Genomic DNA, 272,485 nt, shown 5'->3' with positions numbered 1-272,485 from the left:
GTAACTACCCATCCAGTGAAAACTTGGAAAGACTGAGCAAGTAACTGTTAACGAATATGTGAAATACTAAATGCACACATCAGGTTTGGCAGACTAGAGGTACAAACTTCGAAAAAGTAGGGTTACATTATCAAGGCACCAGGACCTAACACCGAAGGCAAGGACCAGACACATCTTGTGTGGCGAAAGGGACGAGGAGCCCCAAGCCCGAAAGCTCCAGGAAAGCGTTTTATGTGTATATTCACCCACATCAGTGGCGTGGTGCAGTGCTTCCCGAAAATTACTCTTATTGCTTTCATTACAGGATGTGATAGACGTCATTTCTCCATTTTAATAATAAACCGCGAAGTTCAGGACGAACAGCCGGATACCGTGCGCTCGCTCTGGGTAGCAGAATCATAACCCTGGCAGCCAGACCGGCGGGTTATGCACGGTTATCCCGCACGTTCGGGCGGGCACTGCTTTTCCCTCGTTCGCCGTCAGGCTGCGGCCCTGAGGCGCCGAGCCCCACCCCACTCCGCGCCCTCCGGCGAAGCGACAGCACCACACCCACCCCGCGGAGGGTCTCTCGCTGAGGGGGGCGGGCTACAGTCCGCAGCCAATCACCGGCACGCCTGGAGAAGACAAGCGGCGGCTGCAGCCAATGGCTGCCCGGCGGGTGCGCGTGGCGCGGCCCCGCCGGCGGAGGAGCGATGGGGATTCCGGCCCGCCTGGCGCGGCAGGGCGGGGCGGGGAAAGAAGCAGACATGGAGCACCAATAAGCGTGCGGAGAAGAGTGATAGGCAGGCAGCTCGCCCAATGGGAGGGCGGTGGCCGTTAAAGGTCCGGCGGCCCGGAGGGGAGCGCCGGGCGCAGGTGAGTCGCGCGCGCGGCCCCCGGGGACCGGGCGGGGCGGGCGGCGGGACCGGCCCGGGGATGGGGCGGCCGCTCCCCCCGCGGCGTGTGGGCAGCCCCCGCCGCCCCCGCGGGGGTGCAGCGGAGGAGCTCCGTCGCCCTCGGCCCCTGGGGGCGATGAGGCGATTGCCCGCCGTCTTATCTCCCCACGGCGAGGTTCCGTTCCTATTTCTCCTTCTCCCGGGAGAGTCGCAGGGCCCCGCCGGCCGGAGAGGCCCTGGCTCGCCGCAGGGCCCACGGGCCCGTCTGCTCCGTGGGCCTCGGGCTGTGCTGGCCGGGCAGCCGGCCGTGCCCCCGCCTCCCTTTGTTGACGCCTTGCTTTCCCTGCAGCGCTGCGGCTGGGACCGCGCTGAGCCCGGAGCCGCGGCTCCCAGCGCGCTTCCCGCGCCGGGATGGGGCCTTCTGTTCCCCTTCGTGGCCGTGGCTCGTCCAGGGGAATGGCAGCTTCGGCCTGATAAGTCTGTGCCTTCAATTGCCTGAACCCCAGCTGCTTCCCATCTTCGGCGCTTTCTTCCTGCTTCTTTGAATTATCCTTTTAGGTGCTGTTGGTTCCCTTCTGTGCCTGCTTTGCAGTTTGTGTAAACCGCAGGCTTCTTGCAGGGCTGATGTGTTGAGCACTCAGATCCTCCTGTAGTAAAAACCTTTGCACAAAAGCATAAAGTTGCTCCAAACCAACGAAGCCATCTCTTAGGAATCACGAAAAAGTTTTCTAGAAAGCCTTAGGCAGAAGATACTCAGGACCCTAATTTTGTTTCAGAAAACTAAGAGATAGTAGGTCCTTGTAATTAGAATTTTTTTTTTAATTCAAGCATGAGCCCTAAAAGTTTGTTTTAAAATAAAATCAAGACATCATCTTTTGTAAAGATTGTAAAAAGTAATGATTTTCGTAAAATTTAAGTTTGATGCTAGCAACAGTCTTCCACTCCTGGCGAATGCATGGATCTTTTTGTTTGCTCCATTGTTTCTTTGGTGCATTTGCTAATTTTTTCTTTTTGTTGTTGGTCCAACATGTGGTTGGACAAGAAGGTGTGAACAAAAGAGACAGAAAAGATAGAGGCAGAATGAGGATGCTTCTGTCTTTAACTATGTCAGACGTACTCAGTGTATGCATATTCTGTCTATGGAGTTTCCAGCTTAGTTTTACAGTAATTGTTTATTTTCAACCCCAACAGTTTGTATTTCTTTTGTGCAGTGATGAGAGCCTTCTTGATCACAGGTTGCTTTTGGCCTGACAGGCCCAAAATCGAAGCTCCATGTTGCCATCTTTTCTGGAATAACTTGAGGTCTTTATAATGTCATCAGAATTGGGTTTTTTCAGCCAGCACTTCATGTTTCTACCCAAACTGTCAAAGTATGCATTTTACATTGCAATTTCTCCCCAGCTTGTTGTGCACCTTCTCACTGGCAGAGCATGAGAAACTGAAAAGTCCTTGGTGTTTAAAGTAAGCACTGCTCAACCACAGCCAACACATTGGTGTGTTGCCAACATTACTGGTACACTAATCTAAAACACAGCCTTGTCCCAGCTACTAAGATGAGCATTAATGCTATCCCAGCTGCTGAGGTTTGGAATATTAGGGTATTTTTCCTGTAGCTATCTAGAAGGTGTACAAATCCTAGCTTATTTACATTCCCATCTCTTAGGTACTTTGAGTATGTAACAGCTCATTTTTCCTCATGAAAGAGTAATATCCTGGAGAACATCTGGCAAGGGCTCAGAACCAAATATCCCAAACATCAGCTTTTTTTAGATAATAATGATCAGGTAGGTACACAGAGCCATCTTTGACCGTTAATATACTGTTAAGACAATTCACTGACTCAATTTTTATTAATTAGAAAGGAATTATCCTTAACAAAGCAATGTGCTATCAAAAAGGAAAGAGTTAAAGAGGCAGGATGTCCTTACCAATTGGAAGTTGATAGTCATGAGTTTTAAAATATATAGGTTTTGCTGATGTTTTACTGGGAAAGTCAGGGGCTTGTATGAGATGTGCTCTAGCAAAAATTTTAAATAAAAGTCTAAAATAAAGCTTTACCTAGTAAAGGAATTGGATGCCAATAGTTTCCAAGTTAGTATTGTAGTTCTTAAAGGTCACATCCTTGGCTTATGGCATCAAATCCAAAACTTAGATTAGACACTTAGGGAAGCTGAGCTAGGGAGATCAGTCAGGTGATGCAGGGCACTGGTGCAAGTGGGCTGGCCCACCAGGTAGCCTGACATTTGCATGTTTTAACTCTCAGCCCTCTCCAGAGCTAAGGAAAAAGTTTAACTGTCAGCATTTTCCATGTTGATGTAGAATTGTATTTGGAAGATGATGAAGATTTGATTGGGAAACCCAGTTTATTTTTTGTTTATTTTTCTGTGTTTGTTGGCTATGAAAGAAAACATGGATGTGGAAGACTGCAAGTGAGCCACTTATTTATTGTCAGTAGTACATCAGAGATGAAGAACAACGTCTAAACTACTAGACCTTGTTCCCCAAGTGGTGGGTTGTAGTGCAGTGTGCTGTTGTGTATGCTTTAACCAAATTTAGGGAGAACAATAGGAGGAAAAATACTTAGTAATTTAAGAATCCTGTATAGCTGGGAGGGAGTTATTTAAGAATTAAGTCTGTTAGTTGGTAACAATTGAATCTGTAATCTGGGAGCCATTTCCCTTCAGGTGGACCAATGTCTCTACTGCATGAACAGTGAACAAACAGGAGCTTGAAGCTGCCTGTAGTGTATAGTGAATCCCTAGCCCACTTGACTTTTAAAGCTACCTGTAGTGGTAGGTAACATGGTACAAAAGACTGTTCAGAATAATCCTAAACTGAACCTATTGCAAAGCAGTCTGTGAGCAAGAGCCTTTTTTGATTCTTAGTCTTTGCTTCCAGGATTTGGTGGTTTGTTTTGTTTTTTTTTTTTTGTTTTTGTTTTTGGTTTTTTCTGGGTTTTTTTTGGTTTTTTTTTTTTTTTTGTTTTGTTTTTGGTTTTTTCTGGGTTTTTTTGGTTTTTTTTTTTTTGTTTTGGTTTTTTTTTTTTTTGGTAATTTGATCTGTTATTAATGCAGTAATAATATTCATTACTGTGTTAATAGTCCCCTGTTCCTCCCACTCACAGTCCCCTTCTCCGCAGAGTTGCACACAGTCTGTCAGGTGAGTTAGGGGGGTTCATGTTCTCCTCAGCATCAGGCACAGGACCAGCAGGTGCTGAGGGTAGAGCACCGGATGAACTGTAAAGCTGCCATGGTATCTGACAGGAGATGTTCAGCAGCCTGAGAATGACACAGGAGGGTTTTACCATGGACGTATAGTGCCTTAAATCTGTTTCTTGTTAAAATGTCTCTAATAAATGACATTTGTTTGAACTAGTAGTTATTTTGTGAGATTCAACAGGACTGTTCCAGTTCTTTTATTTATGATTCTGTTAAGTTAGAAAAACCTCAAAAATTTCACTTTTTCATATTGATTTACTTTTTTTTTTTTAAATGAAAATGGTTTCTTATTTAAAATGTGTCTCAGAAATTTCAGTTCCCTAAACATGTCATGTTTTTGAAGTAATGATATAACAATTGCAGCTTCTTTTGTAAATAGTTGAGTATTCAAACTAAAATGTGTATGTCAAATTTCAGTCTTAAGGAAATCCCGACTGACAAAACTCTTAAGAGCTGAAGGAAAATATCTGTAGTTTTGTAATGGAAATCCAAATCAATACCAAATCAACCTTTACAGTTTGTGACATGGACATATTAATATATTCATGGTTTTATAATTTGTAGGAGAGTAGAGGAAGTATCTATGACTACTTTGTATTTAAAGTTTCATCAAAATGGTTTTCCTTTACAAATAAACAGTTAGTTCAAAGTATGCAATCCTTAAATGATGACTTAGGAGTCAAGTTTTTAAATGAAAATATCTGGTGTATACCTTGGAGATTTATCTTGTTTGCTCTTTTTCTCTTAGGAAGCCTGACAAATAGAAAAATACAACAAAGTGAAGAGAAAATGTACTTCATGAGAACTGAGCTCTGCTTTCTTTTGCTTTTAAAGTTATTTGTATTAGTAGCTGATTAGTGTGAGATCATCTCTGTAGTCTGCTGTGGTGAAATTACTAGGTTAAGCATGGAAAAAATGAAACAGTTAAAAAGAAAAAGAAAAAGCAATTTTAGTGTTCAGGAAACTCAAACTCTCCTTAAGGAAATCAGAAAAAGGAGAGAAGTACTCTTTTCGAAGCAACTTAATACAACAATTAATGAGATGAAACGGAAAGCTTGGGAGGAAATAGCAGAGTGTGTCAATGCTGTAGGTGAAGGAGAGCAGAGAACAGGGACAGAAGTGAAAAGGCGATACCTTGACTGGAGAGCACTCATGAAGAGAAAACATCTGAATGCAAACATCAAAGTAGTAGGTGCTGGGTTTCACCTTCCTTCATCCAATTTAGATGACTCTCTCAATGAAGATATGGACGAGAAAATGGGATTTGCAATTGAATCTAGTTTTGAGTGGCAAAATATCACTGACTTCAGAGAAGCCGGGGGATCTTTAACAGAAATCAAAGTAGAAGAGGAAGAGGAAGACCCGCAGAATTTTGAAGTGAGTGACTGATATACGTGAGCTATATACAATATGGCATTTGCTTCATTTCAGCATAAGGCTTTTTACTGTGTTTCTTCATAGCATCTGTTTCTGTTTTTTTCTGAATGTGTGAATTAAACTGTAGAAATAAATATAATCCAGAGACATGGTGTTCAAATCTAGCAACTTGGAATTGTCTATAAGGTCTTGGATGTTGATTACTGACTTGAAATCCCCAAACTTTGAGTATGTCTTTGCACTTGTATTTTCCATTTGTGTGTGCCACAGATAAGAATTAGTTGAGTCAATGCAAGGAAAATATGCTGTTGAAGGAAACTGGTCATATTAATATTCAGAGTGCCTTGATGGATGAACAGAGAAGTGCTCACCTTTAACAAATGAAAGTAAATTTTACTTGCAGGTAGAGAAAGAAATAGAATACAGAAGGAAATATGGTGCAGAAAGAAATAGGATACTGCTTGCATTTCTTGAAATGAACCTACAGGAGATGAAAACATTACTTGAATTAGTCAGTCAGCCTTTCCTCTCTTTCAGAATTTTCTTGTGAATTTGCCAAGCAGTAGTGGATTCTATAGACAAGTTGATACTCCTAGTAGTACTGTGACTGTCCTGGGATAGCCAACCAGCTGGAGTGCAGTCAAATGTTGGGATAGTTTTGCTGTTCTTCTTTAAATACATAGTTGTCTTTTCCAAAAGGGGTACTCAAACAATTTTGTTTGGGATATTTTATTGCTTTGGGTTTTCTGGGGGGGGGAATTTTTTGTTGAGTTTTTTTTTTTTTTTTTTTTTTTTTTGAGTGGGAGGCAAATCCTGTCTTAACTCCATTGATATGTATGCTGGGAGAAAACCAGTGTAAGCTGGTTTTTATGGTAGTGAGAACTGCTGTCAGACACTGCTGAAGAGCAGTGTGTGTCTTCTCTAATGCTAGAGGACTGGCAGTGGCTCTCCTAGTCCTAACGTTTTTCTAAATGCTTGTCTTCCTCAGTTTGCCTTTCTCTTACAGCATGCATATTGGGAGAGAATTTATCTCTTTTGTACTATGAATTTGTAAGTACAAATTCATAGTACAAAAGAGATTTGTGTAGTATCACATTTTGTGATACTACACAAAATGTTGCAGACTGCTGAGAGCAGTGGTCCTAACCACCTCATCATGTGTCACAAATAGCTTTATAGCAAATGTGATAATACAAAATGGTTAAACAAGTCCTGCTTATTGACCCACTTAATAGAGTTGGAAGAGTTTGGAGCATGTGAAAAATGTCAGTGTTAAATGTTTTTTTAGGAATGGATGAGCCCAAGTTATTGAAGGTTAGGCTAGCTTACATAACACGTAGCCTATGGATCCATCTGCTCTGATAAATAATTAGTCACAACAAATGCCTGGTGGCTTACATAAATGTCACTCAGATCTATGAAAGGTAAGAACAACATATGGTCTTCTAGATCCAGTTTTTTATCAGTTTTTCTGAATTATCTGTAATAACTACTGTGGTGTATTTTCTGGATGTTTTTCTATGTTCACTGACAAGCTTTTTCCATTTTTCATTAGCAGATATTAACTTGCAGATACAGCCTGTTTTCCTGTAATGATAAAAAAATCTTCTGACGTAGCATGGTTATTTCACAAAATATAAGTTAAACACTTCTGAATTGCTTTAAAGATGATGAAAAAAATGCAGTATGTTCTTTTCAGTAAAGTTGTAAGTAACAAATTTGTTCTGGCACAAAGACTGGAATGTAATTCTTGTCCATTGCATTCCTCTCTGCAGTTTCCTATTGAGGAAGAAGAAGAAGAAATATTGTCATCAGTTCTGCCAGATTCGAGAAAGGAAAATGACCTACCAGACTTCCCCCACATTGAAGAGTTTGGAAATCTGAGCTCTGCTCAAGCTAGGCTAGCCTATGAAGATTCTCACTTGCTTATTAATCTGGAGAAGCAAAAGGTGGAGCTGGAGAAGCAGCGACTGGACATCGAAGCTGAAAGGTTGCAAGTGGAGAAGGAGCGCCTGCAGATTGAGAAGGAGCGGTTGCGCCACATTGACTTGGAGCGTGAGCGCCTGCAGATTGAGAAGGAGCGACTTCAGATAGAGTGGGAGAAACTCAGGCTAGAGACTCTGCATGCTGAAAAACCTGCCCTGGAAAATGACCTCACCCAGACTGAAAAACCCATCATGCAGCCTCTGGATCTAGAAACTGAAAAGTTAAAACTTGAAAAAGAACGTTTGCAGTTAGAGAAAGAGAGGCTGCACTTCCTAAAGTTTGAGTCAGAAAAGCTGCAGATTGAGAAGGAGCGCTTGCAAGTGGAGAAGGAGCGCCTTCGAATTCAGAGAGAGGGTCACTTGCAGTGAACATCTCAGCTAACGTGTCAACATTAGTGTTTTGATGTTTCTAAATTAGAAGTAGTTCTTTTCTTGATACTGAAACTGTCCTAAAGGCTTAACATTCTTCTGTTCAGAGTTGAATGTTGATGTTAAATTGAAAAAAAAAATGGTGCTCAATATGTCAGTGTGCCTACATAAATGATCTTACATGTGAAATTGCTTTCCAGTGTATCAGAACTTAAGTGTTATGTTCTCTTGTCTTCAGTATTTTGCTGTATTAGTTCGGTGTCTTCCTCTCATAGAGGCCTTGAGAAGAATCCAGGCTGAACCTTGTACTTTTGTCATTACTAACAGGAAAGAAGGATCAGAATAAATCAGCATTTGCTGTGAGGACATGGTGCTGACAATAGCCTATATGGTAAAGAAGTATGATTTCGGCAGAACACAGGAATACAGAGTCATTATGAGAGCAATTCATTAAATTTTATTTCCCCCCCTCCTTTTTTTTTCTCCACATCCATAATTGGGAAAAATAGTTGAAGAGTTATCTAGAAGTTAAAGTGCAAGTTAAATTCGTTGCAGTTGTGTTTACTGTTGTTCCATGGCTTGAACTGAATGGGAGTGGAGAAAATAGGTTTGAGTTTTTATGGTGGGGTTTTTTTGGGTGACGTATTCATATTAGGCAAAGTTACACATCAGTCATACATACTATGAGCTGGCCTGTTGGTTTCACCTCACCATTAATAATGCTGTATGGGGTAAAGCACCTGTGTTAGCATAGCACAGGGATTTACTGATTGACCAGGCATGCTGTCTACTGAGTCTGTGATGACCCCCTGAAGGAAATTGCTAGACCTTGTTTGTTCTTGGAAGGCAGTAGCTGGTGATAGGAATCTCAGAAATGGAGACTGAGTACAGCCTAAGAACCTCTGAGCTTGAACACTTCTACTCATTGCTGGTTCTGCCTGGCCAGTGCCAAGGTCTGGCTATGTGGCTCTCTGTGTAATATCTTTTAATTAGACAAACAGAAATGGTCAGTGCTGAAGGCTGTTAGTATTTTTCATAGGCAATGTAGTTATATAACAAAACCAAAAAGCCAAGGAAGGAAGCTTTCTGTTATTTCATATATGTTTAAATCCCAGCTGAGCCAGACTTCACCTTTCTCATCTTTCTGCAAGTAACTGTCTTGTTAACTGCATTGGAAATGTAGAACTGTGGGAATACTAAGTCTAAACATATGTTGAGTGACTTAGGTGAATTTGTGTGCAAGTAAATAATATTTATACCACTACAGGTTTACTTTTATTCTGCAAAGATTATTTTTTCATTACTGAAACAAGTGTGATTCTACAGTGGAAATAAATTTGACTACTACACTCCAAAATGGCTTTTGATGCTTTCTTCACAGAGAAACTAGGCTACATCTGAAGAGAAACCTGGATACCCAACACTGCAGCACCCCAGAGTTGCTGCTGCCTGTATTCCCTCTGTAGTGAGTCAGAAAGATGAGACTCCTCACAGCTGGACTTAAATCACCTAGGACTTACTTGAGAAAGGAAAAAGGAAGGAGATACCAACAACTTAGATAAAAATGCCCTGGGGAAAGTTTCCCTGAGTTTTTTCTTCCTGAATGTGGTAGGCTGACCTCAATGGGATGCCAGGTGCACACCAGTATTGCTCCATCACTCGTTAGCTGGACAGGGGAGACATAACAAAAGGTTCATGGGTGGAGATAAGAGCAAGGAGAGATCGCTCAGCAATTAGTTGTGGGCAAAACTGGCTGGACTTGGGGAAATTAGTTTGCTATCAATCAGTTAAGAGTAGAGTAATGAGAAATAAAGCCAAATCTTTAACCACCTTTCCCACAGCATTCCCTTCTTCCCAGGCTTAACTTCACTCCTAATTTTCTCTACCTGTCTCTGCAAGGTTTGCAGGAGGATGGGGAATGGGGGCTGCAGTTACTTCAGCATATGCTGTCTCTTCCCCTCCTTCCTCAAGGGGAGGAGTCCTCACACTCTTCCCCTGCTCCAGCATGGGATTATTCCCACAGAAGACAGCCCTCCATGGATTTTTGTAACAGGAGTCCTTCCCACAGGCAGCAGTTATTACTGAAGTGTTCCGGTGTGGTTCCTACAGGGTGCAGTCCTAGAGGAACAGGCTGCTCCAGTGTGGGTGCCCTGTGGAGTCTCAAGTCCTGCTAGCAAACCTGCTCCATTGTGAGCTCTCTCTACAGGTCCTGCTGGGAGCCTGCTCCAGTGCAGGCTTCCCCCAGGGTCACAGATATTTCCCCTTCAGATGTTTCCACATGCTCCAGCGTGGGCTCCTCCACGGGCTGCAGGTGGATCTCTGCTCCCCCATGGGCTGGAGGAGCTCATCTGCCTTGCCATGTCGGCACCATGGGCTGCAGGGGAACCTCAGCTCCAGCACCTGGGGCTCCTCCTGCCCCTCCTTGTGCACTGACCTTGGTGTATGGGGCTTCTTTGCTTGGATGCTCTCATTCTTCTCTGGCTGCATTTGCTTCTGTGCAATTTCCCCTTGTTAAATACACTATCCCAGTGTCACTAGCACCATCACTGATGGACTTGGCCATGGCCAGGGGCAGGTCCATCTTGGAGCCCCTAGGATTGGCTCTGTTGGACATGTGGACAACTTCTAGCAGCTTCTCTCACAATCCACCCCTGTAGCCCCTCCTGCTGCCAAGACATTACTTCACAAATCCAATACACCAAACAAAGGGACAAATTGGCAGCTCCCTGGTATGCATCATGCAAATTGATATTAAAATTAACTTTCTGTGATTTGGAGAAAATCTTTTAAAGGATGAAAGAGTCGTGTCTAGTGCATAGGACATTGACCAGGATAGTGGGTTAGCATGGATTTTGTGATTGTGTGCCCTGAGGTGACCAACTTAGTAGATAACTATTCTGACTGCCAAAGAGGGTCAGAGCAGGAACGAGGAGCAGCATAGCCAGCTCTGCAAGAGGTAATGACCAGAAGGACCAAACCAGGAGAGAGAGAACATTCCTACAATCTTATCTGGAAGATGTGTCTTGCCAGGGAGGAGCAGATGTAGATTCTGGCTCCTGTTTTGACAGGTAATTGAGCTGCTGCTTGATCCCAGCACCTCTGTTTGCATGAATTACTCCATTTATCCATTAGGATAATGATTTGTATTTTACTTTTAATGTCTTCAGAACTGTACCCCAAGAGCATTAAAGGTTTTAGGGAAAAATAGGTAGATATATCTGATCTCTGAATTCTTAATTGTTTCAGAAATTTGAGCACTTTTCCAAATGTTAATAGAGCTGTATGTAAGCAATTACTTTTCCTAACAATTGTTCAGCCTCCTAGGGAAATGATGCATCATTTGGTTATAGAAAATGTCTTGGAAAATACTGAATGATGAAATTAAGTATTGAGATAAATAATTGAAAATACAGTTTCAATATAAAATTTAGAGAAAATTACAGAGCTTAATACATCTATTTTGTAGCTTACTTTTTTCATAATGAAAATGCAGTCATTTTGTGATAATTTGAATTAAAATGTCTTATATTTAAATACTAACCTTATCCCTTAAACTTTAATTGCTTGATTTACCAACCTGTGATCTTAGTGGTGAAGCCTAAGGTCAAGATTTCAACCCTGTAAATCACACAAGGTAGGACATACACATGAACTCACTGTTCTACCAACATTGATCATGGAGTAAATGCAGTCTCCAAGAAGAGGATGAGCAGTGTCCCAACAGGACACAGCTGACAAAGCACAGTAGGATTCAAAGACAACTTCCTTTCCTAGAGTCAGTGGTCTTTTGTTATTTCTAGGACATTTTGAGAAACTTTCATTGTGCATAAAGAGGTGCTGCAAGCAACATACACAAGGTATAAAATATTAGTTTATTAAGATAAACAAGAGGTGGTTAGGATTTCATAAGCATTTGTATACTTATCAATTCAAGGTATTTTTACTAGCCAGGAGAGCAGGAGTTTCTAAAAGCCCCCTTGCAAGTGGGAACAGAAGCCCATAATTTATATTTCTTCACCTTTTCACAGAACTATTCGTGCAGTTACCACAAAAGAGCATCAGTGATGAGTAACCTCTCTGGCTCATTTGCCCCCAAAATCTCCCTGCAGAAAGGCACAGAGTGCTCCAAGGAGATGGAGCCAGACCTAAGGCTGATATTTTACAAATACAAAAACACCCTCAAAAATCCTACTCTCTGTCAGTCAGGAGCCTTGACAGAAGTGATAGGTGGGAGAAGAGGGAGGAGGAAAGACTAATTTTTCCCTGTTGTTGCTGAAATTCATTAGTGAATTTAAACCAGACTGTGTCAGAAAATGTCACCACATGCAAAAGTATTCACCTTTTTTCTCTTTTCTTTCTCTTTTACATTTTCTTTTCTGTGTATCACTATAAGTCAGAATACCTGCATCACTCAGACACTGTTGAAATTTGCAGCTAACATTAAGATCAAATATAAGTAGGCTGGATTATTCTGTAGGATAGTGGGTTTGTTTTGCACCAGGGGCTCAGAATGTTTCTAGTTGGTATGAGGACTATAGAAAGATTTTAATCCAAGTTTGAAAAAAAAAAAAAAAACAGAGAAGAAAAGAAAAATGATTGCATTTTTAAAATATATTACCCCCTGTTTTTTTTGTTTCCAGATAATCAACTTATATGAAGATGCAAAGAACATGTTTAATATGGACTTGGAGGCAACTTCTACTACCTCATCTTTTCCTTTTTTTTTTCTTTTTTTTTGTGTGTTTGGATTTTTTTTTTTTGTGGTTGTGCTTTTTTTAGTTTGTTTTGGTTTTGTTTTTGTTTTTTGTTGCCAATTTGTACCAAACCCATGATTTCCAAAGCACTAGCTATGCCACTTGTGCTCTTGGCTTGGTGCCCCAGGTGATCTAGCAGTGACACAGTGATCAGCCTTTTGCCACTCAGGCAGCATCAAATGGGAATGGAGGAGGGAGCTCTGGACAATGGGGGCTTTTGCCCACACCTCATTGGGTTTTTCTGTCTAGTCTCTTAAAGCAAAATCTCCTGATGGTAGGTCGCATGATGCCAATGAATTTAAGAGTTCTCAGCCATCACAAAACATACTAGGAAAAAAAATAAGTCACCTGGCAGAAGACCAGAAGAAGCCCTTTTCAGATGCTGTGCATAATCCTTGTAAACTTGGCCTGCTTTAGAGGACACTTCCATCCTCCCCTTTTACAGATTATTAAGAATGCCATTGTTATTTTCTGTTCCAGTTTTATTGGTTTTAATTTCCCTGCTCACTCTATCAGTAGTTTTATTCTATACATTAGTAGACTGTGAAATACCTTGTCTTGTTACTTCCATACTTTCTAATTGCAGCACTCCATCATTAGTCAACGGGTTCATAATGTGGAAGGCAAAGTTGCTATTTCATTTCATGCTGTATAATACAATGCTTTTGGTTCAGTAATTACATTGTGCCAGACTTGTGATCAATCCTGAGATAGCTCACTTGTGATGGATAGCCCCATCACAGAGCGTATAAGAGTTAAGGAAGAAGCAAATTTTTAATTTTGCTCCTCTGTCAATTTAGCTACTTGAATACTTCTTTGCAGACCAATATTTATCTCACTGTAGAGATTACAGAAATGAGAACTTAAAAGAGAAAATTGAAGTTTGAAAAGCATTTTATAAAGTTTTGGTTTGCAAACCGGGAAAGATAAAAATTAAATGTTCTTCCACAGAAAGCTATTGTGTGTTATTCTGTTAATGGATTGCCAATCTTCTAGTCACCTGTTTAATGTACTGGAGAAAATCATTACCTGCTTCTTATAACTATTCTAAGGGTTATGTGAAATGAGCTCATCATCTTGCTACTACTATTGCTCAGTGCTAGGCCTGTGAAAAAAAGATTTCCAAAGGTTTTTTTTCCTCTGTCACAGAGGTCTTTGTGAGTCAAACAATTTTATGAAGTGCCAGCAATGTTCAAACAGTCATAGGATATAGGGAGTGCCTTTTCCTAGCAAGGAAAGAATTGCAAGCATGGAGTGCAAGAGTGTAGCATGGGTTTCACGGACAGCCAGGACAGCCACACCAATGGAGTAAGGGTGGAGAGAGTTGTGGCCTTTAGGGACAAATGACATCCTAGTGCCCTGAGGTTACAGCAGAGGAAAGCCTGATCCTGGGGGGCATGTGTACACTTTTCTGAAAAGGACCTGCTAGGAGCCATTTCACAGACAGAATTTCTGTCCAGACAGACTATTGCTTTGGTTCAGTAAAGCAAAACTCATGTCCTGGCATATCTTTATAGACAGGAGGGCACAACCTGTTGCTAGGTTTTGAACATAAATAGAAATTTTTCCTGTTTTTGTTATAAAATTCTCTGGTCTTTATTTTTCTTTGACTTTTGCTATGGGCTGCATTTCAGACTTTTCCATCTTACATCCTATCTGCCATACATTTTGTATATAATCCTTCTCCCAAGGAATACCAGCGAGATCCCACTAGTGAGAAATAACAAACTTAAAAACCCCTCAGAAAGCCAAGGTCTGGTACACTAATGGGGATTTTGTCATCTCACCAAAGCAAGGCAAGGTGGCTGTGTCTCAAACTATATCAAGGTCACTTTGTATCCAAAACTTTGGGAAAGGTCTGAGGTTCAGAATTCAGTCAGAGGTAGTTCAAAGGAGAGCGGGCAGCAGGAGGACTAGGCTGGTGAAGCAGGCAGTACACACTCTGCTCTGACAGCAGATATTAAAACAGCTGAAAGGAGTTAACTGTGATACTTAACCAGTAGAGAGACAAGGAGGTAGGGAAAGGAGGCATAAGACAGAGCATTCTGGCTGGACAGAGCCTGCCTTCCACTGCCTCCTCCCCTTTCTCAAGAAGAAGCAATACAGCATTGCTTTGAATTTTCCATTAGAGCAGCTCCTTCCAGCATCCTCTCCATGGCAGATGAGCAAAACCAACATGGCAAGGCCAGCTGTAATGACAAAAGAACAGCACAGAAGGACCACATCTGGAATTGGATTACAGAGGTAGAGTCAGGAAGTGAATTCCAGGGACATGGGTGAAGGCCAAGAATGATGGCAGCTACAGAATGGATTGCATTTCACCTCTCATTTTGGCTCTGTAGGATCAATATGCTTTTCTATGCTTTGATTCAGGTATTCAACTAACTTTGAAAGGGAAACATTGATACTATTTTTTACACATGCTACTAATACAAAGATTTTAAGTTGAAGGACTTCAGGTTGTTTCTGAGACCAGCAAACTGCTCCACCCAAGAGAATTTTGGAGAAGTACTGTGAAGACAGATCATTTGTTCAGTCACTCCACTTTTGGTATGCATCTTTTTTCACTATTGCATCAAAATAGGAATTAAGAAAGGAAAAACACAGCAGAAAAAGTGGGGAAATTGCATATGCAAAGGTGAAGAGATGAATTACTAATTTTACCATGCCTGGGTTCAGATGTGCTGAGCAAGAACAACACTAGTGCTTTGAGCACTTGCAGAACTGAGGTCAGCTTGGTGATCCCTCCTTGGGGAATAAGCCTCAAGATTTCTGGAGAGGACCTGAGAACTCAGGAGGTGAAACTACGATGGTGGGTGGTATCAGCAGAGACCCCTGGGAAGTGTGATTTTCCCTAAGCCTGGGATCCCAGGGGTCAGCCTGTGCCAACTCTGAGCAGCTGGAGGAGGAGGAGAGGTTCAGCATTCTACTGAACAGTGGTTGTCCTCTTCCAACTGCTCCAAAGCATAAGGAGCTGAAAAAACTACAGAAAGGAAAGGAAACAGAGATAAATGTTACTATTCTTTCATATTGGTTTTAGCATGCAATAAGATCTCGGAGCTGAGGGCAGGAGACAAAAATGGAAACATTAAAAAAAAAAAAGAAAAGTTTTTGTTGTGTGACTTTGTGGGTGCTACTTTTCAAGACCTGCACAGGGCTTGAAAGGTAGCAAGAGTACAGCTGCTTTTAGACATGAGCAGGTCTCCCTGCAGAGACCTCCCAGAGCACTGGCATGTGGTCTGCCCGAGGGATGGTGGCTGGTGCACTAATGGCTCTCTAAATCACTCAGAGCAGACTACAGTTATAATAACTAGCACTGTTTCTCTTTCAGGTTGGAGGTGGAGAGATCTTTTGGCTCAGAAATATGGAGGAAGAAGGGTGGGCTAATCCAGAATGGTTTGCAGGAGAGCCTTAAAGGACAAGCTAAGGGTTATTGCCAGCCTCTGAACTGTTTCACACACAAGAAAAAGCATTTCTGTCGTGTCAAATAGGCATTGTCACATAATGCACTGATTTATAGTTGACCTCATACAAAAGATGTAGATAATCTAATTTTTTTTGTCCTAGATCATCTTGATAACAAAATATTTTCAGGAAACAGTTCTTTCAGAGGCAGGAGTGAACACAAACACTTGAACTACTTCATTTTTATAACAAAAGGACCCTTCCTGTGAATCGAAGTGCACGTGCCAGCTCCTCCTTCTTCCTGGAGCCTGCCAGCTTCCCTTCCTTCAGATTGTTTATCCATCTGCAGTGTTTATAATAGTTGCAATGCTTCTGCAAGATGGAGACAGGGCTGTTTATTTAGGAGGCTGTACTCAGAAGCTTGTCAGTGTAGCTGGACTGTTTGCCAGAAAAGAAAATTCAGTCTATTAAAAGATGCCAGCTTTTATTCAGGATGAGCAAATCCATTCAGAAAATAAATCCCTTGTGCCCTCGTCATACTCTCCCTTTTGATACATGAGCATTTTTAAGTCTCAGTTCATCTGTTTATTCTTTTTGTAGAAAAGAGTTATTTCCTGTAGAACAAAAGTCTTTTGGGAAAGAAATCAAGCTCTGTGAACTTCAATTCACAGCTTTTTATCCAAGAGTTCAGAAAGAGGTTAGGGGAAAAACAAAAACAGTGTAAGTGGAGCAGACTTTGAAAAGCTTCTCCTGAGCCTGTTCTGTCAAAGGGAGGGAACAACCTCCAGACTTGATCTGCCAGCTTCCCTTGGCATCAGCAGACCCTTCTGCATGGCACAGATGGTATCAGGGCCATGGTCCTTCTCCTGATGAGCGCTGTGCTGGCATCCTCACCATTGCCTGCACCAAGGGAAGCTTGGAAGGCTCAGCAGCATCTCTACTGCTCTTCAGTTGATGGAGACATGGACAGGAATGTGTAGGTCTATGTGTGCATGTAAACCAAAGGAGGTTTAGGAGAACATAGGTTCTGATGGAGAGGGACCCCATGGACCACAAGATAAGAGCTGCCCCTCAGCCCTTGGGTGATGCAGTTGAACGCTCATCCCAAGTGTTGGTGTCCTCCTACCCAGGTACACACTACAAATCTGACACCTGTGACGTTTTGCTGGGTGGTTTTCATGAGTGAGAGGTGTGGTGGTGCATCCCTCCTTTCCTCCCAGGCCCTACTATGGTCTGGGAAATGCTCCTGAGGCCTCAGCCTATGATGAACAGTACTTGGAAAGAGCTCCTCTTGACCTTATCAGAACACCATCTGTTCTCAGGAACTTCTGATGCCTGAAAACCTCCTGCCCTTAGGGTTTTTTGTAACAGACAGCCTTAGAAACTTTTTTTGCCTGAGTAGCAACCCAAGTGGAATGACATTTTTGTTCTCAAACTTTCAAAGAAAGGGTGCTGACCTGAAGTGTGGCCAGGATGATCCTTATGACTGGAGCCCACTCTCTTGGGGCCCTATACACAGCAGTCCAAAATGAGACCCTTTGAACTCTCCTGGACCACAGTGTCTGTGTGCACATAGGTGTGTGTGTGCTATAGCCAGTGTAGGAAAAATTGGATTTTTCCTGCTGCTCTCCTGGATTTTGTTAAGTACTTTAGATATGTTAGGCCTGTACATATGGTACTGTTGTGTTATTGTAAATCCCATATGAATCCTTTACTCTCTTCCTGACTTCCCCCCTTTCCCCCGTCTCTTCAAAGGTTTTGGGTTTATTTTGGTTCATTTTGGTTTGGATTGATTGACCCTGGTTTTTTTCCTGCTGTTTTTTCTCACTGTGCTTAACCATCTAGTAAGCAGCAGAGTGAACCTTGCCAATGAACTTTGTCATGCTGTCACTTCTATAATTAACTTGTTTTCACTGATACTTTTGCTGGTGATTCTTTAAGGAATTTACAACACTCATTCACAAAAGGAGGGGAGGAGGTTGTTGTTTTCCTTTATTAGTCTTGTCCAGCATGGCACAAGCATTCTGGATCCAGTGGCAGGTTTTCCTTCTGCTTCACAGCCTCCTCACCGTTGCTGTGTTTCTATAACTGGAAACAGCAAAGAACAAAAGGGTGGAGAGCCAGGACAGCTGGAGAATTCAGAGATGCTATCAGGAAGAGACCAAATTAACCCTAGCAACTCCTATGGAAATATAAAGCACTTTCTCTATAAAATGGCCAGGAGAACATAATTTATTCAGATCCAAAGTCTGCTAAGGGAAAAAAAGTGCCTCTTTGAGAATGAAAAAAGAGAGTGAGAAGCAGGTCCCATTGTTAAGAAGTGACTATACTGGTTATTCAAACTGATTCTATGATACTGAGATAAGTGGATTTTGATCTGAAATAATTCCTCCAAAAGCAATGGTGAACTTCTGTGGTGAGACCTTCAGAAATTTAGTGGTGCATCCAAGGAAAAGGAAATCATAAAACTGGAAGGGCAGAAGGGAGCTGCTCAAGTTAGTTGCATAGCAGATTTTCCTAATGGGATAGTTATTGTCAAAGGCTTGGGCTATGGAAGTGTCCTGGGATGAGGGTCTGAGAAGAGTGAGCAGGTCCAGAGTTGTGACAGATACAGTTTATGTGGCACAATGGCATTGTTTAGACTTAATTTTAATTTGACAGCTAAAAAAAATACCAAAAGTAAAAAACCAGGGAGCTTTAAGACTATATTTTCAGGTGAACTAATATCTTTCATCAAGCTGCTTTTCTGACAGTGTCTTTGTTTTTCCAATGTAAATTCCACACTGATCTTATTAACCCTGTATTTTTTATTAGAGATATTTTTTTCTAGACTTATCTCTGCTCCTTTGTCATATTCAACCTGGAGTTCAAACTGAAATTTTAAATTATTTTTGAAACCAGTATAGTGAGGTGGGTAGTAAAACTGAAGTGTCCTGTTTAGATTTCCCAAACCCTGGGTACAATGGCTATCTGGAAAAGTTTTGCACAATATACAGATTTTTTTCTTTTTTTTATATACTGGAGAAGGAAGGGAGATAATAGGGACTGAGCAAAGGTAGGAACTTGTTTTAAACAAGTACTAAGGGAAATTCTAACAAGGTATTTGTGAGAACAAAAATCAAACACCTACAAAGTTTTTAAATTTAACATTTTTTGGTTTGTTCCTTATTGAAATTTGACCTCCAGTGTAACTACTGTCAACCTCTGCAGCCCTGAGAGATGCTGTACCTCAGGTGATGAGAGTCTTCAGGAACAAACAGGTTTGCAAGAGCTGAGCATATTTATGTCAGCAGCAGAAAGAATGGCCCAAATCAATTGTCAGGTATTCCCCTACAGTGGCTTCCCATCCCTCAGCACCCCAGTTTGACAACATCACCAAGCTGACCCAAGAGGGTTACAAATGGACAGAGAGCTTTGTCACTATAACACTGGGCAGTTCATCTCCAGAAGCAAAACACAGAGAAGGGTAACTGAGGTGTGGTTTTCTCTTTAAATAAAGGCTAATGTCAAGATTTACTGGTGTGGTCTGGGGGCAGCCAGCACTGTTAGTGACTGTGGAATATTTTTCCCAGGGCTATACAAGAAATTCCAGTTTCAAATGGAATCTGTTTGGTAAGTTTTAGCAGTTCCTATGTATTTGGCAAAAAAACCCCTCCAACCCACCAGCCATGCTGCTAATATATATGAAATACAGCAGCCAAAAAACTTTTTGTCCCTTATTTTGTGTATGTGTGGGTATAAAGGAAATCATCCAAAAAAAATCAAATTAAGAAATGCATCACCAATTATCAAATATACATAAATTAATCTTTTCTGCCTCAAATACCAATTCAGGGGACATATTCACCTACTCATCACATTTCCCACTGAAATGAACAGAGCAAGGTTGTTGGCCCGCAAGGAGTAGGCAGGGAAAAAGCCACCACATGTTCACTGCAGCATGTGATAATAGCTCACTGCTGAGTGTGGTTGGGCTCTCATCCCACCTTGTCCTCCCTCCCACAGTCTGTGACTGGGATTTAGGATTTGGCCAGTTGCTCCAGGATCAGCTCAGGAGGGGTAAACCTGTCCTAGGGGTCCTGGCTGGGAGCTTGGCTTCATTCTTCTCTTCCCTGAGTGTCCATCCAAGGCTGGTGGCTGTGGTGGGCTCTGGGCACTGCCCTCATGGGCTGCTTTTGGAGGGAGAGGTGCCAGCAGGTAGGAGCATCTCTTCATTTGGGTCATTGCTGGGACAGCAAACCTGCCACGTCCCTGAAGAGAGGTCAGACAGACCTGCAGCTGAAATCAGGCAAGGCAGAACTTTCTGCCTTCAACTGCACACGTCTCACAGCTGCAGAGAGGTTCCCTTCCTCCTGCCAAAGTGGTCTCTGATTGACAAAGCTTTTAGGAGTATGAAATATGTCTGATTAAAGCATTGTGCTGACACAGCCCAAGGGTGCCTGTATCAAGAACTGCTCCAGGCTGAAAAAAACTCCTGTACAATCAGCTATTTAAATAATAGATCAATTTAATTTATCTGAGAGAACATGTCATGACAACATAACTTGATTAAGGTCTAGAAATATCTACATGGGAGATTTCAGAGTATTCTAGCAGATAAAGGCAAAACAACACAATCAAATTCCTGGATACAGAAAGGGGCTGTATTTAACCTTGAAAAAAGTTTAAGTCAGAACTGAGTGGCAATTGGAAGCCCAGCACCAGCACAGGAGGTGCTGTGGGCTGTGACAAATGTGCCCTCCAAGTTTTAATTTTCCCCTCTCCGTTGTAGCCCTGTGAGTCTCTGAAAAGAGCAATTTGAGAATGCCCAAATTGTCCATGCTAATAAACGATCAAGGCCCAAGTTCCTCAAGAAGATAAACACCCCGGGTGGTAGGTGGGTATCATGAGATGGAGTCAGCATCTAGCACACAAAAAATTAGCTTGTAAAACCAAGTGACCAGCCTACACCCCAGTGTTTCTTCCCTGTTATCTTTATATGTATAAATTATATTGTATGCTAGCAGATGCTCCTTATGTCCTTGCAATCCTGACACTATGATGTCTTTTTCCAAAATAAACACCAGAAAACAGCAACCTCTTGAGCTTTATATTTTAGTGGTGGACTTGTGTTAGGTGGAAGGGTTAGGTTTACAGTTGGAGTCACCATTCTAGAAGGTCTTTTTCAGCCTAAATGATTCCATGTTTAATTTGCAACAGTTTGCATTTACTCTGCTACAACTGTTTGCTCCCTTCAGCAATGCCTGTATCACACATCTCCTTTTCTCTGCTGGGACTTTGCTATAGCTGCTCTCCCCCTTCTTTTGTCTCTATGCTTTTGCTTAAATGTCTTTTAGAAATGAAATTATCTCTCTTTCCTGTATATAGGGAACAGTGTGCCTATGGAGGGTAGAAGTCCAGGAAGCTACACATGGATCTTGCAAAATGGGGGTTCTCTTAGTGAAAGAGATTTGGGAAATATGTGGTACCTGGTCATGAAAGGAGCCAAGAGAGCAAAGGGGAAACTGGGCATTATAAGGAGCAACTGTTTAATATATGGTCTCATCCTTTTAAAAATAATCATTTTCTAGATATGAATAATCCTTGGTGAAGAATGCCAATTCCCTACTGGGATGGACAAATCAGGATCTGTGGGTGTGCTGTTGGCTCCCAAATTTTGTGTATGATCAGCACCTTAAATTGCACCCTCCACATCATCTCCCAGCACACAGTGCTGTATCACATGCTAAGCATAAACCTCCTGCTCAGCAACCTGTTCCTTCTGTCCCAGGAAACTTGTTGCTTCCCTCATCTCTGTGACTCATTGCTGCAAGGGTTTAAAAGTCAGAAAATCTCACTTATGGAATGTACTTTTAAGAACAGCTCCAAAGTCTCATGTCAGCCAGTTCTGCTACCTTTTTCTCTTTAGTTCACTACATAGGATCTGCTTGGCAACAAAACAACTGTTTCTATCTGTCTCTAGATTGTCCATTCAAGGAACAGTGCTGCTCCTTGTTGAAGAGACAGTGACAGGAAGGTAACACTCCTCCTCTGAAAGATGTTTAGAGAATATCACTTAACTTGCAAGAGGCTCAAGGCCATTGCAAATTTCTGTACCAACCCCCACTGAGAGCTAGGACATGGTGTTAGATCAGGTTACTCAGAAACACATCCAGCAACTTTTAATTACCCCTGAGAATGGAGCCTCCACAGTCCCTCTGAGCAGCCTGTCTCCATGTTTGACCCACCTTTCTGTAAATATTTTGTTTACAATTGTCTAACTTTGATTTCTGCTGTCGTTGCTTCTCCCCACTGTGTCCTGTCCTTTCTCTGCCTGTATGTCCCCTTCAAGCCTTTGTACACAACTCTTAACTTGGCATTTCAGGAGATGCTCTCTCTTTCCTTGGAACAATCTCCCACTGGATTCGTTCTAACAAGACCTTTGGATTTCTGCTTGACCACTAGGACCAGCCAGTGGTACATCAGTACAAAAGATTTAGCCTTTCTGTGACTCATGCCAAGGACCTTCTCCAAGTACTGTCCAGTTTTGAGAATACTGCTAGAATTCTTCCTTTGTTTTTGTTTCAGTTCCACATTTTCTGCTTGACATTAATGGTGGCTGGAACTGTGGAGTTTGGCATTTTTTCTTTTTGTTTTTTTTTTTTGAGAGCTGACGCTGGTCTTCCCATTGACTGAAATGGTGCTCAGTGGCATGTGCTGATTCCCTATAAAAATTTCAATGCCACAGTTGGAAAATGTACAGATCTTTTTCTTTCCTCTTCTTTCTTCTAACAAAGAACATAAGAAAGGATGTTCTAGAAAGGGACATTTCTTTGTCTTAACATCATTTCACTGAATAAATTGTGTTTTTTGGCATTTATCAAAGAGAGATAATTAAAAAACAGGGAATAAAATTTTCTGATTAATGACTTCATACCATGAAGGAAAAAATATTCTTCTGCCTAGAAATGACTTCTGTTTTCTAACTACTGGGAAACCCTTTAAATATATCAAATTTACTAAAATGTGTTGTTTATCCCTCTATAAAGCCTTACTGTATGGGTATAAATCTTATTTTCCTAAAGGATATTAAAGTAAATGGGCCTGAAGGAGTAGTGTTGAAATATTTATCTTCTTTCAGCTGTAAATTTGGTCAGAGAGAAGTTAGGATATTTGAGAAGCTTAAAGTTTGCAAAGCTTCATCTCTCTTTCTTCTTCAAAGCCAAGCTCATAAACAAAGGAACTGTTCCCAAAATGTCACTATAATGTCACTCAGTTCCACGAAGGCACCACACCATTTCTATCACTATAACAACTTAATATCATCTGTTGCTGATGCCTCAAAACCATTTCATGACCATCATTTTGAAAATAACTTTGAAGTGATGATTTTAAATCCAGTCTTTCCGCAATGTTTTGCAGAAAATCACAATTTTAATAAGAAAAATGCAGAATTATTAATTATTTTATTAAATATTAATAGCACTGGAAATTTGTGTTATAAAATCACGTTTCTCACCATTAAAACATACTTTTCCATTTTGTTCTCCCTTGTTATTTTCTGTTTCATATGAAATGTTGAAAAGTTGAAGCTAAGGTTTTGTATACTTAGTTTAGACAAATCGAATGCAATTTAAGATGGACAAATGTAAAACTGTACACTTAAGTAGGAGTAATCCACATCAGAAATGCAGGATTAAGGCTGGGTGGCTTTGTAGCTTTACTGCAAAAAGTCAGGAAGAAAATGCACCAACACCCTCCTACTCCTGCAGATAAAAAAAAATAAACAGGAATTCTGTCTGCAGTGAGCATGGAACGGAACATTTCTTATTTTGTTGTGACCACTCATCAGGCTGGAATTGGAGGCTTTCGAATGGGACTTCATGATTGATTTGGTTCAGTTGGAAAGAATCCCAGGGACACCAGTGTAAGCAGTCTGAGGTTTAGGAATAGTCTAAGGTCATCTGTCATGCAGAGCTGTAGGTATGATATTGCCTTGCAAGGGGGGCCTGCGTGGTGACAAGATCACAACTTTTATCATCCTGGCTCAAAGAATAGCTGCGAGAGTGGAAGAAACTCCAGTGGGTGGGAGAAAGACTTGGGGCTTGATGTAGGTGAACAAAGGTGGAAAAGCTCAGGGCGTGAAAGAAATTCATGACCAAGTGGTGAGCCACTCTTTGGCAGAAGGAGCTCTGGCAGGAACATGCTGGAGACCAGAGCTGTAGTGGGGCTTGAAATAAGGAAAGAAATCTAAGAGACTGTGGGAGAGAGCAAGGGAAGTGTAAAGAGGAAAGGCAGCCAAAAGCAACCAGTAGAGCAGGTTCACAACTCAATCAATCAAATTTCCATCAATGCCTTTCCTCCTCACCAGCTATAGCCCAGCAATGCCTGACAGGGCAGAATTCTACCCTAGAATCTCACAAACAGGGAAAAGGGCCAAAGTGGCCCAGCAGGGAGGGAAAAGAAGAAAGGATGGCAGAAGCAGCACCTGGAACAAAGCACCTCAGAAGGGATCTTTCTGCTCCTCTTGTCTGCTGATCCACAAGCGGCCAGATGAGCATCCCACAAAGTGACATGTCCCTGGACTGTGAATTGTGACTATTACTGAGACTCACAATAAAGAGGAGACAGTATGACTGCTTTGGGTGAACTTCATGCTGATGGAAAGTCAAAAGCCTGTGTTACCTTGTGGGAATAAAATCTCCCCAGAGCTTTTTTCAGGTTGACCACAAATTGCTAGCGCTCTGTGACCACACACAATCCCAAAGAGCTTCACCAGCCTTCAAAAAACAGCATGGTTACAATAATGCTGAGTGAAAGCATCAGCCAATTTCCTCTTTGGGTCAGGACTCCTGTGATTTATCTGTAGAAACATCCTACAGAATTTGCCAAAGTAGGAAGAATGGATTCATGCTTGTCACTTCTTTTTTCCTAGGTAAATTTAATGTCACAGTGACTCCTGGTTTTCAGTTCCTAACAGAGGATGTGATAATCAGGTGGACAGGTCTGAATGCATGAAAAATATATCAGCATGATGGACCAAATCTTATCAGTTGTGCTTGCTAATGGCTTTGATGTCTTACAGCCTTCTCTCAGGATTTGCATGACCCCGTGACCAAATAGAATGGGAGAAAAAAGTGCAGCAGCATTTCCATATCACCTTCCTGCCTTCCAAGCCCTGAGGAACCTGTCTGAAAGCAGTGACCTTAACTGCACTCTCTCTCCTGAAACAGATTCTGTTTGATGGGGAGAAAGAGGAGACAGGTTAGAAGTTGTGCCCGCATGCTTAAAAAGAAACCTCCCCTTCTGTTCGGGAGCTCTGCAGGAATTTCAGGCTCAATTGCATCACGCTTGCCACTTCAAAGCCTTCAGTGGCTGATCACACACTTGGAAAAGATCAAACCTAACTCAACCTGACATGGTTATCAGTGTAACTCAACCTGTTTGACAGCCTCCTTCCTCAGGGTTCCTCCCTGTACTCAGAAATGTCTCTGGGGAAAGAGCAGGCATTGCTTCTCAACATTATTCAGAGTGATAATTGCTTGTTTTAAAAGGAGGCACCTCTTTACATTTTCTGTGGGAATGATGCAATTCAGTATTTCATACAATGAGTTCATTTTTTTGCTTTGTGTTAGAATTAGTTTAAAATACTCCCTAAATGAAGAAATGAAGTCTTACATCTAGTCTTTATATAAATGTCATTTTTAAATATATTTTCAATTTCTTTGTTACCATCTTAGATCTGATTCATGGAATAGTTCCTGTGGTGAGGATAAAAACAAGTCTGTCCCTGGCCTGGGTTTCTTCTGAAGACATTGCACTTGGTGTGAAGAAATAAGCATAAATAGAATAAGATGAAAATGGAAATTTCTATATTGCCAGTAGTTAACTCACTTGAGCTGTAGGAAATACAGGCTCAAGTTCCAGCTGTAATGAAAATGTACCTAGTGAAATGCACAGGGAGAGTGCCTCAGGCTGCACTGACCTGCCTTCAGCCCTCTTGATCCAAAATGTGATTCCTGAGGTTTGCTGAAGAAACATTCACCACTAGGGAATTATCTCCCCACCTCCTCTCACCTCTCCTTTGAGAATTCAGATTCTGGGGTATCCAGCTCTGCTGTAACCGTGGTTCTCACCAGCTTACCAGTGGCTTATGTTAATTAATGGCAATTTGAACACAGCGGGTACCAAGAAACTTAATCTTTTGGAGCTGGGGGAAAGCAGTCATTGCTAGAGGCTAGTGGTGAGAGCAGCAGGGAGTACAAAATTGTGTCTTCACATAGAGTGGCTAGCAAGCAACCCCTGGCATGAGGTACTGTGTAGCTGAAGGTAGTAAGCATTCAGTTTGGAAGTGATGGCAGAAACTCCATCCTTGTGTCCCCGTGTCAGTGGCAGTGTTGATCAGAGCTCGTCTCACTGGTGCTGCAAACGTGCCACCCTCACTCCATTTCACAGTGGGCTGGCTGGTGCCCATGAGGAGGAGTCATCTGCACAAGTGTGGGCACCTCTTCTGTAAATGTCAGCTATTGAATGAGTTGTTCTTGGCTGTCTTCACCAACAACACTCAGAAAAGATTGTTAGGGCATAACTATCCCACTCACAAACCATCATCTAAAATCAGTTTTTTATACTGCATCCTACAAGTTTCTAGACAGTAAAACTGGAGATGTTTAAAGCCAGTGAGTGTCTCCCAGAATATCAGATGTTTTCAGAATGCCACTGCATTTTCTATAGGCTTTTCAGCAGTTATTTCTTAATCCTTGTGATGGAGCTTTTAACAGATGATTTTTTTTTTTTTTTTTTGTAGAATATTGATTCTCTCCTTTAGCCAAAAACCCATTTTTTTTTCCTAAAGTTGTTTTAGAAATGTCAGGGAACTTCCAGGAATTGACAATATTGCAGGTAGCCGGAATATAAAAGGGAAGAAGGGAAGACACCAACTCTGTTATGTATTTATGGACTTCATGAATACTGTAGTGTTTAGAAAGACTCTTTTAATAGAATTACTGGATTTAAACTGCTGCAATCTTATGACTTCCAAATTCTCCACACCTTCTACCCCGTTACACCAAAATATGTATTAAAATCCCACCAGATCAGATCTTTCCATGCACACTAGAGGTTACATTTTAACTCTGTTATGCATGGATTTGAACAATTAGTATCAGGCAAATGGCTAGGTAGAATCAGGGCTTTAGCACTGGAATACTTACAGGAACAGCTAAAATACACAAAACCTTGAAAAGTAACATAATTGTTTTTCCAGGACTTAAGGAAAAGTGTAATTTATCTAACAGCACTTGAAAGTCCACTTCAACAGTTTAGCCTTGTTGAAGGGCTTTGAAGCTCTTAGAGATACAGCAATCTAAAAAGACAATCAGGGTCTGGCCTTCAGAACTTTATAGCATTTGTTGCTAATGGAAGAGGATGGATTGGTGAGCTATGGGCATGAATCCTTGCTTTAGCTATAAGGAAAGACTGACAGCAGGGCACACTCCTCTGAAGTGTGATGATAACATGCCTTAGTCCCCTCACAGACAGGTCCAGAATCTGAGCTCAGCAACACAAAAGATAATGCACATATTTAGGTAAGCAGCTTGGGATATGTGTTGCAGCTTTTGAATATACTCTCAATGCAGAGTAACATCAAAAAATTTAAGAGAATTTTACCCTTAGGAAAATATTGAGGGTGGTCAGAACTTTTGAAGAGGTTGCCCAGAGAGGTTATGCATTTTCAACACTGGAGATGCTAAAATTATGATAGAATAACACTGAGAAACCTCTTAAGCTTTGAAATTGGATCTAACTTCAAAGCTGAACCTACTTTAAATGGATGTTTGAAGGAGCTGACCTCCAGAAATCCCTTCCAGTCTAAATTATTTCATGTTTCCTATTTACTAGTTTCAGCTTGCCTGACCTTACATTTAATGCAACCATTATGAAATCAGTAAGTTATTTGTAATCTGTGGCACTCCCCTCACTTTGAAAAGGAAGTGGCTCTAAATTTCTATTTATAATTCCACTGGTGACTTCTTACCCTTAGACATTTTAGCTGAAGCTAAACTTGCTGTTGCATACCAATTACACATTTTGTGGTAACAGTGTTAATTAATCCATGTCTACAACAAATCTCTGCAGCTCCTTGCAGGCTGCCTTTCTTTTCTTGTTTTCAGCATTAGTGCGGTACGTAAATTCTGCAGGTTGGGAGCTTTAGGAGGTCCCTTTTGCTGTAATTTTCTAATCATGGATAAAAGTATGCTTACACTGAATATTAAAGGATATTTGTTCTTTGTTCTGACATCCTATCAGGGTTGTTATTAGAGAATTATTAAGCAGCAGAGGTAAAAAGGTGCTACTGCCCTCCTTTACCACATGCAATGATTACAACCAGTTGTATAAAGCTATACTCCTTTCCCCAGGCTCTCTTCTCAATTGCACCAAGGCAAATTCAATTCAGAACATGTACATTCAGTTCCCAGAATAGTCCCTAGGTGAAATTCAGCAATAACAAGCGGTTGCATAAAACTAATTCTGCATGTGAGGCTCTCAGACAACCCAGCAAGTCTGTACTGATTTTAAATGTAATAGGTGTTTAATAGAATACACAACCAGTGTGGGAGGGTTTCATGTGTAGGACAAGAAGCTACTAATATAACAGTGAATGTCAAAGCAGGCTGGTCCTACATTATGATTCACATCAGCTCAGAAAACTTATTTTGCAGATGAGTCTAATACTGTTGTGAATATTAATGTTAATAATTGCTCTTGATTACATTGAAACTGAAATTATTTTAGAAGCAGATAAATGCTGATATTATTCAGTTCATTATTAAGACAGCTAAATTTAGAAATCTGTAGGAAAATTGTGTGTCTGAAGTCTTTTCAAACTCCATGGAGGTTTGAAAAGAACTCATCTGGAGAGACTGGGACACAATTCATTTACCCTCCCACAGGTAGTATTTGAGATGCCTTGGGCCATTTGAGACATCTGCATTGAGAAGGGGTCCCCTCTCTTCTGCAGACTGACCCCAACTCTCTCAGTCTGTCTTCACAGGAGAGGTGTTCCAGACCTGTGACACACTTAGAATTCTCCTCTGGACTGACTCTAGCAGGTCCACATCTTTCCTGTGCTGGGACCCCAGAGCTGATGCAGCCCTGCAGGTGGGGTCTGAGCAGAGCAGAGGGGCAGAATCCCCTCCCTGGCCCTGCTGCCCAGCTTTGGATACAGCCCAGGACACATTTGGCTTTCCGGGCTGGGAGAGGACATTGCTGAAACAAGCCAAGCTTATCATCTACCAGCACCCCCCTGTCCTTTTTCCCAGGGCTGCTCTCTATGGCCACAGCAGTCATGCAGCAGCTACCCTCTTAGAGTAAGACAAAAGAGTAAGTCACTGTGGAGACAGCAGACTAATACCCAGAGATTGCTTTCTCAAACACTTGAGCTGTAGGGCAGCTCTACCTAAAATGCTGTAGCATTTTCCTATCTAGATTTTTTTCTTTTTTTTTTTTTCTTCAAATATTTTATCTGCTCATGACAGGCATCAGCAAAGTGAGAGTATCCTCTTTACCTCAGCTGACCAGGTTTTCTTTCAGTAAAGCATTCCCTTGGCAAGGACAAGGCTTGGAAATGGTAAGAGGATGTGATGATCCCCCACTGTGGCTGCTGGCCATGTGGCCTTGGTGGGTCCCACCACCCCAGGGCCATACAGCTGGGGGGCTGCACTGCTCATGCTGCTCAGTTCTGAATCCTTCCCAGTGCATGGTTACTGACACTGGCCTTCTCAAAGGACTTGGGTGCCTCATTGCCAAGTGGAAACCTGGCTTAGGGAATTAACAAGGAGCTCCGTGGAGCAACATGCCTAACAGCAGCCATGGGCTGTTTACTGAAAGTGAAAAACAAACATAATGTGTTAAAGAGACAGGGGAGTGTATAAGAGGAGTAACACTGGAAGACAGTAAATATCCCAAGACAGCCCTGGTACTGCTCACAGTCATGGACAAAGAAAGGATGAGGACAAGCTCCTGGAAAAACAGACAGACACAGTAAAACAAAACAGACAGCATTCTTCACACTCAGTCTCTCAATCTGTTCAACCTCTAATATTTTACTTTGTGAAAAATGGAAGCAAACACTTTTTTCTTTAAAAAAAAGACAAACTCAGAACCAACCCACCCAGAAGTTGTTTTTTAAATACAGCTGTAAAAAGAAGAGAGCTTCCGGGTTTACTCAGAAAAGAGAAAAAACAGACAACTCACCCAACCTAGCCAAAGGAACACAGAACAATTCACAGTAACTCATGAATATGCTAAACATGCCAGTAAAACATGGATACAAAGTAACTTTAGTCAGGTGATTCATTGTCCTGTTATCAGTCTTTTTTCTCTAAGAACCCTGCACACACTATAGTTTTTATGCCTGAGGGCAAGCATCACCCTATTTTCATGTTTGCCTGCACTGCCAAGCTCTCTATAAGAACTGGTCTCCTCAGCCTGTGTTAAGGTTACTGGGAGGATTTAGGCTCTTGCTGCTGTGGTTCAGCTGTCTGGCATTTTAAGGTCTACTTTAAGATGAAGTCATTCACACTCATTCTCTATTTCTCCCCAGTAGCTATAAAGGGTCCCTACAGAGCATTTGGGGCAAGAAACTCGTATTTATGCTGTTGATATCTGGAGTGACACTAAGCCCTGCTTTGCAACTCTGTGGCTGTCTCTGCTGGACAGTAGGGGCATCAGCTCAGCAGGGTCTGGCAGCTGTTTTTGGCAGCAGCTGGGGCTTGGTCCTTGCTGGGCAGCTTTGGGCTTTGGGCTCCACCCAGGGCCCGCTCTCCTCCCCATGAGAGCCCTGGGGGCTGAGAGAAGCACCAGCACCAGGCTCTGGGGAAAAGTAAGCCACTGGAACATGGCCCCTCATGGGCCTGGGAAACTCAGGAGCTATGATTGCTCCAAGTCTGAATTCACCTGCAGTCTGGGCTCTGGCACGTGGCTGTTACACTGCTGGCAACACTCTGGATTTGGACCCCACTGCGGCCAGGGAGACTGACCATCACAGAACAGACTGGCTGTAACTTTGCACCTACAGACATGCCTGCTCCTGTAACATCTGGCTTTTATTCAAGTGGTGGCTGCTAGTCTTTCCCAGGCATGGCACTGACAGGCTGGGTGATGAAAACTGAGGCTCTTGGACACCTCGCAGGATGCAGTTATCATCTATCACATCAGTCTCAAGGACTGTCATTTGTACTTCCTTGCTCCCTGGCATCTCATTCCTTGCCTACCCAGAGGACAAGCACTGTCAGTAAATGGCTCCCTAACACTTCAGGAATGTGTTAAGTGACTAGTACTAAAATACTTAGTGAATAATCATGACAATTCTTTAGCTGCTCAGAGTCCTGCCTCCCAATTTAAGTCCCTTAAAAGCACTTTAGAAATGTGCAGGGACTCAGACTGACTCTGACAAGATTCTGAATCCTGTTGTAAGATATGAACGGCCCTTTTCTATTTTCCAGGTGGCATCCCTAATGATCAGAAAACAACTCAAGCTCTGTCAATATTATAAGAACAATTGTTGTTTTATTCTTTTTGGTGGGTACAAAAACCACAGTTTCTTACACAGAACAAGATTATAAATAATATCTGTTACATGAGTGACCCGTAGTCTCTTTTCTACACTGCAGACTGATGAAGTACTCTAAACATTTTATCATTTTGTTTCTTGTATTAGACAGATGCAGATCTGTGGAACACGAAATGATGGAACAGAATGAAGGTAACAGCAAACAAGAGGATGACCAACAACTTTTATAAAAAAAAATTCTCTGAATTTTATTACAGTGATGGCATTTTATATCAATTATTGCAATGATTTTTCCCTAAGATGGTTAGAAAAAAGAATTGTGTTGTCCTCTACTGAATTTACATCAGTTAAAAAGCAAGCATGTTTCAATATTCCTCTTTTTCCAAAGAAAATGTAAATAATTTCTTTATTTTTTTTCACAGGATTTACATATTTATTATTTTTTTATCACAGTTTAGTGATTCATTTCTACAGCTGAACAGCTGAGTATTCTTCCATTGTATATATTGATGTTCTGGAGACACAGGTTAGCATGTTCATTGACTTCTATAGCTATTTTTCTCTCTTTGTCAAGACAAAGACCAAAATGGGGTCCTTTCTGAGCATGTTCTTCACAGTTTAATGCGCTAAATTGGCAAGTCTTATTAGTTTTAAGTCCACTGAAGTGAAATTTGTTGCTGTTAATACACCCTTCCCAGCCCCCTCCCCCCAACAAAACTAAATTATGAATTTTCCTGATATAAAATCTGAGTTTGGGTTTCCGAGCTGAGCTCATGCACACATTGTTGCTGATGATGTCTGGCGCATTTGGACGTACTTCCCTTTCTCAGCCAAATCATTAGTTCATCAATGACACTCCCATGTCGTGACAGTCTGTGCTGTGTTCCCATCAGTCACCAACACAGTTTGATTAAGGCACTCAATTAATTTTTTGGTTTTTATGGTAGGTCCGATGCAATTACAGCCAATCCTGAACTTTGTCTAATTGCAGTTCCAGCGTGCACGGCCTTCGGGCAGTCGGGAGTCAATACGCGTCCGTTCTCTCCCACGCTCCCAGTGATGGATAATCTGGCTTTGTTTCTTATGGCTTCAGAAAAGGTAAGCTGGGTTTGAAGAAGAAGCAGAAGAGAGGAAAGTGTTATAATGTTTCTGTCCTTCAACCAACCGGGACACAGCAAACACCAAAATAATAAATTTTAGACATCTGCATTTTTTCATGTTAACGTTAAATATAGAAAGAGTAATCATCATAAATATAATACATAGCACTTAAGTCTACTGGGAAAAAAAGACTAGTAATTCTGAGGATCAATTTCATTCAATAAATTGTACTGATTTAAATATAAAATCTGAAATTGATAATGAAATTAACTGAAGAGGTAATATGCTCATTTAAACTGCTTCAAACTAAATTTATATACAGTGAGAAGACCTTTTGGAACCTGAAAGCATTAGCATCTGTGAATGAAGTCATGCACAAGTGTTTATAGGCTTTGACCTTGAACTAGGAATGTCAGGATTAAACATAACTACTGAAAGCTGCTTATAAATTGCAATAACTGTATCAGCTATCTGGCAATTCCGTCATTAAAATCTAAAGAAATTATTACTTATTGTCACAATGGAAATATTAATATCAGGAAATCTGAGAACTGTCCTCAAATCTCTTTCATATATATATATTTTCCTACAATTACAGAAGGTGATAACTTTCAAAGAAAATGTAATTTATTGAGCGAAAATTCAGTTTTATACAGTTTCCTACATTATGTATAAATTTCCCGTAAGGTTTAAATGTTCATTCCTTAAAAATCTTTAGTTTCAGCTAAATCAGAAGAAAATATCTTGTTGAGATTACTCAAGAAAAAATGTCTGGATTTGTTAAAGAATTTATAGTTATGCCATCTAACTTTAGTCATCAAATAATCAGTAGCTAAATCTGAAAATCTAATAGGGCTCTCTCAAGTGATTATAAAAAAAATGCCAAGATGACTAGTTTAAAGTAAATGATTTCCAGATTGCTAAAATTAGGGTAAGTGTCTAAGGTAAAAAAATGCAGCAAGGCATCCAAACTATAGTATATTAAAAGAGATTTCAGAGATAACCATGTTAAGATATTAATTAGTGGGGAAATCTCACTTTTAGTCAGGAGAAGCTATGTTAAAGCAGGGATGCAGTCTGAAATACTAATTGGGAAGAAAGGGAGATAGGAGCATTCACATAGGAGCAAAACGATAAGAAACATCATAAAGTCATTTTGTTTGCTTTATTACTAATCTCTGCATTTTGAACTTTATCCCTCTGAGCCCAGTTTCTCCTTCCGAGGTAGCAGTGAAATCCTGCTTGATATGTGGAGTTTATTTTATATATGAGTATATAGGGATGAGGAAGAGCCCTTAAAACTCCCGAACATTTCCACTGCTTCTGGGTGGTGCACTCCTATGAAAATGTACCAGTCTAATATTGCATTGATATCCGTAGCTGCTTCAAAAAGTTATCAAAAATACAGCAGCTCTTTGTGGCACAGTCAGAACTTGGATTTAAAAGCAGCTTTCCAAACCAATTACCCTAAACACTTCAACCCTCAAAAACACCCAAATTCAGGAAAAGGCCTCAGCTTACAGAGGGCATTTTGGCATTCCCCTTATACTGAAAATACTTGGCTTTGGTAAAGGAAAATTATCCTCTGAAACCTTTCCCTGACACCACTGTACTTTGTGACAGGGACTGTTACCAAACATATCTTGATCAAAAACAACACCCAGATACAAAAAGTGTAGCAGAGGTGATGGGAAAGCGGGGAACTGGGCCTATACTTTACCAAGAACTTCAACTACTTCCCAGCAGCAAATAAGAACCTCTGCATTTGCAAAGCACAGACACAATGCAGTGTGGTACAGATCCCCGCGGTGCATGTCCTGAGTCCCACTGCAAATGGATAAATTGCAGAAGTGCAGAGAACATGTTCTGGTCAATGGCAAGAAAAAAAAACTAAAGGTGTTTTAGTGTGGCAGAGGGATGAGAGTCCAAACCAGATTAGAAAGCAAACTTGGGTGGAAACGGGACAACCTGCTCCAATGGGTTAAATTTCCCAGAAAGTCACCACTGTCTACAGGAGTCAATCCAGCACACCCATCAGCTCTCTGTTCATGGCCATTCAGAGCTTCCCACTGGGAAATCTGAGTCAGAGCACTCAGATTTGTATGGGACATAGAAGTTCTATGTAACTGTGCTAACTCAGTCTAAATAACTTTCTGGCCATTGACAACACACTCAGGACAGAAAGACAATAAAAGGGATCCAGGATAAATAAAAAAGATAAAAAAAGAGAACAACACTTTCTCAGCAGCCTTCCACAGAAGAACAGAGAAGCTGCAAGGAAATAATTCTTGTCCTCAGTGCAAGACTAACAACAGCTCAGCAACACACCACAGGACAACTCAGACACTTACAAAGCCAGGAGGAGCAGGTCAAACTTGCACTTGGGACAGTGCCATAAAGCCAAGTAACCAGGCAGGCGTCTGCTCTGTGTTCTAAACTATGGTAGAGGTAACAAGCCAGGCTAGTACTCTGCTTAACTGTGCTGCTACAACTTCAGATTTATGGCCTGGATGCAGAAACAGTTTTGGGAGTGGCTGGGATAAGAGGGAAAAGTCTCGGTATTTACTGTGAATATTACGCAAACTGTGCAAGTCTCCTTTCAGTAAGTGTATAAGGTTAATAGTGATAATGTATTTTCAAATTTGTCATTAGTTTTGATTAGATTAGTTGTGAAATTAATCACGTGAAAACACTGACTGCCCTGTTCCTAGAGAGGAAATGGGAATTTTGGAAAATGATATCCTCAGTCTGTGTAATAGAAATGATATCCTAGCCTGTGTGGGTTCTTTTGTTGTTCAGGCTCCGCTAGTACTTGGGTCACATGGAGATGGCTTTGGCACAAATATCTAAGATGAACTTTTAATGTATCTTTCTCTCTTTACTATGAAATTGGAAGTAAACAAGTCAAAATAAGTACATTACACACTTACTGAGCCATCCTGTAGCACTTCACCTTTTTTGTAGTTAATTGTAATAGTGACGTTTTTCGTTGCTTTTTGCAGTTTTGCAATTAGTGTCATTCATTAGTTATAAACAACAGCATGGGATGGGAGAGCAAGAGAAGGCAGCTGAGCTGGGAGCTGGTTCCTGAGCTTCATGGCCCACTGAGAAGGCCATGGAGAGATGGTGGTGGAGGCTGGCTGGATACTGGAACAACCCCTTCAAAACCTGTGGGTTTGGGGTGAGGAACTCAGCAGGGCTTTGCCTTAGAGCAGATGGACAGAAGGATGTTAAGCTCCTCTCTGCTCTCGCTGTCAGCTCTACTTGCACACTAAGGGCTTAATACTAATGGAAAATCTGCTGCCTGGAGGAGGAGAAAAGGATTGTTCCCTCCCTAAAGCAAACTTTCTTCCCTCTCTTCAGCAGATGCAACTGCCTGCCAGTGCTTCTGAATGTCCTTATCCCACACATATAGACTAATCCATTACTATATAGGCCAGTCCACACATTCAGACTAGTCCTTCATTTTCATTTTCAGCTGCCTTGCAGGAAGGGTGAATTTCCCTCAGACAACTCACGTTTAACTGTACGAAACTAAACTAAAATTCAGGGTAATGAATATTAATTTTCAGGAGTGTTATTTAAGCTATTTAATATTAGTTTAAAACATATACCATTAAAACTATTTGATGTTAGCTTAAAAAGTCAGATGTGTTGGTTACTCATGCAGGTTAGAACCACCAGGCATCTTTCCATATCAGCGAGTTTTAGTTCCAATATGATCTCTTTACTCCTTGGATAAAAAATCCCAAAAAAACCATATCAAAGTTTTCAAAATGTGTAAGACAGACATATTTCTACAGAAATATGTGCAGCCGTTATCGTGGGCTCTGTAATGCTGCCAGCTAAACAGGGGTTTATGACTAGCATGTGTCTGAACAGATGGCACAGTCCCCCTGTGCAGTGTGGCACACAGACACCTCTCGCTACCAGGGTGGCCAGGAGAGAATGACTGGGCCGTGGCAGTCTCCCACATATCACCATAAACATTTTTATAAGAAGTTCACTTGAAATTTCTCAATGTCACGTAAATATTATGTCAAATAAGCAAAAAGAAGCATTTCAGAAGTCTGTAAATATTAGTTCAAAATCCTAGCAATTTTTTGGTGAATTTTAAAAGCCTGTATCCTAAAATGTTAATTATCAGAAGTTTTGACTGACCCCAAAATGAATTTTCAGTAAAATAAAATGCAACATTATTGTATCTTTTTTGTGTTGTTTAAAACATATTTTATCCAGTAGGAATTCATTTTTGTGATAAAACAAGTCCCACAGAAATCCAAACTTTAGAGTAAGATGCTTATAATCTTTCCTTTAAATACAAAACTCAGTTTGCTCTGGTTTTTATTATAAGAAAACACTAAGATTAAAAATTTCTTCAAGTGTAATCAGTATCTGTTGCAATGAAATAACAGAGCTGGCTGGCAACTGTGGGGATTGTCAAGTCATGCCATGTTTAGCTTGCACAGCCAATTGGGGTCAGGTCAGTATTTGAATGAAAGCTTAATTTTTTTGTTTGCTTTTTTTAAGACTGTATTTTGAATGCACTGCAGTCTGTAAACTTGATAAGGAATATGTTTTCTGGGATTCTTACTTTTATACAAGCCTGGGGACACTTTCAGTGAACACATCACTAAAGAATTTAAAGGAAAAAGCACCCTTCTCTTGCAGTTGGCACAATGATGTGCAGAGGATTACTTCTTTTTAAGACCCTTATTACTGCCAGAAGGGAGTGAATTTGGGAGATTTAATATTAGCATCTGGAAGTCCTGTGTTCCAGTTCAAAGTAACGAGCCCTGGACTCTTGGAGTCCCCTTGGCACATAGCATGCCTCACATTTTCTCTAGTGAACAAAGCGCACAGCTAACACTTTTTTTTTTGTTTGTAACATGAGGAAATTGGCAATTAGAATATACCCAGGGTCGTGACTCTTTCTAGAGCAAGGAAGAAAAGAAAAGCCCACAGAAGAGTGTGTAGGGGACAGTTTCCCAGCCAGCCCCGTCCCTCGCGCCCCGAGAACCCACCTATTCCTCGCAGTGCTCCAGCTATCATGCTCACACACCATTCTCTGCTCACTCTGTGTTTGCTCTGTACTGTATGGTGCGGTACTGAACGGGCTGTGCCTTTCGGCTGTAAGCTCCTCGGGACAGGGACCTGTTGTGTGTCTGGCACACTTCACCTACTGTACAGCGCCGTCTACTCCAGCGCTATATAAATAATAAATAAAAAATCATAAGTGCATCTCCAGTTGTTTCCTACAAGATTTTTTTTTTTTCCTAGGTGGCAACATATTATTCATCGAATTTCCCTAAATTTCTGTTTTCTACTCCCACCATAGAGGGATGGCTCAGGAAAATGTAGCTGAAGATAGTTGTTAGCAGAGGAGACATGTGGCTTGCTGTTTGCAAGGGCAAGGGAGCTCTAGCATGACAGGACAGGGTGCTGGCTGCACGTTCACTTGTAAAGCAGCCAGCAGAGCTTGGGAGCTACGTAAACCTTATATTTAGAAGCTCAATTTGCTGCCGTGTGCCATTTCCAAAGGTCATGGAGTTGATTTGTCTAATGATTCGTTGGTAAGATACTGACTGTATGGATGAGAGCAAGTACATTAGTAAACCATCCCTGCACACCTACTCAGGGGAGTTATGCAGGATGCAGCTTGGCAGCATCAGTGCTTCAGCCTCCAAAATCACTGCGTGAATGTCTAAAATACACTAGTCTTGACCTAGGTAAGGGGGTTTGTTACTGAAAGCTAAGGATGATAATCAAGGTCTATCCCTGGTTAGTGACCCTTTGTGACTATTATAGGGGGCAAAAGTTGACCTGAAGCAGGATATTGTGGGGAGGGGAAAAAAAAAAAAAAAAAGCCACACAATTAGCATAAAACATGTATCAAAGGGAGGGTGAAGGCACAGGGAGGGGAGGAGGGAGAGAAGGTAAAACAACATTTAGACTTCTTGTAACAGTGCCTTTTCTTCCATTAGGTTAACTATGGTTCAGTGATGTTGCCTATCCTAAATCTTGTTTACAGATAGGGCCAACATTGAATAATACAGGCTTGCAGCAATTTGTCACTAGTAGAGTGCAAACCTTTCAGAAAACAGATTTTCCAATCATGTACTTAAAAACTGGCCCTATGGATATATACTTTCTTATTTAAAATAGTTGTCATCTCTCAACTGATTTGACAACTTTAAGTTGTTCAAAATGTATTTTTCATGTTAAAAATTCCTTGCAATGCAGATGTCTATTAGCAACATAGAATAATGTACTGTACATCTGCAGCCAAAAGAACTGAACCACTTTGCACTGAAGTTTTCCAAAATATAAAGCTCTGTTCAGAAGCAAGCACCACTAGACAGACATGTCACAACACTGCGTTACAAGATGCATCACCCACTGGCTGTAGTAGGCCCTAAGTCCTACCCCTAAATTTTAATACTTTCGGTTCCATATACGTTGTAACCTTCTCTATAAGTTGCTAAATTCTGGGTATTCTGCGAGGAAGTTGGGTTAAAAGTCTGTGCACTCTTTGCCACCTTCATTCGTTTCGCCTCTGCCCTGGACTTGTAACAGAACTCTATCAAAGCCACCAGCATTGCCAAGCCCAAGCCTCCAACCAGAATGTAGAAGACTCCAGCAACGTTGCTGAGACTCAAGGCACTCGTCTTGTCCTGGGAAAACAGAAGTGACACAGTTAACCCTGGAAAATGGATCCCAAGAAGCACAAAGCACACATTAAAACGTTAGAAATAGACAAATAACAATGTTTAGCTGAAATTTAATGACAGTTGTTTACATACTTTAGCAAAATTTGACCTATCTGGATCCATAAAATATATTTTAAGCAACTAGTTTTCCTGGTTGGCATAAAAAAATATTTTAAGTATATTGCCAACATATCAGGATGTCATTGACTGCAAAGCATTACTCCCATGACATGGAGAATTAAACAATGACATGTCTAGCTCTATTTAGGGGACGTTTCAGCACTGATACGAAACTGCATTTATGTAAAGCTCTTCAGAAGCCTTGGAATCCAGAAATCCATTTTATATCAGACAAGACTCTGTTTGATCTTTACAAAAACCAGTAATTGTACGTGTGATAGGCATTGCTGTTAGTTTAAAAGATCCAGACTGAGCTTCTGATACTTAAATGACAGGCAAAAATAACATGTGAGGCTCATGTTCTTTCTTTGAACGAACACTTCCTTTGAAAGTGCACACTGTACCACACACATTGTGATATATTTGCCTCTTACCTATTCTTGTATTTTGTTTTTACTATGGATACAGATCTGGAACATGCCCATGGACTACTAAGCTCAGTAACAGTATACTTCTAAATATCAATTTATGCAATTCAACACATTTTTCATAATTTAGATAAAAGTGAGGATTTTCTTTAGCCAAGTAATAAATATTCATCATTTTAAAATCACCTTCTTGGGTGTATTGTAGTAAATAACTATTCTACATTTCTCTACACTGCTTAGTTATGAATCACATTTTTTTGACTTGAAATCCATGTGCTTTTCCAGCATAGTTCTCAAGGAACTCTCTCAGGATTGACTTCATATGCTACATCGTATGCCTTAAAATACTTATAAAGCTTTATTCTTATGCAGACTATATAATCTTTAGCTAAAGTAAGGAGAGTATTTAACTTCTGATTTTAATCTCTATGAAATTTTAACTTATGTAGACTGCAAAAAATTTGGATGTTTAATTTAAAGAGGCACTATTCATTGTGTAATCAGTAGATCACACAGTGAAGGTTCCCATGGATGTACAGAGGGGATTGGGGCTTATAGCTGGGTTCTGCTTTGTCTGTGCCTTTTTAGGTGGCTAGGAAGAGCCTAAGTATCTTGGAGATGACTGTCCCTCTGGTGGCAATTGCTAACATGGTGATTGCAAACAAGGAGGAGGCAGGACTGAGAAAGACCTGCCCTAATGTAGGCAGTGGGTCGATGCTTTCTCAGCTGTTATTTACAGATACTTTGCCATCCTCTTAAATGGTTTTCACTCCTTTTTTTCAAAGAACTTGCCAGAAAAAGTGAAATGTGTTGAAAGCTTCTTTCCCACACTAATTTTATCAAGGTAAGTCTCGAGACATGCAGGCAGCAAGCAGTCAGTGCCTGTCATTCCTTCCTTTGAGCTGTGGCTGCAGAGGCTGGCATGGAGTCAGGTACTGTGAAGAAATGTCAGACTCCTCAAATACAGGGCTGGCACTGACTGTGGTGTTTCCCAGCCACCAGAAAATACCTGGTCTGGGTCTGTCCCCATAAAGAGAAGGAGCTGTAAGCTCTCTGGAGCTGCCAGGATTCCTGTTTGGGTATGGACTAAGATAAACACTGGAAACTGTAGAAACTATTACTTGCTGAAGCCTTTCACTTCAAAGCTCAATCTAAGTTTTCCTTGGCCCTCAAGGAGCCAGGGACATCCCCAAATGCTGCAAGACACCACCTTCCTGGCCAGCCATGAAAGGTAATCATTCCTGCTAGTATTTCTTCTTTTCAGAAAGCTGCTGAGGTAGGCCAGCTCCTAAAGAATGTGTGAAGAGCATTTCCTAAGCAGTCAACAGGAAAAGTCCATACCCTCCAGGCAGGAGGGAAGCAACTAATCCAGACTGCCTCTTCCAAACCCAAAAATCTGCTTTATATTTCTTCAGTAGATGCTCTGAATATGTGGGATGATGTTTGGTGATTTATATTACTGAAGACTTAAAAATGCAATAGTGCTTCCTTAAATTAAAGCGTGACTGCCATCAAGACGGGCCAAAGTTGATTCATTCTGTGTCTACAGCTGCTTATTTCATTTCTATGTCATTTTGTTTATTACTTCCTCTACTGCTTTGTGAACACGATAGTTAGGTCCCGAACTGTAGCGACTGACCTTACTTCCAGAGTCCTTGGGTCCACATTCACCTTTATCGTACCACCATTTGTTTTTCAGCTTGTCTAAGACGCCTGCCTCACTGAGTTTCAAAACGGCAAGGTTTACAGGAGTTCTTCACGTGGAAAATAACATAAATAACATTATATATGTTATTTTATGTTATTCAAGTAAAACTACATAGAATCGCATTGCAAAGTGACAGAGCAGAGGCCACAGTGGGTGCTATGTCATGTACTGTTGGCCCAGGTTTAGAGACAGACATAAGACCGGGACCTGCTCCATCGCTTTAGGTAACAGGCACATACTGCTGGGGAAGATTTGTAAATAAATAGTATGCAATTACTGTGAACCCAAAACTATTGGCATACACATATTAACAACATACCCCTCAGAGAAATATGTAAGACAACTGCATGCGCGACTTAAGAAACATTAATTTGTGTTTCTTGCTTTCAATCTATTTTTAGGTTGGATGCATACAAACCAATAATATGATTTGGCCATCGGTATTTCATTTACTGCCCTCAAAATGATCCTGACAAGAAAAGAAGATACTTCCTGCAGTGGGCTGCCCATAACCATTTGGCACAGCCCTGTAATAGGAGGTCTGCATGCAAATAACTTGGGGGCAGAGCTGCAAAGATCCCCTTATCCTCAGCTAGGAAGGACAGCTAGTCTTCCATTTTAATTTCCCGTTTCAACATTATTTTAAAATTCAAAGTTTTTCCTTAAATCTCACATATTCATGTCAATATTTCAAGGGTCCCACACTGGTGATAAATTTCTACTTGGAACAGCTATTTTTATGGGTGGTATTTGCTGTGGGTGACGTAACAGAGTTTAATATTGAAATGAAACCTAATCCAATGCCTTAGAATCATGAAATGCTATAGGTTTACAGTGAATTCGCTTAAACTCATTGAATAATCTTAGGGTATTATGGTAATGCCCCACTTCATGCAGATCTATCACTATATGTTTTTAAAACGTATTAAATTATTAACAGACTTATTTTATGTACTTTCCACTTCAAATCGCTGCCCAATTCTTAATGGAATTATGCAGTAGGCATATGGATATCTATTTATGTGCAGGTGTGCATGCAAATACAATATATATCAGAGAAGCAGGGCGATAAACAGAAATGGCACGTGATAGACAGCCTTCTGGTGATGTTAAATGACCTGATCCTGTATGCCAGCAGATTTCTATGGGAAAATTTATCTCCCATAATATGCCATAATTTATTCATTACTTGAACATTAACTTATGGATTCAAGGCTTAATAAATAAATAACCAGTGCAAACATTAATTAGAATAGTGTAACTGAACCTACTAAAATAGTTTGCATTGACAAGGAAAGGGGCTTATTGCACTCTATAACTGCTTTAACTGGAAACCCCCGAATGCTTATGTATTAATATATTTGTGCAGGTTTGTATATAGCTATTTAATACACAAGTAACAGCTTCTGAGCCCTGTATGCTTTCTTAGCTCTAGGGACCCTGCCTCTTTATACATTCTGGCTACTCTTTCTATATGTACCTAAAGTGGGGGGATTCACCTCACCTCAATATTTGCACCCTTAAGTTATGTCCCAAGCTCTGTCTGTCTGTCCAGACCTCCCTGCAGTTAATGGGAAAAGGTAGGTACCTCCAAATGGTGGGCCTTGATACCAGTATTAACAAAGGATGATGTTGAGATGCCTGTCTCTTCCTTTACTGCTGAGGAAGCCTTGGAGCCTTGGAGAAATTTTTAACAGCCACAGTTGGGTGAGAGGATTTCCCAGGAACTCTCAAGTGATTAGTAAAGGGAAAGCTTCATCCACTTTCCAAATCCCACACATTTAATTCATATGCAATACTCTGCTTCCAGAGACAAAAATGCCCATTTTTTGCTCTTTCCCAGTATTCAAACTTAAATTTTGCCTTAAGGCTTCTGGCAGCAGGCTGTGCAGGTTGACAGTGGAACATGAGAGTCCCACAGCTGTGAAATGAGTGGGCTTGGGGTGCTGGCAAGTTGCCTGTCAACATGATCCTCCACTGGTTTCTAGTACCAGTGAAAAATAATTAATATTATTTGAATAGCCATCATCTGTAACATGTCATGCACTGGCACTGAGCCACATTCCCATACTCCTAAATTCTGTCAGGGCAACAGGGCTGGTTATGACAAAGGTAAGGGGACATACAGGTACTGTTCTCCCTTGGGAAATCAGAAGCCTATGGAGTTGTTGAAGATTAAACTGTTAACAAGGAATAGATATGAACTCTTAAGGCCACCAGCAAGGTGGGAACAAGTCAGAAAGCAGATGCCTCCATGTCCTTTTTTTTTGGTTTTTTTTTCAGCTCTAACATTTTAGACATTTAAAGCCTGAAGCAGGCTGGGGATTTTTTCTTTTTTCCAACTGTAGTTCCTTTAATGTCATCCTTTCTTCATTGTCTCTGTAAGGAAGCTCTCGGGTTTTCCTTTAGGAAAAACAATCAATTTCACACTTTAAATTGCCACACTGTCCTCAGTTTCTAAGCTATCTCAATGGCAATGGTCAGCAGAGGAAGTTCCCATTTTTCACTGGGATGCAGCAGTGATGTGACTGATGACAGGCCCTTGTTTTTCCTCTCCACGAATTTTGGTGGAAAACTTTCTGAATGCAGGCCCTGCTGAAGCTCAAGAAAGCCTGTCCTTGGCCCCTCTCCTTCTTGCCTGCCTTAACAAGGCTCTGTGACATTTCCTTCACATCTGCCCTCAGACAGTCCCAGCTGTGATGAGGGAGAAGCATTCTGAGAAAAAAACTTAAAATTATGTATTACAATATCTTAAAATATTTTACACCTTCAAAACAGGATTTCTGTCCTAATTTAAATCAGGCAGCTGTGATGGGAAATGCACACGGTCCAATATAAGAAGCCCAGACTAAGGGGCTGCAGAGTGGAAAAGGAAGATGTTTTGCTTATGTTTTTCAGAGTCACAGCATATATACACATCTTTGCAATCACAGGAAGTGATTGCAGGTGTTGTGAATTTTAATGTATTTTAGGCTTTTATTTTGTTTCTTTGTTTCATTTGCAGGAGGAGATTTTCAACAGGGAGATGCATGTCCAGATCACCTTGGCTCTCGGGGCAAGTCACTTATTTTGGTCGTGTCAGTCACAAACTCAGAGACTACAACTTGTTACTAGATTTCTTACACAATCAGTTGGTGAATAATCCCACTGATATTTAAGGGGACAGAAACAAAAAAATTGTATGGTTTGCTGTATGTGAGCAAGAGGAACGTACTGAAGTCACATACAGGGGATAAATTCAGCATTTAAAATTAAAGTCCCATTAAGTTCAGTATTGTATTCTTAATATGGCAGTGGAAAATGACTATAGATTTGGGTCTTGTTCAATTGCTTAGTGATTCCAGAATTACTAATGTTGGGCTAAATCTTCAGCTAAACTGGCACAGTTTGTGAAAATCAGTGTAGTTTTTTCCAGTGTACAGCTGCTGAGGATCTCTGTTGTTGTATATAAAGAGAATCCAACTGCCTCAAGTTAATGTAAAGATAATGTATGAGAAATAATAACTGAAATTACCCTTTATCTATGGAGAAGAATTTGCCCCACGCAGCCACGGAGGAAAATTGCTGTGTGACAATGCAGGAGACCCTGGTCCTCACCCATGTGCTGAAGTCAGTGCTGGCACAGCCTGACCTGGGCACAGTGACACTGGTTTTCTAACTTTTCATCATGTACTCAGCCCTTCTACCTCCTCTCTTGGCTTCTTACTCATTTCCTCCTATCCTGTCATCAATCACTTGATGTTGGAAGGGCCATTTTTTAAGAGCCTCAGGCTGGATCTAGAGCCAGCAACATCAGCAAAATCAGAGTGCTTTAAAATGGTATTAATGAAGTTCTGAGCAAGCTGTGTTCAGGACAACAAATGGGCAATTATAACATTTAAATCACAATACCAAGTGATTCTGAAACAAATATAGAATTCTGTCAGACAAGGATTTTAAAAATGCAATCATGGATATATTTTAGGAGCATTTTCATAACCCACTCATGGCTGAGCCATTAAGTGTAAGGTCAGACTCATAGCTGACTGAAAAACACATGGGCCACCGTGTTCTCCTGCAGGCTGCCAGCAGAGACTGGAAAGAATGTCCATCAGCACAGCTTCTGTCCACTCACACTTTGTACAAACAATGGAGCAAAGTGGCAGAAACTGTCTTTCAGTTCCTTCCTGTGCACCACATGAAATGATGGCATACAGTTAGGATCTGAGGTAATCCTTTCAAAAACACTCAAATGACTTGAGGTACTCACTTTTAGCTTCAACGAGCTAATTAATCAGATCACTAAACCACAGGTGGCTCACACAGGGCAGCTTTCTGAAGTGTCTTTCTGAATTTTAGAAGATTGTCCCTTAAAGCGAACAATAAATGGGGAGGCTAGAGGTGACCTTTTATCAGCAGAGGATGGAGGTAGGAGACATCCTGTTTTACAGAGCAATACAAACCTGTGGAGAACAGCTGAACTCTCTGGAAGCTCCCTCATTTCTGTGGTCTTCTGTACTATCATGAAGGGATTTTGTGGCTCTACACTCTCGTATTCTGAATAATGAATCTCAAATAGTAACAGCACAGTTATCAGTTAAGCTTCAGGTGCTGTGTTTCTTTCAAGAGAAGAGGAGTTTCTTATTCTCATTTATGAGGGGACAAAGCCCTGCAATTTAAACTGGAGTTGCTTAAAAAAGCTTCTTTTAAATTTTGTACAATAAAAGAAGTATTCTTAACCTTCTTAAGAAGGTAGGAACTTAGTTCAGGGCTTGTTGGTAGTTTATCAGGTTTACAAAGGTAGTGCATAATGTCCTGGTTATTCCACTAATGAAAATTTGCTAGCAGAAAAGAAATAAAATACATAGAGCTCCATTAATTCAGTAGAAAAGGTTTTGACTTCAATTGATCAAGACTGTTTCTGAGCAAGGAAATGAATTTTACAGATGACAAATGGCTAAGTTACCCTTTGGGGAATCAGCCTGGCTGTAGTTTATAAGCCAGGATCAGATGCTGATCTGCAATGCAGACTTTGAGAAGCGCGGGACGCCTGCTCACCTGCACGCTGTGCCTGGTTCCACCAAACACGGGCAGTGTGGGCACAGGATAGACCTGGAGCTTCCCAGGACCACTGGTACTGCCTACTCACCCAGCTGTGCCTGGGAAAAACTGTGGCAAGAAACAGGCCCAAGGCCAGATAAATGCTCATGGCAGGCTGTGTGGAGTCCCAGAACCACGGGTTGAGCTCCCTCATGTTCTCCATCCTTTGCTAACTCTGTCCTGCCCACCACGTTGTCTGCTGTATCCTGAACTGTCTCTGTCACCTACTGTTTATTTCCACTGGCACTGTGTTCCTTCCTCCTGCATTCACAGCTCCTGTTTCTCCAGGAACCACATTCCTCACCTTTCTTTTCTACTTTCCCCCCCACTCCTTTTTCTGTCCCTTTCCACCACACCAAACTTGCTCCTTCAGCACTTCCAGACATTTCCCTGCTGAAGCCCTGTGTGTCCCTCCACCACGAGCTGCTCCCTTTTCCCTGCTTCATGACTCACAGCACCTGTGGCTGTCAGTAATTAGGGAAAGTAAGTTAAAAAACATCCTTAGATTGCTATCTAACTTGTATCCCACTTTGCAACCACTGTAGGCTTATAAGGGGGATATTCTAAGAAAATTTAAGTATTTTACTGATTTTATCCTCTGCCTGTGATATTAAAAAAATAATAAGTAAATAAATACCCCTCCCCCAGTAATGCAAGTAAGTGCTATTAGGTCTAATACATCTGAACATTTTGGAAGAGAAAATAGAGACCATTTTTGAAACTGTGACTGCTGGCAAGCAGAGCGGTGTGGGGAAAAAATAGGTAGAGCAGCAGGATTGCAGGAAAAGTGAAGAGGATTGGGAGACCAGTTCTGGGTGAGTGCAGAATAGCCCAAGGGATGGTCCCTGAGGCCAGGACACAGCACAAAAGAGCAGAAGGACTAAAGAGGGAGAGAAAATAGTAAGAAAAAATATATGTAGGCAACTGTGAAGAAAGCTACACAAACTGTGTCTGACAAATCAGTCAGATTTAATCATCTGTATCTGACTAGCTCTGTGCCTGCACAACTACCTGTGAAGCATTCTCTAATATATTGTTCACACACAAGCACATAAATAAATATTATTACATGCTGCCTGGAACAGAAGGGGTATTTTTAATACCTCAATTTTCCCCCACTTCACCATCTTCCACATTTTTGCTTCTTTTCAGCACCAGGCAGTATCTCAAACAAAGCTGTGAGGCAGCAAGCAAGTACTGGTACTGGCCATATGGAAGATAGGGGAATGCAGTAAGAATTTGAAGCTGTTAACACCTAAGCCTAGCATGCAGCCTAAAACTCCTGTCTGATAAATTCTGGCAAATTATGCCTAGGGAACCACCATGGGTTTCAATTTATGGGAAAGACATCAGAAAATGTCAGTACGAAGATATTTTATCTGAAATCTGTCTTCCTGTTTTGGATACTTGTGAAAATTGTAATTTGTTTGTGTCAACAATGCATCCCTGAGCCTGGACCATACATTAAATTACCCCTCAGAGATAGTCACAGTGATTTTTTTTTCCCCTTTTCCTCTAATGTCACTGAAAAATATTTTTAGTAGTACCATATAGCAGGAAAAAAGTCTTAGCTGGTGAGCAGGCTTCTGAAGGTATTTAACAAGCTTGGAAAAGGCTCACCACAATTTCAGAAGATGCATGTTTCTGAAAACTGGTGATAGATCTCACCCCTGAGAGCATTTACGAGTTGCCCTTGGGGTGCTTAAACAAATGCAAATATTTTTGCTTTGACAGTAATTGCATACACCTCTGTTTCAGCTGCAGGTACCAGCAGTGCTGTGCTACTGGTGAAGCTGTTTGGTGGCAGGTGAGACCCCAGCAGATGCACCAATTACTTCACATACTGTTTACCCGCTTTTGGTGACATTGAGGCTAACCTTGGAGTCACCTCCCCCGCTGCCACATTCTCCTTTGTCGTACCACCATTTGTTTTTCAATTTGTCCAAGAGGCCTTGTTCATTCAGTTTTAAAACTGCGAGGTTAACAGCATTTCTTGAAACGATAAAACATATTTTGTAAGAAACTGCACAGCTGTTAAGATGTTAGAAGGAATGAGGACTTAAGCTGTTTATAAGCTTGATCCACACACTAAATAAACCTCTCATTTCCATATTTCAAAGCCCTTGGCAGCACAAATAATTGTGGTTACTTCCAAATGTGAAAAATGTGTTTCCAGTTCTAGAAACGATTTTCAGAACAGCTTGGATTTTAATGCAAAAATTCTATCAACCAACCCAAACTATTTTTTCAAAATGATGATAAAACTTTGCCTGGAATTAAAAACTATTTACACAGATTTATTCGAATCTATATTTAAAGTGTGGGCCTAGGCTGTTTTTTCAAGCAGATGAGAAAATGTGTCCCCATGTAGTAAAGAGGCAAGATCCAGACTGCCTGTGCTAGACGCTGCCAGTCGCTGTGTCACTGCCGTTCTGACATGAAGCACTTCAGACTGATCCTGCATGAGCGAAGGATTAGGGCTCCAGAAACAGGCTGCAGGAGGAAGAGCTGAGGAGGCTAACAGCTCACACACTGACTAAGATGCTGTCCAGAGCCGGTCAATAGAAAGCACTGTACAAAAGTGCCCAGAGGTCTGTCAGTCTGTCTGTCTGTCTGAAGCTCTGCTGCTGGCACATCGGTGCATATGGGATGCAGGCTCTAGGGTCCTGCTCCCTTTGCACATTAGAGACTTAGCTAAAAGGCAGGACCTGGGGTCTAGCTTAGTGCCATGACTCTAGGGACTGCCCTGCTTTTCTGGGAGAGCACCCTGTGTCCCAGCCCAAAGGGCACCTGAGGAATGAGAAGGAAGGTGGTGATGAAGGGTGTCTGCCCTGGGGAAACCTGGGAACAGTGTGGCCAGACTGAAGCACTGCTGGAAGAGAAAAGCCAGCCAGTTAGTTAAGTGCTGAGAGACAAGAAGGTTTTTGGACATCCTGAGGACCTAAGACACAAAGAGATTTTTTGGACATCCTGAGAACTTTTCTCTGGAGAGTTTATATATGTTATGCTACCACTGCATGAAAGACAAATCCTGCTTTGCACAGTGGCATGGGTACAACAGACTGAAAAGGGTTCTGTGAACCTGGTGTCCTCCATGTCATGTTTAAATGCTCTTTTTTCAGATGAGAGAAATACCTGACCAAGACTTTGGATCTGTGCAGGCAGAGGAGCATTGCCAACACAAAGGCAAAAGCACAGAACCACTACTTCTGAAGGAATTCAAGGCTGCTGGAATTGTACTGAAATTCAGCCATGAACTAGGACACAGCTGGTCCTAGGATGCAGTTCCTTCTGTGCTCAGATATTTCCCTTTAGGTGTCCAGAGAGCATCAGGACTGGATGGCAGCAGTCAGACAGTATAGACCACCATAGAAACCTAAATGTAAGGTATTTGGATTTATAATAGTGACTATAGCCACTATATAACATTTTAAAACCAGTTTTTAACTAGTCTTCCAAAGTATTTATGCAGCTTTCATCATCTCCAAAGGATACTTTGCCCTTGTTTAAGTGTACAACTTCCTATCTGTATTACTAATGATACACAGCTACATCAGTATCAGTAAAATTGTATCTTCCTATTTTTCATTCCAGGGTTCCCTAGTGCATCCATGCCTATGAGAAATGTACACTCTCTCTGATGGGTGTCTGCCCAGGCTCGTGTGTGGCTCTGCAGAGGCACATGGAGCAGTGGCACTGTTCATCTCCAAAGTATTTGAGAGGTGTCAGTAGCTTCCCTACTGCTCTTTGGGGATGATATGGGGTTGAGAAAGGTGGAGTTTCTCTCTCCGAGTTTGTTGAATGCTCTCAAGATCTGTCTGTCAGGACTGAGTGGGATATGACAAGAGCTATGACTGTCAATAACATTCTCACTTCAACAACGAGAGGATGCAACACCTTCAAAGCACTCGGAGAAGGGCCAGGAAGAGATCCTCTGGCAGCAGGGCTCTATCAAATCCATATGGCATTAGAAGACACTGGGTTTGTGATTCAGCCTCTCTAGAGGTGGGTCTCATCTCTGGGGGTCCTTTCTGGACTTAGAATGTAAATTATTCTCTCATTAAGAGAGGTATATTCCTGGCAGCCAGGTACAGATAATGGTACTTCATAGCTTATGGAGAGTCCTTTACTGCTCTGGTCCATCTGTGGGACAAATGTCAGCTTCAGGACAAACCTCTACTGTGTTCTGGTAACAGCTTTTCATAAAGCTACTCCTGGATAAAAGACAGGTCCTTGCTGGCTGGTCATGAAGTTTGGAAACTACTTGTGTGTAGATCTGCTGTTCCTTAACTTCATTGCAGTTAGACTTGCATGAGATTTTCAACAGAGATAAAGTAATTGCTTGTCTGTCCCTGAAAGTGAAAGTGAGAACTGCAGGCTGCAGTGGGAGTGATAACAGACTGCTCTTGGTGGATAACTCTTTAAGGGGAATTTAGCAGCCAGGCTGACAAATGTGATTTTGTGTAAGTGCTCTAATTATGGTTCACACTCCAGAGGGAGAGAAGCAATTGCAAAATTGGAATGAAATTGTTCATTTGTCCCTTTTGTTCTTGGAAGCAATTGCTTTTGAATCAGTAATATTTACTTCAGATTTTTCATACTCAGCTTTTCATTTCAAAGCCTGTGTTTTCAGCCTGCTTGCCCCCTTCAGAAAGGTAACTCTGTGGCCAGCCTTGCCATTTAACAGAGAGATTTCCAGTACACTAAATATAAATGTTTCCTTTTTAAGGACATGGGGACTGGGCCATGGATGAAAGATGATCCTGGAAACACATTTCTTTGATGCTGAACGACATTACTTATTCTGAAAATTGCTTAGATATATATCTGGAGCCTGCTGTCTACAAAGTCAATGTCAAAACTCCTTCTTGCTTCAACAGGATCCAAACCAAGGTCTAATTTAATGTTGCTTTGTTGAATTGTCACAGTGGGCAGCAGTAACACAAGCAGCTGCTTTGACAGTTCTACAGATGCAGGCAGGATTGATCACTCTCACAAAAAGTGAAATGTATCTCAAGGAATATGACTAACTCTCAATTCAACAAGCCACTTAGTCTGATTTTAAAGCAGATGGGAAGCCCTATCAATCTGTCTATCTGAAAAAAGCATCTTCAAACTATTTCCTCTGAGCTGTAGTCTCTCAAGTGTGAACATTAAAGCTCACCAAATGAGACAAAGTCCTTATGCTAATATTCTTAGAAAGGTTTTTTCTTTTCAATCTTCATCTTATTTTGGGTGAAGAAGTTACTTGATAATTTACAACTTCTTTTTCAAGTTAATGTCTACTGACACCTTTCTTTTGGATATTCCAAAATGAATTAGAAAAAAACTAGGTGATATCTTTGACAACTAACATAAGTTTTCATGTTTAGTTTTCATGTTGAAGGGAAAGAGCTTTCTCACTTGCCAAATGTTTAAATTTATCTTTCAAAGCATTAAAGATTATCCAGGAAAATTTTCCCTCAGTCATTTAGAGAAGCTGCAGCTGGTTGATAGTAATCCTAGAGTAATAAATAAATGAATGAAACCCATTCATGAGAGGGTTATTTAGCCGGGTTATTAGCCATATCCATAGACAGTTTCACAGCACAATAGAGAAATGAAAATAAAAAGGATGAAGAAGTAAATGTGGATTTAAGCTGCAATCATCACTCTGAAATTAAACTGCATTGTTTATAAATGTAACACATTATTGTCCTCATCACGTCTAGTAGGCCATGTAAAACCAGGTTAGTTTCACACTGCTTTCTCTGTTGCTTTGTTATCCAGGTCCACCTCAACATGTGGAAATAAATAATTTCTCTCTGGTCAGCAAAACACAGAGAACCTTTGTTCAACACTGCTGTACCTCCCAGGTAGGATATAACTGAGAGCCTAAAATGTGCAATGGTGACTGTATCGAAAATGGCATACCCAGACCTCAGAGCCAGCCTAGATCACACACACTCATCCTAGACAGTGCCTTGTTCTGCCACAGAGGAAGGCATTTGGAAACCTGAGTCTTCATGGCAGAAACTTTTCTTCCATCTTAAAAAACAGGACTGTATCTGCAATACCACACGTAGTCCAAGCTCCCACTAAAGACAATGTATTCCTCAATACAGGCACTGACGTCTTTGCAAGAGTCAGGGTTTAATAGTAGAAAGCAGGAAAGGCCTTTAATATTTGACCCTTAGTCCTTGATGTCACTGCACAGTCCTGCCTCTTCCATTACTCTGAAGAAAACAGTCTTTGCTTGCAATTGTCAAGCCATTTCAGACAAAACTGCAGCCCTCGCTTCTGAAGTACTTGGGTGCATGGGCAGTGATTTCAATGCATGGATCACAGCTATTTTTAACCAGTCTTTAGAATTACAGTATGAAAAATGTGATGAGAATTAAATAATTTTCACTCATTTAAAATCGCTGCCCATCTCCTTATAAATAAGCAGCAGTAAGCAGTTTAAAATATTAATTAGTATCCCTTCTTTTTTTTTTTTGAAGAGCCCATCTGTGCTGTAGATACACCTTACACAGTTATCAAAAGATGAAACTCTACAGACAGATGACAATGGGCCTATCCAGTCCCTAGCAAAATAACATCAGTGATTCCAAGCAGGTACCTCATATGTTACCCAAAAGAATTGCAGCAGGGTGTTTGCCCAAAGCCCAGGGAAGCCAGCAGAGAGGTTTGCTTTGACTTCCAGTGAGTTTGGATCACATCAGTGGTTAGCAGTTGACCCATCTCTAGGACTTCAGTCTGTAAGAAGCAGTGGGGGAGGCATGCAACAAATGACCTGAACACCGAGGTGCACCACACTGTGGTACCCAGCTCATGTACATGCTCAGCCACGGGAGGGGCATTTCCACAGCTGATAAAGACACACAAAGGTTCCTGCACCACAAGGGAATGAGATAGAGGTCCAGACTAGGGACCACCACAGCCAACATCACAAGCACTGCTGGAAATCTGAGACAGTCATAGCAGTACATCATGAAAAGGGACACAAAATTTTGCCTATTGCAACACTTTCAACATCAATTTCAGTAAAGGAACTCATCACTCCTTAGAAAACAGAAACTAAAACATGAAATGCATTCTGCTCAGTAAGACCAATGAATGCCCAGAGCTTGAATACACACAACTCATAGAAAAGGCTCTCTCCAGCCTAGTTAGGCTGAATATGTATCGAGAACTATGTACACTTGTATAAAAATATGTATACTCTCAGCCACAGCTGCTTTTCATTTAAGTAATTCAGTTCCCAAAATATCTGGATGCACCATGGTTCATAGGATGGGTTCATAGGATGGAAAGCACCACCCATCTGCACCATTCAGCATCATTCCCAAATGCTGAGCTCCAAGGACTCAGCCTTGGCCTGGTTCATGGAGAATGCCTCCATGAAGTACTGTCTCAGAATATCTGCTTTTGAATGCTAAATACTGAATACTGGCATAAAGGCACACACAGGTACCTAAGTACTCATTACAACCAAAGCAGGATCTCTGCTCTAGGCATTTAATAACAATATTTTAGGCAGCCAGTAGGGCTTTGCCAGGAAAACTTAAATGTCTCAGCTATTTAAACAGCTTTGACATTTTCCTGAATTCCTTTCCTGCACTTAGTCTCATAAATTCTGTGTAATGTAAAAATACTTCCCTGCATCCTGGGCAGATTCTCAGCACAGTTCTGCAGTTGCCATCACAGACGGCGGCACTGTTGTTTCACTGCTAGGGCTGGGGATGTTGTTCACTTGCAATAATGAACGAGCAAGATGTGACTCACTAGTGAGACCCTGCATACACGAAAAGAGCCTTGTTTAAATTGCAGCCATACTGTACAGCCCATTGTGCCAGAAATGCTGAGGCCACTGCTGCAGATCAGGAGGCAAAAGCAGAGCAGAGACCCCAACCCTCCTAAAGGCTTTTCACAAATCATTCCCACAAGGAATGAAGCCTCAGAAATCGCTCAGTCACTTAGAAGTCACGTGGTGCAGAGAGATGGCATCTCTGGTTAACCTCAGGCTCTCTGAACAGGTAACAAAGTTCAACAAGGAATACTGAATGCTATGTGAACAAAGCTTCAAAGGTGGGCCATACGTGAGGTATGGACCAAATGGCAAAGTACAGGCTTCCTTTCTATTAGGATAAAATATATGACCACATTGTCCTGTTAGTTTGTTGCACAACCTTATGGATACTCCTATACAACTGCTGCCTGTAAAGAAGGGGGGATCAGCAAACATGGGAAGTCAAACCACAGATGTGGTGGTGTATCACCACTAAAGGGAAAAGCTTTCCTGGGACTGCAGGATCAGAGCCACTTGGCAAGTGATGATGTGTCCCAAGCAACTCCAAGCTCATTTTCTTCCTTGCACTGTGGATGTCCTCCCCTGCAGCTACCCTGCAGCTGGGGCAGCCATCATGCAGACTGGCCCCTGGGCACTTCTGGAGCAGGCTGGAGGGCATCCTCCCACAGAACAAGGCAGAGAGGGTGCTCAGTGAAGCCATGGTCAGTGACCTTATTTCAGTGATGTGAATTCAGTTATTCTCTCGTGATCTAATCTGTATCCAGCCCAGGTGGCTTGGGAAGAGGAGGCCACAGCTGCCAGGAACCTCTCCTCACCCCCAGCCTAGCGCTTCCTGCACGCAGCTGAGGATCTGTCTTAAAAGTGCTTAGCAAAACACAAGTGGGTGCATTTTTATAGCTTGTGTGTATCATCCATTCAAATAATTTTTAACAGGAAAAATTAAAATGCAACCTTACCAAGCAAAAAATTAAGACCTGCACATCTTTTGAGCTGTTTATTTTATCCATGTTTTGAAAAGCACTGATGGCAGATTGTAACATGACACAAATGTAGTGCAGTTTAAGGGTGTTTGACAATTCATCAAGAGAAATTAAGTGTAAAGCTGCATGGCACTGCTGAATATGTTTAATAAATTAGGAATGAAACAAGCACTCTGTTAACGAGCAAGATGTAGCCAAAGCTTACATCACTGTGTACTCAGAAGGCTTGAAAGATCAATACCATAAATATTAAAAAGAAGAGCTAATGCATGAACATTTTTACAAGAAAAATGATCTAAACTTTAAAGACAAAAGGCCCGCTTTAAAAGCATGTCCTCTTAAACCCATTTAGGATCTTACAGGGGAAACAGTTTTACTGGGATTTATAAAGGTTTGCATGCTGTCATGTTACTTGTGTGAAAAAAACCTGTACTCAAATACTGAAGCACAGGAGTCATCAAAACATTTTCACATGTTAGTTCACACAAAATAGAGTCCCTGGCACTTGCTGTCACAACTTGGCCAGCATTTATATTAAATAAAGAACTGCTAGTATTCTTGCTGTGAGTCTTCATAATATACTAGCTCTTCTCCAGTGGGTCTCAGGCTTTTCTGCTAAGCTCTTCCATTTTTATATTCCTGCTTATCAAAGAAAGGACGTGATCAGCCATCTCAGCAGAATGCTCAGGTCCAGCTCAGGACCCAGCAGAACAGTGGCTGCCTCCTGAATTCCATCTTGCAAAACTAACATACCCCTGCCCTGAAGAACTGACTGGTCTGTAAAAAGCCAAAGCGTTGCAAAAAAAAGCTCTGGGCATGTTCTGTGCTGCATAAGAAGCTGAAGCCTTTTAAAATCCCCTGTCCTACTGCATTTAAAATACCTCTTACAGAAAAATATATCAAAATATTAGTCAAACAATAAGAATAAAGTATTTTTTACAAGACTGTATGCTTATTCTTGTCTATTTAGAGATGGGAAATTTACAGAAGTGCTCAGATACTTTTCAATTGTGGCTAATTTAAATAAGTTTAACACTCTTCATTTAGCCATCCAAATAAGATGGTTAATTTCCAGGGGCAGTGAGTATTTACAGCTTCTATGTATATCCTAAGTATACTACACATTTAGTTCCTTGAGCTGAGCTTTGTAAACAAATATGAGCCAAACTGACACCTTGAGGATCAGCAGGAGTTCCAATTAATGGGAGACCCACTGCTGCTAAAAATTGCCACAGCTACTTTGAATTCAAAGAGGTTCTGACAATTTACACCAGCTAGAGGTCTGATGACTGTAGTTTAAAATATTTATATAGATTGAAAACTATTTTGCAGCAAGATATTCCAATTACAATATGCAAACACTTTTTGGCACAAGCAATTAAATATATATTTTGCATGTGTAAAAACAACAGCAGTTGACCTGGGATTGCAACTCAGCTTGTTTCTCTGTTTTACACAAAGATTTGCTGTAAATAAAAAGCACATAAAATTGTCCCTAGAGAAACTGTTCATATTGGTTCAGTACACAGTCTTTAGCAGCATTAGAAATGCTAGTTTCTCCCAACTCTGAGTTATTTTAATTTTTGCTAACGACTACCTAATCCTGTTGTAATTGAGCAGTGCATTTTGGTTTGTTTTTTTTTTTTAAGCACAATTTTTCTTGCTGGTTCCAGCATAAGCAGGATTATGTGAATAGACTGCTGCAGCCCAGCACCTGCAAGTCAGAATACATATTTTAAAGGCGTACAACCATAGAGACAGAGAATAGTTTGGGTTGGAAGGGACCTTAGAGATCATCTAGTTCCAACTCCCCTGCCAGGGGGAAGCCAGGGATAGCTTCCACTAGACCAGGCTGCTCAGAGCCACATCCAATCCAGCCTTGAACACTTCCAGGGATGGGGTATCCACAACAATGCTCGGTAACCTGTGCCAGTGTCTCACCACCCTCAGCATATCCCTCACTTGAGTGATATTTTTCAAAAGTGTCTGAGCACCAGTGTAGCACTGTGTCCATGCTGCAGGAACTACTCTCAGGATAAGCTTAGCCCACTGCCAAGAACCTCAAAACTCCCTTTCACCTCAGAAACATTAGCAACCCTGAGCCATTTATGTTTTTTACATAGAAAGAATTTACAGTAATATTTTTAAAACTGAAATGTGTAAAGTGAGCATGTATAAGTACATCCCTCTCCCCCACCAATACATAATGCTTTCACCTCTGGCATGGCTGGCAGAAAGCTTTTTGCTTTTTACGCCTTAGGTGAGGCAGATATCAACTCAGTTTTGCTGCAGCAAGATGTATGGATACTGTTTCACCTACCTCTCCAGTAACTCCTAAGTTTAAGGGTCCCCAGCTGAACGAAGATGACAGTATTGGCACAGACAGGTCGGGGCTCCATGGCAAAGCACAGCCTGTGGTTCAGTGCCAGGCACAGCTTCCATCTGTGCTGGATAGGCACTGCTGAAAGTCAGGGAGTAGCAGCTTGAGGTGAGGGTGACAGCAGTGAAGATCTTTCATGCCTCATGCTGTCCTGCTCCTCTCCCACTTAGACTGCATTAGTGCAAGCCTCATGGCATTATGTTTTGTTACCCAGGCATATGCTGAAACTCCTTATGTCTCTCCATCTCAAGAAAAAGCCAAATGCTGCACAACTGATCTTATTGTTTTGCAAATGAATGATTTAACAGGACTGAAAACATTATTCACCATTACTGATCTTGACCGGAGGATTTAATTTTTCCTTTATATAACATCTTAATCATATTTGTAAGGCCTTTAAAGTTTATGCTTCTGAATGCCACAGAGGGACTATTTTCACCCAGAATGAGGCTAGGGAAACATATCTCTTTTGGATGCAATTCAGTGCTTATTGAAGAGATATATGGTGTGGTTCCTTGTAACTTAGAAAGCTGTTCCATCTTTACATCCACCTCAATCCATTAGATATCACAGATGGATTACTATTAAGATCACTGACTCTGGCTACCTGATGCAGAGGAAGATTTTATGACATCAAAATCTTTCAGAACAAAGCAGGTGGCAGCTGTTTCAGCAGCTGCTAATTTTTCACTCCATTCAACATGTCCCAGCAGTGCCAGAAATATTGTACCTTTGACTGAGCATTTCACAGCTTTCCTCTGCAGGAAGACCCAGTCCTAGGTCAAATCACCTACCCAGAAGAAATGTTACTGTGACATCCAAAAGGAGTCAGAACTTATTGCTGAATCTCGCTACAAATCATGGAAGATTAAATATCCTGCTGGGCTAACTGCAAATATTAGGTTTTCTGGTTCCTAACCAGCCCCATATCTCAATGTGCTATATAAATGTTTGTTCTGTTTAGTGGGTAGCAGGGGCATAATAACAAACACAAGATTTTAGTGCAGTATTGAATATACCTGGCATTTTCGCTGATTTGGCTCAAATCTGGCAATATTTGAAAAGATTTCATTCTCAGACTTCTCCAATTTTTCGTTACTGTAAGGGTGAATCTACCATTTATGAACATACAATAATGGTTGAGAGGAGCTACATCTGAAATGGTCTTTGCCTGTTTTCTACTCCTTATGAGATGCTGATGTATTTTCCTTCTTGCAAGCATCACGATCTCACAAGAGCACCTGATTAGTGTAAGATGTCTTAAGACTCAGATATGGCAGAAAAACATCAGGAGTCATGATGGAGTGACTTCTACAAGTAAAAGTGCTCAACTGAGCATCTCTGCATGCCTTTTTCATAAACTACCTAATCATCAGCCTATGATACTCCATAAAAAGTGATAAAAATCCTTAATCTTAGCTAATATTTCTGAGATGTCCTCTGAGAAGAGTCATACAAAAGGAGTTGCATTTAACCACTTTCAGGGTGACAAATATAGGTACCTGTGGCAAGAGCTACAGTGAAAGAAAAAACCCAACTTCTGCCATCTTCCCAGAGCTGCATTTGGGAGAAAAAATAAAAAGTACTACTGCTGTTCTCAGAAATTCATGGAGTAGCCACATTCAGTTGAATTCATAAAAAGAAGCATGGCCTACAAGTGAAAGGAGGGGATTCTGCCCTTCTACTCCACTCCTGTGACTACCTCCATCCAGCTCTAGGGACCCCAGCACAGGAAGGTCAGGGACCTGATGGAATGGGTCCAGAGAGGAGACAAAAAATGATCAGAGGCACGGAGCAGCCCTCCCATCAGAACTGGCTGAGAGAGCTGGAATTGTTCAGCTTGAGGAAAACTAGGCTCCAGGGAGACCTTATTAAGGCCTTTCAATACTTTAAGGGGGGCAATAAGAAAGATGGGAACAAAGTTTTGAGTGGGCCTGCTAAAATAAAACAAGGAGCACTGGTTTACAGCTAAAGGAAGTTGGACTTAGACAAAAAGAAGGTAAACTTAGACTATGTATAAGGAATAGGTTTCTTAGAATAAGGATGGTAGAACATTGGACTAGGTTGTCCAGAGAGGTGTCTCATTCCTGGAAACATTCCAGATCAGGCTGGACTGAGCTCTGAGCAACCTGCTCAGTCCCTCCACATTGCAGACGGGTTGTTCTAGATGACCCCTAAATATCTCTTCACACCCAAACTATTCTGTGATTCTATGATTCTGCGGTTCTATTTATGTTTCTATCTTTATTTTAGGAAGAAGCCCCTGCTTGTTCTCTTCCTAGGGTACTGTTCCTAACCTTTTGCTTGTCTGGTTAGACCTTTCAGCCACCAAGCCTGAGTCTCACCTTAATGAGAGTGAAGCATGATATATCTGTGAAGGCAAATACCGTCAGCCTTCTGTACAGTGTGAAAAGTGCTGCAATACAAGCAAACTCTTCAATAACTTTTTCTTAGTAAGAAAAGCTTATTCCACATAGGAAAGCTGTAGGGCAAAACTGCTGTTTGCTTCTGAGGGAATTCACCCACTGACATCAATGTCCATGAAGTTACTAGTGAAACATGGCCACTACGCCAAAAGCTATTGGCAGCACAGAAATCAGGATGGATTCTTGACTTTTATGGTCGCCAGAAACAGATCACTAATTCATGAGATTTGTACAGTTGATAGAATTTTGGCAGGTCTAAACTTAGACTGAGAAGAGGCATGAGGGATTTCTGTAACATTACATTCATGTTTCTTTGTGCCTCCATACTGATTTTTTTCATAAAGGCACTAAATGGAAAGATTCCAGCTAAGACACGTTTTCTTAAGCTTTGGTCTAATTATGATGCAAGCACTTTGAAGTTCATTACTTTAATTAGAAGCAGAGAGTGAAAGACAAAAACAGGGGAGCTATTTCTCAGGTGGGAACTGGAGCTGCAACTGCAATGCAAAGAATAAAGAACACTGCATAACTTGTGCCCTAGTGAAATGCTGGCTTGTGTTTTGCCTAATGGCAGATCAATACCATACAAATGAAGCAATTACGGTTGTGCCATATAAAGCCTTATTTGGTCAGCAGCCAAAATGGGGATTAGCTGGAAGAGTTCCTAGGACTTTCTGTCTGAATATTATTGAAGAAGTTAATGAGGAATATCTGATATGCTTAGACAAACATAATCAGTGCCAGGAACCAGATGAGATGGTTGGTCCAATAGCCAGTGTGCTGATAATTAAAATGCCCTGAAGCCAGCTGAACAGCAGCCCAAGATCAGGTGAAATGATCACAAGGGCAATCCAATCCCTCTGGCAACCAGCTCTATGATGTCACCATCAATACATCCATGTACACAGCAGCAAACTCTCCACCTTCCCCCAGCATGGAAAGAGATTCCACTGAAGCATGGAGCACCCTCACTTTTGCACATCTCTGTGTCCCTATACTGCCACTGGTGGTGGTGAAGGAAAGGCCACAGTTGGCCCAGTACAATGATTCTGCCAGGACTTTCCTATGTCCCACTCACTCTCATCCACTACACCACCTGGTCTATTACAAGGTGTCCCTGCCCATGGCAGGAGCTTGGAAACAGATGGTCTTTAAGGTCCCTTCCAATGCAAACCACCCTCTGAACTGCAAATATAGCAGCTCTCAGACCAGTTGGATCAAGCACAATCACACTGATAAGGTAACACCTGCTTGTAATGTTTCAAATACAAGCAGCCAGGCTACAGAGAAAACACACTACTAAAAGTACTAACAGATCTCCACAGTGGATATGGAGATAAAAATAATGTAATTACTGTTGTCCTGAACACATTCCCATGTGCCAATTTTAATTTAAAAAGCCATACGGAGTAGGGTCCACTGGTGATGGAGATTTCTGCCATTGCTTTCTAAATGGAACACAAAACATGTGGTCATAGACCACAGACTGTTTCAGAAACCATTAGCTAAAGGTCCAGTTTCCCAATTTTCAGTGTTTTTCTTTCCAGATCAGTTTCTCTGGCCCAAGACACTGAGAAATCCACCACTGTGTTTATCCTGACGCACACACCTCCATGGATTTAAAATAATTATAGAAACATCTGGAGTGGGAATGGGCTTCAAATAGCCACAGCACAATAAACACTATGCTATTAATCTTCACTATTCCTCTGAGGCTGATGGGCAATTGTCATTACCCTCAATTTGCAAAGGTGAATCTGAAGTACAGATCTCTTCCAAGACTCCCAGGAAATCTGGGCAGGGTCATTAACTAAGCTCACCGGTATGACATGACTTCAGGCAATCAAACTTCATTTCTTCTCAGAAATCTGTGTCTTTTCAGGCAACCATTCATAGAGAATTTGTCTTTCTGGTTTCCCAGAGATAGACTAAGCCTAAACTTCCTTGTGTATTTCCTTGATTCAGTCTTTGACCACAACATACTCCTAATTTTTCCTGCCAAAAGTGGGAGACAGCCAACCTGAGTGGCCTGATTTTCATAACAAACTCTTCCACATTTTGACCCATTCAGGAGCCCCAAAAAACATCCATGCTGTCAATCACTCAGCAGCTAAATAAAGCTGCTTAGGAAGTTAACTGCTCCTTTTTCCCTGGAGAAGAGGTATGAAGCACTGTCACTTGCTTCACTGACTTCAAATTCTCTCACTCTATTTTGTTTTTCCAGCAAGAAAATTTTATTCAGATGGGAATGATCTGCTTGACATTTAATTAACAGAAATTGTAGCTAAAGCCTAGTGGTCAGGAGAAGACCTTCTACCATGCAGGAAACATAAACATCACTTTCCATAAGCTACTACAACTTTCCAAATACTCCTGTAGCTCCAGGAGATTCAATGTGATGAAGGTATCCTTATCATAGCTGTAATTTTCAAAATAGGATCATAGCACAGTGCAGTCTGGAAAGCACCTAAGGAGTTGTCTGGTTGAACCTCCTGCTCCTACAAGGGTCAGTCCTGAGGTCAGACCAAACTGCTCAGGGCTCCAACCAGTCCCGTTTTGTACACTTCCAAGGATGAAGCCTGCACAGCCTTTCTGGGCAGAGTGTCACTGTCAGACTGCCCTCAGGCAGTCAGGGGAAATGGTTCCCCCCTACATCCAGTCTGAACTTCTCCCCTTTCATTTTATGTTCTTTGTCACTGACCTTCCCGTCCTTCACTGCTGTGAAGAGTCTGGCTCTGTATCCTCGAAGAACCCCCAAAAAACACTCTGGGCTGCTCCTAAGATGCCCCAAAACCATCTCTGCTCCAGGCCAAACAAGTCCAGCTATCCCAGACTCTCTTCATCAGAGCAGGTCCAGATCCATATGCAGCTCTATCTTGATCATCTTCCATGAAATATGTTCAATTTATTGATGTTTTTCTTAAGTGAGGAGGCCAAAAAAAAAAAGGGATGTTGTGTTCTAGATGCAGTCTGAATGTTTGCAATTATTTTATCTAATGCAACAGTATCTTCTCTTGTGGCCTACAAATTGGATGAACTAAAAGCACTCTAATTGGAAACTGCTTTGGATAATTGCCCACTATCTAAAAGAGATGCCAAAAATAGCAGCCTGCTTATTTAACTGTGACAGGGAAAAAATCCTAAATCCTCAAGAAACTGTGATGACTTTCTGTTCACTTTCAACTATACTTACATAGACTGAGTTTGCATTATTTAAACTGAAAACTCAAAGCTAATTGTCAAGTGTTCATGAGGTTTTAAACCAAAAAATATTATCAGCAGGTATAGAATATAATCAGAATAGTATCATATCCTGATTAAAACCTGAGGAGCAGGATCCTAGTAAATGCAGAGCATCTGAATGTGGGTGAGTCTCCTAGCTTTGGATAGAAGGCATTTTCTTTTTATTTAAAAGCAATAAGGAAATGAGCATCCTCCTAAAACCTGTCTCTTCATATTTTGTGTTGCAAGCAGTAAAAGGTAAAATTTTGAATTTTAAGGTTTCTTGTGGAAACCTTAAAATTCAAAATTTTGCTTGAAAATTTAAAAATCTGAAGAATTGTCTAGTAATGTTTACATTAAGGCATATGAAATATGGTCAATTTGGGTTTTCTAGAAAAAGCTGAGATTTTCTGTCAGAAATGACTAGATCCCATTAATTTTTCTGTAGGCTGAATAGTTTTAAGATCCAAAACAGACCTTAACCACACAAAACTCATAGCATAAAATGTGTGAAATCAGGTGCCTGGATCCATCCAAAGAATCCAAACATCTAATTCTACATATAAAAGCCTCTTAAAGACATAGCTACAAATCCCGGGCACACTAAATGGAACCATACCAGCAACAGATTGGAAAGAGCCTGATGTGTAATTATGTTCAGAGAAAGCTGCACATATTCTGGAGGTAACAGATGGGCTGCCAGATGTTGGGGCTGCTCTCACCAGCAGGCCTCATTCATCCCCACTGCTAGTAATGGAAGATCTGGAAGCTAGCAAGGGATCTGGATCTTCCTGCACAGAGATTCTATTCTTGAACAAGACAGGAGAAAAAAAAAAACAACTAAAAAAGCTCTATTTTTTTTGCATGCTGGAGGCAGATTATTATTTTCATGTCTTCTTTTAGAGTAGAAAGGAGTACCTGCAGTGTAACAATAAAATAGGTCTCTGCATCAGGTCAGGCTTGGATCCCTTTTATCCAGTTGACTTTTGGCTTTAAAAAACTGCAGGGAAAATTTTAGTCAAATTTTGACTACAGAAAACTGCCAATCCTGACAAAAACTGTTAAAAGAGAGTCACAACAAAAGAATACACAGCATTGTTTGCATAATGTGATTTGCTAAAAGATATAGTTAAATAGGAGCTAAATCCTTTTTCAGGCTTGATTTAAGCTTTTTGAAGTGACTTGGTTGGAATAGGAAGCAGAGGAAGGAAAGCAGAAAACGGGAGTAAGGCATCGAGTTATAGAAGTGAAGAGACTTGAGCTGAGGATAACTAGAAATAGTTGAGAAAAAGAGCTCAAGTTTTAATTCCACCTCCTACCACACACAAAGCAGACCAGTTAAGAGGAAAAAATTATTGATCAACCACCAGTCATTATTTTATCAAACAATATTTTAAACTTGTACTACTCAGTGAGATACACATATGGCCATTTTATTTGCAACCTGAGCTCCTTGGGAACATTCTGATGATGGGAAAGAGTTGCATTTTAGAGCTGTTGTGTCAAGACACACAGTAGCTTAAATTATACATTAAGACTTCTGAATCTTGTTTTGTGCTGTCAACACCTTTCTACCTTTCATGCTGGGATGTTCAGTCCATAATGCCTACTCTGTCACACGTTGTGCCAGTCTGAGATACTGTTCTCAGCTCAAAGCAACCACAAGAAAGAAAACAAACTTTTCTCCCTACTTTTGCTTGGAGATTTCTCACCAGAATCAAGGCTGCACAAAGACTAAATGGCCATTTTATGTCTCTTGGACTCCATCTTGCACTTACTGTCAATTGGAAGCGGGCAGTTTTGCAACTATCACACAGATTAATTGCAAACTGTTTTTCAGGTGCTATTTGTACCCCAAATGTCATTTCCACAGAGAGGTATTGTTACGAGCTGCTGAGATGCTTTTCAGCAGCCTGCTCCTTGCTTCACTCTACCTACAATTTACCTGAACAATTATTATCTTAGTGGGATAGGCCTTTAGGTTGTCAGGAACTGTACCATCAACTTCAAAGGGCAGTTCCTGGGACTTGACACCTCAACAGCCAGAGACTTGTAATAAAAAGAAAAGAGAGAAATAATAATGAGCAGCATTGTTAAAATATAAAGGGCTGCATCTTGCCCTCTGCTGAGATGCTTTACAAGGGATTGGGGAAATGGCAGGGAAAAGGGCAGGAGGAAATTATTTCTGAAGTGGCAAGAGGCAGCGTTTATTTCTCAGGGGATCTATAGACTGGAAACAACCATAACCTTTTGTATCCCACTGGCATACAGTGGGGATTAATGCTTATCAAAGGTTTGTAAAAGTCCAGAAAATCAGTAGGACGTGTGCACAGCAATGGTATCAGTATTTTTGAGACATTCTGGCCTTTGCTGGTAGTCTGAGGAAAGTTCATTGGTTATACTTGAATATAAGCCCCTCTTAACCTATCAGAGAATTCAACAGCCTGACAAATTTCATTTGGATAGATTTGTTATTGTGAAGCTCCTATCCTGTTTGTATTCAAACAATTCTGAAACAGATAAGCAAGAAAAAAACTCTTTGTTGCCTTGATTTCTTTCTGACTGTAGAAAACAAGCCTGTTATTGAACTTTTCCTGGTGCTTACTACCTCAGACTGGCCCAATGCTTCTGTAAGACAGTAAAGAAATTCTCAGTAATCACTACATATCAGAATGAGAAATCTCTTGTATAAATAGCTTGTAAAAATATTTTTTTAAAAAGCCTCCTTGTGCTTTCAAGCAAACACTAAAGCAGAAGATACAGAATGGTTGCTTCAGCTTTTACACTGATTATACTGCTAATTTAAAAATACCCATTGCCACTGAAATGTTTAGATAAAAAAAAAACAAAACCAAAACCAACCTTTCTATGAAATAGTTTTACTGCTGTTTCCATGCTCTGTTCTTTCACTCCTGCTCAGAAACACTTCATTTCACAACTTTTCTCACTAAAATGCTAAGACTTTGCTAGGAGTAAGGAGCAGGATGATACTAGCAGAGAGGCACCAGAACCTGACAGTGTGACCAAGATGGGAACTAAGCTTCTTGGAAGAGCTTTGCCTTCCATCAGTTGCTTCTACTGTTATTTGCAGTGCAGGAAAACAGAAATGGCAGCAGAACAAATTCCTGTGACTTTTGATTTCTCCTCCAAACCACAGAAAGCTTTGTTCAATTATGAATCATCCTTGAAGTCTGCGAGTGAAAACTTCCTGCTAGTGACAATGAAGAAAGAGGCTCTGTGAGGCAAGGCAGGTCAGAGATGGCTCTTTGAAGTACTTGAAAGATAGAGTGATTTTTTTATCCCCCAGGTCAGAGAAAATTCAGCAAGTGCATCATGGCATTAATGACTTGTTTTCTTTCAAAGAGACAAGTATCAGAAATTATCTCAATAGCAATGCTCTTCACTGCCATTTGGTGACTTAAATCAGAATTATTACAATTTCCTTCCTCTATAAGTAAAAATTGCAAGAATGGGCAAAACTCTTTAAAGTAGAAGATTTTGCCTCAATACATTTGCTTGTACATCTTGCAGTGAATCTTATTAGTCATCATAAAATTTTCTCTTATTTTTACTGCCCTATTTTTGCACAGGGAAGGCCCTTATCTTGATTGAAAATTATGAAATTAATCCAACAGGCATCACTGGGGAACAGAGCAAGCTGGGATTCAAATCTCTGTTCCCAAGGCTTTATATTTACTTTTCAAATAGATGCTCTGTTTTTTAGACAGAAATAAGCCAGGTAACCAAAATTAAGCATACCTCCCAGGCTCAGCTGAAAGAACAGCTTGCTAACATTCACTGTCAGGTTCTCTTCACTGATCTTCTTTTGACCCCTGACTTTTATATTCCTTTCTAAGCATTGGCCCGTTCTCTGCCTTTTTACCTAGTAAGTGTTATTTTCAGTTGATAGAAAACCCAACAAGCTCTGAAGGATCTGACCTGCTTGAGAAATATCTCAGCTATAGGCTTTGACACTGAATGGTAATGATGTGGTAATTCAAGCCTTGTTATGCCTACAGTGAAGAGAAAAATATTATGCAAAGTCATACAGTATGATCTACACCATCAGTCAAACAGGATAAGGTTTATATATGTATAAAATGCTATAGATCACCTTCTAGTTTTCATATAATTTTTATCAAATAAAGAAATGACCCTGGAAAATTTGGCTAAGCTGACAAAAATCCTGTTCTTTCAAGTATCAACAGACTACCCCTTAACTATGGAGGGGTTTTTGCTTTCTCCAGTGTCCCTTGCTTCAAAAATGTAGAGGTCAAACTCAGTATTTTCACATCACTCATTTTAATCATCAAACCTGAATTATTCACCAGTTTTTTCTATATCTTCTCTGCACTGTATATAAATGACATCAGTTTTGAGGTCCTATAGTGCTTTGCTGAAACAGCTCTATGAATACCTCACTGATTAAGGGCAAGACCTGCATTCTGGCAGGACAAGGGGAATGTGAAAAAAATCAAACCTGCTTCCTCTGCATCTCTCCTCACTGTGATGGTTGCTTGTCTTCAGAATGATCTGGGGAGGCCTTTATGTGCCAGTGGTGCCGACCAGAAGGCAGCTAACCAGCAAAAGAATTACCAATTCTTCTCTCTGAAATGCCAGAATATGCTCAGAGGCACATGGGCCTCAGATGCTATCAGGATGACCCAACCATACATTACCTTTTCCTATTTTGGTACCTTTCTAGAAACTGGAACATGCCATTGAGTGAAGAATGCAGCCCAGATGCACAGAAACACCAAGATAGAATAGTTATATCAACAATATTGGTTAAAAAAAAATTTAAAAATCTATAGACCTGTGAAAACTGAACAATATAGGGTATACTGAAGAGTGGTCTAGGGAAATGCTTCCTTTATGATACAACACAGTTTGTACAAGGAAGCTTTATTGAAGGGAAAAGTGTATTTTTCCAAAGATTAATGGTTTTCTGCACTACAAAACCATTGAAAAACAGCAGTGGAAGAAGTCCTCTGTAGTAAACAAATGTTGACAGTGTAAAAAAAATTGTGTGGCCAACTCAAATATTTTTCCTAGTTCTTCTCTTACTCAGAGGAAGTCTGTGCATATCATACCTATCCTTTTGTACACACAAATCCAATCTTCTAGAAAGCATAAGAAACCAGAGCATGCAAGAAGTCTGGGAGGAAACGTTTTTACCTGTCCTTACAGTTCACTCCTGCATAATGATCTGATGCTTTTCCTACAGAGCCTGGTGGGAATTACCAGCTCAATGACCTACAAATCCAGGGTAAAATGAGAACTGGTGTATATCAGAATAATATATTAAGTTCACAATAAACAGCTTTTGCAGTGAATGATGAGCTGGGAATTCCTTCCACAATAAGCTCCTTATAGTCTGGTCTACAAAAACATGGAGGACAACATTTGATAAAAAATTTAATAGCCCCACTGGAAGAAACCATGCTATCATAATGTTATTTTTCAGGTCAATGAAAAAAAGAAAAGGAAATATCTTACCATAAAAAAAAGGGGGGGAATATTCCATCCTATGTTATGTCTGCCAAAATTTTGTATGAATGAGCATGCATTACTAAAATAAGTTTTCTTCCAACACTAGATTTCTAACATTTCTATCATACTAGATAGATCTGTGAAAAGCAAAGGTAACTGCCAGCTGTAGTACCAGATTGAAATGAAGCAATGCAAGAATGGCAGTTTTAGAGATTCACCTCAGGAAAACAAGAAGATGAAGTCACTGAGATCAAGATGGTAGATTACAGAGCCCATGCACACAAAGACTCCCCTCATAACAGGTCTTTATCTTATTCCCACAGATTCTTTTTTCTTCAAGAAAAATGTCCTTCCACCACAGATCACTCACTCTAGGGTAAATCTCTTTAAGGTATTGCACATTACATTATATAACACAGGAGAATCCATGCACTGTTGACAGGACTGTTTGGATGCCTTTTGCACCCCAAACAATCTTCAGAGAGCTCCTCCCTTGCAGGGGAGGGAAACTAAAATCTCTAGCTTCACTTGCATCACACTTTTTTTTCCACATAAGTTGCTAAAATGGTGGCAAAGTTACATCTGCAACGCTAGCATCCCTGGTGCACCGCCCACACTGCACACCTTATGTTAAACACGGCAAAAAATGGATAAATCGCCAAGAGTCAGTACATGTCACAAGATGTCACACTGCAAAAACCAGCAGATATCACCAGGTAGACCTTTTAGCCTTCCTCTCCAGAACTTAAAGAATTCTCCCTAAAGTCAAACTGAGTTAATCCTTTACTACAGAAAAAGAATAGACACTTGATTAATGGAATACAGAATCCCAGGTTCATATATATATATAAACATTAACTGTAATTCCAATAGCAGGAACGTATTGGAGCTCTGGATTTCATGAGGCTGGTGAACAAATATCACCAATCTCTAAAACACATTGATGCATCTATTCAAAGTTTTTCTATTATTTGTCTAAATCTAATCCTGTCATTCTCATCTGCCTGGGATCAAAGTGTCTCACCAGACACTAAGGACCTTGCAGGTTTCAGTCATCCATGATGCATACTTTTGGCTACAGGACAGGACAAATGTCCTTAGTTGAAACAGTAAGAGAATAAATGATAACAACTCATTTTTTAGCCCAACCTGTCATTTCCCTTTACATAAAACAGCTTCAAGGTACAAAAAGCTGAAAAAGCTTTTAGCGTACTTTTGAGAAAATATTGCCCTTAACTCCTTTATCATTACCTCTTAGGGTGGAGAACTCTTTCATGTTCTTCACTATTCAAACTTGTTTATGATGCCTACATATCTAAAACAGAAAAGCAGAGGCATGCAAGGCACAGGGCTTGAGTAGTACAAGATCTCCAGGTGTTGCCCTCTAATAACACAGTTACTGCAAGTGGCAAGGCAGACGACCCAGGGGTGATCCACAAGGGCCAGAAGTCTGGCCACAAGGACATCTTCTAGTGACAGCACTTTTACAGAGGTAGGTCTTGCTAAGCAGACAAGCAGCACTCTCTTAACCACCTTTGAAGAAAAAAACTCATTAATTCACACTGAGTACCACACAGTGGCTTTGGAAGGATACCTACCGTTGTAGGAGGAGAAACAGTAAGAACAGTTGGGTAGTGCCATGAGAGAAACTCAATCTTTGTTGTGATGAGAGCCTTTGCCCTCAATCCCACATTCCTTCTCAAACAAGTCAGTCTTTTACAACATCATATAGAAATGAATACCACTGAAAAGGAAGGAAGGAAGGAGACACACATGATGTGTGATGTGGTACTGCCCATTGGGCATAAAAGAAACACACATCAGGTATTTCCCATTCTCCTCCATTCAGTGATATGCATTAATTGTAATACTGCACCAGCACTGAGAATAAATCATTCCAATTAGCCAATAGGTACTGGTTGAACACTGCAGGAGTGTAGCATGAAACCCAACAAGGAAGAGTTTTGCATTAAAATCCACTACCCTGCTCATGTCTACGGTCATGAGCAACAGAGAGACCAGTCCTTGGATCTCTCTGACCAGTGGATTTCCTCTGCATGAACCAAGTGATGGGTATGTGCTCTGTAATGAACATGAGCCCAGTGATGTGATGGCAGGGAACCATCCCTAATCCTGTGCTACAGGAAGAACCACTTTCTGTCAGTTAGATGTGTGAAAATATATGATCTGGTTCTCCATAGACTCGCATCAATTTTTTTTCAGATGCTACTATATTTTCAGGGAAAAAACTCCTGATTTTTATCATTGTAAGTAGGAGGAGGATTAAGACTAAAATACTTCTAACGGAATAGGTGTTCAAACAGTTCAGTGATTAATTTGATATGAATAATTCATTTGGAAAATTTGTTTTTTTTCCCTTGTCCTGAACAAACCAAAGATAGCATTTGAATGTTTAAATTTTATATGCTATTTGCAATTATTTGTGAACTACATCAAGTAATTTGTGGTCTACATATAACTCAAATAGGAAATTAGGATTATTAAATAAAACAGAATTTACAATTCCCATATCAAATTATGTCTTCTGACTAATTTATGTAATGAGCTCAGCTAGCCTGCCCTTCATGGATTTCAAGCTGCATGTTCAATATTTGCAATTATCTGTGCAGACAGCAGTTACATAAGTCATCTGATCAGTGACAGAAACACTACCATGTGGGATGCAGTCAAAATAGCAAAAGCAGCATATTCTAAATCTTAAAAAATTCAGAAAATACTGAAACATGCAGATAGAATTTACAGCTGACTCTTTTCTGTTCAAAAACAGGGGGAGGAAGCTTTTCCCCTCTTCTGTAAGTGCTACTCTCCATAGATGTACATGAAAGAGGTGGTACAAATGTGAGGTATTGCTTGTTCTTTATTTTTATCCAGAACATTAAGTGTGTTGCTTAATGTTTTTAGTAGGTAAGCAGCACTGATGGTTTGTCACTGGGGCTGGAGAGGGAATGGGGTGCAGCAGGAGAACAAGCAGCTTAGCACATGTGAAAGAAAGGCTCAGGAAAGGCATGGACATGGACAGCCAGTCGAGACAGCTTGAAAGAAGATTTGGTCTAATTTTCAAGTCCGGTAGGATTTCCCCTATTCTGGTTTTTGAAACATGTTTGAAGGTAGGATGTGAAAAATGACATGGTTTTGATCACATCACCCTAATGATAGCTGCTGACCCCCAGTTAGACAAAACTGTGGCCTCACTGAAGTGTTTGGGAGCTTGGTCTTTAGCTGGGATATAACCAGGAATTCACACTGGATCCTTACAGTCGTGGCTGTGCTCTTCCTCTCTGCTCTTATTAGTTTTACTAGGCCCTCTTACTTCTAACTGCTTTATGTCTCATCCCCATTACTCCTAGGTACTTTTCTCTAGCCAACTGAACAAACCTGAAATGAGCCCAAATTTGACACGAATCAACTTCCACAGGCTATCAGTGCTCATTATAACAGGCTGTCTCTTGTTGGTATTGAATACTCTGCAGAAGAAAGGGAAAGGGACTAAAGAACACCATAAAGCACACTTAAAGCAAAGAGCCCGCTGCTAGGACATATATGACAGCAGCCAAAGTGCTCCTAAAAGGTATGTCCTAGCTTTGACTCAGTAAAGCATGACTGTCAGCAATGGGCATTTCCTTACTACCCTAAACTGCAGTGCTGACTACCACTTTGAGGTTGTCTGAAACAATGAAAATGAGATTAATTAATTTATCATAAATATAAAAAAAACCCCAAGTGTTTTGAAAATATGCCCAAATAATAGAGCAGCCTCTCTTATTAGCACTGCCTTCTACCTTTCACTACTCTATGAGTGCTGAACGTGTTTTTCTATAGAATTAACATTTTTATTGTCATTTTCCCTCTCTCACCTCCTTAATGTTCTCTTACTGCTTTGTTCAGCAGTGAAGGTTGCAATATTTAAATCTGATAGGTACTGAATGTTAAGGACCAAAAATTCATATTCACTGAAATAGCCTGATTTCCCCCTGCACATACAAATCTTTTTTTGCTGTGGATGGAAATGATTCTAATGATATTCCTTTCACTGTCCCTGTAATTCAGTTACAGCTACTGATATTTGTGGCATTGTGTTCAGGTTAAACTGATGAGTTATGAGTGAGTCTAGTTATCTGCATAGTGGTAATGATGTCTCCTCTGCAGTCACAGATGTAGACAAATAGGTCCTTAGTTACCTCATCCACAGACATGTAGCTCCACCTGCACTTGCAACTCTTCCCTTACATCTACCTCCTCCCCTTTGTTTCACATTGTAATCCCTTCCCATGAGCACAAATGTGAGAAATGGGGTGCAGAGCACTCTGTGGACCATTCCCTTTCCCCCACCCATGTGCACCTTATCACTGTCAGACTCCCTTCCACTGCTAGTTCCTCTTTTGTTTTGAAGACAATTGGCAAATCTACACTGGAAAATACAAGTTTTGTTTGTGTTAAACATTAAAGAAACAGAATGGTAAATTTTAACACACGGCTGACTTTTGTCCCCTGACAATTTAAATGAAATGCAAATGATGTTCTGCCTGTGAACCAAAAACTCTCCTACTTTGCTGAATGCATCTGATACCATGAGAAAGAAAATAAGGGTGAGTTTGAAGGCAGTACTGAAATGAGTAATGCTAGAAACACAAACATTTTTTCTAAGTAAGAAGGTGCTTTAGTAAAAAAGTACTTTAATGAAGTTGCTTTATTGAAGGACTAATTACCTCCAAGTGATTACATTTGAAAAAAGATGCTACAAGCAGCTTCTTACTCAGAAATTAGTAGCCGAGATCAATAAACAAAACATGTAATGTAGGCATAATTTTGATGCAGATACTGATGTAGATAATGTAAGGATAATACTGCTATAAAGGGTTCAATTCTGTGAAAAAGGCTGATGAAATAGAATAACCAGTGTTAATTCTATTGAGGCTGACTTCAAGTAGCTAGTGTTCAACCAGTTTGGTTTTTATATGGCCTTGAAACATATGCCAACTATAGCTGCTCAATCCATATTGCAATTAGAAATGGTTACCTTTGTTGATCAAAGAAAAAATGAAATGGAAGAAAATAAAAATAACATACCATGTTCACACACAAAACAAAAAGAGCTATATCAGGGACATCAGGGAAGGTGGAATACTATAACAACACATTTTATATTGTTATACTATTCCACCCACCTTAATGGAGAACCCTTCGGTGTGGCTACGCCATAGCCTTTGGAATCCAGATTTCCTCCCACTTTCATGGTGTCACATGGCTTTCGCTGCTCAATGTATTCATTCATGGTGGACTCCAGCAGGAAGGCAAACTTGCCCTTGGATTTGCGGACGCGAGCTACTCCCTCTGCAGTAGTCCTAGTGAACACTGATGGCTCAGCTGATTTCATGTAGGTCCACATCTTTTCGTACACTGCTATTTTTGATCTCTGGAGAAAATCAAACACAAGTTAGAACAAAAGAATGTTGCAACGTTTCAAAATGGCACGGCTCAGATAAAATCAATCATACTTCATTTTTCAGACATTTGGGGTTGGGAAAATCTTGGAGAAGGTTTTATCTGAATTCCATTGTTTTAAAAGAGACAAGAAAGAAAATTATCAATACTGTAGTAGCAGATACTATTTTTGAGTTTGGCTACCCTCTGGCAGTCAAAAAAGAAACCTGCAAAGCTGAATTTTCTGTTAGATAGAGGAAGTTCACACAGTCAATGTGTTTTAGGGAATGATATAGGAAATAGATGCCCGCAATGAGCTTGTATTCTTAAGAGAAACAGTAAAATAACCTCCCCATAAATACTCAGCTGAATTTTAAATCATTTCTCTAACACCCACTTTTTCTACCATCAAAACCACAATAGCTTAAGTAAGCTTCTGCTTTCATGATTCAGAGTTCAGATCTATATTCAGAGATGCTGTACAATATTTGAAGACATGGATCACAGTAAAAGATGGAAACAGCATGTTGGAGCAAATATTAAAGGAAGTAAAATGCTGTAAGCATCTTTCTAAAAGAATCAGGTATGATTTTAGAACTGCAGTATCAGTGGATTTTTTTAAAGACTCTCATCCTGCCAATAACTGAGTAAGAAATATACTTTCTCAAGGAATGCACAAGAATTCATGGCTTAGAGCGCATTAGTTGGAAATTTTCCTGTCTGAGAATGCATGGAGTAACTGCAGGTAAATACTTAAGCAAAAATAAAACTTCTTCATAAAAAAATTAAAGCAAATAAAAAATTTCACTAAAAGAAAGGAAGGAAATGCTGTCAGGCTGAGAAGTTTCCCATGCTCATTAGATTCACTCAACAACTTCTTGGCTTCCTCCAGCAATAGGAATACATACATGTAAACCAGCAGTGTGTCAGCTGAACACTACACACTGTTTTTATAATAACAGATGGCACTTGTCTTCCCCTATGTATGCTGCAAAAAGGACTTTTAAACCTAATGCTCAAGTCAGCTTTTATTTGAGTCAAGAGGAGTTTCTAGCTAAGCAAGATTTGGTTTATGAGCCTGCTCCTACACTGTGCAGAGCACTCCAGGAAAATATTCATTAGTTTAAAGCCCCAAAATAAAGGGCCTTAGATTTTTTAAACAAATACTAAATCCTATAATCTTAGTATTATATAAATTAAAATTGGCTTTAAGAAGCCTGGAACTGAGCCTTTTTTCATATCTGAGAGTAATTTCCCTGAAGCACTTCTTTTTACCAATTACTTAATGACTGTACTATTACTTAGAAAATAATTTGTTAGGGACCTAAGTCTATCCTGAAAACAAGTGGCATTTAACTAAAACTGTTCAATAAAAATGCCATATAGCAGAACATCATAAATTATGCTTTCCTTTTTTAGTTTGTCTGTATCCATAATTTTATCGCTCTGTCAAATATAATAACATTTGAATCAACAACAGCTGTGTATGTCCATAATTACATCCTGACTTGTTACCCTTTCTTTTCACTGTAGTCACAGCTATTTTACATTTACATAATGGTGGCTGGGAGCAGAGCATAAACTAAGCCACCAATGCATCCTTTTTGCTTTACACTGATGTAATTACATGGATTTAAATTTACAGAAAGAAAAAAATGAAAGAGAGTAGTAATAAATCAGTCATAATTTCAAGAGTATTTTCTTGCCTTTGTCTGCCTTCACTTCCAAACATTTCTCTCATCTTAACATCCATTACATCTATTTCTTTATAAAGTAACCATATAATAGGTCACTTTAATTTATAACTTTATGCAGTACATAAAACTGCTTGATTAGTAACAGGAAACACTGCCCTACATCAATTGAAAAAGGCTGCATTTAATTTTTTTTCCTTTTAGAATCTAGTCTCCTTTGCCTATGAAAATAGAAAAGTATGGAAAGTCCAGCAAGGTATCTGCTCTCTAACATTTTCTTCTCCCAACCTTTCATTTATTTGCATTCAATTTCTACATGTCAACTCAGAATGAAAATTGAAGAGTGAGCTAACAAATATTTTTTATTATCATATGAGAAAACATTGCAGCTTTCTCTGCAGTCGGCCAAGCTGGGATAATTTTAATTTTGGGCTTTTCTGAGTAGAACTGCTAAAACTAACTACTTTCCCTCTTGAGCAGTCTGCCTGGAAAATACAACTCTCACTGCATGTGAACCAGAAAACAGGAGTATATAACAGCTAACAGTATCAAAGTTCCTCTTTTTCTTTATGTTTGCTTTAAAATGATTTTCCCTTTTCTGCTTTCATTCCAGATTTAAAACAGGCTGAGGAGGTGTTCAGAGTTTTTGACATTTTGATCAGAAATGACAAAATGATGAGAAAATGTCCTGAAGGCTCATCTTCAGCCAGATAATCACCACTGACAGAAAAGTTACACATGATTCTAATACCAAAAAGTGAATTGCTTTCAAACCCACAAAATGTTCGACATGGCACACAAATCTTCTGGTACTATTGTTTCAGGCTAGGTCTTAATTTATGAATTATGAAAAAAGCTTTTGTGTAAACATTGTCTGTCAATATTTTATCTTTCTCCTTGTTTTGTGAAAAATATTTTTAGAAATAGCACATAAAGTATCATTAAGAATTACCATATTGTGAGAGAGACAGAAATAATTTGAAAGCAGGTCCTTAACTGCACCATTTTAAAGAAAGTGAGCAACACAGTTTAAATCTTCATTAACCTTCATATTTTGCATATGCAATAGTATTTAGTATTTGAAGTTTCTCTCTGTATTTTGAAAGAAAAGTAAAAATAAAAAGAACAACACTGATTTTCCTTCTTTTTTCTCTTAGCCCTTTAAGACTGAAGTGAAAGAAGGGCTGTCACCTTAGACAGTTTTACTCCATCATAGTATCTTCTCTTTAAAATTAGAACTTGCATAAAATACTGAGAGTTTCTGTGTTTACAGAATGATTTAAAAGAACCATGAAATTTTTGTGACCAGTAGTGTTTCTACATCAAAATATCTGATCTCATTACTTCAAAACAATGGCTTATACAAGTATTTTGAAACTCTTAAGAAGAGAACTCCAGTCCTTTGTTCTCTACTATTTCTTGGGAAATTAATTTTTGCATACCATCACCTAACAAGTTTGCAAGCACTAGATACTCTTGAAAATGCAACAAGTTAATAAATACAAAGTTACATAAATCTGCCTGACCATCAGCATTATGTTTTTAAGTATCATCACATCTTCATTCTAGTAGAAAGAACTATTTGTGATGCATACATTGCAGTAACCACCTCAAATTATTATGGAATGAAACTCTAGTTCCAAGAATAAAATATCTAACTTTCCACAAAAAGAACTAAAAATGTGTTTATGGGTGAAACATAGGTGAATATATACAATCAATAGGAGGGACTGTACTAATTTAAAAAGTAGTATGATGAGCGTAGTTAGAAACCTTTTAGTGAGCAGTCCTCATTAAAAATGAGGTACCAAGCACCGTAGCCATTTCAGCTGGATACTTCCAGAATTCAGGTAAAGAGACAGATACTTAAATGTGTGCTTTTTCTTTCTCCAGTGTCTACAGAAGAAATCTAGAAAACTGGGTTAAACTGAACTCCTTGAGTAATTTCATGATATGAAGGTCCAATCACTGTGTTTGCTAAGTGGAATCTATATCTTCTAAATCATCTTTCTGCAGCTAATAGAACAGATTTGCAAGCTCTTCTATGGGGATATGTGTTGCAATAAAAGGGTTATTTCACTTGAGACGCTGTCTTTGAATGGATATTGTCTACAGTTTCCAAATGGCACTGAAAATTTTGTTAATGGTTTGCTGAGTTCAGCTTGGCCAAATTGAAAACAGTGAAGGTGTGTGTGAGTACCTAACAGAACTGCTTTCATTTAGGCTATTAGAAGAAATTTTCATTCCATCTTCTTGACTTCTAAAAATGGCTTAATCTCCAGATTTCAGCTAAATAATGACCTAATTAGCTGTGCAAATTTTCAAGGAAGGGTTACTGGCTCACAGCATTTATTCAGAGCTGTGTTTAGACACTACACTCACTTCGGTCAGCTGAGCTTAACTTTCATCTGCTGGAGTCGTGAAATAAAGCAAAAAGGACTGTTTACTATGTGCTGCCTGTGATGTCCAAGCTTCCTGCTTTCCAGCTGGCCAGTGATGAGGATTACATACCAACCACACTAATGCAGGAAAGCAAATGACAATGAAGTAATCAATAGAGACAGCACAGGCATATGAATGGCTATTTAGGCTATTTCCTAATGCTCCAACCACATCCCCTCGAGTTAAATTTTCTCTTTATTATCCATCTGAAAGTCAGCAAATTAAAAAATGCATTTCCTGCCCACCACCCAAGACCCTAAAGCAAAATGCACACAGCCAAATCCATAAGCAGAAACAAAACCTGCAAGACTCCACTTTACCATCATAGGCTTTCAATGCTGCACATCACTTCAGTACTGTAGCTTCACATGAATCAATAGTGCAATGCTGCTTTAATTATCACTTGCTTCAGTATCCCCCGGGCATCTCTTTTGCATCTCTTTTTTTCTTTTGACAGGATCAATAAGCTTTCCATAGATTAAAAAACTGAAAACTCCGACAAATGGTATTGTGGGGATAAAAATGTAGCTAAAGCATTTCAGGAGTTACAAAACTATACTGCATATAATTGCAAAGTCACATTATTTCATGTTTCCATCTTAAAAGCATTTTAAAAGAGTGGTTGGTAGGGATAGCTGCTCTAATGGACATGCCAACTTACTCTGAAGAACTCTTTGGTTGACCCTGAGTCCAGTGTTCCGTAAGCAATTTCGGTTTGTTTGGCAAGGTCTTCTGCACTCTCTATGGGGGAGACCATTCGCTCAACAGTCAAGAAAGCAGCGAGGTTAGCAGTGTAGGATGAAATAATGATGAGCGTGAAGAACCACCAGACACCTCCGACAATGCGACCTGAGAGGGATCTAAACATGAATAAGATAATGCACATTTTCCTGTCTCTTGTGCCACGAAAAGTGAGAGAGAGAGAGAGTGAGAGAGAGTGAAGGCACCATTATTGCTGAACATTTGTCATTAAGCAACAATCAATGGGAGGAAGATCGTTTGCATTTTAAATATTAATAGATGCTTCTACACTAGAAACTTAATGTCTACAGTGTAGTCCACTGTACCAATTTGTATCACACATACACAGAATCTTAAATCCTCTTGGACAGTAATCTCAGTGTTCCTATTATTTCAGGACATGCCTAAAAATAGGAAAAAAGTGTCAAAAAATACTGGGTAGGTAATCTCTTTTTGGAGACAAAAGCAAATCATGGTAGCTGAAAATCAGTAGCTTTCTTGGTTTCCTCTTAAAAAAAATGCTAAAGGCTTTGCGTATGGATTATGTTGGCTTTAGGATTAACATGTTCCTGTCACCCAGACTTCTCAAAAATTCCACAAGCTACTGCAATCGTTCACTGAACATTCATATTTTTCTTCTTTAAGAAGCAAGTATTTTGTGATAGAAGAGACATTTCTGTTAAGTAAAAAATAGTATTTTCCTTTTCAATACCTGTAATTTGACGAGAAGGTTGTTGCGGAGCAAGGCACATCCACTCTTAATCAGTACCAGTTTTATTGCTAACTTCAATAATAGAAGGAATAAACCAATGCTGAACACTCAAAATTTCACTGCAAATGGCTAAAATGAAGCCTTTAAGTTTGAAAGATTGGGTCATAATATTTAATTAAAAAGTTTTAGTTACTGCCCACTAAAGTTCCAGAACATCATAAAATGTTGAGAAATTCAGGGCTGAATGTATTAGACTAATCATTTACTAGATTATCATATATTATAGGACCAAACATGTAATAGATCTGAGGCATGTGCTCTGTTGCCCTAAGAGCAACACAGAGTAGCTTCTCAGAAACAGTCAAATATTATCTCTCACAGCAGCAATATTTGTGAAGCAGCACTATAGAACTTGAAACAGAAGTGGGACATTCCTTGATGCAAGGCAGATATTCAGCACAACTGTGTGCATGTCACGGTTGTAGCACCATGGAACTAATCTAGCAACAACACAGTTATTCAGAAGTCAACCCAGTGGAATTTCCCCTGTGTGAATTTGCTGTTTCTGACAGCTGTTTGGGGTTTATGCACATTGACATTGGAAAAATTATAGTAGTGACTGAAATTTGAAGTAGATTATCTGTTGCTCTTATCATGGCTGTTAAAAAATAAAAAGAAAAAAAAGAAAAGAAAAAGAAAAGGTTGAAGAATGAACTTCAAAACACTGCCAGGAAAATTAACGAAAGAAGGTTTTATGCTTCAGCGTTGAAGACAAAATGCAAATGTAAAAAGATTTGACACAAACCTTGGGGAAATATCACATCCTTGTTGCATAAAGGCACCCAGGGAAAACCAGAGGCTGTTGAATATGCCAAACTCATTGGGAGGCTGGTCACTGGGTCCTTCTTTCCCATCCTCTGGTTCTTCTGTGTGCCACTCATATGGACTAAACCTGCTAACTAGGAACAGGACCACACTGACACCAATGTAGGCAAAGACTATGCACATCCAGATCTCATACGCCAAAGGGTCCAAGAAGGAAAACACTCCTGGTTTAGATTTCTGGGGCTTTTTGATCATAATGGATATCCCCAAACTCATAAAAGGCTTAGAAAAATCAATGACCTCTTCTCGTACCAAAGTGATGGTCAGAGGCGCAACAGCAATCTCTGCTTTCTATAAAGAAAAAAGAAATATAGATGTATAGATTAATTGATGTGTGCTTATACACTTGGTAAGAAGCTAATTCCAAAAATATGTTATTAACATCAGGACAGCGTGGCTTAAATGCTCTTTGTAGCATTTTTCTTTTTCTTTCTATCACACTTTGCATTTACTCAATATGCTTTCAGTAAAACATGCACATTGCAGGTTTTTATTTCAAAGAATTATACAAATACTTAATTTTTCTGCTAAGGAGTAGACTCTTAAATCTTATAGAGGTGAGCAGCAGTATAAGAAGATCATTTTAGGCATTAATTTAGATTTAAATAAAGGAATTCAAGAAAGAATGGAAAATGAGAATGACCCTATTGTCACTGAATGTATAGAGACTTTTTAATTGTTATATTTTGGTAAGATATAATATTATTTTTAGGTAAAGCAGTTCATAGACTCAAGAAAGCTCCAAATGGCATGAGGCTGCAAAAGTGACTAACTGTTTCTGTGATTTAACTAAATTGCACAGAGCTGTCTCAAGGGACATATAGCCTAATAATACACAATTAGGTTTTAAACAGCAAAAAATGGCAAATATACAGGAAAAAGGTGTGCAAAATCATGTGCTAAGAGGATAAAATGCGTGCTGAATTCCCACTAGCGTCAGGAATATTTTTTAAATGTATTTCTAACATGTTTTTTGTATGACGATGCCAGTCTTGAATGAATCATTATTGATGAAGGTGATTATGGCTGCTAACAATGATGTCTGTATGCACCATAAAACGTTGGAGCTAAACTAATGCACTGCTTTTCTCCTTAGGGATGCTACACTGCATTAAGGTTTGTTCCTTGCCTAGCCTTGCCTTTTACACTAAAGCTGTCATGGCAGCAGTGCTTCAGATGGGAATTGTGTGGCGACCTGGGTCAAGGATGCACCTCTGAGAAGGGAACAGATGCAAGAGCTGCTGAAACCTGTGTCCTGCTCATCATCATGGTGCTGTGCCTAGGTACAGCCACAGAGCAGACCCTGTGCTCTGTGACCAGTGTGACTTCCATACAGCTTGTGGGCTCAGGAGAGAAACTGTATTTTGTGAACACTTTGTTGTTTCAGTGTGGCTAAAACATGCTGAAAAATAAGGATGTGCTCAAATAGTTTAATCCAGTGTTATGTCAATAGCTGGTGTGCCAAAGAAAATATTGAAAAGGAGCTTTTTTTGTCATGTTACAACTTTGAAACAGGTAAATGCATTCTAATGAATTTGTGGTTTTTATTTTATGTGATAATTCATATGGAGCCACATATGTTTCATGGAATTTAATTTTCAACCAATATTGGGTAGTTAAAAATTAAACCTATTTTAGCAGCTGTGCAATTATAAATAATTCAAAAGAACTGACTCATTCAATGGCCCAAAAATGCACATTTGTATTAAGATGGCTGTATATTAATCATCAGATTATATCTGTCATTCTGAAATAGTTGTGATGCAAACACCAAATTTTATATAAAGATATCACATTTAAAGCAATGCATCGGAAATCATTATTTTGCAAAGGTATCAGAAATTACCTCTGGTGCTAATGTCTCAGGTAAACATTATGATAACACTGCTAATTCTCTGAATTTTAATTTGCATTTTGTTATACAAGGCATTTTTTAAATGGCTTCTTAATCCCTTGTGATTACCTAAATCAGGCTGAAATAGGTGTTTTATGAAAACAGCTATTCTATGAGAAGGGTAATATGTCTAAAATATATTTTTAACTAGCCTGAAAATCATAAAATAAACTTAGTTTCTGTAGTCTAAAGACTGTAGGATGGTTTGAGCTACTGGCTTTTCTGCATATTTTTTTTCATCTCACTCGTGAGTAGCTTTTCTCCAGAAGAATGGTTTCCTTCTTTAGAGTCAACACCTTTTGGATTTCTGAATTTAGATTATTGAGAATGCCTAACGTGGAGTCCTTTAATTAAGCAAAAAGACTCATGGCAACTGTGATCTCTTCCTGCCAATCCTCTTTGTGTTTGTCACATAGCGGTATCTTCATTAATGCCGTGTAAATGACAGACCTGGTCACTGGCCTTCAAAGGTAACAGGGCTTTTTTGTATCTGCAGATTTCTACTGGGGTTAAAACAGAGTGTTTTCTACTTGTTTTGTTTTGTTTTGGTTTTTTTTGGGTTTTTTTTTTGTCTGTGTCTGCAGGAGTCTCCTGGGGTTAAAACACAGATTCCTGGGGCTTGTTAGCTTTCACCATGTGAGCTGGAAAAGTGACATCGCCATGTTAATGTGAATTGAGGAGATTTTGAATACCTACTTAGCACATTGCATATTAGATGTGAAATGCTGGAGAGGAATTATCTTACCAAATTTAAATGCTCAAATAGGATATGCAGGACTTGAACATCATCAGAACTGCTGCCTACAGTACTTGAAGGAGTTAAAGAGGAGAAATAGGAACTTAACCCATTTTTTTACAATAGTGATCTAGGATCAGATAATTCATAATTTAGATAAATCAATTTTATGCCAAGAAATCTAAAAGGAAAGTATATAGCTAGGTAATAACTAAATGCCAAAAAATTGGAGAAACTGCAGTCCCCCAGACTGATCATATTATTATTTTTGTAAGACTATTGTGTGCCATGTAAAGCCTACATAAACTCTTCATTGCAAAAGCTAAATAGTGAAAATAGCTGTGCATGATAATTATCAGCGTTTGTGCTTCGCCCAGTTAACATACACCATATAATTAGGGATTTAAATGATTAACAATATAACCATGGTGCAAAACAATTAATGATTTTGTTGCCACTGAAATCTGTTTTGACAAAGAGTAATGATACTTCACAGTTAAATCAACTGCATCTGTAACAGCATTTCAATCAGGGCTCCACCATTACCAAGTACAGATGCATTCAGGGGAGCCTTCCAATATTATAGAAGGAGACAAGATTGATTCTGATGGAGAGAGACATTTTCTTTTCCAGAATATATAATTACTATAACGTTGTGAATAAAAAATTTATGCTTGGTACAAGGATTGTGAAGGTAGTAAAGCGATCTGAGAAAAATCATGCAGAAACAGATTTTAATCTCAGAAGCTCGTGGCTTCTGAGATTTCAGACAGAAATGAGTTGTGACCTTTTGTGTTAAGCAATGAAAGAAAAGCTTTCTGTGTCAGGAGAATGAATATTTAATTGGAGCTGACTGCTAGTGAATTTGGAAACACCTGTTAAATGTGCTTAATGGCATTTCATCCCCAGCCACATTTCTTCTGTGAGCTAGATATCAAGGCAAATAGAATCCCCATGGACCACTGCATGCATGTGGATTCATCGGGGACAAATGACCAAGATTTCCTCGTAGTTTTTAATAATGTGCTAAAAACAAAACAGGAAAATAAGCAACCGTCCCCACCATGACATTCTGTACAATCTTAGCAAAACTGTACCCCACAGCATTTTATATGATGTTTCCTCTGGGACATGATGGAAAAATCAGCCATGGGGTTTAGAAAATGACTATCCTGCTCTGTGCACACCTGAGTGTCCAGGTACCAGAGCAACCTCTGATGCATACAGGTCTTAAAGGAACATGGGATAAAAGTTTCCCATGTCCATTCTCAGTAATAAGGATAGGGCTAAGGGGCTTTGGGTTAGAATGTAAGAGCAAGAGAGCAGAGGAACCTTTTGTGCCGTACAGAAAGAGTCCAATCTCGCCAGCCAGAGCAAAACTGTCTGTTAATCCATTAACATGGTTGGGAATTAAAAGCTGCGAAATGTTTCCCAAACAGATCATCTCGTCAACTGGCTAATTCAGTTGCAAATTCTCTCCCAGTCCTGGCTGCAAATAAAAAGCCTGGCTTGAAACACAGCCAACTACTCAGACTATTTGTGTTTATGATTAGGGGATCTATCAGAGAAGATGAACATACTCTTCTTCTAGCAGAGCTTTGCAGCGAAGTCTCTGCCTGACTGATTTTTCTGTTTTCTCCTAGGCCTGGGAACCTGATGCTCTGTAAATTGTCTGGCAAGGACTCAAGGAATTTGCAGGGAGGATGCTCTTGATGGATTCCCTGTGGAAATCTTCAGCAGAAAACATTGTAAGTAACAGAAAGGACAATTTCCTTTAAAGCTACACCTGTAGAAGTCCATTAAGCATGCTTGGCGTGGCTCTTGGCCTTAAGGCCTGGCACACTGGACAGGTCACATTGCTGCCATCAAAGTCACCCGACCTCTGAACCTGCGTGGCCTCATTCGAGCTGCGTGTAGGGAAAGGTCTCTGCTCCACCCCAGGGTCCAGCTGGGCTCAGGAATTGTTTTGGACAGTAATTATGGGCCAAAAATGTACAGGAGATCATTCTTGCATTTTAGCAGATTATTCCGGTGACTTCTGAAGGCCAGGGACGTTCCCTGGTTCCACTCATTCACCAGGATCCATACAGCCTCAAGGAGCCTTATGGCAGAGGAGCAAACGTCCTGGGCAGCAGCTGACTTCAGGAAAAGAGCAGCTCCAAGAGCTTTGCTGCAGCTCATTCCCAGGGCCCAGTCCCAGAATTGCAAAGAGACTGCAGCCATCCTAAACTGATAGCTGGAAAGAGCCTCCTCCTCACTCTTTCCATTACAAAAAATGAAGTGTTGGCCTTGTATTCTGGGCTGGCCTTCTTCATGGGGGTAATTTGCAACAGGTTCCTCATGCCTGTGAACTTCACTGATTTCAGCTCTGTTAAAAGCTGTAGGTGTTGACACATCTGTGTGAGCTTCCCTACAACACTTTGCATTTCAGTCTAGTCCTAGGGCAGCTTGGGATTGATGAGGTAATTTTTTTAAGATAAAAGAAGGAAAAAAAAATCCCCCATACAAACAGAAAATGAAAGTGTAATATCAAGTTTCCTCTATAATTTTCAACTAGATGATAGGCCACTGAAACTGTACATATGAACAAAAGAGATTTTTCATAAATAGTATGGATTTCTTGGATAGTTGAAAAAACATTCTAGTATAAAACAGTGCTTGGCCATTCCTGGGTTTGCTACTGCAGTTAAAAGCCAGAGAAGGAATAACCTCCATACTTGATAGAATAATTCTGAAAAATCTTTATCTTTTACTATCCTGAGAGTGGAGCTGTTTTCAAGACACTGAAGTAGATATACGTGCTTGGTGACATTCAGTGTTTCTACTCTTTAAAGAGAAAATTGAAGATGGCTCCTTCATGAACTTCAAAGAACGTGGAGGGTTTTGTCAACCTGATATAACCTTTCCATTCCAGTGGGGAAGGGAGATCACCAAAATTCTGGGGCAACATTTCCCACACTCCTCTGGCCCAGAGGCTGTTTCATTCTGCAGAATCCCTTGCACTGATGCTTAGGGACAATTTATCAGCTATGCTAAACTGGCAGGAGGGAGCTGAAATGGAACTGCTACAAAAGCCACGAGGCCTTTGCAATGTGTGGCCTGAACTGTCAATGGAATGGTGAAAAATGCAACTGGGGATGGATCAACTGGTATGCAGGAATTTTTTATGAGAAGGCTGAGGCATGTTATGAGCTCATGGCTGGAAATATTCACACCTGCGTAGTTTGAGGATTTTTTTTATTATTCCATCACTGAAATTAAAAATTTCTCTAAGAATTCTGAACTCTTCACAGAGTAGATACTAGCAACTGTAGTCATCAGCAAGTTCAGCTCTGAGTTTTACTACTTTTGATAACACCAGATATTGAAAATATTTATTTAGGTTTGTTGGAGCTATTTTCTTTTAAGTATTGGAACTTTATGTGTCAACAGAATTGCTAACTCTCATGGTATTCTGAAGAATCCTTCTCCAGAGCACTCTATAACATAATGTTCTCAGTTGTTAAACTTACCAGTTTTGATCTTAAATTTTGTAATTCAAGGTCATCTTAAAAGGGTGTCTGCATTGTGGATTGTCTAATTATGTACTTGTCTGTAGTGGTTTATTACCTGTGTATTATATATACAATGGTGGATTTTTCATTTCCCAAACTAGACCAAGAATCCCATCTTTTTAAAAAGATCTGTCCACCATTCCATGGAAATGAATTAATGAGTGATATTCTTCCCAACCAAGTTTTACAGTGTGTCAAGAACAGATGGTCTCTAACATTAATGAATTTTTAAGGGAGATACAAACTATGGATGTTCTAATGTTTCAAGGTACTAATTGAATAAATAGTAGAACTTGCATGAAACTATTAAGTTTTATCTTGAAAATATGTGAAAACTCACAGACCTGAAACAAGATTCTGTTTCTTTTCTGTGACCCCAAAATTAAATAAAATGCAAATATACTTCCTATTTTATGGCTTATACTATGATAAATTAAATCCTGCTTCAAAAATTGGTATGCTTACCCCATAAACAAGTTCTCCCACCATCCCATTCCAGATTTTTGTCTCTGGATCCCTTGCTCCATATTTTCCATCAGGAACAATGGCAATTTTGTACTTGATACCAATATGTTTTGCAATTTCTGATGCCAGATCTACACAGTATCCTTCAAACTTGTCATTCCCTTCAAACGTGTCATGGTTTTTCTTGAACATAACATATGGGGCTTCCTATAATGAAAGAAGTAGAACTGTAAAGGAGAAGTGTACCGAATATAGTCTGAAAAAAACCAAACATGTCATGAGCTAACTGAACAACACGCAATTTATAAAAAGTTCATGGACAGTATTAGCAGGTTTAAATTAAAATGTATGAACAGAAATCCTTCTGGCAAGATGCACTCTTCACACTAATTTGGGTTATACATTTCACAAGAATTATCGACCTTACTTTGTTTTAAATGGCAGACCTTAGTGCAGTATATGGTAAATTTAAAGTATGAATTGAGGCTGGGCCTATACAGTGCAAAGGGCTGTGAGATCATGAAGGTACAATGTAGACTTCTGACTTCAGTGAGTAAGCATATCCTCTAACATAGTGGGGTTACTGCCTATGTAACCTCAGATGCAGAGCCTGAGTGGCTTCCCTTCTTGAGGTTTAGAATGCATAGTTCCTAAGAGGCTACATACATTTTAGTGAGAACACAGAAATACACTCCCAAGGAAATATGCATCTTCCCTTTAAAATAGACAGTGCAGATTCTGCAAGGTTGTTTAGGATGAACTTAAGTGATATGCATGGACAAGAATGGTATTAAGTTGACAGTGACTTTACATGTATGAAGAAGAAGTACCAAATATTTTGGGACAGTGAGTGCCATTGAGAATGAGTAAAACCTGTCTTCAAGAGTGGATCTTGCATTCCCTGTATAAACCATACTATCACAATAGTGATCATTATGCAACTGGGTAATCAAGGTAATTTTTTTTAGCTCTATGTGAATTCAGACTTTAGAAATTATCAAGTAAAACTATACTTTCTGATGGCATTTTAAATTCACATAATTCATATACAGAGCCAGTTCCAGCTGAAATATTTGTCTAACATAAAGGGTAATTTAGATCACCCTTTGTTTGAATTTACATCACAAAATATTGGCAACTTAAGTTTTCTCTGTGCTACCCCAGAAAATGTCGATCTTTTGACACTAACCTTGCTAGTATTCTGCCCCATTCCCACCTTTCCTACAGACATAATTAGCACAAGAAAAAAAAAGAACATGAAGTGCAGCAATGCCTGCTTCACTGAAACTACAAGAACGTCATCTGTAAGCAACAACAATTTTGTAACCTCTATTAAGTGTCTAACAAGGGAGGATTGGTGCTATTACATGAGTGCAGTCCAGTGAGTGCCTTTGCCTGAAGAAAGTTTGCATCTTCAAAGGAAAGCTGCTGAGTATTACCAGCAGCCTTCACTTTTTCTTGTATTCCTATCCCTTCTTAAATCACTTTGATCTCAACCACTGGTCATCTAGAGGAAGAGAGGGAGAAAAGCAGGGAGATCTTGACCAAGTTCTTGATTTTTGGAAGTATTTTGGCCATGTGTATAAAATGTTCTTACCTCACAAAGACTTTTTGTTCACATGAGAGGAAGAGCCAAAATCTGTGCCTTTCCCCATATGTTATTGCACACAAAAAGGTTTAAAATAAACAGAGGTAAAAAAGACTCTGTCCTGTCTGTGATTTAGCCAGCTGCTTGCTAGAAGGGCAACAAAGTCTGTCCACTGTCCTACATTTGTGAACTCTCCTTACAAGCTTCAGCTACATTGCTTGCTGCGCTTCAAAAGCAATTTTGCTTTCCAAAGACCAGAGTCAGTGATTTCCAGCTCTTCTGATTCAGCCATAAATCCCCAGCCAAAGGCATGCAACTAGAGTCACAACAGGAGATAATTCTGGCGATGGACTCGAAGAGAACAGGCACAGTGAATGCCAGATCAGCTTTCTTCTTCCTCCAAAACTCAGACACTGTGCTTCTACCTGCACCTCACCACTGGCAGGACTGCTGCAAAAAAAGCAGTCTTAACTGTTTTAAAAGCAGTTTTAACTGTTTCTGCACAGCAAAGCCAAGTGACAGAGACCTAAATTTTTCTGTTAAAAGTTAAGTGAACTTCAGCCCTACTACCCAGGAGTTCTGTGAGGGAGCACTGAGTAGGGAAGTGGAGTGGCCCAAGACTGTCCTTGGTAGGTACAAGCAGAGACCATCCCATGCAGAGATCTGACAGGGATCTCTTGTGTACCTGGAGGAACTGCATTGCTTCTCTTCCCCATCCACCTCCCTTTCTTACACTGATCTCACTGGTTTAGGGCAAAATACAGCAGGGACTGTTTTTCATAATGCAATTAGCTTATAGAGTAAGGTAGCATGCCTTGCTGTGACTGCTTTCAAAGAAGCAGCAACTGAGTATGGTCTGCCAGTGTGGAATGGCAAAATTAAAGACAGCAGCAACACCTATTCTCATTTGCTTACTATGTTGATCTTTCCCTCCTAACCTATTTTATTCTTTAATTCCTGTGCCTACTTTACCTGCCAAGTAATCAGATATCTATTTTCAAGGTAGAATTTGATGGAGCAATGTGGGTGGGACTGCATGAGAGTTTCTGGTAAAGACTGTTTTTTTAAAAAAATAAATAAAATAGTAGCCCTAGTTTTAAATCCTGTCCATTTCAGACTTTGAGGAAGCCTCAAATTGATGAGGTGTTCAGTTGTTATAATAAAAACACAAAGACTTGACTGAAAGGCAAGTTTTACTGGTTTGCTAACAAGGTCAACTTTCAAGGTCACACTGTGAAGTCATGAAATATCTGAATTGATCAATAGCAGGTACTTAGCCATATCTTGATGCTCTTTTCTATCTGTGGCACTGAAAAAGACCTTTTTATTTTGTATGATCCCTTCCAATAGCATTTTCAAAGTTAGTAGTAATGTTGGTGTAATCGGGGTAGTCTAAAAATGCAAGGGCTGCAAGTTGTCTGTGGAGAGGTATTATCTTCTATTAAATCAGCTGAAATAGCTGAAAACATAGGCCTACTTTTTAATTGTTTCCAGTTTTAGCATCTTGTCTAATAGAAAGATTATCTCTGCCCACCATCTTTGTGCTTGCTGTATTTTTGGACTATGAGCTTTTAACCTACTGATATAAAACACACCTCTGACTTACTGATGAATGACGTTTAGTATTGCAATATTTGCAAGATTTCACTGATTAAGAATATTCTATGGAGTACTGAATCAAGGAAAAGTCCACATTGAAATGACCAATGACTAGCACGGAACAGATATTTGAAATGGTGCAAGCTTTACTTATATAATTCACAATTTCATAACAATACTGAACATTTGCAAATACAAGTTGATGTCTGCAACAATTACCTTTATAGATGTAAACAGATCATTCCACCACATTGCCACAAATTCATGTGTACAGTTAAATGCTCACAACTGATGATTCATACTATAAGGGAAGTCGGACAAAGTAACTAACCCAAATAACAAACAGATTTAAACTTGGTTCTCCTATTCCAAAGTGGATTTCAAAATATTCACCATTGCAAAAATAATTTGTAAAAGTGACAAATATCTGTGCAAGGAAATTTCTAATTTTTAGAACAGCTGTGGGACACATTATCACACTTTATTCTGAAAGAAACTTCTGTAAATGTCAATGGAAGGGTTTTTTGGTGACTTTTTTTTCTTTTTCTTTTTTTTTTTTTTTCTTCTGAATAAAGTGTCCAGGATTCGGTTTGAAGTCTTTATTATTTTCATGCAACAAACTTCATTTTTTTTCTCCAGTCTACTGAAGAATTTAATTAATAAAGTTTCTAATGAAAAAATATTTTTCTATTATGCGAAAAAAGCCTATAATTAGAATTTCTGAGGTAAGACTCTATCAAGAATATCAGTCAAAACAGTGATGGTGATTCTCAGTCACCTAATGAAAGTTGCCTATCATCTTAGATGCCCTAAGGTGACTTGCTTGACCCCAAGGTGCTGTTCTGCAGGTGCTTTGTGCTTGCCTTTTACAGACAGGTCAGATACCCTCAGTACCAGGCATCCACCTATAGGCCTCTGAATCAATTTCTAAATCTTTGTGGAATTACAATCTTGGGGCAAATCTTACCCCACCTGCCTGGAAAAGTACATACACCAGTTAAAACATCCAGAGGGAGAGCTTACATAAACAGCATGAGACAGGCAGGGGTGACCCTGTCAGTGTAAGAAATGGGGGACAGGCTGTGTATCCTAGAGCATCTTGAATGTCACTGAATGCAACTGAATCAATACCCTTTGTAAAGTCATCCACACCTAGGTGACTTGGTTGTGAACTGGATCCTGCCATTGAAACTTGATCTGCCAACACCAAGGATATCTCATTCAGATATTGAACTGTAAGCACAATTCAGATGCAGCTCACCATCAAGCTTTGGTTTTAAAGGAATTTTGTGATTTTAAAGTTTTGCAGTCTCAGAGTTAAGTACGGAGTTGGCTCTATCATGAAATATATTGGAGAGTTTGGATTAGTCTTCCGAGCCTACTTCCCTAGATTCTTCCCAACTTGGGACCATATTTCTGAACCTGCAGAATTAGACATGATCATTCTCCCTAGCAAGACAAGTCCCTTGCTTTACCTTAGTGTTAGAGCAGGGCTGCAAAGAGCATCCCTTCTCCCGTCATGCAATGAGCCTACTGTGCATTTGGAGGTGTTGCCATGCCTCTGCACAGGTAGGAAATCTGTCCTTCCCAGAGTGCAGGAGGCTGTGCATCACATGAGGTGCAGAATAGGAGCTATAAAGGCAGTTGGTAAAGAAATCAGCTGCCCCCTGCTGCCTCCTCTCTCTGGACCGCTACTGCATCACATCGCTAATGGGGATAGGCTGAGAGCCTAAACCAAATTTGTAAAATAACTTCTATGTGCTTTCACTATGTTACAAATGAAGAAAACATTTTGCCAAGTAGAAAACACTGTACTAAGTTCTTTGGGTGCAGAGCTGATTCATTATAATGCAGTTTCTATGCAACAGGCATACAGCCACACTACAGCAAAGTAAGCAGAGACACATAAAAGCTGAAGAAACAGAGACAAATCAACTTCTGCTATTTGGCTTTAGGCAAAAATTAAAGCGAGCCATGCTGAAAATCTGTAAGCTTTTCCTATGCTGCCATGACATCTGTCTTTGAAGACCGAAAAGTCTGACAGCACTGCTTGCAGAAGCTTTTCAGTTTAATGCATGCAACCAAAATCAAATGTGTCATCTACAATGGTTCAACTTCCCTTCAACATGAAGAGGGCAATGAAGAGGTGAAAAAGTCTCTGTGGCATTTGCAACATAACAAAGAAGAGAAAAATAACAGGAGTCTGAAAGTTATCCTAGTTAAATATTTCTTTTCTTTGTGTGTATGATCATATGCTTGCAGATGCTAAATCCATTGTCCTAGCAAGCCAATATTAAGAATCATGGTTCTATTCTGCCTTGAGCATCATGTGTGCAGCTCCCAGAGGAGTACATGGGAGATGGGCATGATAAGGCAAAATTCACCATATATTCTTATTCAAACCAAATTCCAATATATTTCTCTTGCACTGTGATTTTGAAACATGGAAAGGGGACAGTTTTGATCAAGAAGCTGTGCTGCTTTCAATTAACTGCATTTATCCAAAAATGACATGCTGCATTAACACAGGGCATGCTTTGGAATACTAATCCAGCTTTTTGGTTTTGCAAACGATCCCATCAGTCCCTTCAATACAGGGACTGGAAAAGTTCTTTTGAAGATAACATTTATTATGCACATCAAAATGCTTCAATGCAAACAGGACAGGCAAGATAACACATTTTAAAAGCTTTCTTGTTTTCCTTTTTTTTCCTTTCTCGTGAACAGAAACCTTTTCTATAACTTTTCATTATTATATTTTACTCGCTTCTCCTAAGCTTGGAGCTATTTATGGAAATTACAGTATTCATGTGTGAGAGCTTCAGTCAAAGGTATCAGGATTGGTTTGAGAGGAAAATTTCGACTGAAAGCTTGTAATTCACATCGTTCTCTTCTCAGCTTGGCAAAGTTGAAGGTTAACATCATCTGTTCTAGACATTTCAGATTAGTCACAGAACTTTTCTTGGTGGTTCAGTGCCTGGTCATCCAGTCAGAGGAACAGTAATCCATATGGAAAAATTAGCTCAATGTTACTAGACTGGTGGTTAATACTTGAGCCTTAGTTAGGAATGTTCGCAGCATCTTGGGACTCTTTTCTTCCTTGATCAATTTCTTAAAATAGGATTCTTCATCAGAGGCTGAAAAGAGGAGGACTGTACTGAAGTATATTTTTTCCATCACCAAGTCTTTTTTTTTTGTTTTTTTAGGAAAAAGATACATATATTTAAAATTTCCCATGCAAAAATAAAATTAAAAGTTACACAGTTTGGTTAGGAGTTACATTCTGAATTCCTGTACAGTAGTTTGGTTGTTTTGTATCCTGGAATGATAACCTTCAATGGGAGATTTGTTAAGACATAATTAATTCACAAATGCTGATACACACAGCTGAATATCTGGTAATTACCTGTATTTTTAGTTAGAAAATGTCTTGATGCTTTCCTTTGGATTACTTTAAACTCTGTATTGAGTTAGAAAATTATTTCTTTATAACACCTACAGAACATTCCTTCCCATTTGAGACACAGTTTATTGGGTTAACATGTCTTGTCTAAATGAGGCAGGTGAAAAGGGCAGTGAACTGAGATGTAAAATCTTAAAAGCGGTCATGTAAAGGTCACCCTTTGCCAGCTGGCTTTGATAAACATCAGCTTTAAAGGGCATATCTGACTTCAGAGGAAAAAAAAATGTTAAAACATTTTGTTTAAAATACAGATTTGTAAGAAACAATTGTTTTGAAAAATTGTGAATTAAAAATGTAAATGAATGAAGCAACTCATTCTCCTTTGCAACCACTCTTTAAAAACAAAATAATCCTGGAAAATCAAACTCCAAATCTATATAGATTTTATTAAAATGGAAATATTACTGCAATGCTGAATGAACATTAAGAATGCATCTACAAAATTCATGTTTTCATTCACAATTAAGAATAGATAATCCAGTTTTGACTGGCTGACTGAACCATACTACTTAGAGCTTTAGCTCTTGCTAAAGTCAATTACTGAGTTTATAATTTACCAAGAAAAAGGGACACTGGCATTATAATAATCTCATTTTATACCCTCTGTTCTATTCTGTCATTTAAAGGTTTTGGGTTTTTCTTTTCTTCCAGTGTTCTGTGAATCAAGATTTATCAATTAGAGGTTGTAAGAACTCATATCTCTGAGACTTATTTTAGCAAAAAATGGAAAAGACTGAATTAAAGTAAAAGTTACCGCAACTCAATTTTTAAAACCTGATTTCAAGTGAATCATTATATTAAAAGCATACCAAAAAAAAAAAATCTGTGCAGACATGACAGTCAGTATAATTAAGATATATGACTCTCATCCTCCCACCAACCTAGCAACTGGCAGACTAAATTAGATCATAACTAGAAATGAGATTGTGTCACACACCAGTATGAGCATTAAAAAAAGGAAACACCTTACCAAAATTGTAGTTACAACTACTGTTCTATTCTCAATGGCTGCAGTGTCATTTCCAAGTGTAGGTTCATGCTGAATCAAAACTAATTTATCCATGTCATTCCAGTAACCAACCTGCAAAACAAAATATATTTCATTTGCAGTAAGGCCTACATTCTGCATAACAACAAATATAAACTACTTTAAGAACAAGAGTGATCCAAAGACACAAGGTAAATCCCATTTTCATTACCTCAAAGCCTTCCTGGGGCATAAATGAGATATAAGAATTTTTTCTCCCCACAAGAATATTTTCATTTGTTAGTCCTCCAGATCTTCTGGTCTTAGACAGAGGAATGAAAGACATCTGGATGACAGTTTTGCAATCCCATGGCTGATCTCAATTCCTTGCTCCATCATGGGCTTCCCAGGAGACCCCAGCTCCAGGATTTATACCAGGCTTGTTCCACTTAACTGCTAGCACTGACCTTTTATTAGCTACATTAGAAGCCCTGTTATTTGTGCTTTTTTTACACTCACAGGACAGAGAGTACCAGCAGGCAGTGACTCAGCTCATGCAGGATAAACATCCCTCCTAGAAAGGTGCTTGCTTTTCCCATTGACTGCAAAGCATGGTGAGACTGAACTCTTCCTAAATATATCTCTGGGAAGTGCCTACAGGGAGGTGGAACAAATCAGGTTTTTCTCTCCTTGGCTGCATTTAGGCTGCCAAAACCCTTCCCTGAGCAGCTTTAAGGTAAAACCCTTGTTCGTTGCTGGCAATGAATTTCTCTAGAGTCAGATTTGAATCAGTTGTCCTTGTAATCCCATGGAAGAAAACCCCTTTCCCCCTTTGTGCCCACTCTCTTTTCTACAGATAGAACATGGCTGTGCATCCATTAAAAAGGCTGCTGGGGCTTCTTTCCTCTGACCCAGCACTGACAGCACTCAGCTCCATGTCAAATGGACAGCATGAACCCAACCCTGTCAGTACACAGTGTTTGAATCCCACCTCAAGGGGCTCCCCTGCTTGCTGAGAGCCTAATCAGCTGGGAGACTGATCTTTCTTCCCAGCATGATTTAACAGACACATGATCTAAAAGGTTTCTATCAAAGAGATGCAATTCAACCAGGCACGGCTCAGTTTCTGGGAGCACCTGGGGACGAGTCAGCAGCAACTGCCCCTTGCTCCCTTCCTGGATTAATTAGGAGTTCATGAGACCAAGAGTTGGGAGAGAGGAATGCCTTGTTTATCTTACTAGAAAAGGAACAGGAATTTTAACAGAAAGTGGGCTCCAGGCAGAACTTCAATGTGAAGCAAACATGCACAAACTGTATATACACAAGTTCTGGTATATTTAGTTGAAATGTGCCTTTTCTTTTTGAGACTGCTCTTACAGTACTGGAGCCTTGATTTAGGTGTCTGCAGCTAACAGGAAGTGTCAGCAGTGCTGATGTAGTGGAGGGGAAGGTTTTCCTCCTTGTAGTATGCACCTCTAACAAATATTCCTTTTCAGCCAGACAGCCACATAGCCACAGATAAAATTGATTATTGAAAATGTGGAGTTCTCGTCAAAAAAATGTGACCAGCTAAAGGCAAAATATGTTCACCAAAATCTGGCAGTTTGGGAAACTATTATAATGGTGAATGATGATTTTTCATTGTGCAGTTCTTCACTGCTATAAAGTTCAGAAGGAAAGCAGAATACGAATGATATACTGTTCTACAGAAGTAAGTACCATATCAAAATTCAGACAGAGATAAAGACATTATTTGAGAAATGACAGGCATTTTTTGAATTTTAGCTTTTGTGCATTGGTGTGAACTTGTATGTACTCGGTGCTAACCTGCACTGAAGTAACTCTGGAACTAGATTACTGAATAAATATGAAAGATATATCATGACACTTGTATAAAAGTATAGAGATACACAGTCACTTTGAGAGCACTGAACAACAGTATGCTTTCCCATAAATACCTCAGCTCCACAAGGAAAAAAAATCCTCAAAGGAGACGATTGAATTTAGCTATAAAATACCTTCAATTCTAATTGTGTTGCAATTGAACTTCGTAGCAGTTGCATCCACTTATACAGAGGCTGAATTTATCTTTTAGGAAAAAAATAATGCAAAAATATTTGCCTCAAAGTAAATTTGCCATAACAGTTTGGCATTTGAATGAACAGTGTTCTTTCTGAAGGCCTGTGCACCTTGTAGTAACCACTGAAATGATCCTGTTGGAGCTCACAGTCCACTGAGGGCAAGCAAAGACTGAAACATTTTGATAACTAGTTTTCGTGTTGCCAATTTGGAATTCAGAAGCCAAATCTTAGACTGTCTTATGCATCCAATGTTTTGTTTACTTTTTCTTTTTCATTGTTTTTATTTTTCATTTTGGTGATAGGATGCATGGTAAATGACACAATTACAGATTTATTGAGCTGGGAAGGGACTTCTGGAAGTCATTTGGTCAAACCCCTTGCTCAGCCTAAAGCCATTTGCCCAGGACTGTGTCTGGATGGCTTCTGAATGTCTCCAAGGATAAAGACTTCACAACCTCCCTGCTCAACCTGTGGCAATGCTTGGTCACTCTCAGAGTATGAAAAGGTATCTCCTAATGTTCAGAAGGAACCTCCTGTGTTTCAGTTTGTGCTCATCAGCTCTAGTCCAGTCCCTGGGCACCAGTGTGAAGCCTGAATCACTTGATCACACCCCTTCAGTCACAGGAACCATTCCATTACATCTCTGTGATCCTTGTCCTCCCAACCTTTCCTCTCACCAGCAGGTTTTGTTACTGCTCTGCAGAGAAGAACCGAGTAAGAAGTGCTGCATAGATGAAACTAACGTGAGCATAGGCTAATATTTCCCATTTTACTAAACCATGTGGAAGCCTGCCTCTGTCTAGCTGTGCCGTTTTTTAATGGTCTCTTCACATGTTTAAAGCTGTGGGCAACAAAAATCACTTTTCTGAAGATTAGATCCATGCATTACTCTGACTGGAAAGGCAGCTGGGTGACTCATAAGTCATGTTATGTTGGACATGAGAAGAAGACATTAATAGTGAAGCCTCTTAGTTCAATTAAGTACAGTCATTTCTCACATATTGTATAGGATTTGTCAGGCTGGACTACAGAACTGGTCCAACAATCACATATAAAGCACTATCTAATACATGAGAAATAAAATCTTGTGAGTAGCCAGATCTGTCAAAGCTGTTATGACTTGTTATGTCAAATACAGGTAAAGACTTGGGAGTAGCAGAGAGGCATGACTGAAAGGTAAGAAAAGCACCTTGGGCCTCCAGCACAGCTCAGACATAGCTCCTCTGTTTGCAATCACCTTCCCCTTAAACTGCAGGCAAGAAGAGAGGAAAGGGACATCCCTGCAGTGGTGCCAGACTGACACCTCTCCCATAACAGGTGACAAAGCTTGAAACATCAACTCTTTTCAAAAGTTTGCTGGCAAGTAAATTCCCTAATGAGTTACTGAAATTGTGACCTAATTAAACACATCTATTTGCACCTTGTCTTCCCTCCTGTACAAGAGGGAATAGGGGATAGAAAGGGCATAATTCACAGTTTCCTCCAGTGTCCCCCAGCCACCCGTGTATCCTCCTGGCTGGCAATGGTGCGGCATGGAGACTGGAGGGAAGCTGGGCTGGTAGTCAGATCAGACACACTTTTTGGAACAAGGCAGCTGACTTCCCAAGAGAGGAAACACAAACTCACCTTTCCCAATTTATTCTTCAGCCATCTGTCACACTTTCAAAAGACAACTGCACAAACAGGCCCTATATGCAGGCACATGCTTTGCTTTGGTCTGTGGCTCTATACTGTGATATAGTGGCAGTTTTTTCATCCAAGTGTGTAATTCTGCTCTGGGTCTGCAGTTTAACACTCTGCCTCCCCAGCTCTGTGGCAGGTAACTGTCTCCAGGGACACACAGTTCACCTGATAGTATTTGCTGCCCTTGTCACCTCTGGCCAACAGCAGAGGACTATTTAACTCAATTTTGATTGCTTTGGCCCTACTCAAGCATCATTCACCATCACCTGCTCCCTTTTCTTGTTCTGATGACCTCACAAGCAAAATAGGTCGCAATGACTCAAAAAAATGAAAATCTTTGAGCTTGAGTACGTTTTCCGCTATTATTTGTTTTATACTATGATAAATGGACAAATTTCAGCACAGAAGAGAAAGGATCAACAAAGTATCCAAGCTTATATTTTCAAAGTGATTGGGCTGAGTGATAATGAGCATTCAGTCATGAAGGATCTGCTTAGATATGTATTAATGTGCATTTGCTTGCAAGCAACCAAACCAATCAAGCCCACAGGATTAGATACTGCAATAAATTTCAGAAAATGCAAGTATTCAGGTCATTCTCCCTTCCTCCTCTCTCCTCTTCTGTCCTTTCACCCTTAAAAGCTCAGTGTCAGTTACAGCCTATGGTTCATGTTTGCACAGAATATACAAATCAACTTGCTTAAAAATGCAACTAATTTTCAAGATGGAAATCTTGGGATAAGATACAAGAACTATCTACTATTCAGAATTCTGACCATTTTCCATCACCCAGCAGCCTAGCAACATGTCATCCAGCTGGTATTCATTAGTATGCTTGACTGACTGACATCCCACCACTCCAAGATGCACACTTGTTTTTTGTGTTCCCCAATTTGAGGAACTGAATCATGGCAGAAAATGCAGGTAAAAGCTTCTTTCACCAGAAATATCCATGTACTCAGTGTATTATACCTTTTCCAACCACAGAGTCCACTTTAATATAAGTTTGCATGACCATTTCATCATACACAAGCCATTTATATGATATGAGGATAGCAATGCCAGCACATACCTTCCGAGGGCCAGTATTTTTCAGCTCAAAGACATCCATGGTGTAGTTGACCCTGCGACCGTAGTGGTCGAACTGAACATTTCCGGTCAAACCTTGTATTCGAACCTACAAATGGAAGAAAAACCATCATGAAGATCCAGTCTTGTGCTTTTTATTTCAAATGTCACAGAGCAGCACAAGTTATCCTGGCCACATCCTTTGATTACCATAAGAACCCTACTGTTGAACAGTTCAAAGAAGTAAAGTTGGCTGCTTTCTTTATATTCTTTTTTCCTGTCGAACCATGCTCAAAACAGACTTAGATATGTCAGTATCTAACTGCTAACAAAGACACACAGTGGACCTTCCCTTCTTTCATGCTGTGCAGATCAACACCTTCCAGCTGCAGGTTCTAAAGAGAAATACATTTTTTACTATTCTCATCATGTGAAAAAACCTAAAGGAAGTCTGGCCAGAGCTCACATGTCTTTGTAGCTCCCACTCCCACTTGACAACAACCTTAGCCCCAGCAAAGCAGTTTACTATCAGGGAAGACGATACAGGGCTGATATGGATATGGCTTGAAAAGGGTGTTTTCAAAGCATTAGAATGAAGAAGGCCAGATGTGAAGCCTTACAATTGGCTGTTTCCCACCACCAGTGCCTCAGCTGAAACCAGAACACTTTTTCTTTCTTTCAGCACTTTATTGCATCATTGAATAATACCCAAGCTGTGGTCCTTGTCCCATGGCCATATTGCTGATGGCTTGGATTTTACCAGGAAATGGCCATGAAAACTTCTTTGGCAGAATTGGAAGTCTCATGCTGTCTGCCTGAACACAGAAGCCTGACTTAATGTTTCTCTCAATTGTTACAGATCTGTGCATCTGCACAGAATATGTGAAGCATACAAAATGCTTTATTTCTCTCCCTAAGAGTCAGGATGTGGCTTGAAATCACTTACTCTTTCCCTCTGTCCATTTCTATCTGCTGATTTTTCTCCAGGACCGAAACCTTGGCTTCCAGGCACGGAGCTGCCAGCTCTGTCAGCAATCACTTCTCCTCAGAAGTTTCTCCTGAGTGGAGTCTGCTCATTTGCAATGATTTAAATTCTACTGCAGGATTTTTATTTTTGTTACTGTCCCATTCAAAGGAAAGGCTAAATCATCTTGACAGAGATCTGGAACTTTCTAGACATCCATATTCATCAGGAATTCAAAATCCTGAAATAACCCAGAGCTCTGGGTTATTTCTTTTTAAAGAAAAAAACCCGAAACTACCTATGTGATTTCCCTGGGAGACATCTACTCTTATTGAAGATGACAGAAACATATTTGAAAGGTTATATTATGTGGTTATACCTTTTTTCCTAAATGACAATATCTGTACAGCCAGGTTATTTGCAATAGTAACAAATAAACTCAGCAGTACAGTGGAGGAAGTTCCAACTATCTCAAAAGATCCAAGAGTAGCTTCAAATAGTAGTAGTTCCTCTCTGCCTTCATTCCAAGTTACAAATCAGATCAACCTGAACAGCCCAAGCTGCTTGCAATTTCCAAGTAAAAAATAATTTTCCCTCTCCTATTACTATCCTTGTGCATACTGTTTTGCAAGTCACATAGCGCGCAACTGGTATCTAAAATTCTGAAAGATCCCTGGAATAAAGCCCCTCCTTACCTGTTTTAATGTCCTCTCCATATCAATTCCTTGACCCCATGGGGCTGCAGGGTTAGCAAGGCAATCACCAGCATTTCCTCTCCTTGAAATATCAATTTTCTGTCTTCTGAGATTACGAAAAGTTTCAGCCATCACAAGTACTCCATCATATGTCAATGCAGATGTATACTAAATAGATGGACAAACACAGCCCTTCAGAGTTGACAAAAAAACCCCCTGCTGTTTCAAGATAATTCTAGTTTGATTCATTATGCAGCTGTTTCTATACCTTCGCTTAGAAAACAGCTCTCCTCAAAATCAAAAGCAATTTTATCTGAGGGACAATTGTAGGACATTTCAGTAGGTACAGCTTTAAATTTTTATTTCCTTAGGGTAGGAAAATCTGCATCTTAAGAATTAATTAAAAAGAAAACAAATTAAATTTGAAATATTCAAGTATTTTTTCTTTTTTTTTTTTTTCCACTTGACTTATACAATTGGGAATAACCCCATCCACCCAACTTACTCAAAAGCAAAGAAGGAAAGAGTAATTCACTGAGAAAAAAAAATGCACAGCTAATGAGCAGACATCCAGGCTACTGGAACTGTTAGGAATGATCAAGAGTAGATTCTTCCTGTTGGAAAGTGTTGGATCTCTGCCTGATAGGTACCCTGAGCAGTCTGTGTTTCTACACTAACTACAGCCACTGCTCTAGGTTGATAACATGCCAAATGAAAGGTTTAGAACAAGTCTTGGGCAGATGTTAGCCTGGAGCCACATAAACAAAGGGGTGCTTACTCAGTATGGTCCTCTGATAAAAACAATGCATCAGGAAAAGTTGTTCACATGCCCAGGGCTGCTATTGATATGCATGCTAACTTTGAAAATTCAAATTCCATTATTCAAATCTAATTTTCTTCCTTTCCTTTGTCTTGAAGATTATAAGGTCTTTGAGACATGATTTAGCTTTATAGCCTCAAATTTTGGTTATCCCGAGATAAAATATGTGTGATTCCAATTAATCATGCTGACTTCTCAGAAGCAGACAGAATAACTCTGCTTTTGTCACAAGGTGTCCTATAGGTTGAATTTTTTCTGTCACGAAGTAACTGGGGATGTCTTCATTCCAAGCCTTTGGTTTTGGTTTGTTTCTTTTTGTTTTTTGGGTTTTTTTAACATAAATTTTTGGAGTGCCACTGAATTCGGTAGCTATGTCTTGAAATACCCATGTTGATGCTCTCTCTAGACTTTACCAGGCTACCAATGTCTCAGCCAAGGGAGGGCTGGTTGCTTATCTTTGCATAGTGCCCAGCACAAAGGGGGCCATTTTCAAGCACTGTGGTATGCATTAGGGCATATAACAGAACTACTTTGCTGAAGTCATATTTACAACTGTGCTGTGATTTGCCTGCCAGGAAAATTATATGTCAAAGAAATATTTTTTTATCCATCTGTGAAGGATTAGGATAGAGGAACTCTGGGATGAGATTTAACTTTAAAATCATGCCTGAATGTTTCTTCATTTTCATATGGGGGTTTCTCTGGAAATTTTCAACCTCAAACCTTGAAAATTTCCAGAGAAAACCCCATATGTAAATTTAAAGATAGCGAATTTACAGTTAAAGTAGTATCTCATCCAGAAGAATTAATCTGTCAGGAAAGATCTGCAGTCCAAAGAAACCTAGATAATTAGACTAATTAATGTAAATTTTATTGAAATTAAGTTGTCAGTTAAGCATTTGACCTTTATCTGCTGTCGTTAATGGGTTGAAGTTGGAGAATAAGTGACAACAGACATTTAAGTACATCAGCAAAATGTGTTGCAGTTTTCATTTCCACCATACAAATGTAAGGATAGGCATGATTAATGGCCAGTAATAGTAGCATCAACTGCCTTCTCCTCTGCCTAAATATTAAAGTCTTCATTCACGTATTTGACAATGTTAATCAGAAATCAAAACACTGGAGTGTTTCTTTGGCAGTGTTTCACACTGGGGAGTACCTTTGGTGGGGTCTCAGATCCTGGGTATTCTCTCTGGTCCAGTTTCTTCCAGCGCTGCATCAGCTTAGTTACCATTGGGGTACTGAAATCCACTAGCTGAAATCCAGTCACATTGGCTCCCCCATGCATAAATCTCTCCAGAGAAATATCTTTGAATCCCTAGAAAATCAATTTAAGATTTTGTTTTCCCTCCTACACCACTGTGTGTCCAAACTGTTCTAGGTCAGCATGGCAGAATAAAGAATGCACAACAGCAGAATTTCTTCAGAAGGCAAAATTTAAAACCAGGGAATAATGTTGAACCTTCATTCATAACTTCCATTTGTGTAATAAAGAAAAAAAGCCAAGAAATAGATTTGCCACATTATTGCTAGGGTGGTCTTGACAGCTGAGCAACACATTGTTGGGAATGGCAAACAGTTTTTGAAGAAATGCCTTTGGCAAATCAACTGAAAAATGCCTGCAGAATATTAAAGGCTTAATCCAATTTCCATTTAAGTTGTCAAATTGGAATAAGCACTGTACTAAAGCTTTAAAAAATGCATCCCTTTCTTTTTGCATGTCAAAAAATGAACAACCCTATTCTGTAAATACATTTACTCCAGGATTCATTGTTTAGACTGAAAATGAGATAATATATTAGACATTAGAAGGCAGAGACAGCACATGAGGATCTCATTGTTAGTGCAAGGAAAACAACATCAAAATAACACTTCTGTTAAATAGGATTGTGGTAGCTCTTAGATCTGTTACACATTGAAAACCTAGAGTGAATCCCAACACTGAAAGAGAAGACAAAGCACATATATCTCCTGACCTATTGGTTTCTCTGGCTAATCTGTTCAGAACAATTCTTTACTAGAATTTGCCTTTAGAGACAGAACTGAACTTCAATAAACTGCAGAACACACACTGCTAAAGCACTAAGAAGCATGCATAATCATTCTCCTTTCCTAGCTGCTATGTCTAAGGTTAGCTCAGAGGCATCTTATTTTAATTTTCTTAAATTCCTCTGATTGATATTTATCAGTGAAAATACAAGTGAAAACACAAATCTAGAAATATTTAGGAAAAAAAATTTTGGGGTACTGGGGTAAGGGCCCAATATCCCAGGGGAAAAGCACTTGTTAAGGACAGAGATTTGATTCATGTCCTAAGGCTTACTGACAGTAACTATAAAAGGTGACACATCAGGACGTTATATTACCCACGTAATTGAACAGACAGTAAATAACAAAGTGTGCCCCTGATGAAGTAGATCAGATGTGCTTGTCTCCACTGCATACCTCACTAGCAGATTATTTCAACATCCAGTTCCTTGTTTACAGCAACTATTTTACATGAGAAAAATTACTTGGGGAACTATAAAATTGTAATGCTGAAAATCTCATTTATAAGACCTAAGAGTACAGACGTCTCATTTGAAACACCTGAGGTTTTAAATATAATCTGAAGTGGTACTAAGTGAAGGTTCAAGTGCAGCAAAGCACAATAAAATATTTCACGTCAACTAAAATTCCTTGAGGCTGAGTAGAAAGCAAACAGTTTAAAGCATGCATTAGACTCTGTCCTACATCCACTGTGCTTTGCCAGGCAGGTATTTTGGCTTAAAGAATGAGTCATTTAAATAATCAAATACTGCATTTGCTCTTTCTTTGCCCTCTTCTGAACATTAGCTGTTTGAATGTCCAGTTTAGCCTTTAAGTAAAATACTGAAGTAGTAATTTGACTGGAAATAGCTGATCTTACCAGAAAATACATGTTCCCTGGGGAATATACAAAAGTTACCTCTAGAATTCTTGTGTTACTAATAATAAAAAGATGAGTCAGAAATCATTATAGTTCTGTAAATTTTAATTCAGCTTCAAGATACATGTACCAGTTCATTCTCCTACCTTGATTCTGATAAAATTTAGGAGTATTACTTACTATATTACTGTGCTCGTCATATCTAGATAGCTGCAATAAGAAACCCAAGTTCTTTTACACATCATAAAGAATGTATTATATACAAGCATATATTAGAGACAAATGGGAAATACTGTGTGAAGTGAACTTCAAAGTAAAACTGAGTGTTTCACTTACCGAGTAGGGGGATAATTCTAGAAAAGTATCTTACCAGGTTGGCAACAATATAATGGTATCCTTTAACATGCTTCCCCACGCTCACAATCTGTGGGAGAGAAATAAGACAAAAAAGGAAAAACAATGTCATACTGTTTTCTCTATAAAGGTGCTTTCATAGAAAGCTAGATATAAACTGAAATATATAGCACTGGTAACATAAGGCTGGGAGTCTTTTTGCAATAACGCAGCTATAATTTTCCAGGGGTTTAATAATGGGAAAAAGTTAAAATTACTGTGAGTAAAGTAATGCACTGGTAATCTGAGTGCCTTCTGTAGTGAAAATGTTACTGTAGTATACTATTTTACCAAATAGAGCAATTACCTATGGGATACAAATTCAAAAGGAGGAGATGTCACACTAGCTAGAAAGCCTACTCACTGATTTACTTTTTCATTTGAAATAAGTGCAGACTTTATGAATGAAAGTGGGGGCTCTGGTAAGAGACTGAGCCAGCTGAGCTGCATCCTATGAAAAGGACTCTGAGTTTGCCATCTCTTCAGAACAGCGAGAGGTTCTATTGTTTAATAGGATTCATTTTCTCATGTTTGTGAATACTTTGCTTGTTATATAAATGGTTTTCTTCTTCTTCTTTCAAAAGAGGTTTATGTCTCCTGAACAGGTGGGGGAGGGGCTGCTTGAATTTGCTTTCTAGAGGGATCCCATTGGAGAGTTCCTCCCTAAATTTGCCCTAAACAAGGACAATAGTCTACAGCTAAAGTGCTTGTATTTAAACCTAAAAAATCCTAAAAAACACTAAACACCCAAGCCATGACCAGATTGTTACCCTTCCTATGAATGAATTTTAGACTCCATAAAACTCCCAGATCAGTGATTTATTACCATTTCTACCATTTTTTTGGGGGTGGTAGAGATGGAGAAGTCACAGCTTTCCCTATTACAAGCTCAACACATGTGAGGAGGATACTCTCAAGTAATTAATTTTTCTATATAATAAAAAGTTTCAAGTTCTGGCTTGAAACTGGCTGCAAAAGAATTATCATCCCTGATCCCAATAAGGATTATGATCCCTGATCCAAATAAAGCTTATATGTCTGTACATTCAGCAATGCATGGTAATATAATATTTGTCTCCTCATTACAGGGAAACTGATGTAGGGTAAAAAAATTACATTTTTAAATAAATACCATATCACAACCTGAAAGTTATTAAGTGGACTGACATAATGTAAAATCATAGAATCATAGAATGGTTTGAATTGGAAAAGACCTTATAGATGATCTAGTTCCAACACCTCCCAATTCTTTCTCCTCGGATCTGTTCTTAATCCATTCACCCTCATCTTAGGCAAATCTCCTTTTGAGATTTATTTCTGTGCTTGTTCCTAGGAAATATATGTAGATACTACTGCATAATTCTTGGATTTGATGTGAATAATACATAAAACAATTTTGAAAAACCTGAAATTTGATGTTTTCATTGTATTCTCTCAAAATTTGTTTCTTTGGGTGAGCGACACAAGTACACAGTTATGTATCATAGAGCTGTCTTAACTTCCTTCATAGTCAGTGAAAAGAGCAGTCACTTTGAGGAAATGATTCAGCTTATTCTAAAGCACATGTGTAAAACTAATTAGACAGCTTGTGCCCTGAAAGTGTGTATTTTTCTGCATTGACTAGAAAGAGCTGATAGGGATTAGCTCTGATGCAGACAGCTACATTTTATATCCCTAATGTTAACTGAGATGAATTTCACCCTAAAGATGTTGTTTATGTAGCCAGAAGAGAGAAGTAATGGCTTCTATTTTAAAGCAAGATTCATTACAATTCTGATTTTGAATTTGGGAAGTGTTACAGCTATTGATCACACAGACTTTGAAAGCCTGGAATTGGTTATAGTTTAGGGAAAAAGTGCCTGTTTAGTGAAACAGCTTTCTGTGAACATGTCATGGTTTTGAATATCCAAAATACACATGCAGTCAGCTTTCTTTCTCAAATACTCAGAGCTGCAGATTATGATCTACAAACCAGGATATGAATTCTTGCTACCTGAACCACCCCCTTTTGCTTCACTGCATTTCTGCCCTGAGACACATTGAGGCAATGAACTCAAGTGTCTTTGTAACAGGGCAAGGAGCTTGACAGCCATTCAGTCTGGTATGTGAAGTCTCTCACTTTCCTCCTCTGTGCTTTAAATGGTTAAGAGTGGCTCAAGTTTTGAGATGAGACCTCAACCATTCCATTAATGTAAGAGTAGATATTACCCAGAAGCCAAAACAGGCCTGAGATTTTCTCAGATGACAGAGTGTTCCAAAAAGCCTTTGCTACAGAAGTTCATTAACTGTGGGGGCACTTAAAAAACCCAGGTACTTCCTTGTGGACCTGTCAATTCAGACCAAAAGGCCAAGTTCAATCACAGCCCAGAGGGAAGGTAAGGTGGTATTGTCTAACATCTACATTAGCAAATAGGGCAGCTGGTGGGATCAGATTGTGCAGCAAGTGTTGGTGCTAAGGAGCTGGCAGGCCTTGCACACATTTCAGGGATTTACAATGGACTACCTCTAACCTGGTCACCAGACTGAACTCACACTACATTTCAGGGCACATCTTTTTTAGCATCATCCAAATAAAAACCCGTTCATGTTTTTAAGTCCAACCTTGATGTGAAACTCAAGAACCAGGAGAATGACTGCAAAAAAAAGCATGTTCCAGCTGAGATACTTTGTGCTCCTGTGGGCTGCACTTTCTTAGAGAGGCCCTGAGCCTCTGTGAGGCAGGTGACAGATTGAGGCAGCACATGGCTGAGCAGTCAGAACTGCCTTAATTTCAAAAGCAAGGTCCTGGAAGAGAGGGCAGTGCTGTCACAGGGACCTTCAGTGACTCTGTCAGGGAGTTTCACTCAGCTCTCCCACTGTGGCCAGCTGTGAAACGTAGCGTGGCTAAGGCATCGGAGCTGGGCTGTGCCACTCACACCAGCAGTGAAACCCCAGGAAACTGCAGATACAGTAGGGCAGGGTCATGGTAGGTCAGGGAGAGCCCTCTGCATGTGTAACTTGCTCTTTCCTGCTCCAGGATGCTCTGATTCCCAACAGTCCCAGTGCCAGCAATCCGGGGCAGTATGCATTATTTACACGCTATGCACACCAATACTTAGGTCTATGCAGTACTGCCTCACTTGCACATTCTAAACATTTGGTTTCGCTCTCTACTCCCACTCTGGCTTCTTAAACACCACACAAACATAGTGCACCTGGCTTTTGCCACAGTGGGAGTTTAGGGTGACCTCAGCTTGCTCAGGGAGACTTTAGGAAGAAACTGCTGGGAAGGGTAAACCTTGCTTCTTGGGGAAAGGCTGAGAGCAGATGTAAGCAGGATGCTGTACATTGATTTTCAGGTTTTAGTTCAATGACCAAAGTGACTAGCAATTAGAATTGGAGCTTTTTTTATACTTTTATTTGTAAAATTGAAAAAATTAATAAATAATCATCAGTGTTAAGAAAAATGAGTAAGAAAATATAATCTGCTTCCCAAACTGCTATTAACAGGGAAGACAAGAGTCATTTCATGTATTATCATGTGAATATCTCATTTCTGTCAATGAAACAGAACAGAGTAAAAAAAAGAGTGAGATATTAAGGTCGTTAGGCTATCAAATTTATTTCAGAATCTAACACAATTTTGTTTGGTTGGGTTTTTTTCCCCCCAAATATTACTGTTTATGTAAGTGTCTGCAGAAAGGTGAACTTCAAAAAAACCCAAAACAGCATTAGGGTCTAATCACACTATATAATGCATATTCATATAAGAAACCAAAAAGAACAGTTCATTGTGAGAATTTTTAGTTGCTGATCTACTATGACACAATTATGAAAATTGTGATTATTGTGCCTCATTCTGATTTCAGAATGCCAGTGGTAATCAAAAGTAACTAGAATTACATTGACTTTGAGGTTTGATAAAAGCAGGGCTAGTGAGATCCAACTTGGGCTCTTGACACAACTCTGTGACTTTATGATACAATACTGTTCTTTCAATTTAGCTGAACAATAGCCTGGTCTAGGAAATTCAGAAACTGTTTTCCTGTTGGAAAGAAGGGCTACCAGTGTGTGCTTTGATTATTCTCTTTTTTTTTTCCTGTGTGTGGCAAGGTCACTGACTTTGATAAAACCATTTGCAAACTTGCATCAGCATCTGAACAGAGAATCTGGCCCCAGGTTATCCTCTGTTCTCTACTACTGTGAAATGGATATTGCACATAACTCATTTTAAAATAATGCTTAACTTCTGTAGCACGAAATGTCCCTCGTTATGATTTACAGAAGATGGAGGTCAGTGCAGCTGGAGTGAAAAGGACTTATTTTCAGTTAAATCTCTTCAAAGGGTGATAGCTGAGCATTACCAATCGGACTTTAACAAAGGTTTTCCTCTTTGGTATTGTGTCACAATACACTGCCTTGAGAAAAAGAACACCTGCAATAAAATGAAGCCTGTCTAATACAATATAAAAAGAGTGGAGACTTGTTAAAGACAGAAGATTGAGACCTGACCTGAAATATTGCAGCAGAAATGGTGATGATATAAACCACAACTGAAGTGGGATTTTACACAATATCTGAACCTAGGATAAATCTTTCACAAAGCCATAAAAAAGCAACTGAGAAACAAGCCTAATTTTAACAACTAGTGCTCAGAAAAGGGCATTCTTATTGGGGAAAGGCTGGACAGCCATTAGAGAGGATGCTAAAAAGGCAGAAAACGAAGCAGATGTGGCTCTGTCTCTCTTGTGAAGGCAGGTGCTGAGCTGGAACAGGGCTGTGCACACCTGCCCCTCTCATGGCTGGGCAGAGAGCGATGCTTCCCACACAGACCCCATGCTTACCACCAGCTGGCAAAGCAGAGAGCCCTGCTCAGTGCAGGAAGCTGCTGGGGAAGAAGACCTGGAGAGGTGACTCAAAAATCATTAACCAGTGCCCTCAGAATAGCTATTTGCTTCCTTCTGCTGCTAAAGTTTGCATTCAAAGCCTACTCCTATCCTAAATAGGATGTGGAGACTTTTAAGGAAAAAGGAAGCAAGGAAGGAGATGAAGGGTGTAAGAAGGTGGTCACATCACAAATCCTTTAAATCATTCATATTTATCCTTTGTCTCCTACTGCCCATTCGCTCTTTCAGTGACTGAAATAACTTGTTTCTCATGTCCAAACCTCATCAGTTGTGTGCTGCAGTAACAAAATGCATTCTTATTACAGTGCAGTGTGGGACTGTGTGCAAAATCCCAGCTGCTTCACAGAAAGAAGCCTGTGCAGAGCTCCTCCTGGCTCTGCAGGGTGAGGAAACTGCTGGTGGCAGTGCTGGCGGCTGGCTCCTTCAAGGAGAGCTATCAGTTTGCATTGACATTCCAGCGTTGCTTAGAAGCAACTCCAGAGACCAAAAAAAAAAAAGAAAAAAAGGAAAAGCATGGAGAATAAAGAATGATGAAAAAAAGGCACTTTATGAATCTTCCATTCCCTCAGGGACTGAGATACACAGAGAGCTGCTGCTACATCCCTGAAGTGCTATGAAGTCCAATGATGCTACTGGCCCACACTACTGTGTGCTCTGCACATGCCAGATTCTTTGGCTAATGATTTGCTCCTGTGGTTCTGTGAGACCACAACTAGACCTGCATTTTATTCATGCAAATCAAATAGATGCAGGGGAAAACTACAGACAGTCCATGCTCTTTCTGAAACAAGAGATAAAGAAACCTACATTATGCCACTAAAGTACATGTAAAAGCCATGCTGGCTCTTGATAAATACTGATCTGTGTTGTGGTAGTGATCCTTTGTGCCAACACACCTCTGTGCTCAGGAAAAACAGGGAAGCAGGAATGTTGGAGCCAGTACTCTGTGTAACTCACGTGTCTGGTTAGATTTTGCCCTCCTGCATTATGTTGCAATTTATTGCAAAGTATCATGTTTTAATTTATTATTAACTTGAATTAAGTATGCTAGTAATGTAAATATGATTTGTAAAAGTGCCAAGTGCTATCTTCAGTTAGTAGACACATTGAGACTAAGATGAGAAAAAAAATGTTTTTAAAACCAGCCAAATTGACAACTCAATCAATTTAGAGAAATTCAGCAGTCGAACATTACTTTTTCAAGTTTAGCTCTCCTGAAACAAATTGAGAGGAGATGAAGAAGGAGAGGAATATCTTGGCTTCTGTACTTTTCTTCACACACACATTTATTTGCTTTCATTTTGATTGTAATACTAACTACTGCTACTAGTATTACTACTACTACAACTATTACTACTGCTGCTACTACTACTGCGACTAATACTTCTTCCACTACTACTGCTATTAATTCTTGCTGTGACAACCTGCTCCATTTTACCTATCAGAGAGATTTGGTTTTCAGTGCAAACACACAACATGATATTTCTCAGCAACATATCTCAAGGCTCTTTAAGGCTGAGGAATCAGCAGTGTCACACAACACACTGAACAACTGATTTAGTCAGACAGCTGTGAACAGCATTCCAGACACTGGGCAGCTACTTCCCTATTATGCTTGTTAATAACAATTGTTGCCTGTTATTAATTAGAGTTTATTGGATTGCAGTTTTTACAAGATTAATGATACTAGTACTTTGTGGCAGTTTCACATCCATGTGTAAATTTTAATACTGCACAGGGCAATGGTAGTTCTTTTTATTATTATGTATCAGTTCAGCTGTGTACATTGAAGCATTAAATCTGTGCCAGATGCTCCATAACAGTTTTCACCTCTGTGTTTAAAGGCAAATAAGCCCTGGATGAGCAATGAGGCTTGATCTTGATCATACAAAGCACTGATAGAGCTGAGAAAAGTGCTCATCTACTGGGAAACATCCTGTTTAATTCTTATGGTCTGGGGAGAGCAGGGTACAGGAAAAAACCAACTGGAATCAGCCTGTTTGGTACACCAGGAGCTAGACTGATGATCACTGACAGCAAAACTGATTCACTCTGAAAAATTCAGAAGAAAATGCTGCTCACAGTGGACCACTGGAAGGCTCTGAACACACAGAATGCTGAGGTTTCAACTTTGTCAGATGGAGACGGTGGGAGAGGATGGAGCTGCTACAGATGGAAGAAGAAAGGAAATCCATTGCCATTCATGCAGAAAGGAGAGACATTTCTTTTCTGAATATAGTCCTCATCGTGTGGATGTGTTTATGGACATATCTGTTTGTGTAAATATGGAAACAAACACTGACACGTTACTGCATATGAAAAGCTCTAGAAAACAGAAATGAGGAGTAGCAATATTCTATTTCAGAGAGAAGTAAGCATAAAGGTCCTAGGTAAATGTAATTACAGTTAGCTTGTGTTTTCAGCTTGCTTTGCTGAATTTTGCATGAAGGCTGTTATGAAGACACAATTAAATTGAATTTCTGGTAAAAATCTGAGAGGGCTCTCAGCAATAAGGAAAAAGAAGCAGACTACTCAGTAGCAGAGAATGAGGAACCAAAATGCTGGAGAGGCATCTGTTTAGTGAAGGACTTTTTTAGATGCAGTCACACAGTATAGCACAGAGGTTGGTCTGATCACCCCGGTATCTCTTCTGGCTGTTTCTGATGTAAGAACATTATGGGTTTGCAAGGTTCATAAGGTATGTCTACCTCAAGAGCTGTCTATAGGTGTGTAAAAAGAGTACTGTGAATCAGAGGAGCTCATCTGTCTACATCTGTGCCTTCTTTCATGGCCTGACTCCCAGCCTGACACACCAGGCACAGCAGGACGGGCTGGGTACACACTGGAGAGGAAGAGGCCTTGCCAGAAGGCTCCTGGGCTTCTGGTTTGAATTTCCCATGGGCCAGTCATGCTCCCTCTTGGCAGAGAATGCCAACAGCTCTTGAGCTGCATTGCCATCACGGCGAGGGAGGTGATCCCGCCCCTCGGCTCAGCTCTGCTGAGGCACACGGGCAGTGGTGTGCCCACTGCTGGGCCCCCAGCACAAAAGAGACATGGACACACTGGAACAGTCCAGAGAAACACCAAAATGTGTCCAAGCATCTGTCGTATGAGGAGAAGCGGAGGGAGCTGTGACTGGAGCAGCCTGAGATCAAATACTTCAGGCAGATCTTAGCAATTATTCATACATACCCAATGGGATGGTGTAGGGAGGAGGGTACCTGACTCTCCCTTGAGGTGTACAACGACAGGACAACAGGCAAGAGACTCAGGTTGCAACACAAGAAATTCCAGCTGGACATGAGGAATTTCTCTTTTTTCTATGAGGTCGTCAAGTAGTGAAACAGGAAATAGAAGTGTATGGGATCTCCATCCTTGGATGCATTCAGAATTAGGCCAAATAAGTAACCTGATCTAAGGTTGTCCCCTTGTACACCAGGAGTGGTCTTCAGAGGTGACTTTAAATCCCAATTATTCTCTTAGTTTGTGAAATAGAACTGTTTATGTCAGTACTTCACAGTCTGAATTTCAAAACCAGCTCCAAAATCTGTCTGAAAATGAATACCACCAATTTGAAAGTACATTTTTTTTCTTCCAGTATCTTATTTGCTCTGCAATGCTTAATACACAATGACAAGGAGAATTCTGTCAGAAAAAGGGACAGGCGAACAAAACTGTTAACTTCCAATTTCAGCACTTCATGCTTTTGAAAGCTTCCTTACATCATTTTACATGCCCTTTTGGTATGGATTAACAGCAAAAAGAATAAAAAAATATTGAAAGGCCAGAAGAAAAGGGCTAAAATATTTATAGTTAATAACATTATTCCTCATGACCTAAATGACTCTTAGCTTACACTTTTCAGTGTAATTATCAAATCTGTTTGGAAAATTGACTACATTGTATACCTGAACACATTTCTGATACTGAAGAAACTATAGAAAATAGCTGTGATATCATCTATGGCTGAGCAAATGACAGTCTACTTCTCCAGTAATAAGAGTTATTAGTCTCTGAAGAAGTTAAAAGAACAAATACAGTGGTTGAACAAATAAAATAGGTTTTCACTGAAATCTTCAAAATTATTTTCTGTGATAGTCTTCTAATCTGATCACATTGTTTTATCACACTTCAGCATTGCTTGCAAAACAGCAAACAAAGAAATAATGGAAGAAATCTACAATGTGTATTTACTGAAGGTAAAGTATCCCAACCAATTAAATGCAAGTACAACGTAGAAGAGAGCACCATGGCATTTCCTTAAATATGTGAGTTTAGCTATTTATTTTCTGTCATCATTCCTAAGGAAATCACTTTTCTGCCACTGAGCTCTCTCTGGGTCTGTTTATGAATTTTCCAATAAAATATTTTTTAAACACATATGGCAATTTCAGCTATATTTGAAAGGAAGAAAATGTCTTTAAGACACATCTAAGGCATTAAATCTGTACACTTCTTATTAATCCTGGATGCTGGGTGGAGAAGAGAGACCCATTTGTTTTAGCCACCAGAAGGACAGGAAGCACCCAGACACAACACCTCCTGTCTGACAGCCACCAGTCAGCACATGGGTACTGACACCTTCCCCACATTTCTTGATTAGCCACAGCAATTGACTTTTATTTCTTGCTCAGTACACTTCTGGGAAGAAAAATTTTATGGTGCTTGTGGAAGAGTTGGTCTAGGAGAAAAACAAAGCCCACAAAAAAACAGAGGGATATCACTTGTTTCAGTACTTCTGATACCATTTCCATCTGCAATATGTAGCTTCAGTATTGTTTCAGATTTGATTTATACAAATTAAGTGATAAATAAATACTAATGTGAATAAAATTCTGGGAAAAAAAAAATGGTTAGCCTGGGAAGCCTGACTTGGGGTTTCATAACTTCAGCTTAAATAGATGTGTGGTATTAGTTCTGTTTGAGCTTTCTCAGTAATAAATAAACCCACATTGCTTTTGATAGCGTATTAATTTTGGAGCCTGGATTCTGCATTTCAGATAGAACTTCAGTAAATGCATATAAGTTTAACATAATAATTTTCTAAATTTATTAGATATACCCTTCAGCCTTAGGCTGACTTGACTTCTGATTTTCACCAAATGAGCAAAAAATGCAAAGAGATAGACTCTTTTTAAAAAGGCAGGAAGAAAAATAAAATGAAAAGAAGGGCTAAGAAAAGGAGGAAAACTCTCAATGAACAGTTGTGTGTTTCTTGCTGCGCTGTATGTGGCCAATGACTCCTTTGGCCTGGGCTGCTCAGATGCTGTACAGCTTGCTGCCAGTGTTAGTGGATTAGCTGGAAGGAACTGGAAATCATCTTACAATGGGCTTCAAGCATTCGTTTCATCTTAAGCAGAAAGTTGTTTGTATTAAATTCATGGGAGCATTTTAGAAACACTGCTTGTAAAGAAGAGGCACAGAAGCAAAGAATTTTCCATCTCTTTCACTGACTTTCATCCTTTTATTCAAACAGAATATTTTTGTGCTTTTAAAAGACCACCTGCTGGAAGTGCCGTGGAAAAAGGGATGTCAGTAAACAAGGACACAACGGTCCTTGACAGAAAATGAATCTCTAGAAATGCATTCTGCTATATAAGCTACAGCTGTTACATAAAAATGTAGAGATTGTTTTCTTTCTGTGTCTTTGTTTTAGCTCTGTTTCTCTGTCTTGTCCCAGAAATCTGTAAAGGCAGTGGTAAAAAACCCCTTAATTTCATGCCTGTAGGAAAATGGGGCTTGGCCTCTGTTTCTAGTCACTTATGCAAAACAAATAAAGGGTTATCTTGGTTTATATTTTGAATTAACAACTTGTTGCACTTTTTTAAAATGGCTGTGTATGACCAGATGAAACAAAGGACTAGGTAAATTAACTAGGAATCAGATATAGTGACATCACTTACAAGGTTCTAGAACACATTCTGTTAGGCATAAGAATTTTTCTATAACCATTAAGTGCAGATGTGTTTTCTCCAAAATGGAAACACACTTTCTGAAAGCTGTGGGGAAAGCTAACATGGAATAGATCTTTGTAAGATCACAGAATCCTAGAATGGTTGGAATTGGAAGGGACCCTAAAGATTATTGAGTTTCAAATCCCCTGCTCCCTACTTTCCACCTTATTTTACTGCTCTTGGAGCTCCTGCTCAGCTGTGAAACACACTGGTTTGGGGTTATTTCTGCAGGAGAGCTGCAGTGGTCATGTCAAACATTGAATTCCCTTGTGTTAGAGACTGTGGGTCTGTCCCAAGCACCAGCACTGCCAAGGCTGCCCTGAGAGGCCACGGGGAGGGAACAGTCCAGGACTAGACCCACACCACCCCCGGCCATGCACCAGGATGACACTGGTCAATAAAATGGGTGCAGGACAGCTTCCCCTTCTCAAAGGCAGATCATGTGCATCACTTCAAGTGGGCAAGCAAACAAAACAAACAACTTCTGGCAATAGTCCTGGTGTTTGTGTGGTGTCTTTCAGAGCCCAGGATGCAGGACAGCAAGGTCTGCCAGAGGAGCGTAAAGAATGAGTTTCACTTCCAGGTTACAAAAAGGTCTTCCTGGTTATGGTTGTTCTAAGCTGTTAAGAAGGTAAGGTGTTCTTTCACCATCCTGAAAATAAAGGATGAAAAGGATCTAAAATTATCTTGGTAGGCTTAAGTTAAAGCAGATGATGAAGTGTAGGTGGAGATCTGCTGACTCAGGCTAAAGACACTGTCTCACTGATCACAGAGGCAGCAACTCTTTCATGTGTGCAGAAATGGATGTCTTGCTTCAGTGTTAAACAGGACTTTGAGCTGATCCGTGCCAATGGGAACTAACACCAAAACTAAGCAAAATGTTCCCAAATACCTCCAAGACAGTTTTCTGTGGGTGAACATGACCAAAGTAGATGTTCACAGCTTTATTAAGAAAACCATCACAGTTTCAGAATATCCTTGAGAGGTAAGATCTGAAACTTTGCTGAGGTGAAGACAAGAGGGAACAATCCAAGCAACTCAGACACAAACCCTTGAGTGCAGGCTGAATCCATCTTCTGGATTTAATGTAATGGCAGCCCTACTGTCCCTTTCTAGAATGGAAGTTTGAAAATCAAACCCCATTTCTCTGTATTTCACCATAAAAATCAATACAGACTTTGCCCTGCCCAAAACATCTCAGCTACATAAAACCTAAAAGGAAGATCTCATGATAAAAAATGCACATCTTGGGTTGTGCATGGGGGGAGTCTGGAATTAAGATACATCACTGGGCTCCAGGAGAGAACTCTTCGGTGAAGACAAGTCCCAGATACGGAGTGTGTGTGTAGGGGGGGAGGGCAGGCAGCTTCTACACGCACACACCGATGTACACGGAGTGGAGAAAGCATATGAGAAAGACTACTGAACTAAGAAATATAGGGGATAAAAGGAAATAGGAAATGGTGGCCATAAAGTTGTACAAGAAGTGAGGAAACAGCAAGGTGCTGTTTTTTCTCTGCTGGCAGGTGAAGAGGGCAGCGAGCAGAAAGCACCACGTCAGATCAGCGGGCAGCAGGCATGGGCAGGGGAGGAGCACATTAGCTCCATTCTATAGCACAGCCAGTGGAAAAGCCTCCAGTCTTCACTGCTTGAGATACACAGTCATGAGAAGCGTGAATTGGGCAGTCAGATGAGAGGAAACCCACAAGCCCACAAGCCAGTTCCCCTCCCTTCATTAGCGCAGATTTAAGGGCAAAGCACTTTGAGTTATGGTCTCATTACTGAGATTTAATTACTTTTCCTAAATGTTCTGCAGAACATTTACTTGTACATTGCAAAGTATTACAGTATAGTCACAACTTAGGCTCTCAATTACAGGAGAACTAGGCAGGAAAGAAGTTGAGTTAATTAGACTCACTGAAGCTTAATCAATTCCTTGGTGTATGCAGGGTAGAACACGACAACTTTTAGTCCATCTGTGAAGCCACCTTACCTGTCTGCTACAGGTTATTAAAGCCCCCAAGCAAAGGGAAAGAGTCAATGGCTGATATTTGAAAATAGCTGTTATTTTGCATTTTCTACACTGGGCTAATTTCTTTTTGCTAATTTCTTCATTCCTATTTTGTGAAAACTAAATGTGTTGTTTCTGCGACTGCTTCTGACTGTCCATCCTCAAAGTAGCATTTGATGGTCATATTGGAACTCCAACCCAACACCCCAGGCTGATTTGTAGGTCAGCCTGTCTAGGAAGACCAGAACCTTCACAGGGGAGGGTAAAGCTGCAGCTCTCCTGCACTCTTTCTCTAGCCTGGCTGTAATGCCATTCCTGCTTTTACAGTGATGGTACTTTAAAAGGATGGAGAGATCTCCAGGCATATTGGGAAAGAAGAGAATTAACATAATACATGACTTCCAATTTAATTAGGTCATGCAAATATAGATATGTATATGTAAGATATGTATAGACGGTGACTACTGAGAGAACACAAAAATCTGTAAGCCTACAAGCCATTTGCTTTCACTTCAGTAGCATGGATTTAGGGCAAAGATTTTACACTTAGGAGCAAATAACATAAGCACAAGTTAAAAAAAAGCTCACTTCCTAGGAAAAACTTATCCCACCCAAAATTAGACAGTAGCCAGATAAATCACTTCCTAAAAGTGATACAAGTATGCTGCATGTAAGGTGTTAACTCCTACCCTCAACTCTCCTTGTTGCAGTTAATGAAAAAAACTCAATTAGCTTTAAGGCTTGTCCTGTGGAGGTGTGAGACAAACCCACCACGTCTGATTCAGCCTGTTGTGGCCACAAACTCCATTTTTATTTCTTAGCAGGCTTGCATTAGCTACCTATTTTAGGCATGCAAAATCCAGACCTGTATGAACTGACCATGCAGCTGCTGATCTAGAAGGAAAATAAGTGGCAGCTCCTGGATGAAAATAAAATGTACACGTGAGATCAGTGAGATCCAAACATGTACTCAGTGACTTCATCTTCCTTTGCAGCTGAGTGGATAGTCACTAGGAACACCTATGCAGGATGGTGGGTGTCCTTCAAGACTTGTGGCAACAGAACATACTTCTTCTATATCATTATCTATCTATCTATATTTTACATTTGCATGCCATGTAAAAGAAATCAGGTAACATCATATACACACACAGAAGTGAGGGAGAAGTTGTTTTTCTGAATGTAATTTAGAAGACCCTCACATGGGTGCTGTGTGTTACTACAATGTAGGCTGAACTGGGGGAGGATTTCATTATAAGCTGCAGAAAGTGCGTGTTAAAACATAATGGCATTCAGAATAAAGAAAGATATAATGGCCAAATGAGTATCTGTAGCAATATGCCATTGTCTGTTCTTTTCTTGGCAATAGTCATAGACTAAGTTCTTGTTATATCAGTCACACTATTAATTCTCAGCTTCTCTCTTTACCTTCTGCCAGTGAAAGCAAAATTGATGTAGATATGACATTGAGTACTATTTTATGCATTTATGAGCACTATTTTATGAATTTCTGTATGAAAAATGACATTTCATTTTTCAGTGACATCAGAGGCAGATGCATCATGAATGGTTTTGCAACAAAATCTTCAAAATTCTCGAACGCATTAACCAAGAGAAGCAGAGTGGTGGCAGAGTCCAGCACCAGCAGATGGCATTCATTCCCTGCAATTCCTGCAGCAGCAGGAGGCACTGAACAGTGAACTTGCACCTCAGTAATATAATATGTGGGATCATAAGAAATGCAGATAGCTAAATGTAAGTTCTTTTCTTGTCATTTGGCAAAATTTTTCTTTTAAAGCATCATTTAATTTTTTCCATTATATAAGAGACAGCTTACACATAAATACTATGTAGAGATAGATTTGGCACATCAGTGCAAACATGGTTTGATATTCACTTTGCACACTGGTATAGATAATACCCAGTGGAAGCTAGTCTGTCTGACCCAGTATTTTTCTTCCCCAGCAGCATCTTTCCATGGATAACTGATGGAAGAACATGACCTCTCTTCCCAGTTCAATAGCACTTTTATTCACTGCTCTTCGTGTTCCTAAATACCCTGCTAAGGTGACAAAACTATCAGTTTAAATATTTGTATCAATAATTTTAAGGCTTTTTATGGCTAGAAATGCATGACCTGTGCTATTTGGCAAACAGAAAGAATAATGAATTTAAAATAATTTTTTTTTCCCCTCTCAGACAAAGCAGAGCTTTACCCCCATGAAGATACAGACTAAGCAATGGCAATTCAACAACACTAGGTTGTTCCAGCAACCCTCTGACCCTGATGCAGGAGGCATCAGGCAGGGAGGTGCTGGGAAGTGGGACCAAATGTGCAGCTGCCCTGACTGCTGGCACCTTTTGCCACCAAGGTCCTGAGGGGGAAAGGAGAGGCTCCCTGCCCTGACATGCCAGCTGCTAAGACAAGTATTGTAGATGAAAAGAGAGCAGAACAGTCAAGTGGACATACAAATATAGGCTGATGAAGTGAAAAAAGAAAATTAAAAGAATCAGTTTCATTTCCATTGACAAAATAAACAAAATGCAATCTCATCTGGAGTTTCAGTAGCATGTTTACAGTAACATTAAAAGCAGGAGTTACCTGTTCTAAGAGATTTTGAAGCCTCTCTATTTCACAGTCTATTACAAATTTCTTTTCTTGCCTTCGGTCCAGATCTTCTAAAAGCCGCCTGTAGCTGGCATCGTTAAAATTCTCCACACAGATGGCACTGACTTGCCAGCTATTTTGTCCTGCTTTTTCCATAATTGCTTGAAGTATTGAATAACCTAAAAGAGAAGGATACAATACACTAGTAACACAATCATTGCATTTTTTGAATAGGAATTGCCCTTAATCAATATTATGTCTCTTAACAGATGCCCCTGCAGGGAAGGGAAAAAGACAATATTTGAATCCTACCTATGGTGCTTGTCATGATCAGCATACAATATGCAATTAACAAATTTTCCAATCACTGGGAGTGATCAGAATGCTGAGCAGTATGGATAATCTTCATATGATTCATACACACAAACTCTTCCACTCAAGCATTTAGCTTCACAGATTAGTTTTGTACAGTTTCTGTATCTGGACACAGCAAAGGAAAAATCTGAGCCTCCTCATTCAGCAGAAGTATTTGCATGCCACAAAAGCATTCAAATGCTTTGGTTTGGGTTTCTTTTTTAATAGCAACACTTAATCCAAGCAGCTTCTAATGCTTCCTAGTGAGAATTCTTTGTTTAATTTAATTATACATATAAGTTATATGCCAGTATAGATGTATAAATAGAAATTATATTGAACTATTTCAGAGCTTCCATACAGCTTGAATCAATGTATGCAAAGAGATTAGAGGTTACTGAATGAAGGGTACCAGAGAAGCATTAACTGTTACTACTGGCAGGATTATTGCTCTTTATCAGTACCAGTATTTGGTGCTCCTGTGTTGTCTTTGAGGCTGTTCACAGATGGGAAAGGCAGTGTCCTGTCAGAGGTGTCCCCCTCAACCTGCAGGGCAGTCTCAGGCTTCCCTGGACCACCAGCCCTTCACCTTCTTCCTGCTTTTTATTTCTTTTTCCACTGGGGATGTGCAGTACAGAGGCAGCAGGGGAGCTTATGACATGACTTAGGACAGCTTGCAAACCTCATCTTGACTTGCTCGACCAACCCATGAAGGAGGAAGCATGTATTATTCTATTTTTCATCCAGAAGAGGAAGAGATTTTTTTTTAAAGCAATGAAGATTGTACACCTCATACCCAGAGCTGATGCTTAAAAAAACCAAAAAGAACAGAAGGACAGAAATGTTTCTCAATAACACGTTCATAAAAATGACACAATTCAGAGAAGCTCCTCCTTTCTAGAACCACAAGAAGATTGTGGCTTGTAACTCATGAGCTGGCAGAATTTCCCCCACTAGCTTTAAATGAAAGATTTCACTTCTTAAAAATCTTCCTTAGTGATGTGGCTGCCCAGTGGTAGCCTCTTTCTCTCTTCAACAAGAGTGTCCCATGCCTGAGTGCAGTGACCCTCAGGTGTCATTTTAATGCACTTAAAGATGCCACTGCATGGCAGGTTCCCTGGAGAAGAACTAAGAGATATCCCCAGAGGTTTCAAGAAGAATCTTAGTAAGTTACACTTCAGAAAGAGCACTTTTGAGTGCGTGGTTGCTAACTAACTAATTAGCAGAAGACCTCCAGCACAACAGAAATCTGAGTTTGCCTCCAGTCAAATGAAACTAGACGACAGTGTTATTAGAATTAAATTTTTGGGCACATGAGAAACTAATCTTCTTGCAAATCAGGAGTAGCTATTTTTCTGCTGGCTCCTATAACATTTGCAGTCTTTGAAATATTAACTTAAAATATGAATTTTCTTATCTTTATGACATTATGCACCAGCACTCCAAAATGAAGATTTATTAGGTTTTTCCCCCCAATTCAGATGACATATTTTAGGTAAAAATACTAACAATTATAATAAATACATAAAATGCAGAACATATTTTTTAACATAAATGAGATATTTATTTTATGAAACAGAATTTTATTGCAGGAAATGAATTCAAATACTCAACGTATCAAGTATTAAAACATTTCTGCACTCAGCATATATTTTTAACCCGATGACTGTTATTTTTTTTCAAAGAACCATCAGCTTTCCTGTTAATTGCTGCATAATTATTCTGCTTTTCCTGTTGCTATATTCAATCTCCTTTTTGCCTGTAATTATCTCTGCAAATCATGACGAGATTCTTTCCCAAGCATTGTATTTCTTGCTTCATTTCCTATTCATTTCCATATATAGACATATATTAAAACCACTCCAATGTTACAGGGGTCCCTGCTTCACTTAACACTGTAACTTTGACTTGATCTGTGCTACCAAGGCAGTCAACATTTACTTAATTCAGCTTCCTGACACTAATTAACATTTTCTTTGATTCAGAATGAATGGTGTTTGAAACAGCAATTGACATTCCCTCCTTCCTTTCTTATTTGATTTGGACAACTTCACTAAGATGTGTTTGGATCAAACTGGTAATTTATTCCAGCACAAAGCATGACAAATATCAGACAAACACATAGAAAGCCTTTTCTTCTATCTTGGATCAAGGTTTCACTTGCCACATTTCATTAGCAACTGCCTTCATTTAGGTATTTGAAGCTTCTGCAGTTTCTTGTTGGTAGCTGGCACTTAGATGAGGGTTTTCACAAGCAGGCACAACACAGCTAAACAGCACTAAGGGGGTATGGTGCAATATTCTCCATCTGACAAGTTCAGAATCCTTGTGCAAGTCATCAGTGACATGGTCATCTATTCAGTGTGCAGGAACAATTTTTAATATAACAGACTGACAAGGATGAAGTTTACACAGGATGAATAAAGGCATTCACAGGCTCAGTTGGATAAAAATTAGACATGCTGCAGAGAATGCCTATTTGTCCAAAATAATTGGCTACAGCTGACAAGGAAATAAAATTGATTTCTGCAAACATTTTATAAGGCAAAAATATCTGAAACTAACCTGGGATAATTCTCAGAAACTGAATGCTGCATTTCTATTCAAGCAAATTTCCTAATCTTTAGAAAGATGTTTGCACAAATAAAGACAGCAGACATGAATATTATAGCTGTCATCTAAAAGGTATTTATTTTCTGTTCACCTGCTGTTTATCCCCAGTTATGCTACAGAGAGATGAATGATTCATTTTGTGGAATACATTCCCCCCCATTTATTGTGAAACACTATTTATTGCATACAAGCAAACAAAAAAATCCCTAGGTTAGCTCATATCAGCTGAGCTGCACAATCCTTATTTTTTCTAAACACAATTATTTAACAAAATGTTTAGGACTATGCCAATATATAAAAGTAAGCTAAGTTCTCTCACAAGTTTTTTTAGTAACCCTTACTCATCAACTAATTCAACCTTGAAATGCAGACAACTCATTTATTAAAAAAAGACAAATGTTTGTGCCCAAGCATAGCTTTGAAGCCTGGAAATGTGTATCAAGAAGTTCCTGGTCCTTTACAGAGCCTGCCTTTTTTTTTTTTTTTTTTTTTTTAGTTAGCCAACTGCGAACTAAATAAACACCAACAGAGCTTCCTGAAAGCTCAGCTAAGTCCTTCCCAAATGCAAGGACATTATATGAAAGAAGGACTTCCTTTTCCTCTTTCTGGGACTGTATTCTGGGGAATTTTCCTCCAATGACCTGTGACGAGAAGTCTGCCAATTGATTTTTATAGGTCATTGCTTAAATGTAGATACGATTAACAACTGCTAAAGGACAAGTGATACCAACTCTACCTCAATATACTGGAACCCAAACACCAAACGGGCAACCCTGTAAAGATTTTGTTTTCTTGATCCCTTCTCTCATTGCTTTTCTGTTGTCTGGTCAGGTAGAATTGTGATGACATACCATACTGCTATTTTCTTTTCTTCTTCTTTTTTTTTTTTTTTTTTTTTTCCAAAAGAGACCACACTGTCATAATGCTGGGAAAAAAAACCCCATGGCCCCACACACCTCCCCCCCACCCCCCCTCTCCCCCATGAAAATTAAACTTTACTCTATTTGTTTCCTGTAAAATGAAAGCTGGAGATGCCTACAGCAAGAAATCCATGCATTGGGGTCAATACTACAGTTAAATATATTACAAACAAAATCTCAGATTCTTTGAGCCTTCTTCCCTCATTCCACAACCCACTGGCATTTTTTCATCAAGAAATGGATCAGCCACAGAAAAATAATATCATATGTGCACCTGGTGCTGTAGAGATATTAGTACTTCTTCAGAGTCAGATATCTTCTGGAGGCCAAAGTGTGTAAAATGGGTAATTTTGTAGTCCAGAATTCCTCCTACTCACTGCAACATTCCTGTGATTGAAGCCTATACACAACCTCCCTCCATTCAAGTAGCTGAAACCATATATATGGTGGCTGAGAAATATTTTTGATTTTAATATTTAAGTTAACTTTCAGACTTTTTTATTTCTCTTCAGACTTTCCCCTAACCAATTTTTTTCCAGCAGGATATGATTTGATTTCATTTATTTAAATTTAAATAAAAAGTAAAATTTGATATCTATATCTCTTCAGCATGTTAAGAATAAAGTGAAGATATAGGATTGCAATCTTGACTTATTTTTTCTGCTGGAATGCAGATATTTCCTTTCTTTTCTCCTTTTTTTTTTGTTTTCTTTTTTCTTTTGTTTCTTTTCTTGCTTGCTTGCTTTCACCAGAAAATAGTTCAGTGATCAATTACAGTGATATAATAAATTTCAATAACTTTCATCTTCCAGCAGCCTTTTCCTTCTGGGAAACCATTTCCCCAACCCTCTAAGCACAAGCAAACATTCCTGATGGGCTTGCCAGGACACAGACAGTGAAGTGGCTGTTTGCTCCAATCAGTAGCACCCCAGTAATAATTCCTATTTTGGAACTTTTGTCCAGTAACATATTACTAATTTTCTGCAATGAAGAGGATGCAATATTAACATATTATGACTGTATTTTACTATGGTTAGCAGACTAACAATACTGAATTAGTAAGTTAAGAGGTTAATAAACCTGGAAACAGCATATGCAATATATTTGTTATGACCCCAGGCATAGAAAACATCTCTGACAAACACGGGTCTTTTCCAAAGATGGGCTTATAGGGACTCATATGCTGCATGTTACTGAAATGCAAATTCATTTGCTTCTCTTTCCAGGCCAGTTAATTTTCAAATAGGAATAAATCTCATTCCCAAGGTTTACTAGGATTCCAAAAGCCCCATACACTGGTGGAGCTACTTTATGAAAGATACTTCCAACCATAGGAATTAATATTAGGGTGAGTTTTTATAAATCCAACTCACAGCAGAAGTGAAGAATGACCAATAAGTAATTTGGTAAATATAAGCCAATATATTTAAAATTCAGGACTCGATTAATGTTGTTTAATTCCAGCTGTTTACAGAGTAGTTGTCTAAGTTAATCATGCAAGCTTTCAAAGGAGAGACATGTGATCCATAAAACCCCCCATTTTTTTGGTCTTAGATATCTATCTCAAAAGTGCTTTTTCTTCAATGAATACTGAAGGAGTTTGGACATGAGGCTTAGTAAAAATATCTACCATTTATTTAATCTGGCCAAATCTTGCTGAGATGAATCCAGAAAATACAGCAATGAAAACCATACAAGAAATTTGCAGTATGAGTGATGCATGACCATACATTCCACCAATAACTACAAGCACTCAAAAACATGCATATTTCATTTTTCCTTGTTGCATTTATTACCTTTTTATTAACACACAATTTTATTTCAAATTTTGGTCGGCATAGAATTTCCAGAACTTAAAAAAAAATCACTTGCACCCCTGATTTTTTCAACAGTGTGAGCTGGAGCCAGAACTTTCAACAAAAAGCACATACAAACTGGCCAATTTGTATGACAGAGTGGAAGCTAGAACTACAGGTGTGTTCTGAGTCCTTCTTGGGTCTGATTCACAGAAAGGATAAAGAGATTGGAAAGTAACACAGGGAACTCAAGAAATAATTCCATCTATTCCTCTCTAACCCTCCATCCCCCAAAGAATAAAAAGCATATTTAAATATAATATAATATTATGAAGTATATTTAAAAAATTCTAGACAGATATCTTTCTTTGTCCTTAAAAATTTTTAAAGAAGATTCAGTCACATCCTAGGTAATATATTCATTGCTTAATTATCCTTATCATTAGGAGGTGCTTTCTAAAGTCTAACCAATGTCTCCCCTGGCATAATTTAAAGCCACTCATTCTTGTCCTGTCTCTAGTAGGCCTGGAGAACAGTTTGTTCCCTTCTTCTTAAAGCAATCCTTTATATAACTGGAGACTGTTGTTACATTTCTTTTTTATCTGCACTTCTGTTTCTGAAACATGATTCTCTTGGTTTTTCCTTGTGGAAAATGTTTTAGTCTCAATTCTGACAATTTTCCTTGCTTTCCTCTGGATATGTTGCAATTGATCCAAGTTTTTCCTGAAGTACATTGCGGAAAATGTGATGTATTTAAAAAATGTATTCCAGAGTACACACAGTGCTCTTAAAATTTTATCCTCTGCAAGTTTAACAAATGCATTCTGTATTTCTTCATACAAATCATTAACAAAGACACTGGAAAAAAAAAAAAAACCCTGCAACCAGAATGGATCAATACTTAATACCTCTTTATTTGGCAGTGACTCTCATATACTTCTTTCTGAGTTTGAGTGTGATCAGTGTTTGATAGGTCTTCTAGAAATTTCATCAAGAAAAGATTTCTTTAGCTCATTGCCATGTGTTGACCTTGGCTGGATGCTGGGTGCTCACCAAGGCTTCTATCACTCTTGCTCCTCAGCTGGATGGGATGAGGGAAAACGTGGGTCAAGACAAGAAAGGGAGACATCATTCAGCAACTACTGTTGTGGGCAAAACAGTCTCAACTGGGGAAAATTAATTTATTGCCAATCAAATCAGAGTAGAATAATGTGGAAAAAAAAATCTCTTAATACCTTCCCTCCACCTCCCCTTTCTTCAGCTATGCATATGGCTGTAGAAGGTCATTTTTGCCCAGAAAAGCTGTGGGTGCTCCATCCCTGGAAGTATTCAAGGCCAGGCTAGACAAGGCTCTGAGCAACCTGGTCTAGTGGAAGGTTCCCTGTCTGTGGCAGGGGTGTTTGAACTAGGTGACATTTAAGGTCTCTTCCAACCCAAACCATCTATAATTCTACAATCTGCTTGATTCTATAATCTGTGGACCTCCATGGGTTGCAGGGACGCAGCTGCCTCACCACGGTCTGCACCATGGGCTGCAGGGGAACCTCAGCTCTGGGGCTTGGAGAGCATCCTACCCCTTCTTCTGCACTGACACTGCCATCTGCAGAGCTCTTTCTCTCTCATATTCTCATTTCTATCTCTGTTGGACAGCTTTTTCTCCTTCTTAAACACAATATCCTATAGAAGCTACACCATCGGGGGTGGGCTTGGCTTTAGACTGTGGCAGGTTCATCTTGGAGCCAGCTGGCTTTGGCTCTGTCAGACATGGGGCAAACTTCTGGCAACTTCTCACAGAAGCCACCCCTGTAGACCCCCTTACCAAACCCCTGCCATGCCAACCCAAGGCATTGATCTAGCAAAATTTCATGGAAATATAAAAACTTGCCTTAGAATGAGACACGTAATTTTTTTCCAATGTCTAGAAAACAAAATAATTTTGTAATTTAATTTAGCTCTCTCTTCTATTGTATTTTTGTTTCAAATATTTTGGAATACTTGATGATAAAGAAAACTCCCTCTGAGATCATGTTTCTTGCCTCCTTGACAACTATGACCTTGAATGTTTTCTAGGTGTTTGAGAGACACCTTCAAAACAAGATCCTGCAATAGTGTATGGTCAGACTTTCTGCCATTCTGTCCCTTAATCCTTTTGAGACTGGTACCTGTGCAGCTTCATCTGCAGTATTTAATAATCCTTCTTTCCTGAGGACAACACAAAGCTACAAGAAGATGCTGTCAATATATTACAGCCACTACTTCTTTTTTTTCTTTTTTTTTTAAAGTCTTAAGTGGAGCAACATAGCCTAAGAAATGTGCTTTCAGGGAGCATATGGGAGGAGGTTTGGTTTACACCACAATGGGAATTCATGATCAAAGATTCAAGCTATGTCAGGTCCCATTAATGCTACACCCACTCAGAAGCAAGATTTTCCCCTTCTTTGCATTTCAGAGCCTGCAGCCTTCATATGAAAAACACTGTAAAGGTGTCTCATCAAAGTGCCAAGTGATAGAGATAACTGGGAACTTGAGAAGGACTGAAGAAAAGCCCTGGTTTTAAAGACAGTCTTATAGTTTTGGTTGGGCTTTCAGAGTTTTCAGATACCATTACCCTTCCCATTTCACGAAATGCCTTCAAAATAACATTGCAGGCTCATAATCTTTCTTATGACAAGCATGCATGGAGATGAAAACATCCAAAGGTACTTACAGATAAATGCCAAAACCAAATTTTTTTACCTTGCTAGCATTTTATATATTATTTGCCTTTATTTGTCTATTTTCAGTTATGCCATAGGCTTCAGCTACAACTGGCTCAGGTGAGAGGTCGTTGGCTCCTCTGTAGTTCACAAGCAGTAAGGAGACACTTTCTCAGCAAATTTTAGCATATTTTTTCTACAGAATTTTAATGCTGAATTAGAAACTGCATGTAATCACAGTGCTATTAAAACTTTACAAACTTTTACCCAAAAACCCCCAGCAATTGAGCTAACATGTGGAATGAAAGAGGGAAAAAAAGAGAAGCATGTGTTATGCTTACCCTCTGTCAGACCATCTATGGAGCCTCTATAAATAAACATTTATCTGATATGTCATCTTGGGACAATTTTTAGGGCTAATCTCTATCAGTATTTTTAATGAAGAGGCAGAAAAGAGGAAAAAATGAATCCACTTTGGAAGAAAAGAAAATAAGTTCAAATATTTTCCTTATTACCTTTTGCCAAAATTCTTTCACTAAAACCTATAGTTTGGAAGACTGATAGTAATAAATTATCCTTCTTGCACAATATCTTCATTCAGGCATAGCTGTTTTCCAGAAGTTGCTAGCTTGCCAACAATTTACCTCTCTAGTCTCAGTTCAACAGGATTTGCTTTGCCCTGTGATGGTATACAAATGTACAAGAGGTTTGTGTAAATAACATCCTAAAGAACCATGTCAAAGAATATTAGCACTGTGAGCTAACACTCTCAAGAGCTGGTATATCTTGAAATTAGCAGTCCCCTAATGTATTATGGTTAATATATTGTGCTGCTGTCTTTATATTGGCACGTACTACTTTTCCCCATATGGCATCTGTCCTGTGCCCTAGGGCAGAACTGACTGCAGGTACTAAATGAAGATCTCGATGTCAGCTCTTCTGCCTCCTTTCTATAGGGATTTGTTAGAAAAGTAGTGTTTTACTATAAAATACCTGGCAGCCTCAGCCTACTGCCTGTGTAATTTCTAATGCTTGCCTGAGAGAAAATAGAAAGAACAGTCTTCAGACTGAAACGACGGATATTCACATTATCAAAGATTCTTTTGAAAGAAGTCACAACCTTAATTCTATCTCTATGCATTTGTGGCCATGTCCATATTTACTGGCAGCTACACAGCAAATAATATTTAGGACCTTACTCCTCCCATAAATTCTATTTGTAGATCCCAGGCAAACTTTTTCTGATGATAAATTTCATTTAAGATGTTTTTGAAAACTACATTTTTAAGTATTTACCTCTATCAGAAAAATGTAATAATCCCTGGGAAAACAGGACTTAAAATCTGAATGCTATGTGATGGTTACCACTGGTCTGAAGTAAGTTTGAAATAAGTCTTACTATATCTTTTAAACTGACACACGGACCACAAATTTATTAGAAGTTAATTGCTTCCCCAACAAAAAAACAATTTGGAGAAAATCCTAAAAACCTATAATTTTCTTCCAGCTCCTAAAATGAATTCAGTGCTTTTCTTATATGGACCAGCATTAAGATGAGGTTCCTTCTTTTTGAACTGGAGCAGCAACTTGTGAAACATCTGAAGATTTCATATAGTGGCTTTTACTGAAGTGCAATGACAATGATCATTCCCCTTACCTGGCTTCAAATTCAGTTTTGGGTCTCTCACTGCAAGAAGGACATTGAGGGGCAGGAGCATGTCTGGAGCTGGGGAAGGGTCTGGAGCACAAGTCCTGTGAGCAGCAGCTGAGGGAGCTGGGGGTGTTCAGCCTGGAGACAAGGAGGCTCAGGGGGGTCCTCATCACTCTCTGCAACTGCCTGAAAGGAGGGTGCAGCCAGGTGGGGGTCAGCCTCTTCTGCCAGGTAACAAGTTACAGGACAAGAGGAAATGGCCTCAAATTGCACCAAGGAAGATTTAGATTGGATATTAGGGAACATTCCTTCATGAAAAGGGTCCTCAAGCCTTTGTGCAGGCTGCCCAGGGAAGGAGTCGAGTCACTAACCTGGAAGGCATTTAAAAGATGTGTAGAGTGAGGTACATGGCTTAGGGGTGAGCACAGCAGTGCTGGGTTAATGTTTGGACTTGATCTTAAGTTTTTACAACCTAAATGATTCTATGATTCTACAATGTTAAATAATGCACCTGCCAGGCACTTCATCTTAGGGACTGCAAGTATCACTCTCAACTAAACCCTGAAAAGGGCTCAGAATCTGAGTATCTTAAAAAAACCCAAATCCTACATATAAAAAACCCAAATCCTACATAAAAAAAAGAAAAATAAAAAGAAAACAAAAAAAAAAAGTGAGAAAACATTTAAATAAGTTCTTTTAAATATTTCGAGACATTACAAGTGTACATATATATGTACATAATAACAAGTAAATACATCTGTATGTATGCATATCCATAACTGCTTTATATGAACTTGTGCAAACCAGCATGCAAAGAAATAACAAAAATTTCAAAGAAGGGAAACGAGCAGAGAATGTGGATTGCTTTGGCTTCCTGCTCTCTTCCAACTCTTTTCAGTACTCCTTTGAAAAGAACGGGCAGAGCAGAAGGCACTTAGTAACCTTGCCTCATGCAAGTGTCTTCACAAACACTACTATCACAGTCATTGCTATACAGAACTGATCCTTTCCAGCAATGCTGTAAGACTAATGTAACACCTAGATACTCAGACAGAGAAACAGGGAAGACAATGATAAGATCTTCACAGAGAGCACTGGACTACTCCTACATGGCTGAATCTCCTTTTGGTGCCCACATTTAAAAAATTAGTGCTAAAATATTTGACAGAGGTCAAAGAAGCAAATCAAGGTGATTTGAGGCCAATATATAAAACATGCCTTAGAGCTAGAGTATTACAGAATTTATCTCAACTGAAATTTTGACTGATTTGAATTTGGGTAATTTTGAGCTAGTTCATCCAGTATCCTTTGCCATGCAGCAGAAGCAAACAGACACCTTCTTGAAGGCAACTCATAAAACCCCTCCATCATGTGTCTCATGTACTTTTTGGAGAGGACACTCTACCATGTTTAAAATGAAAAATCCCAATATTAGTATTTCTCAGGTTCAATGAGAACATTGAACACTATTAACATAATGTTATGCATAAAGAGCAGGAATAAAAGCAATCAGCAATATAATCACAGTATCAGCCACTGACAATCTTTAAATTTCGTTCTACTATTTTGTATCTACATTTCACATAAGAAGATACAACATTTCATTTAAGTGGAATTATAAGTTAGGTGACTTTTATGCTTCTCTTGTGGAGGATGGTCAGCTACACGTAAGTTTCCTTATTCTGGTGAAGGGATTTGCATACAATTACAGAGACAATTTCAGTTCCTAGCAGGAACAAACACAGAATGAAGTAAGTACTCATCATATGATTAGACTAATTTACTACATCCCACTAAGGCAAGCTATATGCCAAGAAGTAATCATAAACTAATGTTCAAACCTCTGGTAGAATGAATACATTTAACAAATTCAAATTAAATTTCAGCTGTAGGAAGTGACATTTAGTGGGAAAGATGGAAATGGGCAAGGTATAATGGAAAGTTAACAGGTAAAAGAAAACAGACATTGAAAGCTGTGACTGGCCTGTCTGAAAAAAGACCAGGGAAGAAAATAGTGAACAAAATCCTGGCAAGCTTCTAGTATGAAATACATGTTGATCAGGACTTTGGTTAGTTTAATGCCAACTGACCTTGGCATTAATGTCTGAAAATGAACACAGTGACCAGTCAATAACCGCTCCATAAAAGTTAAGTGCCTGTGACGTTTCATTATACAATGGCACTTGCATTGACCATTTTGAAAGCAAATGATCTTAAGAACTTTGCTCATTTTAGAGCTGGGTATTTTCCTTCCCCTGAACAGCTGTTTATTTGCAGAAAAGCACACTCTGGTGTAATCCCGAGTCTTAATGAGCAGAAGCGAGCATTTCTGCCTTGGACTTGCCAGGAGAAAAAAAATACTAAGGTTTCAAAAGAGTGGAAACATCTCTTTAATAAGAATGGATGTTGCTTAATTATTTCCATTTAGGGCATCACCGTGAATAAAAACAATAGGCACAATTTGGTATCTGCATAACTGTTACCTGCAGTGGCAGCAAGATACCTGCTCTGTATTCCTGGTCAAGAAAGCATGGAATTCTGCAACTGTCACTGAATGCCCCTGAGTACACTGTATCATGATCATCAGGACTGAGCATGTCCTGGGTGGTTTAGTCTAAACCTCTCCAGCAAACCCACAGCATGAAAACAAAGCTGAAATAGTCACCAAGGCAGAAAAAGACAGAGAAAATTACTCTGCAGCTTGGTACAAAGAATATTTATCAGAAAGGTGGAAAACATTTAAGGCAGTCTTGTCTTCAGTGGATAATTAGTTTATAAAAGAATATCTGAAGAAGCTGCAGAAGATGTGGGAATTGGCTGAAAAAACTTAACTGAAAAATAATACATTACAGAGGGACTTTCTGTATCTGAGAGGAATGAGAAGTGGGAACACAGGAACTGCTCAGTGGATATAAGATACTTTTAAAGTCCTAGAATATGTATTTGGCATTTTGGATTTTAATTTAAGTTGAAAATAAAATAGTAAATATGGTTGAATTTCAGTTGTACTAGTGCAAAACCAGAAAAAAACCCACTTTGACCTTTTTTTTTTTTTGATGTTTCCACTTCTGTACTTGGAAATTAAAATCTATTTATTGGAAATGAAAATCTATTTCTAAAAATCTACAGCAGAAGATAATTCATTTAAAAACCCAGTATTATTTAATTTTATTTACACACTGCTGCCAGAAACAACACTATCTATGCCTATTGCTCAAAAACCACTGTAGGAAAACCTGCTGCCCACTAATAGTTCTTTGTGTATTTTGGCTTGTGCTTCCATTGCCCTTTTCAATGTGATTGACAAGACATTATTTCACAGTACAGTATCTTAAATGCTATAAATTACCTCAACTGTCTTATTTTCCTAAAGAGATACAATGTAGATTTGAATTTTCCAATTTGCTTAAAGCAGTGACATCCAACCTTTTCAACATGAGCCCTGAAGCATTATTCCAAAAAGAGCAGTGGGCCACAATTATTCCTTGAGGGTATTTTCTCTGGAAGCAGAGTGGAAGGAAATGGGCATCACCCCTGGCTCCCTTGCTGGGGATCCTAAAGTGTCACCAAGAGACCAGGCTATAGCTGTAAAATTGCACAGAATTCCTTAAGCACATTGTGTTTTGCTTGTGATATTGAATTATGCCCAGTGGCAGCCTGAAGGAGCTCTCACGTGGCAGCTTTGTGCCGTGGCTCCAGGCTGAGAAGCACATGGTACAATGTCCCCAAAGTACAAAAGACAGGGTGACCTCATTCCTCCTGCTAAAGTTACCTGCTAACTCAGGTTCCAAATCATTGAGCCAAATCTCAGGCTAATTAATTGCAAATAAACAAACATCACCATTACAGAAACTGGACATTTGCCTACGTCCCTCATGGGACAGTTTCATAAGAGACAATTTGCACAGATATAAGCAGAGGCAGCAGGCGCTTCCCTGCTGAGCTGTTAACCCTGGAGATGATGGGAGGACAAAAATCTCAGTATTGACACTCTGCAGGACATTTACACCAAACAACCTTGCTGCAGTTGGCAGGACTGTGTACATTTGCAAAGTCGTCCTGTGTGGTGTTGTTCCCCACGTTCCCTCCACGGACCGTCTGTCCTGGAGCCAGGCTGCTTCCATGGCCTGGAGCTACCTTGAAGCACCATGCTGTGTCCTCTGGGGTTGTTCATGACAGACACAAAGGAGAGATTTCTCCTTAAAATAAGGAAGAAAACATAAAGCCTCTATTCATGGAAGAATACAAGATACCAGTTTCAGCATACATTTAGCATTCTATAGATGATGTCTCCTTGACTTGTGTATCAATAAATGAAGACTTAAAAAAAACCCTTAATGTCTTCATTTAGGAAGGTATTTGTGCATGAAAAAGAGTTATAATTACTTAACAGATATTTATTTAAGGTTGTATCTCTGCTTGAGAATGTTAATATTCACAATTTAGCTTTCATCTCTATGGCAGTTAAAATGAACCAGTCTTTTTCCAGTGAAAGAGTCTGGTGTTAATGCATTTTTATGATTAAAAAGGTTATTCTGATCCTGAGACAGCTATCTGAAATATAGGCATGTACGATGCAGCCTGTAGTAGAAAACGTGGATAAAATTTTAGGCATGTTGATAGGAATAACTTTATTTGCTTAAGTAATGTTGTGCTCAAAGGCTTCATTGTTCCAGGTGCTGGACCAAGTACATGTGCAAAAAAAGGTCTCGAGAAAGATGACTTTGGAAACCAAATAGACTCGGAGGTAGGACAAGTTGTTTATTCCTACTTTTATTTTTAATTAGGTGAACAAGACATTTCAGTGGAATTTTTCATACTTATCAGTCTGAAAATAAAATAATTTGCTTCTAAATGGACATGCAATATTTCATTTAAAAGTAGGATGATTAAAAATATGCAATACAAATTACATATATATTGGATAGACATATATTCCTATTTTTATTTATATTTGTTTCTTTTGAAATATTCTTAGGAGCAAATAATTTAAATAATTTACTTTGCATTTTCCTTTCTATCATTCTTTTTCAGCATAACAGATAAGTCACTACACAGTCCATACTCTAACTTGCATTTTCACAGAATAAGAACTAGAGAAATATTCTGTGTGTGGGTGTTAGGATTACTTATAAAAGGCAGGACAAATCCCATTGCATAACTCATAAAATATTCGTATTGACTTAAGCTAGAACTACTCACGGGAGAAGAAGCTGGTTCAATATTTGAAATCTGATATAATTAAAATTTGAGAGCATTTAATTCCAAAACCCATTTAATGCATTCACTGAGTTTTAACTGTAAAACAACTAAGTCTGTGCCAGGTGAAAATACAATTGACAAAAAGAAGTTAAAGATAACAAAGAACCAGATATGAAAATGAAATCCCAGTATGCTGGCAAAACTTTTCATCTGGAGGGAAGGCAGGCAGGAAGGGGACCCTCCTTTGAAGGACTAGGACTGGACACTAAAACTGCTGTCTTGTCACAAAAGATATTAAATTTTATAGGTGAATTTGGGTAGTAAACATGAAAAAACATGGTCTGGACTGGAACTGATGTTTTATTCCTGTGTTAAATATTGTCGTGATATACTTTCTTCCCCAAGAAATAGATTATTTACTTTTTAGACAGTGTTCACCTGTTCTGTGCAACTTTTTGTAACTTATCCTTCATATACATTCAGTTTTACAACTTCAGGGTGGTCACAACATATGTGGCACAATTTTGGCACATGGTTCAGAAAGCTGCTGCATATGTTTTATGACTGTATCAAAAAAAAAAAAATAAAGCAACAGGTTCTGATTTTTAAATGACATGCCTTATTTGGAAACTGAACACTTAAACAGGCCTAAACATGTCTATCATAGATAAGCATAGTTGTTTTCTATAGTATTCATGACATTTATGTCAGTTGATAATCAGCATGCCAGTATGTCAATATTAGCTGTTTCCTGGCTGAGGAGAACTATGCAGGTGAAGTGTAAGAAATATTCAGTGGATTGCAATATCCAAAGCAGCCTTCTACCCTGGAATGTACTCAGCCACTTAATACTCAGGTTAGTTAACAGCTGGCTAAGAAAGCAACTTTAAAAAACCCCCAGCCTCCCATGCTAAAACTAAAATGCTACAGAACATTTACCAGGGAGTAAACTGCGGCAAACTGGTATTTCACCATTCAGTCTGAAAAGCAACTTCCAGTGTTGGCACAGTAAGTTGCTCCAGGCATGCCCCAGGCTTGCATGTCAACTGAAACCCAGGAGGATCTGAACTTGTGGTCTCATGCCACTCAAAACTGGTACCAGAAAAGGCCTTTATGCTGCAACACAGTAATATTAAAAAAAAAAAACTACCTTGTCTTTAGGTTCCTAATCATATCTTCTTGCACATTCTCACCTAAAAGCCACACTTTTCCATTACACTCTGGCGCCCCAAGGGTTTTCTATCCTGCAGGTTTATTACAATTCAGGTTAAAAAAAAGCAACAAATGTATTCTGACTCGATGCTTTTAAGACACATAATTAAAACATGGCAAAATACCTAACTCTCCTATATTAGCAAAGCCTGTGCCAATGCCTAACCTTATCCTTGGGAACTTCCATCTGTGTTCTGAAAAGGCACCTGAGAATCTGCTTTTATACAGTAGCCCTAATTACAGCAGGCATGTCCCAACAAATAGTTCTCATAAATGTCACAGGCCAAATTTCAAAGTAATACAACTTGCAGTACAAGCTACCTGGATGGGATAAACTTATAAAGAGTGATTTAAGAAAGAATGAACCTCAAAGGTGCTGTCATTCACTTGGGATTGCAAAATACACTTACAAATCAAATTTTATACTGGATTGGCTCTTTGTCAGTTTGCAAAATGTCTTGATTTTCCAACAAAAAGGAAGGAGATAACAGGAAACCAGGCATCTGAAAGAGCAGACAGTAAAATGGGCACATCTGATGAATTAGCACCCTGAGATTTTCTTTTCCTGGTATTGCTCCTGATATTGGTCTCTTCAGGATTTGTGAGCTATCTTCATGTTGGACTCTCCCTGAAGATTAAACCCATGCTTCATTAGAGTACTTCATTGCTCTATAAGGGGTTTATAGGCACCTGAGTAAATTTATAGAAGTCCAGATCCACAGATTTTGTGTTGGATCTGAGTATCTGTTTAATGGTGCTTTTTAATATAAATGCTTCTTTTTAAGAAATACAAAGACTTAATCCACAAATGTAATGTATTCACCTGAAAAAGGTAAAAAGCCTGTGGGAAGTGCCCAACAGCCTGGGAAACAACCCTACATTCTATCTTAGTGCAATAAAATCACATTCAGTAACTTATTCCTCATTTTTAGAAAGCAGAGTGCCGAGCTACTCTAAGTGTCTAGCCACTCCAAGGCTGAAATTAAGGATTACTGAAAGACTGCAGTAATCAAGTTCAAAGATACTGGTGATAATCACATGAAACCCATGACTGTTCCTCATTACCTAGCATGGGTATATTACCTTGAGTTAAACCTCCTCCAATTCTCTGGAGCGTTCATGATTGTTACTCTTGCCCACACTCAAACACGCCGAATCAGGAAAAGGGAATTAAACCTTTCTATGCTATTTAGTCCCACATGCCCTCTAACAATTCAATGGAGAATTTCATCTGGTGCTTCTGCCTGCAATCTGATAAAACAGAGAGGGCTTGTTCCTGGCATTTGGAAGCAGCTGAGCCCAATCCTGGAAGCCTGCTGAATCCTCTTCTTTCCCCATAGGCAGGATTTTGTACCAACTCTTATTCCAAAAGGATGTATGCATCTTTTACACAATATGGAAGAAAAAATGAACCTAAAACCAGAATAATTTGTGTTTGTGTATGTCCCAGTGAAAACCAAAGTCCTTCTAGTAATTACAGAGGGGACTCAGTCCATTAGATGTCAATACAGGCAAAATACAGCCAGCAAGATAGAAAATATTTTTCAAAGGGGCTTTTGCCAATTAACAGGTTTTTTTGTTTGTTTGATTGATTTTGGGGGTTATTTTTTTGGTTTTTGGTTTTGTGTTGGTGGTTTGTTTTATTTTGCTTTGGTTTTGTTTTTTTTCTTTTTTTTATTCAAGGGGCTGTTTCATTTGACTGGTCAAAATCCGAGTTTTTGTTGGTTTTATTTTTAATCTGACAAGTAGACATGACACTCCAGTGAACAGCAAGAGGAGAAAAAGTCTCCCTGAAAATATGGCTTAAGTGTTGGGCATAGGATGAAGTCCAAAAGGAAGGGAATTAATTTCCTAAAAGCCCTGCCATAGACCAGTGTATCTAATAAAAGAGAGGAGTTACTTGACCCAAACAGTCAGAAGAACTCCCCACCAGACACTGAGACACAATAAGAAACAGAGAGGCAAAGTCTATGAAAGGGTCAGGCATTTTCAGAAACTTATTTTTCCTTGACAAGTAAAAAAAAATCCTGACAGTTCTTGGTATTTTATCTTCTAAGAAGCTTGATCTTTCTTTTACCGTAGTGGTGTTTCTAGACAGACAGTATCTCTGACCCTTAGTTTACAAAACTAAATCCTACATTTCATGGAGAATTTGAACAGGATCACTTTCTATTTATTTTGGGCTCTTCTTGGATTATTCAGATAATGTTGGTTTTTCCTAATGGCACGGACATTTGCAAAAGTAAGACAATACAAAGCCCAGGACTGGGGAACACAATTTTGCAGAAATTAAAACAGGAGAATTTCTTATTTTGTACTATAAGTTCATTGATTGGTTATTGATCATGGGTGATTTATACTGCATATAGTATTTTCTAAGTCTTCTGCAGTATTTATCATTACTGTATGCTTGAATCTGAAAAGTGGGTTTTATCCATACAAAACTACCACTATTACTTAGAAATTACCAAATATCTAGTTCTTCTCAGAATCCCTCTTTCTCCAAGAGAAGCCACAAGAATTAACTGGCTAAAAGTCTTCAGCACCAAATAATAATAAAAAAATTATCCATCCTGATCAGCATTATGCACATGAATGCTAACAATCATCCTTTCAAAGCACAAACCATTTATTTGTTTGGAGTTTGGAAAGAAATAAAAAAAAAAAAAACCATTAAGAAGTGCTAGGAAGCACATAGACTACTTAACATAACTCAGCATGAAATCTCAGGAGATAATTGAATACTACAGCACCTTGAAGAGTGGTATCCAAGTAAATTCAGTTCTCCAGAGGTATGATAATCTAATATCCTTGACACTTTTCTCAGGGCTGTTTGAAAAATCTTTAATATGCAAAACCCCCCTGATACTTAAGAAGAAGGCAGATGAAATATGGAGCTCAGAGAGCAGAACAGTGGTTTCCAATGAATCAATGAACATCGTGAGTTACGCACAGTAATCTGCTGCTCGTTGCAATGTGTACTAATAAAGATGAGTGGTTAAAAAAATCTATTTAGGCAGCCTTTGTGGTGGGGGTAGGGGAAGGCACAACTCATGCATGAGAAATGCTTTCAAATGCCTGTCATGTCTTCAGTATTGCTTTTTAAGAAACCATTATGACAACAATATATGTATTGTAAACATTAAATATGAAGAAATAAATTTTTTTCCTCCTCTTAGTAATGTATACAGATGTGGTAAGATTTTATATAGGCTCAAAATGAACCTATAATTGCCAAAAAAATTACTCCTTCATTCATGTTCTGAGGAAAAAAACAACAGAAGGCATGAAAAGGAGAGTAAAATGTAAAAAAAATCTTAAAGATACTTAAAAATAAAAATTCACACGTATGTAAATTTAGAGAATAATTAAAAGACACAAAAATATTTTAAGTGCCTTAATATAAACTATTCCAGTCTTTCTAACACAGTTTTCTGGGGAAAAGGAATAAAAACAGTAATGCCCATAGTACACAATACCATTACCAGTAATTAATGTGTCCCTTTCTCTGCGTCCTAAATTCTGAATGCTAAAAAAGGTAAAAATTACATTAAATTCTCCAAATCCTTTGCTACCATCGTCCCCAATATTCCCATTTCTAAATTTGAGAGATACACATTTGATGCCTGAACTGTTGCAAGGATAAAGAAAGGTATGTCTATCTGCATTGAACAAAGATTGATTGCCAATGGTTCAATGCCCAAATGGACACCAGTAACGAGCAGTGTTCCTCAAGGGTTTGTGTTGGGACCAATAATATTTAATATCTTCACTGATGACACAGGCAATGGGACTGCTCACCAAGTTTGCACATCACACCAAGTTGAGAGGTCCTGTGTGTTCATAGGTGGACACATTGCCATCCAGAGAAACTTTAAAGACTTGAGAAGTGAACTCATGAGAACTCAAGAAGTTCATCAAGGCCAAGTGCATGGTCCTGCACCTGGGTCAGGGCAATCTCAGTATCAATACAAACTGGGGGGACGAATGGATTGAGAGCAGTCCTGATGAGAAAGACTTGCCAGTATTGCTGGAGGAAAAACTGGACATGACCTGGAAATGTGTGCCTGCAGCCCAGAAAGCAAACCATATCCTGAGCTGTACCAAAAGCAGCGTGGCCAGCACATCAAGGGAGATGATTTCTCCCATCTACTCTGTGCTTTCCTTTCCTGAGATCTCATCTGGAGTAGATTTCCTGTTCTGGGACCCAGAACAAGAAAGAATGGCTATGTTAGAACAAATCCAGAGGATTGCCACAAAAATGGCCAGAGGGCTGGAACAGTCAGAGATGGACAGAGCTGGGGTTGCTAAGTCTAGACAAGACAAGACTCTGGGGAGACCTTATTACATCTTTTAATATATAAAGTGGGCTTATAAGAAAGATGGAGAGAGGCTTTTTGCCAGAGCCTGAAGTGGCAGGACAAAGGACAATGGTTTTAAGATGAAAGAAGGTAGATTTAGGTTGGATATAAGAAAGAAATTCTTTACAGTGAAGGAATCCTTTCCAGTGAGGCTGGTGAGGCACTGGAAGAGGTGGCCCAAAGAAGCTGTAGATGTCCCATCGCTGCAACTGTTCAAAGGCCAGGCTGGATGGGACTCTGAGCAACCTGATGTAGAGAAAGATGTCCCTGCCCATGGCAGAGAGGTGGGACTAGATGACCTTTATTAGTCGTTTTCAACCCCAACCATGATATGATTTTATGAAAATAGAAGTACTTAAATTATAGGCAACAAGACCCATTAGAGAAAGAAAGAATATTTATTTCTCAAAAGGATCTCCTAAAATGTAAAGACCAGCACCACAAAATATTAAAAAAAATCCTATAGAAAACTGTGAGAATTAGGTGTTCAAGTGCTTTTGCAGACCTAGCATGGTGACCATGTTGCTGGGGGATGAGCTGGGCATCAGCCTGAAGGTGGTGAGCAATTGTATTGTGGATCACTTGTTTCTCCTGGGTTGTATTCTCCCTCTCTCTTGTTTCATTACTATAATTATTGTTAATATCATTAGTATTATTATATTTTGTTTTGATTCAAGTATTAGAATCTTCTTATCTTAATTGACAAGATTTACTTTTTCTTTCTGATTTTCTTCCCCACTGCGGGGTGGGGTGGTGGGCAGTGAGTGAGCAGCTGCATGGTATGTATTTTCTGGCTGGAGTAAAAACCCCAACAGCCCCCAAGGCACACTACCCAGCACCAATACCTGGCTGCAAACTGGGGTTTGTACAGATAATCCCAAGCCTTCAGCATAATTAATGCTGCCCACAGCACGCCCACCTTAGCACTCATGCACACAAACTGTAACCAATTGTTGATAGCATTGAAGATAATGTCAAAAGCCCAGCTAAAGTCCAGCTTAACACATCTACTCACAACAGTACTAGTTTCACCCTGGTCTGTGGAGTCAATATTTTGATCATAGAAAGCAATCAAATTGTTCAGGCACAGTCTTGCTCTGGTAAATCCATGCCGGCTATTCCAAATCACCTCCTTGTCTTTCATACATGCAGAGCAGTTACTCCTTAACTGTTTAGCAGACTGAGCCTCTTCCCCAAATCCTCTTTCTTTCCCTGAAGATGGGTATGAAGTTTTCCTTTTCCATGTCATCATGAACCTCCTCTTGAAAAACAAGATCTTTCAAAGACCACAGAGAACAGCCTTTAAATTATTTCAGCTGGTTTCTTCAATACTCTTGGATAGAAACCATCTAGTACCATGGGTATGAATAAAAACAATTGGCTTAAAAGGTCTCTCACACACTCCTTCTTCATTCCAATTCTGCCACTTCGCTCTTTGATTTTGAGGGTCTGAGGGCAGATCTTCCCCATAAAAATCAAAGTAAAAAGGCATTGAGATTTTTGTGCACTTTTCCACTCTCCCACTGCTCATTGGACAGTGAGCTCACATGGGTTTTTTTTTCCTCCTTCTTCTGCCAATACACTTTCAGACACACTTGATACACCTTTTTTGATCTTGTTCGACTCCACAGGTCCATTCTTGAATCATGTACTGTAGTCCTTCAGAGAGCCTGTCCCTGCTTCCATTTTCAGTGGACCTACTTTTTATATTTGACCTCTGTCAGGAGTTCCCCATTCAAGCACCTGCCATGCTTGCTTGACTTGCTGCCCATCAAAAAGGATAATCTCTGTGCTTTGAGGAAAATGTCGTCGAAGATGAACTGGCTTCCTGGGAACCTTCCTCTACAGGGTAGAAATCTGTTGGACCATGCCAAGAAGATTCCTAAATGAGCTGCTCTCCTTAAAGCCAAGGCTCTGACTCTATTTCCTCTTTTTCTCAACTTGAGGAACACAGAGTTGCTGCTTATAAAGCTGCCATTGCCTTGCCCACCTCCAGCCTTACTCTATCTTGTTTGTAACTGCAAGTTTAACAGGCCCTGGTTATAACATTCACTGCCTGTTTCAAGAAACCATCTGGATGTGCTTCAGAAATCTCCTATGTTGCTTGCATTCTACCTTTTTGCATCTTGACCACTTGTCAGGGCAGCTGAAGTTCCCTGTGAGCAGCAGAGCCTGCAATTTTGAGGCTTCCTCCAGCTGCCTAAAGGTTTCCTCCACTTCCACTTCTTGACTGCCTTTAACAGAGGTACCATCACACCTGCTTATCTGTCTTTTGCCCCTCACCCCCATGCTCCAGGCCAGTTTGCCCCATAGGGAATTTCCTGGACATTACAGTAACCCCTTTGCACAAAGCACAGCACTGGATCCTGTCCATCTCCTCCATGCCCTGCAACACTCCCATCCTTTGGCCACTGCACTTTCTGTAACCCACAACATTGGTGGCCATACAGAGACACCCAATCCCGCTTGCTTGTTCCATATGCTCTCTGAATTCAGCCACAGAAAATGGGGTGGGATTACAGCCACAATTTTTTCAATTTTTTCACCCGGGGAGAACATGAGAGCCTCTCCCACTACTCCGTTCCTTGGTGCTTTCTCATAGCCTGCTTTCTCATGGCCTCCCAATCCCCCTTCAAGCCCTCTGATACATTCCTAAATAAACAGACTTGCAGGTAATTTTGATTTTTAGGCCTAAATGTGACAGTTAAGACAAGGAATCAAATTAATTTTTATGTAATCAGAACACAAGTGTGCCTCAAATTATTACTATTGCTCCTTATTATCTTTTTCCTCCTTTCTTTACTTAAAATGAGCTGATTGAGCTTACATTTTGAAGTAAATTCTTACACTAAAGAAAGGCCTCAAAAGCAAATTGTAGACTTCTAGTAATAGTATTATAAAAACATATTTCCTGTTGTAGTATAAACAACAAATAATTATGGGTATCGTGAAGCATCATTGCTAAGGAAACCATATTTGTATTAGCTCCTATTCATTGTTCACTTTAGATTCTTATCAGAAATATACTATTTTACAATACTTCTTGGAGTATCCTCTAAAATCCCTGCATATGGGTTCAAGCTGAAAATCTGAATACTTCTCTGATTGGATTGGAGCTTTTTTCCATATAAAAAGACCAATAATAGGGTGAGATTCAACTTGTCAAAAATACATTATATATATTCCATTTTCTCTCTTTATTTCCCCATTAATTTCTTTCTTTTCATTTCTAGGCATTAAAACTGGTATAAAAGGATCAGCAGTCGATGCAGTATGTCTCTAGCCTTGCATTAGCTCACATAGCAGGCCTGATAAATTGGCTATGATTTCAGGACTTTATATAGCTCTCATTATCTTTTTCTACAGCAAAGGAGGTTTGAAAAACAACATCCCTCCTTCTGCATATTGTACTGTAAATGTAATATAAACCAGTTATATTAGCACTTACCTATATAATTAGTGGAACAAAGCTCTTAATAGAACAATTTAAAACAGACCCTTCATACATTAAGCTAGTGTTATGCCCTTTTTACTCTCAAGGAATTGCTGAATTTCCAACCCACATGCTTAATATAAAAATAAAGTGGCAATGAGGTACGGTGAAAGGAAAAAAAAAAGATTGTGCTTGACTTTGGAGTGTTTATTTTATAAGCTTATAAGTATGAATAAAGAGGTATATGCTCTTCATACACATTAGGCATCATCCTTTCCTCCCAATCAGAACCTGAATTTGCACCAACCCTACATCCATTTGCCTTTACAATTACTACTTTAATCTCCTTTCTTTCTAAGCTTTCTGAATCCACTGCTTACATTCCCTTTAAGCATATTTGTCTGCCAGGTCCCTCTCAGATCATCTTGTCTGCTTTCCCACCTACCTGTCTGTAGCAGCTAAAGTTTCAGCTTAAGCATTTAAATCTGTATTCTGTCCCTACTTTCCCAGATATTTAACCATTGTCAAATGTGCCTAACCTGTGTATTTGTGAGTCTAGCCTGCATTTTTGATAGATGAAAATTGTCCTCTGCCTTTTTACTCTTTCCTCATGAACTCAGGATCAACATGAATAATTTTCCTTTTTGACCTGCCTATTGACTTAAATAGCGTGATCACATAAACGGCATATCTTATTTATAAGGCAGGCTCTTAACCTACACATCAGAACTCTAATAATTTATCACATTAAACATGCTAATGGTACAATATTATCTTTGCAGTATAAATTCCTTAATATTTGCATATTGTATCCAGTCTGCAGTCCAAACTCACCATAGCTTCCATCCTTTTTCTCATCTATTTCAACATTACTTATTAATTTCTGAAATACATAATTTTTTCCTCACTCATATCCATCCATAATATTGCTCAAAGTCTCTTAGCTTATTGTTATGGTGATAATATCCCTTTCTTTGTATTCCTGTTATTCTGCTCTTCTTTCCTTATGGCATCAAATTTAAATATTTCTCTTCACTTTCAAGGCTCTTTCTGATGAGCTCCACCATATTATCATTTATTTTAGAGATGATCATGATTGGTGATGCTAATCTCACATCCACTTACTAAATTTTCCAGCTTTTAACTCAGCTTTCTCCTCTGTGGCTCTGCATAATCCATGAGGCTGAGTAGAATCCCTGTGAGCATTTGCTTAGTCACCTCGTTACCCTCCCTCAAATGCTGCTTTTCTCTGCCACCTGCAAGAAAGCTCGACAATGAGCAGGCTGCCCTAATGCTGAGAACACTTTTCAAGCCTCCCTGTATGACTGAATTTTCCCCTCTTTTGCTCTCACTGTCCTGTTTAATGCCTAGATGTAAACACTTCAAGCAATGGTGATGTCTTCCTTTTGTACTCCTATGTGTAAGTAACTTACTACAGTTCTCAAGGGCTAAGATGATACCAACAAATAATACTCATATGATCATACTATTTCCATTTTCTTGGTAGTTTGCCTTTGCGCAGTTCTGCTGTTAATTCCATTCTAAAATTGTCATGCTATCAATCCATTAAGGTTTCTGAGGAAGACCCATTTTTGGAATGTTTCTTGAGCAGTCAGGAAACCTCCATGCAATATGACAAACATGGTCAAAAAAGCAAGCTCCCAATCGAAGTATAACATGAAGTGTAGGCATAGCCCACATTGTCTTGACTCATTTCTTATTAAGTTTAATGAATCGCTTGTCAGCTATGCAAACCAAGAATCCTATATATGAAAAGCTGGAATCTTAAAAGCTTTGAATAATACTAGATGAAACAATCACCTGGATATTTTGTTAGCAGCTATTTCGTCCTACCAGAAGCAAAAAATAGTCATGACTATGCAACACTCCCACATTAATTCCTTTCAGAAACTCTGCCATCTGTAAGTGAATCTTTGGGATTGAATGCTCTTCTACAGAGCAGAAAAATCAGAGCACTGTGCAATGGTCCTCAGCCCCTTTGTACCTGGGCCTTGCTGCTGCCACCTTCTCCAATTTTGCCAAGACTCCCTCAAACATCTGCGCAGCCATATGAAGCTAAGACCTGTATGCCAGAGTACACTGAGAATCAGCAGGAAAGAGTGAAAAAGGAAAAGAAATAAGAAATTAACCCACTGCTGTTCATTTTCTAATGCACAGGGTTTACCAGGTGACAGTGACAATTCAGTACGATCAGTAGTTGTACTTTTTGTAAGTGCAAGAGAAGCCAGAAAGTCAAATTACAGCTGCAAGAAAAAACAAAGTAGGATGACTCAGTGCGCTCCTCTCTCTATGTTTCTGCATGTAATCTATGAAATATATTTCATAAGAGGAGTGCTAGTGAGCAAGCTGCAGTTTTCTTGCGTTGGAAAATTGAATCTGACAGATATTGAAGAAGAATCATCTACAGTTGGTTGTTTTGGCCTTTTACATGTAGCTGACATCACTTTATTAATTCGGGGGGGAGAGGTTTAAATAAAAATGTGAAATCTTGTAGCATAATGAGGAGTTCAAAAAGGTAAAAAAAGGGGCATCAGTTTATGTCATAAACTGACTTCTTGCCTGCTCCAGGGATGTGACAGAAGACATACAGACTTTATTCTCTCCAGAAACAAAGTCATTTGCCATGTGATTTGACAAATCACAAAATAGAGGAAATGAGGAATAAACTCTTTGTTTTGTATTAATTATCACTGCTTTTATAACCTTCAGATTTCTTTTTCACAGACTTAATAGCTTCTAGCATTCCTGTACCTCATCATCTCAAAAACTGAGCATGTTTTTAAAACAGAGACCAGGTATTAACCCCATTTTACAGACAAAGAACTTGGACAGCCCCTGCTCAATTCACTGAATATTAATGTTTTTAATATGGAGCTGCATGCCAAGGCTTGGTCCTTAATAGGTACTTAGAGATGATGCATTTCAGTGGACCTAGTGCAGGTATAATGTAGTCACTTGTAGAATACTTGCATATTATAAGGCAACATAATTCTGTTTTTCAAAACCGAAGGATATTGTTAATAAATAAAATTAATGACTAAAAATTATAAATAAACTCTGCTGTGTCATTACTGAATTATAAGGGACAAATTATATTACTGTGATTCTGTGAAGACTATGAAGGGCTCCAGTGACTGCTCACAAATATGCCCTCCTTTATTAAATAGGGTTAATTTGGCCTCTGCTAAAAAATACTGGAGGAAAGTTTTGTATAAACCACTTCAGAAACATAATTATTTTTTCTGCTCTTACTTTTTTGCTTCTTTTTTCTCAAACCCATGTGAAACTTATTGCTAGATTTATTTTTTCATTTTCATCATCAAGATCCTCATTACTTTTGTTATTTTAGTACTTTAATAATATTGATTCCATTCTGATGATGCAGCATTGATGTTTGCATTTCCAAAGTATGTATGCCACTGTTCTATACCAGACTGACATATTTCAGTATGCATGAGAGATAGCTTACTTCCAAAAAGGAGGACAATACTATTACTTCTCAATCTCCCTCACTTTCAGTTTTTAACTTTGTCTTGGCACAGTGACTCAAAATCAGATCTAGAAACAATGCATCCATTTTAAAATTGCAGCCTGGCTGTTGTTTACAATGTAGTATTGAATAAATGTAGCTGTGTTTTTTTCCTTCCCTCTGGTGCTTTCATCCTGAGTTCACAGAATTGTCAGCCTTTGCATACAACAGCTGCACACAAGCAGTGACAAGGAGAGACTTCAGTGGCTACAAGTGCTTCTGCTTCTCATTATACTATCTCATCATATCCTGCATTTTTGCAAAGTCACAACACAAATGCATCCAGATCAGATGTTGTCTCAGTGACGGTACAGGGCCTGAAAGAAGCATCAGTTCAGGGACAGACTTCTGACATGATCACACAGTATTGTTCAGGAATGTGCACTGCTGTCTGCCTAATTATTCCTTTCCTGACTTTGATCCTCCTTTCACCCCCAAATCAGGACCCACAAGACCTTTCTGTATACAACATTGGAAAAATTTACTGTGTGAATACATAAACCAACGAAAATCTGAATGAGCAACTTTCAGGAACAATAAATCACACATCAGGTAGCTATGAAATGATAATTAAGTACAATAAAGTAGCAGTGAGAAATGCTAAGTTCTGCATAAACACAGCAAAAAGAAATTAAAATCTGTGAGAACAATAGTTCAAATTTTCTGGCATAAAGACACTCATAATTGTCTGCTGTTGGATGTTCTGCATTAGTATATTTATGGTCTGGAGGAGCTATACTAAGATCAAAAATTTTCCTCCTGCACAGCAATTCCATCAGGAAAAATACAATAAAAGGTACTTCTGCTGATGTTCATAAAAGCATTAAATTCAGTTATGAAGCCTTATGCTGTATAAAAGGTGCTCAACTTTTCAAATAAAAGAAATAAAGAGCTGTCTTTTTTGGGGGAAAGTTAAATTGTTACAAGCAACCTATCAGGAGCAATTATGCTGATTCATGTTGTAAGCATCATTCCAATGTCTGCCCACCAGAAAATGTAGAAGCATGACATTTAGTGCATCAAATTTAGCTTTGTCATTGCCTTATCTACAGGGTAGAGAGCTTTGCACACATCTCCCAGGAGAGAAAAATATCCAGTTAAATCTTCAAAAATACCGTTTATTAATAACTTGAAAACCAAATTTCAGTTGAAGAAAGGATGATTTCAGAATTTTCTTTTCAGCATTTCTCTACACTCTACACAGACAGAGTGCACTGCAGTTCTATAAAGCAGCCATTGTGCCAACTGATCTAATCACAGCTACATGAAAAGAAGCCTCTAAAATTTATTTAGATCACATAGTCAGCATGATCCCTGAATAAGGAAGATGTGTAATTGCATAGCTCAGGGGCAGATTCGGGTGTGCACGGTGACCCAGAAAGTCACATTTCAGTCCCCTGCTTCCTCCTTGCAGCGGGAGCAGCCGGAGCCAGGCATGCACCAGGTGTACTGAGATGCCCTCCTGACAGCCCAGCTGCTGTGAGGAGAGTGCTCAGAGACACAGCAGGCTTCTCACTGCTGCCTCCTTTACACTTCCTCCATTAGCTCACATAGGTGCAGCACACTGGGGAAACAGCCCCCATCTACAAAGGCAGTGAAGCAAAAAAATTCAGCCCTCAGCATTGCGTGTTTGCATATCTAAGAAGTGGGACATTTCCATGCCATTACATTATTCCTACTCCTCATGTGACCAGTTCCTCACACAGTACTCACTGAAGCCAGAACAACTTCAATCCTGACACTCACTGGTTTTTCAAGAGCTGTTACTTACTGCATCAGGTGTCTCAGAAAGGGATGGGCTGAGGTGGAGGGGAGATGATCATCTACAGAGTAGAGAATGGAGCAGTGCCCCAGCTTGTCCTTCCCCCTGCCAAGAGGGTATATATCCAACAAAGTCTAACACAATGTGCAGTTTCTGTCTCTGCAGTTAGTTTTACCTCAAGGCAGAGAAAAAAAATTGTCATATTATAAAATTATACTACTGACACCATAAGTAAGATTGAGAAAGGCTATTTCTGTTGTAAGTGACTCCAAATAAGGTTCTTTATTCATTTTGAATAGCTATGCACAGTAAAAGAAAGACAGGCCCAATAGATGCAGGCTCCATACCCAGAATTTTCAATTCTCATAATAAAGGTAATCAAAAGGGGAGATTTCTGAGAGATCTGGGATCCTTATCATTGGAGATACAAAAAACTGATTAGAGAAGGTTTTGAGGAACCTTTCTAAGGCTGAATTTTGCCCATATATTGGGGATGGGAGAATTTTCACGTGACATCCAGAGGTCTCTTCCAACACAAATTATTCTGTGATTCTGGGATTTTAGCAGGGACATCAGTCTGTTTTGCTTTCGACTCAGATGTGTATTTTGGGTTTGCATTGGGTTTGCATGGCTGGGTTTTGGTGGCAGAGAGAGCTACAAGGGTGACTTCTGTGAGAAGCTGCCAGCAGCTTTCCCCATGTCCAGCAGGGTCAGTGCCAGCTGGCTCCAAGATGAACGTGCTGCCAGCCAAGGGCCCATCAGAAGTGATGGTAGAAAGGAAAGCCTCTGTGATAACATATTCAAGAAGAGGAAAAAGAAAGTTACTTCACAGATGTAACTGCAGCCAGAGGAGAGTGCAGTGAGAACTCGTGAGAGGAACAGCCCTGCAGACACCCAGGTCAGGGCAGAAGGAGGGGCTGGAGGTGCTCCAGGCATTGAGCTGAGATTCCTCTGCAGCCCATGGCACAGACCACAGGGAGGCAGCTGTGCCCCTGCAGTCCCTAGAGGACCATGGGATGCAGAAATCCACCTGGAGCCCATGGAGGAGATCCACACCACACCAGCAGGTGGATGCCTGACAGAGGGCTGTGACCCCATGGGAGGCCCATGCTGGAACAGGCTCCAGGCAGGGACCTGCAGATCTGTGGAGAGAGAAGCCCACGCTGGAGCAGGTTTCCTGGTAGGACTTGTGACCCATGCTGGAGCAGCCTGTCCTTGAGGATGGGCCACACTGTGACCCATGGTGCAGCAGTCTGGGGAGCACTCTTGCCTGCAGGATGGACTCACAGTGCAGCAGTTTGCAGAGAACTGTTGCCCAAATGGGAAAATGCCCAGGTGATGAACACAGTCCAGTAATTCATTTCTAGAACCCCTAGAACCCCAGTTCTCATTAAGTCAGACTGATGAGAGCAGTAAGAGGTGCTGCACTTCTTCACCATTTATGTGGTGTCCATCAGAAACATGAGGATTTACAATTCAAAGAAAAGAAAGAAGAAACTAGACAGAAAGAATGTAATGTTAGAAATTCTGCCCATGTCCAACAAGACAATCTTTCGCCCTCTTTTCATCTGTGCTCCCATTCTTAACATTGCATCAAGTCTACTGAAGTAAGAAACCCAGAATACATATATGTAATCCAAGATGAACAAAACATCCAAGATTTAGCAGGGGTGTTGCTCAAAACTGTAGTAGCTGTTTTTTCTCAATTAGAGAAGACAGAAGTTTTTCTCATATACTAACTCAAGGCTTAAAATGAATTCTAATAGCAACAGGGCTTCTTTTTCATTCATTTTTTGATTGTTTGTTTGTTTGTTGGGTTCCCCCCCTTTTTAGCAGCCAGATTAATCCTTTAAAGGGAATTCCCCAGTTTTTCATTTTAAAACTGCAACTGGGGCAGACCCCTATCAGGTTAAGAATCAGCCAAAAGGAAAATTATATTTCCTTTAATTTAGCTACATGTTCTTTGATTAAATCTCACCATTTAATTCGTACATGAGCTGTTTCCAAATGAATGTCTGTTTCTAGTAAAAAATTACTAGGAAAATTTTAGAGCACCAGCGTTCTAGTTAATATTCTTTCACTCATTAACAAGAAATACCTTTTTTTATTTTTGCAGGTTTTCAATGTGAGCTAGTGCTTGGGCTGTTCTGGTTATTTATAATTGCATTATTCATTATTAGGATGTTGCTATCAAGCACTTTGTTTTGACATTGAAAATCTGCAAATACATTTATACTGTGTGAAAAAAAAGTTCCAGAGGGCAGACTTTGGCCTGTTTAGCAGTTCAGCTGACAGAATCCCTTGGGAGGCAGTCCTGAAGGGCAAAGGAGTCTAAGAAGGTTGCACATTTTCCAAGAAGAAAATCTTAAAGACACAGGAGCAGGTCCAAATATGCCGAAAGATGAGCTGGCAGGAAGACCCACCTGGCTGAGCAGAGATTTGGCCAGAACTTGGGGTAAAAAGGAAACTTGAAGAAGGGGCAGGCAACTAAGAGGGGCTACAAGGATGTTGTGTGGTTATGAAAGGAGAAAATTAGAAGGGCCAAAGCCCAACTAGAACTTAATCGGGCTACTGCTGGAAAAGACTTAAAGATGTTTCTACAAATGTATTAACAGCAAAAGGAGGGCTGAGGAAGAACCTTCATCCTTTACTACATGAAGGGGAAAACATAATGACAGAGGCTAAAGTACTTAGTATTAGGTACCTCTTTGCCTCAGTCTGTATTAGTGAGATCAGTTTTACACCAGGTATCCATCCATTCCCTGAGCTGGAAGACAGAGATGGGGAGAAGAGTGAAGTCCCCATAACCCAAGGAGAAAGAGTCAGCAACCTGCCACACTGTGCACACAGGTTTTAGCTTCTTTCACACAAGATCTGGCAGTCATTTGACTGTAGTCTAAATAATTCAGCTGGAGTTCAGCTGTGCATAGTGATAGGAGCAGCACCTATTCCTAATTAGTGGATAGTGATAACACAGTTATTCACCATAGGGTGAGCAGCCCAGAGTTAGAATAAAAGTGTCATGTAGAGCAGAACGGGTGGAGGTGAACTGCAGGTGCCTGATGCTGTAATCACAAATCACAGTGGTCAGTGGCTGGTCACTTTGTCAGCTGAAGTGACTGTCAAGGATAACAAAGAGAACAGAAAAAACAGGAAGGACAGAATTGGAAACCAGTGAAAAAAAGACCAAGGGAGACAATTTTTCTTAAAGCAGATTGGTAATTGCCAGTTTATCCCAAGCATTACTTTTAGATGAGTGCTAAGAATACACACAAATACTCTTTGCTAAGGAATGTAGATGTGTAAGACCTGATAACAACATCAAAGGTCTATGAAAAAATTGGTTTAAAACTTAACCAAAGGTGGTTTTAGTTTTTTAGACTCATTTAGCTCTTTACATATATGTGTACTTTGTTACATTTGAAGCATGGCATTTTTGAACTCCAGGAAACAGAGGAATTTGTCTGCCTGTTTGTCTGATTTTCATTAGACACCAATTATTTGCTACAGTATTCTAAGAACTTTTACTCCTCTAGTTCAGAAAATAAGATTCTAGTTTTTTGTGGGTTGATGGCTGTTCTAAAGATTGGTTATGGAAGAAACCCTAACATTTTCTAGGACATGGGTTCTCTTTTTGTTTTTTCTTCTCGATCTATACATTTGAATAAGTTTTTCACTCTATGGTTAAAGAGTTTGCAATAACTTTGACTGTCATGGCACCAGATATATTAGTATCTTTCACACTGCTTAGGCAACATAATACAAATACACCAATACCATAGTACCATTCAGGAACACACACATCTTTTTTCTATTCTTTCATCATCTACATTTACAATTTTATTGCTCCCAAACCCAATAATATTAGCTGTTCAAAAAGTAGCTCAATACTTAGTTTTTGGCATTTGAAGGTTCTGATTTTCCACGCAAACATTAGCCAGCTGTACTGCCTTGATGGCATCACCTGATGGTGAGTTTTACCAGTTAGGAACTGAAAACATGGGAGCTGCTTCCTGGGAGGAAACTATGTGATTTGGCTTGAAAATCAGAATGAATTGTTGCTTCCCCACAAAAACTAGATTTTCACTTCATGTTGTCATTAGTTTTAAAAACAATTTGTTAGCTTTGTGGTAGTTTTTCAATCAGGAGTTACAAGATTTATTACTTCTCAGTGGGTTTTTTGCTGAAGTCTCTTCTCTTATGTAGCTTATCTTAAAACTCTAAGACCTACTGTCACCTAGGATAAATTACCACAGTCCTACCACACTGAATGCAATTGGGCAAACTATCCAAGAAAGTTTGGGCCAGAGAATTTTTATGGACAGGTTTTATATCACTGTGTTTGAGAGTCATTGCCATATTTTTCACTTTGCAGCTTATAATATTTGACACTAAAGCCAAATCTGTCCAGAGTCCTACTTCTTATACTGTGCAACACCAGCTGCTTCACAAGAAGGCCAAAAGGCAGTTGCTATGTTTTATACTCTCTATCAGTTTTTTCATGCTCCCATACATTTAGATACTTTGAGGCTTGAAATCTGCCATGAGTTGTCTTCCTTGTAATAGTTCTTCTTTGGCTCTACTAAAAAGTACAACTCAAGACATTGTTACTCACCACAGTCTCCAATTGGTAATTGAGGTATGCTGCATTTATACCTTCAGCAATATCCTGTAAGTGTCATTTTTGTGGTTTACTTCAGAACTGTATACAAAATTCAAGAGTTTTGAAATGGCCACCCTTCCATGGCTGTTCCAACCTAGAATATCTGTAGATCTATAAATCTACCATGTCTTTGTTAATATGCACTCAATGGAGAAAGAGAACTTTTTGTAACAATAGCTTTATTCTCTTTATTAGCTTCTGTATTTCCTCTGAATAATTTTAAAGGCAATGAATAAAATCTACAGCTATCTGGGCCTGATATTCAATTGTCAGCTTCCTTTCCCTTTAGTGATAGTCCTGTAGCTACAACATTTTACGTTTCCCAGCATCTGAATTCATCCCACTAGGCATTTTCTGAGTGTAGGACTGCTTTTAAAGGTTTTCTTTGGTTACCTTAAAATAGTGCTCCAAGTAATTTTCCATGTAAGTTTTTGATGCTTAAATCTCCCATCTTAGTAGCTCTTTTGTAACCTTACTAAGCAAAAATAAGAGTTTGATATCCTTATTTTGCTTTCCGTTCACTAAATTTATTGAAGTCTTGCTGGCCATTAAAATTCTCTCCCTGAGTTAATCCTCTGTCCTCTGCATTTTAAGCAGTTAGACTTAGGTGTCAGTTTGCACTTTGATTCATTAGAAGAAGAATATAGTGGCACTTTGTTGCAAAAGATCAAAACCAAGTGTTAGATCTAATTTGAAAAGGACAAGGGACAGCAAGAAAAAGATAAATGAAAGGGCTTATTAAGTTTTACTAGCAACAGGTAGTGACTTGCAGTGCTCACTGTCAACCAAATGTAAGCACTATACTAACCTGTATGCATGGAGTGTTGAAAAGGGTTAAACGAGTTTGAAAAAAACTCTGGAAATTAAAGTCTTCATTGATCTGTTTATCTGAAAGTCATCCATAATTTATTAACTAAAGAATTAAACTGTCAGGAGAACTATCAGAAGATTGCAAAAGTTCAAATTTACATACATTAAACTATCCTAATCTGCAAATAAAGAATATTTCAGTCTCTGCCACACATTTCTCCAAGTTGCCTGCCACCATGCAGACTTTGTCACCACTTTCAGAGACATACATTTTCCTTTATAAAAAGGCAAAATATCATGTTCCAATCATTAAAGTGAAAATATCTTTGCCAAAGGTCTTTGCATCTAGTGCAACTTTGTACTTTGTCAGTTGTTTCTCTGCATAAGGGCAGTGGCTAACACTGATTCTACTTTTGTTCAGCAATGAAAAAAAAAAAAAAATCAATTGCTCATAGGCCACTACTATTTTTCCTTCCTTCAAGCTGTGTCATAATCCATAAAGAAATAATCCATCACCGCAGTATATTTTCTTCACAGCTGTGACAATAAATTCCTCATTTTGTTCTCATCTTATCCCTAGTAGCTGCACTGCCTTTGCTGGAGTTACTGCTGATTTTCACCACTGCCAGTGAAGGCTGAATCAGGCTGAAGAAACAGCCACAGCCACGTGCACTTTATGAAGTGTATCTGTGAATCACAAAGTATTTAAAAAGCTTTGTATCCCTTGTTTCATTAATTCAAGACCTATTCATCTAGGATTTCATTTGCAGCCCCCAATGGTCCTTTTAATTCAGAAGGACAAGACATGCACATATATTAGTCATGCATTGAAAAGCTTTCACATTTGTAGAGCTGGTATTAACTCTTTGCACACTGAGATTTATTTTGATTGATGTGAGCTGCTCTAAATTTCTTGTCACACAAATCAGTGGCAGACCAAACCTAAGACTATGACGGAAATATTATGCTACATAAAATATAAACAGGGATAAGAAAATTCACCATAAATATTTATGTGTTGTACTTGCAGTTTTCTATTTTTATAAATCCACTATGTCTCACCAGAGTTCTTTAATACATTATTTTAATTTCAAACAGCCTATTTGAAAATTCAAGCATATGCATGATTCAAAGTAAGGCCAAGCTAAATTCATGGGTTGTCATTTATAATACAATAATCCATGTGGAAAAAAGGAGAGGTAGAGAGAAGATATATACTTCTATTTAGATGAGACTAGGATTTAAATGTTTTTAGAGATAATATTGACCATAATCAAAGTGAAGGTCAATATTCACTTGCCAAATGTACTGTAAACTTCAATGATCTGAAGAGTGAGAAAGCAATATATAAGTCCTTTCATTTTCATGAACATTTACAGTAACTAAATGCAAACTTGGTGTAGTGTGTTTTAATTCAGACAAATAATATTTATATTTTATCTAGAAAGTAAGATACTGTGCATTGCAGAGCACCTGTACCAATTTTGCTCACAACCAGTAAGAGCTCAACGTGCCCAACACAGTGATGTCCTCTCCTCGTGCTTAGACTGTAGGGTGCTGGAGGAAAAGATGTTTGCTCAGGACCCACAAACACTATCCCAATGGGAAAATGATGGGGAAAACAACATCTCACCAAGTTTTGCCAAGGGTGACTCTGAGTTCCCTGAGTTCCTGGAAATGCAGAAAGCAAATTCTCTAGTCATTCCAGGCTGGTACATGCATTTTCTTTTCCTGCTCAGGTTATGAAAATTCTGACAGCTATGCAAAAGATGGTACCAAAATGCTGGAAAACATCTCTTTCACTTACAGCAACGTTATTATCTAGAAGATAAGAAGAAATCAAAGAGAATAAGGGAGTAGGCAATAATTCCAATTAACTAAACTCTGAGTGATTATGGATTTCATAGGATCTTTAGCAATGTGTTGACTTTGGAGGTTCATTTGTGGGGTTTTTTTTTTGGTAGGACCTTGTTAACTAAAGTTTAACTATGCAAAAAAACTTCCAAAGCAATTGATGATACTAAAAGAAAAAAATAAAATTACAAGACTAATAAAAATAAAGGGATTTAAAGAAAATGTTTTGTCACCTGATTTCTGTGGTCACAAACTCTTTTACACAATGGAGGAGGACAGAAATTTCCTTTTTCATGTTCTCTTTTTGTACAGAAAGGAGTGCTGAGAGCTTCACAAAACTGCCTGGCTCTCCAAGCAAGACACTCAAGGAAGAACACTAAATACTGGTAAGTTTGAAATTAAGTCACATGGTTTTGCAGAATGGGGTGAGGTAAAGTGCTATGAAGTCAAGAAAAAATGGATTTAAACACAGCTAGCTAAAATGAGAATTGACTATTTAAGAGCTCAAAACAGCCTCAAAAGAGATGCATCTTATCATGCTGAGGCAAAAAAAAAAAAAAAAAAAAAAAAAAAAAAAGATTCAGCAATGCGTTATCAATTATGTAAAGATTAGCAATTGCAATTATTCCAAACTACAAAGTGTATATGGATCATTGTTTGCATTGTTTTTAGCATCAGAATTGGGAGGAAACATGGAAAAATAACCTGGAAAAAGTTCCTGACAGCATTAAACAGCTTTAAGGCTTCAGGTCCCATTAAAAGGCCTCCGGTCCTATTCTTCACATTGGACAGCCTGATGTCAGAGAGCCATGTGTAAATCCACCTAATAGGATTTTTAGTTAAGTAGATCAAATTTTATAACTTCAGTCTCTGCCAGAGAGTGGATTTTTCTTTACAAGCCAGATAACTTTTTAGGCCTTCAGAAAGTGCCTCTTTACTACAAATGGAGCAGAGAACCAGAAAGAATTTAGTGTCTTGTGCCAGACGGCTCTTTCAGACATATCAATTAAGGTACTCTGTTATTATCACAGCCAATGTGGTATAACACCTTGCTAACAAAAGCAGTGGCCAGAGGGGATGTGATGTGGTATTTATATGCAGCTCACATGCTTAGGGCAGGATGAGGCCAAGGCACAGCCACTGACAGGTGAATGTCAAAGGATTGGGAGCCTTCTTGCATTTCTACAAAGAGGTTTGCCTTTTTGTGGTAACACTACAGTCTCAGAACTGCCACACTGGCATTTAGGGATGCTGCTGCAAGCAATCAGAGTTGTCCTTCTTTCCAAACAGCAGACAGCAGATGTAGGCTACAGAAATAGAAGCAATGAGCTGCAGAAGCGTTGCCTCCAAGTCTTCATACCCAACAAAATGTCAAAACCGCTGCAGAGCACTGGAGACAAGCAAAGGAAACCATGCAAATATGAATTAAAATTCATGGCTGATGTGTGGTAGAAGTATGAGAGGGAAGAAGAAGCTCAGAGTGTACCAGCTTATGTTTGCTCTCCAGATCACTGGGGAAGGAAATCTCAACACCCAGCCAAAGCAAGCCATTGATAGCTGCAACAGGAGTGAAAGGTGGAGGGAGCAGAAACAGGCTCCACAGCTCATTGGAGCATGATCCACTCCTTTGCTCCTGCTCTGCACACATCCATGTAGTTTGTAGAGGTCTCTGGAGATTAAACATCAAGTTTTCTTCTTGATACAAAGGATTAAACACTTCTAAACCTAAAAAGAGTGTGTTATAGCACTTCTTGAAGGTGTGGCACTAACTGAGCATGGCTATCCCAAAGCATCTTCCACTATTAACTTTTACAGTTCATCTTGACTCTTTAAGACTTTGCTTTTGCTTCCAAATGGAGCAAAAATGATGAAACAAGATGAAAGAAAGAGAAACAAGTTAAGCCCACATTGCAGCAGAAATTGGCTGCTAGACATACAGTAGGCATGTATATTGTAGATATTATCAGCTCTGGTTCAGGCTTAGTAGTTTTTTCCCTATTAGTTTAACCTCCACTCAAACGCTTCAATGGTTTCAACTCCTCTGGTTTTCAGCCTAAAAACCAAAAGCTCTGCTCTAAAACGTGGATGCCCTCAGAGAGGCCAAGGTGACCCATGGCACAGTGGGTTGCCCAACCCCTGCTCAGGGCTGAGCCCAGCCAGGGGCTCCCCTCCGAGGGTGGGGGTCTGTCCTGGGCTGCCTTGCATGTGACACCACAGGGGAGCCACGGGGACACTGCCCTGTCCCAGCTGTCTTCACGGGCACGAGGGGAAGGCTGTGGCCACTCGCCAGCTTTGGCTGCAGTCCATCCACTTTGCACCAGCTGAGCAGCACGACACGGACTGTAAAATCTGGCCTAAAGGTTTTTAAACATTTAGAGCTGCAAAGGCGAAAGGGTAGGCTGAAATAATGGTGTGGCCTGCCCTGACACACTTCTCAGCACTAGAGGTAAAAGAGATCCTTCTTATTATCCCAGACAGGAGCTGAAAAATGACATCATACCGGAGGAATAGGACACAGGGGTTACTTTAGAGATGATTCAGATCTTGTTATTAATTCTCTCTACTTGGCAGAATGCTTAAAAACTGGCAAAGGAGCATTAGCATTTCTGGCAGAGCATTGTAACAGCTGCACAGGTAGTGAGAAGTCAGCAAGAAGCTCTTTTCAGCCTTGCAAAAAAGGATAAAAAGCAGAAAAGAGTACTGGCCCCACATCCCAACGACAAAATCATGTGACAAAACTCAAAACCAGGTCAAATAAAAAACGATGTTCTATCCTGCAAGGTTGGGACCACAAAACTGAAGCACACAATATGTTGACATTTGGCTTCTCTCCATAGCAGAAGTCCTTTCCACAGGTCAAGCAGAGAGAGTGAACAACAGATTTGATGGCTAGAAAACTGCTGAGAGAAAGAGAAAAAACCTGGAGGTGGTCCAGTGTGTAGTACACGTTTTATAAGTGTATCTGTGAGAAAGAGAGATAATTTTCTTCCCAGTTCTTTCAGCAGGTGTTTATCCTTTTTGGCATCGACAGCAATATTTTGTAGCTACACAGCAGACATGCAGAATAAGATTCTTTTCCACACTTGAAAAGAATAATTTCCCCTTATGCGACTTACAGCTGCTCCAGTCATTCGTAGCTGATGTCCTCCTTCTCCAAACCAACACTATGAGAGCATTGCTGCTTCTGGAATTGACTAAGAAAAACAAAATCTCCAAGCTGTGTCCATAAGAGAGTTAACAAGGTATTCTATTGGCTTTCCTTATGAGCCAAGGAAGATGCTTTCCTATGAGCACAAACAGAAAAGGCTCAGAAGAAATATTATGTGCTGTTTTGATGCTAAGATGATAAGAACTGTTGAAAGAGCCTGAGTAAGGCAAGGATCAGTGTACAAGTACAAATTAAAATAATCCCTTTACTCTCTGAGTAAACAAATAATCCCTTTACTCTCTGAGTAAACAAATTTTACTCCAACAAAAGCAAATTTTCTTTCCCTTCTGACAGGCACAGAGGTGTGAGGACATCTGCAAGGACAAAGGCAAAAGTCATTGCTTTCTCACTGTAGCTGAGGTGAACCCCTTGAATAACTGATGGAGCTCAGGTCAGTAACCACCTTTTAGTTAACCACTTCCTCGTGTAATAGCTTGAATGCAGCTCTACATAGACACCAGCTGCTGAAGAAAAGGGTATCTGAGCTCTTACTATGGACAAAGCCAAAATTAGACCTGCCCAGTAACGAGACCTCTTGTAAGGACACATGGAGTCATAAATCCTGCATGAGCACGAAGTATGGGATCCTGTGGAACAGAAAATCTATACAAGATTAGATGCTTAAACCCAGTGGCCCAGTTCCTTCTTGGTACAGGATGCAGCCAGTAGGTTATGCTGAACTGCTCTGAGGATCTGACCCTGCATTTCCTTACATGTTCCCACATCTCTGATGAATGCATTTACACCAACTGCATTTTCTATTATCCTGTTTCTGCATTTACTAGAACCATTTTATGTTAAAAACAAATTAAAATACTGTTTAAGATGTTATACCTTCTTTTAGCCAGCTTGGATTTGGAGTGAGCAGCGTTTTTGAATAAAACTGTAGCACTTTATGCTAAAATAAATAACAAAATGGCAGAGAAATACACTGTATTTCACATATTTTGGGTAGATTAGGCCAGTTATTCTGAAAATGAAATGGACACTTCATACCAGCAATATTTTCCAGTGATCTCTAGCCTCATTAGGCATTCTCAGTACACCCAGAAGAGTAGTGTAAATAAAATACACTGTTTTCTGATGAGCTTTGATGAGCAGATGTTTGGGGTTTTTGTTGATTCATGTCTGGGATGTTTTTAAAACTTTTCTGCTTGTGCTCCATTTCCTGTTGAAGGAATTCAGAATGACCCAGATGAAAAGAGACAATTGTGACTGTGTCTGCCTGGATGTCGCCCAGGCCAGCAGCTGTGCAGTGGCCACGGCAACGTGCCTGACTTGCAGGAGGAGAAATTATGTAATTTTGTGTTTAGTCTACTTGTGAATTCATCTTTTGGAACAGATGAAATACTGCACTTCTATGTATTTCCTATTATCACTTGTCTGGAAGCTTGGAAGTGCAGTTGAGATGACAAGACAAACCACTTGGTGAACTTCTCCTTTTGCTGTTTGGTGATTCTTGAAAGCCATGAACATTTTTAGCAGAAATAAAGTAAGTAAATAAAAACTGGAATTCTTCCTCATTCTAATATGACTTAGAGTAAAACCAAAAATAAGTGATATCTGGTTTCAGGTTTTGTTTTCTAATTTAGGTTTTATGTCTTTCATTTCATTCAACTGGAATGCTGATGCATTAAAATATATTGATAACTATTTGTTCACCCTGAGACAAAACTGCAGTTTTTTTCACTAATTTTAAGTCTTATTACATATTTCATTTTTTAAGCTAAAAACCATGATCCATGGTAATTGTAAATAGCAGAGATAGAAATAAATGACAGTGGGATGCTCCCAGTCTCTGAAATAATGTATGAGAATTAAAATGGATCAAGCTTACTGGAATGTACTGATAGAACTGGAAAACGTGGCAAAAGGATTAGAAGAAGATGTGGAAAAAAAAGCCAATATAGCTTATCAAGAAGGAAAAGAAAAGCAGAATCAAGCCAATAAATCTGGGCAAATACGTGAAAGAAGGAATGCAGAGGTAGATCCTGAGGTGATTCACAAGACAAGGCAATTGAAATTATTTAAACCTCCCTGAAGCAGTGGAAATGTGAGCAACAAAACAGCTGAGTTTTGGGAGGCCCTACCAAACAGAGTTCCTGAAGGGACAGAAGATGAAGTTGCTGCAGTTCTACCCACAGTCCACAGATTCAGACCCCTCAAGGAGATATTCTGATACAAAGGAGAAAGGAAGTTCCTTTTCCCACAAGGGGTAATGAAGAGATCACGAAAGAGAAGGATGCATCCAGTGGGGGGGTCTAGGGGATGTGTCACAGAATAATAGAAGTCCTGTGCAGAAAGGCACACTGTGAACGTCACCCTTGGCTTCAGAACAGAGATTTTCATTCTGCCTCAAGATCAAGAGCATGTAGCTGCATTAGGAAATACCTGGCAGAATGCTTTGCTTATTTGAGGAGGAATTGGATGTGAAACCAATCTAGCAAAAGGCACAAATGAAAAGATATATCAATGGTCTATATACTGGTCTTTTAAAACACATTTATTAAACACTTCAGAAGAAAGATATCATTTTCTCAGTAAAACAATTATACAATAGTATTATCTGGGACATTTTTTCCCCAATTCTTTCCCAGAAAAAAAAAAAAAACTTTTCATGGGAAAAGGCTATTTTAGATGAGTTTCTTATTTTGAATAGTTTTAAAACAAAATAATGGAGATGTTGAGACGTACTAGTTGAAGGTTGTAAAAAAAGTTTGTTTAATGAGAAATGAAAATACAAATTTAAAAGAAAATATAATCTAAAATTACTGCTATAATATTTTTCAGTAGCATGATTTGAATTTGTAAGAAAAAAAGATTTTTGATATTTAAATTACTTCAGCTGTTCTGCATCCAGACAAAGCTAGGAGATATAATAAATATAATACATATAGAAAAAGATAGATATAGATAGATATAGATATGGATATAGATATAGATATAGATTAGAGGTAGATAGATAGATGATAGATAGATAGATAGATAGATAGATAGATAGATAGATAGATAGATAGACAGATAGATAGACAGATAGATAGATAGATAGATAGATAGATAGATAGATAGATAGATAGATAGATAGATAGATAGATATGAGAAAAATTCATCCACACCTTCAAATGTAAATTCGACACAAAAATTAATGATAGAGTCAGGTTCATGTCCTGTTTTGTAAATGTAAACTGCTTGTACTGTAAATTTGGCAAAGCTGCCTTATTTTTACTACCATTAGTTAAAGATTTTTAAAAGAGTTTTGAATAATTTAGACCTATTTGAAGCTCTCCTTATCTCATTATATAAAGGAGAGTACTTTGTTTTTTACCGGAAGGATATAATTGAAGTCAGAGATATCACAATGCCTTACTTTTATTAAGTTTACTAACTTGATAAAAAAGAAAGTAAAACAGTTTACTGTTTTCTTTCCACTTAATTTATCCAAAAATATAAAATCATTTTATAAGAGGCATCTGGAAACACATTTCTGTGGTATGAGAGACTTCTTTGAATAGCATACTTAAAAAAATGTTGCTTAATATTTTTCTGTGTTTAAAACTTATTTATTATGTTATCTACACTTGATTTTTTTTCTTTTTGTTTTCTTACTCTGAACTCACTACAGAGGAAATTTGGCTCCAATACCTTTTTTGAAATAAAAGCATGTATTTAGGATCTTCCCAAGCTCACTGTCCCATGTTGACTGGACCTACCCTTAGGAGAGTGATGATCAAGGATACAAGTCCTTACTCCCAGGAGAGTTTCTTTCCTTATTTCTTTTCTCCCAGTGAGAGGTTAACATAAAATCTGTATTTTTCCAGGAACCTACACTAGCAAACAGTTTTGTATTCACAGCCTTTCTCTTTGGTGACACTTCCATCATTTATTAAGCCCAGCTCTTCAAAACCACATTAAATGTTCTGCTTGCCATTTGTAGATGAAGTCACACTGGAACACAATGTATGCCCCTTGTCCAAAGGAAAATGTCCTGCAGCATCCAGGTGGGCATTAATATTAAAACCCACCAAAGTAGTTGTACAAAAAAGGGATTTTGAGACCCTAGGATTAAAGGACCCTTTGGTAACTCTCTTTCCAATTGCAAAATGCTAAATACCTCAAACATGCATTGCAATTTTGGTAACAGAAGCAGCTGCTAATGCTGTTATCTGTAAATACTAGTGCAGGAAATTCCCTGTACAGAGGCAGAAATAGCATCTGTAGCACTGTGATAAGCAGTCAATCATTTTAAAAGGATGTCTACACTTCAACCACCCCTTTTGGAATTGACCAAAGACAAATTATTTGTATAAATATGTATGCAAATAGGATTCAGCAGTAATTTATGAGGGAACCACCTAAAGTATATTCCATTTACAGGGAAAACGCATCTCAGCATAGTGAACATCTAAATACATTGGAATATGCTTCTTTACAGAAGCAGAAAATGTAGCCCTAAAATCACAGACTGCATAGATGATAGAATGACAGTTCAATCAGCTGAATTAAGAATGTGCAACTCCAGAAATACCCTTATGTACAAACACAGATTTACACTAAAGCAGAATTACCTTTGCCTCCTGCTCCAGCTCTGGAGAAGTAACTCACACTACACAAGGGATAAATGTCTCACAAATATGCCAAGGAGGGATCATGAAGAGTTAAATTAGCCTTATACAATTTTGATTGTTTTTTAAATAATAGGTGCATAAAAAATGGAATAGTATGTCTTGATATTTGTATGTCTTGTTTATTTATTTTTATTTTCAAAAAGCCTGCTTTATCCTCTATTAAAACTTGGAACATTCATCTACATGTAGATAATGCTCTCAAAAGACAAGCTAATTTTTCTAACTAAAAATGCATTTAGAAACAACTTGGCACAAGTATTTGTTTTACATTCAGTATTGAACTGGCACCCCGTCTGGGCTCTGGCAGCACTGACTATACTGCCCTTTGTTTGCTACCACTTCGTGCTCCAGCCCTGAAGCCAACACCTGTGGCCATATAAAAGGCCACGTTCAGCAGCTGCAGGACTCGGATGTCCATACTGAAAGGAATTTCTAAAGCATAAGCATTTGGATGTGTGGCTGGCTTCCTCGTCTGAGGCTTTTCAAGGCTCCCTTTGGCGGGCCACGCTGCTGGGTGCTGGATCTATCAACTGTCTGCAGTGTTCCTGCTGGCCCTGTGGGGTGGTGGCATAGCACAGCCTCAGACTCTGAGAAGATGCTCTTGGCTGTGCTGATGCAAGGCTGCCTTCACTGCAGGTAGTTTTCTTGCAGGGTTTGTCAAACGTGATACCACGGATATAGATACATGCAAAGAAGGGCAAGGTCTACCCTAAATGTTAATATCAGAGCTAAATACTAGTGAACCATAACACAAATTTCTGCTTAACACTTTGCTCTCTGACAGTAATTGGTTTGATCCACAGAAAAGATGAACACAAGTCCAATATTTACGTATGTAAAACACCTCCTCTTCTCAGGGATCGAATAACAATAAAATCAGAAATGTGCTCAGAGTTGCTATTTGAAACTCACAAGAGCAGCTGAACTTAATTCTACTTTTCAGAAAACCTAGAATAAAAATGCCAAGGCCTGAGCTCTTTTCAGAAAAAAATGGTATGAAGTCACTTTTTTTCTTAACTGCAGCCTTGTGTGGAAAAGCTCTTAAGCAAATGAAACAGACATTCAGAATTACAGACCACACTGTCCCTGCTCTCCAGTAAATACAGAATGTGTGTAAAAACCAGATAAAAATGACATGCTTTCATTTAAAGGAATGTATTACATATGCAGGTAACAACAAATTAACTATTCTCTAACTCTCTGATATCGTTAGAACAAGCCATTGGAAGTTGCAACGTTGTTTACATTTGGATGTTGGAATATAAAAGCATATAAAAGTTACAGGCATAATCTTGTACTACACATGTGCAAAGCTGAGATAAATGCTACTGAGAAAAGAACTTAGCTCTAAGGATTCTACAACACTGTCACAAACAAATCATTAGAAAGGGCAGAGATGATTCACTGGCATGGCAACTTAAAAAGCAGTATTTAAAATTATCATGAGTCTCTTGTCTTCTCCATGGCACCCACTAATTCAGAATAAAGAAAAGTGAATTCTTCAGACTAAGAACATAATAAGCAGCCATTTATTTCATGTTTTAGGATTTGTGTATTTCTATGGTATTTGCATATAAGGCTGCGCTCCATTTTCTGAGTGTTTAGCCAGATGAACAAACACACAGAAAAGTTCTTATTCAGTATAGTTTGAGCCACATCTTACATGGAATACCAAAATCAGGGGATTCATCTGTATACTTGATGATCAGCTTTTGATCCCAATACCTGCATTTTCTTTTAATTTCAACCTTGATTTAATGTTCAATCATTTCAATCAACAAGAGGAGCACTTTCGTTAACTGAAGCATTCTGAAAGCTCTTGGAGGATTTTTCACATGTATTAAATTAAATGGTGCCCCTGTTGATTTACCAGTATTGCTCCTCTGTAGTGGTAAGACAAGGGAATGATGGAAAGTCACAGTATCATTACTAATGCTGATTTTAGGAACCAGCTGCGTTTTAGTTCCACGTGTGCATTTATTACCTGTATTTTCAAGCTGCTACCACCTGCTGAGAAGATGAGGGTGAGCTGGCATTTTGCTGGTATCATTATTAATGAGCTAACACTGGCAAAAGAAAATTTGCTGCAAGCCAATTACTGATGGAGAAAGCACGTTGCCCCATTTTATTAAAAACATGGAATTTACTGTTACTGAGCATGGACAATATTAGATCATGTGACAAACTTACTGCTGTACTCTAAATCTACTGATATTTGACAAAATATTTTTTCTGTGTTTTTTTGTATTGGTTCAGATTGGGCTGCATTAAATTACAATATAAATTTGGTACAAAACAAGCACTGTGGTAGCAGGATCCCAGTGTGTGTGTGACACGATTCACTGCCCACATAAGAGTGTTTGCTGAAGACAAACAGCTTTTTATCAGATCTAGTGAGGAATATGGAAAAGTTCAAACCTGCAGACCATGATGTTAGAGCACTCTAAGGACTGTGAGAGCAGGTATTGTTTGCTGTTCCTTTTATCAATGTTTCTTCAATGTCATGACAACACTGATCTTTATTTCACAAAAGTGTGGTGCAAAACTGCACGATGCAAGTAAGAACCTCCCATTTTCAGTGGACCCATTCAAGAACCTATGTTTTTTTTAATTGTCCAACATTTTGCCAAAGATCGGTTGGATGAAAAATTCATATTGTGGGAATCCTACCAAATTCTTCCTGGTGATAGCTATGAAAAAAGGGCACAAGACCAAGTGGATGACTGCAATTGAACAAAGTCAGATTCCCAAAATAATGTTCTTTACAATCCTAGACATAACTTGGTTTTTTTAGGCTTACCTGTGATATTATTCTAGAAGTTTAAGGCAAGAGTGATGTAGGTTTGGGCTTTGCAGTGCTATGTAGAACACAATAAATACAGAGCACTTGGTGCCAAAACCAGTATTGTGTTGTTAGGTCACCTGCAATTTGCTTTTTATTAGCAAAACTTAGTCCTTTTCACTTATTTCACAAATAGGAGCTTTGACTCAGTATTTTTATGCACATAAAAATGTAAGTTATATGTTTATTTCACTACTGACTTTAGTAAATTTATCTCTTTCAATTAAAGTATTGAAAAAACTTTACAATTTGCTGTGATATTACCACTACTTTCACTAGGGAGACATCAAAAAATTTGTTCAGAAGTGCAGTGAAAATATTGAGTAAATCTTGATGTAGGGACAATTCTTTCAGCACCTAAATGCCTAGCTAATCATAACTTGTTGAGTACCATATTCTAATGACAGTCCTTCAACCTGATTTTACAGTGTTTTTATCTAGATCACTTAGAATATTTTGATCTGATTTTTGAATAATAGAACACACTAAATGTTTTACAAAGGCTATATATATATAATTCAATAGAAATAATATATTATTGAAAGTTGCTCCATAGTAGAAAATTAAGAAAATTATCTTTTCAGTGTCCCAAGTACTGTGAAGAAGCCACGTCCAGTTTCCTAGAGAAATCAGGACAACTACATAAATAATCCTGAAGGGACATAAGAGAACATCTGAGGTGAATACAACAAAGCCCATCACCACTGCAGATATTTACTAACCTATTTAAAACCTCCGAAGTGGTAACAATCTTACCCTAGTGGTAAGAACCTCCTCAGCTTATTCCAACCTTATTGAAACATTTTTTTCCTAGTATCACTTCAAATCTGCCCACATAATTCCATCTTGCCTATGTCTCATCAGGTACAAACAATTGATCTTTGCTCCTTAACAATTTAAAAAAAATAAAATAAAATCTCCATTTACAAAATTTTTTCTCATTGGTCATGTCTTCTTTTTTTTTTTTTTTATGTTCTTTCTCTTCAGTGGACCCTTGAAACTTATACCTGTATGTGGTGGTCACTGATGGCAGTGCCATTCCAGCAATGGATCCTTGTGCTACATTTATAAAGAAGGTCCTTGTTACAGCTGAAAACAGTATCTGGTGCTTCAAAAGGGCAAGGAAAAATAGTTTTGAAATTTTTTTGATATTTATTTTCACAGCAGAAATCTCAGCATGTGACACAGCATGGCCAGCTGGGTGAGAGCAATATTCAGCTTTCACATCTCACGTGCAACATTCTTTTTCGAAATTTCAAAATAACCTCTACTTTATTGGACTCAGTATTGCTTTCTGTACTTACATCATACTTATGGCTCACCACAACTCCTGAAATCTATCCCATGATATTACCTCTGAGACCCTTACTCTGCACTTTCCATCTATGATTCTTCCCTCCTATGTTTAGCCTTATCACATTTCACCTCCCTGAACTATCTGTTTGGCAGATCACTTTGAACCCTGAACCCTTTTTGTACCACTCATACCTTGGCCAGGCTCACAAACCCACCAAAACCTTTCTCTGTGCTGTCATGCATATTCAAAGACAAATCCCTTGCACCTCATCTGATAACTGCTCTTACATTTAAAACATGTTATTAGCAAAAATATTTGGGGTTATGGTTTCTACTTTTCAGATTGCCATGCTATAGTTAAACCTCTATTTTTTATTTTTTTCTGTGAAAAAGTCAGGCCTGAGGCAGTATAACTGGAGGTACTAAACACCAAACCTAAAACACCAAACCTAATGGTTACTGCTGAGCCAGAAGCTTTGCCAAAGCTGGAAACTGAATTAGCCTGATAAACTGATTGTAAATAAAATCCATAATCTCCCTCAAAAAAAGAGGGAAAGCTTTACATTTCCGATACCACTTTTTGTCTTCTCCAGACATCTTCTGTTCTCTTCTGAGGCTCACTTATCCTCCCCAAGTTCTCAGAGACAAAAGCCTAGGGATTGTAACCCTGTGTACTGTAGGGTTAATTCTAACAGGCCACCAGTACTTGTATAAATCATCTGCCAGGTTTAGATTGTCACACAACAGTTCCAACTTTAAAGGAGTTGCTATTAAAACACTATCCAGAAATGTGGGAAAATTAAATTTACTTCGTGCACGGTGAGCTAATTTTTCTCATCTGCAGCCATGACTGAGTTGGTTTTATGAACAGGTAATTAAAAGGAGTGGAGGGAAAGAAAAAAGCATTAGCAAGGTACATAAACAGGCTCACACATGATGCCTAGTTTCTATAGAATGTAACTATTTTACAGTCCTTGCCTCTGGGGAACCAACTGCTAGGCCAGCTGGTAGCTCCACCCTTGGTGCTCCCCACTTTATTCATGGTTAGGGACTCAAAACTTGCTGGGAAACACAGCTGAGTTCGAATGGATGCTGACATTTTGGGAAAGCAGTTTCCAGCTTGCTGGCTGCCATCCTCCCTGGTGTCCCATGTGTCCCCATGCTGCTCTACAGCCCCTCTGCCACTCTCCATCCTGGGACCTCTCAGCTCTGGGTAATCCCTGGAGTTTAACTAGCAACCTCAGCCATTCCAGCTCTCACTAAGGCTGCACATGGTGTGGAAATCTAACACTGACCTCTTGTAGTTCAATTCTTGCACTACTCAGCTCTATATTGGATATTGAAAGCGCTAGGTGAATGGTTGGACTTAACCTTAAAGGTCTTTTTCAACCTAAAGTTTTCTATGATTTTATTCTGACACAGCTTCTCATATATCACACAAACTCCTCCAGCCTTCTCTGGTTTCAGAGTCCACATTTTTCTTTCTTGTGCAAGAAAATGTTGTCACCAACTAGTGGAATCACACTACAGGCATACTTGTGCTAGGTCAAAAAACCTATGGAATTACAGATACACAGCTCCTCTTGATTATATGCCTCTTTTAAATTAAATAGCTCTCAGTCACAATAAAACAACATATATAAACTGAATGTTCTTCTGCTCTACACATTTGGTTTTTTTCACTTAATTCCCTTTAGAGATGACATCAAAGATTACCTGAGCTCTTTTCCCTGCTGGACTTCCCTTTCCTGTGAATATCTCAAGGAGGGGCATGGTTTTTGTTTCAGCCCTTTCTTATTATCTTTGCACAACTCAAATAAATGCTCTTCAGCCTCCTTTATCCTTGTCCTGTCTGTGTTCCTGGCACTTTGCTGTTAATATTAATTGTATCAGGCATCAGGTCATAATTAAAACTTTTTAAATCTGGAAGGAGGATAAGAGAAAGAGGAATGCATTGAAACAAAAGGACCCTTCAGGCTTTAGCCTTCTGTGTCACTCCTCACTTGCTGACTTTCCCCTGTTAAATAAATGAGCTGAATTTTCCTTCATCTTTCTCTTAGGTTTAATGCCTCTTGCAAAACCTGCTCTCCTTCTCCATAATTTCCTCTGCTAGATCCATTTAATTTTGTATTTTTGCCATTCTTCCTAATATCTTCATTCTGTCACAGGACAGTGACTTTCCAGACTGTGAGTTTGCCAGAACATCAGAAAGGGAGATTTAACATAATAGCTGAACCCACCACCTCATCATAGTTTGTGTGGTCCACAACTGCTACAGGGTCTAACCCCAAGTGTGGTAGGTGGGAATGACTTACAGAGATGTAGCCAAAGTACATTCCTGGCCTAAACTGAAATGTTAACATAGGCAGCATTAAAGACTGGGGTTCTGAAGGGAGCTTGGGGGCTGTCAAAGAGATGAATTGAATGATACAACAGAGAAACCTTCCTTGATAATAGGATTTAATTGTTCAACCCCCAAGAGTGAGCAGCAACTGAGTCACACCAAACAGAACCAAGAAGCAAGCAGGACAGAATGGCTCAAAAGCAGGTCTGAAAGCAGCATTCCTTTGTCCACCACTGCTGCTGAAGTGTGTTTTGTCATTCTATCTTTTGTGAAGTACTTCTGCCTTTTAAAATACTGACAGCTGCTAAATTCTGCCTTCTTCACAGATAGCTACTGTGTCAGGTTGGAATTTAGGCTTACTGCTTACCTTCCCCCATAAGAGCTTATTCATAGTTCCCACTTAAGCTGCAAAGATCAATTTGCAAGCCCAACAACAAAATGCTAAGGGGGTTCCCCCTCCTTCAATCTGCTTCAGTGGGGCTGCTCAGAGAAACAGGGAGACATCTGGCATGTAAAGGAAGGATCTCTGACAAAAATCTGGACAAGTTTAATTTCTGGCCTCACTGACAGATAATCTGTGATTTAACATTAATGAGTTTTTTTCTTTCTACAGTTATTCTGGTAGTAAGGTGATGCTTATGTTTTTTAGTAGCATACCTGAGGTCCACACTGAAATTTTGTCTTGTGCAAACCTGGTGAAAATTTGTTCAACAATTATGTATCTTTAAACTACTCCTAATACCAAAAGATACATTAAATCTTATTTTCTCTTCCATGAAACTGCATCACAAGACCTATTCAGAATTTGAGAGACTACCCAATGTAGCATCCCCTGAACCGAAGCTGGAAAATGTCACCTCTTTATCAAAGATGTGCTGATGAGTTCAGAGTGGCACAGTTCAGTGCCATAAGAATTAATTATTAACCATGCTGTTATAGACTCTGTTCTGAAGCTGTCCTTGGTGTGATATCACCTGCTTAAAAATGATGTCTCAATCTAATTAAGTGTGTGACTTTAGATGAGAAAGGTAACTGCAGGTTGTGCACTTCTTTACTTATCATTCTGTTGACTTTGTAAGACCACATCTGTAATTATGTACTTGTTTTCTTGTTACCCATAACTATATGTTGAGTAGAAATACTTTAAAATTCTGCTATATTTTTCTCTTTCCCATTATTTAATACATTCTATAATGCTTCCCAGAACTTCCTCTATGGGTCCAGCAACCATTAAAAAATATTTAGTAAAAAAACCCCAAACAATTATGAAACAATAAAAATTCCTTCATTTTCTTCTATTATTAATTTTGATTCAAATTCAGGTATTTAGGCAGCATATCAAGGTAAAAACTCACTAAAATATAGTGCTTGTATATAGGAGAAAATTAACTTCTATAGTCATAATCAAGTAATTAAACAGATTTAGTTAGGTCTATGTAATTCTCTATTTCTTCTGTAGAGTAATTATACTGGAAAGAAGCCACTTTAATTCTGGAATAGACTGTCCACATGGGGAAATATATTGAAACAGCTACAGTAAAATAATTATTTGACTACAGCGATGCTGTTCGCTCCCCCCCGAAAGCAAGGCACCAACATAAAATCTTGCCTCGTTTGCAGAAGCTCAGTGATGCTGGCTCAGTCCTCTTCCACCAACAAACACTTTGCCAGCAGAATGAACACACAACTCAGAGAACAGCTTTCACCTCTCAGTTCCTTACTGGGAGGTGACATACAGTGATGCACTTACAGTTTTGTATCACTTAAACAGTTCTGAGATGCATTGGGATGTGGAATGGAGACTGTGGGTAGAAAATACACCCTTTTCTGAAATTAATTATGTATTTTGTCAAAGTGTAGTCCATCACAGAGGTAACCCCAGCTGAAAGGAGCAGAAGATGGGCTGCAGCAGCACTCCCTCCCTCTGCCTGTGGATACCTTGTGCCTTGCAAGCATTGTCTCTGACCTCCACTACTCCGGCACAGCCTGAGGGCAGAGCCTTTCTCTGCCTTGACCTTCCAAAACTTGGAAGTCCCACAGGCTTGCTCTCATCTCAGCTTACAGCAGTGCAGATGCAGAAAAGAGGCTGCTCCTCTCTACTTTGTACTGCTGTCACTTACGAAGTGAACTGAAGAGAGAATAGAGCTGTAACATTCTGCCTATTGAACTGTATTTTTGTTTCACTACCATTGGTTTAAAGATTTTAGAATTCTAGACTTAAAGCACAGGCTTTGGCTGGTCGATTACATCCTATGTGAATCCAATACCCAATTTTTGCAGACTAAGGTGTTCTTCCTTCAGCCACACAGCCACTCAGTTAGAGCTATTTCACCTCAAAGGCCCTCTAAACTTTGGCTCCCCAAGCTCTCAATGGGACATAAAAGTTCACAGCCCTTGCCAAAGTGATTGGAACGGTGCAGATAAGAAAGCTGGGTCCCAGCTTACCTCGATCCGTGTCGTAGAGGAAAACGAAGCGGTTCCATTCGTAATGATCCAGCAAGCTCAGGAGGGCTCCCCGCAGGGACGGCCGCAGCTGCAGCACGAACTGGCTCTCGCCCTCCGTGGGGAAACTCGGCGTGATCAGGGAGATGTGCAAGGCGCTGCAGAATGAGGTCAAGGTATGTACTGATCTCTTATCATATAGTCCAAAAATGGCAAAAACTCCTCTAGAGTACTGGGAGCAAACTGAAAGAGACAAGCAAGCAAACAAAGAGAGTTTAAGTAGTGACAAAATCTGTAAACATATCCTTGCACATTCCAACATCCTCAAATTTCTAATTTGAAGATTCGCAATTCTGCCTGTACATTTACATTCAATTTTCACGTGTTTTATTCTGGAAACCAATAAATAAATAGCTAAATAACATTTTGTGACTTTCTGATCCTGTTCACAGAACACTAAAGTATCCATAGTGGTTTTACTCTAAAATAAAATGTAAAATAAATAACATGTGTTTTTGCATACCAGTGAAAAAAATCAACATATACTGTTTTAGCCACAGCTCTGCATAGTATCAGGCATTGAGCACTTCCATTACCTTGAACTGAAAAATGTTCACATTCTAAAATGTGAAAATTATCAAAAAATGTTACTGACCTTGTAAGTGAAATTTGGACATTTTGAATTGTAACAACGTAGAACCTTTGCTCCCTTTTAAACAGGAATCCCTTGTGGTACATTAAAACACTTCTAGAGACAATGAGTAAAATCTACCTCATGAATAATCTCCTTGACTTTAAGAGGGCAGTTTAAGTAAAACCTAGTAAGTCAATGTGATCTGACTTTTGCCCCAGCCCTTTTATTTCTACTCTGTGCTACCTGGAAACCAGATAACAAATGACCTAAACATATATTCTGAGTTTTGATTTGCTCTTGGACTCATTTAAGACATAGGGAGAGACTTCTATTGATTTCATCAGACTGGATAAGGACTTCACTGATCTCTGCACAGAAAAGCAAGCATATGGGTATTTTCTTGAGCATCTACTGCAATCCTATCAACTCATAAAGAGTCTAACGAAAAACATCCCATTTTTTGGAAGTACAAACCAAGTTATTAGAAACTGTGTGATCATTAATAGTGTTACCTCTCCCAGACACACAGAAAATGGAGAAAGGAACAGTCAGTTAGGGGATCATCATATTTTTTATGCTTTCCTCTCACTGTTTCCCATGCTCTCCTGTTCCAGATGCTCTCTTCTCAGAGTCCTTTCTTACATGTTGCCTAAACATGGGAAAACTTAAGGCACCCTCCCATGAGCCAGGAGTTCACAGTCATTCTGCATGTGCAGCACACTCAGGGAACAATGTACACCCTTACCAAATTCAAACCACTCCAGCTTTAATTTTTTCATATTACATTTATTGCATGAATAGCTGAAAATAAAAATTGTGCATTTTTCTCCGAAGACTTGGGTGATTTACCCAGTTCTGATGCCAGAACTAGAGTAAGTAGCTTGAGGGCAGTTTTGTGATTTTATGTTATCCTCCACTTTATGGCTCCCATCCTAATGATTTTTAAAGTCAGATTTTATATCAATAAAGCTTTTTCAAAAGCTTTCTCCCTTCAGTTCACCTTCCATAAGTTCACCTTCAATATGCACATCTCGTACAAACCTTCTTAGTATTTTCTTTGCTGAACCACACTAAACAGGTTCCCACAGACACCTCAAATGATTGGCTTGTCATTCCACTAAACATCACAGGGAGCATTGCTCTCTGCTTTCCCAGTTCCATCTCACCTGGCTTGAACACAGATGAGTGACATGTTGAGAATTTCAGTTAAAGGTTTCCTGCCTTTTTTTGGACATTATTTTCCCATCTTGACCATACAATATCTTTTCTGACATATCCTGAGATAACACTGGGCTTTTCTAAAATCTGAACCTCAGTGATGGCTGACGATCATGTTGGGATCAAAAGTCTGCTCCTTCTCCCTTCTGGGCCATTTGCAAATAATGAGTTCCTGCTTATTAGCAGAGTGTTTTCATTAGTCACTGTTATTTGTTTTCCATCATATATCCATCATATTTGTTTTCCAACATATTTCTGAACTCCTTTAAACTTATTTACTTCTCTGCTTACAGTCTTAGTCTGCTCTGCTTGATGCACTTATCTGCCTCTCCAGCAAATTCCATCATGGTACCCTGACTTTTTATCTCTGTGTCTACTGTAAAATTAGACAGTTAAGATCTTTCTACTGTAATTGTTCTTCTCCAGCCTGGTACCTCCTCTTCTACCAAAATTTGTTGCCACCTTCTGCACAGTTTCATGCTTGCCTTTTGACTCTGTCTCCATTTCCAGAAATCACTTGTCTTAAGACCATGTCTATTTCATTACATTCTCTTGGAAGATAGATCAATCCTATACTGTCTACCTTAGTAACTTCTGGTTGCATTTTATGCCATTTTCAATCTATATCCAACTTTAAAGCTTTCTTTCCATCAAAATCTCTTCTATAACTTCACTGATCATACATATTACATCTCTAGTAAGAGGCACTTGTTATTGCATCTGCCCTTCAGTAAACCAGTTCTTGAAGAACCAGGGAAGAAAGATGACACTTCTCCGTTCCCATTAGTCATCACACCTCTTTTAAGATCAACATTCTCCTTGAGTGAAAATCAATGGGAAATATCTATTAGCTTTAAATCTCCAACTAGATTTTCCTGCTTTTCTGTTACACCACCAATATAGAACAGCTTCGCTTACTTTCCTATTTCCTGTATTTTTATTAAAATATGTAAACAAACTTCTACTGTTGTTTTAGTGTTCTTTAAAAGTTTCATTTTTCAGTGGAAGCTCTAACTAAAGCTTTCATTTCTGCAGTAAATGTCCTTTATATCTCCTTTTTTTAAAAACACAATCTTTCTTATTAATAACCCTTTCCAAACACTTGTTTCTTGTATCTTCCTTCTATAATCATTCATTCAATCCCATCCTGTACATTACTTTCCTCTGCAAAGGGATTTCATCATGTTTTACAAGGATTTCTGTGAAAAAATGGCAGGCCTTCTCTATTTTTAAACACAGTTAAATTAACTCTGACAACTGAAATAATTGAACACAACCCTCATGTAAGAGGTAGTTACTTTATGTGTTTCTTGTTTAGACAAAATCCTTCCTAAGGATTAAGGATTGCTGTTGTACTTCTTTGCAGTTCTACAGGGGCACAGAGTACTTTTTCTAACTCATGGTCCTTACAGTAGGAATCCACATGATGAAAAATTCAAGAAATCAATGACAAGCTGTGAAATGGTACACTTAGTGGAGTTAAAGCTCAAATTCATTCTCAGGATGGAGAAAAAATTCAAACTTGAAATTTCATTTAATAACATAATATGACCCTGAAGTACTTATAACTTAGAGTAACAGAAAAATAATTCTTCATGTTCAAAGCAAACTATCCTTGCCCCAGTCTAAATCCGAATATGATAAAACGTTATCTGAATACCATTAAAGTCCTGAAATAGCCAATCCAAGAAAACTTGTGCTAGTATACTTGAGATCAAGACTGGAAAATAACTGAAGAGTGTCCTTCTTTGCTCCTTGATAAGAAAAAATGCTAAGATGAGGGTTATGAGACTTTTTTCTTACTCAGTACAAAACCCACAGAGAGGAAAAATGCCTGTGACGCTTTGGAGTTGAAGCTTCAACATATGCAGAGATGCTGCAACACTCCTGAATCAATTTTACAGTAATCAGCAGCGACCACAAAATCAGCAAAGCCGTGAGTATTTGCATTCCAACTCACCGCTGTTCTCAGAAAATGTCTCCCAGCAAACACGACTACCTGAATTTGACAATTCTTTTTCCAGTTCTCTTACACTTCTGAAGGCATTTTAGGTTTTAAAAATTAACTAAATTATGCTTGGTAAAACAGTCGCATACTAGCATTCTAAGAAATTTTTTTTCAAGACTTTTTCCCCCATAAATACAAAGCAGTGACAAATACACTTTTATGAGCATACTTTGAAAAATACTGAACAATAATTTGTCTTCAAAACAGATAGCTCTTCATAGCTGACAACTTACTATCTGTATTACACATACCATTCTCTCCTGCAGATTTTGCAATGCCACTGGCCTCACCAAAGATGAGATGAATGTGGAAGTCAAACTCATGGAATCACAGCACGGTTTGGGTTGAAAGAGACATTACTGATCATTTAGTTCCAATATTCCCTGTCATGGGCACCTGCCACTAGATCAGGTTGCTTAGGGCCCTATTCCTCCTGGTCTTGAACATCTCCAGGGATGGGGAGCCCAAAAACTCTTTGGGAAAACTTTTCCAGCAGCTCACCACTGTCACAGTGAAGAATTTCTTCCTACCATCTAATCTAAACCAACCCTCTTAAAGTCTAATGCCATTGCCCCCTGTCCTGTCACTATGTGCCCTTGTAAACAGACTGTCTCCATCTATCTTGTAGGCTCCCTTCAGGTACTGGAAGGTTGCAATTATGCCTCCCTGGAGCCTTCTCTTCTTCAGACTGAAACCCGGTTCTCTCAGTCTGTCTTTACAGGAATGGTGCACCAGCCCTGGGAACAAGTGTCCCACCTCTGGACTGGCTCCAACTGGCTCCTTGTTGTGCTGGGGATCTCAGAGCTGATGCAGCCCTGCAGGTGGGGTCTGAGCAGAGCAGAGGGGCAGAATCCTCACCCTGGCCCTGCTGCCCACCATTGGATGCAGCCCAGGACACTTTTGGCTTTCTGGGCTGTGAGCACACATTTCTGAGACATGCTGGGCTTCTCATCCACCAACACCTCCAAGCTTTCCCCCAGGGCTAGTCTTGATCCTTTCTCCACCCAGCCTATTCCCCTTGGAACAGACTCCAGAGAAAACACTGCATTGCACCTTAAATCACCAAGATAGCACTATTGCAGTAGCTGTAATATGAATTAGATGTGTTCTATTCTAGCTGATTGTACTACATGATAGCACAATCACTTTAAAAGAATGGGCGCCTCACAGGATCTTCACTTAAGAAATGACATCATAATGCCAAAATGGCAAAAAACTTCATATACTGAAGGGTTTACTGAGACACATGGAAAAGTCACATGAGCTTCTTTCTCTGTAAAGAAAATACTTTCCAAAGATCCTGCTATAGCTCTAAAGACAAGTCCCTCACTTAAAACACAAATCTTATCTTGAAAAACAAAAATCAAAAAATTCCAACAACTTATTTTTCCCAAGTTATGCCCATATAGTTTAAATCCTCTAGACAATATATTTACAAAGAGTAAGTAGGGTACAGCTGGTCTGCCAACAATGTTAGTTTTGCTCAGCAGCAAACAGGCACCAGGTATAGGAACTATGTATGTAGGAACCTGGAAGACCTGCAGCCTAACACTAAAGTAATATGATAGAACCTTCATCAGTCATGACTCACTGACCCTGAGTGTCCCAGGACACAGGTTCTGGAATGAGCATTAGAAAATGCTTTCCCCTACATTTTCAGCTCTTGAGTGGGAAGCCCTTGCATGGTTAGCTATTACAGATATGTTGACAGACACACTGATCTGTCATAAAAACACAAAGTGTGGAACCTCAAAAATTGAAAGACTCAAGACTAATTTACATTGTGGAAGCTTTCAGATATGAGGACAGTCTTTCATTGCTGTCTCTTGCCTTCCTCCTATGCTTTGGACATCCAAACAGGGCTTAGGGATAGCGATTGGTCCATGAAAACTTGTGTCTGACTCTCCTTCCTCCTCAGGCTGTTCCCCTAATCCAGCACTCGATCTCCCCAGGAGATACTGTCCTTTGCAAATTTCTCCAGCACAGCCCTTTGCCATGGGCTGCACATCTTCAAGAATGCTGCATTGTAGGTACTCTCCAAGAATTGTCCCCCAAGGCCACAATTCCTGTCAGAAAACCTGCTCCAGCATGGGCTCCTCTCTCTCCACTGGGCCACAGCTCCTGCCAGGAGCCAGCTCCAATGTGGACTCTCCACGGGCTGCAGCTTCATTCAGGGCACTTCCACCCGCTGGCATGGGATCCTCCACAGGCTGCAGGTGGATCTCTGCATCCCCATGGATCTCCGTAGGCTGCAGGGGCACAGCTGCCTCACCATGGTCTGTGTGCCATGGGCTGTGGAGGAATCTCAGCTCTGGCACCTGGAGCACCTCCTGCCCCTCCTTCTGCACTGACCTGGGGCTCTGCAGGGCTGCTCCTCTCACATTCCTCCAACATATTCTCACTCCACTCTCCCTGCTCCTATGCAGTGTTTTTCAACCTTTACTGAATGTGTTATCACAGAGGTACCACAGCATCACTGACAAGCTCAGCTGGCTGAAAACTCTGACATAGGAGTGGCCCCTGGCATCTTCTTGCAGATGCTGTCCCTCCATTCCCCTCCCCCCAGCCAAAGAAGGGCAGGCACTGATCTCTGCTCTGTGGTGCCCAGTGACAGAACCTGATGGAATGGTCTGAAGTTGTGTCAGAAAAGGTCTAGGATGGGTCTTAGAAAAAAGGTTGGTTGGGCTCTGGAACAGGCTCCCCAGGGAAGTGGTCATGGCCTAAGAAGAGTTCAAGGAGCACTTGGACAATGTTCTCAGGCACATGGTGTGACTCTTGAGGACGGTCCTGTGCAGAGCCAGGAGGTGGACTTGATTATCTTTGAGGGTCACTTCCTATGTAGTTTATTCTATGCTTCTTTGATCTGGCAAACTCCAGAGAGCAGCACATTTACAAAGCGTCTTTAGGGAGTCATGTTTCCTTGTGCCACCATAATAGCACATGAAAGCTTTCATTTGAGGTGTGCCTGCAATGCCATCTTCATGTCCATGTCTTCATGGGTCACAGTCATACACAATGTTTTGTTCAGCTGCTGTGCACCTGCCAGCACTGATGTAAAAAATACTGTGCTAATTTTTCTGACCTGAAGAACTCCTTGCAAGAGGAACAGCCTACCCATATGGAGATGCAAGCTCTACATGTGAGATTAAGTACAGAAGGGAGAATCATTTAATCTAAATATGAATCACCTCCTCAGGTCAAATGATTTATAAACTTATGTTTGTAAGAACTGGGACACTGGAGATGATATTAAGCAGTATTTCTAAAATAGCTTTGAGATTGTTGTTTCCTGTTAAAATGTCCAATGATCCTTCTGCTAATTTTGCACAGATCAAACCAACAGTCTCTTTCTCCACTCTACTCTCTGATCCACCTCCTTCTGATCACTCCATTGACCTCCACCTCTTGGAAGAGGACACAGGGCTAGTTAGAGCTCTGGAACTAAAAGACAAATTATCTAAATTCATCCCTCTGTAGTTTTACCTTGCACCCAAATCCAGGACAGATTTGAAACCCTTATGCTCTTCCTCAGTTGGGTTTGAGACTGCTGATTTAATACTAAATTATGCTCTTGCATTAAGAAAAATTCCCAACACTGAGACAAACCTAATGATCTGAACTAAATCACTGATATAAGATGACAGAGAGGATTATAAAAAAGAAAGGAGTGTTACGTAAAGGGGTAGATAAAAAACATTATAGATGTATTAGGACCATTTTACTGCTATCTTAAAAATTGTCTGGAGTAGAATAGGATACCTCTAAATACAGTTATCCAAAATAAGACAACAGGGAAACAAAGGGTTTTAATAAATTATATAGTTAATACATCCAACAACATCCAACAAAACCCTCATGTTCTATTTATAGACCCTGCACCCTCTAAATCACCATCTACCTTTGTCCTTTGATCACAAACTCCTTCAAGCAAATTAATTATCTTGCATTTAGGAGGCATATATCACATGTCAGGTAGCAACATATCTGAAGTGTTATAACCAGAAATAATATCACAGCATTTAACCAAATAACAATAATATTTGGTTAAATAATATCACACTTTGACAAAAACCAGCTTATTGCTCTAAAATTTAACACCGTGTTAGTGGTTGAGGTGAACAAAAAGAGACTAAATTATGATCTTTCCAGCTTTAAAAAAAACCAAAAAACCAAACAAAAACCCCAATGAATCACAAGTATTGCTCTCTTCAGTGTTTATTCCTCTCAAACATTTGTCCTCCTATAATAAGACATTGCATAATGAGAAGTCTGACATGCTGGGTACTGAATCTCTGAAACTAAATTCATTCCCTGGAGCAAGTCACTTTGCATTCTCATGTCTCAGTTTTCAAGGTTTAAACTGTCTGTTCTATGGAGGACAATTAGCACTTGACAGGAAGGCCAGTCTCCTATTAGATATCTGTAAAAAGTTTAGCACAATGCTCCATCTGCCTCAATGTGGCTTCTGAGTGCTACCCCAATGTGTGTGAATGTTGTACCTAGTGGGCCTGTCTCTTGCAGTTCCACAGTAAATTCTGAAACCTTAAAACTACATAAGCCTTTGTCCTAAATCTCATTGTGTTTGGCTGTATGCATAAGATGAAGCACTTCCTAAAAACTGTGCAGGAGTTTTTAACTGGAGTTCAACACCAGATCAACCAAACACAGAAAATTCATGAGTGTTTTCTACTCACAGCAGTGGATTCCTTCTAGTACTCTCTTCTAAGCAACTTACCAGCTCATTTAAAAATACTCTCCTAAGTACAATGAAAGCCTTGGTTTAATGTGGTAGATCAAATGGTAATTTGGGAAATGCAATTCTGTTTGTTCAGCTGCAGATGTCAGAACGTATTGCAAAACAAGATACAAACTTACATTTTTTAATTAATTGCCACATTACCAGAAATCATTTTTGTGAATTGTCTCTAAAAGACTATTTCTGCTCAAAGACAATTCCTGAAACAATATCAGAAAGTGATAGAGCATTTCTTGCCTGTTGAATGGAAAATGGAATTGAATGAGCTTAAATAACATGCACAGTATTTTCTTCTTTTAAAATAAATTTAAACTCTGTAATGTAGTTTGTTGTGTAAAATGTCTTATACCAGATCCCTAAGCTATAGAAATTTAACTTTAAAAGGTTATCCTGAGAGATGCCCAATAAAAGACCATTGAGACCAGGCAAGACTGGCTTGTAAGTCCAACTGCTGAACTCTTCTCCATGCTTCAGATGGAGGCAAGATTTTCCCTCCACAAATTAATACATTGAATAAAGTTTCCTCCAAGCCAATTGCAGAAGCTGTGAAACAAGCATGTGTGTCTTTGTATGTATTGGGGCACATGGAGAGTGGAGGAGTCTGTCTCACCTGGTTCTTACCACCCAAAAGTGAGTTTAATTTCTGGGGCTTTTTATTTTCTGTCTCTAAAATAGAAAAAAAATTATATTCCAAAGATAGATCTTAAAATGGGTGATAAATTGTATGCACCAATTTATCCACCAGAGGTATCTTCCTCTTTTTAACTGCAAAGTTAAATGACACAATTTGGATAGATAGATTAAAAACTGTTCACACAATGTCACTTTAGGAAAAATACCTCTGTATTTTTAATTCCTTTTCCATCCCTAGATTCAACGTGATTTGGAGCTGCCCTTCTCTGAGGCTCATCTCATATGACTGACACAGATCCCTTGCAGCCAGGGACTACAGGTATTTCTCACACAGAGATGATGTATCTCTATTTTCCCTAAAATGCTCATAACTCTCATTTCTTGATAATGAACACAAAGTAGCTTGGCCATTTATAAATTTCTGAGAGCGAAACTGCTTTAATCTTTAAATACCTCCATCTGAAAACTTGGGCAACACTAAAGTATTTTACTTTCATTCATATATAATTCCACAAAATTTAAATCCAATTGAACGTTTTTTACAGAACAAGAAAAAAATTTCCACTGGGTTCATTTACAAAATTTCCTTTTCCTCTGTGCCTTGGCTAATTTCTTTGATAGAAAGCCCCTCATGAATTTCACAATTGCTGAACACTAACAAACCTTTTCTCATTTTTAAAAGCCCTTTACAGCTCTACAATAAATCCTCCAGTCTTTGTGCCTTTGTCCTCCTGTCCTGTGCACTCCATGGATCTGATATTTATAGCTGCCTGGCAATGCACACACACGTGCGTATCCCTAACTCTGCCAAAACTTCCTTTTTGAAAGCTCCCCCATAGAGAATCCACATGCAGCATTTACCTTTCATAGTCACATGAATGAGAATCCACATTGGTACAGAAGTTCTTTTTTGGCTGTTTTTAAAAGCTGATAAAAATACCAGTAACATGTGAGAGTTCCAGGCTTTTCAGAACTACAGAAGTTTTTTAAAAAGTTTAACGGGGTAGGAAGTTCCTGTGGCACAGGCAGGTTTTCTCAAGGACAAATTCTCTACAGCCATCTTTTAATTTTTTTTTTCTGCTTCGGGATAAAAGCTTAGAGAGGCATAACAGATTGCATGGAAATTAGATTGGACGACAGTGAAAAACTGGTTTATGGAATCAATCGTAAAATTCCCAGTAGCTTAACTGAGGTGAACATTTCACCTCTGATACTCCTGGTGGTGAGAGATCTTCTTGCAAAATCCTATCACCTTTTCAGTTTGCCAGCAGAGGGAAAACTCATCCTCATTAAATGAATATCTAGAGAAATCATGTTTGATAACTTATCTAGATTCCCTGTGTGATTAAACATTTTTTTCTTCTCTGATTAAACATTTTCTCTCTTTCTTGGATTGATTCATTTTCTTCAAGACATATTACTTCTTTCAGTTCAAATTTGAACTTCATCCCAACATTTCTTTGTAGAGAAAACAAATTACTTTGCAGCTTATTTTTCCCCCCAAATTTAATATTTTATAAAACCTTGCCCCATATCCTATTTTAATGAAATGGAGCAAAGAAAAATACAAATTTTGTTTTAAAAAGTAATCTTTTGATGGTCCTCTTCTCTACAATGCTAGCTTTTTATTTTTAATTATAATTTATCTTGAAAAGGTAAAAAAAAATCATATTTTAAAAGAAATTTTTCTTTCCAGAAGAAAAAGAGCTGAAAAAACATATCAGTTTAATCAGTGTTAAATAGGAGGGTAGCTTATGAAGCATGCAGTTAATTACATAAAAATAGCTTTTTATTCATAGCTATGCAATCACAGGTTTTTCTTACACATAAGAAATATTTGCAATTTGCAGAAAAAAATAGCTACAATTTTTTTCTTCATTTTGGAGAAATGAATGTTAATTCTGAAGTACACCTGCCAGCAAAAGTGCTATTGACAGGAATTAAGTGTATTTCATTTGAGATGTGAGGTGAAGACATACAACTTGGCTCTTAAACTAAATTGTTTTGATGAAGCCTTTAGCATAATTTGTAACTCAAATAGTATGCTCAGGTCTGGGTCCGTCATTACAGACTACAGGAAAGACATTGAGGGGCTGGAGCGTGTCCAGGGAAGGGCAACGGAGCTGGGGAAGGGTCTGGAGCACAAGTCCTGTGAGCAGCAGCTGAGGGAGCTGGGGGTGCTCAGCCTGGAGACAAGGAGGCTCAGGGGGGACCACATCACTTTTTGCAACTGCCTGACAGGAGGGTGCAGCCAGGTGGGGGTCAGCCTCTTCTGCCAAGTAATAAGTGCCAGGGACAAGAGGAAATGGAAAGTTGTGCCGGGGAGGTTTAGATTGGAGATTAGAAAAATTTCTTCACTAAAAAGAGGGTCAAGCATTGGAACAGGCTGCCCACAACATGGTTAAATCACCATATCTTGAAAGTGTTCATAAAAGATGCAGATGTGGCACTTTTGGGACATGTTTTAGTGGTGAACATGGCATGTAATGTTTACATCTGGACTCAACGATCTTAGATGTCTTTTTCCAACCCATATGATTCTATAAATCCATTAAACAAGGGGCATGGGGGGGGGAAGGACTCCAGTGTTATCCATCATCTTCTAATGAGAGCACATGCCAGAGCATCCTACATCATAGCCTGCATTTCCTCTTGAAAGCACGTTTTCCTAATGTACTGGTTTTCATATCTCTTCCGAGAAGGTTAGACTTCTGGTCTTAGGGGTCTTTCCCAGCTTTAAGGATTCTGTGATTTTGTAACTCACATTTTGAACCAATGTTGCTTCTTTATGTCAAATGTTTTGTTAAGATTTTACTGAACTGAAAAAAAAAATCAGCGCTGCTTTAATGTGAGGAAGCTCAAGTACAGCATTTTTTAAAGTATTGGGGAAGCTTGGTACAACACTTCCATGTGACTTTAAAAGGGGACTGGACGTTTAACTGCTCCCTCTGGCTTAGGAAATATCTCCCCAGATCACTGAAAAATTTGGCAAAGGAAGATATAGAAGGCAGGTAATCATGAAAGATGTAACTAACTTGGTCCAGCATGAGGATTTATTCCAGAATATTTTCATTCAAACTGGACCAAAGATGTTATTTTTTTGTCTGGTTTGTAGTTTTATATTAAGAAATTAAGTCTGTCCTTAGTGGAGTGATGTCATTTGATCCATCACTAGAACTCTATTGCTTTTTGTTGATGAGTCTGTTTCTCAAATTCTTATCCTTCCACCTTAATCTTCCAGCTACTGCAGTTTGTCTCCTGAAGTGCAATGATCTCTGTCCAGTCCAGGCTTTTGAATGCGTTGGCCCAGATGGGGCTGAGGTTCTACTTTCTCTCCTCAGTAACTGATTTCACATCATCAGGAGTTCCCTCACTAGCAACTTAAATCATTGCTGACTTTGACTCATGCTATTGTGCAAAGATATAATCTTAAATAATTTCTCTCACTTTGCTGTTTACTATTTATAATGAGTGAAGCCATGGATTCCTTTTGGCCTCGATAAGATTAACAACCATTCATCACATGATGTTGATTAATAACATTAAATAAAACACTGCTTCCTTGGCCACTCTCAGATCTGAGTATCTTTTAAAGATCCAGAAAATGTGGGTTTTAATTTCTGAAAACAATTTTCATGTTAAGAGGATAAGTGTGATGAAAATATTACCTGTTTTTTTTTTCCACAGTTTCTCATGGGTTAATAACCACTAGTATCTAATTTCACATACTTTAACTTGAAAAAAAAGCATTTTCAGTAATTTTTTAGTCCCCATAACCAGGATTTACATTACAAAAGTTTCTGAATGCTCTTGAAAAAAATTTTTTTTTGTTTTTCTCTTACTTCCTCTCTCTTGATGGTAGGAAGCACCACTTGAAACCAGTGTTACTGTTGGATAAATGGAACGTGCTATCTCATCATGACACTACATACAACTTGATCAGAGAGACAGAACTTCAGAGGATCTAGGAAAACTCTACTGCTGCCTTCTGCAGCCCGTGACCAGGTATTGGCAGGACAGCAGCTGTTGACAAAGTGCACAAGGCTCTTCTGAAGCTATTCCCCAGTCAAGGAGGATCTTCTGAGCTCTCCTTTCAGGGATGAAGATATATCAAGTGCCAATTGCTTATTAGCCCACCCACATTTGAGGACCTTTTACTTACAGTGGGTAAGGGATTTCCAGGATCCCATGAGTTTTATTCTGTGATGGTGCAAGCGTGCTCTGAAGAGTAAGTAAATCTTAAAAACAATGCGAAATTTGCTTTACCATGTACATCTAAAATGCACTTCAGGATTATTTGGATTGTTTCTTCTTCCACATGAGGATTGGTAATGATGGCTTTTTCAGAAGTCAGGTGCTTCCAACAGCCCAGAATTACTTCATAAATGGTACTATCTTTCTGTTTTCACTGCTTTGCCTTGCCTTGATCTAATGAACTGCCTTAATGGTACCTGGAATGATAGAGAAGTGAAAGCCAAGGAGTTTGTAAATTTTCACTCAAGGTCCTATTTTAAGTTCCAATATACATTTCAATTAGCTCTTCTGAGTTTTCTAAAAACCAGTTTTCTGAGAACCAAAATTAAATGAATTAGGTTCTAACATTTAAGTTCTTCGTATAATTGAAGTAAAGAATAAAATATTATCAAAGAATCAGTAGGATGTCTGTAGATACCCTTAGTATCCATCACTGGCCTGTTCAGCAAGGATTCTTGGAGATTTCTTTCATCATTCTATACTTCACACTTCATGCCCTCCCTCAAAAATCCCAGGCATTTTACATTTCACATAACCAAAACCACACCAAGAGATTTTCTCTCTAGAATTTTGGATCTTAGGCTGCTTGGGTGACTATACACATCTGGGAATCACGGTTACTTCAGACATCTGATGATGCTGAAGACTTAAAAAAGATGGTGTTTTCTGTACTTGTACTCAGTCCTTCAGGTTGCCTCATTGTTTCAACCATCTCACTTCATTGATTTTTTTGTTTGTTTCAACCATCTCACTGCATTCATGCTTTTCCAGCATCTTGTAGCTTGCCTGTTTTCCACAGATAATGCAGTAATCATAGCTAAGGAATTTTTTCAGATGTAGACTCTGCCTACTATGGATATGTCTGATCAAAATGACATTAGGGAATTACTGTCTGTGGAGGGCCAGAAGTCTAAAATTCAAGAAACCCCAAGCTAACCTCCTACTCTTTGCCCATTTTCTCCCACTGTGCCTTGCAGTTTCTCCTCTGCTCATTTGATGAGGGGTTCTTCTTAGCTTCTCCTTGTTCTGCCAGTGGAAATCAGCCACAGTACAAACGGGTGATTTTAAAATCAAAAGCTTGGTATGCATGATTGGAAATGCAAGTTCCACTGTCTTCCATTTTTGCCACCAAGCTGTTTTTAATTTCTCTAAAAAACCAATCTTTCAATTTATTTTATGTAGAAAATACATTTTTTCAACAGCTATAGGTCTCACATAATAACTAGAGTAATGAAAAGAAGGAATTACTTTTCTAAAAATAAAATATGGATGAACCCTTTGACCAAGGGTATTTACAGTGAAAGTCATTCACCTTTTAAATGGAAGACCAATCTCAGCAGACCTGAGTGCAAAATACATTCTGGCCATGCACTCTGTTTAATGACTCCAAGCTCCAACTGTTTGGTATGAAAGGCAGTTTTCAGTGTCAAATGCCATGAATGGGTTATGCTTTCTAAAGAATTCCTTTCAGCTAAAAAAAGACTTAAGAAAAGAACTTTAATACATGCCCAAGCATACCTGTGTACATATCATAATATGTATGCATTTTCTCTGTTTCTGTGGATCACAAATTTTTCTATTCTGTACAGCTGCTTGTTTTAAACACATAACTCAAGATGTAGATGCTTGCTTAGATGTCTCTAGAAGAAGTATGCAAATAAGCCTAATAAAGTACATCACTTTGTGTCTAACATATTTGCCTTACATATTTCTCCATGTTTAGTTTACATGGAGAGTTTATTTAATTTTAATTCTGGGGCAGGAGATACTTATGGAAATAAATGTCCTATTGTCTGAGGCCTAGCAGCTGATGAGAGGAGAATGTTTATGCTGTCTCATAAAGCATTGTTACCACACACAAAACAATTTTTCACATGAAATAATTAACTTCTACCTTAAACCACTGACTTCCGTTATGAATGAACACCTATTTTGTAACTCTGTAGTTGTAAAACATTAAACAAAATGTTGTCTTCACCCAAAAAACAAAGCTCTTTAGGGCTTCCAAACTAAAAGCAGACTGTAGAACAGAGGTACAGGTTTTGAATGCTTGGCATGACCTACCTCCCCTTGACTCGAGTAGACATTCTGAAACCCAACACTGCCTTTCATGGGCAGAAATTGCTTAGCATACCTTGTATTCTCCACTAAGAGCAAAACTGATAGCCTGCATTAGAATCAATTGATGTTACTAAATTTCATTATTACACTCTTGACTACAGTAATACCAGAATTTTTTTTTTTTTTGCAACCATGCAAAAAGATGTCAGTTCTATTTACTGACTTGAAATCCTAAATCTGAAGAAATCAAACTGCTTCTCATAAGCTATCTCCCCATTGCTCTCCTTAGGCACAATGCAATGCAGGTATTTTGGTTCCTGTCCTGCTTTGGCACAACAATCACAAATGCTGTTTCCATCTCTCTTCCTATGACGTTGTCAGGTTGTGAGGTTATAAATGAGAAAAATAGTCTGTAGAGCGCAACAAAAAGATGGCAAAATGTATTTGAAACCATTTAAGTGAGAGGGCATTGCTGGTCCAAGCCCAAAGCAGCTGTCAATATTCAGTTTTATGCACCAATTCACATCTTTCTACATGCAATGAGTTTTCTTCATTTTACAAAAAACACACCTTCTGAAGGCAGAGGTCCTGATTTTTGTAGTTGGATAATGCTCAACAAAAACAAAACCAAAGGGGAAACAAAAAAAAGGCAGTGACAAAAATTTGTATTCAGGTCTCTCCATTTCTTCCTGAGTTTTCAGCTAATTCTATCTTCTCTATGCCTGGTTTCGGTGTCCAGGTACCATCTGAAGTATTTCCACAATTTCACTAATTTAAAACAGGAGCATGAGCCCTCTCTCTTTGTTCTCTCATATCTTTGGCCGGTATGGGGCTTCTTCCAAAGGCATTTTGAAATAGACTATCTATAATTGGGATTTCTACAGAGCTGGCAAATGGGCTGGTGATAGTTTTAGAAAAGAATACAGATAAGAAGGAAGTTGAGATTGTTTGGCTGGCACCCTGTTATCTCTGTGAATGGACCAAAGGAGTGTGTACTCTGGGGTCTGGGGGAAAAGGAGGCACATTGTCAAACAGGCTTTGCCATTACAAATGTATTTTTTAATCATGTTTACCACAAGAGATTTAAAATAGCTGTCACCTAATGTAAACTTATTTTCTGTTCCAAAAGCAGCCTTCTCAATTGAAACCTATGTTTTTTCCTATTTATTTTTGGACTTTAGCAGAGCAGAGTCCATCACTTCACTGAACTGTTTGGTCTACAAAATAAGCAATATACTCTCTTCTTTTGTACATTAAAACACACAACTGAAATTTAATAAAACATTTAACAGCTTGGTATGCCATAACATGTCTTTGTTGATGTATTGAAATCAATTTGCTGTAAAGACTGCTTTAAGAATAATGAAATATTGTGTTTATCACCTTAGGCATTATGTAAGGCAAGTAGCTTCTAGGCTGGCATTTGCAGGAATAAGCAAAATTAGCTCAGCACAGTTCACAGCTATGATCACTGGAGTAAGGCTCAGGGTCTAGGGGCTGCTAGCTCTGATACTCTACTAAAAAGGCAGCTGTACTTTACTGCTGGTCCACTGGGCCTGATGCTAATAATTTTTAAATGGCCTGTTAGTTACAGCAGTGGCCTCAAGCTACCTCTTATTTCAAATCCTATTAACATTTGTGTATCTTTAAACTACTTTATTGTCTTAATTAGCATATATTCATTCATAATTTCCAGTCAATCTGTTGCTATATACAGAATAGAGAAAACTAGAGAAAAATATTAACAGTGGCCAAAGAGCTGGTGGATGAAATGTGACTGTGGTAATGTGGAACCAAACCAATCACACAAAACAGCAAGTGCAGAAATGCTTCTGTACACGCTGCTTTTCTCCACAGTGCTCCGCAGGATCAAACTGCTGCCTTAGGATAATGGATTGGCACTGCCTGCAGGCATACTGGGAGAAAAGAAACCAATGTAAGTAGAGTATTCAAAAAAAAAAACCAAAACCAAACAGGTTCAATTTTTTTTTCTTAGTTATAAGATTTTAAAAAAATGAAAGGTTTTTCACAGTTTTATTAGTTCCAGAAAGATGTACTCGAGACAATTCTAATAAAGCAAGTTTTTCCTTGCACTCTGAGACTTATCTTGCTTACTCTTCTGTTTCAGGCAAAATTTTATTAACAGAAATGGAAGCTTTCCCTGAACAAGGATTGTAACACATTTCTTGCATATATGCTAACATATATAAGTACCTCTGTCACTAAAAACTAAGAATTTCTGGTAGCTCAAAGCTAACATAGCATGTATTTTTTAAAAAAAGTCTCATTACATTTGTCTTGAAAATGTTTTATGATCTTTACATTTCTAGCATACAGAAAACTCAGTAGTTAGATACCACAATGATTTATTACACAGATATGCAATTACTGGCCAAAATCAACTTCTTCAAGTCTAGAAAATGCTGATCATGCTGATTATGACTTTTCAATCAACCAAAGATTTAAAAGAAATTCTGACATATATCTAAACTCAATCAGTCAGAAAAAATTTACAGAGCAAAGCATTTTTTTCTCTCCTACACAATTCTGGAAAATCTAACTACTCTTTGCCTGATTAATTTGTTTTGCTTATGGGTAAACAAGGGAACATAGATGCTACTCAAGCTTCAGAAAAAAATACAGAATATTTTGCACAGCTTGAAGTAAAAGGGTTGTTGTGAACAAGGCATAATATACAGAAGCACAGAAAACTTGTTCTTTTAAAACTTGATTTTCTCTACAGTCTCTTTCTTAGGCTTAGCCTCAGCCTATTTTTTAGCATTTCCAGTAATGGATTTTAATTTCCACAGCACTTCTATACCTACTCATAAAAGAAAGAGATGCATTAGTTACTCTTTTGCTTAAGATAAAACATAATCTAAATAGGGTCATTTAACTTCCTTCCAGGTTCAGCTGGGTTTAAGGTGTGTCTTGCTGAAATCACACTGAGGAGATTAAAAAAATATAAATTCAGTCCTTGTACAATCTTGGTTTTCAGTGTCTAGATCATCTACTGCACAGCCAGACTTGCTGGGTAATTCTTCCTATGTTATGACCAAGAGAGAGTTTAACCAAACCAGCTGCCTAATTTTCTTCTCTCCTTTATTCTAGACTGAAGAAGAGGGATGTCCTGCCAGCTGGTGGCCTTTGAGAATAGAGAGGACCATACTGGAGACTCAAAGGAATCTCCTCCAGCATCATGTTCCTTGTCATAATGTTCTGATCTCAGTACTTTCAAACTCAGCACAATCTCACAGGATTTCCTTACCATGGTACTTTTTATCCTTGAGTTTAACTGAGATCAAAACTCAGAAAAAGCAAATAGAGACAGACAGGTTTCAAGTAACCTGTCTGGAGGTCAGGAACAAGATCACAGGATAGTTCAGACTGGGACTGACCTCAGAAGGTCTCTGGTCCGTCCTCCTGCTCACAGGAGGTCAGCTCTGAGGTCAGACCATATTCTCAGGGCTTCACCTAGCCAAGGTGGAAAATCCCTAAGGACAAAAACGGCACAATGTATCTGCCTGCTCTGTTCCACTGCCTGTCTTCACAGGGGCATCTTAAAAAAAATATTCAGTCTGAACCTCTCTTGATTGGCTTACTTTCACTATCTCAGCTTCTCACCCAGCCTCACTTCACTGAGGCCAGCTCCATCTCCTAGATGATCTCCCATAGGTATGGGGGCTGCTGTCAGGTCCTCCCCAAGGCCATCTCTGCTCCAGACTGAGCAAGTCCAGTGCCCCCAGCCTCTCCTCACACGGCTGGTGCTCATGGTGAGTAATACTCTGATCTACTGTCTCTGCCCCTTTCCACACAGCTCAGGATACTGATATTGGTTAACAGGCCCTCTTACATATTTTACATGAAAATGCCACCATTTTCATTGCACATTGCAAACCATAAGTAACTACTATGATCAAATTCATCACAGCTACTAGGGAAAAAAACACCCCAAAACCTTAACAACCAAGGCTTATCAATGGTAATGTCAATGAACACAAATGTACAGATGTGTCTGAAAATACAAATTTAAAACATAATCATTTTTGCACTTGATAATCACGTTGCCTTATCCCAATAAAAATTTGGACCACGGGTAAGGCAACTGTAGAAACATAAAGAAAATCACACCCATTCATGCATGTACAAGCCCATGACAAAAATGGTATTAACACACTGAAGAACAGGTTTTATTCCAAATCACTTACTAACTCCAGAAATCCAGACTGATCATTTAGTATGGATTTGGTGCACTATGAGGTGTTGCAAAAATACAGCTCCAATTGATTAAATAATTGCATTGCCATAAAGGCTGAGAGACAATATCCCACTTCTGTGTGGAGTCACCTTGCCTCAAAGTCAGTAAAAACTGCTTCTGCACACACAAGGGCAAAATCTAGCCTGAAGTCATCCCACAGCATCAGAAAATAAAACAACATATATCAATGAGTATTTTAAACAACACAATTTGATTATTTGACACTGTACACAGCCTGAGGCACAGGTCTAGACATGTCAGAATAGTGCAAAGGCCTTGCTCTTTAGAGGTTATATTTCATCCTGTTGTGCTACTCTCCATTTACTGTCCTATCTTTTTGCATTACCTCAAGGAAGTAAGTGGCAGACCACAGCTGTAAGGGAACACCTGTGGAAATCAGTTCCTACACAGGCATAGGAGATCCAACTTATCAACAAAATTAGGAGGCTATGTAGATAGAGGATCACTTTATAAGTGATCTATAACCTGAAGTTAGTGGAAAGATTGTGAAAAAAATAGAAACAGGTCTTTGAAATATATTTCAATTTAGCATTTAAGGACTATCACACAGGTATACATTCAATTAAGAGAATCTGTTGGCTCTTCCCATTTTTTTCCTCATGATTCCCAGCAACTGGATGGATGGAGAATATGGCTTGTGCTCCTCATCCCTTGACCTGTCATTCCAAGGCCATAAAGTCTTGATTGCCATTGGACTTCTTGGTGCAACTTCAACGGCGCCTACCTGATAAATCAATAATTATCTGAGAATCTGAGGGCCATATCCAGGTTAGGAGGCTTTCTCTTCATGTCTTTAACCTGATCCCCAGGGAGGCAGCAGGCTTCCCTAAGGAGTGGGTCCAGTTCCCTTCAGGAGGCCGTCTCCCTTGGCAGTAAAACATCTTTTCTTTCTTATGGAAGTGGTTTTGGTGCAGGGTGTAGGATGGGTGAACCTTGATGACACCTCCAAGCATCATCCTCGTTTTTCCATCGCACTTGCACAACAGCCTCACTCCCATTACACAGCACAGCTGGGAAGGGAGGCAGTCACAGCACGGAGCGCCTCACCACAGAGCGTGGCATGGACAGGGATGCTTCTCCTTAGAGATGAGAAACGAGCTGATGGCTACTGAGGGGAACACCAGCACTTCAGGCTCCTCCTGGTGCTCACATTTTGCCTGGCACTGAGTGCTGTGACACTTGAGCACTGAGCAGTGTTTTGGTTTACGCTCGTCTGGCCGGGTGAAGCGAGGTTAGCGCCTGGCTTCACCTAAAAGCTCCTCTGTGCCAAACGAGGAAAGTGCAAGCTGTTTTCTGCACTAGCCTTGCAGCAAAGAAATAGTGAATAATTTGTCAAGACCACGTAACTTTGCTTTTAGTGTAACTCCAATCTTGTGCAAAATGCTGAGCAATCAGGAAATCAAGCAGCTAGTGAGATATGCCTTAAGCGGTCTCTGATAGAGGGCTCTCTCTTATCCAAAATGCTGCCAATTTTTCTCCTTGCCATACTGCATCACATAGGCAATGATAAAATGTCTTCTTTTTGCCAGGCTATTGTCTTTAAATTACATCTACTACCTGATGCACCTTTTTTAGATTTATAATAGGGACAAAACAGAATGATGCAGCATGCAAACAATGAAGTAAAAAGGTAGCTACATGTGTATATGCACACAGTCAAATTACTTTTTGCCATAATTACTTTTGGTTTTTGTATTTAACACAAGAGAAAAGTTATTAGAAATTGTGTTTTTTTCTGGGTTGGATTTCATAGACAACATGAAGTATTTTTAATTGCAGAGATGATTACTTCCTGACCTTTCTCTAATTTTCATCTGTTCAGCTCTTGAGATCCCACATGCCAAAAACCAAGGACTACCAAATAATTTCAAAACAATAAAAATATCTAATGAGAACTGATGGTTCTAATTTCAGTAAAAGAGCCACAAGGGTAATATCATGGCATAGAGTGTGATCAAAAAGACTCTCTTTTTCTGACATCTAAATAGGAATATTATTAGGAAAATACAATTTCTATAAATGTAGAAGTCTCTGACATCTACTCACAACTACCTGAAGACTCTTTCACCAGTAAAATCTAAACAAATAAATATATTTCAAATAAGATCAAAATAATTCATTTTTTTAAACTGACTCAGATATTTTTGTTTCAGAACTGTCCATCCTTATTAACTTCCTTTTTCAGACAGTTTTTCACTCTCACTTGAAACAGAGCTCTCTGGTCAGACCTCAATTCCCATAATGGAACAAAACATTTTCCCCGGCCTTCTGAACAGGATGATTACAAGAGCTGCTGCTAGAGTAGAGGGAAGACAGAGCAGTGCAGGAACAGTGGTTTTGATTTTCCATCTTAGTCTATTCAAAAGATATGTAAGTAGATGCCATATAATACAACTATTTGATCTCCATATAAATGTCTAAGAGCAAAGCAGAAGGAGGATTTTTTAACACATGGCTTGGTCATACCTGACAGTAGTGCTACTCAAAAAAACCTGTCATGAATGAGCAGTCAAACTTTGAGAGCAACTGGAAATTCACCTGACATCATGAATAATACATACACCTTCATCACTGCCAAGAGTTGAAACAAGCACATCAAAATAGGTAGCAGATTTAAAGGGACAGGAAGTCATAATTTTGTAAGGCAAAAATAGTTGACTTGGATTTCACAAAATACCACTTGTTCTGCAATTAAGCTTCAGTGACTCAGATTTTGAACTTGTTAAACAGAGTCCTGCAAAGATTATATTTTTTTATACTTTAGAAGATAACATTTCACTAAGTTAAAACCACATGCACACAGCTCAGTTTTCAGCTTACAAGCTGTCCAGAGATAAATTTGACGAAGATATTTTACCATAGCTTATAATTTTAAGCTTTTCTCAGATTAGGAATTTTTAACGAGCTCCCCTAAAAACCTCACCTTCAGAGTCTAAATATTCCCATGTTCAATCTCAGTTATCCTATCAACAGAAGACTCCAGTAATTAAGTCATCTGTAGCTGTGAAAGAGAAGTTTGAAACCGTCATGATATAGGATAGCTACCATAGTAGGAAAAACATAATTTTCAATCAAGAGTACATTGAGAGTCTGGCAAAGATATTCAGCCATTTATAATGGTGGCTAAAAGTTTAAGGAGAGGAAATTATATTATATATCATATTAATGTACAAAATACATGCAATAAATGTTACGTGTATATGTATGGAAAGAACTCAAAGATATCAATATACACCTAACAGAAGTGTAAAATGTAAATTAAGCTAAGGTAAAAGGTAGTATGGCTGTGCCAGTGTACAACCAAAAGTCTGAGGCTTATGGAAACAATTTTGCCCATGGAAAACAATAAAAGAAGTCCAAGAAGAAAAGCACATTTACTCCTGAAAGCATTTGACAAGCACTGTAAGAAACAAGCTGGAATTGGCAATGCTGTGCAAAAGGGTAGAAGAGGCAAGGTCTGGGCAAGGATTTGGGCATTGACCAGGTTCATGCCCAAAGAACATTGGAAGAGGAAGAAGTGAATGGGCCCAGTGCCACAGACTGCCCTCTGATACTAAACAGCAACTATGGGGAAGCTCTAGCAGGCCACCAAAAGGCAGAGTAATTCTGATAAATACAGAGCAGTAAACCCTAATTAACAGTTGATTGTGGGAGGGGAAAAAATGGAGATAACAACCAGCAGGGTGAGATAAACTTTTACAAGAAGCAGCAGCATTTTAGGAATCAAATAATATAATTTGAAAATTATAAAATTTATATATATAAAGAAGACAGCAAGCTTTCACATACCCACATCATAAAAAAGCTTTAGCCCAAAAGTACTCGAAAACAGAATAGAGAAAATGTACTTGGGATTGGGAAGAACCTTTCTTTGGATGTTTTCAAGGAATTGTGTGTGTCAGCACCCAGGCACTGGCCAGGAGGACTGCACAGTGAAGGAGGCCAGGGCTGCCTCTGAGGGCCACACCACACACCATGGCTGAGCCCTGCAGCCAAGGTGAAGGACTCAGGAGGGAAGGACTGCAGTTGACCCTGGAAAAAGCTGCTTAATTAATTTTCCCACAATCATGTCTGCATTGTCCACAGCAGTAACTGTGAAGGTGGTCCTTAGCCAAGGTCAGCCAATGACACTTTATGAGAGTCTTTTAATTCTTTTAAAAGAACCCCCAAACAATACAGACACATAAAGTGAGAAGCAAAGGGAATAAAGAAGATTCCAAAGAAAAAAATAATTTTAAATTTGCTTCCTCAAAGAGATGAGAAGAAAGGACATTTCTAAAGGATAGAAAAGTAATAGTCTGCAAACACTTCAATAAAAAGAACGATTGAAAAGATACTTTGGCTTGCACAACTTGCACACTCAAGCAGGACAGAATGAATGTAATGCATGACTTAAGATAAGTATGAAGAATCAATCCAGCCATTCCAATGTGTAGATGAAGCAGCCCATGTGCAGAGGCAGAAGCTTTGCTGCCTCAGACACATTGACCTGCACGCTGAAGACACAGAAAGTTTCATGAGGTGAGGAAAAACCAACACCAACAGGACATCATAGAATGATTAAGGATGGAGAAGACGTCCAAGGTCATTAAGTTCAACCTTCCAAAATGCACTGGAATATCCAATCTATGCATTGTAAAAATGCATTCCATAGATTTCTCAGAGCAGCTAAACTGAGCAGCAGATGTAGAATTCATGAAGACAAAAAAAAAAATCTTCAAGATTTGAAAGAAAAAAGCCACACCTTTAAGTCATTTGTACAAGAAACACAATTCTGTAGGAAGTCCAGCTCATTCCCAATGCATACAATTTTCTGCATTAATAGAGTTAAAGTATGAGCAATTAATGCTCTGTCACTCTCAAGAAGGCCAAATGCAGCCTATAGCTGAATACTGCGTCTTCCACCAGTAGAAATTTCTATCATCTCATCCAAGAGAGGAGCTACTGTTAACCCACCTAATATTTACAAGTAGGAGCCTTTGCAATCAATCAATCTACCGTAACACCCTGGACACACAGATTTTTAGTTCAGAAGACACCATTCTAAAATCTTGTCTAGGCACCCTCATGATATAAACTAAGTAGTTTATTTGCCCTATTTAAATTGATTAATTAAAACTTTGCTGACTTTTTAAAAAGATTCTTGAAAGTTTAATTTTTTGGGTGTTTTTGTTTTGTTGGTTTGTTTTTTAACAAAAAGCCTGATCAGATCTGAGAAAGGCAAGCAGGTATATTTGCAAAGAGAAGGAATGTTCAAAACTGCAACAGCTTCCACTTGCTCTTGCTCATTGGTATAAATGTGGTATATTTCATAAATAATCGTTTGACCTACAATAATTTTCCTGGCAGGTCCATTCTTTGCTGCCACCCCTGCATAAACAATAATTTCAGGTTCATCTGCCTTAAGGTTACAGATTTTTGTTTTTCTTTAATCTTAGAAAGTCTTACACACAAACCATATTTAAATTAATTTCTATCAGATAACTTCAATCCTTTGGGTGTTTTTTTTGCCATTGTTTTGCCACGCAGGCATACTTTTTGCATTTATTTATTTAAAATCTTCTTTTGGGTATCACTACCCAGCTGGTTCATGTCAATAGGGCAGCAGAAGTCAACATATCCCACTGCCTGAGGTAAACTCCCTGATAAGCCTGGCTCCCTTCCATGTGAGACTGAAGCAATGCTTTTATGGGATCTGCTGCAGGCTGGTTATTGAAAATAGAATATGCTTAGTGCTTTGCATGCATAGCCCTTTATAAATAATATATAAAGGTCAAATAAGTTATTTATTGGGTCTTTCTGCCCATTTTATGTATGCTACTTTGTTTCAGCATTGAAGGTCTGATTTTCAGTTGTTGTAAATTCAAACCGATTGACATATTAATTTACCACGAGCTGAGAAACTGGAAAACAGTGAGAACAGTAATTTTATTTTTTTTGCTCAGTCAAATGCAGTTGTCTATCCATATTCGCTGATTTCTCTTGAAGCTGCCTCTTTTTTCTGGTTTTTTTTTTCCCAATTTTGCATGTTCACACACTGTTAGGTAATAGTCTTGTATAGGTGACTCACAGCAAAGCTGCTTCTTCAGTGATGGCCTGTCTCAATTTATTCAGTTCAATAAATCACCTTAACTCATGATTTCATAGTATCTGCCCAACTCACCATGGCAAAAGAGAGCTCTTCTGTTTCCTCCAGGAATTGCTTCATTGTGTAGCTCTGATACAGCCCAAGACAATGCTGACCCCTTTTCCTCATCTTCCTCCCTCCAGCAAGTCATGTCTAATACTTTTTTCTCACACTGCATATAAGACATCTTTGCTTTGTTCTCCTGTTGCACCCTGACCAGCTCAACTCACAGCGATGCCTGCATGCTGGCCTGACAGAAATCACACTCATTACTTTCTGGTCCATGTAAGAGTCATCTCTGACAGGATCTCCCTTGCTGCTTCTCATCACAGCATCACCTCTGAGCTCTCACCAGTGTTACTTCTGAGATCTCCAGCTGCAGCAAATTGAAAGCAAATACTCATGAAGGCATTATTCACAGCTCATTTGTTACATTTCTCAGAGTTATGCCCTCACTTCTCTCCATGGTTCAACTCCAATGGGATCACCTGCTCTGAAATGTTTGGAAAAACTTCCCACTCCCTGCCAGGTGTCTCCCTGAGTCACTCTCCTTCCCTATGGCAGCTCTCAGATATGCACTGTAGGGCCCATAGCTACAAAGCCTACATTTACCTAGCCAGAACAGTTGCAGGAAAAAGGCTAGAAGCAGCCCAAATTCCAGCTGCTACTACAGTGTGTGCTGCATCATCACACTTCATGGGAATGAAAGGAAGAGACAGCCCATCCCCGAACGCGGCTAGGAGGCAGTGGAGCAGGGAAGCACATCCAAAGCTCTCAAGCATTTCATACACAAAGAAGGACACGGGAGCCTTGCCCAGCCCAGCCCAGCCCCGCAGGGCCCCTCTGGCCTCGGCAGCATCCTCCAGCTGCCCTGGCTGCCGGGTTCCTTCCTGCAGTGATGCCCGCGATGAACAGCCCCGCGGTGGCTCCGCTCACGGCCGCGGCCGGGGCTCTGTGTCACCCACTCAAGTGCCACGGGCTGGTCACTCCTGACTTAGATGGATCAGTGTCGACAGCAATGGCTTAAATACCACAAATGTGTTAAATTTAGACTCAGACAGGAGCAAACCTGTAAATAATGAGACATTTGCCTACCGTCAATCTGACTCTCTGAATATTACATCTGTTCTCGCTATTTTATGCATTTTTTTTTAGATGCAGGCTATGCTGTCTTCTGCATTTCTAAAGCACTCAGTAAATTCTGGAAAATACTAGAATACTAATAGTAGCAATAATTATGGCCCTGCTCTTGTCTAAAATGCTTAATGCATTAATAATTTTCCACAGTATCAACATGCAGTAATAATGAAATTGATAACTTTTGTACAAATCATTAGCAATTAAAATTTATTTGTACACTATAATTTGAATATCTGAGAAATAACATAGTGCTAATTAGTGTATACAGAATCTCTTACTAATGAGTTAAGGATATTCATTTGTCTTTTCTTTAAAAAAGCCGTATTTCTCTAAAATGACACAAACAGTCCAACAAGAAATTAAATTCTATAGAAATAGTGCTTTTCAGCACTAGCCATTTTTTCAACAGCACACCAGAATTCAAAAAGCAAGACTTTACCCTCTGCCTCATGAATACTAAACAGCATTCTTCATCTAAAGGTTAAACCAGAAAAAAATCAGTCTCTCTGCCTGTATTTTTATGAGAATTGCAGAGTGTATTTTATGTGCATTGTTCTTTTTGAGTGTAGCTAAACCTGTACTGTATGTTAGCAAACTTTAATTTAGCATGTTGTTTTTCCATAAAAACACAACACTATAGATAACCTTCAAGACACAATCGCGTATTTTCAGTCTGGTAAAACAGGTAATTCAAAACCACCTCTTCCCTACTTTATCTCATTCAGGAAATCCACAAATGCATTCCATGTCTTGGAAGAAACTGCCAATACATAAATATTTTGGGAGTCTTCCCTGTTCTTAAAAGGACTCCTTTCGCAAGAGGGGTAGCAGCCACAAAGCAGGACTATGGCCATTGAATTTAATCAACTCTGAGTCAGAGTTCAAATGACAAAAAGAGACAGCTATGAAACGGAAAGATTTCCCAACAGAGTCAGTCCATGGGCTGCATTACCCAACACCTAAATCAGGGCTGAGCTAAGCAGTGCCAGATCTGGTTTTTGGACACATATCTTTGAGGGATTCAGCCAAAAGCAGTGCAGACATGAAGAAGTTTACACCAGGGCTTTCCTGTCCTACACTCTGCTCTCAGAGCGGAACAAGGAGGGTTCCCCACACTTTCAACGTGGGCCTGACAAGTGCTCCTGCTTTCAAACATCATCAGCCTTCAAGATCCACATAATAAACCAGCTTAGCTAAAGATGATGGTGGCAGATATATATTGAAAATATGTGTCTAGAGGAAGGATGCTGACAGCATTTTGCCAGCACAGGCAAGACAAGGAAGGATATAAATTTCTGTGTTGCAGTTCAGGGTGCTCCAAACACAAGTTCACAGTGCTAAGAATTGTTGCATCACCAGCCAACACACATTGCACCCATTTCTACTGGTGCAGCATTTGCTGTAGGGCTATGGGAAGTATCTCTAGTGTGGTAGGAACATACTGAACTTTTTCAAAGCAAGGAAAGATGTGAATTTTTTGCAGTCAGAACCCTACAGTTATCCTTGGCAAATGCATACGAAGAAAGATAACCAAAAATATTTTTCACTTTCTGAGGGTAAACTACAAATTCTGGGTGATGATTAATTCATTGATTAATGAGAATAAAGATCTCTGGGGAGCATTACCAGTCCAGACTGACTTTCCAGGAATGCTGAATTTTATGTTAGGATCTCTGTTTTTCTAAAAATGGAGAGAAAAAATACAAAAGTACAGGTGATTTTGTCCCTTTGTGGGAGGGTATATTTGCTGGATCAAAGACATAGTCATTTGAGAAAATAAAATGTATTCTTGTGTTAGCTACACACTAATATCTACAGAGAGTACCATGAGAGAAGACCAAAGTACTGCAGACTGGCTCCACTTCCTGCTATTACCTCATTCTTAAAAAAAAAAATACAAATGCATCCTTCAATTCTAACACATTTTAGGAGACAGGAGGAGAGCAGGGTAACTATTTTGGACAGAGACTGCTATTAGCATTTCCAATACAGAGTTCATTCCAAATTTGGTGCTATGCCTCTGCAGATCTCAGATCAGAATCAAGCCTTTAGGCACTAACTGAGATAAACAAAGTATGATACGTCAAATCTAATTATGCTATAAATATCCAAATAATATCTAGATCTCTAAGGTAATTCTAAAGAGCCTCAGTGACAGAGAGGCAAATATGATTAAGTTTAAACTGCAAACAGCTTGTGAAATACGGAAAATAGCATTACATGTGAAAATATCTGTAGGGAAATATTTTCTTTTAACTAATAAGGCAGGAAATTTTGTGACATAGTAAATGATTTTTCCAATAGCTTAAGGCATCTTAAAGAAAAAGCAAGGATGCTAAATAATTACTATACATTCCAACTTTAAAGCCATCATCAATCATACTTGTTTCATAACTACCAAGTAATAAAAAAGAGTGGAATGCAACCCCCCATCCCGTTCTTATATGTTTGTATCAATTATAATATTGAAATAAACACTTTAATTGGTTAATGATTCAGTTTTATTCAGGACATGTGAACATAAAGCCTTTCTCTCCTTTGCTTTCACAGTTTTCACAACAAAAATACACTGTCAACAGGTAATTCAATGCTTTGCCCAAGAAGGGTTTGAAGAAAAAAAAAAAAGAAGTTAGATGACAGACCTCTGTTATCCCATTTACTACCCACAGAGGTACTGATGCATGGTTAAGTGCACCCAGCTACAACTTTATTTTAATATCAGATGAAACTGAGCTTGTAAATGCATACCAGGCATCTATCTGACTCTGCCCTCTAGTCCTCCTGTGTGAGTTCAAGTCATAGAAGTCCTCAGACACTTCATGGTTTTCTCAATCAAATGACAGAAATTCCAAAACTGCCCAGTGCAGTTTTCAGGAACAAATGTACATGCTTGTAAGGCACCTGGAGCTATATGCCTTAATTAAATCCCTTTCCTTTTGCATTACCCTAAAGCACTCCCATTAACTTTTTACCTCTTAGAGCTACGTGTACCGACACTGACTCATAGAATATTTGGCCAGTTACACACTCACATGCCCTGTGGGAAACCTTTCAGGAGAACCTCAGGAACATCTCCTGGCACTAAGTCTTCTGCACTGCACTCACTAATCCTCCATCTTTCCCAAGCCAACACGGTGCTACGGAGCACCTCCATCTAACATTCAAATCCAGAGACAGCAGCCTGGTTGTATCCCCCCTTGTGGTATCACTCCTCTGACACTGATTTAGGCTGGCTCAGTTCGTACATCCAGTGAGGAAATGTCAGATCACTCACACACATGAATACAGCTAAAACCCACTAGCTCAACCTGTGCACCAGGTTGTGTGCACAAATGTTGTCCTCAGTGATCACCAGCTAGAACTGTTTCTGCATGAGGGTGCTGTAGACAGGACACACACCCAGACACACTGGCTGAGATGGGATACAGCTTGGCCAAGGTGAAAAGCCCTGAATAGTCCAGAATTGTCCTAAGCTTTCAGGTCCAAGCACAAAATTGTGTACACAGACTCAAATAATTCTAAGACCCAGCTTCTGACTTTGGGGATGTGAGCAGAGAGATGTATAGAGAAATGAAACATCAGCTTTGACAGATACAGATTTAACTACTGGGACAGTTCTGCAGCAGCCAGCCTGCTGCATTCCCACAGCCTGAATTGAGGCCAGTGACAGATATATTTGCAGGTCTTCTTCCAGTGCTGAAGGAATATATTTCATGGTTTAAAGAAAGTAAAGTCATGTAAGAAGAGCTAGATAAAGACAGAAACATCACCTAAAGGAAGGATTATTCTGAGCTCCAGGAGGAGACTTTTCTGAGCTGCAGAGATATAAGGCAGTGCAATGTGCAGTGACAGATGTGATCCCAGATCCCCATGGACATTGCCACAAGTCATCTTGTTAGCTATGCCCATTCTCAGGTCACTTCACGTGCCCAAAGTAGCAACATAAGGGGGGCCAAAGGAAATCTGGGCCTGATGGAAGAGTCCCCTCTTTTCTTGCTACCAGGGTAGCAATAAAACATTCTTCATAGAGCCTTGAGCATGGATTTCAAAAAGAAGAAATCTTAGGAAATGTTCCATTTTCTTCCCACTCCTTTGAGTCATTGCAAAAGAAACTGGAGGCCTTGGATACACTGCACAATTCCTTTATCATTCACAGTTCCCTCACATAGCACCTCAGAAAATGCAAAAACTGAAAAAAGCTCTCCAGCCCCTCCAGAAATGTACTTTTTTCTCCCCATTCACCTTGTAACCAGATAGCCTCACCAGACATTACTGGATAAAAATATGTCTGGTAAGTTATGATTTTAGTCAACAATATGACATCTTTAAATAACACCACAGATGTAAACAGACAGAGAAATTGCACCCTGATCTGAAGACTTAATCTAAATTAGACCCATTGAATAGTGAAACATTGTATTTTCAGGAGCAAGCTCTGAACAGAGTGGCAGAGGGCTAATTGCACAGATATAATTTGCAAGGACAGCTTTATGGAGAAAGCTCTCAAGTTTACAAGACTGTCTCTACCATTGGACCAGGGAGGATTACAGAACCTTAGAATGTGCTTTGGGAAAGCCAAGCACCAAGACATACATCCTCAAAGCAACAACAGGCAGTTACAATCCGTATTATTAACATGTGATCTTATAGACTAAAATAAATATCTTTTTCAAAGGGTTAATTTTTAAAATTTACATTTATTTTAGGGACAGAAATTCACCACATACTATAAATCTACATCCTAGAATTTAAGGTCACAGATACATATTACTTTATAGGCAGCTGAAAGAGCTGCAAATGTTAATACCTCAGGCCATTTTTTTCCACTTCCATGTTGGAGTTCACCATGACAACAGCAAAGCAAACTAAATGGAACCCACGAGTGCCTCCTAGACTCAATGCCCCAATGAAAAGTCTTTTTTTATTTTTTTAATCTTAAATCAACAGTGAAGGCATTTCAATCCAACATGCTTGACTCCCCACTCAAACAAGGAAAAGGTCAAGGGAATAGGGAAGGCAGCAGCCACGCACGCACCGAGCTGTACAACAGCTGTAACGCGGAGTTACAGGAGCTGGGTTACCAGCATTTAAAACATCAGCAGCCAGCTCCAGCAAAGAACAGCTGCCATTGCCAAGGGGTTCGCTTAACAGCAGTCCCAGGCTGAAATATCCCAATGTGCAATCTTCTAGTGGAGTCTCTGGATCCATGACGGGACCCGCTTTGCCGTTTCGCGTCTTTGAAAGGCATCGACTGGCAGCTGTGACTTAGCTTACAGTTAAGACACAAAATGTTTACAGGCAATTCTTAAGAAAATATAGTAAATGATGGTATTTTTCTACTGTTCCATTCACTTCTAATTACATACATGTATGTAAATTATAATGAACACCAGCTGATTTATGGTTCAGCTCTTGTTTCTTTTCTGAGATGATATGAAGATCCCTAGACTTTGAAGTCATGAACATAAACTCCAAATTTATGTTTCTTCATTTTGTATAATGTTATCTTCTTTGTAATTTTACTGCAGATACCACGAATTCTTAGATAACTATTTTCTCTATACGGAACAGTATTTAAAACATGTCCCAGGTTCATAAAGTTTTTTGCAGCCTTGTCCCACGCCCTCACTACCTGGATTTATGCATATAATTTAGTGTTCTGATATTTTGTCTCGTGTCATCAGCCTTTAGAATTGACCCATAAGTCTTTTTCTTGTAAAATCTGTTATACAGATCATGAATGTCTTAAGCTTCAGGAAGTTGAAAAAAATTGAATGTGATTTCTTTCAACAGAAAAAACAGATGCATCTTGCTAGGCTTCCATATTATGAATGAAAAGAAGCATTTAATGGTCCAGGAAATTTCTCTGTAAGTATCTGCAAGCACAGTGTTTTTTTTATTTGCATTTTCCTTCACTGCATTTGAAATTTCAAAAACCTCAATTTCTACAAGTATAAGCAATATTTACTTCAAAGAATTCTGTTCACAGTACTTGTTTCTCACATTGTGAATTGTGAAGGAGGCCTTTAGTAGGTAGGTGAACATTTTATTCAAAATCAGCATGCAATGGGTAATGAGAATAAGACTCAGAAAACCTGCTATTTCTGCATCCTTAAGAGATATAATTCAATGGTATTTATCATTCTAAAACTCAGAAGTTGGCTGCAATACGGTCATATGAAATTGAATGTAGTTTCTATCAGGAAGTAGCACCTCTGAGTAGTACCAGAAAAAATCTTTTGCTGACAACTAAGAACAACGTTCTGGCTCTTAAAGCACCCTAGACAATGACTACCATGCACAGTGGTTTTATATAGTCAGAAAGAAAAAAATATTAAGTGCACAAATATAAGGCCATTACCATTATTTTATAGAAATTATTTATCAAACAACAGATACTAGAAATTATCTAGCAGGAGAATATCAGAACCCCCACTAAACTTTTAAAGCTTTTCAAGACACCATGCTCATTTTTATTAACTGCACTAAATTGTATTTATTATCTATGTACAAGACTTCTTATGCTACTGTGCTTTTTCCTATTACTCATCATATCACCAGCATCTAAGGAAATAAACATTAGTGTCTGAAAAAATTAGCAGCAGGAACAGCATCTCTGACTGCTCTTCATTCATAAACAACTTGTTCAGCTCCATTTTTCAATATATTTGCAAACATTAAACAGACATTTGAGCCCATAGGACTAGATTGGAAGGGTAGCACAGTTAATTATGGGTTGAAGTGATCCTTTATTTAATTGAGCCTGGCTCACAAAAGTGGATCCCAAATGTGCTCATCCCAGCACCATACAACAAACTTGCATTTCTGTTATCTGTGATCTGACAAATAGTGTATTACATAAATCTGACATTGCACAATGATACTGTTACTCAACATGTATTGGCAGTGAGCTATTTGGACAGCTGTTATTTGAGTCAGGATGACTATCGAACCTTACTCGTCTCAGGAAATCAAAATATAAAAGTGATCAAAAGCAGATGCTCCTACCACCTTTTCATAGCAAAGGAAATCTACCTGAACTGTCTCCATGTTAGTGGATTTCCTGAATTTACTTAAGCGGTTTTGTTAGCTTTCAGACATAAAGCAAACCTTAATATTTCGAGTTTCTCCCTGCCTGCTGTGGAAGGATACCCTGAGGAGCTACCCTTTAAAGGGTCTCCAAACACTAGTGATCTGCTGTTATTTAGACACCCACACTTTACATTACACCAGTCTCAGAGGATTAGCATAAAAAGGGTAATACTTTCAATCACCTGATAGCTGAAGAGGGACCAGCACTGCTGAATTTTCAGTTTTACTCCCAAGCCTCTCTGTAAGCTGAGTCAGCAGTTGCTTTATTTTAAAGGCTCTCTTTATTCACCTGCACTGCTGCAAATTGATAAGACCAATAAATTCCAGTTACCTCTTAGAGGGCTGCTTTAGAGATTAAAAGTGTATACCTCCTTTGATAGCACAGTGGTGCTCCCAAAAGGATTAACAGGAGTTAAGTGCGTGCATGATAAGCAGGAGATACTCTACACCTCCCCCCTCCAGAAGGCAGGAGAGGAAACAGAATCTGCACAATCCTTCAGAGAAATGTAAAGGTCATGCAGGTGAGCTGTGACCAGACCACCCTCTGCTCCCTCAAGCAAGTCTGCAGCACAGTGTATGGTTCATGTTAGGAGTTCAAATCCGTGCAAGACACAGCACCATTAATGAGACACTAAAATCCTCTCGTAGGAAAGGGCTTCACTGCACATTTACTACAGTCTGGTAATACAATTTCAGCTTTCTGGTGTGCCCAAAAATTACATTTCTTTCTTCTACACTGCAGTTGCTTCTCATTTCATAGCTCTATTGCACATGTTCAAAAATCAGCACAGGGTATTGAACTGTTCCGCTGTTTACCTAGAGCTTTTTACTTCGTAGTGGATAATACAAAATAGACGTAAGCCAGTGACTGGTACTATGTAAATCTGGTGACCCATCCAGTGACAACTGAGAGAAAACATCAGATCAATTCACAGGCTCAGTAATTCCACATAGGATACAATGCAACTTGATAGTACTTCTCTCTACTGCAGAACTATTGCTCCCTGGTTATGTAGCAGATTCAGCTTACGAGTGCAGGATGTAATTTTTTTTTTTAAATTGCACACACTAAAAATAAGAAAGAAAAAAAGCTGTATAAAAAAGAAAATATCTTTATGTAAGGCTATGCAATTGAGCTCAGGAAGTGGGGTCTATATTCAGGCTTTAGAATTTATAATTAAGGCAGTTTAAAATTGACACTTTATTTTTGTTTTTCATCCTAATGATACCTATTACTAGTCCTCTTCTATGCCAGATACTTTTGTAGAAAGGATTATGACAAAGCTTTTGCTTCAGCAGCGGCACAAAGATTAATTTAAAACTGAACTAACATTTTTAGTAACTTGTATATATGATGGGGAGGGATGTTGCAACAGGGCAAACAAGTTACAGGCACTTACGGTTCAAACAGGCATAGGTTTTATGGGAAGCATTGTCTAAATTAACAATGAATAAAACAGTAAACAGTTCCACAACAAATGAAAATATAGGTGCTTTTACACTGTAAGGGCTCTTTCCTGAACATGTTGTGAACTATCTGAATATGGGGTACAGTCTTGCAGCTCCCTTCACAGGATTATCTTCTGACACACAAGTTAAAGGATGCCAGCCCTGCAAGGCTGGCAAGATGTGCTACAATCTCTTGATGCCACAAGTGCTGTAGAATGCTGCATGTGATGGTGAAGGTCTAGTGATGCAGGTGAAGAGGACAGAAGAGATCAGTGGAAAACATGAAGACATAGTAGCTGTAAGAAATGAAGGACCTTCACAAACTGAAAATTTTCAAATTGAGAAGCAAGGGGATGCAGTAGGAAGGAGTTTCCTGGGTGGAGAACAACCCAAGGAAGCGCATATCCAAACAAGGCAGGAAGTTGAGATGATCTCAGGGCACTGAAATTGGAAAAGATAGGGAGCACAAAAAGCACCCTGGAAGAATCCTCTGCTGAATCCCAGTCTCACTAGCTGATGTACCTAAAACAGTTTCTTCTGTTGGTAGCAAAAATTTTCTAAGGAACATGCAAAATTCCCAACATATTTTCAGCATTCAGTATCTCACTATTTTTAGAATGAGTTTTATCTGTTTAGCTGCCTTGTATCTTATCTGAAATTAGGGTTAGAAATTAAATGAATTCAAGAACAGTGAACATACAATTTCACAATCAAGTCTGTGCTGGAGCATGGATGTGAAGCACAGGTGGGATATACAAACAGACCTTAGAACCAAGAAACACCTCCATGTCCATCAACCCTGGCACAGTCACTGCAGGTGGCACAAACTGCAGCCACAGCATAAGAAGCCTCCAAAGGAGATTCTGGAACAATGCTACCACACACTCAGCACCAGCACATGTAAAGCTTCTTCGGCTGCTTTTCAGCAAGCTCCAATGAAGACAACTTGCCAAAACCTTCTTTTCAGGAGGCTGATGACAAAACCCAGGGTAGAACAACTACTGCAAATTGAAGCTCTCTGTCAATTTCTGCCTTTCCCTAATTCAGCATGGGCATGCAGCACCCTTCTCAGACCCTGCAGGCACTCATCAGGTGCATCAGGTGGCTAGATTAGACCTGCAAACACATCCTTGACCCTGAAACATTGCTCATTAATATTATTGTTTACATTTACCTTTCCATTACTGAGATACTATCCAAAAGTGACTTGAGTAAGAAGGCAGATAGAAGTGCTTTCATTTTCTTATGATTCTATTGTTATGACATCTCTGTAAAAATGTCAATTTTCTAGAGGTTTTATGTCAAAGAGACAAATTCAGTACAGACTTACATGGCAGAAGTGAATGCAACTCCACTACATCTCTACTGGTGTTTTAATGCATTTCCTTACTGAGTTGGCAAAACTCAAAGCATAAAATCACATGAATTTTTCCTGTAATTTAATAGAGTGTATTACCATATAATTAATATTTAATGAATGCAGGAAAGAAAGGAGAGGCAGAAAGGGACACAGAGAAAATGAGAAGGGCGCAGCTTTTCTAACAGTACTGAAAACAATTTATATTGAAGACTACTTATGTCTGTCATGATTTTTTTTCTTCATAGGTGCTAAAGGGCAATTCCCAGTGCATCCTTCAGGAAAATGGACAGCCTCCAAGATTTCATTCTTGTGAGCATCAAGTCCTGAAGACTGTAACACTAGAAATACCTGAAAACCCTTGAGTTAATTTCCTAGAAGCCCTTAAATAGGAACAGAATAACAGAATTTGTTGCAGATCTTTGTGTAGGGTTTACATATCCTGAAAAACTGTGCTGTTCAACATTAGTTTGTGGACACAGGCAGGCCTCTCCAGTTCTGCCTTTCTCTCTTAGAAACCAGAGAAATTGCTAGAATTCTAATTATGTACTAAATAAATGATCTTTACAAGATATTTCTGGATGCAAACTGTAAAGGAACACAAACATGAGTGGGATAAAAAGGCAAACGCCTCAAAAATCATGGATTCAGATTGAGAGAGCTGCCCTCAGTCCTCTCCATCAGTTAATTTCAGTGGGAATAGTAAGACATTCTCACACCTCTCAAGCACTTAATCCTTGGTATTAGACACCTGTAGTGTCTAGAAAAGAAAGAAAATTTAGGCTAAAATATCTGTTTCCTTCCTTTCCACATCAACATGATTCATCCATAAATATTGTAGGGTTTGGTACCACCACTCCCTTATCAACACCTGCCCATATGAGCACTGCAGATTATTTCTGGGAGGGAGGGTACTCCTACTGTCTGCACTGATCATCTCCTGCCCCTTGGGCAGGGATTGATTCTTTATGCTGCTGTAGCACCTAGCACAGCATTATTTTAGATGTTGTTACCTTCGAATTATGACCACAGCCAATACTGATACACAGTACACATGGTGACTGCTTGAAAGTCACAATCTGTGACTTCTTGAAATGAAACAGTTCCATCAGACTGACTTTTGGTAGTGAACAATTGAAGGAGACAATCAGAGTGTGACACATTACTAGTATGACACCTTGCAGTCTAAACTTTCATTGATGAGCACTCACATAGGCAGCTCTCAGCTGTCTGCTTTTCTGTGTACTTTACATTCTAAATTCAGCCTTTCATATACTCAACATTCAATATTTTTATACGAAATCAACACTTACCATTACACTTCTGTTTGACTGAAAAGTTATATGCATGAAAAATGTTATGGTTTCAAAAGGAAGTTTATGCATGAATAATATTCAGGGACTCATACACTGATTCAGGTATAAAAAGTATCCACCAGGTCTGCTTAAAATAGACAACAAATGGGCACATAAAAAACTTGTTGAGCTGATGTAAGTTCTCTAGGAAAGTCATAAATCTATGTGATGGTTTCAGTACCTTAGTGCCCAAAGAGAAAAATACACTGGGCAGACAGATTTTGGAGGAGAAAAGTCTCTTCAGATACATTATTTTTTTTTTTTTTTTTTTGAAAATGTACTCATGCTACCCAAACTCCAAAGTGCCTATAAACTAAGGACTACCAAGTATTGCCTCTGCCACACTCATAAAACAGAAATTTCAGTATAAAAAGTATAGTCCTAGTCTGGATTAATCCTTTAGCTCCCAAGAATCTATTTGGATCTACCAATAAAAAAGAAAAAGGCCAACCAAGGCCAACCCCAGGCCAACCAAGCCTCCACAAGATAATCTTTCCTGCTGCACACAAAGCAAGTGTCAATAGCATGTAGCTACTATTGCAATAAAGGTAACTAATCATCCTAAAAATTATTATCTAACAATCTGAACCACATGAACTCATTCTAGCAGAGCCAGCTCATATTTTATTCTGTGAAAACAGAAAGAACCTTGCTCCCATCGTAGTCCCTGACACTCCCCTGCTCTGTGTTTCCTACAGGCAGCCACATTTGGTAAAACACCTCTCCAAAATGATACCAGAGAGTGTTGGGTACCCCTGATGTGGCTCTGAGAGTGCTCCACAGCCACCTTGTACAAAGCAGGGCAGGAGCTCGTCCTTCACGTCCCTGCTCAGCAGTGAGAAGCAGCACAGCCTGATGAGGATCCGAGCTGACAAGCCAAGACGGCCCATCAGGATATTTTAGGTCTTCAGCTGGGAAAGTACATTTCTGGCTTGCACTGCAGCCAGACAGCCCACCCTGGCAAGGCTTGGGGCTGCTGCCTGCAACCATGTTCTAAGTGGTTCCTAGGAGGAAACCTGGGAGCACCTCAGGTATTAAAAAGATTTCATAATGCTCCTAACTGCTGAGTGAGCCACTGCTGGCAAAGAAATGTATAGCTGAAATATTAACTTCTTGCTTAGCAGCATTTCATCAGGGACCATTCATGGGGCTTTTAATTAGATTAAATCAAATCAATACTGAACACAAAGGTCATCTGTTCAGTATCCTTCCTCCAAAACTACAGCCTAGCCTAACTTTTATAATAAATTCTTACGAGGAGATAATTATCCATTTTTAATATTACAAAAATAGTTTCTGTAACTAAATAGTGATGGCTTCCTAACACTAAATAATACATCACATTTATTCAAAGTACAGAAGAACTTAAAAGCCAAGGCATATAATTGAACAGCATGCACAGGTATGTAAGAGTATATTTTTAGAGATAAATATAATAGAATAGATACATGAAATAGAAATTTCAAAAGGCAAGGTAAATTTAATAGTAACTTGGTTTTACACAACTCAAAGGCATTTTCTTTGATAATGCCTTTTTTTTTATTGCAAATACAATTGACTTTCTTTGGCATAAGAAAATATTCATCCTGATACTCAGAAAGCTGTCAGTTAAAGAACGTAGCTGTGATGTCTTAATCTGCTTCTCACTACTAAGAAACACACACCACAAAGTATGCTTAGAAATAGCAGGTATTTTTGCAAAATTTTTTGAAACACAGTTTTGCTTTTTTAAGTGGAGAAATAATAATTTCATTTTCCATTTGCCTTTGAAGTAGTATTTCAAAACAGGCCAAAGTAAAAATTTCAATTACTTTTCTCCAAAGGATGAAAATAAAAGCATAAACATTTCTTAATCCAAAGAAAAAAAACCCATCAGTTTTATTTGTAGATTTTAATTTTGCTCATTTTTTTAAACAATCTACAGAAATCCTTTGGGGAAAAAAAAAAAGCCAACATTTTATTCTAAATCTATTGTAAAAAATAATGTCTCTGGAAAAGTACTGCCCTTTCATAAAAACCTGTAGAACAAAAAAAAACCCAAGCCTTACTATGACTGGCACATATATTATGACTGGCACATGTATTATTCTACTTTAAAAACTCTACCTCAAAGTTAATTAATTATATAAATGTACATTTTTTCTAATTTGAAACACACATACATGTCTTACTCGAATTCAGCAGCAATATTAGAACCCTGACTATAGTCCTGAATTCACAGACCACATTTTGACTTTCTTCTGGTTTAAACAGTACTTGTATTAATAAAATTAATCTTCAAGTGAGACATAGAACATATTTTATCATTCAAAAATATACCATGCACCGTAAACATAGGGACTTAAAATAATACTCTCTTACACATATGTGTAAAAATACATTTCTGTCCATTATCCTATGTGAAGAAACTCCTCTGTTCAGACACTTGGAAACCTCAAGGTTGTTGAGAGTTTATTTTACCTTCAAAGGGAAGTCACTTTCAGTTAAGGCAGGTGCTAGGGCATTTGAAGTAATAAAACATTTAATATTAATTAAAATATTAGTGGTTATGAACCTGTCTATTAATTATTTGAACATTGCCTGAATAAAAACATGACTGACATTTCAGTATTATTACCCAGCTATGAAAATATTTTATGAGACTAAATTTGGCAGTGCAATCTTAAATACAGGTTATCACTGCAATGCTATAATGAATTTAGGGTTAGACAGTGATTTACATCGATTATCCCTTGTCAAGCTCACCACATGTTTTACTGAGCTGAGGAAATATGCTGTCAAGCAGTTCCACCCTGAATAAATGTTGTTACAATTCATGTTAGTGAGATTTTGTCCCTGTTTCAGTGCATTAAGAGAAACGAGCAATTTGGTTTGGCTTTTTCTTAAATACTGTCAGTTAAGCTATTATTTTATTCATTCTAGCTGATTTCATGCTTTTTAAGTCCCTAATCAATTTTAATTTTGAGGTATGACTTCTCTTCAGCAGGGAATTCCTGCTGTTATTCAGTGGCAACACCACACTTACTGTCAGCTCCAATGGGTAACACTGCTGTGCTTTTACCTCATATTGCAAATCTAACTCCATATCTTGAAATAACAGATTCCTTTCGAAAAGTCCACAAGGTCTGGGCCTCAGTTAGCAGCACTTGGATAACCCATAACCTGAATCTCTAGATCCAGCATCCCATCTCAAGCTAGTCTCACTGTTCCTGGTACTAGAGAGCTATTGTTAGCCACAGTCCTCTTGTAAAAGTGACACAACTGGACATTCTGAATTACTGCCCAGAGCTACTTACACTGCCCTCATTCAAGAGCTGTATGTAAGCTTTTCTTATTTCTATGGCAAGAACAAGTGGTAATAGCACTTGGCAGTATATTTACTTGATAGCTGTTTGCAGCTATGCTAGTCATCTCTGTAAATCATCTCTCTCATGTACCGTGGGCCTGTGGTTAATTTTTACAAAAGGAAAGACTGTGTATTTGTAGTGTAGTAGATATTGACTTCCTCTAAATGATCACTTTGCATAAATGGTATTTTCTGGCTCTAAGCTTCCCCTCTGATTGTTCTATCTCTTTGTTATTTTGTGGTACAAAGAAGACTGAGCAATGTTTAATTGCCGCTTGAATCCCAGGGAAATCTGGTGGAGCCCCACTGTCATTTTTTATTTAAATATGTATCATCTTGCCAGTCAACCTGAAATAGTACAAGCTGGTTAATGTTATGGTAAACAGACCTGTGATATATATTTTAAAGGTTTAAATTATAATTTTTATTCAATAGAGCACAAAGAGATGCAATCTTTAATAGGCTATGACAACTGCCTTCTAGAAAGGCCCCCTATGAGTTACAGGGTAATTCTCCTAATTTCCAGCCGTGCTTAGCACTGACTCTAGCACACTGACAGGAGGCACAGCAGCCACAGACACTGCACCCACAAGGTGCACTGCCATGAAGCTGGGCTGTGCTGGCAGGGACAAAGGCAGACACATGGCTCCACTGTGTCTCCTTCCCCTGCCTCTTCTGCAAGCAGGGCATGGTAGCTTGGCACAGGGATTTACCAGGCATGATATTTTCAGTTCAGCCCTGCCTTTCTTGGGTTTTTTTTTTTTTTTTTTTTTTTTTTTTCTCTGAGTTTTACTCAATTTGAAATTCTTCCTCTACATCTCTAACTCTCCTCATCTAATCAATATGATTAAGTATGCCTCTCATGGCTTAATTTAGAGTGTACTGATGGGCACCCGTCCCAGTACATGAGAATCTATTATTTGATTTGTCAGGCATGACAAATCCTCAGTGTACAACCACTGTGATGCTAACAAAACATCAGGTAAAGCTTTATAATTCCCATTCTACAAAATTCATGGTGCATAAGGGTAAACTCAGCATGTGGGATAGCAGAGCACCCTGGAACTTGTGAACAGTCAGCAAACACAAACTTCAGTGGTCCCATGGAGGAATTAATTTAGAGCAGATATCTCAGTGTGCACCTGCAGTGTGAGCTGCAGGATGGGCGCTGGGTGTTGGGAAATGATGGGAGCCCCAGGAAGAAGGCTGTGAAGTGGTGGAGCCCCAGGAAGAAGGCTGTGAGCTGGTGCTGCCCCTCTGCACAACAGAGACCTCAGGGGCCAGCCAGGAGAGCAGGCTCTCAGAGACACTGCAGGAGCCAAGGACTCAGCAGGAGCAGCCCAGACCATGCCACACTTAGACTGCAAGGGTATAAAAGCTCAGGGATCCAGTTACTCAGGGTTCCTCCTTGGAGGCACCAGGCTCGAGCTGGCTTTGTGTTCTGCACCTTGTTTAAATTATTGGGAGGATCCAGATGTTAGAGACCCTGCTATGGGAAACCTGGGGCTGAGCCAGTAAGGAAACCTTGTCTGACTGTGTGAGCCTTCCTGCAAAGGGGCTTCAGCCCCAGCAGTGAAAAGTCTCTGATGGTGGGAGTGTGACTCAGAGTGCTCCCTGAATGGGAGGAAACTTTCCTTAACAGTTTAAAAGACGTGTCTATGTTTTTCAGTCAACAAAATGAAAATATAAGATAGTACAGCTTCATTTAATATTTTAGTCGTTCTTTTGAAGCAATGGTTACTAATTAAAGAGATCACTTGTTCAGATTATTTTCACAAATATTTATATAGCTAAATCATGTATTACAGTCCCACAGCAAAAAAAAAAAAAAAAAAAAAAAATTGCCTGTTAAACTATAACACAAGGAATTGTTTAGAAAGCAAAATATATTTGTATTATTTTGTCACTGTGAAAACTTAAGGTTTACAAACTTATTTCATGACCCTGAACTGCTTTAAGCTCATAAATACTTGTAAAAACATCAGGACTGCCAACTTGCTGAGCTGCTACAGGTGAAAGGGGTTACTAGGGCAGGGTCACAGCAGCAAGTATGCAAAATTTACCATTGGGAAAGCCTTAAGGTTATACTTGGTCAAAACCCAATTTTCCAGAGAGAAAAACTTCCACTTCTCTTTGTAGTTATCTTAATTTTAGCCAAGGGCTTTTGCTTCCCACAGGCTCCCTTGCACTGGCCTCTCTACAAGATGGGGAGCTTGGGGATAAAATGCTTTAATCTTCATTCACACTTCTGGAAAGGAAAATTACTTCATGTGGGGAAAGGTGGTGTATCTGAAGGGGAGAAACCATTCAGAGCAATGGGGCTACTTTGTTCTTTCTCCTCTTCTATCTTTGCAGTCAGGTTCAAAGCATGGATTCTTTCCTCCAGTGCCCACAACTGGACCTACAGTCCCACAGGACTCCATGCCAGTCCCAGAGAACATACATTGCGTGCAGAAAATGTTTTAATGGCAGAGAAATCTCATGCCTGGCTCATTTGGTTGGTGTAAACATTCCCATAAACATGTTTATCTTTGCAAGCAAAAACAAAAGGAGCACAACTTTCACACAGCCTTTACTAACCTTAAAATCTTATTTTCCCGAGGTATTTACAGTGACTTCACTAGAGGTGTCAAACTTCCATGGGAACCAACAACTAAGCTTAGGCTAAGTCTAACATACACACATGCATGCCTGCATCTGTACACACACACACCTATATACATATACATACATATATTTATATACACATACATACATATATATATATATATATATGTTGCTGTAATTATAAGGATTTTTTTTCTAGAGGAAAATAGGTAAAAAATAAATAGGTAAAATAGATAAACAGAAACAAACCACACATATTCTAAAATATCTAATATAAAAAGAAACAAAAACACCCCAAAATTAGGTCTCTTGCATTTCCCTGCTCTAAAATTTACGCATTCCCTTTGTAAAATCCTTTAGCACATGGAACTACTAAAATGACATTACTTTTGCAAACAAAGGTGCAGCACAAAGGACAATAATTCAGCTGATCTCCAATACATGGAGAGGGACTTCTGAAAGATCCACTGCCAAACTGGTAAAAAATGTTACCTAGTTTGGCTGGGCTAGCTGCTTTTTCACCTATTGTACATACATCTCATCAAGCAAATTCTCACTGAAACCAATCTAAGCAAAACTAATAGAAGAATGACTTCCAAACCAAGTTACTTACTTTCCTCCACTATTTCCAGAGCTTTACAGGATCCACAATATAGATTAGGGGCTAACTTTTAGCTTTAAGAAAGCCAAAACATTTTGAAAGACTACTTTTAGCGTGAGGATTAGAATCACATTTGCTTTGTTTCCAATTTAAAGCAAGCCTTGAGCTTCCTCATACAGCTGTGTAACCTGAACATAAACACTTCCAAGGTGATCTGGTACACCAGCAGCCTTTACCATTTCCATTGAAATAAAACAAATAATTTTGCACTGTACCAAACTTGGAAGACTGCTTGGCTTCCAAGCACTTTTTCTTGGCTTCCTCAGTCATCTGTGGGACATGCAGACCACAGACCAGATATTTCCTCAGATTAGCTGGTCAGCTGAAATGGATTGATGATTTCATGCTCTGATAATAACTAGGTGTTCCTTATTCTGAACATATATTATTCAATAACAATGAAAAACATCCTTCATAGTATGATTCTCATCTATCTGGAACTTAAAAGTCGAGAGAGATAAATTTTTTTCCACACTAGTATGTTTTATGGAATATTTTGCAATCTCTTTTGATGTCTTGGAGGTGTCTCTGAGTATCTTTGCTCCAAGGACCAAAGACTCCTTGACTGAACTCAGCACCAGTTGATATTTTCCTTCCACAGTCTGCTTCCAACCAGCAACTCACCACACATCTCCTTTCTACTGCCCCTGTACACACAGCTGCAAGTCTGAAGGAGCAGAAAAATCATCTCAACATCCACACTACTGCACGAAGAAATAATTTCTGTGCTGGGTGGTGAGTATCTGCCTTTGTCCAGTGCATGACTGTGCTGTGGGTTTCAGCAGTACCCATGTGTCAGTAATGCCAAACTGGAGCAATGTGCTATTGTGACTTGAATCCTTGCACCTCTGACCTCTCCCATGGCTATCTCCTCAGTTGAATGAGCACCTATGGATTGCAGTGTTTCTGAGACAAAATTTTATTCCATGAAGTCTTGCTTTCTCTCTCTCTGTGAAACTGACCACAACATCAGAAGACATGAAGAGTTAATTTGCACTCTGAAGTATACAAAAACTAAGTTTGTCATCTAATGGTTGCCCATTATCACCAAATCAGCAAATAGGAAGTAAAATATAAGGTCTGTCAGCATACGTTAGAGAAAAGGCCAGAAAACGGGATTTGTTAAGACTGTTAGTTCTGAGGTAAGAGTGGATGTCAAAACCCAAAAAAATGTATTTCCATTTTTAAGTCAAGTGTACATTACCTTTAACTGAACTTGACTTTTCATTTTAAAAGTATTTATCTGTTCACCCATACTGTAATTTAAATGGAAATATTTTTCCAGGTCAGATGGTCTGCTTTTTTGATTGTAAAGACAGGACCAATAATTTCTTGAAACTTTCTACATACTTCTTGTCCTTAAAAAACAAGGAAAACATCATTTATCCATGTCCAGCACAGAAATCCCACTTCGTTTCTGTTGCCTAAAGTAAATCCACTAGAATGCTTGATAGGTAAGCAGCACCTTAAACTGCATTTCTTTGTGCTAATTGTGGTATGTACTATCAACTAATAATGCACATCCCTGCTCATTAGTGCTCTGCAGGAGGGTCACATTGGAAAGACCTCCTCATTACTCATGCCCTGCTTGTCAGCACACAGACTGGAGCAAGATTACTAACACATCTGTCTAATTTTACTGAGAATATTGATGTTAAATCGGTCTCATTCACTGTCTGCACAACCAGAAGCCTCTCCAACTGGGAAAGAAAAAAAATCTTGTTCTTCTTATCAAACATCCTAGGTGGAAATGAGAAGATGAGTGTAGCCTATTGTGCTGTATTTGTAATCTGCAATAGTTTTCCAATGTCTTTATTTAACAGATTACCACATGTAATGATGAAAACTAAAACTCCACAAAGGGACATGAGCTGGTTTTGTATAGCAAAAAAATTAGGGAAAAAAAGGAGAAGAAAAACTTCATATCCTAGTAGCTTTTCTGATATGACTCACAATACATAACATAAATTCTCTTCCCAACTTATATTTCAGCTTCAATTAAAAAGTTTGGATTTTTTTCTAATGGCTCTTGCAAAATAAATTTCTGTTAAAAATTCATTAGGTCAATATTTAGAACTGAATCTGAACACTTTTGGTGATTCTAATTGCTTTCTGCTGCTTCAAAATAAGCCAACAACAGGCCCCCAATATTCAAGCAATTTTCTCACCTATCATGGGTATCTTCCTAATTAGGCAGTGTGATAAAATACAGAGAGGGAAAAAAATAGAGGGAAAAAAATCTAAATGATCTACTTACACTGATTTTTCATAAGGATTATTTCTTGTTCACTATTAAGTGGTGTAAAGAGTTGAGAGTAAAGCAAGCAAAGGGACACAGTTCTAATAACTCTGGTAGAGAACAGCTACGTGCAACATCACAGAATTAGACTTCTACATCTCAGGACTGTCCCTCCTTGCTGTGCTTCACTGTCTTTCTTCACTGGCATGACATAAAAAATCATGCTCACTTATTAAATAATTTGCAATTTTTGATCATTCATACTTGCATTGTGATATCCTTTAAAATTGTTCTGCCCTTACTTATCATAAAAGTGCAATTTCCAAAATGAAATCTTCAAACACTTTCTATGTTTAAAAATTTTAGTGCAGTGGTTTCAGGAAAAGAAGTCACAGATATTACAGACTGTCATTTTGATCTTTTTAATCAAATGCCACCTCTTCAAAGGACTTTGACAAATTCAGTGTCCTCAAGAGCTAGTTGTCCCACTTGGATTTTGATTGACTGAGCAGTCACAAGAATCTTAAGGGAACAGGCAGTACTGTAGCAACTTCAGAGCTGCATCAGGGGACTAATTTTTGACAGGTAATGGTTTATTTCAGGATACTCCGTGCAATGTACCAATGGCATACATGTTCTTTTACTATTTGCAAGACTAGAGTACACCAGTGAGTACTAAAATATAAATTATTGTCATCTGAAGCTTCTAAAATAAACATCAGTTTTCCAAAGATACACAAGAAAAACTGTCTGCATAACTTATTGTTTCAGTTTGTTTGAAATTCTGCAAATGAAATCAACATCTTATGTGGAAAAAGATTTTTTTTTTCTTGACAGTAAAAGAGTCAGGAAAATATCTGAAAGTAAAAAAATAATTTTGTAATTTCATTGTTCTACACTGAATTCAAAGTACTTGTCAAAACTAAAATGTCAAATACTAAACCTAGAAATTGGTATTTAAGTATATTGAATGTGAAAGAGATGAGAGAGACAGGGAGAGAACATGCTGTCAGACATACTCACAAAATATAAATGGATTAATTAAATATATCAATAGCAACAGATCTGCATGTTTGCCTAAAAGATATTTTGGAGGAAACATTTTGTCTGGTTTAATCAAAGCTTGATGCAGCTTTCTGCATAAACTCCAGAAAAGCAACTGCCAGTAGGTGAAGATCTGACTCCTTCCCATTCATTTAATAACTTAAAACAGGAAAGATGCTGTAGGTGATCCATATGATGTGTCTCCATCTCTCTTCCCACACCAGGATGTTGAGAATTTCAGGAGGATACACAAATTCAGAAAGGGATTAGGCAAATTCCTGAAGGAAAGATAAACTGATTGAATAGGTCACCATGGCATGGATAAACACATTGCCTCCAGAAATCTCTACATCCTGGCAAAAGTGGCATGGCCACAGTGCAACTGTTCTGTTCCAGTTCCCTGGAATTGCTTTTCTTACTTTCCTATTTGTCTCATGGCAGTAAATCCTTTCCATCTGCTTTTTACTCTCTTTTTTTATCTTGATTGAAAGAGACCACACTAACAACAAGACTGCTTCACAAGTCTCCACCTCTGGGTGTGGAGAATACTTTTCAAAATGAAACCCAAACTACCGAAAACAAAAATTTGATAAGAGTTAAGAACCAATGGTAATTCAAATAAATGTCATTAAACTCCATCTAATTAACTTTCATTAAAAAAACCCAACCAGTCTGGCAAAGAAGAATCTAACATCAAAGTCCAACAGTGTCAAGTCTCACTTTTTTTGTTTTGTTGGGGCTTTAAAAAAAAAAAAAAATTAGCTGCTGTTTACACCCTGCAATCCAGGCAGAATTTTAGTATTCCAGGTCTGTGAGTGTAGTTCTGGTGGCAAATAATTTGAATTATGTTTTAGGGGTTGCAAGGCACCAGACACTCCTAAGAATTTTGTGTCACTAAAAAGTAATAAAATAGAGAGGAAATTGGGCTGACACAATTCCAGAACTACAGAAATGCAGCTGACAGACCTCAGCTCTTATCAGTCTTTGACAGGTGCATTTAGGTATTCTTGGGTTATTGCTCTAGGACCTATTAACCTCTACTGAGCCCAGATTTCACCCCTTGCAGTCAAGATCACGCAGGGATACTGGAGGCATGTAATTTAATAGAAAGCTCCAGAAAATACATAGTTTCCCATGTCCTCAATTTTTCTGCCACCCTTAAAAAATTTCCTCATCGAATAAACTAAAAGTTTTGCTTTATCTGCTAAGCATTAAAAAGCAGACATTGCATTCTGAGATGGCAACTGAAGTGCTGAATAACACATTTCCCTATTGGTTGTTTCCTTTGCAGGCTGTTTCTTTTTCTGGGCTCCTGGACAAGCACAGGATGCAACTGCGAACTCGGCAACATCTACATTAAAGGCAATTTTACTGCAAATGGTAACAATAGATAGCACCGTGGATTTTATTTTTTGACTTCTTATATTCCTGACCTCAGAAGATCCAGTTTTCAGCCACCAGCTGTGAAAATATCTTTTCCTGCATCATCACTGTGATAAAAAAGCTCAGAAGACAAAAAATAACTTTTTGGTGTATCTGTGCACCACAGGACTTTGGATTGTACTCTTGAGTTGTTCTGTGGTATTGATCACTGCCTTCAATGGGACCATTACAGTAATGGATGGGAAAGTAGCAAAGATGCAGCACTAACACTCAGAGATGAGACACCAAGGAGATGAGACACCAAGGCTTTCTCTCTTCAAGCTTTTGAATATATAGAGTTTGGCCAAGATAAGGTTTTGGCCAAGATCCAGTGCAGGGAAGTTTGTAAAAGAATTGGAAAGAGCTTCTGGTATTCAGCCAAAGCCTGTAGTTTCTATTAGTTCTGAGGCTGCCTTTCTTATTTTAATATTCAATGCATATTTTTCATTTCTTGCATGGCACCCCAGAGCACAACACAGTTGCTTTGTCCTCTAGGGAGAAAACTACCTCACCTGAAAGAAACTGAGCAAAACTACACAGAACCTAAATAACAGATTTTTTTATGTTGGAGGAGACCTTGTCCTTTTTTTTTTTTTTTTGTCTTGAAAAAAAAAAAGGAATGTGCCAAACATCCAAACAAAAAGAAAAAAACACCAGTACTCTTAAGGTCATCAGCTAAACGACTCTACACTAGCACTTTAATGATGTCCCTAAATGTGCAGTAAATGTCTTTGGGTACACTTACACCTTTTTGAAAGGTCTGCTGTACACAGAGATATCAGTTAAATAAATCAGCTCACTAGTTCTGTGGCATAAGACTCCCACCCCTGCGTGGGAGAGGGAAACCCAGAATACTATCTTGCCCACTTATTTATCTAGCATGTCAGCCAGTCTGTGGAAATTGCCTTGGCATATGTAGAGTGCAAAACAAAAGGTTTGGGGAGGTGAGGACATGCAGGTAGTATTTGCCATTCTGGGAGGGTCACGTCTCCCAGTGTGCCAATTCTTTCCACCAGTTCCTGGAACAGAAAGAACATTGTCACTGCACCATCCTGCCACATGGTATTACCACACCAGTCCTCTGATGCTAATAGACAATGCCAAACCATGGTCTTCCTTGTGACAGTGCTCTGTGGGGCTTGGTGTCACCAACCCAAGCTGACAGTGAGAAGAGGACCCCCAGCTCTACAAAACTAGAACTGTACATGAAGATCTGCGGTGGCCACAGTGGAGTAACTCTGTCCTACCCTGCTTGCTAGGGTGTCTCATGTGTGCACTTCATTACCTACCAAGGGTAATAGGCCGTTAGCTGAGGAGAACAGAGCTATTAATGGATTCTGCTACAATATAATGCTTCGTTAACAGAGCTCTCAAAGAAATCAACAACTTCAAAACTCCCATAATCAATCCAATTTCATCTGATATATGCTCTGTCAAATTGCATTTCAAAAGGCTTTTATAATACCGAAACTCAGTTATCTAATAACAGCATTAGCAATGTTAATTTTCTAATCAGAACGCAAAATCATTAATTAACCATGCCTCCTTTACCCGAAAGAAGCTGCAGCTCCTAATCAGTAACCCTACGAATCCTTTGATGTTTATGCATAGAAAGGGTACATTCTCCTCTGAAAATACCTGTGAGGCTTTCATTAGTGCTGGTGTTTGCATTGGACACCTGGTTGCTTCCCTGGTTCTGCGCCTCTCCCAACCTTCCATCTCGTGCCATTACCTACAGCCACAAGAGGCTGAGGCTCAGTGGCACGAGCAGCACTCCCAGGTGGTCCTTGCTTCCTAGAAACAGCACCCAGCTGCCCAAAGACACCTCAGGTCAGTCCCAGCAGCCCAAAGATGTTGGTTTGCCATCATGTCTAACCCATCCTTATACTAGCACAGTGGTCCATAGAAGAGCATATACTTGTAACAGGATTGGGAACATGCCCCAGAGGAAGAATGGCAATTTTGCCTCAGGTAAAGGACCCACCTACCTCCACTAGTGTCCAGAAATCAGAAATCCCCCTGAATATTCTCCCAGCATGAAACTATCTGCATTTACAACTCCTGATTACACCTTCTGAGTGGTTTGGACTCAAGGATCTCGGCCAGTGCACAGCTAATTTGAACTTGAATCCATGCAAACTGCTTGCATCCCCATTTTTTTTCAGAAAAAGGTCCCATAGGACTTGTCCACTTGTCATGCAAAACCACATCTGTTTGCTGTTTCGTTATTTGTTTGTTTGTTTTGAGTCTGCTGCTTAAAAACTTTGTTGAGAAAATACAGAAAAAATATATGAAATAAATAGCTTTAATTTACACCATTATTACTTAAACTCCAAAAGTCCATTCGACTCTCTGGAAACAATTGTTTCCATACTTCAATTGTTATTAAAAAGTCAGCAAGGACATAAATTTTCCTTTAAAACAGCCCAACAATAAACAGAAAAATATTTTCAGATTTTTTTTTTCAGGCAAACATTATTGTGTGAGAAGCTTACACTACATATTTAATATATTATTAAAACAAAAGTTAAAAACACTATAGTAAAACAATAGTTCAGCAACTGTTCTTGAAATTTACAATCAGGGAATTAATTTTCCTGGGAAACACTGTGCTCCATGCTCCATGAGTATACCCTTTAAATTTGATGATAAACCAACTAGCAATTGTATATCCCACTAAAATTAAGTGACAGATTTAATGTTTCTAGGCAAAATAACACATACTGCTAAGGCTATAAATTTGTTCATGACAACACTGTAAGATAAAAAACAAGAAAGTATGCACAATTTTAATTTATTTTCATAAGAATAGATTGCCATGTAATAGCTTATTTGCTCTTCTAAAAAATCCTATTTTTCAGACAGAGCATTTACAGAGAATGAAGACAACCATAAAACACACCCATCACTAAGTTTCTTACACCTATATCTAAATAAGTAAATGGCTCTCAGACTGTGCTTCATCTGTCAAGAAGCTAGTGAAGAAATTTAGTCCCTTCCAATCAGTCCCTGCTGGCAACTGGTTCTTTAGCCTCAAGCAAATATTTCACTTTGTTTACCCCATTTGTAAAATATTTGTGCTTCGGCCTGAAGAACAATGAAATGTCCTGAATGCCTTGTTCAGCTAAGCATTTCCATGTAAGTGGCTTAACTTTACACATACATATAATTGCAAAGGCTTTGACATAAGAGGTTTTCTTGAAAAAGCAGAAAAACCTTTTTTTTTTCTGAGATGATCCTTGAAGAACATCTATAACTTGTTTTTTTTTTTAAAGTAGAATTTCTAAAAGCATATTGGATGGATCGAAAAGTAATGATTATTTTCACTTGTAGCTTGGCTACAAGTAACTTGTAACTGATGGGGTGTAATGTCTTTCTGAAGTATAAAAGTGCCCCCTTAAACTCTCAGACATGGGGAAGAGCACCACACCTGACATGATTATACCATTGATTTCCTTCTCTTAAACTTTTTTGTGTATTTTCAGTCTATAAATAGCGGATCACTGCTGATGAGAACATCTAATTAAAATGAAATTTCTGTGTTTGGCACATACACGAATAAACTCTTGGAGAACGGACCTCGAGTCGTTTTGCCATGGTATTTGCCTAGGAGATGCTATTGCACACACAGCATGCATAGCTGAGCATTGAATCTTTCTGAACTTTGCAGCTGTCCTGGAAATTGGAAAAGAAGTTGGTTTTGGCCGATTTTACTTATTTTACAACCAAAAATAGAATCAGAAGTTAAAATCGGTTCACCAAACTACTGACTCCGTAATTGGTGAAACCATTTATGTGCTCCAGCAGAAACCCTACTGACCTTTTTTTTCCAGACAAAATAAACTGCCTTTGACATTTGGTGATTCAACTGGGAGAAGAATTCAGCCCAATTTTTCAGAGAAGTGAGAACAACATCTCCCATTAGCTTTCTGGCTGATGGAACAGTGTGTGTCGTCAGCACACCACTCTTGCAAATAAGGCACCAAATGCCTGATCAGCTGGAAATGAAAAGAGCCATAGACTGGGTGGAATTGGAAGCCTGAAAATCTGTCTCATTCCAACCCCTGCCATGGGCAGGGACAGCTTCCACTAGAGCAGGTTGCTGAAAGCCCCATCCAAGCAGGCCTTGAACATTGCCAGAGATGAGGCATCCACAGCTTCTCTGGGCAACCTGTGCCAGTGCCTCACCACCCTCACAGGAAAGAATTTCTTCTGAATACCTAATCTAAATCCTAGCATAGCTTCCAGGAGGACCTGCTCCATGACTTTGCCAGCCACCAAAGTGTGAGTCACCAAGGTGAGACTTGCTGGTCTCTACTTTCCCATGTCTTCCTTCTTTCCCCTTCTTAAAAATGGAGGTTGTGTTTCCCCTTTTCCAGTCAGTGGGAACTTCACGTGCCTGCCATGACTTCTTATGTATGTTTCTGAATATCATTTTATAAGCAGGTGTTTTCACAATAGATAATGTGTAATCTGGCAATTTTTGACTTTTAAAAAATTACAAGTGCCTTTTTCATTCAAAATCTAGAGAAATTATGTTCCCAACTGAACTGCATCATGCAGAGCAAAACAAGTTGGTGGCCCTGAAATTTTGTGCTTCCCTAGACTCTCCCAACACCCACGTGTGGGGACTGGTAGAGGCCATGGAGCCTCCCAGCCAAGTGCTGACCCAGACAGTCATTTAGGAGCAGGGTAACATACTTGCCTCCTGACACTAAGCCTCCACACACATAGTACATTGTATTAAATGTCCTTTCCATCCTAAGCATCCCAAGGCACCTCCACAAGAAAAAAGATATTATGAACCAACAAAGAATTTCCATTTTCTATCTCCCACTGCATCTTTCATCTAAAATGGTATTCCAAGCCATGGACATAAATACTGCAGAGGTGCCATTTTTTCACCTTTAGGTTAAAAGCATTCCTAGTTATAATAATTACCTCTAATGATCTAAAATTATGTGCTCATCATTTTCTTATAGCTGATTACTTCTCCAAAGCCAGCCTGATGGTTAGGCAGTTTCTATCTAGACACAAGTTACAGCTTGTGATATACTGAATATATATCACACATCTCACGTGCTACTTTTAATTTAGCCTGAAAAAAAACTGTTGAAGCTGGTGATTGTATGGTCAACATGGTTTATATGGTATATATTGTATTGTATGGTCAACAAAAGCAAGACTGTGAAAAGTTCATTACCTAAACATGGTTTTATGTCATTAAATCACTGACATATCATCTATCATACCACCCAAACTGTTAAGCAATTCTTAGAGTATTTATCATTAAGTCAATTAGACTTATATATTCAAGAACAAATGCAATGGACATGGTTAAGAATTATTTTGTTAATTACATCCGAAATTTCAGTGGTTGCTATTAAGTAACCAGAGAAATATTTGCCACAGAGCATACATAACATCATGGCTGATCCTGTAGCTTTTGGACTTAAGAGCTCACATTGTATTTAAAGCTTCGTTTCAGAATTCTGAGCATGTGTGATGAATGTACATTTGTCCTATTTCCAGCCCCTCTTCCTGGAATGACTCTGAGAGTTCAAGACAAATAGCTGCAGCAAGACAAAATGGAGGAAAGAAAAATTCTACCCACTCTACTCCAGCATCTATTACCTCTGCACCATCTTCCATTTATCTTTCCTGCGCTGCAAAGCCAGCCCAGTCTATTTGTCTACCTCCTATTAATGAATTATGAATACACCTGATAATTAAAATTCAGTATTTACAACCCTGGCTGTGCAGTGGCACAATGTGTGGTTCAAAGCTGTCGCTCTGTGCTAAAAGCAAGGTATGCAGATCTCCAGGTCTCTGGCAGTGTTTCATTTTCTTGCTAGAAACACTTAGCAGACACGCTCTTATGGCATGGCCACAGTGTATTAACCCTGAAGAGCAAGAAGAAAACCCACATAATTTCAAGGCATACAAACAAGCACCAATTATTTTGCTTATTAAAAAGTCTGAAAGTTTCCCTCTGAAATCCCCTATTTTTGGAGTCACTTATATTCATCTTAGTTGCTGCAACTGAGCTTTTAATGGCAGAACTCTGCCTGCAATAAGCCTGAAGCTGATAATCAGCATTTTTAGGTTCTTACCTCTATGGAAAAAATGCTGATGCCCTGTCCAGCCCCGCTGCCCGGCACCCCTCTCCTGTGGGGGTGTAGGTGGGCAGCTCCATGTCTGGAGCCCAGCACCTGGCAGGCAGGCAGAGGTGGGCACTGCTCCACACAGCTGGAGCTCAGGGCAGGTTTGTTCCATCACTCTCCCAGAGCTGCAGCCCCCCTGACTTCTGCACAACTTTACCAGCTAAACCTCAGCCCCATCCGATAACCAGCCCTGCCTGTGCCCCGAGTGCATCCCCACCCCTTCCCAAGCCGGGATGGGACAGCGGCTGCAGAGACAGGAGCACCGCAGGGAGGGGCTGTCGCAGCCCTGCGGGGCAGCGCTGACACATCTCCCCCGGCAGTGAGCTCCTCCAGGGAGCTCATGCCCCGGGACACAGCATGAATCCAGCACAGCACCTGCCCTGGTGTGCCTCGCTGGAATGGGAAGTACCAAAGTACCAGCCCACTGGGTACTCTGCCCACATTCGCCCACTTTGGAGTTCTTGTGTTGGTTTTTTTTTTTTTTGTTTTTTTTTTTAAGATTTATGCAGGTGATTCTTTATTATTAGTTTTCAGATAGAACAAAACAACCTCCAAAAAACCAAACAAAAAACAAACATCAAAGCTAAACTATCATCCCAAGCATAGATCACACCTGAATGCTCCCATCTCTTGCTCACTCTTGATCACATCACTAACCCTCTTCTTGCAAAGACATGCATGTTAGAAGGACATGTTCTGCCCCCTTCTGCAAAAGGACTTTCCTTCAGGTCACAGCTGGTCTTTTTGACTAAAGAATGCAGAAATCACAGATGGCAGGTACAACAACAACAGCAACAAATATATATAGATATATAAATCACCCCTGATCGTTGGCAGGTTCCTTTCATGAAGCTTGGTGGATGTGATGGCCCAAGAGGGAAGGGAGAAGGAAGGGCAACATCACATCAGGCAGTTCACTGGGACTTGACTCCACTCATCTCCTGCTGCCTGTCCTTGTTCCTCCAGGGTGCCCTTGTTACCGCCTAGACCCGAGAGATCTGCCACAGCCTCTTGAGATCCAGAGTGTGCTGTGTGCAACACCACAGACAATGACAGAGGAGCAAGAGGGCCAGAACAAGCTGCTGAAAATCACTATTATCCCGTGAGCAGCATGTGGAGTGGGACAGAAGTGACCCACGAAATGCTTCTACAATGCATCTGCACATTCCTGAACACTATAAAACAATGATTAAGCTGAAATAGATAAGGACAGCACCTAAAATACAGCTAAAAATACTAGTTGCTGGGACAAATTTCACTGGCTTTACATCTCTACAAATTCTGAAAACTGCCTTAGGTCTCTGCAATGTCTCTGGCATCCCCATCCTGTAAGGGACAGCAGAGCACCGAGCCAAAGCTTTGCCCCAGGAATTTCTAGCTGCTCGTTTTTTGCTCTCACACTGGGTGCTCTAAATAAGCAATTGGATGAATATTACCACAGAGTTATTATTTCTGTCATAAATTTTCAAAACTACCTATATGAATAACTGTAAGCCAAAGTCCTTCAGGGACCGGCATAAATCCAAAAGCTGTCTGAGTGCTAGATTTAGTAATTCAATCGTTGAAGTGGATGAAAGTAGTACAAGAAAATATGCACAGAAGGATGGCTGTCTGTCAGCTATACACATTTACACAGACTTCTGGGCAACAGTTTCAACCAGAAATTAAAACTTTGGTCTAAGTAAAATAACTCCCATCCAGGCTTCCAACTGGGTACTGGAATTTACCCTGCCAGGATGTGCAATGCTTAAAACCTTTAAGTCTCTTCCTGAAAAGCATCTCCTAAAGGTTTACAATTCTCCACATAAAGACAAAATACAGCATTTTTAAGGTATTTAAATGTTTTATAGAGCTTTCTCTACATACAGATCGAAGAAACCAAATAAGATGTTTTTGCATGTATCTGCAGCTCAACCTAAGACACTATCCCAAAATGCTGTAGTGTAGCCTCAGTGACCTGTTCCTATTATCTCAAACCTCTTTTCTTGGGTACAAACACTGTCAGCCAGGTTTATCATTTGCAGCACAAGTAACAATCCTAAGAAAAAAGTCCAAGCTCCAAAAACTAATCTGGGTAGAGGCTGTACTGGAGAAATGTAGATGCAAGAGTAAAAGGCCCAAATAAGGACAGGGTCAGTATCTTCTGCTGTCCTCATGTCCTCTTCAAAGCCAAATGGAGATAGAATTAGCTGGGTAAACACAGGCATGGTGGAAATGAGATACTCCAGCAAGCCTCTGCTGCACTCCTTTGGGACCACTGTAGGGTGTTACGATTTCCAGGAGATTACAGCCAAACAGATATCAGGGTCCAAAACATCTGTTTGGTGAGGATGAAGAGAAGAGAGTGAGAAGTATTACAGTATAACCTCTGTTTTTGCCTTCAATGCAATGATGATGACCAGTGGTAAAAGCATTTCATTCAGTGTGGCACCACGAATGGCCACATCCAAGCTGCCCTCGATGGAGGTCCACTGTGAGTAACAACTGGCTATACAGGGGGCAGAATTGTGGTACATCCTGGATTTTAGGAAGTCTAGGCATTATTTTCCCTCTTGAAGTCAAGCATTAGGAAAGACACATTAATGGAAGTGACAAAGAATTCTTTCAGTCACCCATGCTAAAGATGCAGGGAGATAGTCTGCTTTGTTCCTGGCCGGGTTTGAATGCTTCCATCTCTGTCTGCTGAGAGGTGGAAAAAGGGGCAGGTTTCCATTAAATTCTGGAATTGTTCATTATTCTCAGTACAGAAAGTCTACATCAACAAGTGAAAAAAACCCCCGAACCCTAGGATTTTAATGGCTTTTCTATTTTTGTCTCAGTGAAAAAACTACAGCACCCCTTTATTCCTTCACATACCGTAAGGAACTTACCATCACCACAGCACTAACAACAGGTACAAAGTTTTGAAAGCTTGATATTGAACCTTATAATTTTAGTTAAACCTGAAACACTTTTATTGAGGCCAAAAAAAATGCCCAGAGGGATTTTATTTCAGTAGTTAGAAACTGCTAACTTACTGTGCCAATTAATCCAACAGTTTGCAGACAATACTTTCCCAGACAGGAAGGCAGTATGTTATTGTAATGCACATCTTTTAAGAAATCAACAGGCTTAAAGCTATACCTGTGTGTTACATTTTTGGTGGCACACACTTCACTCTCTTAACTAATACTTCTGAGACCTACATGATGTGCAGTCAAGAAAGGAAAATATCTTATGTAAGCACGCTCCCTCTGAACTGGAGAGATTATCCTTTAATGTTCTCCTGTCTTTTATGGGCACAAGAGGAAAAAAACTTCTTTTATAGGCACAAGAGAAAGAACTTCTTCATGGTGCCTATTCCTCTCATTCACATTCCCTTTCACGACTTCATTTGTGCAGTCAATTGCTCACAGACGTGAGTAGGAAGGTGGCAGTACAGCCCTGCTTTAAAATACAAGGTAGCAGGAAGGTAAGGCCCTGGAGAGCAGTTTCTCAAGGTGATGCTCCTGAAAGGGGACATCTACACCTTTTCAAATGGGTAACATAATGCTGGATCTCATTTTAATTTCACAGACACTATATAAGGGCAAGAAACTGCAAAAATTATTATTATCCTATTATTGTAATTGCTCAAAGGATTTTCTGCTAGTCTCACATTTAGCATAGTATGTGAAAGGCTGGCAAAGAAAACGTGATTAAGTTGTGAATCTCTGGTTCCTGCCAGCTGTTCTGAAGAACAAGAGATTCCCATCATAAACAGTGACCGAAAGAATGATGGCCTTTCTGGTCCTTTCATCAGGAAATTAAAAAACCAGTAGTCCTTCAACATCTGTTAGAGACCCAGAAAAGAACAGAGGGAAGCAATCCAATTCATCTGCATGAACTGTTTTTTGTGATACAGCACACCACTCCCTCAAAGTGTTGACCATGTTGAAGTCCAAGTCTGACTTGGGGGAGTAAGGCAGAAATGAAAACAGGAAGAGTTTTACTGAGGTCATATAATGATGCAATTTCTTTTTTTGTTTGTGACCAAGAATCAAATGTTTTATGCTCTTTCCCTTTCCTTCCTTTCCCTGCAGTAGTTAAGCTGACAGTTATCTGCAATCAATACATTACAGGAGTTAATAAGCTGCTGTGGCTTCTGGTGCTGAACCCAGAAGCACAACAGCCTGTCCCTAGCTGGGGGGTAGGATTAGGACATTATGACTTTGGTCTGGGTCCTCTTCAGTGGTGCAGAGACTGGGAAGCACCATGTCAACTGCTTCCACTGGTGGTGCTTCTTGAACACTGCTCCTATTTTGTCATGTAAAGATGGATGTAATAATGCCCCATTAAAATAACCAGAGGAGGAGAGAGAAGATAGCTGATGGAAGCAAACAGAATTTTCTCTGAGTCTCTTGAAAGAGTATTTTTCAGTCTTGTGCTATTCCATAACTCCTCCCGTGCTTCACTGGATATCTGGCCGAGGTGTTACTTCCCCCTCTGTACTACGTTTTCAGCTTGGCACAACCAAATGCTCACCTTAAAGCTTTTTAAAGTCCTGTCAGCTCACACCTGCTATAATGCCTGGTTCACATGCACCAGCCACACCTTCCAGCTGTTTCAAAAGCAGAAAATTCCCCATGCAGCAAGTAGTGCTCCATGCTCCATTTCAGTCCATTCTGTGCTCTCTGAACCCTCTTTCTCCAACACCAAATAATGGTGTTTCCTTAATACACAGCTCCTGATGTATCTTGAATCCCTTCTCCCACCCAGCTGGGTGTCCAAGGAGGGCAAAGAGCAACTTCCTGGACAAGAACTCAAACTCTAAATTAAAGTCCTTACTCTGGATAATCTCTCATTTCTGAGTCTGCAAAAGTGCCTGAAGAACCAGGGCAGACCCACCTCCCACCTGGGCTCCAAATCATCTCACACAGCATCTGCTGAAACTTTATCAATCATCTGCTGCACACATGGATTTGCATTAACTGTGCCCATTCTTTTTCTGAGTTATCTGAAAAGACCTTTGCATTTTCCAGCTGATTTCAATAATGACTGAATAATAAATAATTTAAGCAAAGCATTTAATGGATAGAGTAAACAGAACATTATCAATACAGCTATTACTACAACAATAATTGATTGCTGAGGTCTTCTGTTACTACTTGTCTCTGTTTTAGTGACTTAATAGTATCAGGAAAGAAAGGGTTTGTCCTCTTTCATTCTTTCCACAGAATACATCTGCTATTCAGAACACTGCAACAGATCATCAAAGACAGCTATGGGAGCACTTCTTGTATTTCTTTATTCAGTCTTTTGCTTTCTGCAAATATTCTTGTGTTTTAAATCTCATTCATCATCATGTTTGTGTTCAGGCTGCAATCTTGTCTGACACACAAAGCAGATGAAACTAGGGATTTCCAAAGCTAAATTCATAACTCTTGATATCTTAAGCTAACAGCCCAAAGCCTCCAGGAGAAAGCAGTGATAGATTCACATCCTCTGTGGCTCATAGAAAGTGAAATATCTGTAACACATATGACCATAAGTTGTATTTGTAGGTATATAAGTCTGTGAACACAAATAATGGGGATTAGCACACATTTTTTAGCAAAAATGTACTTAATGGTCTTGGAAAACATTTACCATGCTTATAATACTGTTGCTTCAAGCCACAATCCCTGCTGGGGTTAGGAAATGGGTTTTTTTCTTATGAGAAGGAAAAAGCCCTACCATTTGTGTCCACCCTAAGCATTTTTCAAGGGAACTTGTAAGGACTTACATGTCTTGCCATACCTAAACCATGCTACTAAGGGTGTCCCAAGCCACCTTTCTGTGCTGGCAAGATACAGTACCAACCATCCAGAACAAACCTCAGGGGCTCTGGGAGCTGCACAGCTCTGAAAACTGGATGAAAACCATGCTGATTGTGGTATCCCTCTAAAGTAAAAGCCAACAATAAACCCAGTAGACCTTTTCCTTTCCTACTTTTTAGGCTTCTACATTCAACACAGATAAAGACACTGGGTGACATATCCCAATGAAGTATTGATGACATGGCAATTTACCTGAGTATTTTTTTGTCTTCAAGACTAGATTTATTTGGGAAAAAAAATTACAGGTTGGATAAAGGTATTGAGGCTGGCTGACAAGCATCTTGATGCTGAGTGACCAAAATGGTCCCACCAATCCTTAATCTGTTGACATTACTGCATACTACCCACACTCCCATTCACTTGGTGACCTTTACTTTTTCTTTGTTGAAGCAATGATGCTCGTAGCCATCAGTCAACACTTCCTCCCCCAGAATGCTCTCACATCCTTCTCACATCATCTGTAAGGACTTATAACTTGGATCCCTTCCATTCAGCACCACACCTGACCTTCCAGACACACACTTTGATGGGACCTATGTAATCCTGCAGCAAATGCCAATGAAGGTTCTCCCAATACACCTCTTATGCTCTTTTTCTTCAATCTTTAATTTTTATGTTGGATCTTTGTTTGTGCCTCCAGACAGCAACTCTAATTATTAATTAATCTAAATAATAACATGTCATATAGTATTACTCTGCTGCTTTTACCACCTGTGAGAAGCTGGCCAAAGACATTGATTTTTAAATGAAGGACCTGAGAAAGAAAAACCCCTCAGCATCTCTCAGTTGAAGGACACACAAACAGCTAGATACAGTGTTAACAAGGTATGGAAACAGCCCCAAAACCCAGGGTTTTACTTGGCTTGCGCTTTCTACTTGGAGGGGAAGTGAGAGAAACTCCTGAGTCAGCCAAGAGCCCATGACTATTGATTTTTGAAGGAAATTATCCTTCCAGCTGCAGTGCTTTTGAAAAGTCCACTCTTAAAAACTCTTCTCAATTTAAATGAAAGGAAATTACCAAGGCTGAAGGCCTTTATTAGCAAACCTCTCCAGGATGGATCCATACAGAAAACCTGGAGGAAATCACTGAAAGAAGATCCTACACTACTCTGCTGAGACTGAGGGTCTGTAAAAGCTTCTTCTCTTTTCCCCCCATCAACTTGGGTGAGAAAACAGAGGGCTCCATTTATTGATAGCCACATACTACTTAGAAATTATTATAACTTTCTCTCCTGAATTTTACATGAATGTGTCTGTGTTTGATAAAATCTTTCTCCCTTATACTCAATGTTTTTTTTACAGACCTTAACACAGCATCATCCAGATCCATATCTCACGTTAACTAGTAGCATGAAACACCTCTACTGAACATCAGGAATATTAAAGTAGCACAGGAAGCCTTTGGGGACAAATAATATGCTACATTTTGTACTTTCTTTTCTACAAGAATATTCTCTCTTGCTGCTGTTTTTACCTTGAATATCTATTACATGAATTGCTTTTCCCACCGGGAAAACAGATCTGACCCTGACATGGTGACATCAGTGAAATCTCTAACAAAAAGAAATCATGGAATGGTTTGGGTTGGAAGGGGAACTTGACAATAATCAAAAATTAGGCATAACACATATCTGAGAAAGAAATTAACAAAAAATGGATTATTTTTGTAATAATTCCTAAGTATTTTGAGTGATAATTTCTAATACTAACATATGCATCATCTTTTACACCACAATGTGAAGATGCAAAATCCATATCCTTGAAATCTGCAGCAAACAAAGCATAAAGGTTTCAATCCTTTCAGCAATTAATTCTCTGTCTGTGAACTTTCCTAAAATTTGACAGATATTCACTAGGCATATCTGAACTTTACACCAAGAACATAAAAGAAAAAAAAATGAAGCAAATAAAAAATGAAGTTGCATTTTTATGGGTTTAAATGTTCATTATGAAAACACACCACAGAAGCAACTGGAAGAGTGTGCATGCAGAAATGGCACAGGATCTACCCCCTGGAGGGTCTGAAAGGGAGAAAAAGAGAGCTGCTATGAGTAGTTGAATAATTATGTATTTTAATACATCTTCAAAATGTGTTTAAAGCCTTTCCCCACAAACAGTCTAATAAATAATCTAGTGAAAAGCGTGAGTACTTTTTCTTTCTCTTGGGTTGCATTTGTATTTACAGGAAAAAACAACTGCATGTTGGTCATGAATATAGTGAAAAGTACTGCACAAGCCTGCATACTTCAGGAGCAATTGCTGCATACAAATACAACATTGAAGTAGCCTGTGGAACACAAGAAAACAGTAGCCCAACTGACTTTCTTTGCAAACAGGCAATTATGTACCAGGGGTCCAACTGCTAAATATTTTGGTTTTTAAAAGTAACAGGAGTTAAGCAATTTAGCAAGTTTAAAAATGTGAGCTATGAGATGAAAAATGAGAACATATTCTTCTTGCAAATAAAGCAGATTCCTACTATTCCTTATTTTCAAGAGGTTCCAAACTGCAATCACTGCTCAGGTAGAGTCCCTATTTAAATCACAAACAGCTCTGTCTGTGGGAAAAAAAACTGCAGGACAAGGGCCAATGCTTGCATTGGAGTTTGTTAATGCTAGCATAGCTGGTCAAAATCCAGCCATTACTGTCGCTTTGTTGTAAGTATCCAGGTATTTCCAGTTGAGTCCAACATAAACCTTCACTATAGTCAGCTCTGGAGGAACTGGTGAAGAGGGAGGATGAGCTGGGTCTTTCCAACGCATTGCCAGGACAAGGGTGATGGGTATGTGTCACTCTGGTTCCATCTCCTCACCACATGGAACCTGCAATTATTTGTACAAGTCAGGCAGACTTCATCGGGACCATGGGAAAAAGAGTAGGGAAGAAACACAGTCCTCCCAAGGAAGTAGCAGCACTGACAGAAGACACTTGCCCCATGCATTATTGCAAAGAGGAGGACAGACTTCCCCAAGTGCTCAGCCATAAGCAGTTCCCAAGAGGAAGGCGGGTGCTGCTAAGGACTCTGGAAAATACTAGAATGTCTCTGAGTACCAAAATGTAGGGTAGCCTTTCTTGAAGTTCCCATTTGAACTTGGATGCCTGAAAGCAGACATCACTAATATAGAATTATTGAGATAACTAAAGATATAACTGCATTGACAAACAACTGAATCTACATCAACATTGTTAAAAGCCAGTAGGGTCTTTGTAAATCATAGTAACAACCAAAAATCTATGTAAGAAGCTGAACTAGGTAGAGGAAAATGTTAAAACAGCTGAGAAAATTATTAAAAGTAAAGCAACGCCAAAATTTCAAAACAAGACACTGTGATCAGATACTTTTGAGTAAATTTATTTTCCAAAATTCAGAACAATTTTCGATTTACACAGGAATAAATTATCTAGTTTGACTTTATGTCCTACCACATAACTTCGGTGTGCCCACCTCAGTTGCGGAAGCAGACTTGGTGCTGCACTAATCCAAAAATCTTTGCCTCAAGCTAAGTGCCCAGGGAATGGAAATCTAGAGAACAGGCCAACTTTTCCCTATAATTACACTGGTGCAATCATAGGGACATCTTCACTTTTGCACTAGTACAGATTTCATACCCTTAAATCAGTCATATATTAAGGAGTAGGACCTATGAGAAATTACATGTTTAAATCCATGTGTTTAAATCCAAAGAACTTCACCTGCCCACAATCTGGAATTGCACAATTCACTGTAGGATCTAAAAGCGTTAAGAAATCAAAGCAGACGTCTTCCCCTCTCATGAACAAGCAAGTCTCAAAACAATCAAGACCTAAAAATGAAATGCATGACTTCCTTTGACTAGTGTACAAACTTAGATCACAATGATAAAGCTGAAGTTAATCAATTTAATTTATTTGTAAAGTGCTTTGTCCTACACAAGAAGTACTGCACTGCTTTGCCTTCTGCAAAAGGAATGAAGGAACACAGCCTTTCTTATTAATCCCCTGAAATGAACATTATATTATTTCTTTAGGCTACTATAAAGCTTTTGAGTTTAAAGTTTTAGTCAGTCCAGTAACATGCTAGGACAAATGCCAGGGAAATGAATATTCTGGATTTCCAGAGTAGAAATCTGACTGTATGTCAATGAAGGCCCATCATTTTTTCCCCAAAAATAATCCTGAGAATTAAAACCAGACTCTGATGGACTGGAGATATTGAAAGTTGGTCTTATCTCCGTTGTGTGGCTATTTACAAATATCACATTTAGAGCCACGAAACTCTTTGAATATGGATTTTTTTATTTCTAAAAAGTATATAGAATCCTTCTTATGGCAGATGATACCCAAGTACACACACGTTCCTTGATTCCATCAGCAAGTGCTAGTAATAAAAAATGTTAAGAGAAATTGTTTTCAATAATTGGAGTCTAGCTTGAGATAAATTCTATGTATTAAAGCAAAACACTCTCTTCAAAAGGATTTTGTAATCAAACCTATCTTAGAAGGGTAAAATTTAATCCAGCTCCATCTTTCTAGCCAACTGGTACACTATTTGCTTTTGCAGTTAAAACCTGACTGTATGATAACTCCCAACACACTCCAAACTGCATCCTTGGGAATACTGCACTGCTCTTGATAGCAAAACACCATTCAGCTGTATGAAACCTCACTTTCTAAATAAAGAACATCATGTTTTTAAATGACACTGATTATTCAGCCAAGGTTGCGCTTCTAGTGCTAAATTGAGTTGTAATTATAAAGCAGAATTAATAACCAAATTTAATGAAAGTCCCATTATGATGCAGCTGAGGAAATCAAAGTTGAAACTCCTGTAGGTAAAATGACAGATAGTCACAATATAAGGGCAATACTATGTGTGAGTCTATTTCCTCAGCTTTCTGGAGTTCTCACCAGAAAGTTAACTCCAAAATGACATTGTGCCTCAGGAGAGAGCCACAAGCCCAGAGACAAATACACAGAGAGGAGAGGGTGACAAGGGTTCCTGTGACAAGGGTGACAAGCAGTTCCTGTCTGACCTCAGGGCTGCCTCTGACCTCAGTAGATCTTCTCCAAAAATTGCATTCCCTCTAGTGAGGCAGAATCAGGCCCTACAATCTCAGGTCATCAACCCCACATAAATCTAGAGGGCACAAGAGACAAAGACAATAACTCCTGGAGAAAGAGGAAAGTTATTCCAAGATCCAAAATTTTTAATTTCAGTAGGCTTTTCTTCTCATCTGTGTGGCACATAAACAAGATTATGCTTTGGGAGATTTGCATCTACTGGGATAAAAATCTAGTAAGAATGGAACTGTGCAAAAGAGGAAGGAAGGGTCTCATTTTCCCTAAATTACACTTATTAGGTATATATTCACCTCAGAATACACATGAAGTCAAACAGACTCAAACAGAAAAGCTTTACTTTTAGTATAAAACACTAATGAAAGTCTGGAATCAATCTCTCTTCATACCCTTTAGCCTAATTCTGTGCAAGAACTGCAAGCTGCTACAGATTAAGGATTCTTCAAACTTCAACAGAAAAATTCTCAACCAGCAGAGCTGAAAGGCAAACAGTTCTTTGTAAAATCAGAGCACTACCTCTTATAAGTACTCAAGCATGTTTAATGTTGACTGTGTGGCTGAGATATACTACTATACTATAGAGGTGGTACATGGAGGGAAGAAAATTATTTTGAAATTAGGTAAAGAATAAATATATACAATCCTCTCCAAAAAAATCAATGTATTGCTCCAACATCTGAAATCAAACTGAATGCAGGTAGATTTGTAATCATGAGCAGAATTTCCTGCTTATAAGTGGCAAACCAATGTATGCCAATAGACAAATGTTTCAGCTCTGGTGTATTGTGTTCTGATGAGTAAGAATCTTGTACTATTCATGTTTTTGAATAATTTCAGCTCTGTCAGTAAGAGGGATTCTCTGAATAATGTATGTAGTGCAAAAGAAATGAACAAAGTTTAAATAAAACACACAAATGTGAAGGGAAAAGAAAAAGGACTGAAATTTCCAAAGTGTTACAGATCAGATCAAGTTTGATACCTCACAACAGATTCTATCTGCTAAGGCAACCCATTTCATATGCTTTCAGGATTTAAAATAAAAATACTAAGGTTCTAGGCCTGTTTGAAGAAAACAAAAATGCATAAAATAACCATTGAAAATTCACTATGAGATTGAACACACAAAATCTTTCCAGTTCCAAAAGTACTCATGGGTGAATTTTTTGATGTATGTTTTTTACCCAGTGAAAAGAAAAAAAAATTAAAGTTTTGCCAGTGTTGCAGTGAGTTACCTGCTAGTATGCCATCAATAATCCTTTGGAAAAATCTGTCTACTGTCCCTGACACATGCAAAGGGTCAGGCCCTGAATCTACACAAGTAACCTCTGCAGCAAAAGGGAACAGAAATAGAGGAAACTGGTGATGTCTCAGAGCTTTATGCTTGAACTCACATGAATATTCATCTCGGTCCAGCAGCTCTCAGGCTTTTGTACTGTGTATTTGGGGCCATGTGCTCTGAGTAATTTCTACACAAGCAGCAAGGTCCAAACCCACTGTTTCACAGCGGTTCAGCAAAGAGTTTTCATTTCATATTACCATGAAATCACTTAATTCAGAGCTGATGGTGGGGGTTTCTTTAATTAGGTTAGAAAAACTCACACATCTGCGCTTTAGAAGCCTCTGTCAAGCCAGGAAATTCAATCACATGGAAGCCAGTGTCCTCCAGCTATCAGACAATTGATTTTTGCAGGATTCTGCTCACATTTAGCTTAAGGAACATGAGATATGTTCATTCAGTTGTCAGTTGGTTTGCCTACATTTCATTAGGAGAATATCTGTTGTTTAAAAAATATTCTTCAGTAATAAAATGTTTTAAAAAGAGAAGAAGTAGTCAGATTATTGGCACAAGACTGCAAAACATGAAATAAATGCAAACTTGCACTAATGCAAAAATACATGTGCATTTAAGTGGCAAGTAGAAACATAAATAAGGCCTTTAGGATTACTTCTATTTAATACAGATGTACAGAATTTGATGAGCATACACACACATAAACATATAAATTTAATTTTCCCTTTCTTCTCTGCCTCCCCCCATACTACAAGGATTTGTCATTTCTAAAGCTATTAAACACTTTGGAACCAAAACTGGGTTCAGCTTAAAAAGGGAAAAAAAGGATCAGGTTATGAATCACTATTCCTATAAATGACAGCAAACATAATGGGAGAGGTGTTCCTCAGTTAAATATAAGGCAAAAATAGCATAAGGTGGTTGGAATGAGAGAAGAATTTGCTGCAAATAGCGTAAATGAGCAAAGGTTTGGGCAAACACTTTCTGAATTTAAGGTGTTTAGTTCTACACAGAAAAGTGGTCCAATTTTAGACAATTTTAAATTTTTGTAAATCAGAATTAATTCACGAACATTCAAATGGAAAGACTAAGCAATATCCTTAATCCAAAGAGAGAAACTGTCAAAACTAGACGCGTAGGTAGAATCTAGAATAATTGACTTCACCTAAAATTACTGATTCTATTACACAAAAATTTTAGTCCTATCCCATTTACTAAAAATTTAAGTTTAAAAATGCTACTGTGTCATTGGTCTCCATGGAATAAATATTATCAGTGCTTGCAATAGTTGACATGAACTGTAGTATTTTCTCAGTGTACTACACCTGTACAGACCTGATTCCTTCCAGTTTCAAAGCATCTTTTGAAATGTTTTACCTTATGGAATTTGATACTGATTTCCACGCTGAACACAACTAATACACTGCTTAATACAGAATTCACGCTTTATGGGACATCACTCTTTCCTGCATAAAATGAATGGAGCCATTTTGGCAGCTCAGAAGCTTTTCCTCTTAACCAAGGTGGCAAGGTCATCTGAAACTTGAAGTAGCAAAGACTTGTATAAATAAATTTAGCAATCATGCAATAAATTATTCATGAGAAGTGTGCAGCATATTGTATGTTTACATATTAAAAAGTGCCACAGAGATGGCAGTGAGAAAGGGAAGAGAAACACAGTACATATTTTAAAGGCACGATGAACACTAGGACATTCTCCAGTATGTTTCTATTTTAAACTCGCTCAGCAATGTCGCTTAGAGCATCTACTTCCAGAGGCAATTCACTCTTGAATGAAGAGGAGGGATTGGAAAACTTAAGAGCTACAGAGGAAAACCTACAGAGTCCTGAAATATGAACATCAAAGTAGTAACGCTACTACAGGCTTCAGCTTTGCCCCACTGTACACCACTGCCTTACATAATAACATGAATCCCTTTTAAGAAGTCAGACATATACGAAAATAAATAGAAATAATTCTTTGCCCCTCTCAGAGATTAGGCGTATCTAGTACACTGGTAAGGACCCTGGAGTGACTGAAATGTAGCAAGTTCAGCTAATAATACATCACTTTTTTAAAAAGAGAAATGAAAGAAAATAAATGTTACCTCATTTGTTAAGGGCATTTCTTGCTTTGTCTTCCTCTCATTGTGTGTGTGCATCTGTGTGTATGCGGATGTGTGTGTGTTTATAAAATATATAGCAGGACGAGAATATTTGTTCCAGTTGAGGTGGTCTGTGAAATCAAGCAGCTCAGATACTAACTTGATTTGGCACCAATGTATGGATGCATAGAGACATATCCACAGGATGTATGCATTACGAAATGGTAAGAGACATTTACAACCTAGAATATAAGAGCAGGGCTGCCTCAAGTGACATCACCAGATCAACTGCAGCGTCAAGCAACTCAGATATATTATCCTGCACACCACTGCTTCCCTGTCTCCTTTCCAGCCATTAGAAAAGCATTTGGGAGCACAAACATTATCATATATTTTCAAATACACACAGGGCACAGCATGCACAGAAGCAAACAAAAGTGTGGGGTTTATGCACTTATTGACACATTCATAATTCTTCTTTACAACAACAAAATTCATCTCCATAGCAACAAGCAAGAAACTACAGTAATACTGCAGTTTACTTTTTACTAAAGTAAATGTCACATCAGGTTAGTCAGCAGAAGGCAGGAGAGGGGATTTTGCTCCACTATGGGACTAACGAGGACTGCTGTCCCTTTTGCTCTTCTGCAAAGGCTGTCTGTACCAAAGACAGACTTCCTGATATATTTATAATGCAAGATAACGATGTGGTTTCCTGTTCTTTCCACTGCAATTTATGCGTAAGGTGGTCGGATCAGTGGCATGTTTACTTACAGGCATTTGTTACAGCGAAGCTGTTGGCTGTTTCAATGTTGTCTACATGAGGAACCAAATTAAAAGGTGCTTCGGATGCATTGGGGCTGGTGTTATGAAGAAAGATTGCTAATCGAAAAGCAGTGTATTCCTGATCTGTGTTCCTGATGAAGAGACCACCTACAAAAAACAGAAAGAAAAAAAAAAGAAGGCAAAAAGCAAAAGCAGCCGGGTAAATCATTTGCAAGCCACTTACTGTCTTGTAAAACCGAGCAACTGTCTCTCCCAAAGCTGCACAGTAAGGCAAGTCCTAAGACTTTAATGGATAAGGAACTAATCGTATTCATAATCACAACCACTGCCTTTAAATCACCGTCCTCAATCGATTTTAACCTCCCTGATGCATTCATGCTTCTTTTCTGACTTCTCGGTTTTCAGCCTTTCATACATAAATACCCAGATTTGTCATGATTACAGTGACCTTTTAAAGTGTTTAGCCTCCATCTCCCTGATACTGAACACACTGGTAAATCAGCTGCTCAACAGCCTCTCACATTAAGTGGCGGGCTGATTAAGCGGAACGATGCTTTCTGGATTAAAAAAGGGAATACCAACTCGGCGTAGGATAATCTGCACTGAAGAGGAAGATAATGAACTTTGCTCTTCTGCAGCCATGTGCAGGCAGGGAGCAGCTCAGCCTTATTAGCAGCATCTTTACAAGTCCACAAGAAATGATGCAGTGATGGAGCTGAGCTGGAAAGAATTCAGATAGCTGCGTCCCATCCCAAACACGTCCGAAAGAAGAGAAGCAGGAGGCGATGGGAAAGGGGTGAGGATGGGGCACAGGACTACAGGGACACTCTTACAAAACCCTAAACTTTCCAACTATAGAGGGGAACGAAGGACGGTGTAGGCTTTTACCCCCCCATCCCTGCCGGCTACCGCAACCTCCGGTGCTCAGGACTCGCCATTCCTTCGAGAGTCAGGCAAGAGCAAGAGGAGTCGGAGGGGGCTAAAGCAGCCAAGGGGCATCAGCCCCGAGCCCCTTCCTGCCCTGCCGACACCGCACACCCGGGGCTGGAAGGAGTTCTGCACAAGATAAGCATCCTCCTTCCCGCACGCGAACGCACACAGAAATATTTACACACACAGACACACGGAGGCACATATACAGAAACACGAGGATGATTCGTGCAGGCACGGAAATGGGATGGTGCTGGAGGAGAAATCTGCAAAAACTGCCTTCAGAGCCTCCTTTCCAACTCACTTCGCAAAGGATTGAACCCCTGGAAACACGCACGCAGCCCAATGCAGCGCTTACCTATTTGCACGCTGCTAGGAAAAGCTCCCATTGCTAGTCCCCAAAAGCCAGAAAACAACAAGACAAGCTGTCTGCAAATTATCCTCATCTTCTCTTCTGCCTCTCTGTCTCGCCTTCTCCCGCTCGCTCGCTGGATGCTGCTCAAAGAGGCATCGAGGGCGAGGAGGATACACACAAAACCAGGAAAAAAAAAATTAAAAAAAAAAAAAAAAGGGAAGGGGGAGAAAAAGAGAGGTTTCCTCCTTTTTCTTTTTTTTTTTTTTCTTTTCTTTCTTTTTTTTTTTTATGTCTGGTGGTTTGGTTTTAGAATTTGTTCGCTATCCTCTCCCGCTCGCGCCCTGCCTCTCTCCCGGCTGCCGCTTCAGCAAGCCATGCCACCGCGGCGGATTTTTCCCGCAGTCTCCATCGCCGGGGAGCGGAGTGTGTCCGGCTGCAAATGTTGCACATGCAGAAGATGGTGGTGAGTTTGGCGGCGGGGGGCAGCGTCTGGCGGAGGCGCGGCGCGGCGCGGGCGGACATGCGCCGTGCGCCCCCCCCGCCGCCCGCACCGCCGCGGGCGGGAGCCGCCGCCGTGCGCGCCCCGCTCCGCCCCAAGCCGCGGAGCCGCCCGCGCCGGCCGCAGGCCCAGCCTTTGCCTTTATTTTTAATTTTTGGGGGGGCTTTTTTTTTTTGTTGTTGTTGATGCTGGTGTTGTTGGCTTTTTTTTTTTCTTCCTCCCCCCTCACCCCGCCTTTTTCGTGCCGCTCGACCATCCGCGGGCGCGCAGCATTGCTGAACTTTGTGCTGCGGGAGTCGGGCCGGCAAGGACAGTGCCCCGGGCTGGGCGCGGGAGCCTCGCCCGCTGCAGCCCCTTACTGGGGCTGCTGCTATTAAGGAGCCGCTATTATTAATGAAGGTGGTCGGGCGGGTGTGCGTGCGCTGAGCGGCTGCGGAGCGGGGACGCGGCGGGGCAGGCGTGTCCCCCTCCCCGCGGGGGCGCTCCGCTCCGCCGGGAGCAGCGGGACCGCTCCGCGCTGCCGGGTTTGCGGCAGAGGATGGAGCGCAGGGACGAGAGCAGGAGAGCGCTCAGCGCTGTGGCACTCGTGCCAAAGGGAGGGAGAGCGATTGGAAAGGAAAACTTCGCTGCTCCTACGCCGCCTCCTTTTCGCTGTCTATTTTTCTATTTTCTTTTTTTTTTTTTTTCTTAATATTTTTAAGTGGGGAAAAAAAATAAAGGAGCTCTTTTAGTGTCTAGTCTTTTTTTGGTGCCTTTGAATTTTTCCCTTCAAGCCTTGGACGTTTCCCAGAGGAGCTGCTAGAAGTCTGGGTCTATTGCAGTTAATAATTAAAAGATATATATAATAAATGATAGGTAATGAAATCATCCAACAATAGCTGTATGTCAGAGGAGGGAGCTTCTAGCTTCACATGTGGCTTTACAAGATATTTCTATCAGTCACAAGGAATGACTGGAGTTGCAACAGCATAATTTTAAAATGTTAATTGGCAATATGAAAGAATATTGATTTTTTTAAGGTCAACTTTGTGGCTCTGCTTTGAAACACACACATTTGCTCCAAGATCAGAGTTTTGCCTCCTTTCACTCAAGTTTACTAAGTTTTTTACTGCACCTTGTGTCCTCAAACTCTCCTGTTGCAGGGTGAAAGACAGCCCCTCTATTTGCTGCAGAGGGTGACAGTGATTTGTGAAGAATGATTGTGGGCTCCTAGCATCTGCCACATGGGAGAGTAAGCGGAGAACACTGAAAGCAGAGATTTATAGACATACAGACTAATCAGCATGGATGTGTCCAGCTGTGTGCATGACTGTGTGTGTGTGTGTGTGTGTGTGTGTGTGTGTTTGGGATACAGCGAAATTCCTGTAAATGAATTACTTTTTGAAAGATTTCTTTGCAGATCAATGGCAAACAGACTTAACCTGCATTTCAGAATACTCCTTTCTATATGTTTCAGTAAATCTTCTAATTCTGTTTACTTTCCCTTCACGTTTTCCAGTCTTCTCTCTGAAACAGCAGGCTTGTTCTTCACATTATTTACCCATCTCTTTTTGTGACCTCTGCTTTTGCTCTTGTTTAATTTTCTTTTCTTCTTCCTTTCTTTGCCTCCTTTGTGTCCCTAAATTCTCCCCAAAATTTGGTTCCTCTTTTCCTCCATTCTTCATCATTTAACTTTTTGTCTTTGTAAATCCAGATAAAAAGAAATGAAATTTAGATAATATTTCCATGGCTGCCTGGTTCTTCGTCACTAGGGTAAGTGAATTTGGAAAAATATTTCGGTTTTTTGCTGGCACATATGCATGTGAATTCATGCAAAATAAGTATTAGATGTTAAGATTTTAGACCTATATCCATGATAGTGGATCAGCAAGGTACTGACTTCTAACTGAGCTGAGGCATATGCTTCGGTCTTTTTCAAACACAATGGTAGCATGCTAATTTAAATTTAATTTGAGAGTGCACAAGGAACACACAGTGGTCTAACCTGATCTGACCAAGAGTCTCACCCAGCTGTTCCTACATCAAATCTGTAATTTCTCTTGGAGTTGGACAATGTATTTTAGAGAAACATCCAATCTTGATTTAAAGACTTCAAGAGACAGGAAATCCATCACCTCCCAGGGTAAGTTGTTCAAGTTGATATCTACTCTCATTTGTTAAAACCTGCATTTTTCTAGCTTTGGTTTCTAACGTTCACTGTCAGAGATGAACCCAGTATTCCTGTAATGGTATCACTCAGTGCTATTCCTGGAAATAATCCCGTCCTCCACTTGACCCTCCCTTGCCCAGACTGCTCAGGATCACTTTGGCAGCTGTGGAAAGCAGAGGAAAGAAAGAGGATGAGGCCATACTGTAGCAATTTTGTTTAAAAGACACAAGGGAAAAAAAAAAAAAATTGCAGTATCAAAGGGGGAAAATCCCATTTCAGTAAGTTTTGAGAAATGAATGGCAAGTGATGAAGCAATTGATCACAATGTGTTTGTTACAGGAGAACTGGAACAGGAAAGGTAACAGGGATGTAATCAGGATTAAGGCTGGAGGGGAGGAAAGGTGAGATAAGATTTTAGACTCTCTACTGCTCTGGTGAGTTAACTTTGTCTGAGTGCCAGGTCCCCATGAAGCTGCTCTCTCATTCCCAAAAGGAAGGGGGTGAAAAATAAGGTGAAAAAGCTGATGGGTCATGGTAAAGATGACCCATCAGCTCACTCACCAGTTACTATCACAGGCAAAACAGACTCAACCTTGTCAAAGGTAATTTAATTTACTGCCAGTAAGGGATAGAATAGAATGATAAGAAACAAACACAAAATTATAAACACCTCACACACACACACCTCTTACCAGGCTCAACTTCCCTCCTTTCATGACTTTTCTCCCTCCTCCTCCTGAGTAGTACAGAGGTGCCACCAGGCATCACTGATGGCCTCAGATTTGGGCAGCAATGAGTCTGTTTTGGAACAGGATGAAACTGGCTCCTTTTGGGAGCTTGTGGTGTTTTGTGACCGAGGCCACCTCTGCAGCACACCCTCCCACCCCAGCCTTGCCACACAGACCAGTTTAGCTGTAGCCTGCCAAGCAAGAGGTGACCAGAAGGAAGAGCCAGTGTGTTTTCCTGGTGGCAGCTGGGGAGGCGCTGCCCTGAAGCCATTCCTGAACTAAGGATTCCCTTAGTTCCCCTCAGGCAGACTAGGAAGGTTGTGGTTGATGATTGAGGGAACAAGGGACAGATCTCAGAATTCCACAATGAATTATCAGAGAAATTAAGAAATTAGTGAAAGAAGTTTTGTTGAATGCATGAGTTGTATGGAAGAGATGGACTAGAGGGGGGTCTGTCTAGGGAGTGCTGACAGTCCGTGGTGAAGGCTTGCTCTGCCTTAGGGCACAAACAGCTCATGTTGGCCTTGGCTGGAGGCCACCACTAGAGAGAAGACTCACTCTGTAGAGAATCAGCTGAGGCTGACTATCTGCTGCAGCACATGAATGACTCCTGCTGCAGAAGATGCATGAATGTGATTTTTTTTTCCCCCCCTCTGGCAAGGTCTGGAAACCCTTGGCTATTTTCTTGATCAGATAGTCTTGTGCTTGAGCAAAATGACTGTATGAAAAGACCCTGCAGGAACTTGAATAATATGAGAAGATTTACTCTAAAGAAGAGATGAAGGCTGTATGTTAGCTAGGAGGAATAAAACTGCAGAGAAGATACCAGAGGCATTCATCTTATGGGAATCCCAGAGGAAAAGCAGGATATGGAGGAGACAGATACCTTGGACAGAGTTTGTGTTGCATATGTAGTAGATAAATATCCACATGCTGAAGTAGCAACTTTGACTTTTATTTATATGTTCTTGCACCCAAAATGCAAATTCCAGCTACACCATCTATTAAAAAGGCATTATGTGTCTGGAGACATGTAACTTTTTGGGGGAGGTCTTGAGTGAGAAAGGAGGAAAGTAATGGCTGTGCCAATTGCCAAGGATAGGTTGTAACAATTAGGAGCACAGAGAGGAGGAAAGAATGACAATTTCACTATCAAAAGATGCAAAAATCAAGATCCACCATTCCCCCTTCCTAGCAGGTGCCAGGTGCACAGAGGCAGTGACAGCTTTGAAACAGACAGCACCATGCCCCTCCTAAGGAATCCTTCCAGAGCAGGCAAATGTCTGTGCCACAGTGGCTCCCTATGGCACAACCATCTGGGTACAGAGATCCATCCCCAAAAGAGACTCCTTCAGTCAGATTGGTCTTGCTTCAAATACAATTTTCATTGCAGCTCTCCCTGTGTGGCCACTGGAAGTGCTTCAGCAATAAATAAATGGTGGCAAAACCAGTTGAGTCAACACCCTGTACTTTCTTAGTCCTTTCTTGCCTTATGAAATGCTGTAGCTCACACATCTGTCAAATAGATCCCTTAGACTGTAAACTCTGGGACAAGGCTATGTCTTTTGTGAAGTGCTAGGCAATAAAAAGTAAATAAAATACAAATCATCATAATAGAAATTTTTCTGTGCACTTTTTTGGGTGCACTCTACCCTTTGGCATGATCTCATGTGACCTTTTGTAGTCATACCAGCAGTACTGAATAGATAAACAGCGCACAAAAAGAAGATACAGTTTTCTTTCAGTGGCAGAACTCCTTTTCAGGAAATCACTTTACAGCAATTTCTTCCATTTTGCAAGATTTTTTCCTCCCATTTTAATTCTTACTATTTTTCATTCATCTAAATTCTGGGGTAGAGAGAACAGTTAATTATTTTTAATAATACTTCTCATTAAGAGTTTTATTTTGATACTGGAACAACTGTAGTACAATGCATCTGGCTTTGAATGTGTTCATCCACCATTCCTACTCCTTTCTCTGTGATGCATGTTAACATCATTCTTTACAAATCTAATGACCTGAGGAAATTAAAGGGATACTATAAGACACCATGACCATGAAAGGAGAAGTTGTTGTGGAATGGGAAAAATCCTGATTATAATTTAAATTGTGCTGATATCAGTCAGGGAGGTTTTTTTTTCAGTCTGAGAAAAATGTGGTAACACTGATATAATTAAGAACTGCCTTATTAAGTTAGACTCAATGTCCATTTTTAACAGGATCTTATGTGTAACATTATCTGATAGAGGTTTATTAGGAAAGAGTATGAGAGCCGAGCAGCTTTTCCTTTATCCGTTAAGGGACTTTGGGGAGGTTATTTCTTGCTGAGTCCTCTGACCTCCTGACAGTCAGGGCTTTGAGGCTTCTAAACTAAAGATTTTCTAGAGGTCCTTGTGTTGAAGAGTTGCCTGCAGTGTTGTTGCCTTATATTTATTTCCATGTCCAGCAGCATCCTGTGCAAATGCACTCCATAACCCCATCCTAAGAAAGCAGTTTATTTAGTTTGATTTAAATCTTACTTTGTATTGACCTTTTCCTGGAAATTCCCAAAGGTAGCGATAATAAAAAAAATGTTTACCTTGCAATATCATTCATAGCTTTATGTACTGCTATAATGTCACCTTTCAGTCACCTCTTTCTGTCTTCCCATATCCTATAGTCTATATTATATATCAATCCTCCCTGCCACTATTCCTTCTGCTGCTTCTTATGTCTTTCTGGAAAACAGGACACATGAAATAGAACACATTTTTTCAGGTGTAAAATTGGTTTCTGCTTAACTAATTTTTTTTCCTCATCATTCCTAAAACATCATTTTCCTCTAAACATGCAGACAATGTTTTCAGGAAACTATCCACAAAGACTTCCATATCTCTTTCCTGGGTGGTAATAGCTAATTTAGAGCCTATCATTGTATGCATAGTTAAGGTTGTTTTTCTCATGTACACTGCTTTGTAATTTTTTTTATCCAGAATTTCATTTGCTATTTTATTTTTCAATCAATTAGTACTGTGAAATTTTTCTGCAATACTTTCCAGAGAGCTTCAGTCCCTGGGAATTTGATAAAATAACAAAATTGGAATATTTTCCCTTTAAATTTTATCTCATATTTATAATGATCTCATATTTATAATTTGATCTCATATTTATAATTTCATTTCATAATGAAATTTGATCTCACATTTATAATGGCTTAAGAGTTTTTTTTTTTTTTCTGTCCATATTTACAACCTGGACTGCATCATAGGGTGTACCTGAGAAAATACAAAAGTTTGAAGTAATATTTCTTTGCTAATTACAGCTTATTGGAGTTGTGAATACCAGGCAGTTCTGAAGGATGGGATATTTCCTCATCAGTTACAGGTGTGCTTGTGGGGAAAATGCAGCAACTTCAAAGCATTCCACCTGAGCCCATCTGGTCTTGTTTATACAGGGAGAAAAGATCAACTTCTGCTAATGCTGGTTTCTGCCCATCACTTATAATAATTCCTGAATTCAAGATGAGTTATTGCTAATCCTCTAGGTACTGGGCAGGTTAGACCAACTTCCTCTAAACTTACATGAAATAGGGTTTAAAATAAGTGTATTTCATTCTCATTTTCTGTACTTACTCATCTTAGTACTTTTCTAAAGTAGCAAAGGAAAAACTCTGGGTATATCTAAGGAGTCTAGTTATTAATCACCCACACCAGAAAGTCAGGCTGTCACCTGAAAGGGAGGGTACAAGTTGAGAAAGGTCATTCACCCATGTCCCTCTGCTGTGGACTGGAGACGTGCACACGGCTCTTCTGAACCATGGAGTACTTAAAAATTCCCTTTTTTATCTGGGATCAGGACATTGATTCTACATCTCCTAAGCAAAGAGCAGTCACAGTAACAAAGACAACTCCCTGCAGGTGAACGCTTTGTAGTGAAACTGAATTCAGTGTGGAATGAGATGGGAAGAAACCAGAAGAAAATCAGGAGACATAAACTCGGTTTAGATAATTACAGATATTTGGAATGTGAATTCTTGTGAATAAAAATTTGCTTTTCCTAAATAAAAAAAAGCCTGTTTCTTTGGGCTATATTAACCCAACTAACCGAAACCAAACCTAAAACCAAAACCACAAAAACATATTACAACATCACACATTAATTCCATGACAAATAAGATTTTTCCCCTAAACTTTTTTGTACTTTGGGTTTTTTTTTTTTTTTTTTTTTTTGCCAAAAGTTGATGGAAAATATTTTTCATTTTCTTATCAGTTCTCATTAATTTTTTTTCCCATAAGCTCTGGGACATAATCTACTCAGCAGAGTGAGGAAGATGTCAGAACCATATAAAAAATAGCCTCTGTCACTACCCATAGCATTTTGCTGTATTGACCTAATTGTCACTTCTTGTGAAAAAACCCCCCAAAGTTCACCTTTGTTGGAAGGCAATAGATTTTAGCTCATTTCTCTTCACCTCCCTAGTGCTGTCACCCACAAGAAGGAGTGAGCTGATTTCTGTGTGGCTTGTGCCACCACTATCAGAGAATCACCTCATCAGATCAAGCTGCAGAAGTCTAAGTACTGATGATGCTGGATGAGCAAAAAGGATGATTCCAGATCCAGAGGGAGAAAGGGAATGGTGAAATTGCTGAGAAGAAGCTTCTGCCCTGTCTTTTTAACACCTGAAGTGAAACAAATTTGATAAAAAATATTTTAAGCATGATAACCAGGAAACCTTTAATGCTTTCTCTGCAGAAGCATACTTATAGAATTTAACTGCAGTTTGACACACTAAATTGCTCATAAAAATTAGTTTTAGTGAGGTTTATTGCCAATAAAAATGATACTTTTCATTTACATCCTGTGATCTTATCTTGCATTTCCCAGTCCCTAACAGACCTCTGTCTGCATTTCAGAGAGATAAATAACCTGCTTTTGTACCATCTATACTTTTGTACCAAAGTATTGCTTACTTATATAAGCTATTTCTCAGCTTTAGAAAAAAAGCATACAATAAAATATTGCAATGCTTTTCTCAAATCACAAACGCTCTCTCTATTTTCTGCTAAATTTCACATTAATTAGAGCCCATAAAATGTTGCCTGGATTTGAAGATGCATTTTCAGCCCACAGTTTTGGCCTTTCTGTATTCAAAATTGTATTATTCTCTCCGTGGTAGGGTTAAAGTTTATCTTAAATAAATCTGTCTCTTTGGCTCAGCTCTAGCTGGCTTCCAGCCCCCATCCCCACACCACAGAAGCTGCAGACTGGATAATTGCTGTCATTCAGCTATAGCCATGTGCTGTGTTTACAGAACTAGAATCTGTTTCCCTAGAAAATCAGACAATCTTTGATGCCTTAAATGCCGTAATTACAAGTTCTTACTAGTAGTCTGATAGTCAAGACATGTCAGTTTTTATCAAGTTATTTCTTCTTCAGAAATAGGTAGTGAAGATAGAAGGTGGGTGTATCTGTTACATTATTAAGTAAAGTTTATGAAGCAATTTGGTGCTGTAATGGTCCCATCTAGCACTAATGTCCCTGAAAATAAATTAATTTATAACCTGGCTTATTTAACAGTTGATACACAATAGTTCATACTCTAAAGACTAGGGATTATTGGCAGAAAGTTTTTTCATTGGGCATCTTTTAAAAGAGGTCAGATTTTGTCATAATAATTGATGTATGCATACTTATAAAAATTACCCAAAATACATTTTATGTTAACTTTCTCAGTCTTCTGCTGTGCTAAATATCACTGTAATCTGCGAGTAAGTGCAAGGGGAAGAAAATGCTACTTTGCAAAAGTGTGAAATTATCCAACCTTATGTCACTTAGAGCACTCCTGTAAAAAACCCATAAGTGGTCCTTACTAAAGCACATCATGTGGCCATTGAATTAGAAATACAGGGATGGAACAGATTCCAAAGGTTATATCGTCCAGTCCTCTGGCCCTGGGGAAGGAACAAATACACCACAGCTTCCTACAGAGATTTTTATCTGCTACTTTTTTTTTAGAATTTCTGCTAAAAGACTCTCCAAGGGTGTTCTGTTCAAGCTTTCTCCTCTCAATTTTTTTATTAATATATGACCTATATAGTCTTTTCTGCAAGTTCTTTTTGTCTTTTGGGTTCTTTTTGTCTTTCCTTCACATGGACAACTCGTAACAATTGATCATTCTCTTTCCCATTAACAATCTGGCATATCCTAAAAGATCTATCAAGTCTCTGTCTGCCTAGAGTAGAAGAAACCCTTCTTTTTGCAGTCTTCCTTCACTAATAATATTTTCTGAGTTCTCCTCTCTTTTCTACTGTTTTCTTCTGTATTCTTTCCAGACTGACTATATGTGTTTTGGAGTGTGGCACTGAAGGTCACTGGCACACCTTCAGCTGCATTCTCCCTGTAAACAAGTAGAAGGAAATGATTCTGACCCACATCTTACCTTCAAAGTGCTTGACAACAGATTTTCCCTTTCCTTCTTTTGCAGTAATACTGACTGTTGACTCACAGGTCTTTTCTAATACTCTTAAATTTCCAGGTCCTTCTTTCCTCTCTTGGCATTTTCAGTATTCATTTTTCCTTGCTAGTTATTTTGGTCTGAAATTTATTTCTTTTTTATTAATTTCTTTTTAATTCTAGATTATGTATTTAACAGGGCCGTTCAGAAGTCTTCAGACTTCTGTAACCCTCACATATCCTATTTCATCTACAATATTTTTTAACTTTTTAATCCATACTTTTAATGAAAGCACTGAACAGAGTTGGGCCTGAAATCTCTGAGGGTTGCAGTCTGAAAGGAAATCCCCATTTGATACTGATAGTTATTCTTTGAGAAGAGCTTTCCAAGAAGTCACATACAGTTTCTTATGTTTTTTCATGTAGAAGACATTTCCCTTCTTTTCCTACAAGAATTTAAGAGGAAAAAGAAAATAAAATTTCTTACTGTACTGATACTTCAGTGTTATTCTTCCCTGTGTCATGGTTTAAACCCAGCTGGCACCTCAGCACCACACAGCCACTTGCTCTCTCCCCCTGCAGCATATCTGGGAAACCAGGATGGTAAAAATGAGAAAACTCATGGGTTGAGATAAAGACAGTTTAATAAGGAAAGAAAAAGACACACACACAAGAAAAGCAAAGAATTCCTTCTCCACTTCCCATGGGCATCCTAGTGTTCAGCCATCTTCAAGAACTCAGGGATCCATCATCACGTGTACCAGTGACGTGGGAACACAAACACTATCACTCTGAACATCCTCCCTTCCTTCTTTTCCCCCCAGCTTTCTATGCTGAGCATAGTGCTCTATGGTTTGGAATGTCCCTTGGGTCAGCTGGGGTCAGCTGTCCCAGCTGTGTCCCCTCCCAGCTCCTTGTGCACACTGAGCCTACTTGCTTGTAGGGTGGGGTGAGAGGCAGGAAAGGCCTTAACTCTGTGTAAGTGCTGCTCAGCAGTGGCTAAAACATCCCTGTGTTACTGACACTGCTTCCAGCACAAGTCCAGAACAGAGCCCATGCAAGCAGCTACTGTGAAGGAAGCTACACCTGCCAAAATCAGCTCAGCCAGTAATATAGTTATCCTACCCCAGGAGATTAGCTTGGTTTGACACAGTTAATTTTTGAAAGATACACATTGTTTGATTTTATTATTCTTCAGGTGTTTCCAGGTTTTCTGTGTACAAATCTTTTCAATTTAATGCAGTCTGTAGTTAGTGAGGTGTCCTGTTTTCTTTAGATTTCCCATTTTCCCCCTTTTAAACACATTCTCTTGTTTTCTTAGACTATCCCTCTCTAATATGACTTCTCACATGTAATCACTGATGCTTCATATACAGTAATGTTTATTTCTGTATGCATTGGGAGGTAGATTTAATCAAGTCGTGGACACTTTAAAATGAAAAACTCATTTTAAAAAAATAGCTCTTCTGTCTTAACTACTGAAATTCAGATTTTGTCCTTCAAATAGTTTAGAAGGCTTAAAAGCAGCTTGAAAGAATCATCTTCATAAAATTGGGCTTCAAATTATGCTAGTGGTATTTTAAATATCAAAAGCCTGTTTTACACAAGTAGTCAAGACACTTTTAAAGCTTTTTTTTTTCAGTTCTTTTGGAGCATTTCATTTTTCGTTCCTTGAAATGTTTTCTTATTGTGTTACAAGAGCAAGGTGAGGAGCTAAAGCTCCTCCAAAAAGCAGTATTTCAGGAAGTGGTTCAATAAAGCAGTATTTCAGGAAGAATCTTGAGTGGTGGGGAAAAGATTGTGTAATGCCAGCAGTGAACAGATTAATTCTTTTAGAGGTATTTTGAACATATTCGTGTTGTACATGCACCTGATGCACTTAGTACATGCAAAATTTGCAGAGAGATTTTACATTCAGGTCAGGTAATCCTCCAGCCAAATACACTCATGAATACTGAAGTAATTACTGAGCTCTGAGGACACGTTGTGAGGACATTATCATTTGTCAGCAGGATACCAGTGACTGCTGTCATGGAAAATTTACATTAGCATCATTGTTAAATAGTCTGTTTACTAGTTTCTTAATGACCTGCAGCAAACAATGATTTAAACTACTTTATGAAGTTCAGTGTGGAAGGCTGCAGTTATGTTGAATGAATTTTCATGGGTTAATGGTATTAAGACAGAATCTACAGCAGCTGTCAAGTCATGTGCAACCAAATCACCTGTGAATAGGTCTAGGTGGCAATTGTTTCTGAGATGCTAATGTAGGTTGGGGATTAGAGTTAAAGCATGCACTTGAAATAGAAGTAGCCAGATAGCTGTGCTGAACCATGAAGCCTGGAAGGGACTCTGAAAATCCATCTCACAGGTTAGGAAAAGCAGGACTTCCTAAGCCAAAGCTGCCAAGAGTCATTCACTGTAGCAGATCAGAAGTTTCTAGAAAAGAAGTGTGGGCAAATCAAAACATATGTGGTTTCCTTGGTAATTACAACCTTTGAGTTACTCAAGAAACACTGGACAGTGCTAATAGGCTTAAAAATATTTTCTTAGGTTTCCCTGGCAATTGCCTACTACTCAACAGCTGAGAGTTTGGAAATTTCTTTTTAACTTCCACAAAAATTATGATTTGATCCATGATCAGATGTTTCTGGAAAGACTTCATAAAACCTTACTAATTGAAAAAATACACATGATTTCTGATGATGCATGACAAACTTTACATGTATTTAATATTTGAAGGATTACTTTGCCTGAGCTAACAGGTATCATGGAGGGAAAATCAGACTTAACTGTTATTTGGCACGAGAGGGAAATTTTGGCACCTCACAGAAAGAAAATGTTCTTGGAAAAGTCTATGTGCAGTGTAGTATTTTATTTTTCTTTATCAAATATAATTAAAAATATTGGTCTATTTAACTTGAGAGTAGGCAAAATTTATAAAGGCAGAATTTTTTTTCATAGAATAACGGGTTCAGTCCACACTTCCCTGCTCCAGAGTGGGCTCTTCATGGTGTCAGCTTCCTTCAGGAACTACCCACCTGCTGGGACATGGGGTCTTCCATGGGTGTGGGTATCCCCTCTGCTGTGGTCACTACAGGGGAAGCTCTGCTCTGGCACCTGGGACACTGCCTCCTGCTCGTGTTCCAGTGACCATGGTGTCTGCATGCAGCCCTTTCCTAGCCAGGGTTCCTGCCTCAGTCCTTGACGGGAGCCATGGGAGCAGGGACTCTCCTGGAAGCAGGGGTCCGTAGTTCCTGTTTAAGTGTCTGTGTGCACCTGTGTGTCTGTCTGTGACTGCTTGCTGGTTTGCAGCTGCTCCCTTAATGATGTGCAGAGAATGTTCCAAAGGAAGCTCAGCAGAAAGCTTGTGAAAGTGACGTGAGATTTGGCACAAGACTGAATATTCACAGAACACCTTTAATAGATTTGTGATGCAATATGTAAATTATTTTATTAATATGTGGTATTTGCCTAAATTCTGTAATTAATTTGTGGTATTATGTTATTAATATGAGGTATTTCCTCCCCTGGACGAAGGAGGAGTTGATGAATCTGACTCCATGTTCTTAGAGGGCTAATTTATTATTTTATGTTACTATATTATATTAAAGAATGCTATACTTAAACTATACTAAAGAATAGAGAAAGGATACAGAAAGTTAAAAAGAATGATAATGAAAACTTGTGACTGCTTCCAGAGTCCCAACACAGCTGGACTGTGATCGGTCAGTAAGTCAAAACAACTCACATGAAACCAATCAAACAATCACCTGTTGAATAAACAATCTCCAACCACGTTCCAAAGCAGCAAAACACAGGAGAAGCAATCAGATAATATTGTTTTCATTCTTCTCTGAGGCTTCTCAGCTTCCCAGGAGAAGAATCCTGGCAAAGGGATTTTTTAGAAAATATGACAGTGACAATTATTATAAGAATCTATTATTTTATCTTACTTACTCAAAAGGGTCTTGGGGGGAAATTTTGTGAATTTGTCTGTTCTTTAACCCTTCTTTCATTTTCAAATTAAGGACTTGTGTTTGTCTGGGAGCAGGTTGTGCTAACTCTCCAACCAACAAAATGTTGAATCCCTCTCATTTCTTCATCATTACATTCAGTAGGCTTTTTAGCCTTTTAAAAATTATTTTGTGTATTTTAATAAATTATACGGAACAAACTGTTCCTTGAAGGAAACTGATTCTCAGTGAAAATGTCTTTGCATTTATTCTGAACAATTACTGCCAACAGTGTGTACAAGGTGAAATGCCTCCTCATTTCCATCTTTTGTAGACTGCCTCACAGTACGGTGGGCTACCAGGAGCAGCAAGCAGTGGAGATTTCTACATTCAACATTTTTTTGTAATTTTTAGGATTTAGGCTACAGCACAGTCACAGAAGAAGAAATGGTAGCCTTAGAAAAATGGTTTTAGTTCAGCCCTGTAAATGAATGTTAGTATATTCAAGCAAGCTTAATGAGAGAAAATATGTCAGATTTAGTGTTTGCTGGTGTTATTGTCCAATGCATCATTGTAGCACATTTATCAGATCTCTCCATGAGAGCTCCCCTAGGTCTTTTCCAACCTAAACTATTCTATGATTCTGTGATTGTAGATAACGATGGGTTGATTTTTTTCCCACTAAATATTTACTCACTTGAATAATGACTACATACCAAGTCAGAATTATGTGGAAAAATATTCAAAGTAATTGTGTACTGACAGTTTATAGTAATGACAGTTTAAATTATGTCTTAGAATGAACAAATTTAAAATCACAAATGGAGCTCCAACGCCTTGATTTTCACAGTTCTAACTGCTTGATTTTACTATTTTAGTTGCATATCTTGTGGGGCTTTTCTTCTTCTGTAGCATAACTTTAAGAAGGAAGTAAAAGAGCTGCTTCAACAAAGTAACTACTGAATGTAAAAATGAGAAAAAATTTGTTTCTCAAACTTCATTGTTGCATTCTTCAAAATTATAGTGGACATTGTGCTTGCCTTTTCTTTAATTTTCCTCTTAATGTTCAGTGTCTTTTGAATAGATTTATATATACCTGTATAGAAAAATAGATCTTTCACGATTATGCAAACCCAGTAAAATGATTAAACTTAGACCAAAAAAAAAAAAAAAAAAGAAGAAATTCTTGAACTCTAATGGAGCCAAGAAATTTATGAACTTGTAAATTTTTAGCAGGCTTATCTTTAAGCATGAGAGCTGGTATAATAATAGCCTTTCTCTTTTTGGCATGAACAAGTGGGCTGCTACAAAAAATTTCTTGAAAACTCTCAGTCTCTTGTAAGAGCATGCTCATAAATTAATAGGTTCTCCCCCCAGAAATGTGGGAGCTTCTAACTGAAGGTGAAATTTATTCTGCTAACAGGAACTCATGCAAATGCTCAGAAACCCTGTTTTTATAGGACAGGGAGAGTCCTGACTTAACTAATGAATGGGATTTTTCAGGATGAAGTCTGAGTGAGGAAGTAGTATCAATTACTATGGGAAATTAGGGGAATTTTTGTGGAGCAGAGGAAGAAATAATCAAAAATCTGAAAACTGGTAATACTGAGCTAGTTTATTCAGATCTAAGCATACAGGTATTCCACCTAAATGCAGAATAATTTTACAAAGTGTGCATCAATAAATACAGTTGAGAATTAGCAAATAGGGAAATATTAGGCATATTTAGCTTTTTTTTAGTAAAATATCTGTTATCTATGATTCAAGATTTGCCATTGGCACTAGCTGGCAATGTCATTGACATGGGAATTGGGAGCTGGGGATCTTGATCTAAGGGAAAAAATATGTTCTTAATTTGAAAGAGCTTAAAATAAGATCAGATTGAGCAGTAGATATTGCATAATACAGAACAAATCATGTTAGCAGGCAGACTGATACATTATTGTAATCTGTTCTCTTCCTAATCTTGTTTCATCCTTACTGTGTGGCCCACCACTATGAGGAAGAAATCATATTGAGTGATTTATTTCCAAACTTCGGTTCTTAACACGAATTGTCACCCCATGTCTGAATACCTGCACTCCTGGCTTGAGAGTCCAGTTCAAAATGTGTGATTTCAAATTTAAAGAGAATCTAGCTCTTCCAGGAACACTGTATCAGCCTCCTTCCTCACTATTTCTTTCCTAACAGATGACCACATACCTTTGGAAAGTTGACTTCAAGGCATATTGACAAAGTACCACCAGATTTGGGGAAAAATCAGAAACTTGCAAAACAAAAACAATCCGTTTCCACTGCTGAGATAAATAGAAATGAAAATCCCTGTGGATTAACTTCTTTCTAATTGACCTTTGGAAATATCATAGTTGTGTACGTTTACAACTTCTGGGTGAACATTCTGGTGTTACTTCTTGCTTTGCCAGCTCACTTCTGCTTGAAAGGTATCAAAAAATAGAAGAACCTATTCTATTATTCATAGGTTAGGAAATTCTAGGTTTATGTTATCCCAAATGGAGAAAATTAAGAGAAAATGAATGCTGATTTTGTTTTTTTTCCCTGGACTTGGTACATCTTGCTCTGGAAGAGATCTCTAAGTCGCATCAGGAAAGCTCATCTCGCAGTTTGAGAGCACTTGATCCATGCAAGTAAAAATACTGACATATATTGTGGCTAGAGTGAAGAAACAAATACATTCATTTAATTCTGAATCTAAAGGCATTGTCAAATTGCAAAAAAAAAAAAGTCTTGCAATGTGCCAAACATAAAAGAAAAACAATAGAAGATGATCTGGAAGGGTATCAGCTGTTTTGCATGAAATCAGGATTGCCTTGTTTCTCCCTTGGTAGCTCTAGAGAGGTTCAGTAATTGCAGAGGGGAAGGGAATGTTAATGTATAGCTATCTTCATATTCTCAAAACTATTGAAAATCGTAACACATTGAGAACCAGATTGGTTTTCTGATAAAATTTCATGGAAATCAGGTGTGACTTTTTCCCTCAAACAGTATCAATTTTCATAGTTAGTCCTTTGCTCTTAAGCTTACACTGAGTTGGTGAACTTTTTAGTAAAAATGCTTTTCAAGATTTTAGGCCTGTTTTCTCAGGCAGAGGAAGAAAGAAATCTAGTAGAAATCTAGTGGTATATATTCCAAGATATTGGAAATTGCTCTTGTTATTAGTGCTAAAGTGTTCTGAGATTCCTTCAGATACTATGCACATGAAGAAATAAAATGTGCTGCTTCAAATGGCGCACCAAAAAGTTCTTAATAGGAAACAAACCCCAGCCAAATAGAGAAGTAGGAGCTGGCTGAGAAGGATGTCAGGTAATAATAAAAACAGTGATAGCTGAAAGAGGTTAAGATGTGATCAAATTATTTCCAAGTGGTCAAGGCTTGCTGCAGTTGCCTTAGAGTTTTCTCCCCAACACAAGATGAATCCTAATGTGTCAGCACATCTAAAAAAACCCCTATCAATTATTGTTAATAGGAGTTTAAGAGATTGTAATATTTGAACTTCAAAAGTTTGACTGTGTATTATGTTCAAAAATAGATCATGTTCAACCCTACAATTCAAATATACCTCAGACATAGTACATGACCCAAATATTTACACAGTGTAGTCTTGATCCTGTAAAATTATTTACATCTATAAGTTAACATTGAAATAGTCCTACTACCTCTGAGGAATTATTCAAAGTTAATACCATGCAGAATGATTTACCATGTTGCAAGCAGGAGGTAGTAAGATGACATTGAGGTAGAGGGCTGAAGAATGGGGAAGGACCCTTGTGAAGCTTCTTAATACTTGCAGCAGCAAATGGTTTAAATGCCACACCTGTGCATTCAAAAACAGTGTGTGAAAATCAATGCAAACATGCTGGACTCATCGACTGACTGAGATTATATACTTTGACCTTTACTCTGAGTCTTAGTGAACATTTACAGACATTCATCATGTGCCTCATGGTTCATGCTTTTTGAGCACAGATGTAGAGCTAGGCTTTGGAAAAAAACCTCCATTTCTATTTATGGTGTATTATTTAAAAGCCTCTTTTCATGATGCACAACACTGTCTCTCATTTCTAACTTCTGTCTTGGGAACCGGGCTCTTGTTTCAGTTCAGGATCATAACTTAGATTTGTAGAAAAGGAATACCAGCTTTCTTCTCAAAAGCATTGTTTTCAGAAATTTAATGAGTATGAAATGAAATTCTCTACTGAATATTTACTGCCATGTCACCAGTTTTTCAGAACTTCAGCCTGCAGATTTTTTGACAGTGGGGAAGATCCTCCAGAAGTGAGCAGAGTTTTTAAGAAAGAGATATATCTGCAAAAATCACTGTCTTCTTTTTCTTCTTGTACTGCAAAACATTCAGGCATAATTTGACTTTCTTCCACTACAAATGTCTTTTTTACCTATAAAATCTTGTTGAGAACATACAGATAGAAAATTAAACATTGAGAATTTTGATTTATACCTAGATATTCCCAGGTAAATATGGATATGTTATAATTATTTATAAATGTAGGCTTGCCACATCTGGTAGATTTCATGTTGATGGTATTGTTCTTGTGAAATGGTGTTATGCTTGATAACACAAAAAAATTGAAATTGAAGCAGAAATACACTGATATTTGGGTCTCTGACTGAAACAAAGGCATCACATAATCTGGCATGTCCTCTCATTGCTCTTTTTTTTTTTCCATGCTGCTGGATTTTTTTTTCTAGCCTAAAATAGAGTAATTGACTCATGTAGATCGTTTCAAAGTCAAAGCATTTCAGTCACCAACCATGATGCTTTGTGGGTTACCAAAATTTCAGAACTGTAGGTTAGGGGTTCTTTTAGTCATTAACACATATTTTGTTTTTGGGACCGAAGACTGTAATGCACAGAGCTACTATAATTTGGAAAACCTCTAAGAAAGTGAGGTGTATGAATCTAAGCAATGAAAAATCACCTTTATAATGAGAGAAAAATACAATTCAGAGTAATGCTGAAGAATGACTGCTGAATGGTACTCTAAAAAACGTTATTTTTTTCCTGTATATTATTTTGTCTTTAAGCCTGAGAATTCATTTTCATGACCACAGAGTCACAAGTCCTGCCAGCAAACCTGTTCTAGTATGGGCTCCTCTCTCCAAGAAGCCACAGGTCTGGCCAGGAGCCTGCTCCAGCATGGGCTTCCCACAGGGTCCCAGCCTTCTTTGGGCATCCCTCTTCTCTGGTGTGGGATGTGGATATCTCTATGGATCTCCATGGGCTGCAGGGGCACAGCTGCCTCACCATGGACTGCACTGAGGGCTGCAGGGAATTTCTGCTGTGGTGCCTGCAGCACCTCCTGCCCCTCCTTCTTTGCTGTTGGTGTTCTTACAGATTCTCACTCCTCACTTCTCTGGCCACAGCTATTTCTGCACAATATTTTTTTTCCCCTTTTTAAATAAGTTGTCCCAGGCACTACCACTGTCATTGATGGGATCAGGTTTAACCAGTGGTGTATCCAACTCCAGAAGGATTGGCTCTGTCAAACATGGGGGAAGCTTCAGGCTGCTTCTCAAAGCAGCCCCACCCTGTAGCCCCACTGCTACCAAAACCTGGCTGCACAGACACAGTACAGCAGAACCTATTAGACTTATATTTTTCATCAAGTCATATCAGTTACAGAAGCTTTTCTGTATAGTTCCTGTTGCCTGAACACTGGATAAGTTTTTTCCCCCTCTCATAAACACTGCCCAAAAATGATGAAGAAACTATTTGAAGTTAATATCAAATGCTACTATAAATTAGCTGTTAGGATACAAAGTTAGTGTATTGATTTTTTTCCATCTAGTACATGCTCTTTTTATAGACAAACTTGATCATGTGCCTATTGATATATTGCAGACGTAAATTTTATTAGAAAATGGACTGGAAAGTAATAAAAGCTTTGAACAAGCAATCATTATCAGCAAATTCCATTAGTAAACTGATAAATTTCCAAACAAGTTTATTGTTTTTTAAAGAGGTTTTGATTATTCCGGGATGCTAAAATTGACTGATGCAAAATGGTCCCAAATAATTTTAAAAAATAAAGAGAAAACTTTTCAGTGACTGGTGGGGGATAGAAAGGTTTCCATACATGTTGGTTTTACATATTTACTGATTCACAAGCAGAGCAACTAGAACAAGACATGATTAGCTATTGGTAACCAAGGAAGATTCTGTGGCAAGTGTCAGTCTTTGAAGCTGGAGCATGCATTCACCTTCAACAACAGTGTTTGAAAATGTCACACTGTGAGGATGTCTTCAAATGCTGCTAAAATGCCAGGACTCCTTAGGGAAATTAATTTATTGAGCCCTGCTGTAGAAAAATGAGATAACTGCATACTGAAAGCAGACCACCAGTGAGACAAGAAGGAAAGAGGGTGGATGCTGATGTAAGTTCCCAGTACAGACTGGGTGGGTGAGAACTGTAGTCAGAGACAGCATCACTGTCTCACCTGTGCTGCCACTGCAGCTAGCAGTAGTTAATGAGGAAATGAGGTCTGCAGATGCAGAACAGGATGGAAGCATTATTGCTGGTTTTTCCTTGAGGCTCAGGCACCTGGTTCTGCTCTGTGTTCTGCACAGTGCTACCAACAGCTCACATTATAGCAGCATGATTGTTTTGATGAATTGCTTGTTGTTGTAATAAGGGTGCACACAACCTCAGTTTTGTGAGATTACTATAAAATCAGCAGGCTTTTTTAAACCCCACACATTTCTATTTTAAATGCTTTTGTAAATCAATTTAGCTATGTCAGAGTTTCAGTGGAAACGTGAAAATAACTTCTTTACAGTGAGCTAAGCTTGCAAAGGGCAGTAGGCTATGATTTTACAGCCCAGTACTTTCCATTTCCCATTTCTGAGATGTGCATCTCAGCTCGAATGACAAGTATTCTTGCATGGGATTGTTAGGTGCAGCAGAGTTTGCTTTCCATACAGAGATAGGGGTCCTGAGGGCACGGATAGTCCTGGATGGCCTTAACAAGGCTCACCTAGGACCTCTCCACACCTCTGAGTGAGGGCTCCATTTAAGCCCAGTTCAGGAGCACCGAGTCCCTGTTGTAGAGGTGTCTGCCTCTGCCCTTATTCCTAGAAAATGGCATGGATTTCCTGGCTTGACCTGGCTACTGCCTTGCTGCCTTGCCATTGCCTGATGACCACTGGGCTGTTGACAGGACCCTGTGCCCTGGGCTGTCACCCCCCTGCCCTGTCCTCCCCTGTGTCAATGCCACGGAACCCTTCAGGTGTAGGACTGAGGCCCCTGGCTATCCCTGCTCTTGCTGCACCCTTGTGATGAGCTGCATACATCCCATTAAATAAAGGTTTGGTGTTGCCAGAGCTTTTGGTGTAGATGTGTGTGTGTGTTGCAAGGCTGTGGATCTTTGGGGCGCTGGGAGGATGCAGCTCCAAGCAGAACCTGCTTCAAACAGGCACTTCTGTTGCCCAAACCCTTCACACGTGGCATTAGCAATGTGTGGCTTGTGACAAGCAGGCAGCTTCTCACTCTGTGCAGTATTTTGAAAACCTGTCAAAGAGAGATTCCTACACAAGATTCTCTGCAAGCACGTGGATTTTGCGTGTTTTCAAACCCTGCTGCCTATAGTAGCACAGAAAATGTCTTGCTGCTCCAGCATTTGTGATTATTCCAACCTCCATTTAATGGGCACTTGCTAATCTGCAGAAATCATGTTGCTAAATCACAAAGAGATTTGAAGGCAGAGGGAAGGACCTGAAAGTTCAGAAGCGCTATCGAACTCACCAAGCAGCTTCTTTTCTGTAGAATAGGCCAGAGTACTTTAGGTGCCTAAAGAAGACTGTTGTGGAGATTAGAAAATGCTCTCCCTTCCTGCCCATTGTGGGCAGTAGGCAGGATTCTTTTCTGCAAACTGATGGGATTTGTTTCTGTACTTTTCATAACACAGAAGAATGCCTAATGTGTGCTGGGTACTCCAACGTGGGAAACACTGATGTATCCTGATGGCAGTGCACCATTGTGTAAATAATTGATTATTTTGTAGGTCAAAGACATGAATCCAGTTGAGTTATTACCTAATATGACAGTTCAAATATTAATAATCTGGAAGATGGAGTCATGATAATCAAGAGCTAGTTTGGGCCAGTTAGCAAAAAAATAAATGTCTAAACTGCAGAACTAACACACCTCATAAGTATGTCTGACATACCTGGACCCCTCCTCTGTCATTTAACCTATCATGGCAACCTGCATTCGTGAATTTCACAGTTTTATTTATTTTATTTTATTTTATTTTATTTTATTTTATTTTATTTTATTTTATTTTATTTTATTTTATTTTATTTTATTTATATTATTTTATTTTATTTCAATTTCATGTTTGAAATTGACACTAACTACACTAACTGGCCTATTATTTCCTATTATTTCCTGTTTCCACAAAGTTATCTTTCTATGATACGTAATGACATATCTTCCTTCATTTTTAAGACATTAGGTATTTCCTGTGAAATCATCTTATTTCTTTTCCATGCTGAAATCTAAGTAATTTCCTGTAATATGCAAAATATTCTATGATTGTGTTCATCTTCCAGAATACTTTTTTGCAACGGCTTGTCCAGACCTTTATGAAATTTTCCAATGGAAACTGTGAGCTCAAAAAGTGATGCAGTGATTTCTTGTGTGTTGTTCTCAATTTGCTCTGAAATGACCCTCAACATCCAGTTCCTACCTGAATTCCTGATTGAGTGTTTTCCTGACATTTTCAGAGAACCATCCACAGAAGTTGTCATAATTTTTTTTTAGTTGAGATGGTTGACATGGAGTCCTCAGCATCCATCAATAAAGATATTTTTTCCTTCTTGCATTACTTCTCACTTTGCTGTTGAATTTCAATAGCCATTTTATCACTTGGTTGCTGAGGTTTGCTAAACAGAATATAACAACAACAACACTACCAACAACAAGGTATTTATTGTAGCTGGAAAAAAGTGGCCATCAAGCAATGACTTTTCAAGTGATTCTTACCTTGCAGTGATAGTTTTGTGCTTAAGCCATTGTCAGAAATTGTCACTGGGTCAGCGGCTGTCATAGGACCAAGGAAGTTTTGGAGAAGTGTTTTGAGGTGTCCTTGCCAGGAATAATCACACTGCTACAAAAATTTCCACAGACATGTACAAGTACCCTGTATTGGAGAAGGAAATGCTAAAAGATTTTCACAGCAGTTTTCAGAGGCAGGCCCTTGAATTCTGATGCAAACTTGTCTCTTTGCACAAATCTGTGGGTCCTGACTTTTCAGGGCAGTAAGGGGCTCATAAAAATTCTGATTGATTGCCTGAAACAGCAGGAAAACAGGGATTGCATTTGAATCTAACCACTGCACTAGTCTACAGACAAATTAAATAAATGAAACAAATAGGAAGGAATAATGGTTTAATTAATTTCAAGGGTTTAATTCATGCTCTTGTTCTGTCACATTTTCTTCCTTTCATTAATAACTCCCCCCTTAAAAAAAATGCCAGTGAAAATGTTCTCACAGAGGATTAACCTTGCTAGAATTACTTTCTGCACTGAAAGCTGTTTCCATTTAAATTTTTCTGGACATTTCAAGCATTCAGCATGAGGAACAACAGAATAAACTCCCCAGTTTAAAAAAGTAGGTCTGTAGCAAGAGATTACAAGTAGCTGACATTTTCAGAGTGTCCAGTGAAGAATATGGAAATATGTACATTTCTTGTTTAAAACTTAAAAAAATAAAAATAATCAGGTCAAATTGAGGGTTCCATAATAAAAGAGCTGTATTTTTGAGTTATATCTGCATTAGACAGACAAGAAGGTAATTTTTCTTTTCTGCAATAACTTAATGCATGGAATATACTTCTAGAAACCTTGGAAAAGTGGATTTGGGGATAGAAAATACTGTTCAATAAAATTATTTGTGCAGGAAACAGTGTTGATACCACAGAGATGTTTTAGTCACTGCTGAGCACGGTTTGCAGAGAGGCAAGGCCTTTTCTGCCTCTCACCCCATCCCACCAGGAAGAAGGGTGGGGAGGTGCTCAAGAGGTCAGTCTTAATTTTATCTCTCTTTTCCTCTCTCACTGATCTCTCTTTTCCTCTCTCTGAAACTTGAGATTTATTTTATGATGAATTACAAGATTGAAATAAGATTTGCATCTCTGAAAATTCTGGTTTATCTGTAAATATCCAATTGTACTGTTTCCCTTACCTTAAATACATTTACTGTGTGTATCAGTGAAATGCTGAAGTAGATTTTTTGAACAGATTCTCCTGTTCTTACAGCAATTAAGGATTTGTTCAGTTTGAAATTTCCTTTTGCAATAATTTTATTCTTTTTAAACTTATAGTACTTCTCTCAGCATCATCTTCCAGTATATCAGTTATGTCTTGATAGAACATGCAGAACTCCTAAACATCTGTAATCTAAGGTGGCTGTTACTTTGGGAAGGAAAGAGGAAAGTCAGGTGCATGGGTAATAGAGATAATTTTTTTTTTCCATTTCAGCCAGCACATTAGGCCAGTCATTGCAACATGCAAACCATGCAGTTGTTTCTGGATTACTGGATTCAAAAAAAGAATCATGGCTTCTCTTCACAAAAAACCGCAAATGGCATGCAGACATAGGCTCTTTGTGAAATAGGTTACTACACTGCTGGAGCACGGCTGGAAGAAAGACATTTAAGAATATATCTTACACTTTTGTAGAAGCATCATGTTGTGTGAAATAGAGGTTTTCCTAGCACTCCTGTAGCTGACCTTTCAATAAAATTTCTGCTGAATTAGGCTAGATATTTTCTGCAACAAAGACTTGCATGAATATTTCTGTTTGTAGCAGAGATCCTTTTCCTGGGGAAACACAATAAAATAACTAAGAGATTGGAAGGATTTTATTCTGATTTATTTTTTCCCCCCCTGACCTAAACTTATGGAGGTTTCTCAGAAACCTCCAGGAAATTAACACTTGGTCAGTGTCTTGTAAAGAAAAATGATCTCATTTAGGAAAATCTATACATTTAAATAGTTTGGAATGGCCTTTTGAGGTGTCATGGTATATGATTCAATTTATTTCTGCTTAGTCCTCAGTGTCACAAAGCCTTGACTTCATCAGCATCTCCAAGGGGAGGAAAGAAGTCGTTTCAAAAGATGAACCACTTTTCCCTTAGCACAGCAGGCAGTGCACCTGCAGGTGGGTCTGTGTCACAATAGAACACGAAATAAAACAACACACACCCTGGAATCTCCAAGGTAAAAAAGAAGGGAAGTTATTTCTCGACCTCAATATAGATATAATTTGAAAAGTGACCCTGGACTGGAGGATGAAATTGCCACCTCTCCAATGACACTGGTCAAACCAACAGTCCATCAATTTTCTCTTCCTCCAGAAAAGAATGCAAACCAATCATTATTTACATGAAAGAGTGTGTGAGAGACTCCATTACAAAAATGAAAATATCAGAAGGCTTAGAAGAACTTGGAAGAACAGGGCAACAGGTCTGGTCCCTGGTCTTACACCCAGCCCTATTTCTCCAGTGTTCCTGGGAGTCTGCAGTGCCGTGGGATGTTGCAGCACTCAGGAAGTGGGTGCCCCCTCTATATTTGTATTGTGCAGTGCAAGTCTCTCCCTAGGAACAGCT

At 39.2% G+C, this 272,485-nt stretch overlaps 2 protein-coding genes across 6 annotated transcripts; one reads left to right on the top strand and one right to left on the bottom strand.

The window, feature by feature from the left end:
• Positions 1-706: 706 nt before the first annotated feature.
• Positions 707-9,175, top strand: MSANTD4 (Myb/SANT DNA binding domain containing 4 with coiled-coils). Of its 2 annotated transcripts, XM_050975263.1 has the most exons (4): positions 737-855; positions 2,539-2,659; positions 4,842-5,470; positions 7,246-9,175. In XM_050975263.1, the coding sequence occupies exons 3-4, from the start codon at positions 5,000-5,002 to the stop codon at positions 7,822-7,824; spliced, it is 1,050 nt and encodes a 349-aa protein (XP_050831220.1). In that variant the 5' UTR covers positions 737-855; positions 2,539-2,659; positions 4,842-4,999; the 3' UTR covers positions 7,825-9,175. The 2 variants fall into 2 exon arrangements, with proteins under 2 accessions (XP_030090642.1, XP_050831220.1); XM_030234782.2 differs by lacking the exon at positions 2,539-2,659 and having other exon boundaries at positions 707-855.
• A 22,355-nt stretch (positions 9,176-31,530) lies between these two features.
• On the bottom strand, positions 31,531-247,238 carry GRIA4 (glutamate ionotropic receptor AMPA type subunit 4). Of its 4 annotated transcripts, XM_050978843.1 has the most exons (17): positions 247,077-247,238; positions 245,777-245,935; positions 174,869-175,108; positions 121,226-121,410; positions 105,750-105,803; positions 103,631-103,789; positions 101,649-101,816; positions 99,994-100,098; positions 95,161-95,271; positions 87,541-87,747; positions 80,812-81,182; positions 79,215-79,413; positions 74,162-74,409; positions 41,535-41,649; positions 39,177-39,311; positions 37,662-37,844; positions 32,500-32,639 (listed from the first exon to the last, which is right to left on the bottom strand). In XM_050978843.1, exons 1-16 carry the CDS (start codon positions 247,162-247,164, stop codon positions 37,710-37,712), a joined length of 2,679 nt encoding a protein of 892 aa, XP_050834800.1. In that variant the 5' UTR covers positions 247,165-247,238; the 3' UTR covers positions 32,500-32,639; positions 37,662-37,709. The 4 variants fall into 4 exon arrangements, with proteins under 4 accessions (XP_009101033.1, XP_050834800.1, XP_018763986.1 ...); XM_009102785.4 differs by lacking the exon at positions 37,662-37,844 and having other exon boundaries at positions 31,531-32,639; XM_018908441.3 differs by lacking the exons at positions 32,500-32,639; positions 37,662-37,844; positions 41,535-41,649 and adding an exon at positions 48,560-48,674 and having other exon boundaries at positions 38,743-39,311.
• Between the last annotated feature and the right edge of the window lie 25,247 nt (positions 247,239-272,485).

The sequence above is a fragment of the Serinus canaria genome, chromosome 1, assembly GCF_022539315.1.
Source record: "Serinus canaria isolate serCan28SL12 chromosome 1, serCan2020, whole genome shotgun sequence".
Taxonomy (NCBI): domain Eukaryota; kingdom Metazoa; phylum Chordata; class Aves; order Passeriformes; family Fringillidae; genus Serinus; species Serinus canaria.
The sequence above is the reverse complement of the archived record's forward strand: the minus strand, read 5'-3'. Positions and strand labels throughout refer to the sequence as shown.

Bases quoted from the DNA above. Each gene is read 5' to 3' on its own strand.
- GRIA4 (XM_009102785.4), bottom strand. From the start codon at position 247,164: ATGAGGATAATTTGCAGACAGCTTGTCTTGTTGTTTTCTGGCTTTTGG. The intron at 245,936-247,076 runs GTAAGCGCTGCA...TGTTTTTTGTAG, and splicing joins TCCTAGCAGCGTGCAAATAG to GTGGTCTCTTCATCAGGAAC. The intron at 41,650-74,161 runs GTGGGTGGAATA...TTCCACGTGAAG, and splicing joins CCGAAGGGTTCTCCATTAAG to AACTCCTGTAAACCTTGCCG.
- MSANTD4 (XM_030234782.2), top strand. From the start codon at position 5,000: ATGGAAAAAATGAAACAGTTAAAAAGAAAAAGAAAAAGCAATTTTAGT. The intron at 5,471-7,245 runs GTGAGTGACTGA...TCCTCTCTGCAG, and splicing joins AAGACCCGCAGAATTTTGAA to TTTCCTATTGAGGAAGAAGA.